The sequence below is a fragment of the Chlorocebus sabaeus genome, chromosome 5, assembly GCF_047675955.1.
Source record: "Chlorocebus sabaeus isolate Y175 chromosome 5, mChlSab1.0.hap1, whole genome shotgun sequence".
NCBI classification, from domain to species: Eukaryota; Metazoa; Chordata; class Mammalia; order Primates; family Cercopithecidae; genus Chlorocebus; species Chlorocebus sabaeus.
In genome coordinates this window covers 66670968-66959325 of record NC_132908.1, presented here as the reverse complement: position 1 = coordinate 66959325, position 288358 = coordinate 66670968, and the positions used below count along the sequence as shown (strand labels likewise).

Here is a 288358-nt window from a genome sequence, read left to right as displayed (position 1 = left end):
CTCAACCCATAGGTTTTGTTTTGTTTTTTGAGACAGGGTCTCACTCAGTTGCCCAGGCTGGAGTGCAGAGGCACAATCACAGCTCACTGCAGCCTCAACATCTTAGGCTCAGGCGGTCCTCCCACCTCAGCCTCCCAAGTAGCTGGGACTACAGGTGCATGCCATCAGGAACGGCTAATTTTTGCATTTTTTGCAGAGACAGGGTTTCACCATGTTGCCCAGGCTGGTCTCAAAATCCTGGGCTCAAGCAACCTGACTGCCTTGGCCTCCCATAGTGCTGAGATTACAAGTGTGAGCCACTATGGCCGGCAGGTAACTCTTTGTTTCCTTAACCTTAGGGTCCATCTTAGTTGATAAAGGGACGTCTATTTTGATCTGTCAGATCACATCAGCACTACACTTTGTGGGAGGAAAGAACACCAGCGATGTGGAAGATCACTTGAAGGTTCTGGTTGGAAGCAGTCAAGAGATACCCGCAATAATCTTGCTGGGAGCCAATAGAAGGCACAGCAGAGGACTACTGAGATAAGGAACAAACTACAGACATTAAGAAAACACAGCTTCAACCAGATCAAGTATGTGTGCCTGTGCCGATATGGAAGGGACATACAAAACTGAAACCAGTGGCCACATTTGAGACAGGATTATGGCTGATTTTATTTTCTTCCAACAACTGTTATTGAATATTGTTGCTTCAGCTTTCTAAATTAAAAAGAAATGCTTCTTTGATTTAATGTCTTGAAAAAAACAAGGAAAGGAAAAAACATCTCTGTCTTTAAAAAGATAAAGAGCTTCAGTGGGGTGCAGTAGCTCACACCTGTAATTCCAGCACTTTAGGAGGCCGAGGCAGGCAGATTGCTTGAGCTCAGGAGTTCAAGACCAGCCTGGGAAACATGATGAAATCCCACCTCTACCAAAAATACAAAAAATTAGCTGGGCATGGCAGCACACGCCTGTAGTCCCAGCTACTGGGGAGACTGGGAGATGAGAGGATCACTTGACCCCAGGACGCAGGGGTAGCTGTGAGCTGAGATTGCACCACTGTACTCATGCCTGGGTTACAGAGTGCAACCCCATCTCAAAATAAAAAAAAAAAAAAAAGGAGCTTCAGCCAAGTGCAGTGGCTCACACCTGTAATCCCAGGAATTTGGGAGACCAAAGTGGGTGGACTACTTGAGCCTAGGAGTTCAAGACCAGCCTCAGCAACATGGCGAAACCCTGTCTCTATAAAAAAAATGCAAAAAATTAGCCAGGTGTGATGGCATGCATCTGTGGTCCCAGCTATTCAGGAGGCTGAGGTGGGAGGACCACTTGAGCCTGGGAGATCGAGGCTGCAGAAAGCCATGATCATGCCACTGCCCTCTAGCTAGGAACAGTGAGACTCTGTAAAAAAGAAAAAAAAAAAAGTAAAGAGCTTCAACTGTTTTCAAACGTTGTTCTTGTTTTGATGCTACATCCATCAATCTACATCCAAAAGTCAAGTAAAACAGAGAAGAAAAAAAAAGTTTCATTTTTACACAACCATGAGGCGTGGCTCTGAAGAGAATCAGAATGGCAAGGTAAGGGTGAAGGGAACCTTCCTTCCACCCTCTGGAGTTGCAGTAAGTTGAGTCTCTGGAATAAATTGGCCGTAGACAGATTAACAGGAGAAAAGGCTTACAAATGTATTACATGCACATGCATGGGGGTCCCACAGAGTATGAGACTTGGAGAACATCTACAACCACCTGACAGCCTCTTCCTGCCTGCTGCACAAATAAAGACCACGGCATTGCAGTGAAGAAAGAGTTTAACTGACACGAGGCTGGCCATGCCATGAGGGAGACAGAGCTGTTACTCAAATCAGTCTCAAAGGCTGGTGGGTTAGGGGTTTTTCAAAGGCAGTTTTGGGGGAAGGGATGGAAGTGGGTAGGAAATGGGTGCTCGCTGCTGATTGGTTGGGCTAGAGATAAAATCATAGTGGGTGGAAACCAAACTGTCCTTTTTTTTTTTGAGATGGAGTTTCACTCTTGTTGCCCAGACTGGAGTGCAATGGTGCTACCTCAGCTCACCACAATCTCCACCTCCTGGGTTCAAGTGATTCTCCTGCCTCAGCCTCCTGAGTATCTGGGATTACAGGCATGCACCACTACACCCAACCAATTTTGTATTTTTAGTGGGGACAGGGTTTCTCCATGTTGGCCAGGCTGGTCTTGAACTCCCAACCTCAGGTGATCTCCCTGCCTCGGCCTACCAAAGTGCTGGAATTACAGGCGTGAGCCACCTCACCTGGCCAGAAGCTGTCCTCTTGAGCTGAGTTGCTCCTGTGTGGGGCCACAGGAGTGGTCTGGCAGTCCAGGTGGAGCTGTTAGAGGTGTTCGAACCAGAGTGACTCTATTTTGAGTGAGGGCTGGGAAAATGAGGCTGAGACTTGCTGGGCTGCATTCCCAGAAAGTTAGGTATTCCTAACCTCTAGATGTTTATGGTTAAGGGAACGAATTAATAATGTTTACTAAACAGACCCAGACTTAGGAGTATCCAGATATCCCAATGTCTGGAGAACAAGTGCATTCCTAATTTTGCTTTAAAGATAATAATATCGATTCTTGTAAAATATGGTAATTAAGAAAATTAACCCTTTATCACAAACCCTTGTAGCAGAGCACATCTCCCCATATATATGACTATCCTACCTAGGGTGGATGCATTCCTCCTCTTACTTTTGGGAACGTCCTACTCTGTCTATGGAGCAGCTGTTCTTTCACTACTTTACTTTCTTAATAAACTTGCTTTTCCTTTGCACTGCATACTCGCCCTGAATTCTGTCTTGCACAAGAACCAAGAACCCTCTCTTGGGGTCTGGATTGGGATCCCTTTCCTGTAACAGAGCCATCAGGTCCAGTGGGAGCCATGGGTGTCAGACATGCAAAAAAACCTGAAAAGATATCTCAAAGAGCCAATCGACCACAGTGATGTTATCTGTCGGCACAATTGGGGAAGCTGCATATCTTGCGACCAGCCTACACCTTAGCAGAATTCAGGCTCCTCTCCTCCCGCTAGCCTGGTAGTCTCTATTAGCAGTGGTTGAGTTTTAGGGAAGGGCTACTATCATTTAAACTATAACCTAAACATCTTCCAAAGTTAGCTCAGCCTAAGCCAAGGAATAATTAAGGCAGACTGAAAGCTAATGGCAAGAGGGGGGCATTGGCCAGATCAGATCTCCTCACTGCCAAGATTTTCTCACTGACATAATTTTTGCAAAGGTGGATTCAAGTCCAGATGGTGGAAGTTTATGTAGTATCCTGAGCTACAGAAAGAAATAGTGGGTTGGGGCTGAGCATGGTGGCTCACACCTGTAATTCAAGCACTTTAGGAAGCCAAGGCAGATGGATTGCCTGAGCTTAGGGGTTTGAGACCAGCCTGGGAAACATGGTGAAACCCCATCTCTACTAAAATAAAAAAGTTAGCTGGACATGGTGGCACATGCCTGTAGTCCCAGCTACTGGGGAGGATGAAGCATAAGAATCGATGAACCTGGGAGGCAGAAGTTGCAGTGACCCAAGGTCGTGTCACTGTACTCCACCCTGGACAACACAGTGAGACTCCACCTCAAAAAAAAAGAAAGAAAGAAAGGAAGGAAGGAAGGAAGGAAGGAAGGAAGGAAGGAAGGGAGAGAAATGGAGGTTGGGGTTTCTAGGGGGTGATGATGGCAACAGGCTACAGGAAGTTGAGGAGAGGAAACACAGGAGGAACAAAGGCTGTCTTGTTATGCAGATAAAGTCTCTCAGGTACTGACCTTTTTAGTCTCCTTTCCTGTGAGTCAGTCTTTGCTGTTTGATGAGATTATAGGCAGAGGGCTCATGACAATTACATCCCTCCTGGAGGAACTTTCCCTTAGTCAGATAAGGAAACTTCAGAAAAAGCCACTCCCACAACTTAGAGAGGGAAAGAGGGGCAAGAGACTGGGGGTGGGAGAAGGTCAGAGAGACCTTGGCTCTCCTTTAGTTCAAAGCTCTCAGCAGGCCAAAAGCACCATACTTTTTCTGATCCCCAACAGCCACGAAAACAAAAGTAGCCTCAAGACATCTTAAAATATTCAAGAGACTAAACTAGTTGTTTGCTTATTTATGTTAATTTAATGAATTCTTTTTATTAAAGCAGAAAGCATGCATAATCAAAGAGGAGGAAAATTCAGAATAAAGGTCTTATGAGACTGAAACCAAAGTAACTCCCAAGGCTGAATCTGACCTCCTGGGTTTTCTTTTTATCATCAACAGTTATAAGTCTTCCTGTACCAATCTTAAAGTGTCCTGTTTTAATCTCAGCAGCCTCTAACACAGATTCTGAAAGAAAATTAACTCTTCAGATGGGAGGTTTCCTGCCATCTACACACCACAGTCCCTCTGGGCTTCATCCAAGATAGGTGAACTGTGCTCCATTGTGATGGCCTCACAGGCTCTCAAAGCACAATGGAAAGTGATTTTTTAACATATTTGTACCATGCAAAGGTTCCTGTGGAGAGTTCCATTTCCTGGATATGAACTAGAAATTGCTGCAATTTTTCCAGTTCTTTTTAATTTGCAGCTAAATGAAATATGACAACAAGAGGAATAACAAGCAGGTAGATATCCAAGGCCAACACATAGGGTCATCACTTGTGTCAAGCATAAAACAAGGAAAACCTCTTTAAACAAACCAGGTCTTTCTGTAACAATTAGCCATGGGAAAAATGAAAATGATCATAAATACATTTTAGAAACAGGAGTTTTTTTTAAAAAACACAATTTCCTTTTTTTTTTTTTTTTTTTTTTGAGATGGAGTCTCTCTCTGTAACCCAGGATGGAGTGCAGTGGCACAATCTCGGCTCACTGCAACCTCTGCCTCCCAGGTTCAAGCAATTCTTCTGCCTCCGCTTCCCATGTAGCTGGGATTACAGGCGTGCACCACCACACCCGGCTAATTGTGTATTTTAGTAGACATGGGGTTTCACCATGTTGGCTAGGCTGGTCTCAAACTCCTGACCTCAGGTGATTCACCCACCTCAGCCTCCCAAAGTGCTAGAATTACAGGCATGAGCCACCATGCCCAGCCAAAAAACACAATTTTCATAAACAAAAACACCCAAGGCAAAAGACAAGGATAAAGAAATTGTACATACAAAAGTGAATTTCAACTCTTATTCTGCTGGGTTACATAAATACAAATACCAGGAAATAAAAGTACGATTTTTTTTTTTTTTTTTTAATAGAGATGAAGTCTCACTATGTTGCCCAGGCTGGTCTTGAACTCCTGCGCTCAAACAAATCTCCCAGATAGGCCTCCCAAAGTGCTAGGATTACAGGCATGAGCCGCTATGCCCAGACAAAAGTACGAAATCCTTATAACCTGTTATAAAATGTAATGATGATAACCCTACAATATAATGACAGCCACGTCTAACATCTGTTAGGTTCTTACCATGTTCCAGCAATTGTGCTAAGTTCTTCATATCACAGGATACTTGTTTTGGCCTGCCCAGCACCCATTCCCCCTTTTGGTGACAGCACCATCTCTGTCCTTCCCTATTTCAGGTGATCCTGGTGAGCTAATCCATGACAGTTTCCTCATTTCCAGGCTGATCCCAAACTAGACACAGAGAACTCCATTCTCCTAGGCACAGTGGTTAGTTCAGGGATGGCTGCTAAGAAATAAAAATAAAATCCTAAGCCACTGAACTGAATTAATGAACCCCTTCTTAGCCAAGGGGATCCCAGAGAGAAACCTTAAAACCTAAGCCACTCATGATGGGACGATGGCTCAGACACCCCCTCATTAGACCTGCTACCTTGTTAACTGTCATTAGACTTTCTTTCCTAAGGGTTAAACAGAAACCAGCCCTTTCAAAAGACTTGCTCCATGGATTTCACTGGACTCCCTTCCTTTCTGCAGTTCCAACACAACCCACATTCCTTCCTGATAAGAGGCCACCAATCGTGGACTGTTTCTGGCTGGACACGGGATGGCTCTGGGTCCTCCATTTCACCCTTCGACACAGAGAGCCTAATTTTAATGGATTTAAATGCTAACTCCCAGTTGGGCACAGTGGCTCATGCCTACAATCACAGCACTTTGGGAAGCTGAGGCAGGAGAAGTACTTGAGCCTGGAAGTTCAAGACCAGCCAGAGTAACACAATGAGACCCCATCTCAAAAAATAAATTAAAATAAATATTAATTCTCCACCCAAAGTATACATGGGACATATGTAACACATTTGCTTACCATGCATGCATGCATCCCCCACTTCGAGAATATTCATAGCTCCTCCTAGAATCTGTTGAATATGGACATTTAACCAATCCATTTGGCATAAATGCATTCCACCCTTCCCTCCCTCAAAGTGCTGGCTTTTGGTTTCTTCCAGAGGCTATGTTTCCCAGCCTGCAAGACAGCCAGCTGTAGGTTGCAACCCTTTATAATAAATAAAGTTCTCCTTTCCAAATTTATAGATCTTGTGATTTTTAAGTTGACAACCTGGGTCCTGCAAAGCCAAACAAGTTTCCTAAATAAGGATTTTGAGTTCAAGGTATACTTTTCTTTAAAGATGTAAATCTGGGACTGTCTAGCCATCTGTTTCCCAGTCACTGGTAGGACACTGGTCTGAAAATGGAGCCAAAACACAAAAGGATGCTGAAAGGTGGCGAGAGAAACACCATTTCAAATCCTGGAACCATCAGGGCCCTCTGAATTGCCTGTAACATGAGATAATAAATTTCCCTTTGTGCTTCAGCTGGTAAAAGTAGGATTACACCTCCAGCAAGCAAGAGTGGTCTAGAATACTTACCCTTTGCATTATTGTCTCCTTTTATAGATGAGGAAACTAAGGATGTTAAAATGTACAAGTCTGTCTGCTTGTAGAGACTGCACTATGCTCTACTGCACTGCTAATATGATAACCTATTCTTCAGTGATTTCCACTAAAAAACAATAATAGTAATAATAAACTATAGAAAAAAACTGAAAAACATAGAACAGCAAAAAAGTGAAATACACTCTACTCACTGTCGTTACTCAAAGACAACCACTGTTAACAATTTGGTGTATTTCCTTCCAGGCTTTTTTCTGAAGCATTACTCTAGTATTACATCACATTAACAGTTGAGTATTCAGAGTACTTTTTAAAAATTCTATATTAAGTCTTTGTTGTCTTGCTATAAAAAAATACCTGAGACTAGGTAATTTATATGAAAAGAGGTTTAATTGGCTCACAGTTCTGCAGGCTGTACAGAAGGCATGATACCAGCATCTGACCTGGGGAGGCAAAGAAAGCTTTTACTCACAGCAGAAGGTAAAGCAGGAGTAGGCATTCCTATGGCAAAAGCAAAAGAAAGAGAGACAGTGGGGCCGGGAAGGTATGACACACTTTTAAATGACCAGATCTCACGAGAACTCATTCACTATCACAAAGACTGCACAAAGTCATGAGGAATCCATCCCCATTTATAAAGAAATGAGGTTTAATTGGCTCATGGTTTTGCAGGCTGTACAGGAAGCATGAGGGTGGCATCCGCTTGACTTCTTAGGAGGCCTCAGGAAACTTACAATCATGGCGGAAGGCAAAGGGAGAGCTGGCACCTCAAGTGATCAGGAGCAAGAGGAAGAGAGAGACTGGGGAGGTGCTACACACTTCTAAACAACCAGATCCCATGAGAACTCTATCATAAGAATGACACCCGGGGGGAGATCTACCCCCATGACCCAATCACCTCCCATCAGGCCCCCCTTCCAACACTGAGAACTACAACATGACCTGAGAACTGGGTGGGGATACAGAGCCAAGCCATATCATGATTCAACATGAGATTTGGGTAGGGACAAATATCCAAACTATATCAAACTGGTACTTCGTATTTCTTACACGTATTAGGATTCCCATATCACTGTACTATGTGTCACAAAACATAAGTCCCACCTTTAAGGAGGTTACACTGAAGAAGACAGATTGAGGGCCATGTGTGCAGTCATTGAGGCTTGCTCAGAAGTACGAAAAAATTTAAAACATTCAGACCCAACTGAAAGGTGAGCACCGTGTACACAAAACCTCTTAGCAATACAAATGTTCACTTACCTACATTCCTGGAAAGAATCAAAAGTAAATTATAATAATCATAAAATTATTAGAAGTTTTTAAAAACATGGCTTTGAGAATTTCATTCCTTCAATAAGCAATTAAAACTGAGAGCTATTATGTGCCTAGCACCGGCCCGCCTTGAGATACAAAATGAATAGCCCAAAATCCCCACCCTCCAGGGCCCCTCATTGTACCATGGGAGCCTGAGAACAAACAGGGACTGATAACACAGTAAGTACAAGAAGAATCCATGTGCAAAATGCTTGAGTCTCACTGTCCTGGGGGCCAGGGTCTTCACAAAGACTCCTGAGCTGAGACTAAAGAATGGGTGAGGGGTTCTTCAAGCAGACAACAGAGGGAAGGACCCTGCAGGCCTAGAGAAAACATGTGCAAAAGGACCAGGGCAGGAGCAAGTGAGCACAGCAGGGAAATCATCCCCGTGGCTGGCATTTAGGTGGCAGGTAACGAAGCTAGAAGAACAGCCAGGGTCCAGAAAGTGACAAGCCTCTTAAGCCACTTGCAGGAGCAGGTGCTCACGGACCAATCAGATTTCTTTGGAAAAGGAGTGGAATTTCTAGAATGACATCAACGTGCCTGACTAGGTCCCTTCAATGGTGGGAGTATCTGCTAAGCTCAGGAATACATAAGAAGGAACAAGTCTGGGAGGGAAAATGACAAGTTCAACTATGTCCTGGTCAACTTGAAATGCTTATGGCACATAGAAATCTGGGTGGGGAGATCCTGTAGGCAGAAACCTATCCAGATTGGAATTCAGGAAAGAGTTTTAGGCTTAAGATATTTTAATAGAGGCCAAGGTAGGAGAATCATTTGAGCCCAGGAGTTCAAGACCAGCCTGGGAAACATAGTGACACTCTGTCTCTACGAAAGAATAAAAAATTTAAAAATTAGCCAGTCATGGTGGTACATGGCTTGTAGTCCCAGCTACTCAGGAGGCTGAAGTGAGAGCATTGCTTGGGCCCAGGAGTTTAAGGCTGCAGTGAGCTATGATCACACCACTGCACACCAGCCTGGGTGAAATAGCAAGACCCTGTATCAAAAAAAAAAAAAAAAAAAAAAGAAAATGAACTGACTATTATCATCATCCAGATTAGGCACAACCACAGAAAACGCATAAAAGACTCTTAGTAACTCAGGGTGTCTTGCCTAAATTTCCTACAGAAATTAGAGTTCTCGGGTGGGTATGGTGGCTGACTCACACCTGTAATCCTAGCACTTTGGGAGGCTACGGTGGGTGGATCACTTGAGGTCAGGAGTTCAAGACAAGCCTGGCCAACATGGTGAAATCCCATCTCTACAAAAATATAAAAATTAGCCAGACATGATGACAGGTGCCTGTAATCCCAGCTACCTGGGAAGCTGAGACAGAAGAATCGCTTGAACCCGGGAGGCAGAGGTTGCAGTGAGCCAAGATTGTGCCACTGCACTCCAGCCTAGGCAACAGTGCAAATCTCTGTCTCAAAAATAAATAAATAAATAAATAAATAAATAAATAAATAAATAAATAAATAAATAAATAAAATAAAGAGTTCTCTTCCTCTGACCCAAGGTATACTACGCCTAGTTTCCTCATACAGTGTTCCCCAAGGAAAAGAAAGTGCAGTGGCTGGGCACAGTGGCTTGTGCCTGTGATCCCACTACTTTGGGAGGCTGAGGCAGGCGGATCACCTGAGGTCAAGAGTTCAACACCAGCCTTGTCAACATGGCGAAACTAAAAATGCAAAAATTAGCCGGCTGTGGTGCCAGGCACCTGTAATCCCAGCTACTTGGAAGGCTGAGGCAGGAGAATCACTTGAACCCAGGAGGCAGAGGTTGCAATGAGCCGAGATCGTACCACTGCACTCCAGCCTGGGTAACAAAGCAAGACTCCGTCTCAAAGAAAAAGAAAGAAAAGTTTCCATCCCTGGCTGGGCGTGGTGGCTCAAGCCTGTAATCCCAACACTTTGGGAGGCTGAGACGGGTGGATCACAAGGTCAGGAGATCGAGACCATCCTGGCTAACGCCATGAAACCCCGTCTCTACCAAAAAATACAAAAAACTAGCCGGGCAAGGTGGCGGGCGCCTGTACTCCCAGCTACTCAGGAGGCTGAGGCAGGAGAATGGCGTAAACCTGGGAGGCGGAGCTTGCAGTGAGCTGAGATCCAGCCACTGCACACCAGCCTGGGTGACAGAGCAAGACTCTGTCTCAAAAAACAAAAAAGAAAGAAAATAAGAAACGTTTCCATCTCACCCAGGCATGGTGGCTCACACCTGTAATCCCAGCACTTTGGGAGACCAAAGCAGGAGGATCACTTGAGGTCAGGAGTTCAAGACCAGGCTGGCCAACATGGCAAAATCCCGTCTCTACTAAAAATATAAAAATTAGCTGAGCATGGTGGCACGATCCTGTAGTCCCAGCCACTCAAGAGGCTGAGGCAGGAGAATCACTTGAACCCAGGAGGCTGAGGTTGCAGTGAACCAAGATTACGCCACTGCACTCCAGTCCACCAAAGCGAGACTCCATCTGAAAAAAAAAGTTTCAGTCAGGCATGGTGGCTCACGCTTGTAATCCTAGCAGTTTGGGAAGCCGAGGTGGGCAGATCACCCGAGGTTGGGAGTTCACGACCAGCCTGACCAACATGGAGATACCCCGTCTCTACTAAAAAAATACAAAATTAGCCAGGCATGGTGGGTGCATGCCTGTAATCCCAGCTTCTCAGGAGGCTGAAACAAGAGAATTGCTTGAACCTGGGAGGTGGAGGTTGCGGTGAGCTGAGATCGCACCATTGCACTCCAGCCCAGGCAACAACAGTGAAACTGTCTCCAAAAAAAAAAAAGGAAAAAAAAGTTTCCATCTCTTAGTGGCATCCTCCTTTCCCTCTCTTTTGTCCCTAAGGAGTACAGGCACATGGGGTGAGAGGGATGGGGTTTACGTGACTCAGTGGCCATGAAGGAAAGGGGCCTGTCCCCACACTCGTCCTTGGTATGCCGTGGCTGATGTCTGATGGTCTCTGATGCAATGTCTCTTATGGCCTGGTCGCTAGGGGCCTTGCTGGCCTCCCAAGTCTGTTCAGGGCTGGTGCACTCGAGACCCTTTCCTGGGGCTAGGCTGTTCCAGGGTGCTCTCAGGACAACCAGTTCCACCTCAGTGCCTCTGAGGTGTACCTGTGACTCCAGTTCGGGCCTATTCAGGCATCCTGTGCTATGGAATTCAACACAGAGCAGAAGTCTCCCCCACCATTACAGCCTCCTCCTGCTGCCACTTGTGGTCCTGTCCATGTCATAGCAGAACCAATGGTGGCTCAGGCAACCAAATCTGAAAGCCCCATTCCATAGCCTTCATTGGGCTATCAACTGTGCCACCATGACCAGCTAATTTTTGCATTTTTAATAGAGACAGGGTTTCACCATGTTGGCCATGCTGGTCTCAAACTCCTGATGTCAGGTGATCCACGCGCCTTGGCCTCCCAGAGTGCTAGGATTATAGGCGTGAGCCCCCACGCCCAGCCACTCTCTACATTCTGGATCACACTCTGTTAGAGAAATAATATGAGCAGTGCTACTACTTGTGCCCAAATGTTTCACAGAGCTTTTATGAAACAACTCTTTACTTAAAGCTTACCAACGTGGCTTTCTGGACTCAGATATAAAGGGCTGAACTGACAGCCAACTCTGAGTGGTAGATTCATACTATCCCATGAATCATCATTTTCTTTCCAAAAACTGAGGGTGTGTTTCTGGGCCAAACCAGTGTATCTGACTCTTCTCTTAAGATGAGTGCCATTGCGGGTCTCTCAGCGACTCATACAATTAGAGATCTAGTGGGCCTACCTTAGTTTGCCAGACATTCCCAAGGATGTCTGAACCCAACAACACATACAGCCTAGGCTAAAGGTGGTATCTCTGCTATGTATTCTTTTTTCTTCAAAATCTCTTAAGATGATAAATAGAGGCTGCAAATTTCAAGGTGTTGCTGAAATGCTGGTAAGACCGTTATTCCTCGTTCTGGAATTAGCAAAAATAACAACTCTTTTAAGATGCTGTAGTCTGTGGAGGCTAACTCCCTAAACTGAGAGATAAAAATGATCAAAGGAGAGGAAAATGTATTATCCTTAGACTCCCATCAGGTTCCCTCAAAGTTAAGTCCAAAATTCAACGAACAAAAGAAAATGGATTTCTTATACCTCCCTTCGGCATTCCTCTGAATAAATTCAGCCCCCATCAGTGGCTACAATATCAGAGATGATTTTATAAGTCAGTTCTATTTTTAAAAGGGGAGTGGTAATGTGGAAAATGCCTTCTTTATGATTTCCAGTGGTCTTCTTTATATTCTATGCATTTAGTCAAAATGATGTTTCTGTCAGACTCCAATTCTTTTTTTTTTTTTTTTTTTTTTTTTGAGACAGAGTCTTGCTCTGTCACCCAGGCTAGAATGCAGTGGCACCATCCTGGCTCACTGCAAACTCCATCTCCCAGGTTCACGCCATTCTCCTGCCTCAGCCTCCCCAGCAGCTGGGACTACAGGCACCCACCACCACACCCAGCTAATTTTTTTGTATTTTTAGTAGAGACGGGATTTCACCGTGTTAGCCAGGATGGTCTCCATCTCGTGACCTTTTGATCCACCCACCTCAGCCTCTCAAAGTGCTGGGATTACAGGTGTGAGCCACTGTGCCCAGCGGGACTCCAAATCTTAAATCTTATGTGACACATAAGAAAAATCAAAACCAATCTTTGATCATCTGATAGCCATTAAATCCTTAATTACAAATTAGAAGGGAATCTCCTTCACACGCTTCTCATAATAGACACGTCTACCCCGTGTCGAATGGCATCATGTAAGAGATGAAATAACTTCTACTTTGAATCAGACACTAAACACCAGCAAGCAGGCTTTATTTAACACATGACACCATACGAGCTGACTTAAATATTCTTAACCTAAAAGTTTTGTTATCTTAGAATGTAGGAGCAGTCATCTGATAGTCAAATCAAAAATATTAAAAGAAAGAAAACCCAAAGCAATGTTCCCAAAAGTAAAAAGAGTACACGAAATGAAAGGGATTGATAGGACTCAGAAAGAATATCAAAAGCTCCCTGATTACGAGGCGGAGCTTGCAGTGAGCCGAGATCGCGCCACTGCACTCCCGCCTGGGCGACAGAGCAAGACTCCATCTCTAAAAAAAAAGTTCCCTGATTACATTGGAAGAAGGCTAAGACTCAGAGCAAAAGTGTCCTGGTCATTCGTCAAATATGCAGAGCTTGAGGGCTCCTGAGCAATTGTGGGACTCAACCACAAAATGTGTAACTAATTATACCTATAATTAGTTATGAGCTTGGGGGATAAAAATTAAAAATGAGACGTGTTATTGAGTAACCCCAAAACAAAGACTACTACTACACTCTGAAAGCAGGTTCTTCAAAACTTTCAAACAAACATTTCATCTAGAAGAACACACACCAAACTGTTAGAGGTGATTATATGTGGGTAGTGGGATTATGGGAGATTTTTGCTTTATATGCTTTATATTTCTGTACTGCTTGGAGTTCTAACAATGAGTGTGCATTACTCTTAGGAACAGAAAGCATGCTTTTAGATCTTTTTGGCAAGTATATTAACATTTTCAAAAATTAAAAAAAAAATTATGAGCCAGTAAGAGTTTTCATTTTTATTTATTTAAGAGACAGTCTCACTCCGTCACCCAGGCTGGAGTGCAGTGGCACAATCACAGCTCACTATAACATCATACTCCTGGACTCAAGCAATCCTCCCACCTCAGCCTCCCAAGTAGTAGCTGGGACTATAGGTCTGTAGGTGAATGCCCCCATGCTCAGCTTTTTTTTTTTTTTTTTTTTTTTTTTTTTTTTTTTGAGAGACAAAGTCTTGGTATGTTGCCCAGGCTGGTCTCAAATTCCTGGCGTTAAGCAATCCTCCCACCTTGGCCTTGAGCCATGCCACCCAGCCAGGGAACTTTGAAGTAATTTTTTATTCATCCATTCCTTCATATTTCACAGGCAATCAATGACCCATTTTCTGTCCATTCTTCTCTGAAATGCATCTCCCTGTTTCTTTTTCTGTTCCCTCTGCCACTCAGGGTATTTGTCACCTCATACAGAATTATTTAAAATCCTCCTAACAGGGCTTCCCTGATTCCTAGTTCTCTTAAATAAAAAATAAAAAATAAAAAAAAATTTTCCTTTCTTTTTTCAGAGACAAGATCTAACTATGTTGCTCAGGTTGGTCTTGAACTCCACTTCAACCTCCCAAGTAGCTGAGACTACAGGTGCCACCACCACGTCCAGCACTAGCTCTCTTCCTGTTAATCTACTTAATATACTACTACCAGATTAACCTTCTAAAAATGTCACTTCTTTCATATCACTTTCTGACTTACAATAAAAATCCTGTGCCCTTTATAACCCGGTCCTACCCAACCAACGTAAACTTATTTCTCACTACTCTCTTAAATACGTCTCTGCTCAGTGCAGCCCAGTCATCTCCCATCCCTGGCTCCCCTCACCTGAGTCAGGCACTATTATCATCCCTCTTTTACATAGAGGAAATTCAGGTGTAGAGAGATTAAGTGACCCATTTAAAATATCCTAGCCAGTGAATAGGAAAGGCAAAATTCAAATATAGATCTGACTCACAGCCCATGCTCTTCTCTACTACCTTCACAGTAGGAGATGAAAGGGAGAAAGCTTACAGGGAAGGGTGCCAGAGGCATCAAGAATTTATTCTCTACCACGCTCCAGTTTCTCCAAACTCTCAAACTCAGTCCTGCTGGGATGCTTCCAAAATGCTGCCTAGCTTTAGGAACTTCTTCAGACTCTAATCATATCACTTGAGCTGAGCAATATTCCATGACAGCCCTAAATAACCCTCAAATGAAAGAGTAAACGCAGCAAATGACACTGAGAAAGTAAGTGACGGAGCTAACATTTAGGGAGCAGCTACATAACCAAGCACTGAGTGACAGATAATTGATTTACCAAGAACCTTATGTTCACGAAGAATCCACAAATTGCGTAGTTTTCTGTTATCTGTTGCCGCACAAAAAACCACCCAAAACTTAGTGACTTAAAACAGCAACGATGACTTATTATTTCACAGAATTTTATAACCTGGGCTGGGCTCAGCTGGGTAGTTCTTCTGTTCCACATGCTATCTACTACAGCTGGAATATCCACAATGGTTTTTTCACTCATTTCTTGGGACCCCATCTGGAATGGCTGGAATAACTGGGGAATGGCCAAGCATTCATCTTCTATTCCATATGGTCTCCCCTGTAAAGCAGCCAGATTTCTCTACGTGACTCAGGGTTCCAAGAGCAGGCATTCCAAGAGAACAAGCTGCAACATGAGTTTTACTCAAGTCTCTGTTGGTATTACACTTGCTAATATCTCATGTGCCAGAGCAAGTCACATGGACAAGCTCATAGTCAATTTTGGAGACAACACCAGGGCATGAACGCCGAGATGCATGATTCATGGGGACCTGCCACATTTGATCAAGGCGAGCAGGTGTGACAGGCTGAGCACACTTTCTGATACCATATGGGATATTATATGGGATTTGTATTTATTATTTGCTTCTAGTCTATCTCTCCTAACAAGACTGTAAGTTCAAAGAGGGCAAGAGCTTTGTTTTGTTTATTCCTATATAAACAGTATTTAGAACAGTGGCACAGAGTTAGTGCCCAACAAATTGTTAAATGAGTATTGAGAAAAACATCAGAGATACTGGTTATAGAAGACTGCCAAAGTCTACAGTGCAAAAGAGTCATTATCTCAGTGGAAAAATTAAAGATTCTAGAAACATTATTGGCACAGCTTTTGCCCTTTCCAGGCCTACAGAGGCTGATGGAGAATGATGTTGTAGCCGGGCCTCTGAGTAGATGAAGGCATCTATTATGAAGAAATCAAATCCATTCTATGCAGCTATTAATGATGATGTAGACCTAGATTTGCTATAAGGAAGTGTATTAATGACACATTATTCGCTCAAAAGGGCAAATTTCAGAACTTTATATACAGTTAAATTCCATTTGTGCTCTTTTTTTTTTTTTGAGACAAAGTCTCGCTCTGTCGCCCAGGCTGGAGTGCAGTGGCAGGATCCTGGCTCACTGCACCCTCCACCTTCCAGGTTCAAGCGATTCTCCTGCCTCAACCTCCCAAGTAGCTGGGATTACAGGCGCCCACCTTCATGCATGGCTAATTTTTTTTGTATTTTTAGTAGAGACAGGATTTCACCATGTTGGCGAAGCTGGTCTCGAACTCCTGACCTTGTGATACACCCGCCTTCGCCTCCCAAAGGACTGGGATTACAGGTGTGAGCCACGGTGCCCGGTCTATTTGCATATTTTGAAAGCTCTGCACATAGATGCCAAAAGGTACATCTTTAAAAAACTTTCTGAAAGATTCGCCAAAAACTAGTAACCAGTGCCTACCTTTAAGGAGAGGGTAAGAAAAAAACCTAGGGTTCAGGTAAGGAAAGTGAGGAAGACTTGAAGCTCAGTAATAGGTTCATGGGCTTTATTATACTATTCTCCCTACTCTTGCACAGGCTAGGGATTTTCCATTAAAAAGGGTGTTTTAAAAATATGTCTGGGCCTGGGTACCATGGCTCACACCTATAATCCTAACATTTTGGGAGGCCAAAGCAGGAGGATCATTTGAGACAGGAGTTCAAGGCTTCAGTGAGCTAATGACTGCGCCACTGCACTCCAACCTTGGTGACAGAGACCCTATCTCTTGAAAAAAATAATAAATTTAAAATGTTAAAATAAGGCTGGGCATGGTGGCTCATGCCTGTAATCCCAGGACTTTGGGAGGCCAAGGTGGGTGAACCACCTGAGGTCAGGAGTTCGAGACCAGCCTGGCCAACATGATGAAACCGTGTCGCTACTAAAAATTCAACAATTAGCCAGGCGTGGTGGCGGGCACCTGTAATCCTAGCTACTCGGGAGGCTGAGGTGGGAGAATCGCTTGAACCCAGGAGGTGTAGGTTGCAGCGAGCCAAGATCTGGGCAACAAGAGTGAAACTCAGTCTCAATCAATCAATCAATCAATCAAATAAGTCTGGCTGCAGAGTGGGGGATGGAGATGGGAGAAGGTCAAAACTGGAAGGCAAAAAGACAAACTAGGAAGCTAATGCTGAAGTTCCTTAAGAAATATAACACTTTAGGCCAGGCACGGTGGTTCACGCCTACAATCCCAGCACTTTGGGAAGCCAAGGCAGGCAGATCACGAAATCGAGACCATCCTGGCCAACATGGTGAAACCCCGTCTCTACTAAAAATACAAAAAAATTAGCTGGGCGTGGTAGCATGCGCCTACAGTCCCAGCTGCTTGGGAGGCTGAGGCAGGAGAATCACTTGAACCTGGAAGGCAGAGGTTGCAGGAAGCCGAGATTGCGCCACTGCACTCCAGCCTGGCGACACAGTGGGACTTCATCTCAAAAAAAAAAAAAAAAAAATAGCACTTTGGGCCAGGGTTAATCTTAGTTTTCTGTATGTGGTAAGATTTCAGCTGATTGTAATTTATTTCAATTAATTAATTTATTTGTGACAAGGTCCTACTGTTCAGAAGGGTCATGAACTCCTGGGCTCAAGTGATCCTCCAACCTCAGCCTTCCAAGTATCTGGGATTAAAGGAACAGGCCACCATGCCCAGCTCTATATTCATTTTTATTTATCTGAACAATGTCATTTTTCCACAATGATCATGTGTAACTAGAATAACTTTTTAAGTTCACAGTCAATTCCACACTGCTTCAGTGAGTCAGGATTGGAGACACCCAATAAGCTTCGAAGCAGCTTACTTAGTCTGTACAACTGCAAAGTGCACTCAGTGTGAAATAAAACACATTACTTTCTAAAGTTTGAAATTTAGTATCTTAATAAAATTAACGCAATGATTTTGCCTAAGACTGCTGCAAGCAGGCGCACCACCCAATTAGGAACTGGGGTCACAGAAACCTGGCTTGATCCTGACTAGCAATGTGATCTTGGAACGATCCTTCCCAATGTCTGAGCCTTATTGTCATCTTTCATTTCATTACCATAACTATTTATTTATATAGTAATCACTGAGTGTCTCCTATGTGCCAGGCACTTTTCAAGACACTGAAAATATAAAAGTAAACTAGGGGCCAGGTGCAGTGGCTCACACCTGTAATCCCAGCACTTTGGGAAGCCAAGGCCGGCAGATCACTTGAGTTCAGGAGTTCCAGACCAGCCTTGCCAACATGGTGAAACTCCATCTCTAACAAAAATAGAAAAATTAGCAGGGCATGGTGGCACCTCACCTGTAGACCCAGCTACTCGGGAGGCTGAGGCATGAGAATCGCCTGAACCCGGGAGGTGAAGGTTGCAGTAAGCCAAGATTGTGCCACTGCATTCCAGGCTGGGTGACAGAGCGAGACTCTGTCTCATTTACCAAAAAAAAAAAAAAAAGTAAACAGGAGTTTACGAACTAAATAAGAGCTTGCATTCTAATGAGAAACAAAGACAATGACAGAATAAGTAAATTCCACAAACCATTCACAAGTGGTAAAAACTATAGAGAAAACTAAAGCAGAAACACGTAAGTACGGGGAGAAAGATGAAATTTTTTCAAAGTGTCAGAAAAAGCCCACCTCGAGAGCAACATCTGAGCAACAATTTTCATTTGTAATGAGAAAATACCAACTTTGTAAGGTTGTTACAAGCCTCGTTAACACATCACAGGCCTCACCTGAAAGCATGTTAGAAGCGCAGAATCTCAGGTCCCATCTCAGACCTACAGAATCAGAATCTGTATTTTAACAAGGTCCCCAGGTGACTTGTAAGCATATCAAAGTTTGAGAAACATTAATTAAAAGAATTAAATATTTGTGTCTGAACCAGGGCTGGCATATTATAAGGCACTCAATAGATTCAATAACTCTTAGTTTTCTTTCCCCATTAACAATACCCTTATATCTTTCTAGTTACAATTAAGAATAAACGGCCTGGCACGGTAGCTCATGCCTGTAATCCCAGCACTTTGGGAGGCTGAGGTGGGAGGATTGCTTTAGGCTGGGAGTTTGAGACCAGCTTGGATAACACAGTGAGACACCAACTGTACAAAAAAATTAAATTAAATTAAAAAATAAAAATAGCATTGAGAGTCTCTTCAATTAATTACGAATATTAAGCATATCCTGCCATTTACTTCCTTGTGGATCTAGCAGAAAATCTGAAAATAAAGCCAAGTTGCAGACAGAAGACAAATTCACATGCAGACAAATTAAAACTCCTGACTACATTAAAGTCTCTCATTGGTGGCCAAATTTCAGTATAATCTTTGCTAATGTTCTTCACCACCCACAAATAAGAGAGACTAAGTGTGTCCCTTGACATTTGGAGATAAGGAAGTCCACCTTAAAAAACAAGAGGCCAAAATGTTGGGAAAATCCTCTGGTGATAAACGGAAAGCAAAATTTGTTTAAAGACAGAACAAAAAATAAGTAAATAATTCAGGTTGCTGAAGTATTGTTTTCATTTACAAAAACAGCAACTTGAAACGATATACACCTGTACAATTTTTCTTATAATTTGCCTTCTGCAAATAAGCTTAAGTCCTTGTCTCCTTTAGTTTCCCAGGTCGCCGTCCTCTTCTCTTTCCTAGCTAAATATCACAACATACTTCCTTACTGCCTTCCATCTTTTCTTCAACGCTTACGTATATTTTGATTTCAAAAGCTAAGGCACAACTGCGTTCTTCTAGCCCCAGTTACGCAGTAATATAAGGACCCGTGGAAACCTGCAGGTTGCAACGTTCATTGCAAAGTGTCCACAGTAAAGATAAAGGAGAAATTCCCCCGGCAATGAAAATGAGAATGAGATAAATTACCAAATTACATTAAAAGCGTGCTCTAATCTTAGAGATTTAAAGTTCCTCTCAGAAATCCCAGAGGATTTTGACTTGAAGCAAAAGTGAGCTTCTTCCGGGTGGTGGAAAAGTAAACTGCTAACTATTTACTTTAGTGATGGTGGGTGCTGGGAAGGAACTGAGGCGAAATGCCTCTGCAGGTGACGGTGCAGGCCAATACCAGGAGGTCAAGTCACCAGTGTCCCTTCGACCCTTAACTCCAGGGAAACGCAAGGCAAGGGACCAGGGGCCACCCCCGCCTTTCTCGAGCCCTTTCCCCGCCCACAAATGGCGGCGGTGGCGAAGATCCGGGCCCGCCGCGCGAGGCACTCTGGGAGCGGAAGAAGAAGGCCGCGCGAGGGCTGGCGAACCGGAAGAAGAGGCGCTGGCCCCGAAAGCGCCCCGGTAATCGCTATAGCTGACGGTGTTTGCGGAGGCAGGGAACCAGGCCTGGCGAGCGGGGTGTGTCGCGATGCCGGAGCTGGCGGTGCAGAAGGTGGTGGTCCACCCCCTGGTGTTGCTCAGTGTGGTGGATCATTTCAACCGGTGAGAGAGCGGCCTATAGCGGAGCCGGCGGCGCAGCCGCTGCTGAGTCACGGGCACGCTGGGGTGGCGCGGCGGCCGCGGGCGACCTGGGGATGCAGACAGGGCGGCTGGTGACCCTTACTTGTTCAGGAGCGCAGACCAGCCTCGGCTCACGATGCCGGAGTCATCCAACCTCCGGCCCCTGCTCCAGCCGCCGCCACTCCGGGACCTGGGCTCCCTGTTCCGTTTACCCAGTGTATTTTACAGAGTTCTCTTTCCGAGTTCGTTTTGCCGAAGTTCGTTTTACCGAAATCTGGATGATGCCGGGGGTCGGGGGATGCGGCTAGCTTTAGTTGGCCTTGACCCCCGCCCCCAAGCTCGTGTCTGTCACTTCGTTTTGCCGAAATCTGGATGAAGCCAGGGTGGGGCGGAGGCAGGCTAGCTTCATTTGGCCCTGACCCCTGTCCCCCAGGGTCGTATCTTCGTTTGACCCAGTTGGTTTCACTGAAATGTGAATGATGTCTGGATGATGTTCGGGTGGGGCGGAGGGGGCTAGCTTCATTTAGCCCCGCCCCCAGGCTATCTGTGTTTATCTTCGTTTGACCGAGTTAGTTTCACCGAAATATGGATGATGCTGGAGTGGGGCGCAGGGGGGCTACCTTCATTTTGCCCCGACCCCCGCCCCAGGGTCGTATTTATGTTTATCCTCGTTTAACCAAGTTGATTTCACCGAAATGTGAATGATGCTTGGATGATGCTGGAGTGGGGCAGAGGGGGCTAGCTTCAATTTGTCACTGACCCCCGCCCCCAGGTTCCTATCTATGTTTGTCTTCACTTGACCGAGTTCCTGTTGTCGAAATCTGGATGATGCTCTGCACCAGGAAGGGCTTCCTGGATCAGCTGTGGTTTTAACCCATTAACATTTTTAAATGGGAATCTGATTAGACTCCGTCTCAAAAAAAAAAAGTACATATGTATATATAATATATATGTATATATAGTATATATGGATTATATACAGAAGTATATATATTATATAGATAGATAGATGAGGTTTCCGTTTTTTTAAAAAAAAAAAAAAAACATGAGGCTGGGCATGGTGGCTCATGCCTGTAATCCCAGCACTTTGGGAGGCTGAGACGGGAGGATCACTTGAGCCCAGGAGTTCGAAGCTGTCCTGAGCTCAGATCATGCCACTGCACTCCAGCCTGGGTGAGAGTGAGACCTTGTCTCCAAAAAAAAAAAAAAAGAGAGAGACCAGTTGGAGATTTGGACCGTAATGAATAAGGTAAGGAAACATCTCAGAAGTCATCTAGTAAGCTCATTGTTTGAGGGTGTACATCCACCACCCCTTGGCTTTGGAGCTGTTCATCCTGCTAGACCTGTTGCACATGCTTCTAAGTTTTACAAGATTGTTAGTTGAACTGGCAAATGTAAAGACCCAGTTCAGAGCATCTGCTATAAAGCCATTATTGCAGAGTGTCCATTCTCCTGCGACTTGCTCTGTGCAACTAATTCAGCTGGAGCGGTAAAAGGACCCTCAGCCTAGGATATGTTGGCTTTTCTACAGTAGAGGAATTACTATTTTTCTCCCATGGGATACTAGGGGCAGGCACCATTTCAGTTCTATTCAAGCACTTGTGAAGAGCACTAGCTTTTAGACTGGCCTGGTAGCACATGCCTCTAATCCTAGCACTTTCGGAGACCGAGGTGGGTGGATTGCTTGAGCTTAGGAGTTCAAGACCAGCCTGGGCCACATGGTGAAAATCCCTTCTCTACAAAAAAAAAAAGAAAAATTACCCAGGTGTGGTGATATGTGCCTGTAGTCTCAGCTACTCAGGAGGCTGAAGTGGGAGGATCACTTGAATCTGAGAAGTAGAGGCTACAGTGAGCCAAGATTGTGCCACTGGACTCCAGCCTGGGCAACAGAGTGAGACCTTGTCTCAAAAATGAAGAAGAGCAATAGCTTCTCTATCAAGTAAGTGTAGGGTTTTAAAAACACAAATGGACTTCGGTAGACCAAAACAAAAGCCCATGAGTATGGAAGTTTCCCTTGAAGTTGGAAACTCAATTTCCCCCTTACCGCCCCCCCCCCCCGCCCCTGAAAATTAGAGGCACCAGAAATACAGAATCATTAACTTTGTTTGATTCAAACCCAAACCTAGTAACCATTTATAGATTTGCCAACTATATACTAAGAAAAATACTACAATTAAACCAATGTGAAACTGGCAGCTATTAAGAAAATATAATTAATAGTGACTTTTATCTTTCCTAAGCATAGAGTTGTGTTTCTGTGATACACATTTGCTAGTGGGTAAAGAATGCTTCCAGAAGACCAAGGAAATGAGTGTATGTAAGTGAAGCACTTGTAACTCCTTAGGAGAAAATGACTGAGGAGGCTTGAAATGGAGATAAAAATTCTCAAGTAAAATCTTTCTCATTCAGCCCTCCCCTTTTATTCATTTATTTTGAGACAGGGTCTGCCCAGGCTGGGATGCAGTGGCACAATCTCGGCTCACTGTAGCTAGCCTCAAACTCGACCTTCTGGGTTCAAGCAATCCCCGCTTCTCAGCCCCCCAACCCCAAGTAGCTGAGACTACAGGCACACCCCCACTATGTCCAGCTAAGTTTTGTATTTTTTGTAGACAGGTTTTTGCCACATTGCCCACGCTGCTCATGCTAGTCTCAAATTCCTGAGCTCAGGTGATCTGTCCACCTCGGCCTCCCAAAGTGCTGGGATTACAGGCATGAGCCAGCGTGCCTGGCCTACTCTAGCATCTTTATTCCAAAAAAGATTTCAGGCTGGGAAAAGTTTAAAGGAGAAAGAAAGCTGCAAAGAAAAAGTTAAATGTGGTGGCGTGGCTTAAATGTGTTTTCAGACTAAGATCTGGGAAGTTTTCATTTTCTACATTTTAAATGTCTGTGAAGTCTGAAATTTTCCCAAGCACGTATTACTTCACAGTCAATGTTAAGTAAAAACTGCCAGTGTGTGTCAGCACCAAGTTTGTGAATTGCCCCTTATAGTTAATATCTACCTAACCCTATTACATTGGTTTAGAGAGATTAGTTCCTAGGTAAACTAAATTGTATCTGTGTCATTGATACTTCCCATTGAGTATCTTATTGTTGGATCCATGTTTCTGTGCTAACCTATCCACACTGACCATCTGTTTTCTCGTTCAGAATCGGCAAGGTTGGAAATCAGAAGCGCGTTGTTGGTGTGCTTTTGGGCTCATGGCAAAAGAAAGTACTTGATGTATCGAACAGTTTTGCAGGTAAAAGACAAATTTTGTGTTTTTCTGAGCATGATTAAAATGTCAGTTGACTTTTTAAGAAAATAAACCTTTGTTACCACTTTTGACTACAACCCAGAGATTGTCTCAGAATTGCTGAAGTATAGAAAAGAGAACCTGAAGACTGAACACTAGATCAGGCAGTAAATACTTTAGACTTGCAGGCCATGTGGTCTCCACTGCACCTGCTCCTCTCTGCTGTTGTAGTGCAAGAGCTGCTATAAACAACATGTAAACAAACGATGAGAGTGGCAGTATTGCAGCAACCCTCTATAAATACAGGCAGCTGGCAGTTTGTCAACCCCCACACTAAACTGTTCAACCATGCTTCTTATAGGTAGAGTAAGGGGAGAGATGGGGAACTTTACCCCTGTGTGAATCCTCACAAGAATGTATCCATGTATTACTTGGATGATTAAAGCAACAACAATAAAGAACATGCTGGATGACCTCTGGACTAGAGGTCACTAACTCTGATGTCTAAAATGACCAGCTAATAATGTCATTCGCCAAATGGAAAATGCCAGGAAATTACTGGGCTTCTAAAAAACTGAAAAGCATGAGTCTTTTTTAAAGAGCTGCAACCTCTACCTGGCTGTAGCTGGTAGTTGCCAGGTATTCCAGTTTTTTAAGAGAAGCTGGAGGTCTGGATTTTTCTGTGAACTCTCCCAGTTTTTGAGGACAGCTCAAAAAAAAAAAAAAATTTAATATCGTGTTGGGCAAGTGAAACACGTAAGTGAATCAGAACTGGCCTGAGGGTCTTTACTTGTGACTTTTGTTCTAGGTTTCTACCAAGCACCCTAAACTAACTTTTTTTTTTCCTCTTTAGTTCCTTTTGACGAAGATGACAAAGACGATTCTGTGTGGTTTTTAGACCATGATTATTTGGAAAACATGTATGGAATGTTTAAGAAAGTCAATGGTACGTCTTGATGTTCTAAGGTGTTACAGCATAGAATTGATTTGTGTGTATGGGGCTCTTCTGTTTGCTTTTCTTTAACATCAAGGCCCTTTCAGTTGGCTACACTTAGTTAAGACTAGTGGGAGTAGAAGAATAAGGTAGAATAAATGAAAAACTAGAGTAGCAATTTAAGGCCAAATAGGCCACCTGGGTTTGGGTAAGAGGGGAAATAACGCTCTAATTGCGGCTGAAAAGTGAAGAACCGTCCAGTAAAATCAGTCTTCCATTAGAGTTTTAGTACCACCAGGGTAAATATGTCTGGAATTTTCAAAGAGGTAAAGGACATAACTTCTTATCCTTTTTGAGGGAGTTGTATCGAGCTTCATGAAATAGTTAAAGCCCACTAATTTTTTTCCGTCCTAGCCAGAGAAAGAATAGTTGGCTGGTACCACACAGGCCCTAAACTACACAAGAATGACATTGCCATCAACGAACTCATGAAAAGATACTGTCCTAATTCCGTAAGTGCTCTCTATTTTTAAAACTCTTGAATGATTTTTTGCCAGCCAGCTCAAGTAAGAGCATCCAGGGAAGAATTTGAGTAGCAAATCTGCTTACTGCTTTATCTCCATAAACTTCTGTTAATTTGTAGTGCTCTGTGAAGTATACTGTAACCTAATACATTTGATAAATAACAGGTTACACCTGCTAAGTACCAGGTGTATGAGTTATGTAATCCTCTCAGTAACTATATCCTCTTTAGGAATGAGAAAACTGAGGTTTAGAATGGTTAGGAAGGTCTGGTAAGGGGTGGGACTGGGATTGAAATTTTAGCTGTATTGACTCTAATGTCCTTGTGCTAGGCACTGTACTGCCCCTCAGCTTGTTAATGAAGGGGATCAAAAAGCAGAAAAAACGATGAGATCATTTGAAGTATAAATGCATTTTTGCTGAAAATTCTGGTTCATTTCTAATTGAATAGAAGAAATAGCTTTAGTAATTGTGAGAGGAATGCCTGAAATTACCCCTTTTGTGCTGGGCGTGAGATGATTTGCTAAGATGTGTTTCTCGGCCAGGTGTTGGTCATCATTGATGTGAAGCCGAAGGACCTAGGGCTGCCCACAGAAGCATACATTTCAGTGGAAGAAGTCCATGATGTGAGTCATCTTGCCATGAACCTGGGGGGTTCGACTTCCCGCTTATTGGGTGATGGGCTTTTTTTTTTTTTTTTCTTTTTTCAATTTTCAGGTCAACAAATCCTTTGTCTCTATAACAAAAGAAGGTAGTTAAGTTTTTTCCCCTTTGACTTTTTTAATCACTACATTTTAGAAATGGAGAGGAACATAGAAATCTAAATTCCATCCAGGCACAGTGGCTCACCCAGTGCTTTGAGAGGCAGAGGTGGGAGGATTGCCTAAGCCTAGGAGTTGAGGACCAGCCTGGGCAACATAGCAAGACCCCTACAAAAATAAAAACATGAGCCAGGCATGATGGTCCATGCCTGTATTCCAGGCTACTCAGGAGGTTGAGACGGGAGGATTGTCTGAGCCCAGGAGTTCAAGCTTACAGTGAGCTATGATCACGCCACTGCATTCCAACCTGTGCGACAGTGAGACCCTGTCCCCCCAAAAAACAAAACAGAAATCCAGATTCCCCTTTTACAAATGAAAACTTTAAGGGATGAATTACGGTCTCCTTTTGGGTTTAGATTTGCAGTATTTATCCTTACTTTCAGTTTTAAGATTTGGAAAAGGATATTTTAGGATAGCTTTGTGCAAATGTTCCTTGCATCGAGTTCTGTCTTCCTGGAGCTTTTCTCTCTGCCTGGCTACCAGGGAACTTACATCCAATGTATCACCTAGTTGCAGTAGGGCTTTCATCCCTGTTTTGACCCAGTTGTTTTTAGTGAATTTTTCTCCTGCCTCTTTAGAAAAGGAATTGAGGTTGCTCATACACACGCACCCCAATGAAGCAAGATTTTTTTTTTTAGTAGGGGATAAAGGGGATATACGGGTCATGTTACCAGATGAAACTCAAGAAGAATTAGTGCCTGTAAAGGTTACCAAGAAATCCTACAAGACCGTTAAAGGTTCTGACCATCTTGGCATGCAAAGCAAAGAGAATGCCCCTTGCAGGATTAACCCTATCCTGAATAAAATAATCACAGCTCACTTCTGTAGCACTTAGTGTGAGTGGAGTGACTTGCCCAAGGTCTCGGAGCTCCCTTATTACATACGTGGCGGCACCAGATTTGAACCCAGCTAGCCTAGCTGTGGAGCCTGTGCTCTTACCACTGTGCTGTCCTCCCTTGCACACAGTTTACAGCCTTTTGCAAGAGACGTACAGCCTCTTCTGGCACAGAGTCTGAGAAAAGTATCTTCCGAGTCCCTTCAGGATGTCACTGGGTGCCCACCAGGACCCATGTCCCCAGTGGATCCTTTGATGAATTCAGACCGCCAGAAAGCCAGCTATTCTGATTGCATTGGTTTGGGCACTCTGGAATCGTTTGATCCAAGAGACAAAAAAGGGCTAAACGTTACATTTTCTGGCATGAACTTGCTGCAGTAGAGATACTCTGTATATTGTCCATTCTAGAAAGAACTATATACTTTTTTTTTTTTTTTAAGATAATCTCGCTCTGTTGCTCTGGCTGGAGTGCAGTGGTGTGATCTCAACTCACTGCACCCTCCACCTCCCAGGTTCAAGTGATTCTCATTCCTCAGCCTCCAGAGTAGCTGGAATTACAGGCACCCGCCACCACACCTGGCTAGTTTGTGTGTTTTTTTGTAGAGGGCTTTTTGCCGTGTTGCCCAGGCTGGTCTCGAATTCTCGGCATTCCAAAGTGCTGAGATTACAGGTGTGAGCCACCATGCCCAGCCAGAACAATACACTTTTAAGAATCAACCTGAGACTTCCCTGTGTGTCCATCCCAAGTGTGGGCTTGAGGGAATTTCCAGATTTTCTCAACTCACAGTGCCCCAGCAGACTGCATCACTGAGCAGCACCACAGTGATGTCAGCTTTGAAGGCTAAACTTTCAAAGCAAGCCTTACCCACCCTGGCCATAGAAAATTCTCAGTCATGCACCCATTAAATGAGCTGACGTAAAGCAAAAGACTCAAGGTGCGAAAAGGAACACATATCAGTTTGTTTCTGGAAAATAAATAATTATAGTTAGGCTTCCTCTCCCAGGATGGAACCCCAACCTCAAAAACATTTGAACACGTGACCAGTGAAATTGGAGCAGAGGAAGCTGAGGAAGTTGGAGTTGAACACTTGTTACGGTGAGAGCCTAGTACAGCATCAAAATAATGCGCTGCCCGAGAGGCCACACAGTGCAAGGAAGAGGTTTGTGTCAAGAGTACGGAGACCTGGGTTCCGGTCCTGGCCATCCACTAACAAGTCTGCCATTCTGAGCAAATCACAGTCTCTTTCCAGACCTTTGTTTTCTTGTCTGTACATTGAAATGTTTGAACTACATCAACTGTAAATGTCTTGAGTTACAATTTATGACTCTGTGGATCGCATACCTTGTCTGGAAACTAGAATGTTGACTGTGAGGGGAGAGAGGTGTGAGAATGCAGGCCTGCACTCCACTAGATGTCCTTCTCAACAGATGTAGCCCATTTTCTAGAGAGAATCTTCATCTCGGGGTAGCTTTTGTTTTAAAATCCTATGTCTATATTATCCTTATTTGAAAGGGGTCGTAGTTTTATCAGTCAGTGAAGTTCCTTCCAGTTCTAAAAATTACCATCTCTTAAATTTAAGCTTCTCGATATTCTGGAGATGCAGGCAGAGAAAATGCCATCCTTTTAAGAACAGGAAAGCCGAGATAGCGTCAGTACAAGGCTACCCAGAAAGTTACTGGCAGATCTAAACTGTTCATGTAAACAATCTCGTTTTTTCTTAAGTGAAAATGGTTTTATTTTAGCTCTCTTTTCTAATTATTTTTTGAAAAATGTCCTGTGATGAGACATGTGGCTCCGAATAACAATTTCGTCATTGATAACTAAATCTTTATCAAATGGAAAAGTGACATTTTTCTTTTAAAAACTTGCCGCACCCAACAAAGCTAGGTATTTTCTTAGAATGTAAGAACTTGCGTGATAACATGGTACCCGATGCCTTTTCCTGCCCTTTCTAACTGCGGGTTATTACAGAGACATCAAAGACACGACGGTGGGCACTCTGTCCCAGCGGATCACAAACCAGGTCCATGGTTTGAAGGGACTGAACTCCAAGCTTCTGGATATCAGGAGCTACCTGGAAAAAGTCGCCACAGGCAAGCTGCCCATCAACCACCAGATCATCTACCAGCTGCAGGACGTCTTCAACCTGCTGCCAGACGTCAGCCTGCAGGAGTTTGTCAAGGCCTTTTACCTGAAGACCAACGACCAGATGGTGGTAGTGTACTTGGCCTCGCTGATCCGTTCCGTGGTCGCCCTGCACAACCTCATCAACAACAAGATTGCCAACCGCGACGCAGAGAAGAAAGAAGGGCAGGAGAAAGAAGACAGCAAAAAGGATAGGAAAGAGGACAAGGAGAAAGATAAAGATAAGGAAAAGAGTGATGTAAAGAAAGAGGAGAAAAAGGAGAAAAAGTAAAACATGTATTAAATAGCTTTTTTAATTTGTAAATTAAAATCTTACAAACTAAATCAGTCTGCTGCTAGAGGGTTCTTTTCCACTCGGCGTGCTTGTTAGGAAGCTGGCCCGCCAAGAGCTCTCTGCCTCCGGCCACTCTTGCTGTGGTGCTACATGGAAGCGTATGGAGACTGAGCTCAAACCTGAACTGCAGCTTCAGCTGCTGTGAGCTGGGGATATGATAGTCAGCTCAGGCTTCAGATTGTGTGAGAAAAATGAGGAGAAATCAGCAAAGCGTTTTGGTACTCTTCATTCGTTTCTCTGTAAAACCAGAAGTTGAATTTTCCCCATGTTGAAAGATTCTTGGGGTGTGTTTGGAATTTTACACAATCGCTAAATGGAATGCATGAATTCCATCATGTTTTCTCCCTGGTAACACGTAGAGTCCAGACCCTTCTGAACTCTGCTGACAATACCACACCATGTTTTGGACCCATAGCTCTGGCATTCTCAGGGGTTGTGATCCAGCTCCATATATTGTTTACCTTCAAAGACACAATTAAATGACTTGATTTTTAAGGCTGTGTTCTAGTCGTTTTTGACTTTGGGAGTAGTGATCCGTTGTTTCCAGAAGCAGCCAAGACAGCCTTCGATTGGAGCTGCCTTAAGGAGTTCTCTTGGAATTGGTATCATTTACGAAAGAGCATCTCGTTCCCCTAAATGGAAACAGGCAGTCTGCTGTAGTGAGGAGAGTTCTCTGAGCCCAGAAGACCCAGGTTCTAGTTTGTACCTCAGATCCGTCATTTGTGAGGTGATAGGTTGCAGTCAGTCATCTCTGAAGTCCCCAGAACGGTGTTTCAAAAGGGACACATTTACCACTGTAGCAGCTGTAAGTACCTCAGACCACAGGCCAAACAGGCATGTTACTAAGAATGGAACGACGTTTCCCCTAAGATAAGTGCAGGGGACTCCTAGAGGAACTAATTAAACAAGGCACTAAATCATTTGACATACACTAGTCACAGATATTAAATTTCCTTTCTTGAACAGGTAGAACCTCTCAAATGCACTACATGGATTATTCATCTTGAAAGATTTAAGAATACAATAAAATAGCACAAAAATTCAGTTGCATCTCAGAAACCACTCCATGAGGTTATAATGCCTTAAAGTAATCAGAAGCATTGATTTTTATTCCGTAGACCTGCCAAAGAGCTAGTTAGTGGAAATTTGGAAATAGGTACAGCTTGAGTATCCCTTATCTGAAATGCTTGGAACCAGAAGTGTTAAGGATTTGGGAATTTTTTTTTTTTTTTTTTTTTAATATTTGCATTATACTTAACAGCTGAGCGTACCTAATCAGAAATGTACCAATGCACATTTCCTTTGAATACCATGTAAGTGCTCCAAAAGTTTCAGATTTTGGAGCATTTCAAATTTTTGGATTAGGGGCACTCAACCTGTAGTAAAATGTAAAATGACTATCGTTCAGCATAAATAGAGGCATGCCCCATCAGGGTTCGTTTCAGAGTTCATCACGATTCTGAGATAAAAAGGCATGGTAAAGTGAAAACAGAACTAAATTGACTTTTCTGTTTCAGAAGCCAAAAGTCAGATGGTTGTATCTAATTGAATAAAAGAAACTTGAAGTACGTAGATTAAAACTGGAGGTGTATCCCAAACCACGGGAGCGTTGAAGAAGCTTTTGAGATTTGGGTGCCGTGTTTGGAACACACTGATGTGACAGGGAGCCTGGACCACAAACCCTCTCTAGGAAATGGGCAAGAACAAGACTCGGGCGTGGGAGGAGAGCCAGGTGCCATGGTGCTGAGGTTCTAAGCAAGGGAACGCGGCGTCATCCTGCGGAACGGGTCCTGTATGTGAGGCTCGGGGGCAAGTGCACACCTGAATTGACACGGCACAGGATTCAGGTCTGCCTTTAAGAATATAATGCAGGGTTGGGGGCAGTGGCTGGTGCCTGTAATCCCAACACTGGAAGGCTGAGGCAGGAGGATCACTGGAGCCCAGGAGTAAGAGACCAGCCTGGACAACATAGTAAGACCCATCTACAAAAAATTTTAAAATTGTCTGGGTGTGGTGGGATGTGCCTTAGCCCTAGCTACTCAAGAGGCTGAGGCAGAAGGACATGGGAGCCCAGGAGCTCAAGGTTGTAGTGAGCTGTGATCGCAGGCCACTGCACTCCAGCCTGGGCAACAAAGCAAAATCCTGTCTCTTTAATAAAAAAAAAAAAAAAAAAAAAAGAGTATCATTTGGATTTAACAGACTTTCCCAGGGTCCAGTGCACTAGCACAATGCCACAGCCTTTTAAGTTGGTCACAGTTTGATGAACTGAAATGTTCATTGAGCATCTAAGAACGTGGGAATCCCTAGGCCTTATTATTTTTTAATAGTTTGGCCCACATACGAACAAAACTGACTTCTACCTTCCTAACTGGAATCTTCCATTCCTACTTATGAAGAAAATAGCCTGTAGCCTGTGAAGTCACTTAGGTACATTTTCTAAGGTCAAATTGCTGCCATCATGTAGAAGAGGGGGAGCCCAGTAGAGCTACCGATGAAGTCTTGCTCATACAAATAGCAGCTGACTTGACCGCAAAACCCAGGGCCCACCCCTAAAATAAAGCCTTACCTCTGTGTAGTCTGGCAGTCTGGAGATGAGACTTCTAAATGGCTTTTGCTGGTTTTGGAAACACTGAAAAAGTATTCTGGAAAAAGCGTGATCCTGAGCCTGGATCTCATCTCCATAGCTGCAACATTAGCTTCCCTTCCATTTCACCACAGCTTCAGAATGACTGCCTAATAGATTTCAGGCTGCTCCTGGGACACATCTTACAGAGGATGGTGTTTACTCCTGAATTACGGTTTTCTGTTTGAAAACATGAAACATGTGAGTTATAGACTGGGGATAAATGTGGAGAGGGTCCTGAAGTCAAGGAGAAGATGCTACCGAAACTAGAGCACTTTAATGCCAGAAGTAGGCCAGATGTAGTGGCTCACACCTGTAATCCCAGCACTCTGGGAGGTCGAGGCGGGTGGATCACTTGAGGTCAGGAGTTCGAGACCAGCCTGGCCAACATGGTAAAACCCCATCTCTACTAAAAATACAAAAATTAGCTGTGCGTGGTGGCATGCACCTGTAATCCCAGCTACTTGAGAGGCTGAGGCAGGAGAATTGCTTGAACTGGGGATGCGGAAGTTGCAGTGAGCCGAGTGCCACTGCACTCCAGCCTGGGCAACACAGCGAGACTCTGTCTCAAAAAAAAAAGAAAAAAAGAAAAAAATGCCAGAAGCAAATGAAGGACAACTACAGGTTTAAATGAAAACAAGCTGAAGCAATGCAAACTTTTTATATTAGATATTTGACTTTAAAATATCTCAATAAAGTGTTGATTTTCTCAAAAAAAAAAATTGAAAAAGAAAACAGGAACTAGCCCTCAACTTATGGAAAACAATGAAATCTCCCATTCACTGGGAAGTTATGCAAAGGCATTTTCTTCTACCATTTTCCGTTAAGCAAAATAAAACTTGAGAATGAGTTAGGATTGTTTGTCAGACTATATAACACGCTAACAAAACCACTTTCATCTGCCCTGTCCGGGAAAAGGGGGTGGATACAGGACTGTGGGAAGGCAGAGGAACATTTGATTTATATGGCCCACAAGAGAAAATGTTTACAACTTCCCTAAGCAAATGTATTGCAAATTATTACACGTAATACCTGTGCACGTTCCTATGCCGTTCAACTCTTGGCATTACCGATTTTTGCCTGGTAGCAGTGCAAAATTGAGATCTTTTTTTTTAAAAAAAGTAAAGCCTGTTTTTTGGCCAGGCACGGTGGCTCACACCTGTATTTGGGAGACCGAGGCAGGCAGATCACGAGGTCAGGAATTCAAGACCAGCCCTGCCACCGTGAAGAAACACCATCTCTACTAAAAATACAAAAATTAGCTGGGTGTGGTGGCGGGAGCCTGTAATCCCAGCTACTCGGGAGGCTGAGGCAGGAGAATTGCTTGAACCCGGGAGGCGGAGGTTGCAGTGAGTCGTGCCACTGCACTCCAGCCTGGTGAAAGAGCAAGACTCTGTCTCAAAAAACAAAAAGTCAAGTCTGGGCCGGGCGCGGTGGCTCAAGCCTGTAATCCCAGCACTTTGGGAGGCCGAGACGGGCGGATCACGAGGTCAGGAGATCGAGACCATCCTGGCTAATACGGTGAAACCCCGTCTCTACTAAAAATACAAAAAACTAGCCGGGCGAGGTGGCGGGCGCCTGTAGTCCCAGCTACTCCGGAGGCTGAGGCAGGAGAATGGCGTAAACCCGGGAGGCGGAGCTTGCAGTGAGCTGAGATCCGGCCACTGCAGTCCAGCCCGGGCTACAGAGCAAGACTCCGTCTCAAAAAAAAAAAAAAAAAAAGTCAAGTCTGTTTTTATTGGCGGAGTAAATAAGAATTGACTCAGTACAGACATGGAAGTGAGGAAAGAAAATATGTGAAGAGAAGGAAAGAAGAAACTGGAAGTCGTGTTTCTAGCGCCCAGATCAAGAGGAATCTTTTGCTAATCGTTGCTCTTTGGAGCCAATCTGTTCCTTCGTCACTAGATGGCGTCATTCACTCAGCTCATCTCATCTCTTGTCGAGAAAAATTTGATTCCCAGTTGGGCATAGATTTGGGAATCTGCCCCAATTACTTCCTGCCATTTCTGCTTTCGGCTGAAGCCACCCAGGCAAAATTGTGAAGGAATTTGAAGAGACTATGAGTACAAAAAGACTGGGTTAAGCCTCCACACCTCCACCCTTACGTCCTTTTACACACTGCTGCTGGGGGATGAACACAAGTAGATAGTTCGTGCTTCAATTTTCCTCACTGCTGGTATTACTCTTCTAATTTTTTTTTTTTTTTTTTTTTTTTTTTTTTTTTTTTTTTTTTTTGAGACTGGGTCTTGCTCTGTCGCTCACGCTGGAGTGCCGTGATGCGATCACAGCTCATTGCAGCCTCAACCTACTGGGCTCAAGCGATCCTCCTGCCTCAGCCTCCTGAGTAGCTGAGACGGCAGGCACGAGCCACCACACCCAGGTAATTTTTTAACTTTTTTGCAGAGACAGGTTCTCACCTTGTTGCCCAGGCTGGTCTTGAACTCCTGGGCTCAAGCAGTCCTCCTGCCTCGGCCTCCCAAAGTGCTGGGATTACAGGCATGAGCCCCCGTGTCCAGCCTCCTAATTACTTTAAGGATCCTACTCAGTGGTGTGCTGGTAAACATGTAACAATCAGTTCTCCAAAAAAGGGATGAGGGGCATTGATTTGTAAGCCTTTCCTAATTTCCCTGGTATAAATACTTCCACGGTGGCTGATTTCACAACAACCTGAGTTGGGAGGAGAGGCGCAAAAGCACAGTGCTATACAGTATTTCTACCTTACAGATAAGATAGACAAAAATAACCTTAGGAGCACACCTGATAGTAAAATGTAGTAAAGAAAGTAGAGCCGGCATGATGACTCACGCCTCTAATCCAAGCACTCTGGAAGGCCAAGGCAGGCGGATCACCTGAGGTCAGGAATTTGAGAGCAGCCTGGCAAAACATGGGGAAACCTTGTCTCTACTAAAACTAAAAAAACTAGCCGGGCATAGTGGCATGGGCCTGTAATCCCAGCTACTTGGGAGGCTGAGGCAGAAGAATTGTTTGAACCCAGGAGGCAGAGGTTGCAGTGAGCCAAGATCGTACCACTGGGCAACAGAATGGGACTCGGTGTCAAAAAAAAAAAAAAGAAAAGAAAAATATTTTCTTAATATAATCTATTTAATTGTAAGTTTATACAATTTAATTTTTAGCAATGGTTGCTTTTAGCCTCCAGCTCACAAAATTTCTGAACATTTAACAATTGGCTTTTGCAAACCTGTGCAGCCTGGCTCCAAGCCCACCCTTTCCAGTCCTATTTAAATATCACTGCCTTCATAACTGTTACTTAATCCCCAGTTGTTTTCATTTTATACCTGTTTCTGTTTTTTTCAAGAAAACTAACCAAGACTTGGGGGTTCATTCAAAGTGGCCCTCTTCACACAGGGGCAGACAGTTGTAGGTGACAAATCTTTGTCAAATGCCTGGGACTTTTCCAGAAGGGGGTGGTGCTGATTGGTTGAGTGATTCGTTTCCACTTACTAGGACCTCAGCTGGCCGTTCTCTAGCAGTTATTCAAAGCACAGAACCAATGACAGCAGATTTCACTATGATGCTTGTTAAAAATTCAGGTTTCTGGCCAGGTACGGTGGCTCACGCCTGTAATCCCAGCTCTTTGGGAGGCCAAGGCGGGCAGGTCACTTGAGGCCAGGAGTTCAAAACCAGCCTGGCCAATACAGTGAAAGCCAGTCTCTACCAAAACACACAAAGCTGCCGGACGTGGTGACACGCGCCTGTGGTCCCAGCTACTCAGGAGGCTGAGACCGGGAGAATCTATTGAACCCAGGAGGCAGAGGTTGCAGTGAGCTGAGATTGTGCCACTGTACTCCAGCCTGAGTGACAGAAACGCTGTCTAAAAAAAAAAATAAAAATTCAGGTTTCTGGGCCCAACCCCAGACCTGCGGTATTAGAATCTCTGGGGATCTGTGTCTTTAAGATGGTCTCCGTATGGCTCCTGCCCACATGAAAGTTAGAGAACATTTATTTTGATGTAGATCAATCTTATCAATTATTTTTTTTTAACAGTCCAGGCATCTATTTTGTTTTTTTGTGCCATTTTAAAATCATTTATTTATTTATTTTTCATAGAGATGAGTCTCCCTATGTTGCCCAGGCTGGTCTTGAACTCCTGGGCTCAAGCAATCCTCCTGTTTTGGCCTCTCAAAATGCCAGGATTACAGGTGTGAGCCACCATACTCGGCCTTTTTTTTTTTTTTTTAATAACACCTATAAAACCATGAATTCAAGAGGATCGGGTTCCAGAAGCTTAGGTTCCTTTTCCCTGTTCTCACAGATTGTGCTTCTCTGACTGGAGCAGGCTGGCACTTCAGTTGAACCCAGGTACTCTCTGGCTGCCTTCTCTTTTTTTTGAGACAGAGTCACTCTGTGTTGCCCAGGCGGGAGTACAGTCTTGGCTCACTGCAACCTTTGCCTCCCAGGTTCTCGAGATTCTCCTGCCTTAGCCTCCCAAGTAGCTGGGAATACAGGCATGGGTCACCATGCCCGGCTAATTTTTATATTTTTAGTAGAGATGGGGTTTCACCATGTGGGCCAGGCTGGTCTTGAACTCCTGACTTCAGGTGATCCGCCCACCTCAGCCTCCCAAAGTGCTGGGATTACAGGCGTGAGCCACCGCACCTGGCCTCTTCCTCATTTTCTTTTCTTTTTTTTTTTGAGATAGAGTCTCGCTCTGTCACCCAGGCTGGAGTGCAGTGGCACGATCTCGGCTCACTGCAACCTCCACCTCCCAGGTTCAAGCAATTCTCCTGCCTCAGCCTCCTAAGTAGCTGGGATTATAGGTGTGCGCCACACACCCTGCTAATTTTTGTATTTTTAGTAGAAATGGGGTTTCACTGTGTTGGTCAGGCTGGTCTCGAACTCCTGACCTCGTCATCTGCCCGCCTCGGCCCCCCAAAGTGCTGAGATTACAAGCGTGAGCTACTGCACCTGGCCTCTCTTCCTCATTTTCAATCCTGACTCCATCCCCACCTCTTACCCCTCGGCATATAAACCTCAGCTCCCTCCCATATTACAGCTGCACACCTGCAGCCCCTGCTGTAGCCTCCCTCCATCCTTCTTCTCCCAGTTAACCTTCAGCAAATGGCTCACCTATGTCTGTTGCCTTCTCTTCTTTGTCTTCCAGGCATTTCCTTAATCATCTGCAATCTGGCTTTTGCCCCCCACCATTTCACTAAAGTACCTCTCACTAAAGTCACCAATGGCTTCTTTGTCCATCCTGTTGGCCCTTCTGAACCCTTATGTATTAGTCCGTTTTCACACTGCTGACAAAGACGTACTTAAGACTGGATAATTTATAAAGAAAAAGAGGATTAATGGACTCACAGTTCAAGTGCCTGGGGAGGCCTCACAATCATGGCAGAAGGCAAGAGAGAACTTGTGCATGGGAACTCTTCTTTATGAAACCGTCAGATCTTGTGAACCTTATTCACTGTCATGAGAACAGCATGGAAGAGACCCGTCCCCATGATTCAGTTGCCTCCCACTGGGTCCCTCCAATGACATGTAGGAATTGCGGGAGCTACGATTCAAGATGAGATTTGGATGGGGACACAGCCAGACCGTATGACGTCACCTCCCTGGCTTGATCCCTGGCACTTCTATCACGGTACTCTTACCCGCTTCCTAGAGCCTCCCGAGCCCCTTGGGCTCCATTTTCTCTAGACCTGCATTTGACTCAACCTGTGTCTTATATTTTAAAGAATCCCGCATCGTTACCTGATGCCTCTGATTCCAATACTCATTCCTCCTCTTTCTTCCAGACCCTGGCTGGTCACGCCACCACACGCCACCAGAACACAGGAGTCATACTGGCCGCCCTGCTCAGCCTCAGCTGCTGCATTCAGCCACCAGGTCCTGTGGGTTCTACCACGTGGACCCTCTCTGACACCTGCCCCTCTGCATTCCTCCCGCCCCTGCCTATGTGCAAACGTTCATCTCCTTTCTGTTCTGCTGCTACAGTTGCCCAACAGCTCTTTCTGCCTACTTTCTCACCTTCCCCCTCCTCCTCATTCTATTCCAGTGCCAGAGTTACATGGCTGGAGGAAGAACCTCAAATGTAGAGAGTGGCAAGACTCTTAATCCTCAGTTCATGACTGCCATCATCATCACCATCATCATCAAACGTGTCCTTTCTTTGGTATTTTTTACCTGATTTCCCCAAAATTCTAACCACCCATCCTTCTCACACACATAAGCTATAGCCACTTCAATGTGTTTAATAAACGTCCTTAGATATGGACGGATCCGCAAAGAACATGCAGCGTAATGTTCTAGAACTCTTGACCTCAGGTGATCTGCCCTGAGGCCTCCCAAAGTGCTGGGATTACAGGCGTGAACCACCACACCTGGCCCATGCAGCGTAACGTTCTATGTGCATGTGTTTTAATTTCTGTAAGTTTCCCTTTAATTTCATTCTTTCCTACCTTTTTATAAAACTTAAAACTATGTTTAAAGACCTGTCTTCATGGCTGTATGTATAGATTCATTCAGTTCATAGCTTGTAACTGCTTGTGGCAGCAACAATACTATGTGTTCCCAAATCCTGTTCCACATTCCTCTTTCCTGGACATACTGCAGACTACACTTGCCACCCCTTTTGCTCCAGAGAAGGCAACGAGATGAGTCCCGGACAATGAAAAAATATAAGCAGGCCGGGCGTGGTGCCTCACGCCTATAATCCCAGCGCTCTGGGAGGCAAGTGGGGGGCGGATCACCACCCAGGAGATCGAGACCATCCAGGCCAACATGGTGAAACCTCGTCTCTACTAAAAATACAAAAATTAGCTGGGAGTGGTGGTGCGTGCCTGTAATCCCAGCTACTTGGGAGGCTGAGGCAGGAGAATCACTTGAACCAGGGAGTCGGAGGTTGCAGTGAGCCGAGATCGTGCCACTGCATGCCAGCCTGATGAGAGAATGAGACTGAGAAAGTGAAAAGCCCCTTCTGTCTCTCTCACCCCCTGCCTGGGCGATAGAGGAGGGACATGTTGAGATGGCAAGTCACACAGGGTGCAGCCTGACTGCTGAGTCCCTTTACAGAGAAGAGATGTCCTAGAGAAACACGTGCCTTGCATTTGATTTGATGTAAGCTGGAAATAAAACTTGTGTTCAGCCACTGAGATTGGAGGGCTGTTTGTCATCACGATGACGTAACTTTGCCTACCCTGCTAGTCCACTAAGGTGGGGATACATTGTAATCAGCCACCTTGGTTTACTTACCTACCTCCTAGTGATGGACACCTGGGTTACTTCCAGTTCTCCACCACCACAAACAAAGCTACCACATGTCCTCATAAGGACCTGAGTAAGAGTTTCTATGGAGTCCATGTCCAGGAGTTTGCAGGAACATAGAATATAAGCATAGTTCATGTCTCTTAAGTACAGCCAGGTTGCACGCTAGAGTGGCTGCAGTCCTTATGCTCCTACTCACGGTGCATGAGGTTACCGTGTCTGAAACCACAGTATATTTTAGCAGCTTAAAGTGTGGGCTCAAGTCAGATTGCTTGACTTGGAATCCAAGATGTATAAACTACTAGCTGTTAAGGCTATTTGGCCAGGCGTGGTGGGGTCACATCTGTAATCCCAGCACTGAAGGAGGCTGAGGTGGGGGTATCACCTGAGGTTAGGAGTTCGAGACCAGGCTGGTCAACATGGTGAAACCCCGTCTCTACTAAAAATACAAAAAAATTAGCCAGCATGCGTGCTTGTAATCCCAGCTACTGGGAAGGCTGAGGCAGAATCGCTTGAACTTGGGAGGCAGAGGTTGCAGTGAGCCGAGATCACACCATAGCACACCAGCCTGGGTGACAGAGCAAAAAAGACAAATCTCTATCTCCATTTTCTCATCTGCAAAATGGGAATAGTTTTATTACTACCTGCTTCATAGATTTGTTAGGAAAATAACACAAAGTATTACTTATAAGGGCTTGGAGCAGAGCCTGCACACAGTATATCCCGTGTCAGTGTGATTGTGACAGTCCTTACTAATATGCTTGCCAACCTAACACTGCGCATGATCCAACTTCCCAATTTTTATAGATCTTAGGAGAGCAATAGTATTCTGAAGTTATTCTGATAGAGCTTCTCCCCATGGCCATGTCTATTGTCCCTTCTGTGAATTGCTACTTCTGTCTTTTGCTCATCTTTTTTTCTATTGAGTTTCTTTTCTTTTTCTTGTTGATTTTCAGACATCCTTTGAATATTCAGGAAACAACTCCTGTTTCGGTTTTTTGTGACAGCTCTTTTCAGTCAGTCCCATCTGTCTGTTACTTTATCTTTGGGGAGCTTTGTGGAACAGAAATCCTCTATTTTGATGTAGACAAATCGATCCATTCTCCCCTATGGTTAGTGCTTTGTGAATCACACTTAAGAAGCCCTTCCCCAGCTTAAAGTCCCAAATCTATTCTCATACTTACACATCATTAGCTTTATATTTTCACCTTTCACATTACATCTTTTCATTCACTTCAAGTTTCTTTTTTATTTTTGCTTTTTGAGAGACGGGTCTCACTCTGTCACCCAGGCTGAGGGTGCGGTGGTACGATCATAGCTCCCTGCAGCTCGACCTCCCGGGTTCAAGCGACGCTCCCACCTCAGACTCCCAAGTAGATGGAACTACAGACGTGCACTACCATACCCAGCTAGTTTTCTGTCGAGACGAGTGTCTTGCTCTGTTGCCCGGGCTGGTCTCCCCACCTTAGACTCCCAAGTGCTAGGATTACAGGTGTGAGCCACCGCACCCAGCCTCCACTTCAAGTTGCAAGACTTCTGTTTATCTGACAATTTTCAGCTCTGCACCTCCCCAGCCTTCTGTTGTCCCTCAAATCCCCAAGCCTTGAGCCTGAATACACTTCTGGTCTGCAGCAGTCGGGGAACGGGCAGTAGCTGAGTTGCATGGGGTCTGGGAGGGGAGGTGGGTGTCCAACTCCTCTGTATGCGGATGCTTAACTACTCCACTTGTTTTTGTTTTGAGATGGAGTCTTGCTCTGTTGCCTAGGCTGGAGTACGGTAGCACAATCTCAGCTCATTGCAACCTCCCCCTCCCAGGTTCAAGTGATTCTCCTGCCTCAGCCTCCTGAGTAGTTTGGACTACAGGTGCACACCACCATGCCCAGCTAATTATTTGTAGTAGAGATGGGATTTCACCATGTTGGCCAGGCTGGTCTCAAACTCCTGACTTCATGATCCGCCCACCTCAGCCTCCCAAAGTGCTGGGATTACAGGCATAAGCCACTGCGCCCGGCCTACTCCAGTTGTTTTTAGGCCCTAGTATCACCCTTGCCTTCTTGCTGCCCCCAAACCCTAACTCAAGTGGTCTACTAGACAGAGTGGCTCATTTCTCATCGGCCTCCCCTGCAGTGCAGCTTCCGGCTCTGCTTGATCAATTACAATCCTCCACCTGCTATCTGCCTTGTAAAACTATGTTAGCCATCCTCATCTGCCACCAAGTCCTCTTATGTTCTCTTTGCCCTTGTAGGTTAAGACTTTTATAAAACTTTCACCTTGTTTATGGTAAGAGAGAGGAATTCAACTTTGTTTCCTCCAGAAAGTATTCATCCCTGGCCCCTGCAGCTCCCCTGCTCCAGTCTTTTGCATCAGATTAAATGGTATCATCCTCTTCCCAGTTTCTCAAGCCAAAAATGAAGACGTCATCCTTGACTTTGCTCTTTCTCTCATGCACCATTTCCAGTCCACTGGCAAAATCATGTCAATTGCACCCCAAAGACAGCATGAGTCTTTCCATTTTCTACTCCGTATGAAGTCAACACCTAACCCAAAGCCATTGCCTCTCCTGGATATCCATGGTGCCTCCTAACCACCCTCCCTGCATCCCCTCCAGCTCCAGGGGACCCACGCTCCATGCTGCCTTTGGGGTGATCTTTCTCAGGTGTACCTCGGGGCACACCTGTCCTGTGCCTGAGCCTGTGGCTTCCCACTGCTGTTAGAATGAAAACTGAAGCTCTTCATCAGGGCTCATGGGTCCCTGCATGACCTGGACCTGTGCCAACCTATGGGTCTCCTCTTATGCTGCCCCTGCTCAGTCACCCCAGCCTCAACCCACTCTCAGAACAGGTCAGCCTCCTTCCCACTCAGATGGCTGCACTGGATGCTTCTAACTCTGGACATTCCTCCTCCAGCTCTTTACTTGACTGGCTCCTTATTATTATTATTATTTTTTTTTTTTTTTGAGACAGTCTCACTCTGTCACTCAGGCTAGAGTACAGTGGCACGATCTTGGCTCACTGCAACCTCTACCTCCCAGGTTCAAGCAATTCTCCTGCCTCAGCGTCCCGAGCAGCTGGGATTACAGGCACCCACCACCGTGCCTGGCTAATTTTTGTATTTTTAGTAGAGACAGGGTGTCATCATGTTGGCCAGGCTGGTCTCAAACTCCTGACCACAGGTGATCCACCCCCCTCAGCCTCCCAAAGTGCTGGGATGACAGGCGTGAGCCCCCATGTCTAGCCCTCTGGTTCCTTCTTACCTTTCAGGTCATTAGGCTGAAACACCTTTTTCAGATGCTTTCCCTAAAATCCTATCTAAAGTAGACTCTTTCTCTTGCACTCTTCTCTGCCATATATTTATCAAGAGGCATCCTGTGCCCCTTGGCAGAAAGCTGATGTTTAGGGGTGAGTACCACGTATGGAGTGCAGGGACAGGTTAACAGTCAACATTTACCACTCAGGCTACTTCTCATGTACCCCACACACAGACATTCCAGATTTTAACCAGTGTGGACCAATTACAGAGAGTTGGCAGATCTTGACTATAAAATCCGGACATTCAGATCAGGCGCAGTGGCTCACACCTATAATCCCAGCATTTTGGAAGGCCAAGGCAGGAGGATCCCTTGAGGCCAGGAGTTTGAGACCAACCTGGGCAACATAGTGAGACCCTTGTTTTCACACACACAAAAAATGTTTTTAATTAGCCGGGTGCACTGCAGCCTGGGTGACAAAGTGAGACCCTGTCTCAAAAAAACAAGACAAAATTAGCCAGGCATGGTGGCATGTGCCTCTAGTCCCAGCTACTCGGGAGGCTGAGGTGGGAGGATCGCTTGAGCCCAGGAGTTTGAGGCTACAGTGAGCCTAGATCGTACCACTACACTCCAGCCTGGGCAACAGAGCAAGACCCTGTCTCAAAAATAAATAACACAAAATAAAATCCAAAGGTTTGGGGGTAAAATGGATATCCTCCCAGAAGCAGCACTGCTTCTGCACCCACAGCCCACCAGGCCCCAGATACTCATGGGAGGCCGTCAGGGAGGCGAGAGCTTTGCCCTGAGCCAGCCTCCGTGGGAGTCCTAGAGCTGCAGAGGCCGCCCTTCAGGCTAATTTGCTGCTGTAATAGCACCATCTACCCTGCTGCTCACCCTATAATTACACAGGAAACGGCCCCAAAATTGTCCTTGAGAGACTGGACATGATTCTTGCCAACTATGTTTGGCTGGAGGCCCAGACAAGAACTAACGACATCTCAAGGCAGAGAGCCGCCGTCGCAGACAGGGCCAGACCTGAGGGCCCCAAGACCATTGGCACTGCCGGGCAAATGTTGTCAGGCTGGAAACTGGGGTCTCGGGGAGGGATTACAATTACTGCCACTTCCCAGAGGAAGACGGGCAATCGGCCTGTGTTCCTGGTACGATTTTTGTTGATTTACAGATAATCTCCCTGCCATGGCTCTTTCATGTATTAAAAATCATGGCCACATTCAGGAAGCAGGCAATGGAAGGGATGCTAATCTGAGGACATTTAATCTGACCTAGGATGGTGTACTGGTTACCTATGGCTGCCTAGAAAATTACCGTAACAGTTAGCTGCTTACAACACGTGTTGGTTATCTCACAGTTTCTGTGGCTCAGGGGTCCAGGCATGGCTCGCCTGGGTCTCTGCTTTGACTTCCTCACCGGCTGCAGTCGGGGTGTCCGCTGGGCTGTAGTCACCTCCAGCTCAGCAACAGAAGGATCCAGCTCCAAGCTCACATGGCTGTTGGCAGGATTCAGTTCCTCGTGGGCTGTGGGCCTAAGGGCCTCAGTTCCTTGCTAGCTGTTGACATAAGGCTGCCTTCAGTCCCTTGCCACGTGGGCCTCTCCAGCACAGCAGCTTGCGCCATCAGAGCACACAGGCCAGCAGGCAAGGGGACAGTCAGTGAGACAGATTGCAGCTGAATCACAGAAGTGACATCCCATCACCTGGGCCATGTTCCACTGGGTAGAAGCAAGTCACTAGGGCAGTCCACTCTCAAGGGGAGGGGTTTTCACCGTGAAGGTGGGAATACCAGGAGGGGAGCACTGGAGGCCACTTAAGAAGTCCACCTACTAGGCCAGGCACAGTGGCTCACAGCTGTAATCCCAGCACTTTGGGAGGCTGAGGCGGGTGGGTCACCAGAGGTCAGGAGTTTGAGACCAGCCTGGCCAATATGGTGAAACCCCATCTCTACCAAAAATACAAAAATCAGCTGGGCGTTGTGGTGGGTGCCTGTAATCCCAGCTACCTGGGAGACTGAGGCAGGAGACACGCTTGAACCCAGGAGGTGGAGGTTGCAGTGAGCCGAGATCGCACCATTGCACTCTGGCCTGGGTAACAAGAGCAAAACTCTATCTCAAAAAAAAAAAAAAAAAAAAGGTTCCCCTACTGTCAGAAGGTGTGCGAACCAGAGTGACTCCATCTTGAACAGGGGCTGGATAAAATGAGGATGAGATCTGCTGAGCTGCATTCCCAGGAGGTTAGGCATTCTCAGTCACAGGACAGAGGTTAGCAAGACTGGTATCACAAAACACAGGTCATAAAGACCCAGCTGATAAAACAGGGTGCGGTAAAGAAGCCAGCCCAAGCCCACCAAAACCAAGATGGCGACCAAAGCGACCTCTGGTCATCCACACTGCTCATAATACGCGAATTGTATTACATTTGCATACTAAAAGACACTTCTACCAGCATAGGACAGCTTACAAAGGCCATAGCCATGTCCAGAAGTGACCGTGCATGATAGAAAAGGGAAATTCCCACCCCTTTCCTGGAAAACTCATGAATAATCTACCCCATATTTAGCATTTAATCAAGAAATAACCCTAAAAATAGCCAATCAGCAGCGCTCAGCACTGCTCTATGGAAAACCATTCCTTTTGTTTCTTTACTTCTCTCATAAACTTGCTTTCACTTTACTCTGGGGACTCGCCCTGAATTCTTTCTTGCATGAGATCTGAGAACCTTTTCTTGGAGTCTGGATCAGAACCCCCTTTCTGGTAAACACTAACACAGATAGGAAGAAGAATTCACCAGGGTAATCAAGAATAGAATACAGTGGGGTTTTCTGAATTTGGTGCCTAATTAATGTCTTAGAATGAGAATACTGTTAGTGGAAAATGCAGAAGTAAAAAATTCCCCCTTTCTTTTTTTTTTTTTTTTTTTTTGACAGAGTCTCACTCTGCCACACAGGCTGGAGTGCAGTGGCACAATCTTGGCTCACTGCAACCTCCGCCTCCTAGGTTCAAGCGATCCTCCTGCCTCAGCCTCCTGAGTAGCTGGGACTACAGGTGCCCAGCACCATGCCTGGCTATTTTTTTTTATTTTTAGTAGAGATGAGGTTTCACCATGTTGGCCAGGCTGGTCTCAAATTCCTGACCTCAGGTGATCCACCTGCCTCCGACTCCCAAAGTGCTGGGATTACAGGCGTGAGCCACCATGCCTGGCCACCCTCTTGTTTATAAACAGGACTACCTATTGCCACCACTGGCTTTGGAGATAAGAAAGCAAAGCAAAACCATCCCACCTACTCCCCTTCCCCCGCCCCACTTCATCCACCTACCTCCATCCCATGCCCTTCACCTTCCACCCTCTCCCAGCATAAGGAAACCAGTCAGTGCTCTTGGGGAAGTGGGCGCAATGAGGTTCATCTTGGCTGATGATCTGGGTGCGGTGTTTCACACCTGTAATCCCACTTTGGGAGGCTGAGATGGGCGGGTCACCTGAGGTCCGGAGTTCAAGACCAGCCTGGACACAATGGTGAAACCCCATCTCTACTAAAAATACAAAAATTAGCTGGGCATACTGGCGGGCGTCTGTAGTCCCTGCTACTCGGGAGGCCGAGGCAGGAGAATCGCTTGAACCTGGGAGGTGGAGATTGCAGTGAGCTGAGATCATGCCACTGCACTCCAGCCTGGGCGACAGAGTCAGACCCTGTCTCAAAAAAACAAAAACAAAAACATCTTAGCTAATGAGCAAGAACTGCATTCCGAAATGTGTTTCTGTTTTCTTCCCCCCAAGACCCCATCAGAATGGCAGTGAAGGAATATTAAAATTTTTCCATTTTGCTCTACCCAGTTCGCCCAATCTGAGGGGTAGCATCTGAGAGGTGGACCAGAGAGTTCAACACATTTCTAGGTGGTGTCAGGCAGGAGGAATGGCCAGGCAGAGGGAGCCCTCGCCAAGAATTCAGGCAGAAAGAGCTTAGCCAAGGAGGGCTCTGGTGAGCCCTGCAGAACCTGGAAAGGCTCAGGACTGAGAAAGGAAGAGGCAGCAGCAAGGTTAGTTGAAAGTCAGTATAATAAAAGCAGACAAGCCCCTTCAGGGCCTCTATGCACAGGCTGCCATCTGCAAGCTGTCCCTCTTCTGCCCCCAGGCGCATCTATCAAAGGAGAGGAAGCTAACAGAGAGCAGATCAAGCATCTCTTCTTACTAGAGCCCCAAAAGTGTGTATTTATTTAATTTTGAGACAGAATCTTGCTCTGTCACCCAGGCTGGAGTACAGTGGCATAATCTTGGCTCACTGCAACCTCCACCTCCTGGGTTCAAGCAATTATCCTGCCTCAGCCTCCTGAGTAGCTGGGATTACAGGCGCCTGCCACCACGCCCAGCTAGTTTTTGTATTTTTAGTAGGAACGGGGTTTCACCATGTTGGCCAGGCTAGTCTTGAACTCCTGACCTCGTGGTCTGCCTGCCTCAGCCTTTCAAAGTGCTGGGATTATAGGCTTGAGCCACTGCGTCCCGCCCAAAATTATTTTGTACCCTAGAACTTAAAGTATAATAAAACAAAACAAAACAAAAAACAGGCCAGGTGCAGTGGCTCACGCCTGCAATCCCAGTACTTTGGGAGGCTGAGGCAGGAAGATCACTTGAGACCAGGAGTTTGAGAGCAGCCTGGGCAACATAGTGAGACTTCGTCTCTACAAAAAATAAAAAAAATAGCCAGGCACGGTGGGGTGTGCCTGTGGTCCCAGCTACTCAGGAGGCTGAGGCAGGAAGGTCGCTTGAGCCCAGAAGGTCAAGGCTGCAGTGAGCTGTGATGGCACCACCACTGCACTCAGCCTGGGCAAATGAGGGAGACCCTGTCTCAAAAAAAAAAAAAAAAAAAAAAGGCAGGGTGTGGTGTCTCGCACCTGTAATCCCAGAACTTTGGGAGGCCAACTCAGGAGGATTGCTTGAGCTCAGGAGTTTGAGGCCAGCCTGGGCAACATGGCAAAAAACCGTCTCTACAAAACATTTAAAAATTAGCTGGGTAGTCCCAACCACTCAGTAGGTTGAGATGGGAGGATCACCTGAGCCCGGGATGTCAAGGCTGCAGTGAGCCTTGATCGTGCCACTGCACTCCAGCCTGGATGCCCTGTCTCAAAAAAAAAGAAAAAAAAAAAAAAAAAAAAGAAAAAAAGAAAAAGAAAAAGAAAATGAGCCCTGCAAAGCTCGCAAGAGACTGAGAACTTGGGGGCAGCAGGAAGCAGGAGTGAGGTAGAGAGCTGAAAACTGAGGTAGCTACAAGTTTCTCTACAAAAGGGTGGGACACCCAGGTCCTCTCCAAGCCCCACACGGCCTGGCTACCTGCCCACTCCCAGCTGCAGGAGATGAGAGATGGAGTCAAGCTCCAGGACTGAAGACCTGAGTCCAAGCTGCAGGCAGGGAGAAGGAGCAGGGCAGGAAAGCAGGAGAAAAGGTAAGGCTAGGGGCCTCGGCTCTGAAAGCTCGGTTCCTTCCTGCTGTCTGTTCCCAGGAAATCTACACGCAGGTGTACCCTGTCTCAGGCACGTCCTCCTCCCCAGGCGGGAGACCGGAGGAGTCATCTCTAGAGAAACCAGCCACCCTGGAATAGACAGCCCCGAACAGTCACATCTGGGGCCTCAGTGAAAAGGCCCACTTGCCACCCAATCCCTTTCCAGCAAAGGCCAGCAGGTGAGAGAACCACTCCTGTGGTGTCTTCCATGGAGAAGGCAAAGATGTTCACGGGGGAGCTGCTCCTTCGCCGGCTCTCCTGTGCTCCCATACTCTTCCCTGCCTAATGCCTCTGCAGCTACCTGTTCCTGTGCTTCTGGGCACCCACACTTCCAGGGGCTGATCTTCAAATGGCAGTTTGGGACCCTGGCCTGGGTGACCTAGGAAGATCACACAGACCCTGTTCAGAACCCATGAAGTGGGTTTGGCTAGGTGAGTTTCCATCTCCTTAGTCGTTTGTTCTCAAAGCCATAGCCCAGGTACACAGCAGCGGCAGTTTGCCTTCGTCTCTGCTGGTTTGCATGAAACGGGAGGAAACAGTGAGCTGGCCCTGTCCCCTCTATGCTGGAGTTTATTCAGACCCCTTCAGCCCGCAGCAGCTGAACTCTCAGCCCCATTGCCAGGCAATGCAAGCAGGCAACAAGCCCACAGCTTCATTCTCGCCCCACGTTTTGTGCTTTTGCTCTGTTTCTGGCCTGTGGAATTCTTTATCTTGTTTTTGAACCCGTTCTTTTGTTTTTTCTCTTCTTGTAGTTTGTTTCTTTATTTGGAGCAGAGATGTGATCAAATCATGAATTCAGCGTGCTATTTTGACAGAACCCCATGTTTTGAATTGAAATCATTTTTTTTACACCAAAAGAACAAACGCAGCTAGTAGAGTAGTTAATTCTATGTTTTGGGCAAGACAACTAAAGCTGGGAATAGAGTATCTTGTAAGCCAGTGGTCCCCAACCTTTTTGGCACCAGGGACCGGTTGATTTCATGGAAGACGATTTTTCCACAGACTGGGATGGGGGTATGGTTTTGGGATGAAACTGTTCCACCTCAGATCATCAGACATTAGATTCTTATAAGGGGCGTGCAACCTAGATCCCACACACGCGCAATTCACAATTGGGTTCATGCTCCCATCTGAGAATCTAAGGAGGCTGCTAATCTGACAGGAGGCAGAGCTCAGGTGCTAATGTCAGCAATGGGCAGCAGCTGTAAATACAGATGGAGTTTCACTTACTCAACTGCTGCTCACCTCCTGCTGTGCAGGCCAGTTCCTAACAGACCATGGACCCACAATGGTCTGTGGCTCAGGGGTTGGGAACCCCCGTGGTAGACCATCAAATATACTGAGAAAGATGGCACCAGAGTCCAACTAAAGAGACCAAAATTATAGCAAGCATCAAAAAGAAAACCATGATCACAAAGGACTGGAATACACAATTCTCCAAAGAAGATATACATTTGGCCAATGAGTACATGACAAGATGCCCAACATCACTAGAGAAATGCAAGTCAAAGCTACAATGAGATATCACCTCACACCCATTAGGAGAGCTACTATTAAAAATGAAAACAAGAAAAGAACGAATGTTGGTGACGATGTGGAGAAATAGAAACCCTTGTGCATTGTTGGTGAGAATGTAAAATGGTACCACTACTGTAGAAAACACTACGGAAGTGCCTCAAAAAATTACAAATAGAATGACGCTGGGTGTGGGTGGCTCACATCTGTAATCCCAACACTTTGAGAGGCTGAGGCAGGAGGATCACTTGAAGCCATGAGTTTGAGACTAGTCTAGGCAACATAGGAAGATCCCATTTCTACAAAAAATAAAAAATCAGTCAAGCATGGTGGCATCACACCTGTGGTCCCAGCTACTCAGGAGGCTGAGGCAGGAGAATCACTTGAAGCCAGGAGTGCAAGGCTGCAATGAGCTATGATCATGCCACTGCACTCCAGCCTGAGTGACAGCATGAAACTACTCTGTTTCTAAAAAATAAACATAAAAAACAGAATTACTGGCCAGGCCTGGTGGCTCATGCCTGTAGTCCCAGCACTTTGGGAAGCCAAGGTGGGCAGATCATGAGGTCAAGATATCAAGACCATCCTGGCCAACATGGTGAAACCCCATCTCTACTAAAAATACAAAATTTAGCTGGGTGTGGTGGTGTGTGCCTGTAGTCCCAGCTACTCGGGAGGCTGAGGCAGGAGAATTGCTTGAACCCAGGAGGCGGAGGTTGCAGTGAGCCAAGATTGTGCCACTGCACTCCAGCCTGGTGCCAGAGTGAGACACTGTCTTAAAAAAAAAAAAAAAAAAAAAATAGAATTACCATATGATCCAGAAATTTCTTTTTTTCTTTCCTTTTCTTTTTTTTTTTTTTTAAGACAGAGTTTCAGTCTTGTTGCTCAGGCTGGAGTGCAGTGGCACGATCTTGGCTCCTCTGCCTTCCAAGTTCAAAGCGATTCTCCTGCCTCAGCCTCCTGGGTAGCTGGGATTATAGGCACCTGCCACCACACCCAGCTAATTTTTGTGTGTTTACTAGAGACAGGGTTTCGCCATGTTGGCCAGGCTGGTCTCAAACTCCTGGCCTCATGTATCTGCCCGCCTCGGCCTCCCAAAGTGCTAGGATTACAGGCTTGAGCCAATGCACCCAGCCCAGAAATTTCACTTCTGAGTATATCCCCAAAAGAACTGAAAGCAAGGTCTCAGGGGTATTTGTCCATGTGTGTTCACAGCAGCGCTATCCATAATGGCTAAAACATGGAAGTAACACAAGTGTCCACCAAGGGGTGAACAGAGAAGAAAAAAGATACAATGGAATCTTCTTCAGCCTTAAAGAGGAAATTCTGACCCATGGATGAACCTTGAGGACATTATGTTAAGTGAAATAAGCCAATCACGAAAAGACAAGTGCTAGATGATTCCACTCATAAGGAGGTAGTTAACAGGAGTCACAATCAAAGGGACAGAAAGGAGAACAGTGATTACCAGGGGCTGTAGGGAAGAGGAATGGAGGGTCAGAGTTTCCATTGTGCGAGATGAAGAGAGTTCTGGAGGTGGACAGTGGTGATGGACACACAACATTATGAATGTATTTAATGCCACTGAATTGTGCACTTAAAAAAGATTAAGATAGTAAGTTGTGTATTATGTGTATTTTACCACAATAAAAAACAAAACGAAACAAAAACAGTCAGGTGTGGTGGCTCATGCCTGTAATCCCAGCACTTTGGGAAGCTGAGGCAGGAGGATCACCTGAGGTCAGTAGTTTGAGACCAGCCTGGCCAACATGGCGAAACCTTATGTCTACTAAAAATCCCCAAAGTGCTGGGATTACAGCTGTGAGCCACCACACCTGGCCCCGTTGGGATTTTTAAAGTATATCTGGAAAGATCTGAGAGAAGCCAGCAGTGACGGTTGCCTCCGGGAAGGGATCAGGGTGGCCGAGGGACAGAAGAGTAAGGGAGGCCTTACACAGCAGCTCCTTTGCATCTTTCAACGGAAACTTCACCAAATTTTAAAATAAAAATAAAGATGCATGATCAACAATCAAACTTCTAGGACCGCCCCCTAGCAGAAGAGCAGCAGCCGCAGCACACAGGCCTGCCCGAGAGCATTTCCCAGAGCTCCACAGCCACCAGCAAACTGTGGGACACAGGTGCCACTCCCTTTAGGAAGGAGATGAGCATATTACAGAACTGCAGGAATACAGAATGTCACACAGTGGCTAAAGAATTAAGTAGTATCTACCTCGACGAACATGGAAAGGGGTCCATAACATCTCATTTAATGAAAACAGTGAGTTGCGCAGTGTGTACAATATTCCATTTTTGGCATATTTAAAAATCCTCTGTGTAAACGATGTGCCCACCGACACAGAAGTGTCTGGAAATGCCACCGCCAACTGTGAGCGGTAGGTCCCTCTGGGGACAAGGGTTGGGGGAACGATTTCCACTGGGGCATGTCTTATTTGAATTTATCATGAGACATCTGGACCTTTTCCAATAATTTTGTCAGAGTACAGCCTTGGCCTGTTGCCTGAAAATAAGGTTTTGGAGCCGGGCACAGTGAGTCCAGCTGACGAACCCAGGAGGGAGACCGCTCTGAACACCTCTGCCCCACTGAGCATCGGAGGCACAGTCGGGGCCCTGCTTGATCCATGACAAAGTCACTTCCTTGTCAAATGCATCAAGACCCATCAGCATGGTGATCTGTCAAAACCAAAAAAAGTGGGTGGCAAGCCCTTACGTGACCCTGAGGTCAAGATCACAGAGTGCCTTGACCATCGACCATCATGGAACTTGTGAAACCTGAGTATTTCCTGAATGAATGACTACCTAGAACACTCTCCCTGCAAGCCAGTTTCGGAAGCCCCAACCTGCAGCTGTTATTGTTCTGCACCCCACAGCAACTGCTTGGAGACCCCCGGGTCCGGCAGGGGGAGGCAGAGGGTGCCGAAAGGGTGCAGTGAGGTGGCCGATCAGCGGCTGAAGCCGGTGATCCCTGGGCCAGGACTCAGCTGCCCAGCCCAGAAGTTGGGGGCTGCCTCGGTCCATGACACACAGGCTTCTCAAAACCAGCGAGGTCAGGGAATTTCCACCCCTATCCAGGCCTGGAGGGTCTGTGAGGACCAGAGTCCTCTTGACTCGAGGACCGTAGGTTTGTAAACATCCACACCAACACCACCCACAGCTGCTGATTGTTTATTGCACAAGAAACTGGCAATATCAAGGCAGGGGGCGGGTATTGCAAAACAGTCTGGTGACCAGCCCATGGCTAGCAAAGGGCATTCCGTACAGACACTTCAGTTATATACACGTACGCACACACACGCACGAACACACATGAACACCCGTGAGCCTGATGCTTCCAAACCTCACCAGCAGCTTGCACCCTGACCCACCCTAGAGCGGCTTCCGTGGTGACGTGCCGCAGGGAAGTACGGCAAATGACTGAAAGGGACAGAAGAGGTTGCGCTGTGGCAAGCTGAGCCACTCAAATCAGCACACATGACACAGGCAGACGCAGGCTGCACCTCCCCGGCCAGGAAAAGGTCGAGAATCTGGGAGCATGGAGACTGTGCTTGGAAGGTACCCGGGACCAGGCCAAGGGGCTGCCTGGGGTCCTAGAATCCTGGGGGCCCGGGTCTGCCATGATTACTGCCTCAGCATCCTGGGGGGGCATGGTCATCTTGAAGATTTCAATGTGACCTGTGAAGTTTCCAATTATGGCAGAGTCCCCGGGTTGGAGGCTGGTGGGAACTGCAGAAATCAGACCGGGCTATGCAGCAGGTCAGGGCCTTTCTGCTGGTTTCCACGTCCTGTGTGCAGATAAAGCACCTACACAGAATGGACACTTTCCGCTGGCCGGGCCGCACTCCATTCTGAACAGGGGACCAGCAGGCCTGCCTGGAACTCCAAGGGCTGGCGGGAGAGCTCCACAGCCGGATCCCTGTGTCCCGCCACTGGGGACTGCCTGGGGGACCCTATCTAGCAAAGGGATTTCTTCTCTATTGAAGGCAGCAAGGCTAGGAGTGGCGCTCGGGACCTCAACCCCTCCCACTCTGCCAGGCTCGGGGACGAGATCCCTGCCAGGCTGCGCCGCTGGGTCAGGCCCGCCTGAGCTCACGGAACCACCAGGCAGGTTCCTGAGAGGCGTGGCTGTTTAGGAAACTCGTGGACCCAAAGGCCTGGGTCCCTCAAGGTCTCAGAACGCCTGGGGTGCCAACTCCTGGACAGAAAGTGACAGCAGCATAACAAAAAACCTGCAACCCTACAACACAACCGCTTCAAGTTTATAAATGGAAAAAGAAAGTCTGAGGGAGTCTGCTGTTTCTGTCCCATGGATACCCAGGCAGCTTAGACAAACCTTCATTTGCTGAGAATGAATTAACTGGCCAGCATGCGTCCTGCGACTCAGCCTCCATCGCTGCTGCCTGCTAGGGAGGCAGGTGGAGATGGCCTCGCCCCAGGGCCGTCGCCCTCAAACCTTCACTTCATCTCGATCATCAGAGAGGCTCAATTACAGGCAGAACCTCCTTTGCTGGCAAAGACCCTTGGCTCTCAGTCCAGAACAGCCCACCCCACCCCCAGGAGCCGGTCTCCTGGCCAAACTAGTCCGGGAGGTCTCCAGCCTCTGCGACTGCCCCTGGGGATGCAACACCTTCCCTTGCACACACACACCCAGGGTGGGGTCTAGGGGATGGGGGAGAGTTTTGCAGAGAGGGTCACCCCTCTGGAACTTTGCGAAGGTGGGGCCAAATGCAACTAGGGGGCTTTATTCCAGACTGCCATCCATGGGTGGGGGGAACTGCAGGGCCTCCTGGGATCAGGCTCTTCTGCCAGAAGCGAGATGATGGCGTCGTCCCACACAGGGCCACATCCACGGGGGCCTCCCAAGGGCTGCAGGGCCGGTGGCCTCCCAGGCAGGGAGGACTCAGGACTATGTGTGCACTGGGGGGTGTGGGGGGGCGGCCTCAGTTACTCCTGTCCAAAGCCCTCGGTCTCCTCAATGGCATACAGCAGCTTCTCTCTCAGCTGTTCGTAGCTCTTGTAGGGAGGAAGATCCAGACGGTTGAAGCTATCGAGAGTGGGGAAAGCATAAGAGTCAGCCCCAGGAGGCCAGGGCCCTGACAGCCCCGCCCTGCCTGCCTGCAGCAGGGCCACAGGGCTTGCGCCACACTGGCTAGGGCTCAGGGGCTGCCAGTCAGGCCTTTACACTGCAGGTGCCTGGACCATGGGGTGTTAAGGGAGGGGCCAGGACAGCTGGAAATTGGTTGGGGGGACACTTAGGGCAGTAGCTCTTGGACTACTGGAACAGAAGCGCTTCATATGTAAAACCCAGCAGATAAGATGCCCATCACAGCCCCATCTCTCCAACCCAACACCCCAGGGCCACGCAAAAGCTGCCAGACTCGAGGCTAAGAAGCTGCTACACCCACTGGGCTGTCCCAGGAGCTCATCGGGTCTGAGGCCCCCCGACGTCCCACTAAAACTAGAAGGCTCACCAGGTGTGGCTTCTGGGCAGCCAGGTTTCCTTGCCAACTTTGTCAATGCAAAACTTCTGTGGTCCATTGCTACCTGTGATCCAAGGTAAAACACACCCATGTCAACAGAGACAAGCCTTCCCAAAGCAGGACCCTCCAGCTCCACCCACAGATGGGCTCAGCCCAGGACACAGAGGCCTCAGCTCTTCTCCATCTCACTGACGTTCTTCCAGGAAGAGACTAGGTTCCCCCCTCCCTCTGAGCTGTCCTCACTGCCAGCCAGGACACCAGAGGGTGAGAGAAAATGTACCAATGAGTTCAGCAAATCCCCCGATGGGCAGGCGGCAGGTCCCGGTGACAAACTGCAGCAGCCGGATCCTCTTCTCATTGTCCATCTCCTTCACCACCTGGAAGTCCGCAAGTCAAGGCACAGTCAGGCGACCCACGGGCCCAGTACTTAGCCTGAACGTGGAGCTCTCCAGCTCAGCGGGGGCCCTCTTTGGGGCTGAGGACACAAAGCCAGGTTGGCCAGGGGATGACAGCCTCCAACCTGAGAAAGCCCGGAAGTGCTTCTGCTAAGAGGCTGTGTCTGCAGAAGATTCCCACCCGTCCATGGGACATCTCTGGGTTTCAGGGACACTGAGTATTCTCTTCCCATCCAAGTTCTGCTTTCAGAAATGACTAAATAGGGGAGTGACTGCTTAATGGGTATAAGGTTTTTGGGGAGATGAAATGTCCCAGAATTCGATAGCGGTGACAGGTGCACAACACTGTGAATATACTGGAAGCCCCTACTCTCTCGCCCGGGCTAGAGTGCAGCGGCCGGATCTCGGCTCACTGAGTGCAGCGGCACGATCTCGGCTCACTGCAGTCTCCACCGCCCAGGTTCAAGCGATCCTCATGCATCAGCCTCCCGAGTAGCTGGGATTACAGGTGTACGCCACCACACCTGGCTAATTTTTTGTATTTTTAGTAGAAAGAGGATTTCACTATGTTGGCCAGGCTGGTCTTGAACTCCTGACCTCAAGTGATCCACCCACCTCGGCCTGGGTGGGAAGCCAAGGAAGCCAAAGTGGAAAGCCACTGAATTGTGTATCTTAAAAAACTTAAATGGGTTGGGCACAGTGGCTCATGCCTGTAATCCCAGCACTTTGGGAGTGTGAGATGGAAGGACTGCTTGAGCCCAGGAGTTCAGGACCAGGCTGGGCAACATAGCAAGACTCTGTCTCTATCAAAAAAAAAAAAAAAAAATTTAATAGTTAATTGTAGGTTATAGAAATTTCACCTCCACAAAAAATCTGTACACATACATATGCATACAGACATATACTAAGAATATCTGTAATCGTTATTTTTTTTTTATGCTATACTTCATAACGACAACGACAGCACTTTCTGTTTTCTGGAGCCAAGCCCCTGACTTCCTGTCCCATCTGGCTGGCAGGGGACCTCTCAACCAGGGGCAGCTGCTGTCTGCCTGCAGGTCTGTCCCTGCACACCAGCTGGCCCAAGGCTGACCACTGACGGCCTCCTGTCACGTGCACTGGCCACCACTCAGCTGGAACTGTCCCTGTTCATCCCAAGGCTGATCTATCGTCTCCTTTTGCAAGTTGTGGGAGGTGAGGACAGGGTCAAAGCTGAAGGTCCTTGCGTGTGAGGTCTCCTCAAGACCCGTTTCCTTTGGCTGATGGCCCAGATGTCCCTGCCAAGGCCTGGGCCCAGGACCCACCTGCCAGAACCACTGGATCTGCTTGCTGTTCTTGGTGTAGTGCCGGTAGATGGTGCTCTTCTGCCAGTCGCTCATGTCTATCTCCTGCATGCCGCACAGCATCAGCTGGGGAGAGGCAGCAGTCAGCACCCCTGGCAGGCCCCTCCCCACGCATCGTCCACTCGCTAGCACATGACATTGCCCCAGACATGTTCAACTAGCCATTTCTGGTGTCAGCGTTAATAATATGGGTAATGTAAGTCCCTGTTTTCTTGAAACAAGTATCTGGGGAAAGGTGGGTCCTGAGATCCCAAATCAAACCCATCTGCCCTGCCGCAGTGGGAGTTTTATTGCTGAGTGTCTGTGGGTGCACAGTGAGCGCATCACAGAGCAGGATCACCCCAGAGGCAGGGGCTCAGGGTCCCAGCAACCTCAGACACTCACCTCCAGCTCTTTTTCATCAAAGTAGCGCAGCCACTCCAGCGGGGCCACCTCGTTGAAGCCATCCAGGAAGGCTTTGGTCTGCTCTTCCACGCCTCGGGTGAAACGCCAGTCAGTCAGCAGCCTGAGACCAAAGATCAGCCATGGGTGGAGGATGAGACCCATTGCTCAGAGGCAGCTCCTGGCCAGGCCGCGTGGCCGTTACCATGCAGGACCACCAGATCAGAAGAGCCCACTTCACACACCCAGACCCAGCCTGCTGGAGGCCCTAGAGTGCGGCCCTAAAAACCTCACAGTGACCTGCAGACACCAGAGTCTTTGAAATCATCCTCACCACCGCCACCTCCTGCTCCTGCCCACAACGCCAACTGAACCTCAGACGTATGAAAGTGTGGAGATAAAAAGACTAAACCAAGGGGCCTGAGGAACAGGCATGGAGAACGGGCACACGTGAGACGGTGGGTCTAGGCACGCAGGCCACAGAGATCCTTTCGGCCTGGAGAAAGATGCAGACGTCTAAGCTTGACGCGACTTCAAAGAAATTCCACCCTGGAGGCTTGAAGTCTCCCACATGGGGAAAAAGTGCAGCCAGGAGTCGGTAACTAAGGACCTCGGCTCTGGTCCCCCAACTCGCGCCATCACATGACGGCCCATCAGCAGCCACCATCGAGGAAGATGGAGATGGCATCCACAGTGACCGATGGGCCACAAGGTGGGGGCCCATCTTGCTCTGCAACCAACTAGATCTCCACACCGCCCCTGGAGCGGAGCCCCCGGCGCCTGAGACTCACATGATGTACTCTTCCTTGTTCTCCTCCGTGACCCGGATGCTCTCGCCGCCCTCCTTCAGTTCGTGGGTGGTCACCTTGCCCAGGATCTCCATGTCCTGGATGAAGTACAGCTCCAGGCCACATTCTTCCAGGTTGTTCTCTCTGGGGGCACAGCAGACCAAGTCGGGAGATGTCTATCGTGGCAGGGTCTTTCCTGGATCCTGCTCTGCTGCCCATGGGACACCAAGGGTTCACAGGTGGCCTAGAATCCTGAACAGTGACATGGGACAGCTTCCTGACTCAAGGAGAGGATTCTAGAACTGTCCACGGGGGACCCAGAGGACATTCCTCTCCACTAGCTCTTTTAAAGGCTAGACAAGAGCTCAGGGGCCACACTGGCAGACAAAATAAAAGCCATCGGTACCTGCTCCCTGCCCAGAGATGTCCCTCCTATCAGTGCGGTGGGGTGAGGGGGGAGGGAGCTCACTTGATCCAGACAATGGAGTTGTAGAACTCAGGGTCGACGGACTCCAGGTCTTTCAGGGTTGGTCTCTTGTTGAGCATCCGCTTATAGAAAGGGAGGGTGAAGCCCGTGTCGATGAACTTTCCGTGGTACAGTGCCTGGGAAGGAAGAGGCACAGCACAGAGCTTGGGCCTTCCCTGGGCACTGCCAAGACTGGCTCTCGGATACTCGGTATCAAACTCCGCTACTGCCACCCGCCTTTCCTGATACAACCGCAGCAGCGGCTGCCTCGGACGCAGCGGGAGGGCCTCGGGAGCAAACAATGCCTTTGTCCTGACTTGCACCTACAGAGGGACTCCCACCCTGCCCTGCAGACCGCAGGGACTGGGCAGAGACAGCCGGCGCGGGAACCCACGTCCAGGCCCGCATCTGCCCCTCACACTGGCCGGCTGGCTCCCAGCCTAGCAAAGGTCTGTCCCACGCTCACAGAAAAGCCTTGCTCAGAGCAGCTCCAGGTGGCAGCCCTGACTCACTGGCGCTCAGGGTGGGTGGCAAAGGCAGCCAAAAATAATGCAGACACCGCTGACAGCGAGAGCTGGCGGCCAATGGTGAGTAATAGTCTAGGGTTTTACCGGTCTGTCCTGTTGGCTGCTGGGCCAGGCGGGTCTCTAGACCTGGGAAGAATGTGCCCACTTCCAGAGCCCAGCACCTTGGCCAAGAGCTCCCCGACGATGGGAAGGGCCATATTTAGTCACAGGCTCCTGGGGCACTTGGGTCCTCCTAAGAGGGGAGCTCAGGAAGGCAGGGGAAGAAGCGAAGGAAAGTGAGAACTGAAACTTCTCAAGCTATGAATGTGGCTCCCGTGCTGGTCCCCGCTTCTCAATCCGGGTTCTCCACACTCCCAAGACCCTCAACAGGGGGCACGTGGCAGGACCTCCCTTTCCCTATTCACACCGTGTCCTTCTTTCCAGTTAAACACAGATGCTGGGAAAGTCCCTCCCCAGAACTGGCCCACTTTCTGACATACGTCGCTACACCCTGCACCAGCCAGTTTACGGTTCACCAGGAGGCAGTGTGGCGTGAACAGCAGCCCCCGTGGACTGGCGCGCCCTCTCTGGGCTCCACCCTTCGCCCCCATAGAGCTCGTAACCTAAAAATGCAAAAAGCTAGAGAGAGTTCTGGAGAAACCAGAGCTTTCTCAGTGGCTGTCCTGTAGGTAGTGAAGAGTTTCCACGCTGCTTGTATAGGACTTGTCGAGAGGAAGCCCAGGGTCTCTGGGCCACAGACTTTAGGGTTTTGTTCTAAGCTAGCGTTGACTCCAAATGTCCTTCCAGAAGGCTAGTGTCTCAGTGGGACGTTCCCAAATGCCGTGACAGTGTCACCTCCCAGAGACAGGCAGCAGGTGGGCAGCTATGTTTTCACCTGGCCCTGTCATCCCAAGGCCCTCAACAGAGCACATATTTAATGTTCAGTAAAGTCTGTGGCCCAGAGACCCTGGGCTTCCTCTCAACAAGTCCTATACAAGCAGCGTGGAAACTCTTCACTACCTGCAGGACAGCCACTGAGAAAGCTCTGGTTTCTCCAGAACTCTCTCTAGCTTTTTATATTTTTAGGTTACGAGCTCTATGGGGGCAAAGGGTGGAGCCCAGAGAGGGCGCGCCAGTCCACGGGGGCTGCTGTTCACGCCACGCTGCCTCCTGGTGAACAGGCCCAGGGCCTCCTCCAATGCTGCCCCTTCCTGGAGGTCTCAGAGAAAGAGCAGATTCCCCTGGTGCCCCTGGCACACTTCACCAGGAGAGGGAAGAGGAGGGAGAGGAGGGAACTAGGCAGACCCCTGGGGCCCCCTTACCATGGCGATGAATCTGCCTATAAAGCGGAAGTAGGTGAGGTGGTCTGGGTTGATGGAGGAGGCAGGGTTGATCTGCAGGCAGTAATTGTTCTTTCCCGCGTATTCAAACAAACAATACATAGGGTTGAGCACCTCGTGAGACAGGAGGAAAAACCACTCTCTGTGAGGGAAGAGAAAGAAAAGACAAGAATAATGGGTCCCTTGGTGCACATCTGCACAAGAGCTGTGACTCTCCACCGTTGTGTTTCAGGTAGTCTGGGGACACATGTCCCAGGGAGTCAAGCCCCGTGACAAGCGCCCGGGCTAACCTATATGAACAGCTGGTCAGTGAACAGGGTGGGCTCTGTTCTACACAGAATGGCAACTGCATTTGAGGATGATGTTTGGGAAAACGTGCCCATCGGCTCCCAGATGATGTGTTCCGAGACTTTACATCAGAATATCCAGAGCTTCTAATGGTAAAGGGGGTCCTTGTCACCATGCTCAGTTGCACAGGCTGTGCACTACACAAGGGCACGATGCATGTTTATTACAATAATTTTTCTGCAAAGGTTCTGTTTGAATAGCAACTACCCTGTTTCCGCTCTACCTGGGTGGGCAACATAACGTAAATACAGAGCACCACATTCCCAACCCCGATCCATGAAAACGTAATCCATGCTGCCTTCAGATTAGAAACCTCACACCCACCAGCTATGCCACACTCTTGCGCTTTGCCCTCCCTTTACCCCAGACCCCAACACCATCCCCGTTCCCACACTTCCACACATTCATCTGAATCAACACCCGTGCCCTGGGTGCGAGCCTCAGGCATGAATTCAGAGTCCTTTTGGGCTTGAGCTAAACCAGCAAGGGGACGTCCCAAGGGGGCCAGTCCCCGGCTGCTGGGCTGTTTGTGGCTGGGCAGACGAGGAGTCCTTCGACGCAGAGGGTGCCCCGGTATCCTGTCCGTGGTTCTACCCTGTGGTAGAACAGCATGACGTAACCTACCATAGGGTAAAACCACTGGCAGGACACAGAGAGAGACACACACAGGGCGCGGCCACACCAGAGAAGCCCACCAAGCAGAGCCTGGAGAGGAGGTCACCACGGAAAAAAGGAACAGTCCATCCACGGGGCCAGCGCAGAAGGCCACACCACCACCAAACAGAGGACCAGAAGCAAGTTAACCCAACACCAAGCGAGAAGACATGCCCACACCGGGAGAGGTCTCGAGCGGAGAGGTCACCGCAGGCCAAGGTGCTCCCTCTCTCTGCCGGGGCCCTTCTGCCCTGCCGTCCGAGGCAGCATTTCCCAGAGGGCCTGTTAACTTTTATGGGTGGACCAGGGTGAAGGCAAGACAATGCTTTGGACTCTTTTTAGGGTGACATAAGCTGTTACAGTGTTACTGACCCCAGACACGTGACATGCAGCTGAGCCCTGCTCAAGGCCCTGTGGATCCTGACACAGCTTATCCACATGGGGACACCTGACTTCACCTGCCCTGGCTGCCTTATGTGGAGGGGACCCCAAGGTCAACTCTAATGGATGACCACACAGCCCTGATATTCAACTGCCCAGATGCTGCTGGTCTGGTTGTTAAAATACAGAAACATGACACACTGGTAGATAACAGAGCCACTGTACTGAGCTTTCACCCCTCCCGGGAGTCCTCCGTCGCCTCATGACCCAGTTACTAAAGGCTTAACGCCCAGCCCATCAGGACCCCAGGCCCCTGTTCCAGGCTCAATGGACTGGCCACATGGATTCATGTATTTTGGTTTTTCATTTGTTTTGTTTTTGAAATGGAGTTTCGCTCTTGTTGCCCAGGATGGAGTGCAGTGGCACGATCTCGGCTCACCACAACCTCCTGCCTCCCAGGTTGGAGCGAGTCTCCCACCTCAGCCTCCCCTATGAGCTGAGATTACAGGCATGTGCCACCACACCTGGCTAATTTTGTATTTTTAGTAGAGATGGGGTTTCTCCATGTTGGTCAGGCTGGTCTCGAACTCCCGAACTCACTTTGGGAGGCCTTGGCCTTGGCTGGGATTACAGGCGTGAGCCACCGCACATGGCGGATTCACGTATTCTGAATGCCACACTGTGCCCACTCCTGAAGATGCATGAGAACTTTGGGAGGGAATGTGAGCAGGGGGCAGGCAGCTTTCTGGCCATGGACGCTGTAGCCTGGGGAAGCAGGGTACAGGGGAGCCTCCCAGGGCACTCAAGCTCACCTGGCAATGCCCCCATAGTCCAGGCCCTCCTCGCCACGCATGATGATGTAGAGCCGGCGGCGCAGGTCATAGGGTTTCATGTTCATGATCTGGGAAGACAGAGCATCGGGCCGGCCTGCCACTCTCCCTTTCACAGCAGGCAGGGGCGGGAGGGACGGGGCTCTAAGGCCTACTCTCCAGCAGACAGAGTCACCAAGACCCATGCCGTGGAAAGTCTGCAGTGTGGGTTTAACAGGCCATGCGATAGGAGATGGGGTGCTGGGAGGAGGGCGTCGGCCTGGCCCTGGTTTCAGGCACCATGATCTAACCTGTTGGAAGGAATCTTCAAAAAGCGTCTGCCTGGAAACACTGATCTTCACGTGGCTGGGTAGGGCATTTGACTGAAAAAAAAAAAAAGAAAATAACTTCAAATTGAGCCTCAAGTGATCATCTGTTCTCCTGTCTGTATGAACAGGCAGCCCCCAGCCCGATGGGCCAGGAGGGGACAGCACGTCCCCTAGGAATGAAAACTCGCTTCCTAGAGACAGCCAGTTCGGGGTTAGACAAGTGTCTGGCCCCCACCTAAGACACAAACATTCCGATACCTGCTGCTGTGCCGGGAACTCACACCGAAATAACTCAATAACCCCAGCTGCCACAGGAGCCCCAGTACCAGAACTCACATGGCAGAGGAAACGGAACTGGTGATACTTCCACCGAAAACTGCGGTCATAAGCACCAGGGGAGCCTTGCTTCGTCCTGGGAAGAGCAAAGGTGTTCGGTGGTTCATGCCATTTCTCAGAAAATGAACAACTTGTCTTTGTCAACCCTAAGGAAAGCTGGTGCTATGTTAATTTAAAGATGAGTAATATAAGGTGAGGAAGTGACTGTCATTAAGATCCTTGAAGAATAAAAAAGAAAATCTAGAAATAAAGCCAGACTTCTTGTTTTTAGAGAAACAACACTAGTGTCACTTGGAACAAACAGGATAGTCCCTTCCTCCCCATCCCATCTTATTTATTTGTTTGTTTGTTTTCTAGAGACGAGGTTTTGCTCTATTGCCCAGGCTGCAGTGCAGTGGTGTGATCATGGCTCACAGCAGCCTCGAATTCCTGGTCTTAAATGATCCTCCCACCTCAGCCTTCCAAGTAGCTAGGACTACAGGAGTGTGCTACCACACCGAGCTAATTTTAAAAGTATTATTATTTTTTAGAAACAGGATCTCACTCTGTCACCTGAGCTGGAGTGCAGTGGTGCCATCATAGCTCACTGCAGCCTCAAACTCCTGAGCTCAAGGGATCCTCCCACCTCAGCCTCCCACATAGCTGGGACTATAGGCAGGCACCACCACATCCAGCTAATTTTTAAATTTTTTTTGTAGAGATGGAGTCTTGACATCTTTCTCAGCCTGGTTAATCTTTTTTATTCTTGTAGAAACAGGGTCTCACTATGTTGTCCAGGCTGGTCTCAAACTCCCGGACTCAAGCTATCCTCCCGTCCCCTTTAATATGACATCAATATTGGCCACTAGAGGGCAGTAAGGGCAGTAGAACGCACTGCAGGGGCCACCCAAAGTGGGCCTCTCAGAGCCAGAACAAGGACGGCCTGGGACTCGGCTCCTGGATGCTGCTGCTACCTGTACAAAGTCCTTACCCCGACTCAAACCCTGGGCGAGGATCCTTAAAGGTGGTGGTGCGGGTATTGTGGTCCACAAAGTATCGCACCCCCTCGCTGGTGTATTTCATCTCCCATCCTGGGGGCAGAGCTGGTTCCTGGATCATCCTGGAAACATGGGAAGAAAAGGGTGAAGGGCTGGCCCCACCTTCTGGACCTTGGTGGTTGGAGGCTGGGTCCTCAAAGTGTGGCTTTGTCTCTGCAGAGTCCATGAGGGACCTTGAGGACATGCACCCAAGAAGCATGACCCAAGTCGTGAGGACAGTTCTGCAGCACAGAGAGGTCATTTAATATCTCATGGCCAAAAACGCAGCCCTGCATGGATGGCACTGGACTGAATGGCCACCAGCAATCCTGAGACACTCCATGCCCCAGTACGGCTTCACTTGGGGTGTTGGGAAACCAGGATGCCCTCAACCTTTTTGCAATTATCAGCAGCCTGTACAATCAGTATGGAGACCAGCAACACCTGCCAGCCAGGCCACCCTCCATCCACCAGGAAGGTCTGTTTAAGAAATCACTTTTAAGTTGTCATCAGGCCAACAGTGTATCTGTGTAGTGAGAGTCTCAAGACACTTGTGTGTGGCTACAGGTCCCTGACATCAGCCCTCTGGGACGATGCAGTCCAAAACCACCTGCCTAATGCTGGAGCTGCACAGAGACCCAGCCTGGCCCGGCCCCCCTCTCAGCCCAAGTCCTTACCCCTGGGTCCGGGGGTCCTCCCACTGGGTCGTGCGAGTGTTATGGTTCACGTAATACACCCGTCCATTGTCTTGTCTCTTCTCTGCCACATGAGAAGAAAGAAAGAACCATCAGATTCAAACATGGAGAGCCGGTGTCCTTTCCCCGCGGCTCCCACCTCCTGGATGCTGGGTCTGAGTTTCTCTCCCTGTTGTCAGCCTGTTAGAGAAGAACCAGCCAAAGCCGAGCTCACTCACACTTGTCACTGGGAAAGGGACAAAGAGGGTCCTTCCTTCTTGTTGTTGGTGGTGGCGAGGGGGGGTGTGTGACACATTTCCAACTCGAGATGAAGCACTTCTTTGGTTGGTTGGTCAGTTGGAGGGAGGGGGTGGTGTGGCCACCCGGAGGGAGCAGCACAGCTCAAACCAGAGGCATAATTGCTCCCAGCTGTGTGCAGCACGGAAGCCAGGCAGTCCCCAACCCGCCAGGCCCGCCACCCAAGTCCCTCACGGCTGATCCCTGGTCCTGGGACCCTCTGCACTGCATGCAGCTGACCTGGGTGCCTCTGTCCCACAGGGCATGGTCCTTATGGGGTAGCTGCATCTCCCTCGCATCTCTCTGATCAGTGCTCTGCACCCTGCGCCCCTGCACCCTCCAAGTTCTCCCTCTTCTCCCACTTACAGACTAAGTCTTGTTCTAAAACTCTCATACCCTGGCACATCTCCTTCTTGCTTATGAGCAAATAAATGCTATCTGGGGCTGAGGACACTTACACTGCCCAGCCTCTTCTTAGACATGTACCTTTTTTTTTCTTTTTTATATAAAGACAGGGTCTCGCTATGTTGTCCTGGCTGGTCTCGAACTCCTGGCCTCAAGTGATCCTCCCGCCTCAGCCTCCCAAAGTACTGGGATTACAGGCAATAAGCCACCGTGCCTGGCCTGCCTATCCTGTTCTTACACCTAAGTATGTGCTTTGAGACAGGGGAGTGTTCATAGAGTGGGGCTGGGCCACAAATATACTTTTCCTCTGCTCTCAACAATCTCTGTTGTCTTGCCCTTTACTGATACACTGATAAGGGCTCTGGGGTCCCCAAGGGAGGAGTCTGGGCTCCAGGGGCAGACCCAACCCGAGCTGGCGATTCTGGACCTTGAGAGGGATGGAAAGGGGTAACCTCTCAGCTCCAGGTAGACAGGGGGAAAAAAAAACTAGGGGGTAAAGCTCTTGGCCCAAAAGAGGTCACCTTTCCCAGGAAGTTCCTGAGCCTTCAAATCTGTTTCTCTCCTGAAAACAAATGATGCTAATGGCTCTCCTTTTACAAGACAGAGTAACATTAAAGAAATAAAAAATAATCAGTTCCAGAAGCTACAGGGAACCCGAAAGCTGAAAAAGGAGCAGAACAGGAAAGAGCAACAACCCCCTCCTCACTCCCTACCAAGACTCGAGCTGCAGTGCTCCCAACACCAGCCCAGGGCCTCAGTCTCCCTCCCACTCTCTGCCTTACCTGGTATCTATGACTCGTCTGAAATTTTACAAACAGACATTATTTGTCAATCATACGTCGATAAAGCTGGAAAAACAAATAAATACAATAAAATAAAAATAAAGACAGGCTGGGCACGCTGGCTCACACCTGTAATCCCAGCACTTTGGGAGGCTGAGGCAGGAGGATCGCTTGAGCCCAGGAGTTTGAGACCAGCCTGGGCAACACGGCAAGACTTCATCTCTTTTTTATAAATACAAAATAAATAAAAGGAAGACAAAAGGAAAGAAAGAACAGGAGGTGCCCAGAGCTGTCAGGGAGCCACCACCACCTCAGAACACACAGAAGGAAGGCTTCCCAAGAGGTTTCCAGGGGAGGGGGCCGCTCCCAGCCCAGAAGCTACTGCTTTGAACTAGATCCTCACGTCTGCCCTGTTAAGGGCCAAAGCCAAGGCTAACCACAGGGCCAGGGGGATCTGTCCAGCGGGCCTGAGGCCTGTGTCGTCATTTCTGGCACTGCTGCTGCGTGGAGGCCTCCCAAGGCCAGCTGACTGCCTCGCAGCCTTCAGTCTCAGCGGGGGGGCTGGGAAAGACCTTGAAGGAACACCGGCTCGACCTCATTTTAGGAGCAAATGGACTCAGACGTATTCAGCCACAGGCCCAGGGTCAGGGCCACCGAGGGCAGATGTGGATCTCAACCCGAGGTGTCCTGAGTCCCACAGCAGTGTGTGGGGAAGATGTGGGGTCTCTCCTGGGGCAGCAGAGAGGGACACCAGCAGGCTTGGTTAGCAAGCTGCCGCTCAGTGCCATTCTCACTTGGTCTGGCTGTTCTTTCTGTTCATTCTCGGCGAGCCCTGGGGAGGCGGCCCCTGCCACAGCCCTGGGGCAGCCAACACAGATCCCCAAGGATCTGCAATTCAGAAGGAGCCCTGGCCTTTAGCCAGAATGTTCTTCCTCTTAATTTTGGACTGTAACAGTTTTGTGGGCTTTTTTTCTGATTGTTCATTAACAGCATCGACTCTGACCACGGCTCCTCCATTTCCATCTCAAAAATTTCCACACTTAGCATTCGAGAGCTGCTTTCAAGTCTCCATCAGCTGTGCTTACCTGGTGACCATCACTCAGCAGAACTGGCATGAAAACCCACTTGACTGGGCTACACCACCTGCCTCTACAGAGCCTGAAACACACTAGAAGTCCCCGGCTTCTAGGCCGCTGGCCACCAAACAGCAGTACAGATTCTTGTTTAATCTGACGCATTTTCCCCTGCCTACTGATGAGGCAGGGTCTTCAGAGTTTTACTCTCTCACATTGGAGCTGCTGCCAATCTCTGAGATACCAATGACCTTTCTTTGGTCCAGGGAGCCATGTGGGGCAGCTATCTGCATACGGGATCCCTGAGCTGAAAGTCAACAAATATGTGGAAGCTTCACTAAATGATATCTCCAACCAGAAGGACCAGAAGGCCCTTCTAGGACACTGGACTGCAGTGCTCATTCACTAAGTGGTACCCTGCAGGTATAAGAGGGTTGACACAACCTCTTAAATGACTACCCGAGAGCAGATGTGTCTGCACCGAGAAGGTCCAGCTCCAAAGCTACACGTTTCCAGGCATCAGAAGCCCATCCTATCATTGTCAACTTCCCAGGATGCACCTCTCCATCTTTGTTGTCGAGTGCACCCCCTCCCAGTTTCACACCATCTGTCAACACCACCATACCAACGTTTACCGTCTTCTGCTGGCCTAATCCATAAATGAAACGCAACACATGCTGGTTCCCGCAAAAACTGCCTTCTTCCGCTCCCAGTGACTCTTACAAGATTAAATAAAACTCTGCCCCAGCTCTCTCTATCAAATGCGCTAAGTCTCATCATCTCTAATGACCCTTTTTGCATGGCTACTCCTTCCTAGAATAGCCATGAAGCCTATAATCTCTCCTAAGTCATGGGTGTCCATCCCTTAACTCACTGTTAGCAAATCACGTCAAGGACCTGGGATAGGTAAGAGGCGGCTACCAAGGGCGAGGAGAAATCTACACGGCGTTATTAACTAGCAGCGATGCGTTTCCAGAGTCACCACCTGGCATTCAACTCTCGTATCTGCTTGCCTCTGGCCTCTTTCACAGCTACGTCAGAAGTAAAAAGGTGGCTTCTATTAGTCAAAATTAGACCGAAGTCCGCCAACATCTCAGCTGCAAAGAAAGATGTGTTAAGGTGGATCATTCCAAGCATGTGGTCACAGACCTGAAACAAAATTTGGGAGTTAGGCAGTGTCCAAATATCTTAGTGGTAGCATGGACACTTGAGTAGACACCTTGAAACTCAAGACCAAAGCCCAATAGTCCCCCAGCTGCTTGGGGACATCTTTCTTAGGGTCCCACTCCTTTAGCCATGGTGGGTTTGGTGGATGCTCCGGTGGTTCGGTGGAGCTTGGTTACTTTCCCAGCCGCCAGGCTCCATCACCTGTAACTGCTGTGGCGGGGCATGCCCAGAGAGTGTGCTGGAGAGGGGAGAGACGGAAAAGAGACGGACAGGAACAGGGAAGGAGGACACGCGGGAGGAGAGGACAGAGCACCGTGGCTGACGGAAGGCCGAGGGCCGGGAAGAGAACTCAGTACTTACCCCAGCCAGGAGGGAGGGGGCCCAGGGGATCATGGTCAGTCGAAGCACTCGAAGACTAAACACAAGAAACACAGCAGAACACAGAGGTTACAAAAAGCCACTGGTGAAAAAATAAATCAATCGATAAAAAATAAAAATGCCAACGACTCGCTTCCGCATTGGAGCGCTCTGCAGGGAATGCAGTGGGACTTTAGGTAGCATCTGCTCCTCTCAAAAGTCTCTAGTTTTTGTTTCGATTTTTACAGAAAAACCAAAAAAGAACCCTGTGCACGGAGGGCCCAAGTGAGTTTTGGAAATGGTAGAGCGATGGGGAGGAGGCAGCACGCCGGTGAAGGTGTGCCAGGGTGGCGGAGGCAGGGAGCAGCCGCGGTGGGGCAGAAAGGCCCGGGAAGCAGGCTCGGCCCAGTGCCTCCGCTCAGCTCCGGCTCGAGGCGGCCAAGGCGACTGAAATCACCACCACCTCCAACTTTCTCCAAGAACCACACGCAGGAGGGGAAAAAATATCGCAGGCCTTTCCAATGAAATCATTCCCACAAGCCCTGCCCACGCCCAGAGCTTCCTGGCTGGGGCCTGGCCCTCCTCCCTCCACCTCAGCGTCCCCCCCAACCTCCCATCTGGGTGTGCAGCGTCCACCCAGACTGAGGGCACATTCATGCCCCAAGCCCTCACCTCCCCCAGGAATGTTTTCCTTCCCCTTCACAAAGCACCTTTATTCCTCCCCTGCCTGAACCTGAAGTTGCTCAGTGTTCTGTGTTTGTCTGGGGGGGGTTGGGGCTGGGGGTGGGGCAGCAAGACAGAAGGGGAGACAGGGGAAAGGGGCAACCGGCTCCAGGACTTCAGGGTCGCTGTTTACATTAGAATCCCCCCCCCCGGACCCCCTTCAGCCAAATTCTGCTTCGAGGTCCCTGGGGATGGACTGCAGTGGACCAGGAGTTCTCATATCCTGCAGGGAAGGGGGGTGCTGTCAAAAAGTTCTGGTCATTAAATAAAACAAGTATTGTTCCCCTCTTTCTTCTTTTCTTTTTTTTTCTTTCTGAAGCATTTTTATTTTACTTACTAAAATGTGATCGTTATAAGAGGGGATCAAGTTCTAAATGCGGACTTCAGGCTGCTGGGCTGGCCCCGTCTGGGGGTGCCGGAGCCACACACGGGCAGGAGGATGAATGGGCTCAGTCTCGGCTTGAGAAAACATTGGTGGAACTCAACTGCCAGCAAGCCCCCTTCCACAGCCCTCCCTCCACCCCCAGCTGAAAGGACAGTGAAACTTTCTTTCCAAGGTGGCAACACAGGCCCCTCTTCCAAGCAAGTTCCAACAAAGATGTTTAAGTCTTGAAACCATAGGCTCCTTGATAGGACGGAGCCCCCTTTCAGGGCAGGGCCTCCTGCCCACACAGAACGCAAGTGCATGGAGGTGGGGGAAGCTCACCTTGATTTAGGGTCCCTTATCATTTATCTAGAGCTTAAAATTCTCCATCGCAAATCATATTGAATCATTACTGAAAAAAAGCTCCCGAATTCACAGAAGTCATGTGGGCGTGTGTCTGTGTGTTGGGGGGTTGGGGGAGATAGGGTACAGTATCTCATAAAATCCAACTCTGTTTTGTAGTTAACACATTAAAAACATTCAGCAACAGAGGCATGGGAACAAATGTGAAAACACACGTATTCTACATCATGGAGCCAAAGGCACTTGGTAAGTGCTGAGCTACAGCAATGACCTTGCAAAGGGGAAGGACTATAGAAAAGGTTATTTTAAGACATTAAAAGAGGACGCATTTGGTGTAAAAGTGTTTGCTGCTTCAGGTCTTGTTTTGGAGTGAGTAGATCATCTATAAAGTGTTCAGGGCTCTCATGGGAAATCGACAACCAGCTGGTACCAACCTGGCTTCCACGGGGGCACGGTCATCTTTTGCTTAATTCTACAAATCAACAGACCAAAAAGGTCTTTACCAACAGCCTCCCTGACTAGCACTGAACTAGGATCAGAAAATACTGATCAGCCCCTTTCTGAATCCTTGCCTTTTAAAAAAAATCTCAGGCTTCATGCAACGTAGGCTCTTTTGTTAAAGTGTTTTTTAAAAAATTTCCTTGGTATCCTGATTATTATTCTATCAGAACGCCCCCCGCACCCCTCCACCACACACATCTATAAGAATTGAGGAGAAGAGGAGGCAGATAGGAAAGGGAGAGACACCAGAGACTGATAAACACAAACAACACATATTAGGTTGGTGCAAAAGTAATTGTGGTTTTTGCCATTAAGAGTCATGGCAGCTGGGTGCCGTGGCTCAGGCCTGTAAACCTGGCACTTTGGGAGTCAGAGGCGGATGGATCATTTGAGGTCAGGAGTTCAAGACCAGCCTGGCCAACATGGGGAAACCCTGTCTCTGCTGAAAATACAAAAATTAGCCAGGCATAGTGGCAGGCACCTATAATCCCAGCTACTCAGGAGGCTGAGGCAGGAGAATCGCTTGAACCCGGGAGGCAGAGGTTGCAGTGAGCTGACATCACGCCACTGCACTCTAACCTGGGTGACAGGGCGAGACCCCCATCTCAAAAAAAAAAAAAAAAAAAAAAAAGGAGTCATGGCAAAAATCACAATTACTTTTGCACCAACGTGATAAAATCAGAATCAATGGGAGCTGATCCTCACAACAATTTACTTCTTATTGTTAAATCGAAGCACTTGACGATTTTGGATACATCTTTCCTCAGGCACACAGTACAAGTTGAAAAAGAAAGAAAGCCAGAAGGGAGGACGTGAACAAGGAGAAATGAAAAATAAAAACTATGCATCATGGCCAGAAAACCAAAAGCCAAAAACCTCACATCTCCAATGAGCGAAACAGCTCCCTCCTCTTCTACCACATTCCCCTAAAATGAGAGATGTCAAGGTGTTACGTGGAGCAGAAAAGGATGTAGATGGGGGAAAGCAGGCCTCTGTGGCCAGAAGGGAGATCCTGGACATTCTCTATCACTAGGAACAGAAAAGAACACTGGAATCCTCTTCCCGTGTAATGGTCCCTGGGTTGGGAGATCTGGGGTGCAGGCCATGAGCCAGAGAGCTCATGAGAGTTCAAGTCCCTTGGGAACTAAGCACGAAGTTCCAGTAATATTTTAAGATACAAACTCAGAAATAAAGAATGTCTAGCAAATACAGCTGAGAGTAAGAAAGGTCTGGGAAGGGCATAAAGGTTGCAGCGTGGAAGGCGGGCATTTTTTTTTTTAAGGATGCACCAGACGGACGCAGAACAAAATCCAGGTGCTTGAGAATTAAATGCAAAGGGCTCTCTGCAGAGTAAGAAACAAGTTGTCTGTTTCTCGATAATGGACTCCACACCCTAAGAGCCACAAAATCTGTTTCTTTTCCTTTTTTTTTTTTTCTGGATGGAGTCTCACTCTGTCGCCCAGGCTAGAGTGCAGTGGCGTGACCTCAGCTCGCTGCAACCTCTGCCTCCTGGGTTCAAGCGATTCTCCTGCCTCAGCCTCCCAAGTAGCTGGGACTACAGGTGCCCGCCACCACACCCAGCTAATTTTTGTATTTTTAGTAGAGACGGGGTTTCACCATGTTGGCCAGGATGGTGTCGAACTCCCGACCTCAAGTGATTCGCCTGCCTTAGCCTCCCAAAGTGCTGGGATTACAGGCGTGAGTCACTGCGCCCGGTCAAAATGATCTGTTTCAATACTGCAGAGAGAGATGCCCCAGAAGTTGCCGGCCATGTGATGGTCCCGTCACAACAGCACAACGTGCAAGGCTGTGCCGGGCATCTTCAGTGAGTCCTAGCAGGAAAACGACACAAGAGGGCAAAAGGAAACTGCAAGGGTGAAACAAGCAAACGAAAAGATACATGATGATCATGGGCAACATTAGCACATTCGTGAGTTAGGAAAGGGAAACATGGCAGAAAAACTAAGAACTAGAATTTAGAGGAACTGGAATAGGTGTGTGTTGAGGCAGACAGCAGGAAGGAATTACAGGAGACTGCAATCTGGGATTCCCTTGATTTCCATTTTGAACTCTATTTCATGGTCTCTGCAGTACAGCAAAGAAGAACAAGGTCTCAGTTGAAGCCCAGCAAGAGGAGGAGGGGAGGCCGCTAGTCTGGTATTGGATCTTAAGTCTTCCGAGTCAAACTCTGGGCCTAAGCCAAACCCCAAAATAACTATATGAAAGCAACCCTTCTTACTTGTAACCAGGACATGGCACCATAGCAAACAAGAGGAGAAAACCAATGCCAGAGGGGGAGGAAAATCAACAGAGAGACATTGAAAGCAGACCAAAGAAAGATTCCTGCCACATTTTTCAATATGAGTCTTGTTTCATGGAGAAAAGGTAACCATCACCTCCATGCAGAACCTTCCCACATCCCCAGCGAGGCTGAGAAAACCATTTTAGAGTATTCAGAAAGAACAATTTTTTAGTGTTCAATTTTTACTTCTAGGGAACCCTCCAAGTCAAAGTTCTACCTCTAAAAACCCAGAATAATGTTGCTAAGAGAGGCAGGCAAAAGGAAGGAAGACTCCAAAAGACCAGGCAGATGTGAGCTCCAGAATCTGGGACTCTTCCCTTTCACACACCAACATCTTGATCAACCTACAGAACCTAATTGGTGGCTATTAAGGGGAAAAAAAAATTGCTTTAATGCATCTTATTTTATTCATTCATTTATTAAGGCAGGATCTTACTGTCATCCAGGCTGGAGTGCAGTAGCACGATCATAGGTCACTGCAGCCTCAGACTCCTGGGCTCAAGCGATCCTCCCACCCCCAAGTCTTCCGAGTTGCTGGGATTACAGGTGTGTATCAGAATACTCAGTTCAATTTTTTTTTTTTAATGAGAAAAGTTGGATAATCAGGCAGACAAAAACCATGTGAAACTCCTAAAATATGTCCTTGTCTCTAAGTCAAAAGACAGATAGGTCAAAGAAGAAAGATGCCCCAGACCTTCCCAGTTTTGCAGCCACAGCCACCCAAGAAAATGGCAGGCAAAATCTTTGGGGCCCAGCTCAAAAGGAGCAATCACTAAAATGTGGTGAAAGACGAAGATTCCATCCAATTCTGAAACATGCCAGTATTGGATGTCAGGCATGTGTGGCAGGCATGGGTGGGAAGCCTGGCCCAAGAAAGTGTGCAGTGCTGCACTGGGCTAGACAGTGGGGCCCTGGCTGGAGACAGGCATGACCATCGACCCTGGAGGCAACTTACTAAGACAAACGCCACACTTTCTGCTCACCCCTGCTAAGGAAACTGAGGCCCTCCATGGTTTCCTCCCTGTATGACAAGCAATCCATCCCCACAGACAGAACTAACCAAGGGAGATGCTACAGTGACTTATGGCTGATGATCAAAAGTCGGAGGTCCATCGGCTGGGTGCAGTGACTCACACTTGTAATCCTAGCACTTTGGGAGGCCAAGGCAGGTGGATCGCCTGAGTCCAGGAGTTCAAGACCACCCTGGGCAACATGGCAAAACCCCATCTCTACTAAAAGTACGAAAAATTAGCCAGGTGTGGTGGTGCATGCCTGTAGTCCCAGCTACCTCAGGGGGCTGAGGTGGGAGGATCACTTCAGCCCAGGAGGTCAAGGCTGCAATAAACATGATCATGCCATTGCATTCCAGCCTGGGTGACAGAGAATGAGACCCTGTCTCAAAAAAAAAAAAAAAAAAAAAAAAAAGTCAGGGGCCCAGCTCAAAACATTTCCAGCCTGGAAGGCACCATCATACCCTGTGTTAGTTCTGCTGTAGATCCCAACCTTCACACCTAAAGTATTCTGAGAAAAGATAATCAGCCAACTTGGCAGTCCCACGTCTCCCTACCAAAGAGGCTGTGCGGCTGGGCTTCCCCAAGTCCAGGTCACTGTGGACCCTCTAATGGGATGGAGACTCCAGCAGGTGGAACTGGGAGGGTTCCCAAAGGGACACAGTATGGGAGACTGTTCAGGCAGTTAGTTTGAAACCAGAGCACCCAGAATTCTGGACTAGAAAATATAAATGTGGGTCGGGCGTGGTGGCTCACATCTGTAATCCCAGCACTTTGGGAGGCCGAGGTGGGAGGATTACCTGAGGTCAGGAGTTTGAGACCAGCCTGACCAACATGGTGAAACCCCATCTCTACTAAAAATACAAAAAATTAGCCAGGCATAGTGGCGTGCATCTGTAATCCCAGCTACTTGGGAGGCTGAGGCAGGAGAATCACTTGAACCCAGGAGGCGGAGGTTGCAGTGAGCTGAGATTGTGCCACTGCACTCCAGCTTGGGCAACAAGAGCGAAACTCCATCTTGAAAAGAAAAGAAAAAGAAAAGAAAATTTAAATGTTGATGGGAATGGTGACTCATGCTTGTAATCCCAGCACTTTGGGAGGCTGAGAAGGGCAGGTCACTTGAGGTCAGGAGTTCAAGACCAGCCTGGCCAACATGGTAAAACCCCCATCTCTACTAAAACTACAAAAATTAGCCAGGTGTAGTGGCGGGCACCTGTAATCCCAGCTACTTGGGAGGCTGGGGCAGGAGAATTGCTTGAACCTGGGAGACAGAAGTTGCAGTGAGCTGAGACTGTGCTACTGCACTCCAGCCTAGGCAACAGAGCAAGACTCCATCTCAAAAAAAAAAAAAAAAAGAAAAAAGAAAAAGAAAAGAAAATTTAAATTTACTCTTTAGGTAATGACCACAAAAGGTTTTGAGCCAGTAAAATGGATGCAATGACAGTAACATCTGAAGACTGCTCTGGAGGAAATAGGCCAGATGGACTGGAAGAGAGAGAAGGTCAATGGAGAGAACTTAGAGGCTGCTCTAGCAGTTCAGATGGGAAGGGGCAGAAGATGATCAAGCACCAGACAGGAGGCTCAGCTAGACTAAAGATAAACTTTTTCTGCAAAGGGTCAGACAGTAGGCTTAGGCTACTTTAGGATTTCTGAGTTACAGTCTTTATTGTGATACTCAACTCTTTTGTACCACGAAAGCAGCCACCATTAATATGTAAACTGCTGGGTGTTCTTATGTTTCAATGAAACTTTATTAACAAAATGAAGTGGCAGGCCAGCTTGGCCCATGGACTATTATTTGCCAATCCCTGATCTAGATGAACCCAAGGATCTTTCATCCTTGAGAATCTGTCAGATAATAAAGATCTAACAAAAAACAGTAGCTGTTTTTGTTTTGTTTTTAAGAGACGGGGGTCTCGCTATGTTGCCTGGTGATTGCTTTGATCTAGAAAGGTGAGGGATGGGAGAAGTTAAAGCTGACTTTCAGGGTGCAAGTCAGGGAAAATGGACTTGAATGAAGGGGGCAGAAATGAAAGCCGGTCTTGGAAGAAAGATGGGCAACTCAGTTTTAGACATGTTGATTCCTTAAACACAGAGGCTAGACACGGAGCTGCTGAGTGAGGAACGCTGGAATTTGAGGAATTTCACTGTGATGAGTAAAATCTCCAGGGGCAGAGCGCTGACGTTGCCAGACGCTGTTTTCCCTGCTCACCAAGCAGGTCAACAGAGAACGCGGTGAGGCTGCACATGTGCAAGGGCAGGGAGGCGCCCCCACCTCAGGCCAAGCGCCTGCCCTCTCACCTGGTAGAGGAATCTTTGGCTGAAGTGCTGCATGGCCCCCTGGAGCTGATTCCGCTGCGACTGCCACTGCTCATAGTTACGCACGTACTCCGCGGTCGGAGGCTGCCAGGTGGTGGTCCTAGTATTGTGATCCACATAGTAAAACCTGCCTCGGGGATCTGTGCGTTTTTCCCAGCTGGAAACAGGAACCTCAGAATGAATATAATGATGACCCCATTCCCACCCCCCAATTCTAGAAAAGTCTCAGAATGCCTAGCACAGCCGGGCAGACCCTGTCACAGAGGCTGCTGGGGCTTAGCTAGTGATAGCAGACATCTGTGGTTGCCTCCGCAGCACCCAAACCCTCCTTGCCATTAGCTCTCAATTTCTAATTTGGGGATCCATGTGGTTCTGGGGAAGCTGACTCTGTTCCCAACCTCAGAGCTGCATGGTTGCCTGGACCAGAAGTGCACATGTGATGTATGCTGAGCCAGCCACAGCCAATCTCAGGACTTCTGCTAGCAAATCTAGGAAAACTAACAGTCGCTCATCTTTTCTGAATATGACTGAGTAAGCATGCGGTCCTGGGGGTCACTGGCTATTATTTAGGACCCAGAGACAATAGGAAGTTGACCCAGTGGATGGCAGAGCAGAAAAATGGGAGAAAAGCCAATTCCTTGGTGATATTGTTGAGTAGCCCAAGCTTCGCTTGGAATCAGGATATCTAGAATTTTCCGTTACATGAGCCAATACATTGCCTTCATTATTTAAGCCAACTTTGATAACTTTTGTTACCTGCAACTGAAACTCTCCTGATATAAGGCGCCAATGAAAACGTGTTGTATGGTCTTTGGCTTTGTTTTGTTTTGAAACAGAGTCTCACTGTTTATATTTTTAGTGGAGATGGAGTTTTACCATGTTGCCCAGACTGGTCTCGAACTCCTGGACTCAAACGATCTTCCCACCTCGGCCTCCCAAAGTGCTGAGATTACAGGCATGAGCCACTGCACCTGGCCTCGATGATTTTTTTTTTTTTTTTTTTAACTCAAGACCTCCCTAAAAAGGGTTTTCCCTCAAGTGGTTCCTAGGACCCACAGTCAGTTCCCAGGTTTTGTCTGGATTCTGCCTGCTGGAGTGCCTCACCTTCATGACTGGCTGTCACCCTTCATTCAATTGAATGCCACAGCTCTCTCCCCACACCCAGGCCTTTCCTCAGTTTCCTCGTGTCAGTTCTCCTCCCAGGGATGAAACCAGGCCAACATCATTCCCACTGCTATCAGTCAATCACTCAGCCTGACTACTGCTTTTTCACTGTCTCCCTGCCCCTGAATTTCCATTTTCCATTCCTATGTCCAGATCTGTATCACCTCACCCCTGGACTACTGCACCTACCCTGGAATTAACCTCCCCACTCCATCCAGCCTATAAACGGCCATCAGAGTAACCCACTAGACTGAGCCCTTGGGTCACACTCCTGCTCAAAAACTTCAATTGATCAGCCAAGGCAACAGAGGGAGACCCCCATCTCTACAAAAATATTTTTTAAAAATTAGCTGGGGGTGGTGGAGTGTGCGCCCTTGGTCCCAGCTACTTGGGCGGCTGAGGCGGGAGGACTGCTTGTGCCTGGGAGGTCAAGGCTAAGGTGAACTATGGTTATGCTGCTGCACTCCAGCCTGGGCCACAGAGTGAGATCCTGTCTCAAATAAAAACAACAACAACACTTCAACTGACTCCCCACTGCCCTTGAGTCAAAATCCTTTAGTAAGTACGCAAGACACTCAAAAATCTGGAACCTTCCTAGCTTTCTCATAATTTGTCTACCCCAGGCTGGAGTACAGTAGTAGGATCATGGCTCACTGCAGCCTCACCTCCCAGGCTTAAGCAATCCTCCACCTCAGCCTCCTGAGTAGCTGGGACCACAGGAATGCACCACCACACTCAACTAGTTTTTTAAAAAAAATTGTTGTAGACATGGGAGTCTCCCCGTGTTGCTCAGGCTAGTCTCAAACTCCTGGGCTCAAGCAATCCTCTCACCTCAGCCTCCCAAAGTGCTGGGATTACAGGTGTGAGCCCCTGCACCTGGCCCAAAGCCATATGTATATAGTTTTGAAACACAAACAGGACTGCAGGGAATATAATGAAAAACCACGATCTCTTGCCCCATTGCTGACTCCTGTTCCCCAAGGACAACCACTTTCAACTTTCAATTGCTTCTACTAGTATATGTGTACATCTGTGTCTCTAAATAACATGCCTATTTCATTGCTTTTTGTCTTTCCTTTAATACAGAGACAGGGCCTCACTATGTTCCCCAAACTGGATTTGAGCTGCTGGGCTGGAGCTATCCTCCAGCCTCAGCTTCCTGAGTAGCTGAGTAGTCTCAGGTGTGCACCACCAAGCCTGGCTCATGATTTCTTGTTTGTTTTTTTTTTCTTTTTTTGCCCTATTTGCTATCGCTTATGGACTTTCCACTACCAAAGATGAGGAATGAGGATGTAGGTATTGTACTCCATCCCTCAACTATCTCCTCCCCTCGTCCCCTCAATATGGAAAATCACCATTAAATCAATATTCAGAGTTTGGATTATGACAATGTAGAATACTGTAGGTATATTTCCTTACTTGTAATAACTTTTTTCTTTTTTCTGAAGGTAAGAATGTCCTTGTTGCCTTCTGTGTGGTTTTCAAGAACCTGTCACTGACGCATCCCCAGATTCTCAGACGGGACAGGTGGCCTGGCAGTGGCCTTCCTCTCTCGGCCACATTTCTCCCTCAGCTGACGTGGACAGTTGTGTGTCCACCTTACACCTGCTCTGTGTCCTTGACCTGACTCGCCTTCCCTTCTCCTCCTCCTGGGAGATTCCACGGCCTTGGGGTTAAGTTCTCTGTGTCTTGCATCCCATTCATTCTTCTTTCTTGGCTTCCTGGTGGGATTTGGTGGTGGGATAAATCATGGAGTAGCTTCCGAGAAAGGATGTATCAAGGTTAATTTTTTGAAGCCCAGAATGTCTGAAGATGCCTTTATTTCTACTCTCACATTCAAATATTAAAATAACTCAAAGTTGATTTCTAGACAGGAAATCATTTTCTTTTTTGTTTGAGAAAGGGTCTTGCTCTGTTGCCCGGGCTGGAGTGCAATGGCATGATCACGGCTCACTGCAGCCTCGACCTCCCAGTTTAAGTGATCCTCCCACCTCAGCCTCCCAAATAGCTAGGACTACAAGCACGCACCACCACGCTGGGCTAATTTTTTGTTTTTCGAAAAGACAGTGTCTCACTATGTTGCCCGGGCTGGTCTTGAACTGCTGGACTCAAACGATCCTCCTGCCTTGGCCTCCCAAAGTGCTGGAATTAGACGTTTGAGCCACTGCGCCTGGCAGGAAATCATTTTCCATCGGAGTTGTGAAGGTCCTGCTCTACAGCTGTTGAAAAGGATGGTACTCTTGGTTCCTGACCCTTTCTAGGTACTCTGTTTTTTCCCGCTGGAAGTTCTGAGGTTGTCTCTTGACACTTGGAAATTTAATCAGATGAGCCTTGGGGTGAGTCTTTTTTTATCCTCTGGGCTAGGCATGTGGTGAGCTGTTTGAATCTGGATACTTGAGTTCTGGCAATTTTCTTTTCTAATCATTTCCTATTGCCTATTTCTCTGTTCTTTCTTGCTATTCAGCAAGTTCTTGCTAAAGAACTATTCTTCAGATATTGAATGCCTTGGTCACATCTTCTCATCTTCTTATCTCCAAATTTTTTTTTCTTTTTCTTTTTCTTTTTTTTAAGACAGAGTCTCACTCTGTCACCCCAGGCTGGAGTGCAATGGCATGATCTTGGCTCACTGCAACTTCTGCCTCCTGGGTTCAAGCGATTCTCCTGCCTCAGCCTCCCAAGTAGCTGGGATTACAGGCATGCACCACCATGCCTGGCACATTTTTTGTATTTTTGGTAGAGATGGGGTTTTACCATGTTGGCTCGGCTGGTCTCGAACTTCTGACCTCAGGTGACCCACCTGCCTCGCTCTCCCAAAGTGCTGGGATTACAGGCATGAGCCACCATGCCTGGCCCAAATTTATCTTTCAACAATTCTACTGAATTTTCCATTTCTGTTGTCATACATATTAATTTCTAAAAGCTCTTGTTTTCTGCCTGGTCCATTTCATGGCCTCCTGTTCTTGTTGCACAGATACCATTATTTTCTTCCAAATCTTTGAGGATATCACTTATAATTTGATTTTCCTTTCCAAAGTTGTTTTTCAGCTTCCTATATTCTTTTCACCAAGTCTCTTTTTTCTGTCTGCTAATCTTTGGCTGTTTGGTCACATTTATTTTTACTTATTATTATCATTTTTTGAGACAGGGTCTTGCTCCGTCACCCAGGCTGGAGTGCAGTGGCACAATCACGGCTCACTGCAGCCTCAACCTTCCAGGCCCAAGTGATTCTCCCACCTCAGCCTCCCGAGTAGCTGGGAACACAGCTGTGCGTCACCACACTCAGCTAATTTAAAATTTTTTTTGTTTTGGCCAGGCATGGTGGCTCACGTCTGTAATCCCAGCACTTTGGGAGGCTGAAATAGGTGGCTCACCTGATGTCAGGAGTTCGAGACCAGCCAACTGGCTTGGCCAACATGGTGAAACCCCATCTCTACTAATCTCTACTGAAAAAAAAAAATTGCAAAAATTAGCTGGGCATGGTGGCATATGCCTATAACCCCAACTACTTAACAGGCTGAGGCAGGAGAATCACTTGAACCTGGGAGGTGGAGGTTGCAGTGAGCCACGATTGTGCACTGCACTCCAGTCTGGGCAACAAGAGCAAAAATTCTGTCTCAAAAAAAAAAAAATATTATTTTCTTTTTCGTAGAGACTGGTTCTCCCTATGTTGCCCATGCTAGTCCCAAACTCCTGGACTCGAGTGATCCTCCTGCCTTGGCCTCTGGAAGTTCTACTATTACAGGTGTGAGCCACCACGCCCAGCTGTGTTCAGTCACATTTAATAGTGAGCCACTAAAACACTAAGTTCTGTATCCTCAGCTGGGGGCCACAGACTACAGAGTGACCAGGAAGAGTCTCAGCTATTTCACTAGAAGGTTCCCAAATATCATAATCTATGTTTCTTTCTGTTAGACTGACCACTTTCCCCAGCAAAAACAAACAAACAAACAAAACTACCCTCCAATTTTCAGCCTGGGGAATGGAGATACCATCTGCATTTAATCTCTTGTTTCTGAGTTCATCCTGGCCTTCAGCTATAGCTTGTGTCCTCAGACCTGGTCCTCCAGCTCTCTCTGCAGCTTCTCAATGTCAGAGGCAGGCATGAGGCTGTGTGTGTGTGTGTGAGTGTGTGTGTGACTCTAACTCCCTGCACAAACTTCCAACTTATCTTCCCACTGATCTAAAACCAATGAGGTTTTTGTTTGTTTGTTTGTTTGAGATGGAGTCTCGCTCTGTTGCCCAGGCTGTAGTGCAGTGGTGCAATCTCAGCTCACTGCAACCTCCACCTCTCGGGTTCAAGCAGTTCTCCTGCCTCAGCCTCCCAAGTAGCTGGGACTACAGGTGTGTGCCACCACGCCTGGCTAATCTTTTTGTATTTTTAGCAGAGATGGGGTTGCACCGTGTTAGCCAGGATGGTCGCAATCTCCTGACTTCGTGATCCACCCGCCTCGGCCTCCCAAAGTGCTGGGATTACAGGCGTGAGCCACCGTGCCCAGCTGAGGTTTTAATCTCATTCCACACCCATCCTTGGTGCCTCTAATCGCTGAGGCTTTCCAGGGCCCCATGGTGCAAATAAGCCGGCTTCTTGGTGGATTCCTCATCCTGCAGGTGTGGGTTTCGGTTCTCTCGGCTCTGCCATTTATCTACCAGAAACTAAACTTTGATTAACATCTCCCATATGCTATTTCTCCTCCTCCATTCCTTTACTGTTGAAGGTTTATGCCTTTTTAATACCTTTATTACTATTTTAGTGGGTTTTCAGGAAGAACAGAAATGAACACATGTTCAAGCCACATGTTTAACTAGAAGTGCTCTGCTGTGGTGAATTTCTACTTCTAAGCAGCACGACTGTACTCTTTATTTCAGTTGAAATATCGCGCAGAACAGTGACTGGAGGCCCAGTCAGCCCTTCCACCCTCTTTGGCTCCATTGGGCATCTTCCCCAAACCTGAGAGCCCCTCCAGGCACACTCTGAGCATCTTTACTTCCTACAACCCTTCCACTCCAGCATAACCGCCCCTTACATCCTTCCCCAAACATATCCTTTCCATTCCCACATGCACGCAGCCACCTTCACTGTCCCCCAACCTGGATCATCTTCCTGCAAGAGTTGGAGCCACTTCCCTCTGTGAGGCCTCCTCAATCCTGCTGTTTCGCAGTGATCACTCTTTGCTTACCTCTGGTCTGAGCATTGCTTAAGAGTGACTGATGAGCAAATGGTTGCATTCACCCTGAGCTACTAGGTCCAATACTTATTGTTCCTGGATAGAAGGACCCATTCTCATACGAGTTTCCTGTGGGTTTCCTATATAGGGATGGCCATGATAAAGTGAATCGTTGGTTCAATCTTGCTCCCCGGGGACTAGCTCTGTAGAGATCATGGCTCCATCTGTAGTTTCAAAATTGTTTTCATCATGGTTAATACTTCCCTGGAGGCAGGACTTCTGCCATTAATGAGAAATGAAAGCTTAAGTATTCGTTCTGTTCTCTCTGGATCCCCTGTGATTACAGAGCAGAAATGAGAGCTAGAGGATCAAAGTTCTTGATCTAAAACTCAGGAAGAACTAATAAACTATGCAGGGTGTACAGGTGAGCCATCTCCCAGGAAAACATGAAAACTACCCTGGAAATAAGACAGCATGATTAGTAGTGTCCCACCTCAACACTGGGAGGAGAGCAAGTCCCCAGCCATCCTTAGAAGATATCACCGAATATCTTTACTTAAATTCCATGCAAATGCTCATTGGGTCAAGGCCTATGTCCCTCCTAGACCAGTGAGGTTAAGAAGAAGCCACAGTAGGCTGGCCGCGGTGTCTCACGCCTATAATCCCAGCACTTTGGGAAGCCGAGGCAGGCGAATCACAAGGTCAGGAGTTCAAGACCAGCCTGGTCGAAATGGTGAAACCCTGTCTCTACTAAAAATACAAAAAATCAGTTGGGCATAGTGGTGGGCACCTGTAATCCCAGCTACTCAGGAGGCTGAGACAGGAGAATCACTTGAACCCAGGAGGTGGAGGTTGCAGTGAGCCGGAGACCGCACCACTGCACTCCAGCCTGGGCAACAAAGCAAGACTCCGTCTTAAAAAAAAAAAAAAAAAAGCCACAGTACACAGAGCTCCTGCTGTTTTAAAGTGCACGTTATAAAGTACACAAAGTATAAGTATGTAATACATACTGTTAAAGTCAATGTTTAATTTGTGACACAATTATAGAAAGTCAAATATTGACTGGGTATTTGATAATATAAACAAAATACCGCTAATGATATTGGAGCTTTACTTTTAATAAAATAATATGTTTTAGAAATATAGTGAAATATGGAAAAATGATGTGTTTGTGTGTTTGGGATTTGCTTCAAAATTACCTAGATCAGAGTGTGGCGGATGGGTGGAGGGTTACAGATCAGGAGCTAGCAAATTTTTTCTATAAAGGGCCACACAAAGTAATTATTTTAGGATTTGCAAGCCATAGAGTCTGCTGCAATTACTCAACTCTGCCAATGAAGTACAAAAGCAGCCAAAAACAATAAGTCAACAAATATGTGTGGCTGTGTTCCAATAAAACCTTATTTACAAAAACAGTCAGAGGGCTGGGTTTTGCCCACAGGCCATCATAGTGTGCCGACTAGTTTGTACAGATGAAAGAAAACCCGCCATGAGTTGATAATTTTTGAAGCTAAATGTTGAGTATGTGGGGGTTTGTAATATTATTCTCTCTATATCTATCTGAAATTTTCCATAATAAGAACATTTTCATAATTTTCATAACAAAACGCTCAACCTGTTTTTATTTTTTATTCTTATTTATTTATTTGAGAAGTCTATGTTTAACTTTCATAACTTATTTGACTTCAAGTCAAAGTGGAAAACAGAGTGAGCACTGATGATGACAGGTTATGAGTTTCATCCTCCAGGAGGTACAGAAAAAAGGAAAACTCAAGCATTCTACTGGAAAACTGGAGCTAAAAGCAGCCCATCCACGGAGAATTATGGGACCAGAAGATGAGGTGGGATGTGTGTGGCACACTCCTGACAGCTGAACCAAACAAGCCACGTGGGCTCTCCTGAGAGTCCCCACTTCCGACAGCCTTTCCCTCCACAAACTCAGGGCAGGGGGAAGTATGTATATTTTATACAGGAGCGCTTCATGGCTACTTCACTGGGAGGTGATTCTTTTTTGAAGCAGAATACATTCCCTTTTGAAAGCTCTCGGGACCAGGAGACACATGTGGAAAGAACTTTCTGTCCCTGGCAGACAGGGAACCAAATCCCTTCTCCTTGAACTTGGATAGTCTTCCCTGTCTTGGAAGCCTCTCTTATCCTTTGGTTTTGGATAACTTGGCGGCATTCTCACAAAGCCCTGCCGAATGAGAAGCACTCTGCCTTTAGGGACAGGCGGGACATGGTGAAACGCAGCAACGCTCTATCTTGGCCTTCCATGTGCCTTTTGTTTCCCAGAGATCCTCTAATAATTCTTTTTTTTTTTTTTTTTTTTCTGAGACGGAATCTCGCTCTGTCGCCCAGGCTGGAGTGCAGTGGCGAGATCTCGGCTCACTGCAAGCTCCGCCTCCTGGGTTCACGCCATTCTCCTGCCTCAGCCTCCCGAGTAGCTGGGACTACAGGCGCCCGCCACCTCGCCTGGCTAGTTTTTTGTGTGTGTGTGTTCTTTTTACTAGAGACGGGGTTTCACCGTGTTAGCCAGGATGGTCTCAATCTCCTGACCTCGTGATCCGCCCGCCTCGGCCTCCCAAAGTGCTGGGATTACAGGCGTGAGCCACCGCGCCTGGCCTAATAATTCTAATATGTCCTAAGACATGGGGGCAATATTAAGGTAAGTGGATAGGAAAAGCAATCAAGTGACCCGGAATAAACGTCACTGTGCTATGCTACCTCTGCAGAAAGGGACCATTTCAAGAAGCCATTGGGTGACTCATGGTGTCAGTTCCAGAGTCTCAGGTCTTCTCAGGGGATGACTTACCCTGGAGGAAGGGGCCGCTCCCAGGTGGTGGTCTTGGTATTGTGATCAACATAATAGACACGTCCATTGGGCAGCTCTCGCTGTTCCCATCTGAAAAATAAAGTCAAGGGTAGCATGAGACACACAGTGGAAAGGCATAGGCCCCTGTTAGAAAGGAAGACCTTCACCACTCATGTGGCTAATTTACAGGAAGCATCAAAGATGACATGTGAGGTTGACCCAATGGTGAAGCCGGTTCCTGCGTGGCTGAGGGTGCCAGCCAGGAGTGCTTCTTGAAGAAACTATAATAGCTCCCCTGTATGGAATCAATGGACCAGTATCCACTATAGATCACTCTAAATTTCCCTAAAAGACCCGTAGGAATATATATTCCATGGATTTAAAAATCAATTTAGCATTTCTCCACCATTTCACAATCAAAGGTCCCTTTGGAAACATGATGAAAGCTGAGGACCCTTTCCCTTCAAAATGCACTTATGACAAAAATTTGTATTGCAATTTCTGGGTTTCACAGACCCCTCCAAAAGATCATCTATAGGCCCTCCAGCCTTTTTCATCTACCCAACCTGTTAAAGTCACAGATTCTTTATTTTTTTAATGAGACAGGGTTTCACTCTGTTGCCCAGGCTGAAGTGCAGTGGTGCAATCTCAGCTCACTGCAGCCTCCACCTCCCAGGCTCAAGCAATCCTCCCACCTCAGTCTCCCAAGTAGCTGGGACTACAGGCACACATCACCATGCCCAGCTATTTTTATTTTTTAATTTTTGATAGAGACTGGTCTCACCATGTTGCCAAGGCTGGTCTGGAACTCCTGAGCTCAAGCAGAAGATCCGCCCACCTCGGCCTCCCAAAGTGCTGGATTATAGGAGTGAGCCACCGCACCCAGCTTAAAGTCAGATTCTATGACTACCCCCGTTCTCCAAGCATCATATATATTCATGCTTACATTTATTTTTGTAATATAGGATTCATTTACAGAGTATCTTAGAAGAGATCTGGGTGAATACAGAAACACAATGTATTGTTATTTTTTACTGCTCCACCTATGAAGTCAAGTCTGTTTGTAAGCTAATATAAGCTCAAGGTGCTGAGGGTGGCTCATCTGCACTACTGAAAGAATGCCAAAGTAGCAGGTGATTCAGAGATAAGACACAAGCCTGATCAGTACAAAATACAGCCAAGGACCACCCATTCCCCACATTCCTGTTATTTGCATGATGTCTGACAATAACTCTACTTCCCCAGAACATAGTAACCTACATATAAAGGATGTAAAAATGTATTTATATAATGCTTACCACTTTCTCAAGGATATTAATGGTACTGCAGGCCTTTATGTTTTACACTGAATTTATTTACTTCTATTTTTGGGTACTGTCTAGGAGAAATTGACCTTTTCTGGGAAGCTACTATAGTCAGTTCTGCTGTAATGTTTGTTTTAAAAATGCAAATCTGTTCCAATGCTACTGATACAGAGAAGCGGACAATGTGAGCATAATGGAAATTCTGTTTGCTTATGCATGATTTTGTCTTTGAGAAACACTAGATGAACACAGAAAACTTCCCCCAGCTAAACCAAGTGACACAAGAATACACAAAACCCACAGGTATCTAGCAGCCTCCTCAGTTTACAGTGTATTAATAGGCTACACCGTCAACATCTGAAGTTACAACTCCCATCTGACTTCAGATAGCCCTCCATGCACCAGTTCACAGTAATACTCACAAGCTCCAACTTATGACACCTGCTTCCACAAGCAAACTTCAGGTCTTCTCAAGAGAAAATGCCATATTTACTGTAGTGTTATCTATTTCGTAATCATTTAACATGTGTAAAACTGCTATCATTATTAGGTTCCTATTTTTTTTTAATGTGTCACTGACAAACTTTTTTAGCATTACATCCTACTCATTTTTCCCCATAAGCCCTGTGGTTTTTATCCTCTTAACATATTTTTCTTTTTATTTTTTTAAAGATAGAGTCTTGCTCTGTTGCCCAAGCTGGAGTGTGGTGGTGTGATCATAGTTCACTGCAGCCTCTGATTCTTGGGTTCAAGTGATACCCCTGCCTCAGCCTCCCAAGTAGCTAGGGAAACAAGTGCATGCCACCAGGCCTAGCTAATCATTTTATTTTGTAGACATGGGGTCTTGCTTTGCCCAGGCTGGCCCTGAACTTTTGGGCTCAAATAATCCTCCCACTTCAGCCTCTCAAAGTGCTAGTATCACAAACCAACGTAACTAGCCCCTCTGTGTTTTAACTGCAAAATTTTGCATCACGCGGTGACTTTTAGGGGCACATATGTTAGAGCAGAGCTAACTGTATATGAACAAAAGTGTCCTAACTTCTACTATTAAGCCTGATGTATCTACACTGGTAGATATCACCTGTACTTAATGCCATTTCTCATTTAAACTGGGATGTCTGGTTAGTGGACTGCATTGATCAGCCCCTCAGAAGCTAGTCCAGAAACAGATACATAAGGCCAGGCACAGTAGCTCACGCCTGTAATCCCAGCACTTTGGGAGGCTGAAGTAGGTGGATCATGACGTCAGGAGATGGAGATCATCCTGGCTAACACGGTGAAACCCCATCTCTACTAAAAATATACAAAAATTAGCCGGGCATGGTGGCGGGCACCTGTAGTCACAGCTACTTCGGGAGGCTGAGGCAGGAGAATGGCATGAACCTGGGAGGCGGAGCTTGCAGTGAGCCGAGATCGTGCCACTACACTCCAGCCTGGGCGACACAGCAAGACTCAGTCTCAAAAAAAAAAAAAAAAAAAAAAAAAAGGAACAGATACATAAGGTTTTCAAGGTAAGGAAGAAGCAGAGGAGGCACCATCACCACTGAGAATCTACCATGAGCTACAGGCTTACACCATGTATGCAATCCTTGCCTCCATTCTTTAAGGTGGAATTACCATCACCACTGAGGAAACTGAGGCTCAGAGAAACTATGTAACTCTTCAATGGGATTCAAACTCAGCTCTGCCCCCCAAGCCCATGAATTTCACCATGCTTTGCAGAAAGGAAGAACGGGAAGAAAAAGAAGATGAACTGAAATTTATAGGGGCTCTTCCACATGGCCACCATGTGCCAGATGCCTTCCCAATGTTGATCTCAAAGTGAGCAGCTTTCCTAGCACTGGCATCGAGGTAGGATCAAAATGACTAGGGAGGAATTATACAGGTTGAGTAGGCCCTTCTCTAGATGCTTGGGACCAGAAGTGTTTCAGATTTTGGACTTTCGTTTTCAGATTTTGGAATATCTGCAGAATACATACCAGCTGAACATCCCTAATCTGAAAACCTGAAATCCGAAATTCTCCAGTGAGTATTTCCTTTAAGCATCATGTTAGAACTCAAAAAGTCCTGGATTTGGGGGCATTTCAGCACAGGAACGCTCAACCTGTAATGGGTCCACAGTCCTCATTTCTAGGTTCCATTTTAATCACAATCCTTTGCTCAGATCTGATTTTCCGGACGAAGGTACACATTTTGCACCACTAGGAGGCCTGGCCCTAAGAACAGTGAGATCTGGAGGTTCTATACACCCCTCAAAGTGGACAACTCTTGGTTGAGGACTAGAGCGCTACTGTTTAAAGACAAACATTAGACAAAATAAATTTAACCAAGTTTATTTAAGAATGATCCATGAACTGGGCAGCACTCAGAACCAGGAGAGGTTCAGAGAGCACTGCCAAGCAGTGAGAGGAGCAAGTCTTTAGAGGCTGAACATGGAAGCAGGGTAGAGAAATCATCTAAATGGCTACAGCTGGGCATCTGCCTTAATTGGGCATGGTCTGATCAGCCACCTGCCTGTGACTGGCTGAAACCCAGCTATTTGTTACAAAAAACATACACTCCTAATTTGGGTTTTGGTTGGTTTCCGTAGTAAGTTAGGTTGTAGTTCACTATGTAAGAACTTGAAGTACAGAGACAGCCTCAGGCTAATGGCCTCTTGCTCACTTATTTAACATGGCAAACACCATTAAATAGCACCTAGGGATGTTTTCTCTCCTAGGCATTCTTGCTCAAGGCTCTGACTGATGAGAATCCTGGGGATTTGACCCAGATGCCCTGGTTCCTCCCATTGCAAAAGGGAGATTTTCATATTCCCTTTAGTATTTTACCAAAAGGGCAGGATCTGGCAAAAGTGGTCAGATGAAAATGCACACTAGGGCCAGGTACAGTGGCTCATGCCTGCAGTACCAGAACTTTGAGAGGCTGAGGCAGGAGGATCACTTGAAGCCAGGAGTTTGAGGCCAGCTTGGGCAACATAGCAAGATCCCATCTCTATAAAAAAAAATTTAAAAATAGGCAGATGTGCTTGCATATACCTGTAATCATACCTACTCAGGAGACTGAGGCAGAAGGATCACTTGAGCCCAGGAGTTGGAGGCTGCAGTGAGCCATGATCACACCACTGCACTCCAGCCTAGGCAACAGACCCCAACTCAAAAAAAAAAAAAAAAAAAGAATGAAAGAAAGAAAATATGCACTAGGAATAGTCAAAGATCTTCTCCCTCTGAATGCCCTTCTGATTTGAAGACAAAGGAGTAACAATATTGCCAGCTCAAGAGGCTGGTGTTCCATCTGTGGGGATTTGGCAGGGCCTTCTAGCACAGAAGGCAGCCGACATACTGTAGCTTCACAGCAATTCTCCAAATACCTTCTGTCTGCTCGGTAACAGAGGAGCAAATCTGATACCCTCTTTATTCATCTGAATTTGGAAATGAAGAAAGTCCTGAGAAAGATATTTGGCTTAAGGGTAAGTATTAAAAAATGAAAGCGCTGAGCGCCAATGGCAGCAAACCTCTCTTTTATAACATCTGCTCCTAATGCGATTTAAGTAGCTGAGAACTCTCCAGCACTCCCTAAGAATTTATCCTGCATCCTTCCCTTCCTTGAAAACAGTTCTTTGGGCAGTTTTGTGGCACAAAAGCCCTAATACTAGTATGCTCATTTTTCAGTCACTATTTGGAAAACTCTAATATTTGAGGGGCTGCCCCTTTTATTAAAGACAAAATATCTGTTAAGTAGCAATTGGAGTTTAAAAACAAAACTTAAACACATTTTTCTTTATTCTTTTCTTTTTTCTTTTTTTTTTTTTTTTTTTTGAGATGGATTCTTGCTCTGTCACCAGGCTGGAGTGCAATGGCACAATCTCGGCTCACTGCAACCTCTACCTCCTGGGTTCAAGCAATTCCCCTGCCTCAGCCTCCTGAGTGGCTGGGAGGTATGTGCCACCACACCCGGCTAATTTTTTTGTATTTTAGTAGAGACGGAGTTTCACCATGTTGGCCTCCCAAAGTGCTGGGATTGCAGGTGTGAGCCACTGCACCCAGCCATTTTTCTCTATTCAAAAAATTCTTTTAACTTCCATAGTATCAGCAGTCTCCACTTTTGACATCTTTTATGTTCATTTGAGACAAGGAGAGAAACATTGAATACACTTTGGCTAATGTTTTAGTATGAAGGTAGGGTAACGCTTCAAATTCCATGAAATAAATGTCTGTAATTGACAGTGGTATTCCCACACACTGCCAGAAATGAAATCAGTGCTGAGTCCTCTTCCCTTATATTCACCAGTTTCAGCAGTCTTCAGAGGACACAGGCCCAGATAAGGCCCACCCTTCCATCTTTGATCGCAGCTGATGCTGGAAATCAAAGTCTCTCTTCCAGGGACTATTATTGTCCCACAAAGCTCAATGTCCTTCTATGAACCCCCTCAACTGGCTTAGCGAGAAGAATAGTTACCAGAGGAACAAGAGCTTTCTTCCATCACCTTTTTTGGTATCTACATTTTTCCCTTTTGCAACTGGACCCCTGCTCAGATTAAATGTCCCTGTGGGTCCTCCCTGATCCACGACCTGACCTTCCTTCCTTTCTCACAGAACCTCACTCCTCCCTCACCTGCACGGCTATTCATAATTCACACAAATCTCTCCCCTTCATTCACACAGCACAGTCGGTGGATTCTATCACCAACCAGACGAGCCTCCTGATTCCTGTTCCTCCTCAGTGGCCACTGACCCACATAGATGGAGCCTCCAACGGTCTTGGTTTGGTCCCCCCATGCCAAGAAAGTGACACTGGTATCAACTTTTCATCAGCACATCCCTGTCAGAGGTTACATTTCTGTCCCTTACAAGCAACTCCTTCACACTGAGATTAAAAGGCTTTTCAATCAAACTACCCACAGGTCTCAACACTGCATCTTGGTCACGTGGGTCATCTCCTGTCCCCCTCAATAGCTTCCATTGATGCTCTCAGGAACAGTGTTCAAAGCACCAAGCTTGTTTTAAGTCCCTACCCAACACATTGCTCCTTGGCCTTCAATGAGTAACATTCGGTTGGATCATGGACTACACGAGGTCTTTGTACTTCAAAGTACTTTAAAAGCAGTCTCCAACTGCAATTAATCTTAGGTACTTTTTCTTTTCCCTAAATTACCTTTGCTCTGATGGATGTTAGCTACCTTTGGTTCAGTTGTATATGAACCATGTTCCACTCCCACATCCCAATTCACTCACAACTGCCATCTTAACAGGTTAAAGGCTAAATATCTCCATCTCATTATTAGAACAACATCAACATCTCTCTCATGTTACCGGAAAGGAAGTTGTCTGGTCTTCTGGACCACGTTTTCCTGTCAAAGGTTTCCTATATGTCTTCAGGAAATTAATGCTCAATTACCCATTGTTACAGTATGTGTTCAGCCATTCTGATCACCATATTTCTTGGTCAGATTCACTTGTTTGAAGAGAATCACCATTTCACCAAGAATAGGATTAAGCTAAAAGGGATTAAAGCTGGGCAAAGAGTTCAAGTGAATATTAGAGAAATTCTCTATTTATTTATTTATTTAGAGGCGAAGTCTCGTTCTGTCACCCAGGCTGGAGTGCAGTGGTGCAATCTTGACTGATTGTAACCTCCACCTCCCAGGTTCAAGTGATTCTCCTGCCTCAGCCTCCCAAGTAGCTGGGATTACAGGGACTTGCCACCACACCTGGCTAATAGAAATTCTCTTCAAATGGCCCTTATAAATTGTATACCAAAATGCTCCAAATTTCAGTCTTGGTAAGAGCATTATCAGCTTGTATTATTCATTAATTTGCTTACTTTTTATTGACACAGGCACTGCGTACTATTAGTAAAGCTAACTCAATCAAAATCCACTCTCTCCATTAGAAAATAAGACCACATGAAACTCCGTCTCTACTAAAAACACAAAAAAATTAGCCGGGCGTGGGGACACACGCCTTGTAGTCCCAGCTACTCAGGAGGCTGAAGCAGGAGAATGGCATGAACCCAGGAGGCGGAGCTTGCAGTGAGCCGAGATCGCGCCACTGCACTCCAGACTGGGCGACAGAGCGAGACTCCATCTCAAAAAAAAGAAAAGAAGACCACATCGGAACCCTTTCACACCCTAAAGAAAAGATGTCTTGCTGGTTACTCAGACAAAAATTAAACTTAGGAAGAATACACTGGAAGTACTCAAGTATTCTTTAAGCTGCCTCTTCAGAAGTTCAGCTCCCCACAGGCAAAAGCTACATAAAATCACATTTTCTTATTCTATGCTCCTATAATAAATGTTTCTGAGCCAAGTCCTGTTCTTCCCCCAAGCTTTCGCCACTTCCGGGGAGAACCATAAGATGTATTTCTTCTGTAGGGATGTTTTCAGGCTGTTTTATCAGTCAGAAATCTGTCTGCAATGGAACATACCTCCTATGCACTGTGTTTAGTGCTTCAGTAGGTCCTTTGTAAACTGGGTGGGAAATGTGTTAAACTCAGTCCTTCCCCAAAGGACCCTTCCTGAAATAAGGAACTAGCCTTTAAATCTAAGCACACTAACCTTTTAATAACTCAACAACCAGCACTTTATGCCTTCCAAACACAGGATGGCATGGGAGCAGCTACCAAAGCTCCTGAATTAACTCTTTCTTCCTATCTTTTTTATCTTTGCCAAAGCTCCTCCATAAAGGCTGGCAACACTGGCCAGGCACTCACACCTGTAATCCCAGCACTTTGGGAGGCCGAGGCGGGCAGATCACCTGAGGTCAATAGTTTGAGACCACCCTGGTCAATATGGTGAAACCCTGGCTCTACTAAAAATACAAAAAATTAGCCAGACATGGTGGCACGCACCTGTAGTCCCAGCTATTCTGGAGGCTGAGGCAGGAGAATCGCTTGAGTCAAGGAGGTGGAGGTTGCAGTGAGCTGAGATTGCGCCACTGCACTCCAGCCTGGGTGACAGAGCGAGACTCCACCTCAAAGAAAAAAAAAAAAAGTTGGCAACATTAAAATATATGCATCTATAAAAAATCCTTTTAATTCTCTTTTTGAAAAATAGAGATGGGGTCTCGTCATATTACCCAGGGTGGTTTTGAACTCCTGGGCTCAAGCAATCCTCCTGCTTCAGCCTCCCAAAAGTGCTGGGATTATAGGCATGAGCCACTGCACCCAGCCTCTAAAAAATTATTTTTAACCTTTTGCTGTCCAGGCTGGTCTTGAACTTCTGGGCTCAAGCAGTCTGCCTGCCTAAACCTCCCAAAGTGCTGAAGTTACAGGCATGAACCACCAAGTGTGGCCTGTAACATTTTTATATAACTTCAGAGTAGGGAAAAATTTTAGACAAAACACAAAAGACACATGAAAAAGATCACAGATTTGGCTATTTAAAATTATTAACTCTTGTACAATAAATGGCACCATAAACAAACTGAAAAGACAAGCCACAGACCGGGAGCAAATATTTGCAATGCATATAATTGAGAAGCAATTTGTATCTAGCATTATTAAGAATCCTGCAGATTGGACGGGTGTGATAGCTCATGTCTGTAATCCCAGCACTTTGGGAGGCCGAGGCAGGTGGATCACCTGAGGTCAGGAGCTCAAGACCAGCCTGACCAACATGGTGAATTCCCATCTCTACTAAATACAAAAAAAATTATCTGGGTGTGGTGGCACATGCCTGTAATCCCACCTACTCGGGAGGCTGAGGCAGAAGAATTGCTTGCACCCGGGAGGCGGAGGTTGCGGTGAGCCAACATTACATCATTGTACTCCAACCTGGGCAACAAGAGTGAAACTCCATCTCAAAAAAAAAACAAAAACAACAAAAAAGAATCCTGCAGATTAAAAATAAATATATATACAGACAAATTTTAAAAATGAACAAAAATAAATAGGCAATTTACAAAAGAAGAAACCAAATAACCTAATAAAAGCACATGAAAAGAGGTTCAATCTCAATAGTAATCAGGGAACTTCAAACTGAATCCTCAGAGAGGTACCATTCATGCCCATTAGACTGGCCCACATGAAACAAAACTGACAACACTAAGTTTTAGCAGGAATGCTTTCGCATGTTCACAGGAGTGCGAACTGGTTAGGTGATTCAGGCAATTTGATAATATCTACTACAGTTGAAGATCTTCATTTCCTATAATGCAGAAATTCCAGTTACTGTACAAACCTTTAAGAAATAACTGGCCAGGTGCAGTGGCTCACACCTGTAATCCTAGCACTTTGGGAGGCCGAGGTGGGCAGATCACCTGAGGCTAGGAGTTCGAGACCACCCTGGCTAACATGGCAAAACTGTGTCTCTACTAAAAAAACCAAAAACTAGCCAGGCATGGTGGCAGGCGCCTGTAATCCCAGCTACTTGGGAGGCTGAGGCAGGAGAATCGCTTGAACTTGGGAGGCAGAGGTTGCAGTGAGCTGAGATTGTGCCACTGCATACTCCAGCCTGGGGAACAGAGCAAGACTCTGTCTCAAAAAAAAAAAAAAGAAAAAGAAAAAGAGAAAGAAAAAACTATGTACACAAAAAGGCATGCACAGGAAAACTTTACTGCAGCCACTGTTTCACTGTTTGTTTTGTTTTGATTTTTGTTTTTTTGTTTTGAGATGGAGACTCGCTCTATCGCCCAGGCTGGAGTGCAGTGGCATAATGTTGGCTCACTATAACCTCTTCCTCCCGGGTTCAAGCCATTCTTCTGCGTCAGTCTCCCGAGTAGCTTGGACTACAGGCGTGCACCACCACACTCGGCTAATTTTTGCACTTTTAGTAGAGACAGGGTTTCACCATATTGGCCAGGCTGGTCTTGAACTCCTGACCTTGTGATCTGCCCACCTCAGCCTCCCAAAGTGCTGGGATTACAGGCGTGAGTCACTGTGCCCAGCCTACTGCAGCCATTGTTTATAGCTGTCAAGAAACAAGTAAATGGGTAAATTTTTATCTATTCATTAACAGAATACCGTATAGCAGTTTAAATGCATGTCCCAAGTCCCATGTACCACTGTATACAGGGAATGAGATCAGAGAGTTCATGGAACCTTCAGCTGTACTGGTAACATCTTACACATCAAGGGGTTAAGAACAGGTGGTTAAAAGACCTCTTCAGGGGCTGGGCACAGTGATCACGCCTGTAATCCCAGCACTTTGGGAGGTTTAGGGGAGCAGATCGCTTGAGCCCAGGAGTTCAAGACCAGTCTGAGCAACACAGTAAAACCCCACCTCTACAAAAATTACAAAAATTAGCCTGGCATGGTAGGATGTGCCTGTGGTCTCAGGTACTTGAGAGGCTGAAGTGAGAGGATCACCTGAGCCTAGAAAGTAAAGGCTGCAGTAAGCTGAGACCACGCCACTGCATTCCAGCCTGGGTGATAGAGATTCTGTCTCAAAAACAAAATAAACAAACACAAAAACAGAGGGAGACCTGTAGCAAATGCAGCACAGAGCTAAAGATGGTAAGCCACAGGTATTTCTTACATTCTTCTCCATTTGTATCTGCATGCTTACAATATTTTACAATAAAAATGAATGAATTTTAAAAGCATATATTGGAAGATTATCACATTTTGGTAGATGTGTGTTATATGTGTATCTGCATATGTGGTGCCTGGCAAATTGCTTAAGTTCTCCTCGCTTGCAAGATGAGGATAAAAGTAGCTCTCTCACAGAGGGAAGACTGCATGAAATAATCCACGTAGGAAACTGCGCAGTCCCCAGCACGTTAGAAACACTTATGATACACAATAGCTGTAGTTAGTGTTTAAAAAAAAAAAATACACACAAGGTGCAAAAGAAATACCAATGGTCAGATCTGGGTGGGTGTTTGTTAACTGTTGTTACTATGTATTGTTCTTCTCCTGCCTCCTATTTTTTTCTAATTTTCCATCAATGGGCTTTTATAATAAGATCAAAAAGAAACTTTAAAAAATTTTAAGGGCCACTGAGAATGTGGTATCATTTTCCCACTCATGTAACACATCATTCCCTCTCCTTGGAAGCCAAGTTGTGTGCTGGGTGCAGGGAACACAAAGACGGACACAATATTCCTTGCTCTTGAGAAGCTCTTAAGAAAGCGTAGTAAGGTTGGGCACGGTGGTTCACACCTGTAATCCCAGCACTTTGGTAGGCCAAGATAGGAGGATCTCTTGAGCCTCCAGGAGTTGGAGATCAGCCTGGGTAACATAGCAAGACCTTGTCTCTACAAAAAGTACAAAAATTAGCTGGGCATGGTGGTGCACACCTGTAGTCCCAGCTACTTGGGAGGCTGAGGCAGGAGGATTGCTTGAGCTAAGGAAGTTGAGGCTGCAATGAGCTATGATCACGCCACTGTACTCCAGCCTGGGTGACAAAATGAGATCCTGTCTCCAAAAAAAGGAAAGAAGGTGCAGTAGATATGAAAATGAGTAATTATGTATGAATACATACACATAAGGTGAAGACATTTCATGGCCCAGCCTCCGACAACAGTAGAATCTTTGGAAATAAGAGTTTAAGTTCTGAGACGGTGATGAGGAAGCCAGAAACATGCACTATTCCATGTGACCTAAGCATGTAATAATCCCTGCAGTCCTGAACTAAACCACACTAAGCAAAGAAACAAACTGGAGGAAAGATACAGATGCTCGCAGTGTAATCCTTTAATCTGAAGCTACTCAAAGAATGGCCCACAGCCCAAACTGTTACTGTTCTGCGACCAGAAAAGTACTGAAGTTTCTAAGAACTTATAAACTTTTTTTCTTTTAACTGAGACAGGGTCTCACTCAGTCATCCAGGCTGAAGAGCAGTGACTTGAACACAGCTCACTACAGCCTCGACCTCCAGGACTTATGCGATCCTCCTGCCTCAGCCTCCAGAGTAGCTAGGAACACAGGTGCACACAGCTGATATTTTTGTTTGTATTTTTTGTAGAGACAAAATCTTGCTAATTTGCCCAGGCTGGTCTCAAACTCCTGGACTCAACCAATCCTCCTGACTCGGCCTCCCACAGTGCTGAGATTACAGGCATGAGCCACCATGCCTGGCCCACTTTAGGAACTTTTGTGCCAATCTGACACTACTGTAATATGCACATATGTGCTCAATAGATTTGTCTCATTGAGCAGAGTATAGAATAAAAGGATTCACAATAGACAGAATATTTTAAAATAAATTAAAACAAAACAACAACCAAAAAGGACTGTTTTCTCACAAATAGTTTTGAGAAGTACAGTTTTAAAACTTCTTGGGTAAGGCTGTTTGGCTAGTGCTGAAGTTGAGTTTGGAATGAAATTCAATGGCAGCGCCTGGTTTATAACTTAGCAGAGAAGATCCAAATTCCAACATCTCTTAGAGTGTCCCCACAAACAAACATCCAAGAACTCTTACAAGGCTATCGTCCTTGATAGTGTCTTAAGGGCCATCTCAAGAGAGTGCCTCTGGATATCCATAATTGGGCAGGGGGGTAGAGGAGATGGCAAATCCGAAAGATCTAGAAAACATCCCTCCTCAATTAATTCCACTCAGAGGCAGGAAACAGACGGGGCAGCCAATGGCTGCGGGAGAAAAAGCATGGTGTGAAATGGCAGAGCTGAGGTAAGTCAGCAGTCCAAACACAACGCCCTCCGTTATGTAAGAAACCACAGTGGCGTGCTGGCTGCCAGGGCAAAATAATGTGCCTCTGTGTGTGTGGGACCGAGGGAGCTGCAAAGACTGTAAGGGACACGCTTGGAGTTTATCTAAGCCATGTACACACAGTTGGCTCATTGATAATGAGCGTTGGATCCCCAAAGTGGGCTAAGCACTGAGAAAAAAACAAATACAGGGCTCACAGACCAAAGCAGCCTCGCTTCCCGTTGCCCACGACCTGAACCACTATCTCACCAGGCCCCCCCAAACCTTCCTGGCACCCCTCCTTTCATAGACATTTGCAACCTGAAAACTTCATACCCCTCCAGTTGGCTTCTTTTATGCTAGTTAATTTAAAAGTTATGGAAAGCAGGAGGGCTTACAGATGGGGACAGAGAAAAAGGGATGGGGAGTGCTGTATTTGGACCTCTGCAGCCCAGGTTTCAGCAGCCTTCAGTTCTTAAAATGTTCTGATGCATGTAACCACATATGGCCAAAGTCTCAACTGCTGCATATTTCAAAAAGACAACGCAGCTAGGCGCAGTGGTTCATGCCTGGAATCCCAGCACTTTGGGAGGCCAAGGCGGGAAGATCGCTTGAGCCCAGGAGTTTGAGATCCACACAGGCAACAGAGTAAGACCCTCACTCTACTAAAAAAATTAAAAAATAAAAAAAATAGCTGAGTATAGTGGCATGCGCCTATAGTCCCAGCTACTCAGGAGGCCGAGACAGGAGGATTACTTGAGCCTGGGAATTTGAGGCTGCCATGAGCCATGATCATGCAACTATACTCCAGCCTGGGTGACGGAGCGAGACTCCGTCTCAATTAAAAAAAAAAAAAAAAAAAAAAAAAAAGCAGTAACCTGAAAAATAGAGCCATGAGATCCTCAAGAGAACCTTGCTCCTGTCACTCAGCAAGGGAAATTGGATGAGTTGAGAAGATAAAGTTAGAAAGACAGAGTCCCCTGGAGGGCCCAGAAAGCAATCAAGCTTAGCTCAAATGCCTCAGTGAAGAGGAGCCGTGCTGCACAGTATCCGCCAGTGCAGGAAACGTGATCCTTTATGAACAGAGAAGAGCATTCTGAGGGCTGGGTGCAGTGGCTCACTCCTGTAATCCCAGCATTTTGGGAGGCTGAGGAGGGTGGATCACTTGAGGTCAGGAGTTCGAGCACAGCCTGGCCAACATGGTGAAACCCTGGCTCTACCAAAAAATACAAAAAATTAGCCAGGCGTGGTGGTGCATGCCTGTACTCCCAGCTACTTGGGAGGCTGAGGCAGGACAATCATTTGAACCTGGAAGATGGAGCCTGGACAACAGAGTAACACTCCGTCTCAAAAAAAAAAAAAAATAGTATTCTGAACTACAAGAGATGCATATTTGAACCCAAAGCCAGTCAACCCAGTGAATGACAGCATTAGGATCAACTTTCTTGCCCTTGGGAAGAAAATGCAATATTGCTGTCATAGCTGTTCTTTCTTTGAGGCATCAAAGAAGCAAAAAACATTCATCTAGGTGAAGGAAAGAAAAAAAAAAAAGATGGCATTTAAAAGTATTCATCCATTCATTACAAACAAGTCTTGGGGGCCTACTCTGTGCCAGGCTCCTGGCCACCTTGGTGTGCAGAGCCAAGAACAGCAGAGAGGCAGAAAACAAGCAATGACAGGTGTGAGAAGAGTGACAGAGGAAGGACACGCTTCCTCTTGTCTGCCAGGAATCAGGGAGGGAGTCCCAGAGGATTTACTGATTTAAGTTGACACTTGAGGATGTATAGGAATTAATGGACAAGATGGCAAGGAAGATTTCAAAAAGAGCGACCAGCACAGGAGAGGGTCCTAAGTCCGGAGAGAGCGTGATGCATTTGTCAAATTAAAATTAAGTTATTGGCCAGGCGCGGTGGCTCAAGCCTGTAATCCCAGCACTTTGGGAGGCCGAGACGGGCGGATCACGAGGCCAGGAGATCAAGACCATCCTGGCTAACATGGTGAAACCCTGTTTCTACTAAAAAATACAAAAAAACTAGCCGGGCGAGGTGGTGGGCGCCTGAGGTCCCAGCTACTCGGGAGGCTGAGGCAGGAGAATGGCGTAAACCCAGGAGGCGGAGCTTGCAGTGAGCTGAGATCCGGCCCCTGCACTCCAGCCCGGGCGACAGAGCGACACTCCGTCTCAAAAAAAAAAAAATAATAAAAAAATAAAGTTAAGTTATCATGGCTTAGGCAGAGACGTGGAGTGGATCCCACCGAAGGATTGAGGGGTAGGTGGGGTCATATTACACAGGCCTTTTTAGGCCTAGGATTTGGGAATTTATTCACAAAGACAATATGAAGCCTCTGGAGCATTCTAAGTGGTGAAAGGTAATGATCAGAGTTTTATTTTTAAAAGTTAAAACAGGGCTGGGCACAGTGGCTCATGCCTGTAATCCCAGCACTTTGGAAGGCCAAAGCAGGAGGATTGTTTGAGCCTAGGTGTTTGAGACCAGCCTTGGAAACATAGGGAGACCTTGTCTCTATGCAAATAAACAAAATTAGCTGGGTGTGGTGGCAGGCGCCTGTAGTCCTAGCTACTCAGGAGGCTGAGGTGGGAGGATCACTTGAGCCCGTGAGGCTGAGGCTGCGGTGAGCCAAGATTGCACAACTGCACTCCAGCCTGGGTGACAGAGTGAGACCATGTCTCAAAAAAAGAAAAGTTAAAATAGATTGGGAAAGGGTAAAAACAGTCACTTGAGTGACAGATCATGGTAATTTGGTCTGGAATACTGCAAAAGCATGTGGCCAAGTGGGCAGATGTAAGAGTTGTTTAAGAGAATCATTGTTTCAATGAGAACACACGGACACAGGGAGGGGAACATCACACACCGGGGCCTGTCAGGGATTCGGGGCTAGGAGAGGGATAGCATTAGGAGAAATACCTAATGTAGATGATGGGTTGATGGGTACAGCAAACCACCATGGCACATGTATACCTACATAACAAAACTGCATGTTCTGCACATGTACCCCAGAACTTAAAGCGTCATAAAAAAAATCGTAAAATAAAATTTTAAATAAAAAAAAAGAGAGAACCATTGTTTCATTTAACTATTTCCTGGAGTCCCACTATGTGCCAGGCTAGGTACATATGTGCTAGGTGCTGGACACGCAGAGGCAAATAAGACAGACACAATCCCTGCCCGTATGGCACCTAGAGTATGGTGGAGGAGATGGTCACTCAATAAATTGTATGCAAATTATACCTGTGATAAACGCAAAGCAGGATCAGTATGGGAAGCTGAGACAGCACAGTCTGGAGGCCCAGAGGCAGGGCTTGATGACTGAATGGATGTCAGGGACGGGGAAAGATGTATGGCTTGAAGGTCACCTGGGCAGATGGTGGCACCATTCCCAGGAGGAGGACCAGGTTCTAGCCAGGATGGGATGGGTAAGATGATGAGTTCTGTTGGGTTGAAATACCCACGTGGCACCGGACCTGCCATCTCTTAAATAGTAACAGATATTTGTCTAATGAAAGAATGAACAGTGTAAAACCTCAAATATAGAACTTAGGCATTAGTAGATACTCAATTCAGATGCTGTATTTATATATCCTCATAAAAGATAAAGGCATTTTGCCAACTGAAGAAGATGCAGTTCCTATGAAATGGCACTTCAATCCCCGCGCCACAATACACTCTTTGTTGGTATTGGAATTAGAAATGACAGATTTCATTCTCTCATTGGTCCCCTGACTCTGAACACCAGGAGTAAGTTAATAACCTGCCTTGCCTGGATCTCCTAAACTTTTAAGTAAGCTGGGGTGGGGCTGGCAGGCCTATGAACTGGAAGGATCGCTGGCAGAAATCGTGCTCTCTCTGGCTTCCATCAGCTAACCAAAAGCCTGCCGTGCTCCCTCTTAGACACTCAGCAGTGCTAGTCAGCCTCCAGGTAGGTGGCTGATGATCTCCAGGCCCTGAGTCAGCCCTCAAAGCCCTCCTAGTCATTTAGAAGGGCACGTGGAAGCCATCTGGGCTGGAAAACTGGGTCTCCGACACCCTTCTCTGGGCCATCGTAGATGCTCAAGTGGGGAGCAACCTCCCCAGGCCCACACGTGGGCCTCATCACGTTCTAAATGCCCCAAGGAGAAGATGCTGTTCAGGCTCTACCTCAGAAACATGTTTCAGCCTCTGGCAGGATGAGGGAGGGGAATCGGCTTCCCTGGGCTGCTGGATCTGCCAGACTTAGAATAAAGAGCGTTTTCAGAGCCTGGAGTTTTCCAGCTGCCTGGAAACAGGAAGTGCCCAATCCCCGAGAACAGTAACCCTCACACACGCCCTACATAAAGACATGTTGAGCCATTAGCCCTAATTGCCTGTGACTGACACAGGAGTGAGGCCGGCCTTCCAGGCATTCGCTCAGCGGAAAGAAAACAAACAGCTCACTGGGGACACAGGCGGCCATTTTCTCTCCTTTCTGCCAACATGATTCTGCTCTGTTCCCCCCAAATTATAACATACAGGCTTCAAATTATAAACCAAACAAAGGTCTTTCGAGTATTCCTTACCACATACGAAAGAGAAATATCTCTGTAGGGAGTAGCTGGACACAAAGCAATTGATTAGTGAGCTTTTCACTTTAACCTTCACTAAAATCAAAAACCTCACAAAAAAACATCTCAGAGCTGCCTCTCAATCCTGCCAATTCTCTCCAGGTTTGAGGTACGAAGGAATGTTGAACAGGACTTTCTGAAGAGACGGAGTTAGGTAGCGTGGTGCATGCTGGGAAAACAATACGTATGTGGTAAAGGTCACATATGCCTTCAGGTAAAGGATTTTTGTTTTGACAATTGGGTTTTTGAAAGTGGCTTAAGCCAGCCTGGGCAACATGGCGAAACCTTGTCTCTACAAAAAATAATAATAATTATAGTAGCAAAAATTATCCGGACGTGGTGGTGCAGGCCTATAGTCCCAGCTACTTGGGAGGCTGAGGTGGGAGAATCGCTTGAGCTCAGAAGGTCAAGGCTGCAGTGAGCCAAGATTGTACTATTGCACTCCAGCCTGGGCAACAGAGTGAGACCGTGTCTCAAACAACAACAGCAACAACAACAAAGAAAGTGGCTTAAGAATAACAGAATAAGGAGATGGGATAAGGGAGGGGGAAAAAAAGAATAATACAACACCTTGTAGTCAAGTAAGAGGCCTTACACCCTTCCTTTTTCCTTCATGAGTTACAAGGGTTCACAGGACACACACTGCCAAGTCATCGTCAGCCAGATCACCAGCAACTAGAGTGATACAGATGTGGGTTTCCTCCGCACCAAACTGATAACCAGGAGGGGCAGTGGGAGCTGGCCCCAACTGTGATCAGAGCTGCTGAGAAAGGGCTTCACCTCCTGGTTCAGAAGCATTCCCTTCCTTTAGGGACCCTTCACAACCACTTGAAAAATATCACTTACCAGGTGTAACACCCGCCAGTCAGTGAGGGCTTCATGCTCACCATCTTATTTGAGTCCCTTAACTTCCTGGGGAGATATGTATGATGATTATCTCCACCTTACCAAGAGGCTAAGTAATTTGGCCAAGGTCACATGGTAGGGGGATTTCAAACCCAGAGCTATTTGATTCCCAGGTCCATGCTTGTAATCTCCACTCACAATATAACCAAACTCGAACTTCCCTGTGGCTTACAGGGGCCGTCTTCTTATCATCCAAGGTCTTTGCTGTCAGATTTATATAATTTTTATTTCTGAGACAGGGGTCTCGCTCCGTAGTCCAGGCTGGGGTACAGTGGCGTGATCATAGCTCACTGCTGCCTCTAACTCCTGGCTCAAGCAATCCTCCCATCTTGGCCTCCCCAGTAGCTATGCCTACAAGCACAGGTCACTGTGCCCACATTTGTGTGTGTGTGTGTGTGTGTGTGTGGAGGCAGGATATCACTATATTGCCCAGGCTGGTCTCAAACTCCCAGCCTCAAGTGATCCTCCGACCCCAGCCTCCCAAAGCATTGGAATTGATGGCGCATGAGCCACCACGCCATCCGATTGAACTAAAGGATGGCAAGAGGGCCGGGTGTGGTGGCTCATGCCTGTAATCCCAGCACTTTGGGAGGCTGAGGTGTGCAGATCACAAGGTCAGGAGTTCGAGACCAGCCTGGCCAACATGGCGAAACCCTAGCTCCACTAAAAACACAAAACAATTAGCCAGCGTGGTGGTGTGCACCTGTAGCCCTAGCTACTCAGGAGGCTGAGGCACGAAAATCACTTGAACCCAGGAGGCAGAGGTTGCAGTGAGCCGAGATCATGCCATTGCACTCCAGCCTAGGTGACAGATTAAGACTCCATCTCAAAAAAAAAAAAAAAAAAGATGGCAAGAAAACTTGCAGTTTTTGTTAACTGAAGTCCCAGTTAAGAGAATAACATACAGCAATATTCACAGCCTAAAGCCCAACTCCTGCATGGGCTGATAAGATAAAATTCAAGACAGAAAAGCTGTTTTCTAGGTAGGATCTAGGTGAACACCCTCCAATGATTCAGGAAAGCAAAATGAGCTCCTTGTTCCATAAAAGCCACACTCTTTGAGTCAAGCTGTTCATTTCAAGTCACGGTACAAGGTAGCATTGATTCTGCCCCAGGCAACTGAGATTCTTTTTAAGATTTATGTAGAACAAGCAGTTCTTCCACACCTCCCTTGCTTCAACGCACAGCAGCCTCCCCAGAGGCTACTAGCCACTAGGTAATAAATAACCACGTTGTTTCTGCCCCCGTAAAGGAGCCTCAGTCTTTGGGGAGGAGAGATCTTTATGGGACAGAAGGCTACTCACCCGGCGGGCAGAGCGTCGGGGGCCTGGGCAGCCGCTGGGAGCTGCTGTGTACCCGAAGTGCTGGGTTCCTCTCCTTCAGCCGGTGTGGCTGGGGCAGGGAGAGAAGTCGTGTTGGGATTCGGGGTCACACTCAAGGGTGCAGCAGGTGGGGACGTCACACCAACAACGGAAGGCTCTTCGGGATCTGTGGCTGTTGTGGGTTCGTCATTCACTGAAGATGCACAAATCATACTTTAAAGATCAACTGAGAATGAGAATTTTATTTATACTTGCTAGGTTTTTCACTTAATAGGCTAACATGGTATCTATAATGTCATCCTACATGTATTGGGTGAGAGCAAAAAATTTTACAAAACATGACTTTGGAAAGTACAGTAAAGTCATTAATGCCTGTCCAAAGGAAATCAGGATGAATCTGAAATAAATATATTAACACTACCTTTTTCACATAACTTTATCAAGTTTTTCTAACATACTATGGTTATATTTACATTTATTGCAACAAAAGTGTAGCAGGAAAGACATTCACAGGAATGTGTTGGGGCTGGGCTCGGTGGCTCACGCCTATAATCCCAGCACTTTGGGAGGCTGAGGGGGGTGGATCACTTGAGGTCAGGAGTTCGAGACCCACCTGGACAACATGGCAAAACCTCATCTCCACTAAAAATACAAAAATTAGCTGGGCATGGTGGCGCAGGCCTATAATCCCAGCTACTTGGGAGACTGAGGCAGGAGAATTGCTTGAACCCGGGAGGCAGAGGTTGCAGTGAGCCAAGACTATGCCACTGCACTCCAGTCTGGCAAAAAAATAATTTGCCTGACAGCAAAATCTGTCTCCAAAAAAAAAAAAAAAAAAAAAAAGTGTTAGGGCTAAATGCAGCAAGGCCAAGTTTAAAGGGTCACATCCTTTTCTTTAAATCTGTCATTTGTTTGCTAGACATGACTAGCACCTTCTTTCGAAAAGCTCATACACACTGAAGAGGCAGAAAACTTCCTTTTAAAGGCTCACGCTCAAAGTAGGAAGCAAGAATGGCTCACAGCTAAGGGTCTTCTCTCTGAGATAACAGACAATGAGACAGAAGTGAAACACACTAGTCTCCAAGTCTCCCTATTTCACCATCTCTTCACTTCTTTGATGATCACTTATGTTCACAAGGACCCCAAGGTGTACTGCAATATCCTCTAACTCAAAAAAGGATCAAATAAGGTTTCAAAGAACTGTGGTTCTTTGGAAGTGATAAGCTATATGCAGAGAATTTTCCATACATATGATTGCATATGTGTACATGTAGACTAGAATTTCATAGGTAAACGCTTTAGTCATCACTTAGCCTCATCTTCCTAACGCAGAAATTCTTTTTGTTGTATCCCTAACAGGTGGCTATCCAGATTCTTCTTGAACATTTCTCACAGGGAGCTTACTAAAGAAGAATCATCCCATTGTTGAACAGATGTACTCGCCAGAAAGTTGGTGGGGGGTTGTTTTGTTTTGAGACAGAGTCTCACTCTGTCACCCGAGGTGGAGTGGAATGGCACCATTTTGGCTCACTGCCACCTCTGCCTCTAGGGTTCAAGCAATTCTCATGCCTCAGTCTCCCAAGTAGCTAGGATTACAGGTGTGCGCCACCACACCCGGCTAATTTTTGTATTTTTAGTAGAGACAGGGTTTCGCCATGTTGGCCAGGCTGGTCTCAAACTCCTGACCTCAAGTGATATGCTCACTTCAGCTTCCCAAAGTGCTGGGATTACAGGCATAAGCCAGAGGACCCAGCCCAGAAAGTTGTTTTTTTTTTTTTTCCTCTTCATATGAGGCTGATTGTATTACCTGGTCTGAGTCTCCCCATCTCTATCTCCAAAGCAATTCAAAGTATCTAAGCCAGACACCTAGATACTTTGCCTCTAATTCCAGCACTTTGGGAGCCTGAAGCAGGAGGACTGCTTGACCCAGTAGTTCCAGACCAGCCTGGGCAACCTAGCGAGGACTCAGCTCTACAAATAATTTAAAAGAGTAGTTGGGCATGGTGGTGCCCACCCGTGGTCCCAGCTACTCAGGAGGCTGAGGGAGAATCAGTAGAGCTGAGGAGGTGGAGGCTGAAGTGAGCCATGATTGCACCACTGCACCCCAGCCTAGGTGACAGGGTGAGACCCATCAATCAATCAACCAATGAATGGCCACTGTTTCATGTTAGTATTCTCATTTCTAGTACAGAGGCCTACCATTTCTTCAGTGTTTCTAGGCGGCCCCCCTTTCCCGATCATCTGGCTGCCCTCTTCTAGATATCGTTTACTGCCTCTTCTAGATAATCATATCAGGAACTGAACATAATAAATCAGATACCATGAGGCCAGCAGAGTCAGATTACCAACTTAAATACCAGGTAACATTTCCAGAACACCAGAACGTGCAGGCAAGGTGCAAAGCCCTTTGGATTATCTCATTTAGGCCTTACACGCAACCCCACAAGTTAGTTACAATTGATATCCCCACTTAACACTTAAGGAAACTAAGGCTCAAAGAGGTTACAACACCTCTCAAGGTCATATAGCACCTAATTCACACCATGCTGTCTGCCTCCAGAGCCTAAATCACTTGTCACTACGCTCTACTTCTCCCTCTCTGCACATCCTCTAATTCAACCAAGGATTGTAACTCTTAGCGACCACATGATCCTATTGGCACACATGGGACTCGTGATCAGCTGAAAGTCAAATTTCTTCATATGATGTGATGGATGCCAAGCTAGATCTTAACAAATGGGTAGGAGGCTGATGCTAGAAATTGCCTACGATTTATTCACTTGTTTTCTCTGAAGTATATAAAATATTGCCTTTCACACAGGCTAAATTAGTTGTTTAATAAATGACTAAATCTTGTGCAATTAATGTTTCCCTAACAGAAATGCAAGGCTTGATATTTATATTCTTATTCTATCTCAGGCAAGCCAGTAAAACACAATAGATGGCAATTCACTTTATGCACATCTACACATTTTACTCAATTTAAAAAAAAATACCACGACTTTTTTCAGAGCTAGATGAATTTATTCTAAAATTTATTAGGAAAACTAAATACACAAGAATAGCCATGAACATTCTAAAGAAGAAGAGTGGTGTGTGTGTGTATAGGGGGAGTTTGTAAAAGAGTGGTGGGTGGGTGTGTGTGGGTAGGGGGAGTTTCTAAAGTATTAAAACATACTACAAAGCTACAACAATTAAAACAATGTGGTACTGATGCATGAATAGGTGTGTCAATAAGAAAGTCCAGAAATAGGCTTAAATAATTAAATAATTCACAGAAGACTGTGAAACAGTAATATTCTAATTCTACCACATCTTCTTCATTTATTAGCTAATAATACTTCTATAAAGAGAAACCTCCCCTTATCAACTATTCGGCTACCTAGAGGTTCAGTTTGTAAAGAAAAGGCAGGAGAAATGCTTGCTTCTTTCCCTTTGTTTACCAGTTTTTAGAATGAGTTTATTTTCTTGCATCCTCAAAAAATGAACAATGAGGTTTCATTTTGTTTAAGAATCTTTATGAGGCACTGGATTTAAATATGTTGTAAAATATTTCAATCCATTGTGTTGTTTTTTTTGTTGTTGTCGTTGTTGTTTTGTTTTGTTTTGTTTTGTTTTGCTTTAAGACAGGGTATTGCCCTGTCACCCAGGCTGGAGTGCAGTGGTGCAATTATGGCTCAGTGCAGCCTTGACCTCCTAGGCTCAAGCAATCCCCTTGTCTCAGCCTCTCAAGCAGCTGGAACTACAGGCTCACGCCACCATGCCTGGCTAAATTTTGTTTTATTTTTTGTAGAGACAGGGTCTCACCATGTTGCCCAGGCTGGTCTCAAACTCCTGAGCTCAAGCAATCCTCCCACATCAGCCTCCTGAAGTGCTGGGATCACAGGAGTGAGCCATTGTACCCAGTCTAATATTCTTTTTGATCCTAAAATTGTCCCCATCCTTGGTTGGACTTACTGGGGAAAGGGGAGGTGAACAAAGTTCTTCAATCTAGCTTCAAATACCGTGGGAAAATTCTAAGATAATTACTAAATGAGAAAGTGCAGAACAATGTATACATGTGCTACCATTTGTGAGTTTGTGTGCATACACATATGTGTGTTTTTTCAAGGAGTATATATACAGATACTTGTATATTCCAAGAATCTTTGAAAGAACCAGAAGAAACACAACAGTGGGCCTTGGGGTAGGAAACTGAAGGTTCGCAGAATAGGAAAAAGACATTCTTTATACTGTTTAAGCTTTTTTTTTTAAAGTTTTAGTAACATATATGTACTATTATTAAAAATAATTATTATGAAATAGTTGACCATGAAAAGAACAAAAGCAGAGCCCCCATGGCATGCCAGGGGAGGAGATCCTCCAATGACCACTAATTGGATCTGACTGTTCATGCAGCTGCAAATCTAGTTAGAAGGGTTCCCTCCAGGGCTGTATGTGTCCACAGGCCTAACCAAGAGCCTGTGACTCACCCTAGCTCACCCATAGTAGCTCTTCTGTTTAAGAGTTTGTGCGGGGTGGGGGTGCGGGGAGGGAGAGCATCAGGAAGAATGGCTAACCGATGCTGGGCTTAATACCTAGGTGATGGGTTGATCTGTGCAGTAAACACCATAGTACTCATTTACCGATGTAACAAACCTGCACATCCTGTATATGTACCCCAGAACTTAAAATAAAAGCAGGAAAAAAAAGTTTGTGCTAAACCTTGAGTTCAGATTTGGAAACAGAGAAATATGAAGGCTAGATATCCTAGCATAGACAAGCCTTCTGTGCCCATGAGTATTCACGAATACCCCTCTTCTGCTCTCAAAGAGGGTGTGTGTGCACATTCTTAGAACACGAGAGCTTGAAAGAACCTCAGAAGTCAATCCACCCCATCGCAGCTCATAGTCAGGAGAAATTAAGTTCTAACAACGCATTACTGGCCCAGCGTCACACTAGTCAACCAGTGACAGGGTACCATACTCAACCCCAATGGGGCTTCAGATAGAAAAACTGGGTTGTCAAAGACAAGGAGTTACAAGTCCATCATGCCTTACAGAATTATGGTATTCTTTTTTTTTTTTTTTTTTTTTTTTTTTTTGAGACGGAGTCTCACTCTGCCATCCAGGCCGGAGTGCAGTGACATGATCTTGGCTCACTACAACCTCCACCTCCCAGGTTCAAGCGATCCTCCAGCCTCAGCCTCCCAAGTAGCTGGGATTACAAACGTGTGCCACCACGCCTGGCTAATTTTTGTATTTTTAGTAGATATGGGGTTTTACTATGTTGGCCAGGCAGGTCTTGAACTCCTGACCTCAAGTGATCTGCCAGCCTCAGCCTCCCAAAGTTCTGGGAGTACAGGCATGAGCCACCATACCCAGTCTGCTATATTACCTTTTAACTCTATTCAATATAGCCAATGTTCTCTAACTTTTAATCCTAATTATTTGAGGTACACCTGTATCTCCCCAAAAGGACTGCACCCATCTTGAGAGCCAGGGCAGATTTGTTTCCCGCATTTTTCACTACTTCTACTCTCTGTCTCCTGTGTTCTTGCTTCGTCTCTTTGCCCACATCAGCCATCTTCCCTGGACGCCCTCCCCACCCCTGCAGCCCAGGGAGAGCATTCCACACTGTGAAGCCCACAGTACCCGTGGCCTCAGCTCCTCAGCCACACAAGCCCCTGTGACATGTGCTGTTTTGACTTTGCTGAGGTGTGATTTCAACTTCTCCGGAACGAGATCGTAGGGCAGAGACCTTCTCTTATATTGCTTCCTATTGTCTGTAGTGCTTAACATTTGCTAAATATTTGTTCAAGAAATACTTGTTCAATAACCCCAATAATCTAGCAAAAGAAATATATTTGATTGGATAGAAGAGTTTTAAAGGGAAAAGAAAAGAAAAAAAATACAAAAAAAAAAAAAATTAAAAACTACTGGGAGGCCAAGCCAGGCGGATCACGAGATCAGGAGTTCGAGACCAGCCTGGCCAAGATGGTGAAACCCCATCTCCACTAAAGATACAAAAATTAGCCAGGTGTGGTGGTGGGCACCTGTAATCCCCGCTACTTGGGAGGCTGAGGCAGGAGAATTGCTTGAACCTAGGAGGCGGAGGATCCAGTGAGCTGAGATCATGCCACTGCACTCCAGCCTGGGTGACAGGCAAGACTCCATCTCGGAAAAAATAAATAAATAAATAAATAAATAATAAAAATTTTAAAAATTAAAAATTAAAAAATAAAAAATAAAAGAAAGATATTCAAAATAAAACCACCTGACATTTGTATAACGCTATCATTTATGAAACAGGTTCTTTTGGCCGGGCACAGCGTCTCACGTCTGTAATCCCAGCACTTTGGGAGGCTGAGGCAGGCGGATCACCTGAAGTCAGAAGTTCGAGACTAGCGTGACCAACATGGTGAAACCCTGTCTCTACTAAAAATACAAAAATTAAGCCGGGCACAATGGCTCACAACTGTAATCCCAGTACTTTGGGAGGCCAAGGCAGGCGGATCATTTGAGGCCAGGAGTTCGAGACCAGCTTGGTCAACATGGCAAAACCCCATCTCTACAAAAATTAGGTTGGACACAGTGGTTCACCCCTACAATCACAGCACTTTGGGAGGCAAAAGCAGGGGGATCACTTAAGGTCAGGAGTTCAAGACCAGCCTGGCCAACATGGCAAAACTCTATCTCTATTAAAAATACAAAAAATTAGCTGGGTATGGTGGCACATGCCTATAGTCCCCACTACTCAGGAGGCTGAGGCAGGAGAATTGCTTGAGCCCGGGAATGGGGAGGTTGCAGTGAGCTGAGAGCATGCCATTGTACTCCTGTACTCCAGCCTGGGTGACAGAGCGAGACTTCCTCTAAAAAAAAAAATGCACACACAAACAGGTACTTTTTATTTTACACTAATTTGGATATTATTTTCAGAAAATCTGAAAAGATAGTATGCCCTTCACCCAGTTTCCCTTAATAATACTCTCTTATAGAATCATGGCATATTTGCCAATGCTAAAATAATAATTAGTATACTACCATTAACTAAAGTCCAGACTTTATTTGGATTTCACCAGCTTTTGCACTAATGTTTTCTTTCTGTTCCAAGATCCAACCCAGGATCCTGCATTGCCTTTAGCAAGTTTACTTTTATTAGCTCACTGATCCTCCCAATGCCCTTATGAGGAAGATATTATTATTCCCATTTCACTGCAGACAAAACTGAGGCTCACAGAGGGACCCCTCAGAGAGGCGCGTGCAGTCAGCAAATAGCAGAACCAGTACTCAAACCAGAACACCATGAGGTAAAAACAGTGGGCGTAGGGAGCGAAGACGGCTTCAATGTTTCCCAAATGGGAAGGAAAGTGGGGTACCAAGGACCGGGAAAGTGGGGTACCAAGGAGGGAAAGTGGGGGTACCAAATGGTAAGCAGTAAGATGGCAGTTGCATGGCCTCTGCTTTCTGTAACCTTGGGTATTTCACAAAGTTCCCTCTGTGATGCTGGTAAAACATCCTAACTTTATGAATCACATATTCATTCAGGACTGAGACACACTCTAGTCACAGCCAAAAAAAAGATCAGGAATTGGAAATTCTTTTGCTTAATCCTAGAGACACTGCCAGCCCACTGTGTGTACCAAGATGCTCAGGTGTGCATGGTATATCACAAGCTCGTGGCGGACACTCAGGATTTTTCGGCCCTGCACTCAAGCACGTAGAAAGCCAGCACCAATAACAACAGAAGCTCTGTCTACTGAAGATCAGCTCATACCGTGTGGGCCACCGTAAAGCAGTTGGTGTCTTTCACCCGTGAAACACAAGCAACCGCACTGCCAAGGCAGCTGATCAGTCAGCTCTTCACGAGAGCAACCAAAACCGGACCAAGATTTCGTAATTAGCACGGCATGGGATGACTGAAGCTCATATAAAGAAAAACAGTTATATTACACGGGGGAGAAAGGAGCAAAACTTAAAAATGGACAAAGCCATACTGTGTTACCTGATTGATGGGAAGGTAAAATCCTTCCCCGGTTTATATACGGATGAACACGATTCCTACTTACATCCCACTGTGCTTCAAAGAATTCAAAGTCTGAAATTTGTTTTGAAAATGTATGAACGATCAAAGAACATCATGGAGGGGGAAAAAAAAAAAAAGGCAAAACTAGCGCTTCCAGACATTAAAGAAAATACGAAAACACGTCAGTAATAAAAATCATATGGGACTTACTCAAAACAAGAAACAAATTCTCACCGTATGTAAGAATGTGAAAAGTGATCAACACTAAATAAAATCACAGTAAAAAATGACACTGTTTACTTAATGTCTCTGTGATAATAGGATCCCAGTATAGAAAATAATTTAGACCCAGTCCTCATTGTATATATGTACATGTCTATATAATATATATTATGTATAAATATATATTTATAGTTATATATTATAGTGATACATATATCACTATAAACTCCAATGGGATATTTATTTTGGTAACATAACATCATGAAGAAAGCAAGTGAAAACAGAAGGAAGTATTTATCTCTGCAGATCCAATGTGGCCATAAAGAAAAAAAAAAGTATCGCATTTTATAAACAAGAACTTTTACATTATTGACGCAAAAAGTGAAATTATACACATTTTTTAACTGCGCAGGCCTAATTATTTTTAAAATTCTTAAATCCTTTTCTGCAATACTCACAGAAATAAGATAAAATGCAAAACAGTGATATGGGAAGATTTATAATCATAAATATAACAGATAAAACTTGCAGCTACACATGTCATGCCCATTAGGATGGGCATGACATATTAAATATAGAATTACCATAGTAATTCCACTCCTAGGTATACAACCAAAAGAACTGAAAGCTTGGGCTCAGATACTTGTACAGCCAAGTTCTCAGCTGCATTATTCCAATAGCCAAAAGGTGGAAATGACCCAAATGTTCATCTACAGATGAATGGAGAAACAAAATATGGTATGTATATGCAATCAAATATTATTCAGCCTTAAAAAGGAAGGAAATTCTGATACATGCTACAACATGGATGAATCTTGAAAACACCACGCTAAGTGAAATAAGCCAGACATAAAAGGACACGTTAGTCCACTAAAATGAGGTATCTAGAATAAGAAAATGCAGAAACAGACAGGAGATTAGGGGTCACCATGGGCTGCGGGAGAGGGGCGGGCAGGTTGGGGGGAAATGTTATTGTTTAATGGATGCAGAGAATCCATTGGGATGATGAAAGTTCTGGAAACGGACGCTGGTGGTGACAGTTACCCAACATTGTGATTGTACTCAATGCCACCAAATTACACACCTAAAAATGGTTTAAATGGTAAATTTCATGTTGTGTGTTTTTTACTACAATTTTTTAAAATTGTACCTAGAATATATTAAGAGCTTATATAAACCTCTAAAATAAACTTCTAAATCTTTGAAGGACAAATGATCAAATACTATGAAAAGAGACACAATAAAAAAGAAATAGTTAAGCAACTAGTAAATGAGGAAATGCAACAAGGTTAAACATTTTAACCAATGAGGTGGCACTTAATACTAATAGCAAAAAATTATAAACCAATATTTACAAGGTTGCAGGAAAAAAAAAAACCTCACATACCACTTTATGAACATTTTGGACTACTTTGGATATATGATTGATCCTCTTAGAAAGACAGTCTGCTAATACACACTAGAGCTCATTTTTTAAAATTCACATATTTTGACTTAAGAATTTCACTCAAGAAGAAACAAAGCTGTATGCAGGTATTTACAGCAGAATTTTGTTTTGCAACAGGGAAATACACAAGAATTAAGGAATGGTTAGATGAATTACGGAATATTAACTGCAAAATAGTATGAGGTCACTTTTAAAAAGCAAAGAAGAAGAGCACATAGATGCATGAAACCATGTATAAAAATAGGCTGGACGCAATGGCTCACGTCTGCAATCCCAACACTTTGGAAGGCCGAGACAAGAGGATCGATCCAAGCCAGGAGTTTGAGACCAGCCTGGGCAACAAAGTGAGACCCCCATCTCTACAAGAAAATTTTAAAAAAGAAAAATGAAGTGGAAAAAAAATATATATATATATATATATATATTCATGTTGCCTAATTAAAACTCCATAAAATTATTCATAAAGACAAAAGCTCTGTGCCAGGCACCCTGCCAAGCACTCTGCATGTTTTATATACAGGCATACCTTGTTTTGTTGAGTTGCACTATGTGATTTTTTACAAACTGAAGGCTTGTGGCAACCTGATATCCAGCAAGTCTATTTCTCAACATCATTTTTCCAACAGCATAAACTCCCTTCATGTTTCTGTGTCACATTTTGGTAATTCTCACAATATGTCAACGTTTCCAACTTAAAATTTTTCATAGTTGTTATTTATATCTGTCATGGAGATCTGTGACCAGTGATCTTTGATATGTTACTACTGCCACTGTTTTGCAGTGCCACAAACCGCATCCATATATTATAGCAAATTTGGGCCAGGTGCAGTGGCTCACACCTGTAATCCCAACATTTTGGGAGGCTGAGGCGGGTGGATTACCTGAGGTCAGGAGCTCGAGATCAGCCTGGCCAACATGGTAAAACCCCAGCTTTACCAAAAATACAAAAATTAGGTGGGCACAGTGGCACATGCCTATAATCCCAGCTCCTGGGGGGTGCTGAGGCAGGAGAATCGCTTGAACCAGGAAGCAGAGGTTGCACTGAGCCGAGATCACGCCATTGCACTCCAGCCTGGGCAACAGCATGAGACTTTGTCTCAATAAATAAATAAATAAATAAATAAATAGCAAATTGAATAATAAATATTGTGTGTGTTCTGACTGCTCCCCCGACTGGTTGTTCTCTCTCTCTCTCCTCATACCCTACAATGGCCTCTAAGTGTTCAAGTGAAAGGAAGAGTCACATGTCTCTCACTGTAAATCAAATACTAGAAATTATTACATTTAGTGATAAGGAAGGTGGGTTGAAAGCCAAGACAGGCCAAAGCTGAAGCTTCTATGCCAGTTAGCCAAGTTGTGGATGCAAAGGAGAAGTTCTTGAAGGAAATTAAAAGCGCTACTCTGGTGAACACTTGAGTGATAAGAAAGTAAAACAGCCTTACCAAGAAAAGCTGGTAGGCAGAAAGTTTGAGTAGTCTGAAAAGAAGATCAAACCAGCCTCAACATTCTCTTAAGCCAAAGCCTAATCCGGAGCAAGACCCTAACTCTCTTCAATTCTATGAAGGCTGAGAGAGGTAAGGAAGTTGCAGAAGAAAAATTGGAAGATAGCAGAGATTGGTTCATGAAGTTTAAGAAAAGAAGCCTCAAACATAACGTAAAAGTGCAAGTGAAGAAAATGCTGATGAAGAATCTGCAGCAAGTTATCCAGAAGATCTAGCTAAGATTACTGATGGGGTTGGCTACACTAAACAACAGATTTTTCAATGTAGACAAAATAGCCTTCTATTGCAAGAAGATGCCATCTTGGACATTCATAACTAAAGAGAAGTTAATTCCTTCAAAGCTTCAAAGGACGGGCTGTCTCTCTTCTTAGAAGCTAATGTCGCTGGTGATTTTAAGTTGAAGCCAATGTTCACTTAACATTCTGAAAATCCTAGGGCCCTTATAAATTATGCTAAATCTACTCTGCTTGTGTTTTATAAATGGAGCAACAAAGCCTGGATCACAGCACATTTGTTTGCAGCATGGTTTACTGAATATTTAAAGCCCACTGTTGAGATATACTGCTCAGGAGAAAAGATTCCTTTCAACATATTACTGCTCATGGATAATGCACCTGGTTACCCAAGAGCTCTGATGGAGATATACAAGGAGATTAACGTTGTTTTCACGCCTGCTAACACAACATCCATTCTGTAGTCCATGGAGCAAGGAGTCATCTTGCCTTTCAAGTCTTACTATTTAAGAAATACATTTTATGGCTGGGCACAGGGGCTCAGGCCTATAATCTCAGCACTTTGGGAGGCTGAGGTAAGTGGATCACTTGAGGTCAGGAGTTTGAGACCAGTCTGGCCAACATGATGACATCCTGTCTCTAAAATACAAAAATTAGCCAGATGTGGTAGCAGATGCCTATAATCCCAGCTACTTTGGAGGCTGAGGCACAAGAATCACTTGAACCCGGGAGGTGGAGGTTATAGTGAGCCATGATCATGCCACAGCATTCCAGCCTGGGCAACAGAGCGAGACTCCATCTCAAAAACAAAAGACGAAAAAAAAAAATACAAAAAAGCCCCACAAATACATGTTATAAGGCTATAACTGCCATAGATCATGATTCCTCTGATGGATGGGGGCAAAAACCCATTAAAAACCTCCTAAAGGCTCAGGCCTACAATCCCAGCACTTTGGGAGGCCAAGGCAGGCAGATCACCTGAGGTCAGGAGTTCAAGACTAGCCTGGCCCACCTGATGAAACCCCATCGCTACTGAAAATACAAAAATTAGCTGGGTGTGGTGGTACATGCCTAGAATCCCAGCTACTCCTGGGACTGAGGTAGGAGAATCGCTTTAACCCAGGAGGTGGAGGTTGCCGCAGTGAGCTGAGATCATGCCATTGCACGCCAGCCTGGGCAACAAGAGCAAAACTCCATCTCAAAAAAAATTTAAAAATTTAAAAAAATAAAAACTAAAAACGACTCACCATTCTAGATGCCATTAAGAACATTTGTGATTCATGGGAGGAGGTCAACATATCAACACAACAGGGGTTTGGAAGAAGCTCATTCAAACCCTGATGGATGGCTTTGAGGGGTTCAAGATTTCAGGGGAGGAAGGAAATGCAGGTGTGGTGGAAACAGCAGGAGAGCTAGAATAAGAAGTAGGCCTGAAGATGCTACTAAACTGCTTCAATCTCATGAGAAGACTGGAATGGGTTAGGAGTTGTCTTATGGATGAGCAAAGAAAGCAGTTTCTTGAGATGGAATCGACTTCTAGTGAAGATGCTGTGAACACTGTTGAAATGACAACAAGGATTTAGAATATTCTGTATACTTAGTTGATAAAGCAGTGGCAAAGTTTGAGAGAATTGACTCCAATTTTGAAAGATTTTCTACTGTTGGTAAAATGCTATCAAACAGCGTCGCGTGCTACAGAGAAATCTTTGATGAAAGGGAGTATCAACTGACACGGCAAACTTCATGTTGTCTTATTTTAAGAAATTGCCACAGCCACCCTGACCTTCAGCTACCACCACCCCGATCAGTCAGCAGCCATCAACATCGAGGCGAGACCTTCCACCAGCGAAGAGATTTCCACTGGCTAAAGGCTCAGATAATTGGTAGCACTTTTAGCAATAAAGTATTTTTTAATTAAGGCATATACATTTTTTAGACATAATGCTGTTGTACCCTTTATGGACTACAATATAGTGTAAAGGTAACTTTTACATGCACTGGGAAACCAAAAACTTCATGTGACTTGCTTTTTTGTGATATTTGCTTTATTGTGGTAGCCTGGAAACAAACCCATAATATCTTGAAGTTATATCTATAATTTATTCCTTATAACAACTTATGAGATATACACTTCTGCTGTAATTTTTTTTTTTTTTTTTTTTTTTTTTTGAGACAGGGTCTCACTCTGTCACCCAGGCTGGAGTGTAGTCGTGCCGTCTCAGTTCACTGCAACATCTGCCTCCTAGGCTCAAACGATCCTCCTGGCTCAGCATCCTGAGTAGCTGGGACTACAAATGCATGTCACCACGCCCAACTTTTGCTCTAATTTTATAAACGAGAAAACTAAGACCCAGCGAGTCACTGGGCCTTAAACACATTAAAGATGAAGAACTGGAACCTGACCACAGCTGATGCAACTTCTGACTGATGCGTATGGAAATTACATTTAGGGAAGAAGTAAAATATGTAAATTTGGGGGTAAAGTCTTCAATAAAGAATTAGCAAGTAAATCATTCCATACAAGTCTCTATGAAGGGCTACGCCATTAGTCTATTTCTTGATTCCACCACTTCTAAAACTTAGAAATATAATATTTATACAGACAGGCTGCCATTCACTCTTGTTTTATAAAAATGGATACTTTATGGTTGTGACAACATAAAAAAAACCACCTGGAATCCAGCTCCGGTTTGGCCCCAAATTTCTTTTTCATGCATAACTGCAGCACACAGCCAAAAAAGGCTGCTAAATAAATCTCGCAAGTCTGTGGAGACTCTTCCAGGAGGCAGAGCTCCCCACCACCACCATCTTGGAACTGGTCCTCAGAGTTCTCACAGCAGCAGACTGAGGGATGAAGATGTCCTCATTCACGCCCTCAAACCCCCTCTGGTCCTGCGCTGCTTAAGAGAGGAGCTTCAGCAGCTCCCCACGGCAAAGGTGACACAGTTCTGTACCCTGGGGGCAGACGTTATATCAAGTACAGGCTGCCTGTGAGGTAAAGGTGAAACACCATCACAGCAGAAAGGGGAGAGATGGACATCAAGGCCTCAGCACTGGAGTGGGCAGAAATCCCTAAAATACAACTGCCCTTCAGAGACAGATCTTAGGAACAGGTTTGGGCTTTGAGAGACACCACCATGAAACATGTCCAAGGCAGTCCGAGGTTAGAGACACTCGGCTTCTTGAAGACACAGCTGGCACCTGCCTTGTCTGCTAGAACATAATGTTCCTAGAGATAAGGACAATAAGTAATGGGACCTAAAAATAAATGTAGGGGAAATACAGCTCTATTGAAATGTCTAAGAGTGACTCAAGGACTATCACCAAAGAAAGTCAATTCACCAATAGTTTTTATAGGAAAAGTAGAAGTAGTTGCAGGAAACCATGATCCCAGTAACACAGGCCCCTGGCAGAACAAAGCCACTGGTAGCTCCGCCACGGCACCTGGGAATCAGTTGGTTCCTAAAAGCCAGTCCCCCGTCCCCATTTGTAAACACTGCCCTCCTCCACAGCCACTGAGTTTTCTAAGAGAAAAATGCTCGCAGAGCTGCCTATGGTTCTCTATACCATGGCTCACGGCCATCACTTTGCTGTTGCCTTCACACAGACAGGAAGGCCAGGCTCAGCTACCCCTGGATGTTCCAGCACGAGGATATAGTGGGTGGTCCAGGGGCACCAGGGGGTTGAGATGGCAGCCCCAGGATTCCCCACCTGCAGCTCCTCCTCTTCCCCAAGGCTCAGGGTGAGCTAGTCAGTTCACTCAAGTCCTTCAGGCAGGTCCCAAACTTCAGGGAGGAGGTCAGGCCACCGCACTCACAGTGCGCTTTATAGGACACAGAGCACTCCATCTCGTGGTCCACTGAAGACGACAGGGTATCCAGGCAACAGCAGCAGCCACAGGGACTCTGAAGCCCCCATATGGTGCTGCCAGAGAACTGAAGGGTATTACAAAGGAACTCAAATCAATTTCTTCCACTCAGTAAGTTTGTCACACAGAGGTCATTTAACAATGCCACAACAACACTTTCATGAAGAGCTACGCTGCTCTGAGTCTCCTGGCCTTCACGCCACACCTCTGCTGTCACGAGCATTAGAAAACTATCTCAGGCCGGGCGCGGTGGCTCAAGCCTGTAATCCCAGCACTGTGGGAGGCCGAGACGGGCGGATCACAAGGTCAGGAGATCGAGACCATCCTGGCTAACACGGTGAAACCCCGTCTCTACTAAAAATACAAAAAACTAGCCGGGCGAGGTGGCGGGCGCCTGTAGTCCCAGCTACTCCAGAGGCTGAGGCAGGAGAATGGCGTAAACCCAGGAGGCGGAGCTTGCAGTGAGCTGAGATCTGGCCACTGCACTCCAGCCTGGGCGACAGAGCGAGACTCCGTCTCAAAAAAAAAAAAAAAAAAAAAAAGAAAACTATCTCAGCGTCACCTACCAGTTTCAACCCCAGCATTCCTCTACCTACAGTGCATGGAAGCGAAATGTCTATGTCCCTGCCCAACTGCCCCAAATGAAGACAAACTACCGAACGACCAGCAGTCACTAAAGATTCGACAGTCTTTGAGAAGTTAAGAGAAATGAATGGGTTTGTTTTTTCTTTTTCTTTTTTGACTCTGTCCTGATGAGAGAGAGGGAGAGCAGGACGGAAAATGAGTTGTTCTGAAATAGGTCCTTCCCGTCTCACTTACGGGGAAGCAGAGCCAAGTGTGAGGAAGCTCTGTGCGCACGTGGACGGGACTGTCTCCTCTCAAATGGGGCCCCCGTCGGGATGGCCCCAGCACACCCCCAAGTAGTTACCTGGCTTTGCCCTAGTCAGTATGTCAACCCATTCACTGGTGGTGCCATCATCTGACTCAGCTCTTAGCAACAATACTTAGTCCTATATTTCCTTAGTCTGATAATTCCCTTACGCGAAGGAAATCAAAAATATGCCATGTATAAATGAGATAGCCTCCCCAACATGAAATCTAATGCTGACGAGAAATGAATAGAAAGGCCGGGCGTGGTGGCTCATGCCTGTAATCCCAGCACTTAGGGAGGCCGAGGCGGGCTGATCACGAGATCAGGAGATAGAGATCATCCTGGCTAACACGGTGAAACCCCATCTCCACTAAAAATACAAAAAATTAGCCAGGCATGGCAGCGGGTGCCTGGAGTCCTAGCTACTTGGGAGGCTGAGGCAGAAGAATGGTGTGAACCCAGGAGGCGGAGCTTGCAGAGAGCCAAGATCGTGCCACTGCACTCCAGCCTGGGAGACAGAGCGAGACTCCATCTCAAAAAAAGAAAAAGAAGACAGGACTTTTTATTTCTGTGCAAATGAGTATTTTAGAAAAGCGCAGTCATATGGAGAATAACCATGGCTGTACAGAATATGCCAGAGATAGAAGAAGATGGGTCAGTAGAAAGACTGATGGATTCAAATCCAGTTTAGTCCTAGAGCCTTCTGATGCCCACCCTCTATTCTGACACAGTGGGCAGGATCCCGTGTCCACGTTAGAACGGGTGAGAGCCCACGGCTTCAGTGCAGGCTGGCGTGCAGTGCCATCACTCACCTGTGCCGTTGGCCAAGCCACTGTGGCCTGAGTTCTTGATGGGCTGGCGGTGCCGGCTCCGAGCACCTGGGCTTTGCTCGCCGGTTGCTGGGGTTGTTCTGGCTGCAGTACCTGAATGTCTGTGCGTCCTGGGGGTTCAAAGTAGAAAGCAGACAGACATAAGTCACTGAAAAGGACAGAAGTGTTTCCTGTCTAAGTCATCATATTCCCTTCTCCTGCCATTTATTGGAAACAAGACCTTTAATGGCCCCTCTAGTTTTGGACTCAACAGAAGCTGGTTCCAAGCAGAGAGACCCAGGGAAGTTTCCTTTTTGGTAAAAGCTCAGAAGGTAACTTTGTGTAAACTTTTCCACTTCAAGTAAACAAATCCAGAGTGAATTGCCCCTGCATCTGAAATAATTGGCAAAATATCCTGTGACCATCACATTATTTTTATTGGGCTCAAATGTTACAAATAAACAAGAATCACTGACAGGCTCAGATGAAAATTTCCCCCCTTAGGCAAGAAGAGCTTTTATCCAAAGCAATTTTCTCTATAGCTAGAAAGATAATTCCCTTGGCAATAAAAGTCAAGGGGCATTAAACAACGTTTAGTCAATGCATATGGTGACACTTTTTGTTGTTGTCGCTCACTTGTTAGTTTGTTTAGAGACAGGGTCACGATCTGCTGTCCAGGCTGGAGTGGTGCGATCATAGCTCATTGCAGCCTCAAACTCCTGGGCTCAAGTGATCCTCCCACCTCAGCCTCCCCAGGAGCTGGACTACAGGCACACAGCACCACGCCTGGCTCATTTTTTTATTTTTGGGGAGATGGGGTCTTGCTGTGTTACCAAGGCTAGTCTCGAACTCCTGAGCTCAAACGATCCTCCCACCTCAGCCTCCCAAAATGCTGGGATTACAGGTATAAGCCACTGTGCCTGGCCTAGATATGTTTTATCTAGAAAAGAGGACTCAACAATCCATCCAAATAAATGAGAAGCAATATAGAAATGGACCGAAATCACAAAGAAAACTATGGGATTTAGCAGCAGAAAACCTATCAGGCATCTTCAGAGAACACAAGGCAACAGGCAGCATGTGCTCTCAAGTTCTTTCTGTAGCTTGACTTTGCCCACTCAGTGAAAATGTCTAAGTCTCCCTGTCCTTCGGTTCATCTGTTTCGCCAAAGGAGGCTCTTCTACTACTTAGTAAGCATCTACTACTTTACAACTGTGAGATGCTTCAAATACCATCCAGTGAAGAAAAGATCACCCCTCTCCAGGCAGAGAAACAGAGGCCCAGAGACAATTTGTACCATGCAACATGGGGTGATAAGACTACTCTCACCAATAAAGGTGGTTGGGCACATTGGCTCACGCCTGTTATCCCAACACTTTGGGACGCCAAGGCAGGAGGATCACTTGAGCCCAGGAGTTTGAGACCAGCCTGGGCAACATAATGAGACCCTGCCTCTACAAAAAATAAACAAAATTAGCTGCACTACTGGTGCATGCCTGTAGTCCCAGGTACTCAGGAGGCTGAAGTAGGAGGATCATTTGAGCCCAGAAGGTAGAGGTTTCAGGGAGCTAAGATCACATCACTGCACTCCAGCCTGGGTGACAGAGTGAAAGAGTGTGTCTCAAAAAAAAAAAAAAAGTCAATAAATAAATAAAGGTAATAATAATGGCTATAGAAGTATGTAATATTCACTGACTCTAACATTATGTTCCAGGTACTGTGTGTGCTATGCACGTTACATATATTTTCTCATTTAACATGGGAACACTAAAGGTAGGTTACTATTATTATCCCCACTTTACAGATAAGCAAACAGACACAGAGAAGCTCTACAGAAAGTAAGCCAAAGGATGCAAAGATTCATATCCAGGCAGTTTAACGTCAAGAGCTCAGGCTCTTAAGTCAGAAGATGGGACAGGAAGCCTGAACTCAAGCTGAATTCCTCTTGGGCTATTTTTTTGCTGGTCATTTGGACAACGGTGAAATTAAGAGCTATAATAGAAAGTTCCCCACTGGGAGGACCCACCCACAGCAGAACAACCCTGCTGGGAGTCTTTGGTCCAGCATGTTGGGACGGTCAACAGGAGGCTCCTTGAGGGATATGAACCACCCTCACCAACTACCTTCTCTAAAGTAAGAAACAGAATTTGACAAGATGAACATAAACCAAAATCTTAACAGTCATTATATTTGGATATTGGGAATACAGAAGCCCTTTTGTGCTCTTCTAGATTTTTCCAGCTTCCTTCATTGAGCTTGTATACTTGTGAGTAAGGAAAAAAACATGAATTTTTGGCTGGGTGCAGTGGCTCACACCTGTAATCCTAACGCTTTGGGAGGCTGAGATGGGATGATTACTTGAGCCCAGGAGTTTGAGACCAGCCTGGGCAACACAGGGAGACCTCATCTCTACCAAAAATTTTTAAACATTAGCCAGGTGTGGTACATGCCCCTGTGGTCCCAGGTACTTGGGAGGCCAAGGCAGGAGGATTACTTCAGCCTGACAGCATGGCAAAAGAGTGAGACTTTGTTTCAAAAAAAAAAATTTCTTTTTAAGTTTTTCTTGCCCCAACCCCCAACAAAAAAAAAAAAAAAAAGGAGAAAAATGGAGAAACATAGCAAACTCTGGAGTCCCTCATACCTAAACACTGCGTGGCAAGAGAGACAGTGCACGACAGAGCTGTGGAAATACAGACTCAATGTGGACTCTCTTTTTCCATCTTAACTTTTTCCTTGAGCTAATTTCATAAATCAAAAGCTGTTAGATGGACGCAGTGGCTCATGCCTGTAATCCCAGCACTTTGGGAGGCCGAGGCAGGTCCATCACCTGAGGTCAGGAGTTCGAGACCAGCCTGGCCGACATAGCAAAACCTCATCTCTACTAAAAATACAAAATTAGCCAGGTGTGGTGGTACGCATCTATAATCCCAGCTACTCCAGAGGCTGAGGCAGGAGAATCACTTAGAATCTGGGAGGTGGAGGTTGCAGTGAGCCGAGATCATGCCACTGCACTCCAGCCTGGGCAACGCAGAGGGAGACTCTGTCTCAACAACAACAAAAAAGCTGTCAACCACACCTCAGTCAAAGATGAGTATTTCAAAGTTCCCACTTCATGGGAAGAAATGTTCACCGTAAGCATTTTACCACAGCTCCTCCTCAAAAGTGGAACCAGTACAAATGAGTTCCAAAGGGAAAGGCAGGCGGCCCTCAGCAAGCTAGTGTGTGTGTGCACGCGTGTGTGCATGTATGTGTGTATATTTGTGTGTATGTCCGTGTGTGTGCATATGTGTACGTGTTGAGGGCAGAGAGCTTGAGAGAGAAAATTGGTTAACAGAAGGTTTGTTTCAGCCAAGGATCCCTTTACTAGGACAAAAAGCCTCTCTGATTTGGAACTTGCAGCCCCCAGGAGCAAGTTGGACCCCTCAGGGAGCTGCAGGACCTGCAAAAAGTACACTGTCAGCCCCTCAGATGAACCTGCCCATGATCAACTCCAGCCCCGGGTTCCTTGTCCCTCTGCAGAGCAGCTGGGCATGACAACAGAGTGGGTCCCATTACTCCCTGGCCCCGCCCTCCCTTCCCAGAAAGGGCATGTGGTCAGCGTGGAGAGAGAATACTTTCAGAAACACTTAACCACTAATGATAGCGGCTTACCCTGAATGATGGGCAGGGCAGGGCGGGATCAGCCCTAAGCTAGGGGCAGCTGGGACCACTTTGCATGAACTGCCGCCTCCCCGCCCGCAGCCAGCCACCACCCCCCAACACACATACATGCCACATCCCCTCTCCCCAGATTCCCTCCTTGCCCTAAATCTGGAGTTACTAGTTTTGGGCTCTTGTGCTACCTTAAAAATAAGACACTTAAAGGAAGAGAAGGCCTCAACATCTGAGGCAACTCCTCTCTTTGGCAGTTTCCTCTCTTGGAGAACTCAGTCAACCCATAAAAGATGGGATCACATCGTGATGAAAAGCTGGCCCAGAGGCTGAAACCACACATCATGGACCAAAATAGCACCCAGACAAATGCGGGGTGATAGCTGAGACAGCCGAGCTCGGCTCTGCCCATGGCTTCAACCTTGGTCTGATTCCCCTTATCATTTAGGGGGAGGGGAGGAGTTATACAGCCCCCAAGGCAGGCAGAAAGCAGTTAGAACAGTCGTGCCAGTCAGGCCAAACTCCACAAATGGTTTTAAGTCAACTCATTATAGAAATTCAGCTCTCTTTGTAGCACGCCCTTTTCAGGAGGCGGTGTGTCCTCACCCAAGGTCCTCTCTCAAGAACTGAGGCCTCCTGAAGGAAAGCCAGTCACAACCAGGACCCATGCTCCCCAAAGTGGTTCTGACGCAGATGAGGTCCCCAGGACAGGGCTGCTCACTGATACTTGGCATTTAAGCTTTGACGGTCATAGCTCTGGCCTCCATCCTCAGCTACACCCTGACAGTCAGAGCCTTGGGTGTCATGGGACATCTGGCCTCGCCCTTCATGAGGGCTGCAGAATTGTACTCAGTCATCCTTTTCTGAGTGTTAGGCCCCGTTCTAGAGACAAAACAGAGTCCCTGACCTCAAGGAGCTTCCACCTTAGTGGAAATGCTGTGATGTGTAATTCTGCTCAGACACAGATTTCCATCACAGCACACAATGCTGCTTTGGGGAAGCCAACTGCTGGTGAGTCAGCCTGGCTGACCACGTGACAGTGTCACCTCAGTGCAGCCTTGTTGACTATTGTCACTTTTGCAATGGTTCATGTGAAGTAATTAAATAAAACAGGACTTTGTTTATTTGTTTTTGTTTTTGTTTTTTTCAAAGCCTTGGCCAGGTGCAGTGACTCATCCCTATAATCCCAGCACTTCGGGAGGCTGAGGCAGGTGGACCACCTGAGGTCAGGAGTTCGAGACCAGCCTGGCCAACATGGCAAAACCCCATCTCTACTAAAAACAGAAAAAATTAGCTGGGCATGGTGGCGCATGTCTATAGACACTTGGGAGGCTGAGGCAGAAGAATCACTTGAACCCGGGAGGCAGAGGTTGCAGTGAGCCAAGATTGCACCACTGCATTCCAGCCTACACGACAGAGCAAGACTCTGTCTCAAAAAATAAAAAATAAAAACAGAACTGAAAGCAAGACCTCAGGGGAGATATTTGCACACACAGGTAGACAACAGCATGATTCACAAGAGCCAAGAGGCAGAAGCAACCCACCCTCAACGAATGGATAAAGTATGGTGTATGCACACATATGAGTATTACTCAACCTTAAAAAGGGAGGAAATTTTGACACAGGCTACCACATGGATGAACCTCAAGGACACTACGCTAAGTGAAAGAAGCCAGTGGCAAAAAGAAGAATCCTGTGTGGGTCCATTTAAATGGTACCTGGAGTAGTCAAACTAACTGAGTGAGAAAGCGGGATGATGGTTGCAAGGAGCTAGGGAGAGGGGGAAATAGGGAAGAAATTTGTAGAAAGCAAAAATATCTATTAAAATGAGCCTAGGTGCAGTGGCTCATGCCTGTAATCCCAGCATTTGAGGAGGCTGAAGCAGGAGGATCAATTGAGACTGGCCCAGGCAACGTAGGAAGACTCTGTCTCCATAAATAAATAAATAAATAAATAAATAAAATGTGAAACATTTTTTTAAAAAGCATTTTGTGGCGTCATCAAAAATTTTAAACTCCTGCTCTTCTAAAGACACTGTCCAAAAAAAATGAAAAGACACTCCATAATACTGAGAAATAATAATACAATCCTAAGCCCCTCAACCAACTGAATGGACCCCCTCTTGGCCAAGAGGACCCCAGAGAAACCTTGAAAACCTTAATTCTCAGCCATGACGAGATGCAAGGTCAGACATACCTCGTTACACCCCCTCCGTCCTAGCCATCATGAGTCTTTCTTTCCTCAGTGTTAAACAAAAATCAACCCTCTCAAAAGACTTGTTCACTGCTGATTTCAACCAACGGCCTCATGCTGCCTTCCCTTTTGTGGTTTCCACACAGCAACTGACCAGCATTCCTTCCTGATAAGAGGCCACTGACCACGGTGTAGTTCTGGCCAGGCCACGGAGGCTGTGCACTGAGTATCTTTCCATCCTCTGCTTCACCTTCTGACGGACAGGGCCTAACTATAATACATTTAAATATTAAGTGTCCACCCCAAAGGGCAACAAGGGACACAAGTAACAAACGTGTTAGTTTATGATGCACACATGTGTGTCCCCTTGGTAAATATTTATAGCTTCTCCTATAACCTGATAAATATGTAAACTTAGCCAACCAGTTTAACGTAAATTACTGTCTCATCCTTCCCTCCCTTGAAGTGCCTGCTTTTTGGTTTCAGGCGGAGGCTCCACTTCCTGCCTGCAGGCTATGGTATCCCCCTTTAGAAATGAAGCTCTCTCTTCTAAATTTATGGAGTTTGTGATTTTTATGGTTGATAATATATAGTTGATAAAGGAATTTTATCCAGAATTGATAGAGAACTCTTAAAATTCAGCAATCAGAAAACAACCCCAATATTTTTTAAATAATCAAAAGATTTGAGGCTGGGTGTGGTGGCTCATGCCTGAAATCCCAGCACTTTGGGAGGCTGAGGCAGGCGGATCACCTGAGGTTGGGAATTCAAGACCAGCCTGAGCAACATGGCAAAACCCTGTCTCTACAAAAACACAAAAATGTGCTAGGTACGGTGGCAAGCGCCTATAGTCCCAGCTACTTGGAAGGCTAAGGCAGGAGGATGGCTTGAGCTTGGGGAGGTTACAGTGAGCCGAGATCACACCAGTGCACTCCAGCCTAGGCAACAGAGTCAAACTTCAACTGAAAAAAAAGATTCGAACAGACACATCACCAAAGAAGATCTACAGAGGGCAAATAAGCACAAAAAAGATGCCCAACATCATAAGTTCTTCGGGAAGTGCAAATTAAAACTACAATGAGATATCATTACATATGTATTAGGACAGACAAAGCTTTTTTAGGTCAGACGCGGTGGCTCACGCCTGTAATCCCAACACTTTGGGAGGCCAAGGCAGGCGGATCGCTTGAAGTCAGGAGTTTGAGACCAGCCTGGCCAACATGGTGAAATTCCTTCTCTATTAAAAATCGAACCATTGCACTCCAGCCTGGCCGACAGAGCCAGACTCTGTCTCAAAAAAAAAAAAAAAAAATACAAAACTTAGGCATAGTGGCTGGCACCTGTAATCCCAGCTACTCAGGAGAATCACTTGAACCTGGGAGGCCAAAGTGGCAGTGAGCCAAGATTGTGCCACTGTCTCTCACAACAAAAAGAATGGACAGAGTTTTTGTACAACTTACAGTAACAAGTCCGGGTTAGGATGCAAAGTAATTGGAATTCTCATACATTGATGGCGGGAACACAGCCACTTTGTAAACTGTTTGGCAGTTTCTTATAAAGTTAAATATATACTCAGCATGCAAACTGATAATCCCATTCCCAAGTACTTTTTAAAATTATTATTTTCAGACAAGGTCTCGCTCTGTCACCCAGGCTGGAGTGCAGTGGCGTGATCATGGCTCACTGCAGCCTCCCACCCCATCCTCCCAGGTAGCTGGGATCACAGGTGCGTGCCACCATGCCTAGCTAATTTTTGCATTTTTGGTAGAGAAGGGGTTTCACCACGTTGCCCAGGCTGATCTTGAACTCCTGAGATCAAGCAATCCACCCTCCTTGGCCTCCTGAAGTGCTGGGATTGTAAGTGTGAGCCACTGCACCCGGCCTCTCCTAGGTATTTACCCATGAGAAATGAAAACATGTTTGCACAAAAGCCTGTATGCAAATGCTCATAGATGCTTTGTTTGTAATCGCCAAATACTGTAGGCAACTCCAAGTCCTTCAATTGGTGAATGAATAGACCAACTGTAGTACACATAGTGGAATAAACTCAATGCATAAAAGGAATGAAGTGCCGGTACATGTGGCAACAGAGGTGAGTCACAACCGCATTATGCTAAGTAAAAGACACCAAAGGCTACACAGTGTACATTTCCATTTTTAAGATATTCAAGAAGAGATCAAACTTAGAGAAAGAAAGCAGATCCATGCTTGCCAGCGGTGAGGGGTAGAAGGAGGAGCTGGCTACAAAGGGGCACTGGGGAACTTTCTGGGGTGATGAAACTTTCTGAATCTTTTTTTTTTTTTTTTTTTTTTTTTTTTGAGACGGAGTTTCACTCTTTCACCCAAGCTGGAGTGAAGTGGCACAGTCTCGGCTCACTACAACCTCTGCCCCCCAGGTTCAAGTGATTCTCCTGCCTCGGCCTTCCTTGTAGCTGGGATTAAAGGCGCCTGCCACCATGCCCAGCTAATGTTTGTGTTTTTAATAGAGACAGGTTTTCACCATGTTGGCCAGGCTGGTCTTGAAGTCTGACCTCAGGACTTCACCCGCCTCGGCCTCTCAAAGTGCAAGGATTACAGGCATGAGCCCACAGGCCCAGCCTTTCTGTATCTTGATTACGATAGTGGCTACCTGGCTGTATGCTTTTGTCAAAAGTTACAGAACTATACACTAGTAAGGGTGGATTTTACTATTTGTAAATTATACCTTAATAAAATAATAATTTTAAAAGCCATTGGTGGAGAAAATATACAAGTAAGCAAAAGGTGTAGAAAGCAGGTATGGCGTGAGGACATGCTCCAAAAAACAGCAAGAATGTGGATGGGAATGTGATTCAGGAAAAATTCAAGACCCTACAAACATTTCTGGATTAATACATGTAGGGATTCTATACAGACTAGGGACACATCTCTCCCAAATGTCGAGAATTCATAGCTAGGCTGGGGGTGGCGGCTCACACCTGTAATCCAGCACTTTGGGAGGCCAAGTGCAGAGGATTGCTTGAGCCCAAGAGTGCAAACGCTGCCTGGCAACATAGGAAGACCTCATTTCCATAAAAAGTTGCTTTAAATTAGCCAGGTATAATGGCAAGTGCCTGTGATCCCAGCTATGCGGGGAGGCTGAGGTGGGAGGATCAGTTGAGCCCGGGAGGTCGAGGCTGCAGTGAGCTGTGATTGCACCACTGCACTCTCTCCTGGGCAATAGAGCGAGAGATCCTGTCTCTAAAAAAAAAAAAAAAAAAAAAAAGGAATTCATGGCTGGCTGGATACCAGGCTCTAAGCATACTTTTCTATCTTGGTAAAAGAGGCCCAGAATATGAAAGGGAGGTTCACTGACCCCAGATTCAGACCCACTGATACTCAAGTTCAGCAAAAGAGAAGTTTCAAGGTATAAAAACTGATTATTAGCCAGGCACGGTGGCTCATGCCTGTTATTCCAGCACTCGGGAAGGCCGAGGTGGGTGGATCACCTGAGGTCATGAGTTCGAGACCAGCTTGGGGAATGGAGGTTGCAGTGAGCTGAGATTCTGCTGCTGCACTTCAGCCTAGGTGACACAGCGAGACTCTATCTCAAAAAAACAAAACAAAGGCCAGGCGCAGTGGCTCACGCCTGTAATCCCAGTATTTTGGGAGGCGGAGGTGAGTGGATCACCTGAGGTCGGGAGTTCGAGACCAGCTTGACCAACACGGAAAAACCCTGTCTCTACTAAAAATACAAGATTATCCAGGCATGGTGACGAATGCTTGTAATCCCAGCTACTCAGGAGGCTGGGGCAGGAGAATCGCTTGAACCCTGGAGGCTGAGGTTGCGGTGAACCGAGATCACACCATTGCACTCCAGCCTGGGCAATAAGGGCGAAACTCTGTCTCAAAACAAACAAACAAAACAAAACAACCTGATTATTGATTTTCCTCCTATAAAACAGCTACAAAAAGTAAAATTGCCTAATAAAACTCTTCTCACATTCCAACCCGGGTGAGCGGTATTTGCCTAGGATTACTAGAACCAAGAGGGCTTCCCACCTCAAGTCTGTCCTTCCTCTGAGCACACTCTTAACTGGTCATTGTCTTTTAATAGCTGCATGGAAAAAAAATTCAGTGGAGCTGGGCCAGTTTCCAGTGAGACAGAACCAGAAAGAAACAGGCACTTAAAATAGAAGCATGAAAAATTTTTTTAAAAAAAGGAAGCTGTAATGGGAAAAGAAACAGTGTCCACCACCCTGAGAAGCACCAATAAATAAACCTACTCCCACCTGCACCCCCCTCAATTCTTCCTCCCCACTCAAATGTAGATTAGAAAAGAAAAAAAAAATGGAGAAGGTGGGTAAAAGGAGAAGCGAACCAGGAAAGACACAATTAGAGTTAAAATCGGCCCCTTCCAGTCATTGCAAAGGCAATTTACGGCTCCATTCCACACCCTACTCTGGACTGCCAGCCTCACAAATGACAGGGAAGGTAAAAATAAAACCGCTGCCAAGTCCATTCTAAATTACTGAAAGACTTCCGGAAGACAAACGATTTTCTTTTGCTCACCCTAGAGAACAGAGCAACCTTCTCAAAGGTGGCAATTTTATTAGACTAAAAAAACTCACCTTGAGAGAGAATGTATAGTCAATGGTGACTTGTCCAATCTACTTCCAGGCTGTATGTTGGGCTTAGCTGAGAAGAGTGCGCAAACGCCCTCTCAAACTTGAAAGACAGCTAGAGAGTTCAGAGGGGAAGTGTTCACCTGCTCAACGCGGCCATCGATGGCTTGAGGTACCCTGAACAGAGACAGCAGCCTGTGATTTGTCCTATGACCTGACATCTCCTGACCCTGAATTATGAGTGCATAGGACACTGTCCCTGCTTAGGAGATGAGCATCCCAGCCCATCAACCTCCACTGCACACAGGAGGAATCTCCATGGGGCTGGCCCCCAAGGAATGCAGAGCACAACCTGTCCAGGTGCGCCAGAAAAGCCTCTTCACTTTCTTGCTACCGGCATCAATCCCTGTTTGAATCTGGCCCACTCACTGCCTCCTTTTACTATAGCTCCAGACCAGAAAGGACGACACAGGACCTTGAATGAATGGGGGACTACAGTATATTAGAGTGTTCTTCCTTTTTTTTTTTTTTTTTTAATAGAGATAGAATCTTGCTATGTTGTCCTGGCTGGTCTCAAACTCCTGGCCTCAAGCAATCCTCTGGCCTCGGCCTCCCAAAGTGTTGGGATTAGACGCATGAGCTGGACAGAGCATTATTTCTAAGTGTTCTGACATGACAAATCACAAGGCAGGAATTCAGCAGGAGGGAGGCAGGATCCAAAAAGAGTATGTTCAATGGACATTCCTCAAAATACCTCTCTAGACCCCTACCAAGGGGCAGTCAGACCCTTGGCTGATCTCCTTGCCCGGCATACTCTTCCTGGACTTTCCACCCAGGTGGCCAAACTCCTAGGCCAAATCTCGGTCTAAATGTCACTCATCTCCCAGGCTACAGTAAATTTCCTTTCATTCTCTCATAACATCCTAATCATTCCCTTTATGGCACTGCTGTGTGTCATTACATATTCATGAGGGCAGGGACCAAGTCTTGTTTTGTGAACCTCTGGAGACTTGGCACCTAGTGCGTGCCTGGCCCACAGTAGGCATTCAGGAAATATTTGTTGAATGAAGGAAAGATGCAAGCTGTCAGGTTCAAAATCACTCTTGGGCCTGTAATCTCCAGTACTTTGCATATTCTTTCCAATCCAGTCACTCATCTCCTCCCCGACCCCTTTAAAAAATGGAATCGGACCACCACACCTGGCTAATTTTTTGATTTTTTTTTTATAGCAATGGGGGTCTCGAACTCCTGAGGTGAAGTGATCCTTCCACCTCGGCCTCCCAAAGTGCTGGGATCACAAGTGTGAGCTGCCGTGGCTGGCCCATTTGAGAGAGTCTTTCTACTGTGGGGAGAATTTCTAAAATGACCTCCCTCCCACGCTAGCCCCCCTCCGATGCCTAAAACCTGTGAATATGACAAGGTGCCACACCCTTGAGTATGTCGTCATGTACCACAACGGACCTTAAGAAAGGGGATCATCCGAGGGGTCACCCAGTCTAATTAGCATCACATCACCTCCTGGAAGCAGAGTGCCTTCTCCAGCAGGTGGCAGGAGAGAAAATCAGATTCAAATCACAGGAACATCTGACACTCCTTTCCTGGCTTGAAGGTAGAGGGGGCACCAATAGAAACAATGCAGGGGTCGGGGGGTGGGATGCTTAAGGAGTTGAGAGAGACCCCCAGTGATGGTCAGCAAGGAATGGGCACCTCAGTCCTACAACTACAAGTAACTAAATTCAGCTAAGGACCCCTGAATAACTTTTTTTTTTTCTTTTGCTTTTTTTTGAGACAGGATCTCCCTCTGTCGCCCAGGTTGGAGTGCAGTGGTGCAATCACTGCATCCTTGACCTCCCCGGGCTCAAGTGATCCTCCTGCCTCAGCCTCTTGAGTAGCTGGGATGACAGGCGTGTGCCACCATGCCTAGCTAATTTCTGTATTTTTTGTTGAGATGGGATTTGGCTATGTTGCTCAGGCTGGTCTCAAACTCCTGGACTCAAGCCACCTGCCCGCCTCAGTCTGTCAAAGTGCTGGAATTACAGGCATGAGCCACTGTGCCCAGCCCTGAATGACCTTTGATGCGAATTCTTCCCCAGTGTATGCAGATAAGAATGCTGTTCTACCAGAGCCTTGATTTTGGCCTTGTGAGACCCTAAAGGGAAAAGTCAGCCGTGCGATCCTGGACTTACGACCTACAGAACTGTGAGCTAATAAATGGTGTTGTTTTAAGCCCTGAGTTTGTGGTGATTTGTTACACAGCAATAGAAAATGAATGCAAATAAATGACAACTTGATTTCCACGGTAGAAGATGGAACTCTCAAATACACGTATGGCTAGGAAACAGCCTTGACCCAGTTCTTGCTGGTCTGGTTCAGAAGCGCTCATACGGTTATGACATCACTCTGTGGGATCCATCTCGAAGGAGCAGCATTCCAGTGATCCTAATGTCCTCAAGACACACATTCCTAAGATTCAACAATCACTTGGGAATTTGAACACTAGCTATAAATGAGATATTACCTATTCTTAGAGGGTAACATTCTTTTCTGGCAGAGTTGAAGTACACAGACTTTACACCTTCTTTTCCCAAACAAGACTTATTTATGTGTCAATTCTTCTCTGATTCCAATATTAACCTTAAAAGCTGCAAGGATTTGAAAAGAACAGTCCGTGAAAAGCATTCAACACAGAAATACCAATCATGAAGAAACAAACAGACGAAGCCACGAAGACTGCGCAGGCAGTGGGACCCCAGCACACTCTTGGTGGTTCACCTTGCAAGCACAAGGTGGTTCTGATAAAGAGCACCCCCTCTTCTCTGTGGTCCTCAAATTATGGCATCTCAGGAGTCAGGGTGCCAGGGAATGTGAACCAGCAGCGTGACCCACCCAGAAGTTTTGGCGAATGAAGAGCAGAAACACGAGACTCTTTCAGCTCAGCAAATATTTACTGAGCTGCTACTACGTGTAGTGAGGCACTATTCTAGGTCCTGCTGGGGACACAAAGATGAATGAGGCACACAGAGCCGTGGCCTGGTGTTTGGGTGAAAGCTTCAGCACCACTTCCCCCAAGCCCCCTCCTCCCCAAAAAAACAACAAACCAGGTGGAAGAAATAACTCCTCGGAAGTCTCCAATTCATCATTCTAAGTGTAAAGAAAAATGTATGACTTTACTTAAAAGAAAACTTTTTTTTTTACTGGTTCTAAAGGTAAAATTTCAAAGAAAAGGAACAAAACCAACTGGGCCCTAATCCCCCATTCTCCACTACAAAATAACGAGTATCTGCACCACATCCTACTCTAAGTTTTTACTAATTTCATTATATTTTATTGGTGTCATTTTGTCATTACAGAGTTGTACTGTTAGGCTGGATGCAATAGCTTACGCCTATAATCCCAACACTTTGGGAGGCTGAGGAAAGAGGATCCAAGACCAGCCTAGGCAACACAGGAAGACCCTGTCACTACAAAAAAAAAAAAAATTTAAAAATTAGCCAGGCATGGTGGCACACACCTGTAGTCTCAGCTACCTGGGAGACTGAGGTGGGAGGATCACTTGAGACTGGGAGGTCAAGGCTGCGTGAGCTGTGATGGTGCCACTGCACTCCAGCCTGGGTGACAGAGTGAAACCCTGTCTCAAAAAAAGAAAAAAAAGACTTGACCTTCAAAGGTCATTTGAAAACACAAAACACACAAAGTAGACCCAACATATAGACATGCTGTATATAAAACTCAGCATAAGACCAAACAGAAAATCTTCAGGCCATGAGCCAATCAATGAGCTCTTGTTCTCTTCACACCACTGGATGCAGAATTTCACACTCCATTATCAAATAATCAGGGAGCCAAAGATACCTTCAACCCATCAAGACTTTTCTTGAAAAGGCATACCAAACGCAGGCTTAAAATGGAAAGTTACGCCAGGCGCGGTGGCTCACTCCTGTAATCCCAGCACTTTGGGAGGCTGAGGCAGGTGGATCACGAGGTCAGGAGATCGAGACCATCCTGGCCAACATGGTGATGGAACATGCCCAGCTAATTTTTGTATTTTTAGTAGAGATGGGGTTTCACCATGTTGGCCAGGATGGTCTCAATCTCCTGACCTCGTGATCTGCCCGCTCAGCCTCCCCAAGTGCTGGGATTACAGGTGTGAGCCACTGCACCTAGCCACCAAATGGGTTTTTTAATGATTTTAAAAATTAAGGTATAATTTACATAGAGTAAAATTTACCCTTTCTAAGGGTACAGTTTGGCAAGTTTTACCAAATGTTTATAGTGATGTTACCATCACCACAATGGAGACACAGAACATTTCCATTGCTCCCAAAATTTCCTTGTGCCCCTTTGCGGTCAATCCTTCCTCCAATGCCCCAACATCTTCAGACTGGATTTCTGTCCCTAGAATTTTGCCTTTTTCAGGATGTTATATAAATGGAATCATACATAACTTAAGCTTCTATGTCTGGCTTCTTAAGCTTAGCCTAATACTTTTAAGAGTCATTCACATTGTTAGGTTACTTTTTATTTGTCAGACCAAATAAATATACATCTTTTTTAGAGATGGGAGTCTTGTTATGTTGCCCAGGCTGGACTCGATCTCCTGGACTCAAGCAATCCTCCCAGCTCAGCCTCCCCAGTGGCTGGGACTATAGGCACATACCACTGTGCCTGGCTTCAGACCAAATAAATTTTAAGAGAAAAAGCACTAAAAAAAAGAATGACAAGATAAGGACAAAAAGTTCAATTCATCCGTAAGACGTATGTCAAATTGTACTCTAGATCCAATGAAATAACCTTGAAATACATAAAGCAGAAATTCATCAGAACGATCTGGCACTACCCTTTACCACTGTCATCTCTTCCTGTGACTCCACTTCCCCTTCCTCTCCAGTGGGACTGGCCTCTCCACTGTTCCCTCAATTCCAAAGGCACATTCCTAACTGAAGGCCTTCCCAACAGCCATTCTTCTGCCCAAACACTCTTTCCCCAGATATCCTCATGGTTACATTCCTTGCCTCCTTCAAATCTTTGCTTAAAAGTCACCTTCTCAACAACACGTCTCTTGACTGCCCTATTTAATATTGCAACCGGCTCTTCTATGACACATTTACATGTATTTTTTGAATGAATCAAACTCATTTTTTAAGTAATAAAAATCAATAAAACCAAGGGAAAAAAGGAACACTCTGGGATTCTGCATTATTATAGAAACCAAGGCACAAAATGTTTCTAGAGAGGACTAGTCCATGATGTTAAACTGGCAGACAGGTCAGGGGGTTTTGGCGACTGTCATTGCAGCAGAATGATAGAGGCAGAGGGCAGACTGAAGTGAACTAAAAATTACTTAAGAAATAAGGATGGCAGACCCCAAGAATATTGAGACAAATACCTCCACTATATTTTCAATAAGTTAAGGGTGAAGAAAAACTTCATGAAACCCAGTACATGTGAAGCAGAATATAAATTCTAGATTTTAGTTCTGTTACCATATTTATCTAAAACAAAATGAAAAGCCGGCTGGGCTCAGCGGCTCACGCCTGTAATCCCAGTACTTTGGAAGGCCAAGGCTGGTGGATTGCGTGAGTTCAGAGTTCAAGACCAGCCTGGACAATATGAGGAGACCTTATCTCTACAAAAAAACTTTAAAAATTAGCCTACCGTGGTGGTGCACACCTATAGTCCCAGCTATTTGGGAGGCTGAGGCAGGAGAATCACTTGAGCCTTGGAGGTTGAGGCTGCAGTGGGCCGTGATTGCACCACTGCACTCCAGCCTGGATGACAGTATAAGACTCTGTCTCAAAATTTTAAAAAAGAAAAGGCCAGGAGTGGTGGCCCACACTTGCAATCCCAGCACTTTGGGAGGCCAAGGCGGCCAGATCACCTGAGGTCAGGAGTTCGAGACCAGCCTGACCAAACTGGCAAAAGCTCGCCTCTACTGAAAATACAAAAATTATCCAGGCGTGGTGGCAGGTGCCTGTAGTCACAGCTACCCAGGAGACTGAGGCACAAGAATCGCTTGAACCCAGAAAGCAGAGGTTGCAGTGAGCCAAGATCGTGCCACTGCACTCCAGCCTGGGCAACAGAGCAAGATTCTATCTCAAAAATAAACAAACTTAAAAAAAAAAGAAAGAAAGAAAAGCCTACATACAGAATTGATTCGACGCTTGAAACAAGTCATTCTATTTAGGCTATTTAAATGCCATCAGAAAGGCAGTCACTAAACCAAACCCCAAATCACCACCTCCACAGACCTTGGCGCTTTAAAAGGAGCCATCCAGTTCCAACAGAATCCGAAAGGAAAAGCCGAACCTCATCTCATCAAACCACAGCCACAAACACCACGGCTGAAGCGCCCCACTTTCCTTGCCATCCACGTCTGTCCAAAGCATTTGCAGCCAGTAGTTCTGTTCCAGTCTTCCATCAGCACATGGCCAAGCTGCCAAGCTCTCATGACTAGAAAGTCATTTCTCCAAGACCCATACTCTTTTTATTAGCTTCTCTCTAAACTTTTCCCCTTTCAATCATGATTTTCTAGGACCAAGAAGTCGTAGAATCCAGACACAAATCTGGTTCAAGTACAGCTAGCACTCACGTGCCCTAAATTGTGGTGGCCCTTATTGTGCCCCTGTGGTTCACTGTCAGGAATACAACGTTGTGCTCTGTGTCTCTTCAGTTAGGTTTTCATTTCTCCTCCTATGGGTGCACTTTCAGAGAAATGACTCTGTCCCGGAGCCAGGCAGTACCAATGTTCCATAAAGCCTGCTGAACACCAAAGCCAACCATCATGGCGGGTGTGGTTTTAAAGTGACATCTTCATTAGCTTCCCACCTCTTGCATCTCTTGTCTTCATGAATGACAGCACAGTAGAGGAATCTGGGAGTCCCCCCCACTCACCTTGTCTCATTAGCCAGCCATGCAGTCCTGCTTAATTACACCTCCTAGGTATTTCTCTTGTCTCCTCTCTATTCGCTACTGCCCAAGACTAGTCATCAATTGCAACCTCACCAGTTCCTGCAAGAGTCCTCTTCATCAGTCCCTGAGTCTTGTCTCAGCCCCACTGTGTCAGACATTCCCACCCTCTTCTATCCTATATGCCCACCCTGACTCATTGCAGGGCCGAGAAGACTTCCAGACCCTCCTGCAGATAGTCTCTGGGTGTGATTTAGGTTGCACCAATGAGAAGTTCTTGCAGGAAAGTTGGAAAGCAGAAGAAAGGCAGAAGCCATTTGTCCTATGGTGGTGATGACTGGCAGGGGCTCCAGCAGACTCCATGTCTCATCGCCTGGATACCCGCTTCATACATGTAAAGCGGTCGCAAGGGCACGGCAATTTCTTGGCATGTGAACTGGAGCTGCAAGGCTGTGAGCCTGAAACCAAAGACCTCAGGGAGACCCCTCACTCCTATTGCACCAGCTCATCCAGTGACTTTTATAAGCATCTAATTCCCCATACTAAATCCTTTTCTGCTCAAAATACCTAGAGTGGTTTCTGTTTCCTGCAATGAACCCCAACTGATACAGTTCTAAATTCATCCATTAGACTACTTTCCTGAATAATTCACCACAGAAATAGCATTACCATACCCTTAGCTCAAAATCCACTGGTTCCCTGTCTCCAAAGAATAAAATCTACAGTCCTCAGTAAAACACAAAAGGCCCTTTGTGAACTGCTCTTGCCTTCAAACCATCTCCTACAGCAGGGACTGGCAAACTTTCTGCAAAGAGCCAAATCATAAATGTTTTAGGTTTTGCTGACCATATGATCTCTGTTCTAACTACTTAACATGCCATCGTAGCATGAAAGTAGCCACAGACAATATGAAAATAAGTGAGTATGGCCATATAAAAATAAAATTGTATTTCCCAAAACAGATGGTAAAGAGAACGAGAAGACAAGCCGCAGACTGGGAGAAAATATTGGCAAAACATATATCTGATAAAGAATTGCCATCCAAAATATACAAAAAATGCTTAAACTCAACAATAAGAAAATGAACAACCAGATTTTAAAAATGGGCAAAGGACCTGAACAGACACCCTGCCAAAGAAGATATACAGATGGAATATAAGCATATGAAAAGACTCTCCATATCATAGGCTGGGCAAAGTGGCTCATGCCTGTAATCCCAGCACTCTGGGAGGCTGAGGTGGGCGGATCACCTGAGGTCAGGAGTTCAAGACCAACCTGGCCAACATGGTGAAACCCAGTTTCTACTTAAAATACAAAAAAATTAGCTGGGCGTGGTGGCAGGTGCCTGTAATCCCAGCTACTCAGGAGGCTGAGGCAGGAGAATCACTTGAACCCGGGAGGTGGACGGTGCAGGCAGCCGAGATCGCACCATTGTACTCAGCCCGGACAACAGAGTGAGGCTCTGTCTCAAAAAAAAAAAAAAAAAAAAAAAAGACTCTCCACATCATATATCATCCAGGACATGCAAATTAAAGTGAGATATCACTAGATACCCATTAGAATAGCCAAAATCCAGAAAACGGACCACATCAAACACTGGTGAAGATGTGGAGCAACAGGAACTCTCACTCATTGCTGGTGGCAATGCAAACTGGTGCAGTCGTTCTGGAAAACACTTTAGCAGTTTCTTACAAAGCTAAGCATACTCTTACCATATGACCCAGCAATCATGTTTCTTTGTATTTATGCAAGTGAGTTAAAAACTTTGTTTTGTTTTGTTTGAGATAGAGTCTCACCGCTCTGTCGCCAAGCTGGAGTGCAGTGGCATGATCTCAGCTCACTGCAACCTCCACCTCCCAGATTCAAGCTATTCTCCTGCCTCAGCCTCCCAAGTAGCTGGGACTACAGGAGCGCACCACCACGCCCAGTTAATTTTTTTTGTATTTTTACTAGAGACGGGGTTTCACCATGTTGACCAGGATGGTCTGGATCTCTTGACCTTGCGATTTGCCCACCTCGGCCTCCCAAAGTGCTAGGACTACAGGCGTGAGCCACCATGGCCAACAGAGTTGAAAACTTTTATCTGCACAAAAACCTGCACACTAATGTTTATGGCAGCTTTATTATTCATCATTGCCAAAACCTGGAAGCAACCAAGATGTCCTTCAGTAAATGAATGAATAAACTGTGAAGGAGGAATGTAAAAGTGAATGGATAAACTGTGGTACACGCAGACAATGAAATATTATTCCGTACTCAAAAAATCAAGCCATGAGAAGACATGAAAGAAATGTAAATCTCAATTACTAACTGAAAGAAGCCAATCTGACAAGGCTATATACTCTATGAGCCAACTATATGACATTCTGGAAATGACAAAACTATGCAGACAATAAAAAAAATCAGTGGTTACAAGGGGCTGGGGACAGGAGGGAGAGGTGAATAGATGAAGCACAGGGGAGTGAAACTACTCTGTATGACACAGTAATGGTGGATACATGTCAGTGCCAAGGCACGTGGATCACTTGAGTCCAGGAGTTCAAGACCAGCCTGGCCAACATGGCAAAACCCCATCTCTACTAAAAACACACAAAAAAATTAGCTGGGCATGGTGATGCATGCTTGTAATCCCAGCTACTCAGGAGGCTGAGGCATGAGACACTTGAACCTGGGAGGCAGAGGTTGCAGGAAGCTGAGATCGCGCCACTGCACTCAAGCCAGTGGAATGACAGAGCAAGACTCTGTCCAAAAGAAAAAAATTAAAGAGTGAACCCTAACATAAATTATGGACTTTGAGTGACAATGATGTGTCAATGTAGGCTCATCATTCTAACAAATGTACCACTCTGGTGGGGGATGCTGACAGTGGGGAAGAGGGTATATATGTTTGGGGTCACCTAAAAGTGCTCTAAAAAAAAAAATCACAGCAGATTTCACCCAGCAAAAACAAACAAACAAGAACACCAACAAAAAAGCAGGTGGCAGGCTGGATTTGACCTGCAAACTCTAGTTTGCTATGTTATCATCCCTAATATCTTACACGTCAACATTACTAAATGACTTTTGTTTCCTCAAATATGTCAAGTTCTCTTACTCCTCCTTGCCTTCGCTCATGCTGTACCCTCTGCTTGCAGTGACATCCCTGACCCCCACTTCGTTGGTCGGGCAAACTCCTTCAAAATACAGTTCAAGTGTGGGAGGTCTTCCCCAAATCCCCCGGGGCAGATCTAGGTAATGTCCCACTACATTATTCTTGCATGTGTATATACCATCACCATGGATCCATCACACTAGACTCTAAGTGTCATACATGCATCTGTCTCCTACTAGAGACACTCCCTGATGTCAGGGACCCTGACTTTTCATCTTTTAATCACCACGACCTAGCTCAGAGCCTCGCATTCATGTATATCAAATGAATATTACCTTCAACATCACAGATTTGTCTTCCTTCCTCCTAGTTTATAACCAGTTTTCTGGTGCACACGACATCTGGCGTTATAAACATCTCTCTAGGCTCATACAGAATAAATGCCAAATAAACACCTAGTCAATAAATAAATGTATGACAAGGTACCATGTATCATTTTAATTGATGCAAAATTAATAAACCAATGTATAAATGAAGGTGTAATTAATCTCCATGATTTTTTTTTTTTTTTTTTTTTTTGAGGCAGAGTTTCGCTCTGTCGCCCAGGCTGGAGTGCAGTGGCCGGATCTCAGCTCACTGCAAGCTCCGCCTCCCGGGTTCACGCCATTCTCCTGCCTCAGCCTCCCGAGTAGCTGGGACTACAGGCGCCCGCCACCTCGCCCGGCTAGATTTTTGTATTTTTTAGTAGAGACGGGGTTTCACCGGGTTAGCCCATGATTTTTTTTTTAAGAGACAGGGTCTCCCTGTGTTGCCCAGGCTGGAGTGCAGTGGCACGATCATAACTCATTGCAGCCTCAAACTCCTGGTCTCAAGCGATCCTCCTGCCTCAGCTTCCCAAACAGCTGGGACTACCGGCATACAGCCACCATGCCCAGCCATGATTACTTTTCAATGTCTGGCTTGGAGAATGCAGTGGGATGCCTGATCACTGTCTCAATACTATTCCATATTTACCAATTGCTCAGAAGAAAGCCCTGCCTATAAGCAGGGACTCTGAGCATGGACTATGTCTTAATTATCATTGAATGAATGAATGAATGAATGAATAATAAATCAATCAATCAATCAATAAATAAGATTTATTCCATTGTCTTCCCCAGCTACAGAAATGAGGCAACAGCCAGATTTTAAGCATAAGCTATTACATGAGACGGCTTTCCTGCTGACAGGGCAACATCTCTAAATAACTGCAGTTCCCAATCAAGCAGCCTTTAGTCACCTCAGTGGAAGGAGGGGTGGCAACTGCCAGCCGACAATGACTGTGAGAACGGCCTAGTGCCCAAGGCTCAGATCCCATCCACCCTCCACCCCTCCTCCCTGCTAGCTCTGCTTCCCAATTCTCCCCCGGCCCTCCCAGGACTTCCTGAAGTGTTCACAGTGGACTCACACCCGCCTGAGTTTATTTTTCTTTCCTTTCTGGGATAGGCTGTCTGCAGACACAGTTGATGATCTATTTAGAGCTCACCAGAGACGGTTAGGCTTTATAAGTCTCCGAGATTACAGATCTTTTACATCTTCAGAGGCCTTTAATGCCAAGGCAAGGGAGCCAATAAATGTGATATGTTTTCATCAAAGCAGGGCAAAAAAGAAGAGTACAGGAGGGAGAAAGAAAACTATCTAAGAGGCTCTGAAACTTTTCCATGTAAAAAAATCACTGGGAAGGACAAGTTAAAATGCAGATTATGACCAACATTGGCCACCACTGACAGCTGATGATGGCCACCGGCAAATTCAAGGTCCCCAGCCCTACACGCACACACAAACACATATACACACACACTCTATCTCATGCGCGTTCACATGCACTCTTAAACAAAATAGCTTAAATACATATACACGTTAAGAAAGGAAAATAAATTGTTCAAGCCTCTATATATAGCTTCTTTTTTTTTTGTTTTTTTTTTTGTTTTTTTTTGTTTTGAGACAGCATCTAGCTCCGTTGCCCAAGCTGGATTGCAGGGGCTCCATCTTCGCTCACTATAGCCTCAAACTCCCGGGCTCAAGCAATCCTCCCAACTCAGCCTCCCAAAGTGCTGGTATTACAGGCATGAGCCATTACACCTAACTATAGTAGACAGCTTCTTTTTTATTTTATTTTTTTTTATTTTTTTTATCTTTGAGATGGAGCTTCGCTCTTGTTGCCCAGGCTGGAGTGCAATGGCGCGATCTGGGCTCACCACAACCTCCGCCTCCCAGATTCAAGTGATTCTCCTGCCTCAGTCCCCCAAGTAGCTGGGATTACAGGCAGGCACCACCACGCCCGGTTAATTTTGTATTTTTTTTTTAGTAGAGACAGGGTTTCTCCATGTTGGTCAGGCTGGCCTCGAACTCCCGACCTCAGGTGATCCACCCGCCTCAGCCTCCCAAAGTACTGGGATTAAACCCAGTCCATGTGCTGAGCAATGGTGTCCAGCCAACAGCTTCTACTAAGATCCTTTACATTAATCCCTATTAATGAAAAATTTTATGAACCAAAAAGAAAATTAAATGCATTCTTCTCGTTTTTTGTTGTTGTTGTTGTTCCATTTCCCTGTATGACTATGGAAATTTTACTGAGATTCTAGACAGAAGCACCAGATATTCAAGCCAGAGGAAATCGTGAGGTGCTAGGAGGAGCAGCTCCACTCACAGACAGTCCTGTGGGCTTCGTTCCAACTTGACTCCCTGCTATGGTTTGGATGCAGCTTGTCCCCACCAAAATTCATGTTGAAATTTGATTCCCAATGTGGCAGAGTTGGGAGGTGAGACCTAGTGTTTGGGTCATGGGAGTGGATCCCTCATGAAAAAATTAATGTCCTCTCACGGGGGTGAGTGAGTTCTCTCTGTTGGGAACCCACAAGAATGTGATATTAAAAAGAGCCCGGCCGGGCACGGTGGATCACGCCTGTAATCCCAGCACTTTAAGAGGCCGAGGCGGGCAGATCACCTGAGGTCAGGAGTTCAAGACCCGCCTGACCAACATGGAGAAACCACATCTCTACTAAAAATACAAAATTAGCTGGGCAACTACTCGAGAGGCTGAGGCAAGAGAATAGCTTGAACCTGGGAGGCAGAAGTTGCGGTGAGCTGAGATCACACCATTGCACTCCAGCCTGGGCAATGAGAGTGAAACTCCATCTCAAAAAAATAAAAAAACTAAGAAAAATAAATTAAAAAATTAAAAAGGCCAGGCACAGTGGCTCATGCCTATAATCCCAACACTTTGAGAGGCCGAGGTGCACGGATCACCTGAGGTCGGGAGTTTGAGACCAACCTGACCAATATGGTGAAACCTGTCTCTACTAAAAATGCAAAAATTAGCCAGGCATGGTGGCATGTGCCTGTAGCCCCAGCTACTCGGGAGGCTGAGACAGAAGAATTGCTTGACCCCAGGAGGTGGAATTTGTAGTGAGCCGAGATCATGCCACAGCACTCCAGCCTGGGTGACAGAGCAAGACTCCATCTCAAATAAATAAATAAATAAATAAATAAATAAATAGAGGCTGGCAGCAGGTGTGGAGCCTGGCACACACCTGTAGTGCCAGCTACTTGGCAGGCTAAAGCAAGAGGATCACTGGAGCCTAGGATTTTGAGGCTGTAGTGAGCTGTGAGTGTGCCATTGCACTCTAGCCTGGGTGACAGAGCAAGACTCTAAATATATATTTGGTTTGAAGAAGAATAAAATAATGAACACTTGGGACCCACCACCTAGGCAAAGTAACAACATGATCAGTACCTTAGAAACTTTCTTTGTACTCTTTCCTCATTATACCTGTCTTCCTCCTCCCAAGATAACCACCCTCCTGAACTCAGGGTTCATTATTCCTTTTTTTTTTTTTTTTTTTGATGCAGAGTCTCACTCCGTCACTTAGGCTGGAGTGCAGTGGTGCAAATTCAGCTCACTGCAACCTCCACCTCCCGGGTTCAAGTGATTCTCCTGCCTCAGCCTCCCAAATAGCTGGGATTACAGGTGCATGCCACCACGCCCAGCTAATTTTTATATTTTTAGTAGAGAAGTTGTTTCGCCATGTTGGCCAGGCTGATCTTGAATTCCTGACCTCAAGTGACCCACCCACCTCGGCCTCCCAAAATGCTGGGATTACAGGCATGAGCCACCACACCCAGCCCCATCCATTTTTTACAGTTTTACTGCCTCTGAAGGTACGCATACAACATGTATTGTTTGACTTCACATTTTTCATCTTTCTACATATGACATCATACTACACACTGTTTTCTATGACCTGCTTCTCTTATTCAACATTATGTTTCTAAGATTTTACCATATGGATATAACCATCTTTCACCTATTTTTACTATGAGAGAGTATTCCATTATAGGAGTATATGATAATTTATGATATAAACTCTTTCTTTACACAATCAGACCTCTGATTCCATATTAACATAATCTGTGGGCAAACAAATTTATGCCACATGAATTGTTGGTGGCAGTCTCATGTTGGCTTCCATGTGCCAGACCAGATTTTTTTTTTTTTTTTTTTTTTTTAAAGACAGAGTCTGACTCTGTCGCCCAGGCTGGAGTGCAGTGGCACGATCTCGGCTCACTGCAAGCTCCGTCTCCCAGGTTCAGGCAATTCTCCTGCCTCAGCCTCCCGAGTAGCTGGGATTACAGGTGCACACTACCATGCCCAGCTAATTTTTGCACTTTTAGTAGAGACAGGGTTTCACCATGTTGGCCAGTCTGGTCTCAAACTCCTGACCTCAAGTGATCTGCCCGCCTCAGCCTCCAAAAGAGCTGAGATTACAGGTGTGAGCCACTGTGCCCAGGCTTCACCTGATTACTCTTGAAGAGGAGGCAAGATCCTACTAAGAAATGGAGCCGTGAGACCTTGCTTAGCAAGCAAATGGTGCTCTATGGGATGAGCTTGGAGGAATGAACCCCTTAGACAAAACCCCTTCACAGTTCCAGTTCTACAGCTTTACCAAGCAGGGAGAAGGAGAGGAAAGGGTTGCTCTGACATTGCAGTCTTCACCTTCATGGGCACGTCAGAGCACCTTTGTTTGATCACAGTGAATAGCACCCAAGTCCAAGAAAAACCTACCCTTCAGACAGCAAAAGCTAAATATTTAGTCTGGGAGGCAGCAGGCAGAAGCCCATCATTCTCTCTGCCCCCAGAAAGCAAGGACAGCAAAGGACTGCCCTTGATCCCAAAAGTCTGATTCATCACCTCTCAACTACAGTCCTCGATGTAAATGCACCGGTAACGCCTCACTTCCCAGGCTTAGCGGGGAGGGGGGTAGATGTGCACAAACAACAGTCTCCAGACACAAAGAAAACCCACTGCCACTTCCACCGAGTGCTCCCGTTGTGTAAGGCCCTCTGACTGACATGCCTTATCTCAGTTCATTCCCACAATAACCCTGCAACAACCCTGTGAGGCAGGTGATATCCCCACTTTACACCTGAAAAAAAATGGGCATCTGAGAGGTTTTGTGACTTATCCAAAATCACATAGCAAGTAAATGACAGACCAGGATTCGATCTGCATCTCCTGATTCCAAAGCCCTACACCGTTATCCAACAGACTACTCGGCCACCACCTACAATCATAAGCACGTGTGTACAGTGACCTTCATACCTGCAACAGCAAAGTGGAAAGGGGGCTTTAAGGAGGCAAAGAGACAGTCTTTGGGTAATATTTGCAAAAGTGTTTCCTGCTGAATGGCAACAGGTTCCACATGAGTGCAGAACGAATACTTACTTAAATGGCAGAGGCCCGGGAAAACTCAGACGCTACACGTAGTAAAAGCCTGCAGCAGCTAACAGACTGCAGAGGACTGCGATACGGCTTACACTATCTGGAAGGTACCTTGCTCACCATCTAACTAGCACTGAATGTCTACCACGTGTGATGGGCCAAAATGAATCCGATTTCCTGTTGCAGCCTGGCTGCTGCGACACCAATGACCTGGTGTCATTCTCAACACCAATGACAACAAGTAAGTTTTAACAGGATCTCTGAATTGCAAGGTCGATGAACTGGAGGAATTCAGAGACCAGTAAAAAGGTCAAGAATTTAGATCCAAACTTGTTAAGAGCTGAATCTGACTTTGAGCCCCAAATTAAGTGATATGGGTGTGTCTGAGACAAATTTTCCAACTCAGCTAAAAGACTAAGATGCAGTTACTAGCACCAAAGCTGAGAAGGCATCACTCTCTAAAGAGTGATTTCACTCAAGTATTCTTCCCTCTCTAAAGAGTGAAATGTTCAAGTATTCCTCGCCCACCGCTGTTCTAGCTTAACAAACTGTTTCCTCCAGTTCCAGGTGCCCATCATGGCTTTGTTGACAAAAGATTTGCCAGTTACACTGTCATTCGTCACCCCGTGAGACCCAACTATTGTAAGTCACCTACGGAGACACAGAAAACATGACTGGTCTTTGGGAGCGAGGCAACGCCTTTACAGTGACTTGGAAAAAAGAGAATGGGGAAATGGCATCTCTGCTTCTAATAAGGGTACGGAAAAAAGATCCGAATGTACATCTTGTCTTGCTCCCGCCACCTGCCAGTCACTGCAACCTCATAAGCCCATAAAACAATCAAATCAGGAGAAGCTGACGGCTGTCCTCAGAGGGATCTTTTAAGATGCTGCGGGTATTGGCTAAAATCATATTCCATTTCTCAAAGCATTATTCCCCCTCCCTGGGATCTGTTTGGGAAGTTTTTTGGGGTTTTTGTTTTTTTTTTTTAACCAAACATAGTCTCACTCTGTTACCGAGGCTACAGTGTAGTGCTTTGTTGCTAGCTCAGTGCAGCTGCAGCCTCAAACTCTTGGGCTCAAGCAATCCTCCTACCTCAGCTTCCCAAGTATCTGGGACTACAGGCACACACTACCATGCCCAGCTCATTTTTCTATCTTTTATAGAGACTGAGTCTCCCTATGTTGCCCAGGCTGGTCTTGGAACTCCTGGCCTCAAGTGATCCTCCCACCTTGATCTTCCAAAAGAGCTGGAATTACAGGCATGAGCCACTGTGCCTGGCCTCATTTGGGAAGATTTTTACTGCCAGTTACTTATCTACTCTCTGCAGGTAATAAAGATTTACAAACACATTTATAGTTTGTGCTTTTAAGATTATTTTCCTCAAAATGTCCTTTAAATATCTGGGGATTTTGCACATGCAATAAACAATAAACAAAGGTGCCAACCCTCTCCCTCATCTCTCTATACTTAAGAGTTATTTTCCTGCCTAGATGTTCAGTTACCATGGAAATGAGTTTGCACCACTAACACAGGTATAAAATAGGAATTTCGGTAAATTAAATTATATCATTTGTAAAATGTATAACAAGTATAATATTTGGACTCTAAGTGTAGGAGGTCTTTTTTTTTTTTTTTGAGATGGAGTCTCGCTCTGTCGCCCAGGCTGGAGTGCAGTGGCACGATCTCTGCTCACTGCAAGCTCCGCCTCCCGGGTTCATGCCATTCTCCTGCCTCAGCCTCCCGAGTAGCTGGGACTACAGGCGCCCACCACCATGCCCGGCTAATTTTTTGTATTTTTAGTAGAGATGGGGTTTCACCATGTTAGCCAGGATGGTCTCAATCTCCTGACCTCGTGATCCGTCTGCCTTGGCCTCCCAAAGTGCTGGGATTACAGGCGTGAGCCACCGCGCCCGGCCTGTAGGAGGTCTTAACCAACACTCCAACGGAACCTTGGGCCACCCCCTAAAGCAGAATGCACGACAGAAAATCTCACAAAGAACCATTGCTCTAAGCATTTCTATGTGTGTCCTGGAAGAATAACTGTGGCAGCAGCACCTAACATACAAAAGAGCAGTCGAGTTTCCTGTTTGACGGTTCCTTTGATCCAATAACATACTTAGCTAGTCCCAATCTTCGTCAAGGAGCCTCTGACCCTTCTAAGAATCCTGAATTCTTTCACAGCCATAAAAAAAGAATAAAAAGTAAGCCTATAATCTTAGCTTATGCTAGATTATAGCACAGTGGCTTATGCCTATAATCTTAGCACTTTGGGAGGCCAAGACAGGAGAATCAGTTGAGTCCAGGAGTTTGAGACCAGCCTGGGCAACATGGTAAAATCCCATCTCTAGAAAAATTAAAGAATTAGCTAGGCATGGTGGCACATGCCTGTGGTCTCAGCTACTTAGGATGCTAAGGTGGGTCTGCTTCTTGAGCCCAGGAGGTCAAGCCTGCCGTGAGCCATGATGGTGCCACAGCACTCCAGCCTGGGCAACAGAGCAAGACCCCATATCAAAAAACAAAACAAAAGAATGAAATCACATCATGTCCTTTGCAGCCACATGAATATAGCCGGAGGCTGAAGGCTATTATCCTGAGCAAATTAATGCAGAAACAGAAAACCAAATACCACATGTTCTCATTTATAAGTGGGAGCTAAACATTGGGTAAACATGAACACAAAGATATAAATAATAAACACTGGAGACTCCAAAAACAAGGAGAGAGGAGCAAGGATTGAAAAACTACCAATCAGGTACTATGTTCACTATCTGGGCAATGGGATCATTAGAAGCCCAAACCTCAACATCATGTAAAATACCCATGTAACAAACCTGTTCATGTACCCCCTGAATCTAAAATAAAAACAAAAATTAAAAATCTAAATTCAATTTAAAAAAAAAAAAAAGGATCCTGAGTTCTGGACTCCTCTATTAGCCTCCTTCACCACTGAGTCAGTTACAAGATCTCTGGAAATGTCCAACAGTTTCTACCATAAAATGTTCCCCGCCATGTCCCAACATGTTTTCAGTAGCTCTAAGCATCTTCTCAGCTCTTTCTCATAGCCAAGGGGGGTCTTACCGGGATCTTCCACCAAAGCAGTTTGTGCTGGGGGGCTGGTGCCGGTTCTCTGGAGCTACCGCTGTTCCACTGGAGTCTCTCAAAGGCGGCTGTGATCCTAGAAAGGAATCAATCACAAGAAAAGACAGAAGCATTGAGGAGCTCAACTCATGTTCGAGATTTGACAGCCAGGAACAGAACTCCCTCTGTGTGTTAGAGTTGCCACCACCACAGGATATGGACATCCAGCAAGCTGCAGCCACCAGGAGAGGAACAGGGACAATCACACAGGATCCAATCCATGCCATGGAGCAGTGGGGCTCAAACCTTGGAAACAGCTTCTCTTCTCCAAGACATTCAAGAGCATCCAAGGCACTTACAAGCAAATTGCCTTATCCATTAAATGAATCTCAGCCTCAAAAACATGAGATAGAGAACAAACGCTAACCGTGCAAAGTAGGGGCCAGGAATCGGGGGCATTTCTCCATAACACACCCAGAGAGCTTTTACAAAGCCAAATCAGATCATCATAGTCTTCTGCTAGAAACCCTTCAACAACTTTCTGTTTCTCAAGATGAGGTTCAAAATCCCTACCAAGGGCTTCAAGGCTGCACGATCTGAGTTGACCTGTTTCTCCGACCTCACCTCCTCCATTCTCTCTCCTTCTTGCTCCTAATAATCCAACCACACTGACTGCCTCTGTTCCCATCACAGGCCAAGCCACCCCTTTACCCCACATCCCCACCATGGCCTGTCTAAACTCCTTGTCCTCCAGGTCTCAGCTTCCTCAGAGAAACCTTCCCTGATCCCTCAATTTATATGAGATCTCCCCCAACAAAGTACAAGAATCTCATGCCACCCTGCGGTTTTCACTGATAGCTTTTGTCACAATCACAGCTATGTAATTCCCTGTGTGTTTACTCATTTGATGTCTAACTTCCCCTGCCCTCATCAAGTAGACTGTAAACCTCAAGCAGTGGAGACCATGTGAATTTGGCCCATTGCCATCCGGCTGGCACCTGGTCTAAGACCTAGTGCATACCAGGGATACAATTATGTATATATGTGTTGAACGAGTGAATGACGCATGTTTTTCTCCAAGCACCAAAGCACCCCAAGCACTGATCAGTGCAGTCGAGGGATTTTTCTCCACAGTCAAGGCCCATCCAGCCACTGAGATTCCAACCAACTGCCCTTGAATTGGAATTCAAATTTCACCCCTTTGAAGCTACAGAAATCCTGCTTGGTGCCTGGAAAGTGCCATGATTACATCACATCTAAGAAAACATTTAATGAGAAAAATTAATGGAGAAACCCAACCCATTTCAGACCTCAGACTTCATGAAATAATTTCCTGCTAGATCCAAAGGTGACTAATTTCAGACTAGATCAAAAGAAACAAACTACCAATATTCGGGACAGAGAAGGGGACACTCTCCAAATTCCCAGCTCTGTCTGTATTTTGCTAGTGTGTATCTCTAGAAAAACACAGGGTCCCCTTCCCAACCAATGCCTCTCATAAAAACACCCTCAATCTCCCCAAAAAGTGTAACTGTATTGGGAAGGAAAATGGGCCAAAGTCACATTTAAGATATTTCATTTTCCAAAGTCCACATGGGATGAAAGATGTTTTTCTCTGCTATCACACCAAACAATTACACAATTTACAGAGACTGGACATTTACTGTGGCCCTTGATCAGAAAGTGGCCCTTGAAAATTCATGTCGTGATATTGATCCACGGTGCTAAGAAGAGTCGGGGCTAGCTATGGGCCAGGCTGAGTGGTAATCAAACCAAGACACCTAGTAGAGAACCAAGCTCTCAGCACCTCCTGGCCCCTGCCCAGCCCCACCCCGTCCCGGCACAGCCCTGAGGAGCAGGGCGGCACTCACCGTCTGTCACAGCACTGCCATTAGGCACACTTCCCAGATCAACAGTCGGCCCGTCCAGGAAAATTGTCAGCTCTCCGCCTGAGACAACACTGCCTTTGTTCTCCGTCTGCAGGTTCAGGGTCAGCTGCGTGTTCTCCACTGTGGGGTACAAAAGGCAACATGGATGGGCTAAAGCAAATGCACCCCAAGTTAAGATTCTCTAAATGAGAAGCTCCCATTTCACCTTCGCTGGTTTCCCTGAGAATGCTTTCCCTGCATCTTCAAATTTTGCCTCGTGGCATGGAACAACGAGTGGGAAGGAATATGTCTAATGAAATCACTGTTGTATCAGGTTGGAGGGGAAGGTGTACTCTTTCTAAACATTTCATATCACCAGATCAGCAACATAATTTCCACATTACTGATGTATTAGTTTGTTTACACTTGCAGGACTGTGAGAAAACCACAGGGATACTGATGGTGTACAAATGAAGAAATAGTTGCAAGTAATATTCCCCTGCCCATAGAAACCAAAGAGACCCTAAGGAACTGTCAACAGGAGACATCTCCATCTAGAGAGGGATTGCAGGGGCTTACTCTTTTCTTATTTGTGTTAAACATATTGTTGTTTTTTTTTAATTTTCAATCCTGAAAATGTATTGCCTTGAAATAAGGGAAAAAAGCTACAACAATGAAACTTCAATGCAGGCTAATCGGCCCCATCACTGACTCAAGGAGAGAGAGGTGAGAAGTGGCCCAGAGCACCCTGCCCCCAAGGATACCAGGTAGATTCAGTCCTGTGGATGACTGTAGCAAAAAAAAAACAGAACAAACTGACTAGAGGCAGAAGCACCGAGCCCTAGGCAGGCTAGAAACTGCTGCACACACACCCTCCACCCTGCTACTGAACTTGGCTGTGCTGAATAGCTTCTGTCTAGTTAAGTGTTTAGTCCACACTGAATACTTCAGTTCCCTTCAGTTCAGTCCAGCCAGGAGCTACGGCCTTTAGTTCAGGGCTGTTAAATAATTACCAAAAGGGAATCAGCCTTTATGAGGATTTCCACAGGGTCTGTCCACACCACGCCTTACAAAACCAGACCAGGCAAGTGCCACGTATCTGAACCTCCCTCCCCACCTGCCCCACCCGGTCCAACACCTTGTTTTATTTCTTAGTTGCTACTGCACGATAATAAGCTATCTTACCTGTTTTCTAGAACAAGGTAGAGTATGTATAAATGTCTCCATAAGCACACTAAGGTAAACTGGAGCATTTTCTACAGATAACCCCCCTTTCCTCCACCCCTGCAAAAAAGACGGCTCTAAATCCCTCTACAGATACAACCCTTTGAGAACTTAGCAGAAAATTCTAGATCAATTCAAGGATCTATCATAATAAGATAGAAACCAGTTACCCTTTGGTTTTCAAGCTCTCCTAAGCGCTCTACCTTCCCTTAATTTCTCTTCCCTGCCATGGATCTCTCCAACTCTTTTTTGAGTGAGTCTGCTGCTATTTTCAGCCAGTTCCACTGAGGGCCTTGGTGAGTACTAAATGTTTCTATAAAATAACACTTGTAGTTTCCAAAGGAAATGAGTTCCTTCAAAAGCCAAGGAGTATGGAAAGGAACTGAGGCCTTTCAACCCCCAGCCACCACTTGTCATCCCTGGGAGTGGCCACTTGGGAAGCACCTGCTGCAGCCCCAGCAGAGCCTAACCCTACAGTTTAGTCCACATCCTGAATGCAGCCTCGGGAGAGATCCCAGGCCAGGCTGCCCAGCTAAGCTGCTGCCAAATCTAGCCCCCTGAAACTGTGCGATCATAAATGTTGATTATTGTGGGCTTTTTTTTTTAAGTCAAGGAGGGTTTCCCTACTCCATTATGCCAAGATCCAGTGCCTAAGTCTCTGGCAGTAGGGATATTAAGCACATGGGTTAAGAGGGGGTGTCGTCAAGCACTCTGAGTTTAATTCACAGTCCCTGAGAGCTGTGCAGCATGAAGCAAATGACCTAAACTGAGCATCGGTCTCCCTACTTGCAAAACAGGGGAAATCATGGCACCTTTTTCAGAGGACTCTTGCAAAGAAGTAAATGGCACCTACTGAGCTACTAATAAGCTGTCATTTTTATCATCTTCCTGTTGACTTTCCTGTTTTTAGGCTGAAGAGTCCTAATTCCTCTTGGTCTAACTTCTCATTCACTGTATTTGCTTTTTGTTTTATTTTTTAATTTTTTTTTTATAGAGACGTGGTTCACTATGTTGCCCAGGCTGGTCTCAAACTCCTGGCCTCAAGCAATCCTCCCACCTCGGCCTCCCAAAGTGCTGGGATTACAGGAGTGAGCCACTCCACCCTAGCCTTCATTCATTTTAGTCATTCTTCTCTTGATCCTTCTGGTCCTCCTGAGACATTTTTGGGCTGTGACCACAGAATCTTCCAAGGTAAGCCACAGACCCAACACGCAGACAAACTGTCTTTTTATCTTGTTTTCAGGTCATCTCCTAAAGGCGCCCAGCCTTCTGGCTCCAGTACACAGACCACTGTTGGAAGTGTGCTGAGGGATGAGCATTCCAGAAGGGCTCCTTGATTCCTGTCCTGATACCTCAAAGGTCGTCATTTCATAAATGGAGTGTGGACACTTTTTTTCCTCCTTCCTGGAGGACTGATAATGTTCAACAGGAGAATGGAGGAACCCAAGGCCTCTCACTGCTCATTTCTACCCCTGTGACAGTCACAGTGCCATGGGCCTGGGACAGAAGCCAGAGAGATAGCCTGCATTTTCCTCTCCATGGTCTCGTCCCAAGGATCCAAGTTAGCTCTTCTACCTAGTTTATCTCCTCATTGTCTCCAGTGGAATCATTATATATTTGAAGGCTCAGAAGCCACCATACAACACATTGAGACACACTTTGCCTTCAAAATGTGTCAATGGGCTGGGTACGGCGGCTCATGCCTATAATCCCAGCACTTTGGGAGGCTGAGGTAGGACGGTCACTAGAGGCCAGGAGTTCAAGACGAGCATGAGTAACACAGTGAGACTTTGTCACTACAAAAAAAGTTAATTAAAAGGAGCCAGCCAAGCTCAATGGCTCATGCCTGTTAATCCCAGCACTTTGGGAGGTCAAGGAGGGTGGATTGCTTGAGTTCAGAAGTTCAAGACCAGCCTGGGCAAGATGACAAAACCCCATCTCCAATAAAAATACCAAAAATTAGCTGGATGTGGTGGTAGGCTACTGTAGTCCCAGATACAGAGGAGGCTGAGGTGGGAGAATCACCTGAGCACAGGAGGTCGAGGCTGCAGTGAACCAACATCACGCCACTGTACTCCAACCTAAGCAACCAGAATGAGACTCTGTCTCAAAAACATAAAATAGGATTGGGCATGGTGGATCATGCCTGTAATCCACGCCTTTTGGGAGGCTGAGATGGGCTGAGATGGATGGGTTGCTTAAGCTCAGGAGTTCGAGACCATCCTGGGCAACACGGTGAGACCCTGTCTCTATTAAAAATACAAAAAATTAGCCAGGCCCAGCGGGGTATACCTGTGGTCCCCACTACCTGGGAGGCTGAGGTGGGAGGATTGCTTGAGCCTGAGTTGGGGCAGACATTGCAGGGAGCCAAGACTGCGCCACTGCACTCCAGCCTGGGTGACAGAGTGAGACCTTGTCTCAAAAAATAAATTAATTTAATTTTAATTTAAATAGCCTATAGGGACTTTTGGCTATTTAAAAAAAGGGAGGGCCTTTTTTCTTTAAACTAAACTTTGGAGAACATAACCCTCCTCTGTTCTATTTGAGACCTCTGGCTATCACCATGATAACCAAGTGATCTAATTTACTGTCACCGAGAGCAAGGCAACCTGACGCCACAGGCTTCATGTGAAAGAGGGGGATGGAGAAACGTCAAACGATACCATGAGGAAGCAATCAGACGCCAGAATGTGGGACATCCATACGACAACTGTTCCAGACTCCTGAAAAAGTCAATGTCACTAAATTCATTTAAAGAAAAAAAAAAAAAGAGGCAGGATGGAGACTCCTCTAGATTTAAAGAAAACCAACAAATGCCATGCATGAATTTTTGACTAAACCTTGGTTTGAAAAAGCTATATTCTTGGGATATGTGGAGAAATTTGCATACAAACTGAATATTAGATGATGTTTGAAATTATTGTTAATGTTCTTAGGTTTAATAGCAGTACTACGGTTTCACAGACAGGCACAGTGGCTCACATCTGTAATCCCAGCACTTTGGGAGGCCGAGGTGGGTGGATCACCTGAGCTCAGGAGTTCGAAATCAGCCTGGCCAACATGGTGAAACCCCATCTCTACTAAAAATACAAAAATTAGCCAGGCGTGGTGACACGCATCTGTAATCCCAACTACTTGGGAGGCTGAGGCAGGAGAATCACTTAAACCCTGCAGGCGGAGGTTGCAGCGAGCCAGGATCGTGCCACTACATTCCAGCCTGGGCAACAGAGCAAGGCTCTGTCTCAAAAATTAAAAAAAGGCTGGGCGTGGTGGCTCACGCCTGTAATCCCAGCACTTGGGGAGGCCGAGACGGGCAGATCACGAGGTCAGGAGATCGAGACCATCCTGGCTAATACGGTGAAACTCCGTCTCTACTAAAAATCCAAAAAGTTAGCCAGGCGTGGTGGCGGGTGCCTGTAGTCCCAGCTACTTGGGAGGCTGAGGCGGGAGAATGGCGTGAACCCAGGAGGCAGAGCTTGCAGTGAGCCGAGATCACACCACTGTACTCCAGCCTGGGCAACAGAGCAAGACTCCGTCTCAAAAAAAAAAAAAAAAAAAAAAAAAAAAACATTCACTTTGGTTTTATATGAGAATGTCTTATTCCTGGGAGATGCAAGAGTAGATGAGAATGATACACGCATTTATTTTCAAGTGACTTTTTAGAAGAATAGGGTGAAGTTTAGGGGAGTAAAGTGTCATGATATTTGCAATTTACCTTCAAACGGCTCAGGAAAAAAAATACACCCAGCCATACACCATAATAACATACAGATAAAACAAATTTGGCAAAAAAATGTTAACAAGTGCCAGAAATAGGTGGATGGCATTTGGGTGTTCACTGTATCACTCTTTCAATTCTTCCGTATGTTTGCAAATTTCATAATTAAACATTGGGGAAAGGTTTTTTTTTTTTTAATTGGCAAGGTTATTTTAAAAATTAAACTTCAGAGAACAGAACACCTCATTATTCACTTTTTAAAAAAATTGAGCCAGAGGAGCCCTATAATATACAATGGGACTAAAGAAACTGTTAGCTAATTGAGTGACAGATTCGTGCATACAGGGGAGGCTGAAAGGCATAAGTGTGGCTGGAAAACATATACTAGAACCTTAGTTATAAATCGCAGTCTTAGCCACCTCACCTCTGGGGCCCTCTGTTTTCACTACAGCTGTGCGGACGGCTCTACAGAGGCCCTTTCTCTTCCAGTATGTCTTCCTGCTGCCTTTAGAGGCATTTCTCAAAATCAAGAAACCCATGAAAAAGTAGGTTTAGTGAGTCCATTTCCATAACTGGAATCTGATTTAGCATATAGGAAGCTCACCAGCTCCTCTCAAGCTCATCAGGCCCTGTTCTATCTGCATTCGTGCTGTTCACATCTGTGCCTTGAGTACCTACTATTCTAGTTACTGTGATTCAACAGGGACAAGATAGGCAAAAACCTGTGCTCCTAGAGCATTTACATTCTACTTGGAAGAAACAGACAATAAGCAATGTCTTTTCTTTCCTTCTTTAAAAAAAAAAAAGTAAATTGCATAATCTGTTAGAAGGTGGCAAGTGCAGGCTGGGCACCATGGCTCATGCCTGTAATCCCAGGACTTTGGGAGGCCGAGACAGGCGGATCATTTGAGGTCAGGAGTTTGAGACCAGCCTGGCCAACATGGTGAAACCCCGTCTCTACTAAAAGTACAGAAAAATGAGCTGGGTGTGGTGGCGGGCACCTATAATCCCAACTACTCGGGAGGCTGAGGCAGAAGAATCGCTTGAACCCGGGAAGCAGAGGTTGTGGTGAGCCGAGATTGTGCCATTCACTACAGCTTGGGCAACAAGAGCAAAACTCCGCCTCAAAAAAAAAAAAAAAAAAAAAAAAACTTAAAAAAAAAATTTTTAATGAAATAAAAAAAATTTAAAAAGAAGGTGGCAAGTGCAATAGGAAAAAATAAAAGAAGGGGGATGAAGAATGCTAAGCTGGGAGAGGATGTGGGGTAGAGAAGAAAAACCTCCCTGGGAAGGTGACAATTGAGCAAAGAGTAAAGGATAGGGGAAGCCACGTGGGTATCTGGAGGAAGAATATTCGAGGCAGAGGAAAAAGCAAGCCCAGAGGTGCTAGATGAGAGCATGCCTAGCATGTCTGGGGAATGGCAGGGAGGCCAGGGCAGCTGGAGTGGAGTAAGGGAAGAGAGGAGCAGATGAGGGCAAGAGGTAACCAGAGCCTCCAAGTCAGGCCTTGGGGCAAGGTCCTCACAATTGCTCAACACGGGATGGGGCTCCGTTACAGGGTTTTGAGCAAGGAAGTGACCTGATTCCCGCTGCAGCACAATCAGTCTGGCTACAGGAGAAGGGCTGAGGTACACAAGACCAGGTAGGAGGTCACTGTGGTAATCCAGGCGAGAGCAGATGGTGGTTTGGGCAAAGGCGATGGCAGTGTCTTTAAGAAACACTGTGTCTAAGAAGATTCCACCCTGGCCTCCTCCCTGGCATGAGTTAGAAAGCCCCAGGACTCCCCACCACGCACATCAGCCAGGCCCCGCAGGCCCAGTGATGTCTTGGAATCAAAGCTTTGGGCAAGTCGTAGGCAGGGGCTGCAAACCGTGCCAATTTAGAGCATGGCTAGAGGAAGTCTGATTCAATTAGGACTAAATGGAACATATATAATGAAAATAATCAGCTGGCAGAGGCTTAGGTTTCACCGAGAAAGTCAAAGGCCTGAGCTCATGCTAACTTCAGTCATCAGCAAACATACTTCTTCAGCTATACGACTGAACCTTTCTGTTCTAAGTAATAACTGGTTACCGATACCTTCTAATACTACTTGATGGAGGTCAACAGACGGCAGTAAGGCTGAATATGAGAATCTAGGGAAAAAGACTCTGGGAAGTCCCAGGGACTGTGCCCTTTGAAAGACAGCCCTTTAAAAGCCAGCATACAGATAGCAGGTGCCTCCTGATGGAAACACACATCACCACACCAGAGGAAAAAAATAACCAAAGTCAGTCTCAGCCTCTAAATCTGCCCACGAGGGACAGAGGGACACGCAGAACCACACTTTAGGGAGACACACAGCAAAATCCAAAGTGTGGGAAACTGTAAAGGACACGCTGTCCAGTTTCTTCAACAACACAATGCAAGGAGTAAAAAGAGGGAGGACAACGTCTAGGTTAAGAGAGACTGAAGAGACATATCAATCTTGTTTGGTTCCTGACTCAGACAAACCGATGGCTTAAAATGGCTGAGCACAGTGGCTCATGCCTGTAATCCCAGCACTTCGGGAGGCCAAGGCAGGGGGTTCACTTGAGTCCAAGAGTTTGAGACCAGCCTGGGCAACAAAGTGAGACCCCATCTCTGTAAAAAAAAAATTAAATAAAATAATTGGTTGCACATGGTGGCATGCACCTGTGGTCCCACCTACATGGGGTCTAGGCGTCATGGCTCATGCCTGTAATGCCAGCACTTTGGGAGGCCAAGGCAGGCGGATTATTTGAGGTCAGGAGTTTGAGACCAGCCTGGCCAACATGGTGAAACTCCGTCTCTACTAAAAGTACAGAAAAATGAACTGGGTGTGGTGGTGGGCACCTGTTATCTCAATTCAGATTACATGGGTGGCTAGGCAGGAGGATCACTTGAGCCCAGGAGGTCAAGGCTGCAGTGAGCCATGTTTGCATTACTGCACTCCAGCCTAGGCAACAGAGCAAGATCCTGTCTTGAAAAATAAAAATAAAAAATAAAAAGCTTGGGCCCGGCACGGTGGTTCACACCTGTAATCCCAGCATTTTGGGAGGCTGAGGGAGGCAGATCACTTTTGTTCAGGAGTTTGAGATCAGCCTGGCCAACACGGCAAAACCCCATCTCTACTAAAAATACAAAAATTAGCCAGCTGTGGTGGCACACATCTGTAATTCCAGCTAACTTGGGAGGCTGAGGCACGAGAATCACTTGAACCCAGGAGGCAGAGGTTGCCATGAGCTGAGATCCACGTCACTACACTCCAGCCTGAGTGATGGAGTGAGACTCTTGTCTCAAAAAACATTAAAAAAATTTTAAAAAATAAAATGAAAGGGTTACACTACGACTGGGGAAATGTAAAAACTGCCTAGATAGTTCAAAATATGAAATGATTACCATTGAGTTTTCTAGGTATGAAACTGGCATCATGGGTTGGGTTTTTAAGAGTCCTTATCTCTTAGAGAAATACACTAAAATATTAACATTTGTAGTTGAAGCATGTCTGGGATTTTCATAAAATTAATCCAGTGGGGATGGGATGGGAAGTTAGATGAGACAGGAATGGCCCGTCATAGACGGCTGCTGAACTGGGTAACGGCATATGGGGATTCACCGACTATTTTTCCACCTCTGTGTATGTTTCACATTTCCTATAATAGTTTTTGTTCTAGTAACTGGCCACTAACAAAAAAAAAAGAAGGCAGGGCGCAGTGGCTCACACCAGTAATCCCAGCACTTTGGGAGGCTGAGGCAGATGGCTCACTTGAGCTCAGGAGTTCAAGACCCACCTGGGCAACATGGTGAAACCCTGCCTCTATTAAAAACACAAAAATTAGCCAAGCATGATGGTGCCTGCCTATAGTCCCAGCTACTTGTGGGGCTGAGGCAGAAGAATCACTTGTGCCCAGGAGGTCAAGGCTGCAGTGAGTTGAGATCGGTCTACTGCACTCCAGCCTGGTTGACAGAGTGAGACTGTTTCAAAATAAAAAAAGAAGTTTTTGTGTTTTTCCATGCCAGCACACCCAAGGCACTAACAGTAACTATAAAGAAAAAAAAAAAAAAAACAAAAAACTTGCAAGATTTTGACAAAATATAGTTTAAAATATAAAAAGGTAGAAGACACATCAGTCAAGCTGTTTGGGGAATAACTCTTACTCTTATTTTTCCTCCCTTCAAAGCCTCAGATTTGCAAGTGGCTTCAAGTTAATAATTTCCTACTGAGAAGAGTTTGTACGTGCAGCAAGGATGAGTCATATTTTTCTAAGAGTTACTTTTTCCCTTTCTTGACCTGGATTTTTAAAAATATGTTGTTTGCATGTGGTACTAATAAATATAGACAAATAGGGCATGGAAATTGCCGTCCTTATTCCAACAAAAGAAAAAAAACTACATAAACCGTAACTGCCAAACCATGCTACTATAATGCAATTCCGTTACAAAATCCAGAACTCTTGCCTGGACAGTTTCACTGCAAATGTATGAAAGAACTTTCTAGTTTGGGGTCTTTTCTCATTATTGTCCCTCCCCACCCTATACCATCGAAATGTCTGTGCAGGTCATGTCCACACTTAGATGTTTTAAAAGGAAAAATAGTTCTGTTTTCTTTTTGTTCCTAATTCAGAATACAAATGTTAGGCTTTACCTGGAAATTTGAGAAACATGAAACAAGAAAGGAAGGAGGATTTTTTTAAAGGGAGGCCAAGAACGCCAGGATGAAGAGTCTCTGAAGCCCGACGAAGACGTGACTGATTTGGCCATTCACATAAGTGCTGCTTAGCGGAACAAACCTCCTTCTTCCTGCCTCCCTCTTCCCTCAATCCCACAGGCCCATCAAAAGCAGGTGAGAGTAAGCAGCACCTTCATTAACAGGCCCGTGTTCATTCTACACATAACTGCAAACACTGGTACACAGAGGAAGGGAACCGGGGGAAATTCCAGAAGGGCAGAGAGTCAACAGTCTCCTTTCTATTCCCCAGTTCCCTGAAACTCAGACACACACAGGCTGGAGTCTACCCCAGGTCTCTAGAGAAGGCTCTTTCACATTTCCTTTGCAGGAAAGGAAGCCAGATGATTCCAGGATTTACTGTGACGAGGGCTCTTTGGCTTCCAACCTTAGCCAGAGCCTAACAAGAGAAAGTCTCTTCTACCCAGCTAGGCCAGCAGTGAACACTGGTATTCCTGTTGGGGCAACAATGCTGACTTTGCTCACTCCACCTCCCCACGGCCCCCAACACTCACACTCTGGCAGGGTCTTACTCAGAACGCAGAATGTAATGAGAACTCTGGCTTGGCCTTGCAGTCTCTTCTTTGGGCTACTACCGCTGGGAATCATTGCTAAATGAAAGTTTTGGTCTCCTGGGGGTTGCATGAACTCTTCTAGAGAAAATAGCCTCATTTTTACAAAGCCAGTTTACAAACTCTTTCTCTGTTTCTTGTTCATTTATTCAGGAAACATTTCCTGGGCTGGGCACAGTGGCTCATCCCTGTAATCCCAACATTTTGGGAGGCCAAGGCAGGAGGATGGCTTGAGATCAGGAGTTTGGGACCAGCCTGGGCAACAAAGTGAAACCCTCATCTCTATAAAACATTAAAAAAAATTAGGCCAGGCATGGTGGCTCACGCCTGTAATCCCAGCTCTTTGGGAGGCCAAGGCAGACAGACGGCCTGCGCGCCGGAGTTCAAGACCCACCTAGGCAACAAGGTGAAACCCCATCTCTACTAAAAATACAAAAACTATCCAGGCATGGTGGCATGTGCCTGTAATCCCAGCTACTCAGATGGCTGAGGCAGGAGAATCACTTGAATCCAGGAGGCGAAGGCTGCAATGACCCAACATTGTACCATTGTGTTCCAGCTTAGGCAAAAGAGTGAGACTCTATCCGAAAAAAAAAAAATTAGTTGGGCGTACTGGCGCATGGAACCCAGGAAGTTCAAGAAACATTTGCTGGGTGCCCACTATCTGCCAGACAGTGCTTGAAGCTATGTTATCATGAAGAATGGAAACAGATGTCATCCCTGCTTTTAGGAAGCTTACAATTCAGTGGGAGAAGTGGAAGTAACAAGGAAATGTAAAGTTGCAACTGTAAGAAAAGGTTTCAAGAGATATCAACATACGGTCCCCTGAGCAGCCAGATGCTTGGCCTGGTCAGGACACGAGGAAAAGTTTCTCGAGAAACTGATAATTGTCATCTAAGTTTCGAGAAGACAGCTAACAGGGTAGGGCAGAGCAGGGAGGAAGACCATCCAGGCAGGGGCAATGTTGTGTGCAAAGGCCCTGTGTACAGTGAGCCGGGTGCATTCAGGAAAGTGGGCAGAGATGAGTGGGGCTGGACTGGAATGAGATCCAAATGGGTGGGAGGGCTGAGTGGTCACTAGACGTTGCAGTGGCTTGTGACATGCTGAGTTATAGAGTTTTCCTGTATCCTAAGAGCCACCACACAGTGCTAAAGGGTTTTTTAATTGAGGTGTGACAAGATCAGCCTTGCTGGATTAATAATCATTCTGGCTGTGGTGTGGAAAACAAGTTGGAGGAAAGGAAGGACAGAAACAGGCAGAGCAGACAGGAGGCCACAGATGAAAATTTTGGCGGCCAGGAAAGGACTAAAGCAGGAGAAGTGGAGCTGAAGAAGTGGGCAGACTTGCAAAAGTAAAAATCAAGAGAATCCAAAGAGATTAGAAAACGGGTTGGGTATCAAAGACGGCTCCTGGGTTCCTAACGCACTTAACTGGACAAATGGAGAGTCTACACGATGAAATCTAGAATATGGTAACAGGACCAAGCCTGAGGAGGAGGTGACTTGCACGTGTTGAGGTGCTTCTGACATAACCACAGGGAGACACCAGGGGAGTCGTCAGATATGTGGGAAGAGAGCTCAGAAGTGATTCAAATCTGTGGCTCACCTGCACATGGTGGTTTGCACAGAGAGGAAGTTCAAATAAGGATGAGATCATGGAAGAAAAGGACGGAATGATAGGAAACTCTCATATTTAACAGTGAAATAGATGATGACCTTGCCGAGGCAGGGGGATCACCTGAAGTCAGGAGTTCAAGACCAGCCTGGCTAACATGGCGAAACCCCGTCTCTACTAAAAATATAAAAATTAGGCCAGGTGCGGTGGCTCACACCTGTAATCCCAGCACTGTGGGAGGCCAAGGCGGATGGATCACCTGAGGATGGGAGTTCAAGACCAGCCTGACCAACATGGAGAAACCCATCTCTACTAAAAGTACAAAATTAGCCGGGAGTGGTGGCACATGCCTGTGATCCAGCTACTCGGGAGGCTGAGGCAGGAGACTCACTTGAACCCGGGAGGCAGAGGCTGTGGTGAGCCGAGATCACGCCACTGCACTCCAGCCTGGACAACAAGAGCAAAACTCCATCTCAAAAAAAAAAAAAAAAAAATATATATATATATATAAACATATATTTATAATATATAAATTAGCTGGGCGTGATGGCGGGCACCTGTATCCCAGCTACTCGGGAGGCTTGAGGCCAGAGAACTGCTTGAACCTGAGGCAGAGGTTGCAGTGAATAGAGATTCCGCCACTGCACTCCAGCCTGGGCAACAGAGCAAGACTCTGTCTCAAAAATAATAATAATAGGCCGGGCGCGGTGGCTCAAGCCTGTAATCCCAGCACTTTGGGAGGCCGAGACGGGCGGATCACGAGGTCAGGAGATCGAGACCATCCTGGCTAACATGGTGAAACCCCGTCTCTACTAAAAAATACAAAAAACTAGCCGGGCGTGGTGGCGGGCGTCTGTAGTCCCAGCTACTCGGGAGGCTGAGGCAGGAGAATGACGTAAAACCCGGGAGGCGGAGCTTGCAGTGAGCCGAGATCGCGCCACTGTACTCCAGCCTGGGCGACAGAGCGAGACTCCGTCTCAAAAAAATAATAATAATAATAATAATAAAAAAATTAATAATAGATGACAACCTTGCAAGGAAGACAGAGAAGAATAACTGGAGAGGTGGGAGGGAAGATCAGGAAGGGTTCCTGGGAAGGCAGGGAAGGGGGGGCCTCTAAGCATGGATGGGGCATCTGCCCTTAGCAGGAGGACAGAAAGAAAGGAGGGTGGATTCGGCACTCATGTCCTCATTTCGGTACATAACAGACTCATCAACCACGACCACCCTTTATTTCTCTGGATTCAGGGTCCCAGTACTCTATAGCCAAGACCCATGCAGCTATATGCATTTTCCTTTACTTACAAAAAAAAAAAAAGTACATATGCACACACAAGTCAGCACCAGTTATCCATCACAGTCACCCGTGTAACAAGGCACCCCAGAAGGAGTCTCGGGAACCAACTGTGGATCCCCTTAAAACAGGATACAAAGACTTCACCCATCTTGGTAAATCTCTCAAGCCATAGCATATTTTAATTTTTTAAAAGGGACTTAGGGGAAATAAATACAGATCTGGGAAGGTTAAGTCTTTAGAATAAATTATCAGTTCACATCATTACTGCTGCCTTGTCATTAGCCCTCCTCTTCTCCTAGGGGGAGGGAGAGTCCCCGCCACACCATTAATCGCCATGCCCAGGCTCCAACAGATCACCCATGCTCCGTGCCCTCAGGGAACCGCAGCAGCCACAACCAACTCTCTAAGTTGCCAGGTATCAAAGCCATGTTTATAAACACCTTCCAAAGAACAAACCCCCTTTTAAATGTTCTTTGCAGAGCAAAATGTAGGAGCTCTCTTAGAAAATTATTTTTTAAAGTTACAATTCTGCTTTTAAAAAATTCCCCTTTTTATAAATTGGGTTTTTTTTTTACAAATTATAATTTCAGATAAGGGAGCTATTGTGCCCCAACTAAGATTTAGATTAGTGATTATAAAGAGTGTACAACAACATGGAACATTATTCATACCACAATGTTAAGTTTTTATTTTTTTTGAGATGGAGTCTCTCTCTGTCGCCCAGGCTGGAGTGCAGTGGTGCGATCTCGGCTCACTGCAACCTCTGACGTTATAGAATGCACCCTATTATTAAGACCATGTAAAAATAAGTATACAAAGGGGCAAAGAAATAAATGAACCAGAGAAAAATGATAAGTTGTGTTTGAGCAGTAAGATTATGAAATAAAGATTTTCTTTGTCAATTTCCATTAATTCCATAGTGGAGTTTTTTCCATAATTTCCATGTCCGTTAAACATTAGACATGTATGCGGGAGTGTCAACAAGTGAAATGACACAAGGCATGAGATTTTCTTGCAAATACGTCCCCAAAAGATGGGAGCTAAAGATGAAAGACAAGTAGATGTGTGCTGGTTATCATTAAAGCTGGGTAACCGGTGCTGAATGGTCCATCATTCTCTCCACTTTTTTTTTTTTTTTTTTTTTGAGACGGAGTCTCACTCTGTTGCCCAGCCTAGAGTGCAATGGCATGATCTCGGCTCACTGCAGCCTCTGCCTCCTGGGTTCAGGCAATTCTTCTGTCTCGGCCTCCCAAGTAGCTGGGACTACAGGCAGCCACCATCACATCCGGCTAATTTTTTTGTATTTTTAGTAGAGACAGGGTTTCACTATGTTGGCCAGGGTGGTCTCGAACTCCTGACCTTGTGATCTGCCCACCTCAGCCTCCCAAAGTGCTGGGATTACAGGAACAAGCCACCACGCCCGGTCTACTTTTTTTTTTTTTTTTTTTTTGAGACAGAGTTTCACTCTTGTCACCCAGGCTGGAGTGCAGGGGTGCAATCTCAGCTCACTGCAACCTCTGCCTCCCCAGTTCAAGCGATTCTCCTGCCTCAGCCTCCTGAGTAGCAGGGATTATAGGCACCCACCACCACAGCCAGCTAATTTTTGTATTTTTAATAGAGAAGGGGTTTCATCATGTTGGCCAGGCTGGTCTCAAACTCCTGACCTCAGGTGATCTGCCCGCCTCAGCCTCCCAAAGTGCTGGGATTACAAGCATGAGCCACTGCACCTGGCCACTTCTCTCTACTTTTATTTATGTTTGAAATTTTCCATAACAAAAAGTTTAAAAAGAATTTTCCAGGCAGGGTGTGGTGGCTCATGTCTATAATCCCAACACTTTGAGAGGCCAAGGTGGGAAAATTGCTTGAGCCCAGTTTGAGACCAGCCTAGACAACATAGGGAGATCCTGTCTCTACAAAAAATGTAAAAACTTAGCCAGGTGTAGTGGCATGCTCCTGTGGTCCCAGCTACCTGGGAGGCTGAGGTGGGAGGATCACTCGAGCCCAGAAGGTCAAGGCTGCAGTGAGCTGTGATCATGCCACTACACTTCAGCCTAGGCAACAGAACAAGACCATGTATCCAAAAAAAAAAAAAAAAAAAAAAAAAAAAAAAAAAACCTGCTTCTGCTATATAATATCGTCTTTACAATAAATAATATTAGCTTTCAAAATAAAAAATAATGTGCTCATTTAAAAAATTCAAATATAGAAAGGTAAAATATGACACCTACTCCACAAACACATTCCAAAGCCTTTCCCATGGTATCACTACTTTAGCTTTTGGGGTTTGTTTTGTTTTGTTTTTTGAGATGGAGTCTGGCTCTGTAGCCCAGGCTGGAGTGCAGTGGCGCAATCTCGGCTCACTGCAAGCTCCGCCTCCCGGGTTCACACCATTCTCCTGCCTCAGCCTCCCGAGTAGCTGGGACTACAGGTGCCTGCCACCATACCGGGCTAATTTTTTGTATTTTTAGTAGAGACGGAGTTTCACCATGTTAGCCAGGATGGTCTCAATCTCCTGACCTCATGATCTGCCCGACTCGGCTTCCCAAAGTGCTAGGATTACAGGCGTGAGCCACCACGCCTGGCCTTGTTTAGTTTTTTTTTTTTTGAGATGGAGTCTCGCTCTGTTGCCCAGGCTGGAGTGCAGGGGCACCATCTCAGCTCACTGCAACCTCTGCCTCTCAGGTTCAAGTGATTCTACTGCCTCAGCCTCCTGAGTAGCTGGGACTACAGGCGCCCGCCACCACACCCGACGATTTTTGGATTTTTATTAGAGATGGGGTTTCACCATGTTGGTCAGGCTGGTCTAGAACACCTAGCCTCAAATGATCCACCCACCTCAACCTCCCAAAGTGCTGGAATTAGAGGTGTGAGCCACTGCACCCGGCCAGTATCACCCACTTTGAACAACTTTGTATGAAGTCATTGCAAACACAATCACAAATATACACATAAAAGCTACAGATGCAAGGCCGGGCATGGTGGCTCACACCTGTAATCCCAGAGCCTGAGGCTGATGGATCCCCTGAACTCAGGAGTTCAAGACCACCCTGGTCAAAATAGTGAAACCCCATCTCCACCAAAAATACAAAAATCAGCCAGACATGGTTGCACATGCCTGTAATCCCAGCTCCTTGGGAGGCTGAGGCAGGAGAATCACTTGAACCTGGGAGGTGGAGGTTGCGGTGAGCCGATATCATACCACTCCGCTGCAGTCGGAGCGAGAGAGTGAAATCTGTTTTTAAAAAAAAAGAAAAAAAAGAAAAACAACAACAGATGCAAAGTTGAGGTCATTCTCGGCCCAAAGCTCTGCCCTTTGATTTTTCACTTGTAATCTATGAATCTTTTCAAACATATACAGATGCAATCTATCCATTCATGAGTGTTTGGGGATCCCCCTCCGAGAGAATGAATTCATAAAATACATGTGTTATAAACATTAATTAATTGAAGGAGAGAGGAAAGGGGCAAGAGGAAGGAAAAAAGGGAGGAAGGGAGGGAGGGAGAGAGGAAAGGGGCAAGAGCAAGGAAAAAATGAAGGAAAGAAGGAAGGGAGGAAAGGAGGGCGGAAAGGGGAAGAGGGGGAGGGAGGAAGGGAAGAGGGGGAGAGGGAGGGAGGGAGGAAGGGAAGAGGGGGAGAGGGAGGGAGGGAGGGAGGGAAGGATATTATTTTCTGAGAAGTGTGTGCCTTACTGTCCTGTATGTAATAAACAGCACCCCCAGACCAGGTCAGGCACTGAAGTCAGAGTCCCACTCTGTACCTAACAGTGGCACTAACTGCCCACTTATGTGACTGTGACACTCTTACTCTGGTCCGGGATTACCTTCCCTTTCAACAGACCACTCTCCCACAAAGAATAAGCCTCCTACACTAAGAAAAATACTCCAAGAGTCCTGGTAGTCTGGAGGAAAAGGGAACATCAAACACTGCAAGGAGATAAATGAGGTCTGATGTTAACACGGCTATTCCAGCAGCCGCAGCACCTCCCCTGGGAGAACCTGGAAGGCTGGAATGGACGGTCAGGCGGAAGCCGTTCGAATGACTGGTGCAGAGCAGAGGCCCAAACACCAGATGAAGTGTTTCGGTTTTGTTTTTGGCAAGGGAAAGGAAACAGCTCACATTCAGGCAACCATCTCATTTTCCTGTCACCAGGTCAAGGCCACCATTCCGGGCCTGCAGCAGGTGTTCATTTAGGGCCTGAACGCTACATAGCTGATGAGAAACGGCACAGGCCCTGGAGAAGATGGCCCAATGCCCCTGTGCCACAGGTTCAAGAGGAATGGAAGAAGTTTCTAGAACTGTACAAATATAACCCTACACTAATGGTAACCTGATTTCGAAGAAAAGTTTCTTCTGAAGACAATTTTAACAAAAATTTTTGGCTGGGCACCATGGCTCAAGCCTGTAATCCCAGCACTTTGGGAGACTGAGGCAGTTGGATCACTTGAGGTCAGGTGTTTGAGGCCTGCAGGGCCAATGTGGCGAAACCCCTTCTCTACCAAAAATATAAAAATAAGCTGGGCGTGGTGGTGTGCACCTGTAATCCCAGCTACTTGGGAGGCTGAGGCAGGAGAATCGCTTGAACCCGGGAGCAGAGGCTACAGTGAATGAGATCATGCCACTGCACTCCAGCCTGGGCAAGAGAGCAAGGCTCCATCTCAAAAAAAAAAAAAAAAAAAAAAGTAAAAAGAAAAAATTTAAATAAAAAAATTTGTAAATACAAATAAATAAATAAAAGAAGAGAAGTTTCCCAGTCTTCCTCCAGGGACTCAACCTCTAGACCTGCACTGTCCAACAGGGGGGCCACAGCTACCTGCAGCCACGGAGCACTTAGAAGGTGGCTGGTATGGATTAAGATGTGCTGTGTGTCACAAAGACACACCTGAGGCCAAAAAGTATGTAAAATATCTCATTAGTACTTTTTAAAATACTGAATACATGTTAAAATAACATTTTTGATATGTGGAAATAAAATACATTATTAAAATTAATTTCACCTGTGTTTTTGTTTTTACTTTTTTCTTTTTTGAGACACAGTCTCGCTCTGTTGCCCAAGCTGGAGTGCAGTGGCGCGATCTTGGCTCACTGCAATCTCTGCCTCCTGGGTTCAAGCGATTCTCCTGCCTTAGACTCCCAAGTAGCTGAGGTTACAGGCGCGTGCCACCATGCCTGGCTAATTTGTGTACTTTTAGTAGAGACGGGGTTTTGCCATGTTGGCCAGGCTGGTCTTGAATTCCTGGCCTCAAATGATCCACTGGCCTCAGCCTTCCAAAGTGCTGGGATTGCAGGTGTGAGCCACAGTGCCCGGCCTATGTTTTTACTTATTTTTAATATAGCTACTAGCAAATTTTAAATTATACACACACCTCAAATTCTGTTCTGTTGGACAGCACTGCTCTAGCATCTGCCTCCTGCCTGCTGTTGGCCTCCTGTGTGACTTGACAGCAACCAGTTTGTTCCTGCCTCAAAGCTTCCCACATGCTGTTCCCTCCACCTAAAATGCTTTTCTCCTGTTCCCCTAGACAATTCCTTTTTCTCCTTCTGGTGTCCAGGTGTCACTTCCTCCAGGAAGCCTTCCTTGATAAACACACATGCCTGTACACACACACACACAAACACACACACACACACACACACACACACACACACACACCACCCAGGCCAAAGTCTCCCATGATGCATTCCCAGATCATCCTGTACTTTCCTCCATCACATCTGTCACAACTGGAATACTTTGCACCATTTGTTCAACTTTCTGTTTTCCTCTCTAGAGCCTAAATTCCAGGAGGACAGGGATGCTGTCTGCTGTTCACCACTTCAGCGCCAGCCTCTAGCTCGGAACTCAAAGGTGCTTACTGCATGAAAGTTGATAAATCAGCGTCAGGCCCTGCCCCTGTTGCAAGCAAGTCTCATGATCCTAAGAAAATGCCCTACAGAGGAGAAAGAAACTCTCACACAAAACCCTGACCCAACACTAAGAAACTCTTAAGTCTAAGAAGGAAAGAAAAGCAGGAGCCAGGCACGATGGCTCATACCTGTAACTCCAGCATTATGGGAGGCTGAGGTAGAAGGATTGCTTAAGCCCAGGAGTTTGAGACCAGCCCAAGCAACAAAGGGAGACCCTGTCTCTACAAAAAATACAAAAATGAGCTGGACATAGTGGTGTGCATTTGCGGTCTTGGCTACACGGGAGGCTGGGGTGGGAGGACCTTAAAGTTTAAGGCCAGGAGTTTGAGGCTACACTGAGCTATGATGGCACCACACGCTAGCCGGGGTGAGAGAGTAAGACCCTGTCTCTTATTTTTAAAAAATACATGTATATATAGCCAGGCATGGTGGCTCATGCCTGTAATCCAAGATCTTTGGGACGCCGAGATGGGAGGATTGCTTGAGGCCAGGAGTTCGAGACCAGCCTGACGAACACAGTGAGACTACATCTCTTTAAAGGAAAAAAAAAACAAGAAAGAAAGAAAAGAAAGGGGAGAAAAAATGTCTTGGCCACCTACTGCAGACTAAAACACAAACAGTCACAATATACCTGTAGAAAAGGAGTAAGAGGAACGGCCTTGGCCAGCATTCAGCGTTTGGAGCAGAATCACCCTTTGCTCAAATATGTGTTCCCACGAGGCTGACCAACTTCCAAAGCCGACACCTCACAGAACACTCTGGAGGCGGCAGCCTGGACCAGGAGAAGGTAATCCTGACAGAGAGCTTTTCTTCTCTCTTCAGGTGAGGCTCCACAAGGCAGCCTCTCAGCCAGCACTCAGTGACACGGGGGGCAGGTTTGTTGGAACATTCGTTGCAGGGCCTCCGTGTTTACTTTTCGAGACTTGTAGCTAAAAGGACCTTTTCTTTCCAACAGCTCTCAGCTGATACCAAAGCCAGGAAACGGGCCCCGGCTGTAACTTTGAGAAGCTGAGGGTGTGGGGCTGAGGGAGGGGGTTGCTTTTGGCATCTTCAGGAATTCCTTGAGGTTCTGGCCTGGGCGTATCTGCCTGAGGTGCAGGATGATGGAAAGCGACACACAGAGGGCTTTTCAGAGACTGCTAGAGACAGCCTGAAATCCCAAAGCGTGGCATCTGGTGCCAATCAAAAAAACAGTAGTCGCTGATGTAACTGCAACTCGATCAGGGCAAAAGGAAACAACGGCTTGCATTTGGAGGCTGGAGCCGGGCTCAGCCCACAGCCTCCCCCGAGTGGGCGGCACGCACCACACTGGTCCTGCTGTCAGCCTCCGAGGTAAGCCAGACGCTGGCCACAAAGATCTAAGTCACAGGAAAAGATATGCATCCTCAGGAATCAGAGGAGAAAGTCATTCTTTCAACATCGTGTGTGCGTGTGTGTGTGTGTGTGTATGTGTGTGCATGTGTATGCATGTATTCATGGTTTTGTGTTGTAGGTACACAAAAGTGAACAAAATTCACAAAACGCCTGCCCCCATAGACCTTACATTCTATTTGTGGAAGACAGTGAATAAGAAAAACAAACAAAATAAACAGTAGTATATGGGGATAACTGCTTACAAGAAAATAAAGCAGAGAAGGGAAAGAGGGAATGTTGGGGAGGAGTAGTCACAATTAAGACAGTTTTGTCAAGGCCATAATATACGATACGTGTGATCTTTTTTTTTTTTTTTTTTTTTTTAAGAGACGGGGGCCAAGAGTGGTGGCTCACGCCCATAATCCCAACAGTTTGGGAGGCTGAGGTGGGTGGATCACTTAAGGTCAGGATTTCAAGACCAGCCTGGCCAACATGGTGAAATCCCGTCTCTACTAAAAATACAAAAATTAGCCAACCACAGTGGCACGTGCCTGTAATCCCAGCTACTCGGGACGCTGAGGCAGGACGCTTGAACCCAGGAGGCGGAGGTTGCAGTGAGCTGAGATGCAACACTGCACTCCAGTCTGGACGACAGAGTGAGACTCCGTCTCAAAAAAATAATAATAACAAAAAATAGACAGGGGTCCCACTCTGTCACTGAGACTGGAGTACAGTGGCATGATCACAGCTCACTGCATCCTCGACTACCTAGGCTCAGGTGATCCTCCCGCCTCACCCTCCTGAGTAGCTGGGACTACAGGTGCGGATAACCACACCTGGCTAATTTGCCTATTTTTTGTAGAGGGTCTCACTATGTTGCCCAGGCTACTCTCAAACCCCATCCATCCCCTGCCCCCACCTCAGTCTCTTAATGCACTGAGATCACAGGCATGAGCCACTGTGCCCAGCTGTATGATTCTATTTCTATAAGATGTCCAGGAAAGGTGTATCTATAGAGACACAAAGTAGATTCGTGGTTGCCAAGGGCTGGAGGTGGAAAGGGGAATTCACTATAAATGGACACAAAGGATCTCACTGGGGCAATGGAAAAATTCATGGCAATGATTGGATGACTCAGTAATGTTTTTTTTAAATCACTGAATTAATGATTTTTAAAAATCATGTTAAAATCACTGGATTACATGCCTTTTTTTAAAAGGCATGACCAGGTACAATGGCTCACACCTGTAATCCCAGCATTTGGGAGGCCAAGGCAGGAAGATTGTTTGGGGCCAGGAGTTCGAGAACAGCCTAGTCAATATCATGAGATCCCATCTCTATAAAATTAAATTAAAATGAAGGCAGTATTATCAAAGAAGGCCTCAATGAGGTGATATTTCAGTGGACTGGAAGGGGTGAGTTTCAGGAGAGATTTAAGGCCAGTGCCAAGGGTCAGCGGCAGGAGAGCAGCACTGGGCTGGAGAAACAGCAGGGAGACCTGTGGCCTGAGGGGTCTGGAAAGCGGAGGAGCATGTTTGAGATGAGGTAAGAGAGAGGTAACAGACACACATAAAGGCATCACAGGCGGCAGGTGGGCCCATAGGGAAGGACTTTGGTTTTTACGGAGCAGCGATACGATTGGACTTCTGGTTTGAATTATTCTGGCTGCTGCATTCAGAACCGTTCCATAGGAAGACAACAGCAGACACAGCGAGACCCATTAAGAAGCCTTTGCAGTAACAGTCAAGAAGTGACTTGGACATGGGTGACAGCAGCAGTCATAGTGACAGATGGTTGGATCCCAGAATACATCCTAAAGGCAGTGCAGACAGGAGGTGCTGATGGGACAGAAAACGAAGTCAAGGAAGGCACAGAGGATTTTAGCCTGAGTGACACAGAATTGTCACTGCTTCAAGATGTGGAAAGCTGTGGGAAGTAGGTGACTCAGATTTCAACAGTTCACTTGAGGATGTTAATTAGCCGTAAATACTGTCGTTGGTTGCCAGGGGAGAAGCCCTAGCTGTGAGTTTGGGGCGTATAGGCCAAATTTAAAGCAAGGAGGCCGGATGTGCTCGTGAATGAAAGGGGGGTAAATTAACAAGTGAACACAGGACAAAGCCACCATGGAGCACCCCCATGTTTGCAGACTGGGGAAGAGGAAAACCAGCAAGGGAGACTGAATAAGAGTGACCAGAGAGGTGGACAGAAAACCTACAGAGTGTGGTACCCTGAACACCAAGGCAGAACATATGTCAAGCAGGAAGGATCAACTCATTGTATCCAATCTGTAAGGCCAGTGATTACAGCTTGAGAAGTGACCACTGGGTTTAGCAACACGGAGGTCACTGGCCACCTTGGGACAAGCAAATGCAGCAGAGCAGCAGAACACCTCACTGGAGGTTCCTCAAGAAGAAAAGGAGGCCAGGCACCGTGGCTCACACCTGTAATCCCAGAACTTTGGGAAGCGGAGGCAGGCAGATCACTTGAAGTCAGGTGTTCGAGACCAGCCTGGTCAACATGGTGAAATCCCGTCTCTACTAAAAATAAAAAAAATTAGCTTGGCCTGGTGGTGTGCACCTGTAATCCCAGCTGCTTGGGAGGCTGAGGCAGGAGAATCACTTGAACCTGGGGGGCAGAGGTTGCAGTGAGCCATGATCATACCACTGCACTCCAGCCTGGGCAACAGAGCAAGACTCCATTTCAAAAAAATAAAATAAATAAAATATAAAATATAAAACAAAATAAAGTAAAATAACAAAGAGAAATCACTTTGCCTAACAGACTAAGGTAAGTTAAAAAGACTGACAACACCCAGTGCTGTCGGAGATACAGGGAAACAGGTATGTGGCACCCTTACACTGTGTAAATTGGTACAGATTCTGCCATGGACACAGGCAGCAGGCATCAAAAACTTAAAACACACCCACCTTCTGACCCAGTGACTACATGCCTAGGAATTTACCATAGGAAAAAAAAAAAAAAGGAGCATCAAGGTATCTTTACAAGAATTTAGGCTGGGTGCAATGGCTCACACCTGTAATCCCAACACTTTGGGAGGCTGAGGCAGAAGGAAAATGCAAAAATTAGCCAAGCATGGTGGCACAATCCTGTAATCTCAGCTATTCGGGAGGCTGAGGTGGGAGGATCACTTGAGCCTGGAGGTCGAGAGGTCGAGGCTGCAATGAGCTGTGATCACGCCCCTGGGTGACGGAGCAAGACTCCATCTCTTAAAAAAAAAAAAAAAAAAAAAAAAAAAAAGTTGAACAAAAAGTGCTGCTAGTAATTATAAAAAAAATAGAAAGGTCCGAGAATGAAAGATTGGTTAAACTGTGGGTGCATCTACACAAAACAAAAACAAAGCACCTGGCTGGGCACAGTAGCTCACACCTGTAATCCCAGCACTTTGGGAGGCCAAGGCAGGTGGATCACCTGAGGTCAGGAGTTTGAGACCAGCCTGGCCAACGTGGCAAAATCCCATCTCTACTAAAAATACAAAAATTAGCTGAGTGTGGTGGTGCACGTCTGTAATCCCAGCTATTCAGGAGACTGAGATGGGAGAATTGCTTGAGCCCAGGAGGTCGAGGTTGCAGTGAGCCAAGATCGCACCACTGCACTCCAGCCTGGATGACAGAATGAGACTCTGTCTCAAAAAACAAAACAAAACAAATCACACCCATTACTGTAGCCATTAAAACTGACCTAGTTTCACTGATGTGGAAAAAACTGGGTGAAAAAATCAAGTTACAAAGAAATATGTATAATGAGTTCCCATTTGGGGAAAAAAAAAAGGCATACATACAAATATGAGTATATGCCCCCCAAAACAGTGGCCGTATTACAAAGTATTAACTGGATTAGGTCTGAATAACAGAATTCCAAGTGATTTTAACCTTCTTCCTTGGAAGGCAGAATGTATAGAGGTTACGGGCAGAGGCTCTAGGAACAAAAGACCTGGGTTAAATCCTAACTCTGCGAACTCCTTATAGGACAACTTTGGACAAGTTACATAGCATCTCTCTGCCTCCATTTCTTCATCAAAGGGGATGGCACCACAATCTACCTTGAATGTATGGAGGAAGAATAAATGAGTTTATACATATATGTGTATGTGTGTATATATGTGTGTATGTGTATGCACATGTGTGTATGTACGTGTGTATATGTATACGTGTGTATATGTATATACATATGAAAGAATTCAGAAAAATGACTGATACATACTAAGCACTCAGAATATTGTCTTTTTAGTAACATGTATGAAATAATAATAATCAGAAAAATACTCATAGTAATAATGTTTTTAATTTTATGAGCATGTATTGCTTTTACTTTTTATTTTATTGGCTTGCTCAAGAATGACTTAGTGTGTGTGTGTGTGTATATATATACACTAAATGTATATATTTATATATTTTATATATATTTTTTAATGTATTAATTTATTTATTTTTAATAGAGCAGTGGGTCTCGTTATGTTGCCCAGGCTGGTCTTGCACTCCTGGCTTTAAGTCATTCTCTCACCTCAGTCTCTAAAGTGCTGAGATTACAGGTGTGAGCCACTGCACTGGGCTGAGTAATTATTTTTAATTGTGGTAAAATATACGTGATATGAAATTTTACATAGCTTTTACAGTCATACAAAATATTAATAATGTTCAATTTCGGGAGCAAGAGAAAAACTCTCAGGATCTAGCATTATTGCAATCATTCCATGAGATTGAAATAGTGGTTTACCAGGTTGAAAAAACTAGCTGGGTATGTAGGACTGGGTTAGCAGTTTCTACCATGAAGCCTGTTTGAGGCACCAGGGTCTGTAGCTGCCTTTTACCTTTGTCCCTTGCTGCCTCCTCAGCTGAAGAATGGTGAGTAATTTATCCAATTTAAGTTTAAAATTGCCAGCCTGGGCAACATAGTAAGACCCTGACTCTACAAGAAATTTAAAAATTAACCTGGTATGGTGGTGCACGCCTGTAGTCTCAGCTACTCAGAAAGAAAAGAAAGCAGAGAAAGGAAAGTGGGACCATGTGTTGAGGCCATAATATACAGTATGTATGATTCCACTGCCTTTTTTTTTTCTTTTTCCCCCAGACAGAGTCTTGCTCTGTCACCCAGGCTAGAGTGCAATGGGGCAATCTTGGCTCACTGCAACCTCTGCCTCTCAGGTTCAAGCAATACTCCTGCCTCAGCCTCCCAAGTAGCTGGGACTACAGGCACCTGCCACCACACCTGGCTAATTTTTGAATTTTTAGTAGAGATGGGGATTTCACCATATTGGCCAGGCTGGTCACAAACTCCTGACCTTGTGATTCGCCCACCTCAGCCTCCCAAAGTGCTGGGATTACAGGTATGAGCCACCGCACCCAGCCCCCGCCCTCCCCCCTTTTTTTAAAAAAAAGAGACAGGGTCTCACTCTGTCACCCAGGCTAGAGTACAGTGCCATGATTATAGCTCACTGCATGATCTATGGCCTAGGGTCAGGAGTTCAAGGTTACAGTGAACTAAGATCGAGCCACTGTACCCTAGCCTGAGTGACAGAGTAGGTTCTTGTCTCTAAAAAACTAACAATAAAAATGAGGCCAGGTGCAGTGGCTCACGCCTATAATCCCAGCACTTTGGGAGGCCAAGACGGGCGGATCACCTGAGGTCAGAAGTTTGAGACCAGCCTGGCCAACATGGTGAAACCCTGTCTCTACTAAAAATACAAAAATTAGCCAGGCATGGTGGCTCATGCCTGTAACCCCAGCTACTCAGGAGGCTGAGGCAGGAGAATTGCTTGAACCCAGGAGGCGGAGGTTGCAGTGAGCCAAGATCGTGCCACTGCACTCCAGCCTGGGTGACAGAGTGAGACTCTATCTCAAAAAACTAAAAATAAATAAATATTTAAAAAAAAAAAAAAAAACTAATAATAAAAATAAATTTAAAGTTATTGTTAACTGAAGAGCAACTTCTTAAAAATTTCTTCTCTTCTCCCTCTGACTCAAGTTCCAAGGTTCAGTAGTTTTATTTATCTTCCAGCTGAAAAACTGGAAAAACAGTGCTGTGTTTACTTTAAAATAAATGCGTACACTGTCAGGCACAGCTGCTCAAGACCCACGGCCCATCCACCAGAACACTCTATCCTCACAGAGCGATGAGGGAGGAGGCCCACTGCTCATGACTGGCCCGTCTGTTCTTGGAATGTAAAGTGCTGTAATAACCCTCTGCTTAAAAGATATTTAAATAAATAGGGGGTTGTTTTCTTTTTCTTTCTCTTTTTGAATCTGGTAGACACACATGGGGAAAGAGAAGAAACACACACAGAACATGGACAGCGTAAAGTACGGAGCTTTTCAAAATCAACTTCACCTTTCACGGCAGTGTGGGTACAGCAATTCTCAAATCGCCTTCTGTGCATTACAGATGTGAAGGAATTTGTAAATACATAAATAGTGTTGAGTGCCAGGGTTCTCATGAGAGTGGAGAAAGGTTAGGAAGAGCCCTGTGGAGCTAAGTTGGGATTGGTGGATTGGTGGCTTCAGTACAAATTCATAGTGTTTAATACACCAATTCAGAAGACAGGCACAGGACCACACGCCTGTAGTTCCAGCAACTCCGGAGGCTGAGGCAAGAGGATCGCTTGAGCCCAGGAGTTTGAGGCTACAGTGAGCTATGATCACACCACTGCACTGCAGCCTGGATGACAGAACAAGACCTTGTCTTAAAAAAACAAAACAAACAAACAAAAGACCCACATTTGGGTATGGAAGGTACCTGACTTTTTTTTCTCCCAAGTGGTTAGTTTAGTGGTTCTCAAACGAGTGTGTGTCTGAATCCCCTCGAGGGCTTGTTGGCCTGAGAATTTACACATCTGACATATTTCCTGGAGATGCCTGTGCCGCTGGCCTCAGGATCACACTTCAAAAATCACTGGGTTAGCTGATGATCCTAATGCCACTTGTATGCCTTTCTCTTCTGATTTTAAATGCCATCTTTATCACATAGTAAATTTTATCTATATTGGATTATGTTGGGACAAAAATATATGATGGGGACATGTGAAAAGATACAGCAGCAAGCTTGAAGAGGCAGCCACTGGCCAAGCCAGAGATCATTTTAGCATCAAATCAACACCAGAGGCCAGGCACAGTGGCTCACAGCTGTAATCTTACAGCACTTTGGGAGGCCAAGGCAGAAGGATCACTAGAGCCCAAAAGTTTAAGACCAGCCTTGGGCAACACAGTGAAACCCTGTCTCTACAAATATACCAAAAAAAAAAAAAAAAAAAAAAAAAGTAGCCAGTGCACACCTGTAGTCCCAGCTACTCTAGAGGCTGAGGTGGGGGGATTGCTTAAACCTCAGGAAGCTGAGATTGCACTATTGCACTCCAGCCTGGGCGACAGAGCAAGACTCTGTCTAAAACAAACAAACAACAACAACAACAACAAAAAAAGGCCGGGTGCAGTAGCTCACGCCTGTAATTCCAGCACTTTGGGAGGGCGAGGCGGGTGGATTAACTGAGGTCAGGAGTTCAAGACCAGCCTGACCAACATGGAGAAACCCCAACTCTATTAAAAATACAAATTAGCCAGGTGTAGTGGCACATGCCTGTAATTCCAGCTACTCGGAAAGATTACGCAGGAGAATTGCTTGAACCCGGGAGGCAGAGGTTGCGATGAGCAAAGATCGCATCATTGCACTCCAGCCTGGGCAACAAGAGCGAAACTCCATCTCAAAACAAAACAAAAAAAAATTACACCAGAAATAAGTTATAACCCATGGAATAAAATCTGAACCCACGAGTAGAAGCTGATAATACATACCTACACACACGCATACAGGAAAAGGGAAAGCCCTTCTTTGCACTATGCCAATTAATAAATGTAGAAGGAAGGATGGAGTTCAAAAATAAAAATGTATAGGCATCAGAGTAAAATCACTGGATGCAGAACTAGCAGGTAAAGGTGTGATGAGGAATAGATATTTACATAGTCTCAAAGTATCTCCCTGTAAATTATAATACCTTTTCATTGTCAAGGGGAAACAGTAATTTTGCAGTAGAAAAACCTGGCAGACAGCACCCTAACTAAGTGATGAAAGTTAATGGCATCAATAATAAAACAAGCTGAGTCACGTGCTTCCAGATATGCTGCACTGAGAAGAACACAAAGTCACTCCTGGGTGTTCCTGCCAAGAATGCACACTCTGAATCTAACCATGAGGAAAAGCAGACAGCCCCAAGTTGAGGGGAATCTGCCAAATAATGTTTAAAATTTAGCTGGGCAGGGTGGCACACATCTGTAGTCCCAACTGAGAGGCCAAAGTGGAAGGACTGCTTGAGCCCAGGAGATAGAGGCTGCAGTGAGCTGTGTTCATACCACTGCACTCCAGCCTGGGCGACAGAGCAAGACTCTGTCTCAATTTAAAAAAAAAAAAACAAAACAAAAAACTAAAAAAACAAAGGGGTGGGGGGCAGGGACGGTGGCTCATGCCTGTGATCTTAGCATTTTGGGAGGCCGAGGCGGGCAGGTTACCTGAGGTCAAGAGTTCAAGACCAGCCTGGCCAACATGATGACACCCCATCTCTACAAAAATTAGCTGGGCATGATGGCGGTGCCTGTAATCCCAGCTACTCAGGAGGCTGAAGTGGAAGAATTGCTTGAACCCAGGAGGTGGAGGTTGCAGTGAGCCAAAATCATGTCATCGCACTCCAGCCTGGGTGACAGAACGAGACTCCATCTCAAAAAAAAAAAAAAGCAGTCTGTACTCTTCAACAATGCCAATGTCATGAAAGACATAAATACCCTAAGGAACTGATCCAGATCCGGATTTGAAGAGACAGGACAACTAAACACTGCATCTTGCATGAGGTCCTGGACTGTGACAGCTGGGAAATCTGAATTAGATTAACAATACTGCAAAAATGGTAAATTTCTTAGTTTTGTTAATTGTACTATAGTATCCTTCTCCTTTAGGAACTAGACACATCAGAATTTAGGGATAAAAGAAACACGAGGTTTGTAATTTACTCTAAAATGGCTCAGAAGAACACAGTGAAAGCAAACGCAGCAAATTTTAACAGTTGGGTGAAGGACATTGAGGAGTTCTTGGTTCTATTCTTGTAACATTTCTCTGAATTTGAATTTTTTATTATTTTGAGACTGGGTCTGGCTCTGTCATCCAGACTGGAGTGCAGTGACACAATCACAGCTCACTGCAGCCTCTAAGTCCTGGGCTCAAGTGATCCTCCCACCTCAGCCTCCCAAGTAGCTGGGACTACAGTTGCATGCCACCATAGCCAGCTATTTTCTTCGTTTTTATTTTTGTAGAGACGGGGTCTCACTATAACACTGAGGCTGGTCTCAAACTCCTGGGCCCAAGCGGTCCTCCCACCTCAGCCTCCCAAGTAGCTGGGACTACAGTTGCATGCCACCATGCCCAGCTATTTTCTTTATTTTTATTTTTGTAGAGACTGGGTCTCACTACAATACTGAGTCCGGTCTCAAACTCTTAGGCTCAAGAGGGCCTCCCACCTCAGCCTCCCAAAGTGTGGGGAGGTATGAGCCACCACATCCTGCTATTTTTTATTTTTTGTAGAGATGGGGGATGGCGTGGGTCTCACTATGTTGCCCAAGCTGGTCTTGAACTCCCACACTCAAGCAATCCTCCTGCCTTAGACTCCCAAAATGCTGGGATTACAGGTGTGAGCCACCGCATCTAGCCTGAAATTACTTAAAAATAAAAAAACTGGGGAGGGAAAAAACCTACTTCAAGCTACATTCACCTCCTTGAAAAGAGGAGATTCTGGGAAAGCCAAAGTCTGCAGTGTTCCTGGGGAGAGCTGCAGGAGCTGGGAGCTACAAGAGGAAAATGAGTATTAGACCCTACCTGCTAACAATGTAGGGAGAAATTAAGAGCAGCCAGTGGGTGGGGACAGATGAAACATGCTGGTAAGTCTTGAAGCTGCATCATGAAAATTATGTTTGAAAATTCCAGCCGGGCACAGTGTCTCACACCTATAATCCCAGCACTTTGGGAGGCCAAGGCAGGCAGATCACTTGAGGTCAGAAGTTCGAGACCAGCCTGGCCAACATGGTGAAACCCCATCTCTACTAAAAATAGAAAAACTAGCTGGGCATGGTGGTATGTACCTGTAATCCCACCTGCTCAGGAAGCTGAGGCAGGAGAATTGCCTGAACCTGGGAGGTGGAGGTTGCAGTGAGTGGAGATTACGCCATTGCACTCCAGTCTGGGCAACACAGCGAGACTCCGCCTCAAAAAAGAAAAAAAAAGAAAACAGAAAAAAAAAAAAAAAGAAAGAAAAAGAAAATTCCTCTAGTAAAAAGATGTTAAGGCCGGGCACAGTGGCTCATGCCTGTAATCCCAGCACTTTGGGCAAGGCAGGCGGATCACAAGGTCAGGAGATCGAAACCATTTAGCTAACACAGTGAAACCCCATCTCTACAAAAAAAAATACAAAAATTAGCCAGGCATGGTGGCAGGTGCCTGTAGTCCCAGCTACTCAGGAGGCTGAGGCAGGAGAATGGCGTGAACCTGGGAGGCGGAGCTTGCAGTTAGCCAAGATCGTGCCATCGCACTCTAGCCCAGGGGACAGAGCGAGACTCCGTCTCAAAAAAAAAAAAAAAAGATATTAAAAACTCAATTGATAACATCAAAAACTGGGTTCTACCCAGAGATGACTAGAACCACCTTTAAGAGCCAAATCAGTACTTTTGGGCAAGTCTTCTTTGCAGCCATGGCCAGGGCAATGTCCCCACAGAGACAGTCAGCCCGGGTTGACCATCCACCACTGCGGGAGTTGAGTGAAACCCTCCATTACAGCATCCCTCCACCAAAGGGAGGCAGAAAACAGCCAGCTGAGTTTCCCAGCCAATGTCCAAGTCCACCCAGGGGAAACAAGGGAGCAAATGAAAGAACAAATTCTGTCTGTGGAAGAGGAGAATGTCAGTTAGGGCAACCACTGCCCATCAGGTCCTTCCCCAGGAAAAAATGTTGCGGGAAGACTAGGCCACAGTGAGAGGAGTTACCTAACGCACTGTGACCCACTCACCCTACACAGCTGTATGCACGATTTGACACCACTCTGCAAGCGTTGTCAGCCCCGCAGTTTCACACCAAGAGCAAGGGGCAGGACCTCGGGGCTGAAATGTCCCATGTTAACGAAAGCTTCCCCATTCCACCAACCTCAAAGCTTCTTTCTTTTCTTTCCTTCTTTCTTTTTTCTTTCTCTCTCCCCTCCCTCCCTCCCTCCCTTCCTTCCTTCCTATCTCTCTCTCTCTCTGTCTCTCTCTCTTTCTGTTTCTGACACAGTTTCGCTCTTGTCACCCAGGCTGGAGTCTGATGGCGCAATCTCGGTTCACTGCAACCTCTGCCTCCTGGGTTCAAGTGATTCTCCTGCCTCAGCCTCCCGAGTAGCTGAGATCACAGATACGCGTCACCAAGTCTGGCTAATTTTTTGTATTTTTAGTAGAGACAGGGTTCCACCATGTTGGTCAGGCTGGTCTCGAACTCCTGACCTCAGGTGATACACCCACCTTGGCCTCCCAAAGTGCTGGGATTACAGGCATGAGCCACCATGCCTGGCCACCCTCAAAGCTTCTGCATTTGTCTCATCCTAGAATTCCCTCCTGAAACAATCTCAGAACTGCCTTCCCTTTAGGCAAGACGGTCTCGCATCAGGAAACAGGGTCTCTATGGTCCATCTCTGAGATTCAAACCTTCCCATCTTTGGGAAGATTTGCAATTACCAGAAATAACCTTGCTCTGAATAGAAGACTTTATGAAACATGGCTGGAATGTTAGGTACATGGGCTACATACGCCACAGTCATCCTAGAAGATTTGTTTTTCTAAGAAAAAGCCCACTGCCCTGTTGCGATCCACATTTTCCAACAGACTCTGATCTGATTTGCCTGCTACCCAACCCAGCCACACGCACAATGTGCTGCGGCTGGTGCCAGCAATAGCAGCAATAGCTACAACCAATACCACTAACAATATAACCACTGGAAAACATAGAAAACAACCACTTAAATAACTCTGGGTTTGAAGATAAAATCACAACAGTAATTACAAACGAGCAGAGCACAGTAAAATTTATGGGATGGCAAATTGGTACAATACTAGAAAACTGATGGTGTCTACTAAAGCTAAGCATGCATTCACCTTATGAACCAAAGCTCCTAGATGTGTACATATACAACAGAAAAGCATGTGTGTGTCCTTCAAAATACATGTCCAAAGAGTGTTTATATCAGCTTTGTTCATGATGGCCAAAAACTGGAAACAACTCATATCTACCAGTAGGAGAATGGAGAAATAGATTATGGTGTATTCATAAAACAGAATACTACACCCAAATACAAAGACAGGTCATGGGCAGGCGCAGTGGCTTATGCCTGTAATCCCAACACTTTGGGAGGCCAAGGCAGGCAGACCACCTGAGGTCAGGAGTTCGAGACCAGCCTGGCCAACATAGCGAAACCCCGTCGCTACTAAAAATACAAAAATTAGCCAGGCATGGTGGCAGGTGCCTGTAATCCCAACTATTCAGGAGGCTAAAGCAGGAGAATTGCTTGAACATGGGAGGTGGAGGTTGCAGTGAGCCAAGATAGAACCATTGCACCCCAGCCTGGGCGAAGAGTGAAACTCCATCTCAAAAAAAAAAAAATCAAAGACAGGCCAGGCATGGTGGCTCATGCCTATAATCCCAGCATTTTTGGAGGCCAAAGTGGGAGAATCACTTAAGATCAGCCTAGGCAATATAGTGAGATCCCATCTCTATTTAAAAAAAAAAAAAAAAAAAAAAAAAGGACAGACTGTTTACACATGCAAAAAAATGGTCATATATCTTTAATCTCAAAGATAGAAAATGAAAAGCCAGGCATGACAAAACATACTGCATGTTCTCATTAATATGAAATCAATACTAGGCATAGCTAAACAATAGTGATAGAAGTTAGAAGAGTGGTTATTTCAGGGAGGAAAAATTAACTAGAAAGGACAATGGGAAACTTCTGGGGATGCTAGAAATATTCTGTGTCTTGATGTGGGTGATGATTACACAGCTGTGGACCATGTACATATTCAAGTTGTAACACTAAGAATGTTTGGGGGTTTTTTGTTTGTTTGTTTGGTTGGTTGGTTGGTTTCTTTGTGATAGGGTTTTCCTCTGTCACCCAGGCTGGAGTGCAGCATGATCACAGCTTACTGCAGCCTCCATCTCCCAGACTCAAGCCATCCTCCCACCACCGCCTCCCAAGTAGCTGGGACTACAGGTGTGCAACACCACACCTGGCTAAATTTTTTTTTATTATTTCTTTTTTGTAGAAACAGGGTCTTACTATGTTTCCCAGACTGGTCTCAAATTCCTGAGCTCAAGCGATCCTACCACCTCAGCCTCTCAAAGTGCTAGGATTACAGACATTAGCCACTATACCTGGTTGCCCTTTTTTTTTTTTTTTTTTTTTTTTTTGGAAGAAAGGGTCTTGCTCTGTCGCCCAGGCAGGAGTGGAGTGTCACAATAACAACTCGCAGCAGCCTCAGCTTCCTGGGCTCAAAGCAATCCTCCCGACTTAGTAGCTAAAGTCGGCTGGGACCACAGGCACACGCCACCACACCTAGCTAATTTTTTTTATTTTTTGTAGAGATGGGTTTTCACTGTTACATTGAAAGAAAAAAAATTCAATATCCAGGGGTAAAATTCAAAGACAAGTACAAAGCAAACATGTTTCATTATTAAACAAAAATGGACAAAAATAGACCAGGAGTGGTAGCTCATGACTGTAATCCCGGCAGTATGTAAGACTGAGGCAAGTGGATCACCTGAGGTCACGAGTTCGAGACTAGCGTGGCGAACATGGTGAAACCTCATCTCTACTAAAAATACAAAATTAGCCGGGCATGGTGACGTGTGTGTGTAACCCCAGCTACCAGCTATTCGGGAGGCTGAGGCAGGAGAATCACTTGAACCCAGGAGGCAGAGGTTGGAGTGAGCAAAGATCATGCCATTGCACTGCAGCCTGGGCAAAAAGAGATAAACTCCATCTCAAAAGAAAAAAAAAAAGACAAAGATAAATGCAGTAAGCTTTCCACCTGAAAAACTATAAATGAATAAATAAATAAAACAGATCTAGAGCAAATAGTAGAAAAAGTCAATAAAGCTAAAGACAGAAATTAATATTACAAAATATGGTATATCTGACAAATCAAAGAAGTTATTCTATGTAAAATAAATTTAAAAGCAAAAATTAAAACCAAAAATGTTTAAGTTAGTCAAGAAAAAAACTGGGGAAACACACAAATAGCAAAAACTTAAAGAAATATTAGAGACGTTTTTAAACTGAGAATGATATTTAAAACCCTTATTCTAATAAATGTGAAAATCTCATGAACCGATTTTCTCAGAAAAAAATGAGTTAACAAAATTGAGTTAAGACGAAACAAAAAAGCTGAACAAACCAGTAATTATGAGGGGGGGAAACTGAAGAAAAAAGTCGTCAAAGAATTATTTCAAAGCAAGATGCCAGACCCAGTTGGTTTTATGGGTGAGCTCTTTGCTGCACTCATGGAACAGATAATTCCCATGTTATAGAGCCTGTTCCCAAAGTTGGAAAGCACATCAATTTACTTTATAAAATTAGCTTGGCCTTGATTCCAAAACTGACAAAAATAGACCAAAGCTACAGACAAATACCACTAATGAATATAGATGGAAAACCCCAATATAAAATATTAACAAACAATTCTAACAAAATGTTTAAGGAATAGTCTACCTTGAGCGACTAGGTATATTCTAGAAATTGTAAGATAATTACTATTAGGAAATTAATACAACAGATTTTTAAAAAGCTTTTCTAGAGACAGGGTCTCTCACTGCTGCCCAGTCTAGAGTGCAGTGGCACAGTCATAGCTCACTGCAGACTCAGAATCTTGGACTCAAGTGATCCTCCTGCCTCAGTCACCCAAGTAGGTGGGACTACAGGTGTATACCATCACACCTGGCTAATTTTTTTTTTTTTTAGTAGAGACAGGGTCTTGCTATGTTGTCCTGTCTGGCCTTGAACTACTGGCCTCAAGTGATCCTTCTGCTTCAGCCTCTCAAAGTGCTGAGATTACAGGTATGAGCCACTGTGCCCAGTTGTGGAAATTAATATAATAATTTAAAGATGAAAAATCATATAATCATTCCAACAGTTGCTTAACAGATATTTGATAAAAAGTCAACACCCAACCTGGGCAACACAGTGAGATACCATCTCTAAAAAAAAAAAAAAAAATTAAATTAGTAACACACCTATAGTCCCAGCTACTCCAGAGACTGAGACGGGAGGACTGCTTGAGCCTGGGAGGTAGAGGCCACAGTGAATGGTGATCATGCCACTGCACTCCAGGCAAGACCCAGTCTCAAAAAAAACTCAACATCCTTCCTGACTTTTTTTTTTAACCTGCAATGATTAATAAGTCAAAAAGATTCCCAGTCAGAAAGGTGCAAAAAGTAAAATAAAAAAAGAAGAATAAAGGAAAAGGCTACTAACACCCAACCTTACACCTAGAAGTGATTTATTAAAGGGCATTTCTCTATCACCACTAAAACAGAAAGTTTTATGCAAAGTAACTAACACAAAATAGAAATATAATTATCTCTTAGGATTAACAAAATTATCAGTGTCACAACTCACATAAAAGTGTACCAAGCAGGCCAGGCGCAGTGGCTCACGCCTGTAATCACAGCACTTTGGGAGGCCGAGGAGGGCAAATCACCTGAGGTCAGGAGTTCGAGACTAGCCTGGCCTTCATGTTTTGAAGGCCGTCTCTACCAAAAATACAAAAATTAGGTATGGTGTCGGGCGCCCATAATCCCAGCTACTTAGGAGGCTGAGACACGAGAATCGCTTGAACCCAGGAGGTGGAGGTCACAGTGAGCCAAGATCATGCCACTGTACTCCAGCCTGGGTGACAAAGTGAGACTCCATCTCAAAAAAAAAAAAAAAAAAAAAAAAAAAGTCTGCCAAGCAAACTCAAAAGAAACTAATGCAAACCTATACTAAAGAAGTTAGTAAACTGACAGATTACAAAGAAAATGCAGAAACAGCCATCTACCAACAATACTGAGTTAGAAGACAGAATAAGAAAAGATCCCACTGAAAATAATATCAAAGGTTTTTAAAATTTAAAGTGGAATCTATTTAAAGATAACTTCAAAATTATTTGAATTAATTTAGAAACATTCCATGTTCCTAGGTGGGGAGATTCAGTATGAAAATTCCCCATTACATTAACTTTACATATGACGGGACCCCATAAAATCTCAAGAGATTTTTTTGGGGTGCATGGGGAGTAGGAAGAAGGGAGAGTCTGATGAAATTGTTAAGGTTCATCTAGTGATGTGATGTATGCAAAGAAAAGAAGCAAGAAGACTCTGGAAAACAAAGAGAAACTTAACTGCCAGGTATTAAAACATAATTTTACAATAGCTTAGACATAGTGATTTGGAAAGGCTAATAAAACAATGGATTAAGTGGAAAGTCCCTAAGCAGGCCCAAGTACACATATGTTTTTAATATAAGCTGAAGCAACTGAAGTCATTTGGGAAATAGATGGATTATTCAATAAGTAGTGCTAAACCAATCAGTTACATATTAGGGAAAAAAATAAATTAGATCCCTACTCATACTGGGCACAAAAATAAACTCATTTGGATGCAGAATTACATGTGAAAAAATAAAATCATAAAGACCTAGGGAAAAACAGAGGTGACCATTTACCTCATCTCAGAAGGGGGAATGCCTTCCAAAGCATGAAAGAAAATGCTGAAAACATAAAGGGTGACAGATTGGACTACAAAAAGTTAAAAACATACAAAGTTAGAATGCAAATGAAAAATGGGAAAAACATTTACCAATGGTAAGACGAAGAATAATAACCTTAACATATAAAGAGTTATTTCAACACCAAAAGAGAAAAATGCACACTTCAATATAAAAATGAGCAAAGGACATGAATAGGGCAATAAACACTTTTTTTAATCATTCAGTATCCTTCAACAAATCATAGCTTTAAAAAATAGGGTAGAGGCTGCTCTGCCTATGGAATAGCCATTCTTTATTCCTTTACTTTCTTTTTTTTTGGGGGGGGACAGAGTCTTGCTCTATCATCCAGGCTGGACTACCGTGGCACAATCTCAGCTCACTGCAACCTTCGCCTCCCAGGTTCAAGTGATTCCCCCGCCTCAGACTTCTGAGTAGCTGGGATTACAGGCACTCACCACCACACCCAGCTAATTTTTGCATTTTCAGTAGAGACAAGATCTCACTGTGTTGGCCAGGCTAGTCTCAAACTCCTGACCTCAGGTGATCAACCCGCCTCTGCCTCCCAGTGCTGGGATTACAGGTGTGAGCCACTACGCCCTGCCTTCCTTTACTTAATAAATCTGCTTTCACAAAAAAAAAAAAAAAGTAGGGTGGAAGTAGGGGACCTCAGAGATAGAACAATCAATGAATGGACATTCCCAAACCCAGGTTCAAGCAAACCAAATGTAAAACTGCAAAACGACATGTTTGAGAAAAATGGTGAAACTATGAACAGGTTATTGGACATAAATAGGAATTCATGTCACTATTACTAGATGTGATAATGATATGGTAATTGTGTAAGATAATGTTCTTTTTTTTATGTAAATGTTTCAAAGTAAAAAAAAAAAAAATAGAAAAAAGTAGAATTAAAATAAAGAAAATGTCCTGTTTTAACAAGATGCATGCTGAAGAATCCAGGATAAAATGTCAGGACATCTAGAATATACTTTAAAATACTTCTTAGTGAAAGGCCAGGAGATCAGAGCAAAAGAGTAAAAAATAAGAAAATAAAAATAATTCATCCAAAAAGAAAAAGAAAAAGCAAATCCATCATAATGTTGATAGTTATCAAATAGGGAAAAAAAGGTGTTTTTTTTTTTTTACAAGTAATATCCAATATATGCCAAGGTACAATACAGACCAGCAATTTCAGCCACTGCTGATAGGAAGGTAAATTGTACAGGTCTCTTAAGTATCCTTTATTTGAAATGCTTGGGACTGGAAGTGTTTCAGATTTCAGATTTTTTCAGATTTTGGTACATCTGCACATACATAATAAGATATCTTGGGCCAGATGCGGTGGTTCATGCCTGTAAACCCAGCACTTTGGAAGGCCAAAGTGGGCAGATCACTTGAGGTCAGAAGTTTGAGACCAGTCTGGCCAACATGGTGAAACCCCGTTTCTACTAAAAATACAAAAATTAGCTGCGCGTGGTGGCAGGCACCTGTCATAATCCTAGCTACCTGGGAGCTTGAGGCAGGAGAATCTCTTGAACCCAGGAGACAGGGGTGGCAGTAAGCTGAGATCGCGCCACTGCACTCCAGCCTGAGAGACAGAGCAAGACCCTGTCTCAAAAAAAAAAAAAAAAAGAAAGAAAAATCTTCTGATGCGTGTTACAACATGAATAAGCCTTGAGGACATTATGCTGACTGAAATAAGCCAGTCATAAAAGGACAAATACTGTATGGTTCCACTAACATAAGCTACCTGGAAAAGTCAAACTCACAGAAGCGGAAAGTAGAGGGGTAGCTCAGGGCTTGGTGTGACGGGAGGAGAGGCAGTCATGGTTTAATGGGCACGGAATTTGAGTTTCGCAAGGTGAAAGGAGTTCCGGAGATGGATGGTGGTGAAGGCTGTACAACAAGGTGAATCTACTTAACACTACTAAACTGTGCACCTAAAACTTATTAACGTGATTAATTTTACATCATGTGTATTTTATCACAACTAAAAATAAACATAGGCCTGGCACGGTGGCTCACACCCGTAATAACCCAGCACTTTGGGAGGCCGGGGCGCGCGGATCACAAGGTCAGGAGATCGAGACCAGCCTGGCCAACATAATGAAACCCTGTCTCTACTAAAAATACAAAAATTAGCCGGGCATGGTGGTGGGCGCTTGTAGTCCCAGCTACTCGGGAGGCTGTGGCAGGAGAATTGCTTGAACCCAGGAGGCGAAGGTTGTGGTGAGCCGAGATCGCGCCACTGCACTTCAGCCTGGGCAAGAGAGCAAGACTTCATCTCAGAAAATAAATAAATAAAAACAAAGATATATTGATATATTTTTAAAGAGAAAAAGGCATATTGCAAAATATGTTCATGTATAACCTCAATTTAGTTTCACTGATGTCATAAACATCAATATATGTCTACAAACATAAAAGAAGATCAGAACAAGGATCTGAGGGGAAAAAACTATTTAAAAGATAAAATTAAAAAGCTCAAAAATGTATACGTCAAAATGTTAACAATAGTCAGGAATAGTGATGCACGCCTGTGGTTCCAGCTACTCCAGAGGCTGAGGCGGAAGATGGCTTGAGGCTGGGAGTGTGAGGCTACAGTGAGCTGTGACCGTGCCTGTAAACAGCCACTACACTCCAGCCTGAGCAATACAGCGAGATCCCATCTCAATTTAAAAATTAATTAATTGGCCAGACGCAGTGGCTCACATCTGTAATCCCAGCACTTTGGAAGGCCAAGGCAGGCGGATCACTTGAGCTCAGTAGTTCCAGACCATCCTGGCAACATAGTGAGACCTACTCTCTACTAAAAATATGAAATACAGCCAGGCCATGGTGGTGTGTGCCTGCAGTCCCAGCTACTAGGGGGTGAGGGCTGAGGTGGGAGGATCACTTGAGCCCAGGAGCAGAGGCTGTGGTGAGCCGAGATCGCACCACCGCACTCCAGCCTGAGTGACAAAGTGAGAAACCTGTCTCAAAAAATAAATAAATAAAATATAAAAATAAAAAGTAATTAATTAAAGTAAAATCCCTCTTTTTTTTTTTTTTTTTTTTTTTTTTGAGACTTGCTCTGTCACCCAGGGTGGAATGCAATGGTGCAATCTCGGCTCACTGGAACCTCCACCCCCCAGGTTCAAGCGATTCTCCTGTCCCAGAATCCTGAGTAGCCAGGATTACAGAACCCACCACCATCCCCGGGTAATTTTTGTATTTTTTTAAGTAGAAACAGGGTTTTGCCATATTGGCTAGGCTGGTCACAAACTCCTGACCTCAGGTGATCCACCCGCCTCAGCCTCCCAAAGTACTGGGATTACAGGCATGAGCCACCGCGCCCGGCCATAAAATTGCTTTTAAAAAAATATTAAGAATAACTATCAGGCTGGGCGCAGTGGCTCACGCCTGTAATCCCAACACTTTGGGAGGACGAGGCAGGCAGATCACCTGAGGTCAGGAGTTCAAGACCAGCCTGGCCAACATGGTGAACCCTCATGTCTACTAAAAATACAAAAATTAGCTGGGAATGGTGGCACGCATCTGTAATCCCAGCTACTTGGGAGGCTGAGGTAGTAGGGTCGCTTGAACCTGGGAGGCGGAGGTTGCAGTTAAGCCAAGATTGTGCCACTACACTCCAGCCTGGGCAACAGAGTAAGACTCCATCTCAAAAAAAAAAAAAAAAAAGAAAAGAAAGAAAAGAAAAAACAGTACAGTAACTATTACTGGGTGCTGCGCTTATGGGCAAATTTTGTTTTCTTTGTGTATCCATGTGCTTTTCTGTAGCTCACAATTTCTCCGAGGACTTTTGCTAACTGAAAGCAAAAGCATATTGGCTGGGCAAATGAAGAAGAAAAAAGGACCCTCATGCCGGTTGTTGCATCCTAATGTGAGGCTATCCACAAGTAGATTTCCAAATACTGAAATAAATAGAATTCTCCCTGATGATCAAATTACAAAAGGCTGGCTAGGGTTTGGGAAAATAAACACCAACTCAGAAGACAAAGCAATCAGGGAGTTCTCTGCAGGATTAAAGTGGAGGCACATCTCTGATTTTAAACAGTTCCTTGGGCCAGAATGGGTTCAGCACATCTCCATGTGCCCAGCAGAAAAGACAAGACCAGAGGAGGCTCAAAGACCTTTCAAGTGGCCCATTGCTTAAAAGGACAGGCTTGGAGAGAAAAGAAAGACTCTTACATGAATGCAACACGCTCGCTAGGACGCAGTGCTCCCTGCCCCCCACTTCTCTCTTAAGCTACATCCACTTTCAGAAAACACTTTCTAGACATCAAGAGAAAAAGGAGCCTTTCTTAACATGCCATTCATTCACCACATATGGTACCGCTCTGAATAGAGGCCTTATGAAGGAGGATCCAATACCACTGCCACAGGCCATGCCACTGACCACAAACAGCAATAAATAGATGAGGATTTATATGTCTGTGACGTAGAGGCACGTTGGCTAATTCAGATGGCGCGTCCATCACGTTCCAACATCCAGTAAATGTTTACTGAGTGCCAAGTAAGCACAGGGCACTATTTGTAAAACTATCCCAGACACACACGTGCACACAAGCATGCATACACACACATATATGTATATACACAGCTCCTTTGTTCTGTTTTAGGGCTGAGGCTAGAAAAGCAATGATTTAGACTAGAGGCATTTGACAGTTTCATTCAACATATCACACATCTCCTGCAACGGGAAGAGCAGCAAAGGCAGACAGAAAGTTTCCAGTCCCTAAGGAAGGGTCAAGGGCAACACACCACTGCATCCCATTGCTAGAGGCCCTGGACAAAGAGGGCTAAACCCTGCAGTGGAGGCAGAGAGGAGCCCTCAGCCTTCCTAAAACTCCAAATTCAGCACCCAAGGAGAACAGAGGTACCGCAGCCCCAGTCCTGCGGGAAAGTGCAACACCAGGTTGATGTGCCAGGTCCTCCCATCCCCATCAATGAATCACGTCGGCACCCCCTTCATCATACGTACTTTTGCCCCCATTGTTCTTCAAGACATTGGAGAGGTTGACAGACGCGGTGCCTAGCAGTTCATTTCTCAAGGTATGGCAGCTCCAGACCTTTAAATCTAAATGACTCTGGGCCGTGACATTCCTGGAAAACAAATACCGGATTCATTACATCCAAGCAGATCATTCCTATAACTTAGAAGAAAACATTTAAACTAAACTGCTGACATCTTGGGGAGGGGGAACCAAAACAGGCAGACACCCACATATTTCCTTTCCCCCACAAAAGCTGACCCTGTAACCCTCTAGCTAATAATGAACGCTCTATGAGCTCAATGGTGCAGGAATGCCTAAAGAGAGGCACCTTGGGTACCATAGGCAGAAAAAGTAGGAGGTACCACCGGGAATCTGTACCTCCTACAACCCCCTCGGAGCACCCTCTCTCTTTCCCCACCTTGCTGCATTCAAAAAGAATGGGCTTTCTCTTACAAAATGATGATCTCATTCCAGAGAAGCTCAGAGCTCCCAATGCGCTTCGCAGTCTTCTTGGTCTCGCTGGCGAGTCCATCCACCGCCACCTCCACGTAGGAGTTAATTCGAGGTTGACGATTATGCACCTTGGGCTTTGCGGACACCACTGGGAAAGAAAGAAAAAGTCAAAGATGAGTCCCAGGGCTCCCAGATGCCCCCCTGTGGCAGATGTTCTGACTCTTTTTCGTTATTTCTTTAAAAAATAAATCAATACTTTTTTTTTGTCTTGATTCTAAAAACTTTTTAAAGAAACGTGAATACACACACTAAAAAAATATGAAGTGTAAGAAAAAAAAAAAAAATCATCCCTAACCTGATACCACTGGGATAATTGCTGGTGACCATCATTACCAATTCATCATAAACTGCCCTCCAGATTTTCATCTCTTACTGCTTGAATTCTTTAAAAATTCTTTGCCCCCATAAGTCACTCTTAAATGACTGCAATATAAGCTCATAATAGGTATATGTTAACTATTCTTTCATTGTCGAATAGAATGCTTGCAATTGTTCGCTCTGGGGAAATTATCATGAACACACACATCTGCATGCCTTTCTTGAATATTCCTCCAAAGGATATGAACACTTTTTAAAGTTCTTAAAACTGCCCATTCCTTTCCAAGAAAGGTAAAACCCATTGAGCCTCCCATCAGTGCTACAGGAGTATATTCATTTCACCAGACATCACAGAGTGCTAAGGGATATGCTTGTTCACTTTTTGCAAATTACATGAGTTAAAAACGCATAGTGTAAAGATTACAGCTAAGGCCGGGCATGATGGCTTATGCCTAGCACCCCAGCACTTTGAGAGGCCCAGGTGGGAGGACTGCTTCAGCCCAAGAGTTCAAGACCAGCCTGGGAACATAACAAAATTTATAATTTTTTCTTTTTTTTCTGAGATAGAGTTTCGCTCTTGTTGCCCAGGCTGGAGTGTAATGCCGTGATCTCAGCTCACGGCAACCTCTGCCTCCCAGGTTCAAGCAAGTCTCCTGCCTCAGCCTCCTGAGTAGCTGGGATTACAAGTGCCCGCCACCATGCCTAGCTAATTTTTTGTATTTTTTAGTAGAGAAGGAGTTTCACCATGTTGGCCAGGCTGGTCTCGAACTCCTGACCTCAGATGATCTGCCTACCTCAGCTTCCCAAAGTGCTGGGATTACAGGTGTGAGCCACCACACCTGGCCAATTTATAAATTTTAATGGAAATAAATAAAGATAATATTTAAGATTTTATGAGTACTCATTAAAGACCCTCTGCCATGTGCACACATTACCTAACTGAATCCTCACAACAAACCCATGAGGCAGGGAATATACCATCGCCCCATTTTACCCAGGAGAAAACAGACTTGAGAGGCGAGGTCACTGCCCCAGGCTACATAGCCAGGGAGCTACAAGCCACACTGGGCACCCAGCTGGCCTGATTCCACACCATGCTGCATATCATTATTGAACTTTACTTATTTGTTCTATTGCTGTTCTTCAATTACCAGTGAGGTTGAATATTTTTGCCATGTGTCGTTAGCCATCTACATTTCTTCTTCCGCTCATAGCCTTCATGTAGCGACAATTTTGATGTTCATTTGAGACCAGGAAGCCAAAGACTCACGGAGCACAAAGCCACGCAAGCCTCACGCCGAGGAAATAGACAGACATCCTAGTGTATATTACCCCTGATGGAAGCGCCAGGTTGCTACGGTAAAACACATCTAGACGTCTCCCATCCTGCCCCAAATCAGAGATACAACTGATGCTCCCTTGCCCCTAATGGCAAGTCTATCCTAGCCTGAGCGTCCCTGTTTGAGTACAAGCAAATCTATCCCTCCCAGACTCTTCTGAAAGGTGACAGTCCTACAATGGTGTCTACAACTTAGCAAAGGCCAAATTCACCTTCAGATTTTTTATAGCAGTAACTGTCTTCCCCAGGCCCCAAAGGAACAGAAGGGAGGAAGGCAATAGATAAAAAAATCAGCTGTGGCTAAGATTCAGAAGCGACAAAGGAACAGTACTAGCAACAAAGGTTTGTGGTACTGAGGGATGGCCCAGGGTAGAAAAATGAGGTGCAGTGATTTACACAGGGACCAAGGTTAACTGAGGCCACCTGGTGGTAAGAGCATGGATCTACATGCCTTTAAAAAAACAGGGACTACAAATGGTGCACGACTTAGGACGTTTGACTTTACAATGGTGCGAAAGCGATATGCATTCAGTAAAAACTGTACTTTAAATTTTGAATTTTGGTCTTTTGGCAGAATAGTCATATGCAGTACTACTGGGCAGCGGCAGTGAGCTGCAACACCAGTCAGCCACGTGATCACAGGGGCAAACAACTGATATTCTGCCGTGTACCCCTTCGCCAGATGATCTCGCCTAGCTGTCCTGAGCACATTTAAGGTAGGTTAGGCTAAGCTATGATGCTCGGCAGGTTAGGAGCATCAGACGCGTTTTCAATTTGCGGTATGTTCAACTTATGATGGATTTTTCAGGACGTAACCCCACTGTAAGTTGAGGAGTATCCGTGCTCATACACATACACATTTTTTCCTGAAACTCTGACAGTAAGCTATAGACGTTGTGCCCCTTTACTCCTAAATACTTCTGGGTGTATTTCCCAACACATACATTTTCTAACATAACCAATAGCACAATTATCAAAATCAGGACATTTAACTTTTTATAATACTAAGATTTAATTTACAGACGTTTTTCACATTTTGCAAATTGTCCTATCAATGCCCATCATAGCAAAAAAAAGGAAAGAAAAAAAATTTGTTCTGCTCGAGGCCCCAATCTAGGATCATATGTGATATTTAGTACTCTTATTTTGAAGCAGGGCGTCATGGCTCAGGCCTGTAATCCCAGCTCTTTGGACGGCCGAGGCAGGTGGATCACTTGAGGCGAGGAGTTTGAGACCAGCCTGAGCAACATGGCAAAACCCTGTCTCTACCAAAAATACAAAAATTAGCTGGGCATGGTGGGGCACAACAGTAGTCCCAGCTACTCAGGAGGCTGAGGCATGAGAATTGTTTGAACCCAGGAGGCGGAGGTTACAGTGAGCTGAGACTGCACTCCAGCCTGGGTGATGGAGCAAGACTCTCAAAAAAAAAAAAAAAACTCTTATTTTGAAGTTTCCAATCTATAGCAAAATTGAAATAGAATAATAGATACTGTATACTCTTCTACTCTTCACCAATTGTTATCATTTTGCCACATTTGCTTTCTGTTCTATGTGTCTATAGAATCACTACCCAAGAGAACTTCCATGATGACGAACATGTTCCATTTTCAGTGCTGCCCAAAACATTGCATGAGACACACGTGGCTACTGACACTTGAAATATGGCTAGTGCAAATAAGGATATGATTTTTAATTGCTCTATAATTGTAATTTAAGTGTAAATAGTTCTATGTGGCTTCAGTGACTATTCTATTGGACACCACAGGTTATAGATAAATGCCATCTATGTCTTTGTTTGTGTGTGTGTGTGTGTGTCCACACTTTTTTTCCTTGGTAAAACCATTTAAAAGTAAGTTGTAGACCGGCTGGAGTGCAGTGGCACGATCACGGCTCACTGCAGCCTCGACCTCCCCAGCTGAAGCGATCCTCCCACCTCAGCTTCCTGAGTAGCTGGGACTACCAGCGCGCACCACCACACCTGGCTAACTTTTTAATTTTTTTTGTAGAGACGGAGTTTCACCCCATTGGCCAGGCTGATCTTGAACTCCTGGCTCAAGGAATCTGCCTGGACTCAAGCGATCCACCCGCCAGAGCTTCCCAAAGTGCGGGCATCACAAACATGAGCCACTGCCCAGTCCCCAGACATATTTTTAAAGCTATTTTTCCCCCAATTCAGCATCTAATCAATATATACAAATTGCCTGTGGCTACTATCTCCTTAATCTTTTAAAGTCTAGAGCATCCTCCCGTCTTTTCCATGGCAATGATTTTTGTTTGCTTAACTTTTTGGGTTTTTTCTTTTATAATCCCAGCAGCTTTGCCAAGGCAACAATGATTTTTAAAGACTTCCACCAGCTGTTTTAAAGAATGCACCAAATTCTACATTTTTCTGATTGTGAAACTGCCTCTGCAAATTCTACATTTTTCTGATTGTGAAACTGCCTCTGCAAAATTATGAGAAAGAAATCAGACATAGTTGGATCCATCTTACTTCTGATGTCTAAGCTGTCCTTGGTCATTCCTGGGCAAGGGCCAAGCTAATTTTGGGAGAAATTTAGTTTATAGTTTCTTTTTTTTTTTTTTTTTTTTTTTTTTGAGACAGGATCTCCCTCTGCCGCCCAGGCTGGAGTGCAGTGGTGCAATCTCATCTCACTGAAGCCTCCACCTCTGGGACTCAAGCGATCTTCCCACCTCAGCCTCTCAAGTAGCTAGGACTACAGGTGTCAGCCACCATGCCTGGCTCATATTTGTATTTTTTGTAGAGACAGGGTTTCCATGTTGCCCAGACTGGTCTCAAACTTTAAGCTTGAGCTCAAAACCATCCACCCACTTCAGCCTCCCAAAGTACTGGGATTACAGGCATGAGCCACCACACCCAGCCTACAGATTAATCTTAAAGCAAGGATAGCTAGGCATGGTGGCTTACGCCTATAATGCCAGAACTTTGAGAGGCCAAGGCAGACAGATCACTTGAGACCAAGAGTTCGAAACCAGTCTGGCCAACTTGGTGAAATCCCATCTCTACTACAAACACAAAACTTAGCTGGGCGTGGTGGTGCACACCTGTAGTCCCAGCTACTCGGGAGGCTGAAATACGAGAATCGCTTGATCCCAGGAGGCAGAAGGTGCAGTAAGCTGAGATTGCGCCAATGCACTCCAGCCTGGGTGACAGAGAAAGACCCTGTCTCAAAAAACAAAACAAAAAAAAGCAAGGATAATAACAGCCCTTCCCAAAACTAAACCACCTTTGTAAAATTAATCAATAGCCACAAAGTTAGGATTATGGGAGGGGCTTGAATTCTAATAAGAGGTAGGTACAGTTTTTATAATCCCTTACTGCTCAGGAGTCATGTAGCCAGAGGTCACAAGATTTGTGACTTCCCCAATTGCTCCCATAGATAACATCGCTATTGCAGAACCTCAGGTTGGTCTTTTGAGATTTTTTCTGACTTTCTGGCAATCTACTGACCTTGCCTGGGCCCGTGACTTGACTCATGACACAAATTATTCTGTGGCCCCACCCAGAAGTGGACTCAGCACAGGAGGACCGTTTTCCACACTTCCATAATCTCATCCCCAACCAATGAGCAGCACCCATTCCCTAGTCCCCTGCCTGGCAAATTGTCTATAAAAACCCTAACCTCTGAGCCTCCAGGGAGACTAATCTGAGTGATAACTCTGTCCCCCGTATAGCCTATTTTGTGTCAATTAAACTCTCTAATGCAATGCTACAGTCTCAGCGAATTTATTTATTTTATTTTTAAGATAGAGCTTCACTCTGTCACCCAGGCTGGAGTGCAGTGGTGCAATCTCCACTCACTGCACCCTCCGCCTCCCAGGTGCAAGCAATTCTCTGCCTCAGCCTTCTAATTAGCTGGGATTACAGGCGCCTAACACCACACCTGGCTAACTTTTTTGTATTTTTAGTAGAGACGGGGGTTTCACCATCTTGGCCAGGCTGGTCTTGAACTCCTAATCTCGTGATCTACCCACCTCGGCCTCCCAAAGTGCTCTGATTACAGGCATGGGTCACCGCGCCCAGCAGTGAATTTATTTTGTCTGTGGAGTGGGCAAGAAGAATCTACTGGGTGATTACAATTGTTTCCTCATGATTAGACTCAGTTTAAAGGCCAGGCACAGTGGCTCACCCTATAATCGCGGCACTTTGGGAGGCTGAGGCAGAAGGGCCACCTGAGCCCAGGAGTTTGAGACAAGCCTAGGCACCACAGCAAGACCCCAAATCTACAAAAAATAAAATATTAGCCAGGTGTAGTGGCTCACACCTGTAGTTCCATTTACTCGGGACATAGGAGGATCCCCGGAGCCCAGGAGGTCGAGGCTGCAGTGAGCTGTAATTGTGCCACTGCACTCTAGCTTAGGTGACAGAGTGAGACTCTGACTCAAAAGAAAGAAGAAGGCCGGGCGCGGTGGCTCAAGCCTGTAATCCCAGCACTTTGGGAGGCCGAGACGGGCGGATCACAAGGTCAGGAGATCGAGACCATCCTGGCTAACACGGTGAAACCCCGTCTCTACTAAAAAATACAAAAAATTAGCCGGGCGAGGTGGCGGCGCCTGTAGTCCCAGCTACTTGGGAGGCTGAGGCAGGAGAATGGCATGAACCCGGGAGGCGGAGCTTGCAGTGAGCTGAGATCCGGCCACTGCACTCCAGCCTGGGCGACAGAGCCAGACTCCGTCTCAAAAAAAAAAAAAAAAAAAAAAAAAAAAAGAAAGAAGAATACTACATAAGTTATGTCATGTACCTATTATCACATACATTAGGTTGTCCTGCGACTGGGGATACTAAGTTTGAACCCCTGCTTAATGTAGAGTTGGCCAGGCCTCTCCTCTGACACATTTGTAACCTACAGTTAACAGGCAGGGTGATATTTTGAATGTTTCTTGTTCTTAAAAGACAGGCCAAAACAAAGATATGAGCAAGTTTATCTAGAAAGTCTATTTCATGAAATATATCTTTACACACGGAGTCACGACTTTATGTGGGATTTAGCTTTTAAAGTCAACAAATCAGGCGAAAATCACATAATGACAAAATTATACACTGAAAAAGCTCTTAAGGAGGGACCACAATAGAGTCTGGAATCTGCTCTCAGTAAGTTCCAAACAGCTCGTTTTTTGTTTTATTATACTATGCTTTTCAGAGATCAATTTTTCAGTGTTTCTCTAGTAAAATATCAAATAAAATAGCTGGCCTACGTTTAAGCACCTCGACGCATTTAAAAATATACCTTAAAACACCAGGATCACACTGTGGGCAGGCACAAGGGAGCTGGGAACCACGCAGTCACACCCTACAGGTTACACTATCAGCTTTCTTCACGTGGATCACCTGAGGTCAGGAGTTTGCGACCAGCTTGACCAAAATGGTGAAACCCCATCTCTACTAAAAATACAAAAATAAGCTAGGTGTGGTGGCAGAAGCTTATAATCCCAGCTTCTCCAGAGGCTGAGGCAGGAGAATCACTTGAACCTGGGAGGCAGAGGTTGCAGTGAGCCGAGATCACGCCACTGCACTCCAGCCTGGACAACAAGAGTGAAACTCCGTCTCAAAAAAAAAAAAAAAACGCAAAGAAAAGAAGAGAAATGAGTGTGCGTGGCTGAATAACATGGCCCCAAAACAAAGACCTCAGGACGTTACCAGGTCCGACGGGCCGACTTCTGCTTTGACCTAGACTTGCTAATTATTAGCTAAGGTAATAAAGTCTGTAGTCCCCAGTTTAAAACCATATCCATTCACTCTAACTCATCTCCCTACTCAAAAGGGCAGAAGCAGGCAAAAGACTCCAAGAAACATAATTAAAATATTTCAAGACTACAAAAAAAATCAATAACGTAATAAGAAACAGGCAAAGAACATGAACAGGCAATCCATAGAAAAGGAAATACAACTGCCCTTAAATATGTAAGATGCTAAACACCTTTGCTGGGTACAGTGGTTCACACCTGTAATCCCAGCACTTTGGGAGGCTGAGGCAGGAGAATCACTTTAACCTGGGAGGAAGAAGTTGCAGTGAGCCGAGATAGCACCACTGCACTCAGCTTTGTCTGCCTCAGCCTCCCAAAGTGCTGGGATTACAGGTGTGAGCCTCCGCACCCAGGCAATCAACCGTTTCTGTTATTGGCAAGGCTTTCGGTCAACAGTAGGCTGTAAGTAAAGTTTTGGGGGAGTCAAAAGTTACATGTGGATTTTTTTACTGAGCAAAGAATCAGCACCCCGATCCTCATGCTGTTCAAGGGTCAAATGCGTAAGTAAAGAGGTGAGAAATAAAACTACACTAAGGGCCAGGTGCGGTGGCTCATGCCTGTAATCCCAGCACTGTGGGAGGCCAAGGCGGGTGGATCACGAGGTCGGGAGATCGAGACCATCCTGGCTAACACGGCGAAACCCCGTCTCTACTAAAAATACAAAAAAATTAGCCGGGCGTGGTGGCGGGCGCCTGTAGTCCCAGCTACTCTGGAGGCTGTGGCAGGAGAATGGCGTGAACCCGGGAGGCAGAGCTTGCAGTGAGCCGAGATCATGCCACTGCACTCCAGCCTGGGTGACAGAGCGAGACTCCATCTCAAAAAAAAAAAAAAAACTACACTGAGAACACAAGCTTGCACCAATGCAACAGGCAAAAGTTAAAAGTCTGACAACATTGTGCTGGTAAAGATATGGGGAAACAGGCACTCTCGCACATTGCTAGACGAGTATTCCTTCCAAGGAAGGCAATCTGGCTCTCAAAATTACAAAAATGCATCCCTTTTGGTGTATCTTAGAAAAGACACACAAGAAACATACTATTGGTTTCTTCCAAGCAGGAGCACTAAAGGACTGGAGGAAAGAATTTTGAACTACAGGAGGCCGGGCATGGTGGCTCACAACTGTAATCCCAGCACTCTGGGAGGCTGAGGCAGGGAGATCATGAGGTTATGAGTTTGAAGCCGGCCTGCCCAATATGGTGAAACCCCGTCTCTAGTAAAAATACAAAAAGTAGCCAGGCGTGGTGGTGCACGCCTGTAGTCCCAGCTACTCAGGAAGCTGAGGCAGAAGAATTGCTTGAACCCAGGAGGCGGAGGTTGCAGTGAGCCGAGATCACGCCATGGCATTCCAGCCTGGGCAACAGAGCGAGACTCCATCTCAAAACAAACAAACAAACAAACAAAAAGTTAGCTGGGTAAGGTGGCACACACCTGTAATCCCAGCTACTTGGGAGGCTGAGACAGGAGAATCGCTTTAACCTGGGAGGAAGAAGTTGCAGTGAGCCGAGATAGCACCACTGCACTCCAGCCTGGGCGACAGAGCAAGACTGTCTCAAAATATAATAACATTAAAAATTAAGATTTTTGAACTACATGAGTATATCATATAAATAACATTTACATTTCAAAAATACTCAAGAAAAATATTCCCAAGAGACACAATTTTGCCTCTGGAGGACCAGGCTGAGGGGCCTGAGCTCAGATACTGAGAGTCACTCTCCCATCTGTGATGGCTGCAGAGCTATGGAACTCGAAGCAACATTCTTTCATTCAGGCCCTATTGAATGAGGGCCCACTATGTGTCAGGCACTGTTCTAGCGGCTAGGGTAGTTAACAGTGACCAAAGCAGGCAAAAATCTCTTATTGTGGATACATTTTATTGAAGGAGACAGTCAACAAATGAAATAAATTAATTAAACAGGGACAAGGGCTGAGAAGAAAAATATAAAGAAGGGAGGGAAATAGATGTGAAGTCAATGAGGAAGGTGGCTTTGGATCAGGGGATCAGGAAGAGGGTGGCTTTTGAGAACAGGCCTAAGGAAGTAAGGAAGCGAAAAGCATTTCACTCAGAGGGAACGGTAAGTGCAAAGGCCTGGAGGCAGACACCTGCCCAGTGTATTCACTGAAGAGCAAGGAGGCTGGCACAGAGAGAATGTAGACCAGGAACAGGAGATGAGAAATGCGGGGTGGGGAAGGGTCCCATCCCATGGGACCTTCGGCTTCTACTGTGAAATGGAGCACCCTTGAACAGTTTGAGCAGAGGAGTGACAAGACCCAGATTGCTTTTTTTTTTTTTTTGGAGACATGGTCTCGCTCTGCTCTGTTACCCAGGCTGGAGTGTGGTGGCACAATCACAGCCTACTGCAACGTCGAACTCCTGGGCTCAAGCGATCTTCCTGCCTCAGCCTCCAATTTTTAGTAGAGACAGGGGTCTCGCTCTGTTGCTCAGGCTGGTCTCAAACTCCTGGGCTCAGGTGATCCTCCTGCCTTGGCCGTCCAAAGTGCTGATATTACAGGTATGAGCCACCACACCTGACCCCAGTTTACATTTTAACAAGATCACTGGCTGCTGTGTAACCAACAAACTGAAGGAGGGCAAAGCGGAGAAGCAGAGAGACAGGACAGGAGTCTACTGCCTTAACCCAGGGTGGAGACAATGGTGGCCTGGACTAGGCTGCGACCTAGGGGTGGTGAGAAGTGGCTGAATGTTGAGTGACACATTTTGAGGATCGAGTCAACCAGACATGCTGATGGGCTGATATAGACAATGAGGAAGAAAAACCAGGACCTCAGCTATAGACAGGCTAAATTCTAGATGTTTAGTAAATATTCAAGCGAAGGTAACTGGCTACTGGTTATAAATCAGGAGTTCAGAGGAAAAGCCCAGAGGAGTGATCTTCTGTTGGTGGCATTTAAAGCCATGAGGTTGGATGAGGCACCTAGGGAGTGAGTGTAGGTAGCAATGAGGGCCAGGGCATGAAGAGATCACCATTTTATTTTATTGTTTTCATTTTATTTTGTTTTTGGGATAGGGTCTCACCCTGTCACCCAGGCTGGAGTGCAGTGGTGCGATCACAGCTCACTGCAGACTTGAACTCCCAGGCTCAAGCAATTCTCCTTCCACTTCAGCCTCCTTAGTAGCTGGGACCAGCTAGCGTGAACCACCATGCCTGGCTAATTATTTTATGTTCTGTAGAGAGGGCTTCCCTATGTTTCCCAGGCTGGTCTTGAACTTCTGGGCTTAAGGGATCCTCCTGTCTCAGCCTCCCAAATTGCTGAATTACAGGCATGAGCCACTGCACCTGGCCTGAAATCACCATTTTAGATAATTTTAGCCAAAAGTTCCTTATTTTCCTGCTCCTTTATTTTCTTTCTTCTTCAAGAATTACAGCTACAAGACGATAATGACATGAGAATAAATAATTAACACCCGTAAGCTATTTCACAAAATTTGGCTCCCCAGACCAAGGCGTGGTTAGATTCCCCCTCTTCCCAGGCCGTAGACAAGATAAAGACGTTATACAGTGCCACTCACCTTTCAAAGTGAGCTGAGACTTCTCAAAAGGCAGGGCCACTCCTGCCCGGCTAGAGCTGGCAGATGCCATATCATCACCGTGAAGCTGTAAGACAAACAGAAAGAGAAGTGAGAGAATATCTGATAAGAAGACAGAGGAGTTGAACTCAATTTCAATATTTAAGCTTAAAGAGACAGAGGCAAAAAAACAGAAACGTCCAAGCAACTGCAACCAGAGTATAGTTTGTCTAATAATGACTTAATGAACCTGGACCGGTCTTAGGATAGACTAGAAAGGACACAGGACTGTTACAACAAAGTCTAGAGGAGGCAGAGTCTAATAAGACATCTCCGCCAGGCATGGTGGCTCACGCCTGTAATTCCAGCACTTTGGGAGGCCGAGATGGGCGGATCACCTGAGGTCAGGAGCTCGTGACCAGCCTGACCAACATGGCGAAACCCCGTCTCTACTAAAAAATACAAAGTTACCCAGGCGTGGTGGCACATGCCTGTAATCTCAGCAACTCCTGAGGCTGAGGCAGGAGAATCGCTTGAGCCCAGGAGGCGAAGGTTGCAGTGAGCCAAGATCGGCCATTGCACTCCAGCCTGGGCAACAAAAGCGAAACTCCATTTCAAAAAAAAAAAAAAGATTGGGCGCAGTTCACGCCTGTAATCCCAGCACTTTGAGAGGCGGGTAGATTATGAGGTCAGGAGTTCAAGACCAGCCTGGCCAAAATGGTGAAATCCCATCTCTACTAAAAATACAAAAAAATTAGCCAGGCATGGTGGCAGGCACCTGTAATCCCAGCTACTCAGGAGGCTGAGGCAAAGAATTGCTTGAACCCGGAAGGTGGAGCTTGCAGTAATCCGAGGTCGTGCCATTGCACTCTAGCCTGGACGACAGAGCAAGACGCTGTCTCAAAAAAGGAAGAAGAAAAAAAAAAAAGACATCACAGATTCACAGCAGAAAGACAGCTAATCTAGTGTGTTACCTATGGAGCAAGTTGGCTGCAAACACCTCAAGGAGGGTCTCTGGCCAAATGAGTAGAATCTGATAGTAATCCTTGCTAAAAGTATAATGCAAAAAGAAAAAAAAAAAGGAAAGGGAAAAAGAAGACAACTAATATAATTCTTTAAATGGGTAGGCTGGGTGCAGTGGCTCACTTTGGGAGGCCAAGGCAGGTGGATCATCTGAGGTCAGGAGTTTGAGACCAGCCTGGCCATAATGATGAAACCCCATCTACACTAAAAAACAAAAAATTTGTCAGGGGTGGTAGTGGATGCCTTAATTCCAGCTACTCAAGAGGCTGAGGCAGGAGAATTGCTTGAACTCGGGAAGTGGAGGTTGCAGTGAGCCGAGATTATGTCATTGCACTCCAGCCTGGGTAACAGAGCAAGACTCAGTCTCAAAAAAACAAAACAAAAAGGTGTGCAGCATCATTAGCCATGAGGTGTCCCTGTCATTCTGTGTTGGCTAGAAGCAAGTCTATCTTGTACTTTGAATGGATCTTTTGCTTGTATGTGATTTTGGAACATCATCATTTGACATTTGAAAAATATTGGTTCATTGAGTTATGCAGATTTTCCAAATGTTGACACATTTCATTATGCAATATCCAAAAATCACATTTGTGAATGTCACCACTGATCTCATCAGATAAGTCTTTAAGCACTGGGAAGCCATTGAGCTCTTGGTAGTAGATATAAGCATTCCAAAAGTCTGACTTTCACTTAAAAACTTTCACTTAAAAACTCGTATCTGCTCCCCCTTCCTCCCTCCTTCTATCATCTCTGCTACCTTGTCTTTTCTCTTTTTTTTTTTTTCCTTTTTTTTCTTGAGACAGAGTCTCACTCCGTCACCCAAGCTAGAGTGGTACAGTAGCACGATCTTGGCTCACTGCAATCTCCACCACCCAAGTTGAAGTGATTCTCGTGCCTCAGCCTTCTGAGTAGCTGGAATTAGAGGCACCAGCACCACTTGGCTAATTTTTGTATTTTTAGTAGAGATGGGGTTTCACCATGTTGGCCAAGCTGGTCTCGAACTCCTGACCTCAAGTGATCTGCCCGCCTCAACCTCCCAAAGTGCTGGGATTACCAGTGTGAGCCACTGCACTCGACCACTCTTTCTTTAAAAAAAAAAAAAAAAAAAACTCAAATTTTATCATTGGTAGCAAATACTGTGTTGTTTTCCTTGAAGTGTCGGGCTCACTTCATTCGTTTTCAAGAAAAGGCTTGCCAAATACCCAAATCTAGTAACACGTTTGTCTGTTAGACGTTTAAGTAAAAATGGTACTTCACCCAAAAAGCAATTAATTCAGCTCTCAATTCAAACAACCGTGCTTTTTCCCAACACACCATTATACTTCAACAGGAGGCAGAAGAGCTTTTGGAGTACTGCCCATTTTAGCACACAGAATATTTTATTTTCTAGCATTTTCATTTAACTTTTTTTTATTACACTTTACGTTCTAGGGTACACGTGCACAACGTGCAGGTTACATATGTATACATGTGCCACTTTGGTGTGCTGCACCCATTAACTCATCATTTACATTAGGTATATCTCCTAATGCTATCCCTCCCCGCTCCCCTCACCCCACAACAGGCCCTGGTGTGTGATGTTCCCCTTCCTGTGTCCAAGTGATCTCATTGTTCAATTCCCACCCATGAGTGAGAACATGCGGTTTGGTTTTCTGTTCTTGCGATAGTTTGCTGAGAATGATTGTTTCTAGCTGCATCCATGTCCCTACAAAGGACATGAATTCATCCTTCTTTATGGCTGCATAGTATTCCACGGTGTATATGTGCCATCTTTTCTTAATCCAGTCTGTCATTGATGGACATTTGGGTTGGTTCCAAGTCTTTGGTATTGTGAATAGTGTTGCAATAAACATACGTGCCAGCACACAGAATATTAAAAAGACATGCTCAGGACTCAAGACTTCATAAAATTAATGAATTTTACCACTTCATCAAGGACATTCTCAGGTGAACCTGGCTTTTTCTTTTCTTTATACTGAGAGTATGTATGGTGAAGAATACCATGACCACAGCAATAGCCCAATTGGTGCTAGCACCCATTGCTTTACTCACCTTTGCTTCTGGACCACTGGTGCAAATGGGATCACAGTGAAAAGGCAAAGTGTTACTGTCATTATGAAAATAGTTTCAGCCAGGCACGGTAGCTCACACCTGTATTCCCAGCGCTTTGGGAGGCCAAGGTGGGTGGATCACCTGAGGTCAAGAGTTCGAGACCAGCCTGACCAATATGCTGAAACCCCGTCTCTACTAAAAATACAAAAATTAGCCGGGCATGGTGGTGGGTGCCTGTAATCTCAGCTACTTGGGAGGCTGAGGCAGGAGAATTGCTGGAACCTGGGAGGCAGTTGCAGTGCACCGAGATCATGCCACTGCACTCCAGCCCGGGCGACAACAGCAAGACTCCGTTTCCAAAAAAAAACAGAAAGAAAATAGTTTCAACCTTGCAAAACCCTCAAAGAGTCTGGGAGGCCTCCCAATGTCGGAGGACCACACTTGAGAACTGACGCTGTTAAATTATTGTGCCTTTGTGTCTTATGTTTTTTAGAGACGGTATCTCACTCCGTCGCCCATGCTGGGAGTGAAGTGGCGTGAACATGCTCAGTGCAGCCTTAAACTCCTAGACTCGAGCAATCCTCTCACCGTGGCCTCCCAAGTAGCTGGGACTATAGATGTGCCACCACAACTCTACTATTTTGTTGTTGTTGTTGTTGTTATAGACAGGGTCTTACTACGTTGCCCAGACTAGTCTCAACTCCTAGCTTCAAGCTATCCTTCTGCCACAGCCTCCCAAAGTGCTGGGATTACAAGCATGAGCCACCGAGCCTGGCCAAAATTCCTGTTCTATTCAACATCATTAATACCTTCCGTCATTCTATTTGTATATGACCTCTCTCCCTGACTTCCCATTTTCTTTTTTGTTCTTCAGTATTATTATTATTACTATTTAGAAACAGGGTCTGGCTGTATTGCCCAGGCTAGAGTACAGTGGCTACTCACAGGCACAGTCATGGCTCACTGCAGCCTCGAACTTCTGCACTCAAAGGATCCCCTGCCTCAGCCTCCTGAATAGCTAAAATACAGGTTCAGACCACCAAGCCCAGTGCCTGACTTATCTTAATGAGTTGTTCAGCTTTAAAACATGGTTATTAACTCACCATATTACTCTAAGAATGAAAGCCCGTGGCTGGGAGCGGTGGCTCACACCTGTAAACCCAGCACTTTGGGAGGCCGACACAGGCAGATCACTTGAGGTTGAGTTGGAGACCAACCCGGCCAACATGATGAAACCCCATCTCTACTAAAAATACAAGAATTAGCTGGGCGTAGTGGCACACGCCTGTAATCCCAGCTATTCGGAGGCTGAGGCAGGAGAATTGCTTGAACCTGGGAAGCAGAGGTTGCAATGAGCTGAGATCATGCCACTGTACCCCAGCCTCGGGGAGAGAGTGAAACTCTGTCTCAAAAAAAAAAAAATGGACAAAAGCCCCTTATATGAGAATTAAATGTAGCTACAGGAGAGGCACAGTGGCTCACATCTGTAATCCCAGCACGCTGGGAGGCTGAGGCAAGAGGATCATGTGAGCCCAGGAATTCAAGACCAGCCTGGACAATACAGTGAGACCTTGGCTCTGTTTTATAATTTAAATTTAAAGTTAAATAAATGTAGCTACAGCTAAGTGACAATGATTTTGACATTTTCCATAGCTAAAGTCAAACAATTTCATGCTTCAAAATGTTTATCAAACTCGAACAGAATTTGTCTTACTTATGTGATACATCCAGTTTCCAAAAAGATTTAAAGTGGCTAGTTTTTCTAGACTAGTCTGTAATAAGCATTTGACTTCCAGTGGAAACCTCTGAAATGGTACTTAGCAAATGGAATACAATATCAAACTCTTCTTATCAAGAGCTCCAGAGAGACCTCCAGGTTACCAAATCCCACAGCGAATCTCCCTGTCCTCTTACATGACTGACCTATTGGCAGCATCTGACACAACTATCACCCTTTCTTCCTTTAACTGCTTTTCCTTCAGCTCTCAGGAAACCAGTCCTGCCTCATCCTCCTCCTACCCCACCTGAGCTTTCTCGGTTGGTTCCTGCCCCCTCCTCAACCTCAAGCAATCAATGTTCTACCTCTTCTCCATTACCTCATCCTGTCTCAGGCTTTGAATGCCATCCCTTTGTTTGTTTGTTTGTTTGTTTGAGATGGAGTCTCACCCTATCACCCAGACTGGAGTACAGTGACACTATCTCAGCTCACTGTAACCTCTGCTTCCCGGGTTCAAGAGATTCTCCTGCCTCAGCCTCCCTAGTAGCTGGGATTACAGACACCCACTACCATGCCCAGCTAACTTTTGTATTTTCAGTAGAGACAGGGTTTCACCATGTTGGCCAGGATGGTCTCGAACTCCTGACCTCAGGTGATCCGCCCACCTCAGCCTCCCAAAGTGCTGGGATTACAGGTGTAAGCCACTGTGCCCAGCTCCGGAAACTTAACAGCGTTGAGAGGTGGGGCCTTGAGGAGGTGATTGTCATAAGGGCAGATTGATGTTACTTCAGGGCTGGGGCCGTTATCTCAAGAGCAGGTTTATTATAAAAGCAAGTTCAGCCCCCCACGTTTCTTTCTCGCTCTCCTGCCTTTCCTTTCATTTGGGATGTGGAGTACAAAGGCCCTCACCAGGATGTGGGCCCAGCACCTTGGACTTCCCAGACTCAAATACAAAGAATAAATCTCTTCTTTGTAAATTACCTAGTCTCTTTATAAATTATCCCGTTTCTATTACCCAATTATGGAAACACAAAATGAACTAAGACACCGTCTAACTCAGAATAAAAGGCGGCAGGTGCAGTGGCTCATGCCTATAATCCTAGCACTTAGGGAAGCCAAGGCGGGCAAATCATCTTGTGCTCAGGAGTTCAAGACCAGCCTGGGCAACATGGTCAAACTCCATCTCTCCAAAAAAATACAAAAATTAGCTGGGTGTGATGGCACGTGCCTAGGTCCCAGGTAATCGGAAGGCAGAATTGGGAGGATTGCTTGAGCCCAGGAGGTCAAGGCTGCAGTGAGCCATGATTGTGCCACCGCACTCCAGCCTGGGTGACACAGTGAGACCCTGTCTGAAAAACAAAAACAAAAACAGAGTGAAAGCCAAAAACCTGCAAATGACCTTTGATGCCCTATGCAATACCCTCCCCCCATCTCCACACACCTCTCGGACCTCACAGCCCATTTCCTGCTCCCCAGTATCCCCCCACCCTCACCATGCTCTGACCCTGCCACGCAGGCCTCCTCACTGTTCAACTATCCCTTGAACGTGCAGACAGACTCCCATCTCAGTTTGTTTGGTTTTTTTTTTCCTTTTTTAAAGCCAAATTTAGCACTCGGGGGTTGTATACAAACTTTAGTGACACTAATATTAGTAAGTTCTGATAACCCACTACCATGGGCCCAACCTCTTTTTTTGAGACAGGGTCTAGCCCTGTTGCCCAGGATGGAGTGCAGTGACATGATCATAGCTCACTACAACCTTGACCTCCTGGGTTCCAGTGATCCTCCCGCCTCAGCCTCCTGAGTAGCTGAAACTCCAGGCATGTGCCACCACATCCAGCTACTTTTTTTCCTTTTTTATTTATTTATGTATTTATTTTTTGTAGAGATAGGATCTCACCATCTTGCCCAGGCCAGTCCTGAACTCCTGGCCTCAGGCAATCCTCTCAGCCCCACCTTCCAAAGTGCTGCATTACAGGCATGAGCCATTTCACCAGGACAAAAAGATGATGTTTTGATTCCCTTAGGCTAAATTTGTCTTGGCAAAGCAGTAAAAAGGTCAGCTCTCTTTTTTTTGCTACCCATCAGATTAGAAAGAGATGAGAAGCCTGACAATAAGTGTTGGTGAGAAGTCTTACATGCCTGCGGAGGCAGCGCACATGAGATAGATGGTAACTGACAACCTCCGGCAGAGTTAAAGACACGTAATTCTGGACCCACCAGGATTCTCCTCCTAGGCATTTGCAGAGGGAGAAATTCTCCAACACACACAAAAGAGGCCATGTTCAAGGATGTTCATCATAGCAGTATTTGTAATGGTAAAAAATTATAAACAACTTAAATACCCAACAATGGGGGAATGGATACATTGTGATATATTTCTAAAACGGAAAGCTATGTATATAGTACCTGAAATATATGAATTTAATCCACATGTACAAATCCCAAACGATAATGCCAAGAGGGGGAAAAAAAAAAGCAGGTGGCAGCCTTAGTACAGTATCTATGGTGTACACTTGAGCTTACACAAAACAACTGTATATGTTGTTGTTGTGAACACACAAATGTTTAAAAGTATAAAAGCACGATGGGAAGGAACCACACCAAGTTCAAAACAGAAGTTCCCTCTAGGGTAGGGGAGGAGGGAGCAAGGGAATTGGAGTGAGGAAAGAGACCAAAGGAACCTCAACTGTATCTGCAACATTTTCTCTCTCAAAGAAAAAAGTTCTGGAGCAAATATGGTAAAATGTTCATATTCATTAAATCCAGATGGTGGTTTTTATGACTGTTATCTTCATCTCTGAACCATTTTATATGTTTGATCTCTTTCATAATTGAAAAATAATTTTAAGGGGAGGCAAAAGATTGTATCTTGAATAATGCAGGAAATATTATAAATAATTATAAATTGAGCCTTGGGGCTTTTAGTTAACAGGGGTTAAAGCACTAAAAGCTGGAAATCTATTATTTATAGACTTTAAAAATAAAAGAATATTTTAGAAATCTTTACTTCTATTGGGATTCTTTCTTTCCTAAGGCAACTCAACTAATGGTAGTTTTTAAACTATCTTATTCTCCTGAACTGTAGCAGTTTTGAGCCTTTGGTCCTAACTCTTAAAGAACGAAACTTGAAGCCCATACATGGCCTGTTCAACAGGAAAAAGACCGGATTTTTTCATCTACACTTCATGGCTGCAAAACTAAAACAATCAGATAAATTCTAAAGAAGGCTCAGAAGGAACAAAGACAACTGGGAAGGCAGGAGAAACAGGGTAGATAACATCACCATGTTTTCTTTCTCCAGTGTCTTTTAAAACTGCAGTCCACTGTCAATAAACAGTAATCCATGTTATTCTATAGAGCTTCGTCTGGAGTTCCAGGTTTAATTAGCAAGATACCACCCTGACATTATATACTATAGGCATTTGGAATTAGAAAACCTTTCCAATTGATGCATAAAGAGAAATAACTGGCCGGGGCCAGGCGCAGTACCTCACGCCTGTAATCCCAGCACTTTGGGAGGCCGAGGTGGGTGGATCACCTGAGGTCAGAAGTTTGAGACCAGCCTGGCCAACATGGCAAAACCCCATCTCTACTAAAAATACAAAAAATTAGCCAGGCGTGGTGGCGGGCGCCTGTAAGGCCAGCTACTTGGGAGGCTGAGGCAGGAGAATTGCTTGAACCCAGGAGGTGGAGGTTGCAGTGAGCCAAGATTGCACCACTGCACTCCAACCTGGGTGACAGAATGAGACTCCTTCTCAAAAATATAAATAACCAGCCAGGTGTGATAGCTCACACCTGTAATTCTAGCACTTTGGGAGGCGGAGGCAGGCGGATCACTTGAGGGCAGGAGTTTGAGACCAGCCTGGCCAACATGGTGAGACCCCGTCTCTATGAAAAGCACAAAAATTAGCCAGGAGTGGTGGTGCAATTATATTTCCCAGCTACTCAGGAGGCTGAGGCAGGAGAATCGCTTGAACCCAGGAAGCGGATGTTGCAGTGAGCCGAGATCGTGCCACTATACTTCAGCCTGGGCGACAGAGTGAGACTCTGTCTCAAGAAAAATAACCATAACTATAGAAAGGAACAGATCCCATCCCCATCAAAGTACTTTCAACCTCTTAGCTTTTGCTTCCCATCTTAGACAAGGTTCCAAATGCATATTAGATCCAAATCCCCACTGTCCACTACAAGAAGCTTGGGAAACCTGAGGCCCGGACTTTATACTCTCTCTCAGCAACACATACAGATGACTCTGTACATGTACTCAAGTAATTTCTCCCCTGTTAATAGCCATGGAAAGCAATTGCACCCTAATCACTCCAAAACTGAGTGAGCATAAGCTTGGGGCAGGAAGAGGGAGAATGGGGGGCAATGTTGAAAATATAACTAAAGGTTACCAGATGAACAACGTATTTCATTACTGAAGAAACTAATGGACTTATTGGGAGGGGGACGGGAAAGTCAAAATGTTCCCCTTTACTAAGTCTGGTAGATCTACTGAAATTTCTCAAAAAAAAAATATATATATATATACACACACACATATATATTTATAGCATAAGTGTGTGTGTGTGTATATATGTGTGTATGTAAGTATGTGTGTGTATATATATATATACAAAGTATATATAAAGTCTGTGTGTGTGTGTATATATATATATATTTGAGACAGAGTGTCATCCCAAGCTGGAGTACAGTGGCACAATCATGGCTCACTTCAGCCTCAACCTCCTGGGCTCAAGCAATCCTCTCACCTCAGCCTCCTAAATGGCTGGGACTACAGGCACGAGCCACCAGACTCACCTAATTTTTAAAATTTTCTGTAGAGATGAAGGGGGTCCCTATGTTGTTCAGGCTGATCTGGAACTCTTGAGCTCAGGCGATCCTCCCACCTCAGCCTCCCAAAGTGATGGGATTACAAGCATGAGCCACCACATTTGGTCTCAAAAATATAAATAACATATTTATATATAATAGAAATACAACTAACATATTTCCTCTGAACTCATTCTCTACATAAATCTTGACAAGCACTTTAAAAATAAAATATAGGGCGGGCGCAGTGGCGCAAGCCTGTAATCCCAGCACTTTGGGAGGCCAAGACAGGCGGATCACGAGGTCAGGAGATCGAGACCATCCTGGCTAACACGGTGAAACCCCGTCTCTACTAAAAAATACAAAAACTAGCCGGGCGAGGTGGCGGGTGCCTTAGTCCCAGCTACTCGGGAGGCTGAGGCAGGAGAATGGCGTGAACCCGGGAGGCGGAGTTTGCAGTGAGCTGAGATCCCGCCACTGCACTCCAGCCCGGGCAAGAGAGCAAGACTCCATCTCAAAAAAAAAAAAAAAAAAATACATATCTATATCTATCTATCTATATATATATATAAACAAATAGGGTAGAAAATATAAAAGTTGTATACCAAAGTATAATAAATAAAAAGAAAAGATTTTTTTAAAAGAAAATATAGGCTAAGCGTGGTGGCTCACACCTGTAATCCCAGCACTTTGGGAGGCTGAGGTGGGTGGATTGCTTGAGGTCAGGAGTGGTGGCGGGTGCCTGTAATCCCACTTACTAAGGAGGCTGAGGCAGGAGAATTGCTTGAACCCAAGATGCGGAGATTGCAGTGAGCCAAGACCGCACCACTGCACTCCAACCTGGGTGACAGAGTAAGACTCCGTTTCAAAACAGAAAAGAAAATATAAAAGTATATCACACATTAAGGAAAGCATTATTTCACAAAAAGTTTTAGCAAATAAATGTACATGTATACATATAAAATATGTGCATATATACATATGTGTATATATATACAAACACATATGTATGTATCATATATGCACATATTTTATATGTAATAGATGAGAAGAATGCCTTGATGGGCTCATCAGTAGACAGGACATGGCTGATGGGGTTTAAGATACCTTACCCCAAAACATGACACCTTGGCATTTAAGAAAACAGGAAAAGCAGGAAGTCGCTCTCAGCTTCCTCTCACCCTTCTCCCCTAAAGCAGGTCATAAAGCCTATGAAAGATTTTCTGACCTTCCCCTGAAACAGGTCATATGACCCTCCTTCGAGAGATGCCCTCCTTATACCCCAAAGAAAGGAATATCCTTATCTCTGAAGACAAGAGGACACAGAAAAGAATCTGAACAAATAAGACTTGTTAGATTTCCCCCAGTGTATTACCAGTCAATCATACCCCTTTTGTCCAATCATATTTCTCCACGATTGTCCACTCTTCATCAAACCTAAATACACAACATCATCTGTTTCTCCAGGTCTTAATTTCCTTATAATGCCTCTCGTGTCATGTAAATTTATATTAAATAAATGTGCATGCTTTTCACTGTTTTTTGCATTTTTCTGTTTTGAGACAAAGTCTTGCTCTGTCACCCAGGCTGGAGTGCTGTGGCATGATCTCAGCTCACTGCAACCTCCACCTCCTGGATTCAAGTGATTCTCATGCCTCAGCCTCCTGAGTAGCTAGGGTTATAGGCACATGCCACCATACCCAGCTCATTTTGGTATTTTTAGTAGAGATAGGATTTTACCAAGTTGGCCAGGCTGGTCTTGAACTCCTGGGCTCAAGTGATCCTCCTGCCTTGGCCTCCCAAAGTGATGGGATTATAGGTGTAAGCCATGGCACCTGGCCAAAATAGAAATTGAAAAGGCATGAACAGGAAGGTCTCACTGCGAAGGTGACATCTGAGCAAAGATCTGAAGAAGCTGAAGGAAGAAACTGAGAGTATCTGCAGAACATTCAGGTAGATTAAAGGGTACGATGGCCAGCTGTGGTGGCTCACGCAGGTAATCCCAGCACCTTAGGAGGCCAACGGAGGTGGATCACTTGAGTCCAGGAGTTCAAGACCCGCCTGAACAACATGGCAAAATCTCGTCTCAACAAAAACCACAAAAATTAGCCATGGTGGCACATGCCTGTAGTCACAGTTACTCGGGAGGCTGAGGTGGGAGGATCGCTTGAGCCTGGGAGGTCGAGGCTGCAGTGAGCTATGATCACACCACTGCACTCCAGCATAGGTGACAGAGCAAGACCCTGTCTCAAAAAAAAAAAAGGTATGAGCAAATGCTGTTGAGATGACAGCATATCTGGGGAATATAAGGAAGGAAAGGGGCCAACGTTGGGGAGAAACATAAGATGGAGAGAATAACAATAAGATAACAGATGTAATTGAATGTGTAGAGTTAGGTTAAATTATCCTTTAATGAAGGATCAGATGCCTTGGAGCAGTGGTTCTCCATCCTTTCTAGACATCTGAATTATCTGGGGACCATTAAAAAAAAACGGCACTGACCACCAAACCCCACCCTCAGAGATTCCCATCTAATTGGTCTGGGTTGGGCCAGGGACAGGTGTGTTATTTAAAAATTCCCCAAGTGATCCTAATATGAAGCTGGGTTGAGGACCACTGGTTTAGTGTTAACGAATTTGTTGAAACCTCAACTAATGTGACTGCACTAAAAGGAGTAATTTAGACCTCAGCTAATTTGGCTGAACTAAAAAGATGCAAAAAATTTGCATAGAAAATTGTGCAAATGAAAAACTGGGGCAGCCGGGTATAGTGGCTCATGCCTGTAATCCCAGCACTTTAGGAGGCTATGGGCAGACTGCTTGAGCCCAGGAATTCGAGACCAGTCTAGGCAACATGGAGAAACCTCATTTCTACAAAAAATTAGTCAGACATGGTGGTGCGTGTCTGTAGTTCCAGCTACTCGGGAGGCTGAGGTGGGAAATCACTGGAATCCAGGAGGTTGAGGCTGCAGTGAGCTATAATCACTCCACTGCACTCCAGCCTGAACAGAGGAAGACCCTGTTTAAAAAAATAAATAAAAATTTAAAAAAATTTAAAAAGGAGGCCAGGCACGGTGGCTCATGCCTGTAATCCTAGCACTTTGGGAGGCCGAAGTGGGTGGATCACATGAGGTCAGGAGTTCGAGATCAGCCTGGCCAACACAGTGAAACCCAATCTTTACTAAAAATAAAAAAAAATTAGCTGGGCGTGGTAGTCGGCGCCTGTAATCCCAGCTACTCAGGAGGCTGAGGCAGGAGAATCACTTGAACCTGGGAGGCGAAGGTTGCAGTGAGCCAAGATTGCGCCACTGCACTCCAGCCTAAGCGACAGCATGAGACTCATCTCAAAAAAAAAAAAAAAAGGAGCAATGTGTATCAGTAGGAACAGAATACAATGAAGGAGCTGCCCCATCAGGAATCAGGACTGTTGCTAAGGAAACAAAGTAGTAGCAGCACTTGTGTCTTCCTAGAGGCCAGTTCTTCCCTTAGCCTTCCAGGAGCTCTCAATACACACAGCAGATTACACATACATTTATCTCTGTTCCCTTCTCAAACTTCACCAAAATGACAGGAAAGCAATACAAAAAGGTGAAAACCCACAGAAAGAGGGAAAAAAAAAACAACAGAAATAGCAGCAAAATTTTGGAAAATGGTTCCAGTGTGTCGGAACTGAAACTTAGCTACCCACGAGAGAGGTCAACAGGAGGAAAGCGGACTAGCAATGAAGAATTCCAGAAAGGGTCAATAATTGGTGGTGAGGCAGGAGGCAGGTCTCGGCTCAGCACCAGACTGAAGACTGGCTGAAACAGGGAAGAGGCACCAAAAGCACCTCCCCAAAAGACACACCCACCAGTGCCACGACAGTGTGCCAATGCCATGGTAATGCTCCAGAAGTTACCCCCACTTTTCTAGAAATATCTAATAGCCCACCCCTTAATTTGCATATAATTAAAACTGGGTATAAATACAACAGCAAAATTGTCCCTGAGCTGCTACTCAGGACACACTGCCTATGGAGTAGCCCTGCTCTGCAGGAGCAGTCACGGAGCTGTAACTCCGCTGCCTCAATAAAGCTGTTTTCTTCTACTACCAGCTTGTCCTTGAATTCTTTCCAGGGCAAAGTCAAGAACCTAGCCAGACTAACCCCCCAGTTTTGGCGCTCACCTGCCCTGCATCAGTGGTAACCAGGTACCTCTGAAAGAAAGGGTAAAAGTGAGGCTAAAAACAGGAGGACTGGCAAAAGCCTATCTTGGGAACGATTAGAGTCCCAGAGTCCCCTCCCCACCCAGTTCAACCAAGCAGTTGCCGCTTCCTAATCCCAAGCAGAGACTTTTAGTCCAGCACTTTGGGAGGCCAAGGCGGGCGGATTACCCGAGTTCAGGAGTTCGAGACCAGCCTGACCAATATGGTGAAACCCTGTGTTTACTAAAAACACAAAATTAGCCAGGCGTGGTGGTGCATGCCTGTAATCCCAGCTACTTGGGATAGGCCAAGGCAGGAGAATAGCTTGAACCCAGGAGACAGGTTGTGGTGAGCTAAGATCACATCATTGCACTCCAGCCTGGGCAACAAGAGCGAGACTCCGTCTCGGAAAAAAATAAATAAATAAAAAGACTTTTAGTTTCTCAATAGGCGAAACCAAACTCAAGACTTCAGGCACAGCTGACAATAGGGATAAGGCACCATACTGACCCAGGGAGACAGTGAAAGTCTACATTATAAACTGAAGAGGTCAATTTCCCCCGCCCAACTCACCTTCTGCACTCGCACTGGTCCTAGCACAGAGAGCAGATCAGCCCATGGGTACTTCACACCTAAATGTCAACAACCATTGAGGAACTCCTTGGCCACAAAGCCAGATACAAAAACAAACAAAAAGAAAAACCGAATTGTTTTTCAGCAATTGACAAGCTTACCCTGAAGTAAGGAAATGCAAGGAACCCAGAATGCCAAAACAATCTTGAAAAAGAACAAAGTTTGAAGACTAACACTTTCCAATTTCAAAACTTACTACAAAGCTACAGTCCTCCAGGCTCGGAGGCTCACGCCTGTAATCCCAGCACTTGAGGAGGCCCAGGCGGGTGGATCCCGAGGTCAGGATTTCCAGACCAGCCTGGCCAACATGGTGAAACCCCATCTCTACTAAAAATACAAAAATTAGTCAGGCATAGTGGCAGGCACCTGTAATCCCAGCTACTCAGGAGCTGAGGCAAGAGAATCGCTTGAACCCGGGAGGCAGAGGTTGCAGTGAGCTGAGATAGCACCACCGCCCTCCAGCCTGGGGGACAGAGCGAGATTTCATCTCAAAAAGAAAAATAATAGTAATTCTTAAAGAACTTTTGACAGGGCCAGGCGCAGTGGCTCACGCCTGTAATCCCAGCACTTTGGGAGGCCGAGGCAGGCGGATCATGATGAGGTCAGGAGATCGAGACCATCCTGGCTAACATGCTGAAACCCTGTCTCTACTAAAAAATAGAACAAAAATTAGCTGGGCATGGTGGTATGTGCCTGTAGTCCCAGCTACTCGGGAGGCTGAGGCATGAGAATGGCATGAACTCGGGAAATGGAGCTTGTAGTGAGCAGAGATGGCACCACTGCACTTCAACCTGTGCGACAGAGCAAGACTCTGTCTCAAAAAAAAAAAAAAAAAAAAGAACTTTTGACAGGAGAAAACAACCACACATCAGATTGAGCACGTCGCAGCTCCTGCAATATCTGAAGCACCTGATCACTTTTATTACCCTACTTCAGCAACGACCTTTAACACCTGTCAATCTTCTGGAGGCTAATAAACTGAACCACTCATTTGCCTTTGAGTGATCCTGAGCAAGTTACTTACTGAGAGGATGGAGAGGAAAAAGCAAACTCAGTTTCTTCCTGCTATACTCTCACAACACAGAATACTTTGATTTTTTCAAAAAATATTTAGAGATAGGATCTCACTATGCTGCCCGGGTTGATCTAAAACTCCTGGGCTCAAGAGATCCTCCTACCTCTGCCTCCCAAAGTGCTGGGATTACAAGGCACGAGCCACCACGCCCAGCCCCACAGCATACTTCTGACACCAGATGTGCGGAAGCCCCATACACCAAGCTAGCAATCAATTCTGCAGCTGGCAGACACCAGCTGGTGTCCTCCAATTCAGTTCCTACACTATCCACCTGGAAGTAGCATCAGATCCCACAAGTTTAGTCCCCCAAGACTGCCCCCAACTCGCAATGTCAATTGCAAGCTCCAGGTTGTTTTACCAGTGCCGCCGACCGACCGGCTATAAATCAAAGTTCTTAGGAAGCATAAATTTGCTAGAGTGGCTCATAGGACTCAAGGAAACACTTTATTTGTATTTACGGATTTATTATAAAGGATATTACGAAGGATACAAATGAAGAGATGCTAAGGCAAGGCATGTGAAAAGGGGTGCAGAGCCTCCAAGCCCTCCCTGGGGATGCCATCCTCCAAGAACCTCCAGGTGTTCAGCCATCCAGAAGCTCCCCAAACCCAGTCCTTCAGGGATTTTATGGAAGTTTCATTATGCAGGCATGATCAATTAAGTCACTGGCCACTGGAGATCAAGTCAACCTTCAGTTCCTCTCCCTGTCCCAGAGGCTGGGTGTAGGACTAAAAGTTCCAACACTCTAACCACAAGGCTGGCTTCCCTGGCCACCGGCCCCCTCATCCTGAGACTATCCAGGAGTCCCCAACCAAAGGTCAATTATTAGCACACAAAAAGACACTGGCCAGGTGCAGTGGCTCACACCTGTAATCCCAGCACTTTGGGAGGTCGAGGCGCGTGGATCACCTGAGCTCAGGAGTTCGAGACCAGCCTAGGCAACATGGCGGAATCCCATCTCTACTAAAAATACAAAAATTAGCTGGGTGTGGTGGCATGTGCCTGTAGCCCCAGCTACTCGGGAGGCTGAGACATGAGAATCGCTTCAACCCAGGAGGCAGAGGCTGCAGCGAGCCAAGATTACGCTACTGCACTCTAGCCTGGGTGACACATCAAGATTCTATCTCAAAAAAAAAAAAAAAAAAAAAAAGACACTGATCACTTGGGAGACTTCAAGGATTTTAGGAGTTATAGGTCAGGAAAGGGGAGGAAGACTAAATATATACTTCACAAAATCATACCTACCCTCTCTAAATCTCAGTTTTCTCATCTGTGAAATGAACCCAATAATAATAGTACTTACTTTCTAAGATTATTGTACTGACTACACGAGTTCAGGTAAAGCAGAGGACACAGAGTAAGAGCTCTTCAAATATCAACTCCAAACGAAACCCCTTCTCGGTCCTGAAATTCTAGGCTCTGGCATTATAAGCACCTCAATTCCTAAAATTCTTCACCCAGCTTTGAGTCAAGAAACCAATGAACATTGATCTTGAGATGAAAAGACCTGTGTAGAAGGAGCCAGGGAAAAGCAGAAATTACTCACTAGTATCAAGATTTTATTTCTTGTTTAAAAAAAATTTTTTTCAATATAATCCATGGGTTCACAAAGATTTTATTTCTAATTAACCAGCTCTTGTAGAAACAGGCAGAGCTTCTTTCTTTTTTTTTTTTTTTTTTTTTTTGAGATGGAGTCCCGCTCTGTCACCCAGGCTGGAGTGCAGTGGTGTGATCTCGGCTCACTGCAAACCTCCACCTCCTGGGTTCAAGAGATTCTCTTGCCTTATCCTTCCAAGTAGCAGGATTACAGGTGCCCGCCACCACACCCGGCTAGTTTTTAGTATTTTTAGTAGAGATAGGTTTCACCACATTAGCCAGGATGGTCTCGATCTCCTGCCCTCATGATCCACCCGCCTCGGCCTCCCAAAGTGCTGGGATTACAGGTGTGAGCCACTGTGCCCGGCCTGTACCCATTTCTTGAAAGATACACAAGGAAAAGCTCTGTCCAAAAGATTTTCATTTTCTTCACAGGCTCATGCTACTCCAACACTAATGCTTCTTTCTTGGCCTCCTTCCTCTGCCCAGCATTGAGTTACTACCTTCCATTCTCCAAAGGCCCATATTGAAAAACAATCAAACAGAATCAACTTTGCCAAATGACAGCCTTACAAAGACTAAGCATGGAAAAAGAGAAAACGGGAGGGAGCAGGGAGGTACACTATTGGAAGCCCCGTGGAATTATAAGCTAAGAATAAAAGAGGCCGAGTGGAAAGCAGATCTGAAGACAAAACAAGAAGCAAAAGGCATGGGTGACTTGAGGAAGAGGATGGGCCCTAGGTCAGGACTGCTATGTCTTGGTACTTGTTATTTTTTATTTATTTAATTATTTTTGCAATGGGGTGACTTGAGGAAGAGGACGGCCCCTAGGTCAGAACTGCCATGTCTTGGTACTTGTTATTTTTTTATTTATTTAATTATTTTTGAGATGGAGTTTCACTCTCGTTGCCCAGGCTGGAGGGCAGTGATGCAATCTCGGCTCACTGCAACCTCTGCCTCCTGGGTTCAAGCGACTCTCCTGCCTCAGGCTCCCAAGTAACTGGGATTACAGCTGTCTGCCACCACACCTGGCTAATTTTTTGTATTTTTAGTAGAAACAGGGTTTCATCATGTTGACCAGGCTAGTCTCAAACTCCTGACTTCAGGTGATCCACCCACCTCGGCCTCCCAAAGTACTGGGACTATAGGCGTGAGCCACCATGCCTGGCTGGTATTTTCCTAATAGTTATTATTAGTAGTAATGATTTAAATCACTGACTATTTGCTATAAACTGCGGTGGGGTGAAAAACAGGGAACTGCAACCTCCTAAAAAGATTTTGGTTAGAATCTAACCTGTCACATCATCCAGGGGGAAACATCTTCCCTTTTGTTCCCATCTCTCAGAAATTCCAGAGCCCTAGCCAGGTATGGTGGCTCACACCAGTAAACCCAAACACTTTGGGAGGCTGAGGCAGGAGGATCACTTGAGCCTAGGAGGTCAAGACCAGTCTGAGAAACATAGTGGGACCCCATCTCTACAAAAATTTTAAAAATTAGCTAGGCGTGGTGGCACATACCTACAAGTCTCAGCTACTTGGAAGGCTAAGATAGGAGGATCACTTGAGCTCAAAAGGTTGAGGCTGCAGTGGACCATGATCATGCCACTGTACTTCAGCCTGGGTGACAGAATGAGACCTTGTCTCAAAAACAAAACAAAACAAAACAAAACAAACAAAAAAAAGAAATTTCAGGGTCCATAATGTGGAGTCCTAATAAGATAAGTAAATAGCAAAGAGGAAGGGGCCCCAGGTGGGGGAAAACCATGGACAGTTGTTCTGAGAAATGATTAATCACAAACAGCCCTCAGACACATCGATCCCCACATAGTCCCCTCCAGCACGACCCTGTAAAACTTCCCTCCATCCCCTGCCTCTTTGCAGACAGTCCCTTCTCTGCTGTGCTGCCCATTGCTTTCTTGCAACGTGTTTTCATACTTTAATAAATCTGCCTTTCTTTACCTGATAAATTCCCTTTCTGCCTGTGACACATAATAGTCCTAAGGGACTCAAAGTCACTCAAAAGCAACTCAATGATTTGATCCCAATGGAAGTTTATGTTCATATAGCCATTCCACCCATCTTACTAATGATAAGTGGTAGAAGGACCAGATCTGGACTCTGAAGACCAAGATTCAAATGGCTATCTCTTTCCTTTCTTAGCTACCTGACCTCGTGAGGGTCACTTCACCTCAACAAGGTTAAATGTATAAAATGGTGGGATGCCTGACAACATGCATTCAATACATGTTTGAAAAAACCAGTACATATTTTAAACATAAAAAGCCCATTATCCATCCATCCTGGAGGCCTCTAAACTGGATGCCAACCCAGGAAGCCAGACTAATTACAGAAATTGGCACTCAAATTGATTTCAGGGGTGCTACAAAGATGCACAGTTGGAAGAGTAGCCTCCTTGAGAAAAAAGAAACCCATTAGCTTGTGGTTTTCAAAAAGATTAAAAAAAAAACAAAAACACTATTCCAGCACTTTGGGAGGCCGAGGCAGGCAGATCACTTGAGGTCAGGATTTTGAGGCTAGCCTGGCCAACCTGGTGAAACCCCATCTCTACTAAATACAAAAATTAGTTAGACATAGTGGTGGATGCCTGTGATCCCAGCTACTCGGGAGGCTGAGGCAAGAGAGTCACTTGAACCTGGGAGGCGAAAGTTGCAGTGAGCCAAGATCGTACCACTGCACTCCAACCTGGGCAACAGAACAAGACTCCAAAAATAATAAAATAAAATAAATAGAGGATCTCTAGAAAAGCCTCTCTCTGAAGGTGATGGCTGAGTAAAGATCTGAGGAGGTGAGGGAAAGAAGGGGACATGTGGCTGAATGGGGGCAAAGGGGTCCAGGCAGAGTTCAAAAGCCCCAAAGAAGGAGCACCCCTGGCAGGTTTTGGGACCCGTCAGGAGGCCAGTGTGGCTGGAGGGGATTGAGTGAGCAGGAGTGGAGAGAGGAGGTCGGGGTGGTGGTGGGTGTGGGAGGAGAGATTAGGTCATGGAAGGCTTGCAGGCCATTGTAGGGTATTGGTTTTCACTCCAGTTAAGCTGGGACAATTGGAGGGTTTGAGTTGGGCAGTGGAGTGGACAGGATCTACCCTGCCTTTTAACAGACTTGCCCTGGGTCCTGTGTGGAGAAAGTGAAGGCCAGCCAGGATGGAAGAGGGAGACAAGTTAGGAGGCTGTTGCCATCATCCGGGGGAAAGAGGCATCCAGGGTGTACTCTGAAGTACAGCCAGTAGGCTTTGTGGACAAGCTGAGTTCGATGTGGGGTGTGAGAGGAAGAGATGAGTCAAGGGTGACTCCAAGGTCTTTGGCTTGAACAACTGGAGGAATGCAGTTGTCATTCACTGAGATGGGGAAGGCTAGATGAGGGGCAGGGTTGGAGCTCAATTTTGTTGATGTTGATTATAAAATGCCTGATAGGAATCCACGTGAAGATATTGTGGGCAATTGGATCTAGAAGTCTGGAGACAGGCCCAGGCTAGACATACACATATGGAAGCTGTTAGCAAGTGGATAGTATTTAGAGTTAAGAGACTGAGCCAGGTGCAATGGTTCACGCCTGTAATCTCAGCACTTTGGGAGGCCAAGGCAGGAGGATGGCTTGAGGCCAAGTGTTGAAGACCAGCCTGGGCAACAGTGAGACCCCCTCCCCTCCACTCCCCATCTCTACAAAAGCAAGACGGAGTCTCACTTTGTCACCCAGCCTGGAGTGCAGTGGCACGATCTTGGTTCACTGCAACCTCCACCTCCCGAGTTCAAGCAATTCTCGTGCCTCAGCCTCCCGAGTAGCTGGAATTACAGGCATGTGCCATCAAGCCCAGCTAATTTTTGTATTTTGGGTAGGGATGGGGTTTCACCATGTTGTTGAGGCTGGTCTTGAAATCCTGACCTCAAGTGATCCGCCCGCCTCAGCCTCCAAAAGTGCTGGGATGACAGACATGAGCCACCGCACCTGGCCAGGATTCTCATTTAAACTGCAACCTACATCCCTCTTCCCTGCTTTATTACAACGTAATACATATTCTACTTAGTTATCAATGTGGCCTTCTCTAATCAAATTGAAGATCCGCAAGGGTGGGGATCCTTGCCTTTCTTGTACTGCTATATTCCTGGCATTCAGAACAGGTTTGTCCAATAGAAATAAGATGGGAGCCACAAGTGCAAGCCACATTTATAATTTTTTATTTTTCTAGGAAACACATTTTAAAAAGAAAAAAGTGCTGGTGTCAAGTCAAGGTTAAGTGGGGGAAAAAAAGACAAAAACGTGAAACTTTTTTTTCTTTTTCTTTTTTTGAGACAGGGTCTCACTCTGTCACCTAGGCTAGAGTACAGTGAGTGGCACGATCACAACTCACTGCAGCCTCCACCTCCCCAGGCTTGGGTGATCCTCCCACCTCAGCCTCCTGAGTAGCCAGGCGGGCGCCACTGCACCTGGCTAATTTTTGTATTTTTTGTAGAGACGGCGTTTCGCCATGTTGCCCAGGCTGGTCCCAAGTTCCTGGGCTCAAGAAATCCATCCACCTTGGCCTCCTGAAGTGCTGGAATTATAGGCATGAGCCACCATGTCCAACCAACTATTTATAATTATGTTGCATTTAACCCAATAAATCCAAAATGTTACCATACATGTTTACACATATTATATGATCATTTACTACAACATAAAAGGTATCAGTGAGACATTTTACTTTTTCTTCATGCTAAGTCTTCAAAATCCAGAATGTATTTTATGCTCACAGCATAGCTGCAGTGCTCAACAGCCCCATGTGGCTAGTGTACACCATACTGAACTGTACAACAACGCTTAGCAAAGACAGAGGGGGTACTTATAAATATTCACTGAAAGAAAGAATGTTTTCCCAGGAAGAGGAAGCTATGGTAGTGTACAGCATTTTCTAAACTTCATTTACTCACATTCTACATTCACAACTTTTTCTGTGTGATCTTTTTCCTTAAAATGTCACACTTTTTATTCCTGAAAAATTATGTAAAACTTTCAGTTGGGCATGGTGGCTTACGTCTGTAATTGCAACACTTTGAGAGGCCGAGGTGGGAGGATTGCTTGAGCCCAGGAGTTTGAAAACAGCCTGGGCAACATAGCAAAACCCTTGTCTCTACAAAAATTAGCCAGGCGAGGTGGCACCCACCTGTTGTCCCAGCTGTTTGGGAGGCTGACATGGGAGGATCACCCGAGCCCAGGCAGGTCAAGGTTACAGTGAGCAGTGATCATGCCACTGCACTCCAGCCTGGGCAACAGAGTGAGACCCTGTCCCAAAATAAAATAAAAATAAATTTTTCTATTGTGTCAATAAATGAAAAAGAATGGGTCTAAGGATTAAGGGCCTGGGCTTGAGTGCCTACTCATTTACTAGCTCTGGGATCTAAAGTAAAGACTTCACTAAGCCTCAGTCTCTTCATCTGTGATACAGGGACAATACTGACCACCCCAATTTCACAGGGAAGGTTAAGTGAGATGTTGGTATATGCTCTTTGCAAATGCGAAAGTAATCATGAAGTGAAAGAGACTGAGAAGCCAATCCAAGTCTTTCTCTCGAGCCTATTTTCATATGGACCAGTAACACAGATAATCACAAGCTTGTCTGACAAGAGAAAGAGTAGAAGACTTGGGTTCAAACCCCTTATCACCACTTATGGCAGTGTGACTTTTAGAAATGCATTTATTCACCAGATATTTATCAAGTGCCCACAACATACCAGGCACTAGGCTAGGAGCCAAAGAAAATATGAAACCTGCCCTTGAAGGATATGCAATCTAGCAGGAAGAAAAGAGGCCAGCAAACAAGAAAGAGCAATAAATTGTTTTAAAATATCAAATCGTCTCTCTTAAGTCTGTTTGTTCCTTGTGAAATGAGAATAACACCTTTCCAACCTCACTCATAGAAGCTGCTACAAAAACTAATTTTTAAAGGTTTGTCAAATAACTCCAAAAACTTGAACTCATAATACATTAGGAAAGTACTTTTTCCTACTTGTAACCCAAAACGACGCTGGCGGCTGTGAATGTCCAGTTTGAACATTCGTTCCAGTTACACTGCACTCATGAAACTCCCTTCGCTTCTGCAAATTTTAGTAAACATGAGAAACAGGAGGAAGAACAGGCTTTAACACAAGTATTCAATCTCAAAATCATGATCCAGGTCACAGTTCTAAGGAACATAACACAGACCTCTCAGTCACCCTACCTAGTTACAGTTCATCAAGATAAGCAGTCACACGCTAAGGGAAACTGAATAATTTAAACGGAAGAAAGAGGAAAAGTCATAAAGCAGTCTAGGTAGACACTCCTCTGTCCAAGATTTCAGCAGTCACTATGTTGCTGAGGTAACGCTGGGCTAGGTCAACAGTGTAAGCTAAAAGCTATGTTATGGGCAGAGCAAAGTGCGCACACTTCTTTTTTTAATTTATTTTCTTTTTCTGTTTTTTAAAGCCTCGATGATGGCCTGTTCAGGGAAAATCTCAAAGAAAAATGAGCCGAAGGGCTAGGTTCCCAAGAAGTGGAAACCCTACCCACGCAGGACTAAGTGGGCGCGAGGAAAGCAAGCGACCAAGATTCTGTGATCCCTCCTGAAGTTTAAAAACTGAATGGGACCGTCATCAAAGTCTCGGCAACAATCATTTCCAAAGAGTAAGGAAGGGAGAGACTCTCAGAGGGGGTCCAGGCAGCATCTTCTTCCCTCTGGCTCCACACCATAAACCCATTCTCAGGTACCCACTTCCAGCTCAGTTCCAAGTCGCCCCTTCCCCTGGTCCCGATCCCTCCACAAAGATCGCTCCTCTCCATGCCTGGGCACCTAAGCTCCTCTCCCCTTCCGGGAGGACTCGCTCCAGCTGCACCCTTGGCTGCCCGGGCGCCCATCTGGAAGCAGCCCCCGCGCGGGCCGCGGCGCGCCCACCCCGCTCGGGCGGGAGCCGGGACACCCCTCCTCGGAGGCCGGAACCGCCGCGCCAGGCCCCTCCCACAGGAAGCCGCCGCCCCCCGGCGCCCGGGCCGCGCCGCCCCCGGCCCACCCCGCGCCGCCCGCCGCCCCCGGCCCGCCCCGCGCAGGCAGTCAGCCCGCCGCGCCCCCCGCGCCGGCGCTAGCTACCTGCCGTGGCCACAGAAGCGGCGCCCAACTCCTCTCCTACTTCCGCCTTCCACCGCCCGCACTCGGGCCGGGTCACGTGACCGCGCGCGGTCACCTGACCCGGAAGAGGCTGGCCAGGCTCGCAGGTGCGGGCAACCTAGGCCTGGCCTGGGCACTTCTGGCCTCGAGGAGGCATTTTTAGCGTCTTTGCATTTGAAAGTGGAAGGGCTTTCTCACTTTTAAAGGGCTCACCGGATGGTCCCGGGCAATCAAATAAATTGAGGACTCACTGAGTGCCATTTACTCTGCCCATCAACCTTATGGAGGCAGGGACAGGTACTGGCCCCATTTTACAGGTGAAACGAGACCTTCAGTCTATTAAGTCAACAAACACTTAATTGAGCTCTTTAGTAGGGTTGCCAGATAAAGTACAGGACACTCACTTAAATTTGAATTTCAGATAAACAGCAGTGTAATATGTATGTCACAATTACAGAATGGGATATATTTATACTAAAACAGTATTTGTTGATTATCTGAAGATCAAATTGAATTGAATATCTGTATTTCTATTTCCTGGCAACCTTATGCCTATTATGTGCAGACACTGCTCTAAGATCCAGGACCACAAACATCTCAGCCTTGTGACGTAAAAGTACAAAAGCTTAAAAACTCCTGCTTGGGGCCGGGCGCGGTGGCTCAAGCCTGTAATCTCAGCATTTTGGGAGGCCGAGACGGGCGGATCACAAGGTCAGGAGATCGAGACCAGCCTGACTAACACGGTGAAACCCCGTCTCTACTAAAAAAATACAAAAAACTAGCCGGGCGAGGTGGTGGGCGCCTGTAGTCCCAGCTACTCGGGAGGCTGAGGCAGGAGAATGGCGTAGACCCGGGAGGCGGAGCTTGCAGTGAGCTGAGATCCGGCCACTGTACTCCAGCCTGGGTGACAGAGCAAGACTCCGTCTCAAAAAAAAACAAAAAAAACAAAAAAACAAAAAAAACTCCTGCTTGGATCCATAAAACCCCCCTCCACACTAATCCAATCTCATTCCCTGAATCTACAGGGCGCAGACAACTTAACAAATTACAATCCAGGTAAGTAGGTAGGTAGGTAGGTAGGTAGGTAGGTAGATGGATGATAGGCATTTTTTTTTTTTTTTTTTTTTTTTTGAGATGGAGTCTCACTCTTTAGCCAAGGCTGGAGTGCAGTGGTGCTATCTCAGCTGACTGCAACCTCCGCCTTCCCGGTTCATGGGATTCTCCTGCCTCATCCTCCCCAGTAGCTGGGATTACAGGCATGTACCACCATGCCTGGATAACTTTTGCATTTTTCATAGAGACAGGGTTTCCCCATGTTGACCAGTCTGGTCTCAAACTCCTGACTTCAAATGATCCGCCCGCCTTGGCCTCCCAAAGTGCTGGGATTACAGGCATAAACCACCACGCCTGGCAGAGAAATTTTTTTTTAAGAGATGGGTCTGGATAGGTTGCTTCAGCTGGGCTCGAACTCCCAGCTTCAAGCAATCTTCTTGCTTCAGCCTCCCAAGTTGCTGAGACTACAGGTGAATGCCGCTGTGCCTGCCCAATAACTATTTATTTATTTATTTGAGACGGAGTTTCACTCTTGTAGCCCAGGCAGGAGTGCAGTGGCTTGATCTCAGCTCACTGCAACCTCTGCCTCCCAGGTTCAAGCAATTCTCCTGCCTCAGCCTCCCCAGTAGCTGGGATTACAGGCACCCACCACCACGCCTGGCTAATTTTTGTATTTTTAGTAGAGATGGAGTTTCACCATGTTGGCCAGGTTGGTCTCAAACTCCTGACCTCAGGTGATCCACCCACCTTGGCCTCCCAAAGTGCTCAGATTACAGGTGTGAGCCAATGCACCCAGCCTCCAAGAACATTTTAAATCGACATTCTTGACTGATGTTCTGGACAAGTTGAATGAAGGCTCAGTTCAATCACCATTGATTAAAATTAATACTAATGACATAATTAGCCTCAAAGACTTGTACTAATTATTCTGTTATTTTTGGGTCTTCGAATTTGGATGGATTCTATAATGCATATAAATTAAATTGACTGGTGGGACATGGAGGCTCACGCCTGTAATCCCAGCACTTTGGGAGGCAGAGGCAGGTGGATTACCTGAGGTCAGGAGTTCGAAACCCACCTGGCCAACCTGGTGAAACTCCATCTCTACGAAAACCACAAAAAAAAAAAAAAAAAAAATTCGCTGGCCATGGTGGCCGGTGTGGGTAATCCCAGGTACTCCGGAACCTGAGGCAGGAGAATCGCTTAAACCCGGGAGGCAGAGGTTGCAGTGAGCCGAGATTGCACCATTGCACTCCAGCCTGGGCGACAGTAAATAAATAAATAAATAGGTTGGACACTTACTCTCTACTTTTTCTAGTACCACTCCAAATCCAAGAGATTAACTTTCAAGAAGATACAGTTCTGTCTTTGTACATTAAACCGTGTATTAGTCTCATTTATAAAACTACTATCACTACGGTGGCTCAAACCTGTAATCCGAGCACTTTGGGAGGCCGAGACAGGCGGATCACGAGGTCAGGAGATCGAGACCATCCTGGCTAACACGGTAAAACCCCGTCTCTACTAAAAAATACAAAAACCTAGCCGGGCGAGGTGGCGGGCGCTTGTAGTCCCAGCTACTTGGGAGGCTGAGGCAGGAGAATGGCGTGAACCTGGGAGGCAGAGCTTGCAGTGAGCTGAGATCTGGCCACTGCACTCCAGCCTGGGCGACAGAGCTAGACTCCGTCTCAAAAAAAAAAAAAAAAAAAAAACTACTATAACTAAAACTTCTCTAGTTCCATTGATGGCAGTTTTACTAATTCTGTTCTAGACAAATTAGAGACTATTTCCTTGACCTACTAGCATTTGTTGGTTTTGGTTTGTTTTCTTCTTTCATATTTCATCTTTTATCTTGGTTGCTTTTTTTAAACAACCCTGCAGAAAAGACTTAGTAGCATCTGAGTAAGTGTTCACCAAAGGGGAGAAGGGACAGGCAAAGAGCACGCACTGTGCATTAAGAGTAAAAGCTAGCAGGGCGTAGTGGCTGGCACCTGTAATCCCAGCACTTTGAGAGGCCAAGGCGGGCGGATCAGACTGTCAGGGGCTCGAGATCAGACTGGGCAACATGGTGAAATCCCATCTCTACAAAAAAGACAAATATTAACCGGGCATGGTGGCGCACGCCTGTAGTTCCAGCTCAGGGGGAACCTGAGGCTTGAGAATCGCATGAACCTGGGAGGCGGAGGTTGCAGTGAGCCAAGATTGCACACTGGACTCCAGCCTGGATGACAGAGTGAGACTGTTCCAAAAAAAAAAATTGATATGATAAACTAGAAAATGAGAAGTAGCCTCCAGCCATACTCTGTTAGGGCAGGTAACACAGGCACGTTCTAGATGATGAAGAGACTGAGTGGTCAGGAAGGTTGAACCAGGCACAGTGGCTCACGCCTGTAATCCCAGCACTTTGGGAGGCCAAGGCGGGCAGATCACGAGGTCAGGAGATGGAGACCATCCTGGCTAATACGGTGAAACCCTGTCTCTACTAAAAATACAAAAAAAGCCGGGCGTGGTGTCGGTCGCCTGTAGTCCTAGCTACTCGGGAGGCCAAGGCAAGAGAATGTTGTGAACCTGGGAAGTGGAGCTTGCAGTGAGCAGAGATGGCGCCACTGCACTCCAACCTGGGCAACGGAGCAAGACTCCATCTCAAAAAATAAAACAAAACAAAAAATAAAACAGTGTCTATCTCATAGGCGTGCTGTGATAACGAAATTAGGTAATCTGTGTTGATTGACTTTTAACCATAGGAATATATACAGGTTTTACATTTATTTATTGAAGAGATGAGTTGCCCAGGCTGGTCTCACATTCCTGGGCTCAGGCGATCCTTTCGCCTCAGCCTTCTTAATAGCTGGGACTGTAGGCGCGCACCACTACACCTGGCAGGTTTTATCTTCAAAGGTAAAGAAGGCGCTAAACTCTAGATGCTGAAGCGGATTTCCCAGGTGCCCCCAAGGTTTGACCCCGCCCACACTTCTCGGAGTGTGTGGGCGGTGTCGCTGCACATGCGCGCGGGTAAAGCCGGGAGGTGCTGGTGCGGCCGCCAGGAGGCGCAGCCAAGTTGTGGCTGCTCTTCCTGGTTCCCAGAGGCCCAGACTCGGACAGAGGAGCCGTCGCAAGCTCCGTGCGCATGCGCGTTCCCTGCTCACGCCGCCAACATGGCTCCAGTGGAGCACGTTGTGGCGGACGCTGGGGCTTTCCTGCGGGATGCGGCTTTGCAGGTACGGGGAGCTCCCTCCGGGACAGGAAAGATCTGGGCTGACCGCCCCTCTGGGAGTGCGTGGAGTCGGGCGGAGCGTTGCTTGGTGCGGGCGGGTCTGAGCTGGGGCGTTCTGTCCGCAGGACATCGGGAAGAACATTTACACCATCCGGGAGGTGGTCACTGAGATTCGGGACAAGGCCACACGCAGGCGGCTCGCTGTCCTGCCCTACGAGCTGCGGTTCAAGGAGCCCTTACCGGAATACGTGCGGCTGGGTGAGTGCCTCTGCCCCAGCGTTGATGGGAAGCTGGGGTCCCGGGCGCAGATGGCACCCACTTGGGTGCGAGTTGGGGTCTAGCTGCCTTATCAGAGCAGTAGATTTAGAGCCAGCACTTCCTAGGAGATAGTGGTAGGAGACAGGCTTCCTGGGTCTGGAGTCAGCCAGTAACTAGCTGTATGCCCTCGGGGGCCTCGTTTACGTCATCTGCAAAATGGGAATAATAATTGTATCTGTCTCCAAGGTTGCTGTGAGCATGAACTGAGGAATATGGCAGTCAGCACAGTGTTAAACACTTTGCAGACACGCAATAAATTTATTTGGATTTAAAATAAGAGCTTTGATCTTTTGCTACTACTCTTGTACATTTCTTTTCAGTAGATTAGGCTGATAACTGGATATAAAGATCTGCACCTGACAGAGCTTTAAAAAGGGAGTGCTTTTAAGGCATTGTATTAAATGTGAAAGAAAATTAAACTGGGCGCGGCGGCTTACGGCCTGTAATCCCAGCACTTTAGGAGGCGGAGGCGAACGGATCACCTGAGGTCAGGAGTTCGAGACCAGCCTGGCCAACATGGGGAAACCCCCGTCTCTACTAGGAATGCAAAATTAGTTGGGCGTGGTGGCGTGCTCCTGTAATCCCAGCTTCTCAGGAGGCTGAGGCAGGAGAATTGCTTGAACCCGGAGGTGGAGGTTGCAGTGAGTCGCGAAACTCCGTCTCAAAAAAAATAAAAAATAAAGAAAAATAAACAATTGTCTCTTGGCTTAGGAGTCAGCGTTGTTCTCTTGTTGGGAATCAAGGTGATACCCAAGAAAGGCGCCTCAGTGTTTGGAAGTGTTTGAGAGGTTAGAGGCTGATCGTGGAGAGGATGTTACCTCCTCTGTGATTTCTACGATTTTCTCCACCAACTTAATAGCTCTGTGATCTTTGCCAACTTACTAAATCTTTCCCAGGAAATACTAATAGTACTTCTGAAGATTGGCAAAGGACGAAATGAATTAACACGTAAAGCTTTTAATGCAGTGCCTAGTGCACAGTAAGTGGACAGTAAATTGTAGTTGCTGCTAATGTCTGTTTCTTAGGAAATAAGAGCAGTATACCTAGTGTTCCTTGTACCAGTGTATTAGGAGACATCTCTCTGTTAATTTCAGGAAATTTTTTTTTTTTCCCAAGATGGGGTCTTGCTCTATCGCCCAGGCTGGAGTGCAGTGGCGCAATCTCGGCTCATGCAAACTCCGCCTCCTGGGTTCAGGCCATTCTGCCTCAGCCTCCCGAGTAGCTGGGACTACAGGCACCCGCCACCACGCCCAGCTAATTTTTTTTGTATTTTTGGTAGAGACAGGGTTTCACCGTCTCGGCCACTATTTGTCCAGGATGGTGTCATCTGCTGACCTCGTGATCCACCTGCCTCGGCCTCCCAAAGTAGGAAATTTTAAGTGTTTATTATGGATGACTCTGGAGAATAACGGCAGTCGAACAGCTGACATTTATTATGCATTAAGCACGTGCTTTTTGTTTCCTCATAGACTACTACAATTACAAGTTGAGCATCCTGGATCTGAAATCCAGAATGCTCCTAAATCTGAAACTTTTTTTTTTTTTTTTTTGAGATGGAGTCTGGCTGTGTTGCCCAGGCTGGAGTGCAGTGGCACGATCTTGGCTCACTGCAGCCTCCACCTCCTGGGTTTCAGCAATTCTCCTGCCTCAGCCTCCCGAGTAGCTGGGATTATAGGCACGTGCCACCATGCCTAATTTTTGTATTTTGAGGAGAGAAGGGGTTTCACCATATTGGCCAGGTGGGTCTCGAACTCCTCACCTTAAGTGATCTACCCACCTCAGCCTCCCATGGTCACCATGGCATGAGCCACCGCACCCCAACTTTCTTTTTTTTTTTTAAAGGAGTCTCACTCTGTCACCCAGGCTAGAGTGCAGTGGCGCAATCTTGATTCACTGCAACCTCTGCCTCCCGGGTTCAAATGATTCTCCTGCCTCAGCCTCCCGACTAGCTGGGATTACAAGCCCCTGCTACCACACCCAGATAATTTTTGTATGTTTAGTAGACAGGTTTCACCATGTTGGCCAGGCTGATCTCCTGACCTCAAGTGATCTGCCCACCTCAGCCTCTCAAAGTGTTGGGATTACAGGTGTGAGCCACCACACCCTGCCCCAGCCAACTTTCTGCTCCTTCCTCTGCATTTGATAAGGGTGTTACAGTAAACCTAACTGGCATGAGTCTTCGTGGTGGAGAATACAAATTTCTCAACTGCGTGTAGGGAAAGGTCAGAAAATGGATGAAAGTGTTAAGACTTTTCATGACACAGTGATCCTTTCTAAATTGTTTTGATACTTCCATTGTTTTGATCTGTTCTAAATCATTTTGATACTTCCACTGGTTATCCCAGGTCATATGGCTTTTTGCCTCTAACTGAAGATGAAAATCTGTTGTTTACAGTGACTGAGTTTTCAAAGAAAACAGGAGACTACCCTAGCCTGTCTGCCACAGACATCCAAGTGCTTGCGCTCACATACCAGCTGGAAGCAGAGTTTGTTGGAGTGTCTCACCTAAAACAGGAACCACAGAAGGTATATTAAGAGGATGGGTTTGTAGAAGCTTTATATTGTGGGAACAATCAGATATACAAAAGTAGAAGGACTAGTGTAATGGACCCAGGGTCCCCATCATCCCCCTCCAGTTATCTCATAGCTAGTCTGTATTCATCTACACTGATCCACAGTCCTGAGTACTTTTTTTTTTTCAGATGGAGTCTTGCTCTGTTGCCCAGGCTGCAGTATAATGGCGTGATCTCAGCTCACTGCAACTTCCACCTCCAGCGATTCTCTTGCCTCAGCCTCCTGAGTAGTTGGTGGGATTACAGGTGCCCACCACCAGGCCCAGCTAACTTTTGTATTTTTAGTAGAGACGGGGTTTCGCCATGTTGGTCAGGCTGGTCTCGAACTCCTGACCTCAGGTGATGCGCCCACCTCAGCTTCCCAAAGTGCTGGGATTATAGGCATGAGCCAGCGTGCCAGGCCTCAGCCCTGAGTATCTTAAACTCAGACATTGTGTAGTATTTCACTGATAGTTATTTCTTGGTATGTCTCTAAAGATCAAGACTCTCAACTTTAAAGCCATCATTACACTTACACAAAATTAATAGTAATGCCTGTTATCAAATATCCAGTCAGCGTTCACATTCCTCAGTTATTCTGTAAATGTTAAGAGTTTGAGGTTCATATGTTACAATTGGCAAATGTGTTTCAGTCCCTTTTTTTCCCCCCTTCATCCAGGGTCTACCTGTGTTGCCCAGGCTGGTCTCACAACTCCTGGGCTCAAGTGATCCTTCCACCTTAGCCTCCTGATTAGTCTCTTTTGATCTGTAGGTTTTGGGGAAAGGTTTAAATTTGGAAAATGCAAAAATAAAAATAATCTATATATCTGTATATAATAATTTTTTAAAAAACACAGTTCTTTCTGGCCAGGTGCCATGGCTTATGCCTATAATCCCAGGGCTTTGGGAGGCCAAGGCAGGAGCATCACTTGAGCCTAGGCATTTGAGACCAGCCTGGGCAACCCCATCTCTACCAAAAAAAAAAAAAAAAGCTATCCAGGCATGGTGGTGTGCACCTTTAGTCCCAGCTACTTGAGAGGCTGAGGCAGGAGGATCACCTGGGCACAGGAGATTGAGGCTGCAGTGAGTTGTGATCACACCACTGCACTCCAGCCTGGGTGACAGTGAGACCCTATCTCAAAAAAAGAGAGTTTTCTGGAGGTAAAAAAGAAGGAACACTAAGTACGTGCAAGTGTTTTTTCAAACTTTTGCTTCCTTCAAAACTCTGACTCCTGTTGTGCTTTTAGGGTCTTACCCAGTATGGCTAGGTTGAAGAGATTGATAAATTTGTGCCTGTGCCCATTGTCTATTTCTAAGCCAGAGGATTTTAGAAGCCAAAAAGTTTAACCTAATAATAGTTCATTTTCAATAGTGTTGACAAACAATTGCTTAATCTTCTCTGCCTAAAGTCACCAAAACTATGGTGGACTCCTATTTTTGCACTAGTTGAAACTACCTTCAAATTTTTTATTTATTTATTTATTTATTTATTTATTTTTTTTTTGAGACAGAGTCTCGCTCTGTCGCCCAGGCTGGAGTGCAGTGGCCGGATCTCAGCTCACTGCAAGCTCCGCCTCCCGGGTTCACGCCATTCTCCTGCCTCAGCCTCCCAAGTAGCTGGAACTACAGACGCCCGCCACCTCGCCCGGCTAGTTTTTTGTATTTTTCAGTAGAGACGGGGTTTCACTGTGTTAGCCAGGATGGTCTTGATCTCCTGACCTCGTGATCCGCCTGTCTCGGCCTCCCAAAGTGCTGGGATTACAGGCTTGAGCCACCGCGCCCGGCCTCAAATTTTTTTTTAAGAGAGATGGGGTCTCACTGTGTTGCCTAGGCTGATCTCAAACTCCTGGGCTCAAGCCATCCCCGCACCTTGGCCTCCCAAAATGCTGAGATTACAGGAATGAACTACCACACTTGTTTTTTGTTTGTTTTTTAATGAGACAGGATCCTGCTATCACCTAGGCTAGAGTACAGTGGCGCTGATCACAGCTCACTGCAGCATCAAACTCCTGAGCACAAGCAATCCTCCTACCTCAGGCTCCCAAGTAGCTGGAACTATAGCTGTACACCACCATGCCTGGCTAATTTTAAAATTTGTTTATAGAGATAGGGTGTCACTTTTGTCCAGGCTGGTCTCAAACTCCTGGCCCAAAACAATCCTCCTACCTCAGCCACTGCACCCAGCTATTTTTTTATTTTTATTCTCTGATTTTTTTAAACATTGGATGTCAGCCAGGCATGGTGGCTTATGTGTGTAATCCCAGCGCTTTGGGAGGCTGAGATGGGCAGATCACTTGAGGCTGGGAGTTTGAGACCAGCCTGGCCAACATGGTGAAACCCGTCTCTACTAAAAATACAAAAATCAGTGGGGCATGGTGGTACATACCTGTAATCCCAGCTACTTGGGAGGCTGAGGCATGAGAATCGCTTGAACCTGGGAGTTGGAGGTTTCAGTGAGCTGAGATTGTGCCATTGCCTTCTAGCCTGGGCGATAGAGCGAGACCCTATCTCAAAAAAAAAAAAAAAAATTTTTTTTTTTTTTTTTTTTTTTTTTAAGACAGAGTCTCACTCTTGTCGCCCAGGCTGGAGTGCAGTGACGTGATCTCGGCTCACTGCACTTACCCAGCTAATTTTTTGTATTTTTAGTAGAGACAGGGTTTCGCCATGTTGGCCAGGCTGGTCTCCAATTCCTGACCTCAGGTGATCTGCCCACCTTGGCCTCCCGAAGTGCTGGGATTAAAGGCGTGAGCCACCGCACCCGGCCAAAAAAAAAAAACTGGGTATCTTTAATTTTGATAACAAGAAGTAAAATATGTTTTTTGTTTTTTTAAAGGTTAGAGTGAGCTCATCGATTCAGCACCCAGAAACACCTCTGCACATTTCTGGTTTCCATCTGCCCCCCAAGGTAATTTCTTCGACAAGCTAGGCTCTTCATGCTCTTTTCTGAAACATGTCACATTTCTGTAAGTTATGTGTTCACAGTGAACTAAACTTACGTGGACCAATAACATAGTTTGTCCAGCCGTGTCTGATCTCACTTGTTTGTCATACGTGATTTCATCTGTAACCTGAAAGGCTACAGATGAATTTTCAGGTTTTAAAATTGTTTCTTTTGATTTCAGCCTAAATCCCTGCAAGAACCAGAGAAAGGACACCCAGCTTGTGAGCCTGAGAACCTGGAATTTAGTTCCTTCATGTTCTGGAGAAACCCTCTGCCCAGCATCGATCATGAACTGCAGGAGCTGCTGGTGAGGCCTTGACTTTTGGTCTTCGGACGACAGCTCAACGTCTCCCCCACTGCTCCTGTGGGCTGGGAGTTTGAAAGGTCTGTTGATGTTTCAGATTGAGAGAAGTGAGGATGTTCCAAGTGAGAAGGAGGAGGAGGAAGAAAACGGGTTTGAAGACAGAAAAGATGACAGCGATGACGACGGGGGTGGCTGGATAACCCCCAATAACATCAAGCAGATCCAGCAGGAGCTGGAGCAATGTGACGTCCCCAAGGATGTGCGGGTTGGCTGCGTGACCACAGACTTCGCCATGCAGGTGGGTAGGGTGGGCCTGAGCCCACGTGTCACACACGTCATCAGCAGCGGTCCTACCGAGGTGTACAGATGTACACGGAGCTGGTGCTGCGCAGCGCTTGTTTTCCTGGTTCTGGAAACCACCTGTGCCCTTGGTGATTTTTAGTTTTGCTTAGAGGCTAGACAATCGTGATATGATGACAACATTTGTATAGTAAATTAAACGTTTAATGTTTACTATTTATTTTTTTTTTCAGTGTATATAATGTCGTGTGGTCAGTCAGATTCTTAAAACAGGGAGAGAGAGTTTTCAGCCAGCAATGAGTATATTTGCCCCAGACAAAATAAAATGTCCATTGAGAGAGCTTGCTAATGACAGGTCATGGAAAATGACAAACACAGGCTCCAGGAGAGTGTTAGAAAGACACGTGGGTCTTCGTCCTCATTTACACATCTTGAGAGGCCTCCCCAGACTGAGTTTCCTTCACAAAAGCCAAGGAATATGGGCAACGCAGGGTTTGTGAAGTTCCCTTAACTGTGATTACAAAATTAATGTGTAAAGAAAATTGATGACAAGAAAACTGAGTTCTTCTTTAACTTGTGGTTGTAGAATGTTCTGCTGCAGATGGGGCTGCATGTGCTGGCGGTGAACGGCATGCTGATTCGCGAGGCCCGGAGCTACATCTTGCGCTGCCACGGCTGTTTCAAGTACGTAGCTGGTGACCTGGCCCTGGTGCCCTCTGTGGAACACACAGAGTTTCTTTTTTTGTTTTGAGACACAGTCTCGCTCTGTCCCCCAGGCTGGAGTGCAGTCGCGCAGTCTCAGCTCACTGCAACCTCTGCCTTCTGGGTTCAAGTGATTCTCCTGCCTCAGCCTCTCAAGTAGCTGGGACTAGAGGCACGTACCACTGCACCCGGCTAATTTAATCTCTGTATGTTTTTAGTAGAGGTGGGGTTTCACCATGTTGGTCAGGCTGGTCTCAAATTCCTGACCTCAAATGATCCATCCACTTCAGCCTCCCAAAGTGCTGGGATTACAGGTGTGAGCCACCACGCCCAGCCCACTCTTCCTGTTTCTTCTACAGACTTATTTAAAGAGAGCCCTACGTTAATGTATGTTTCTTCCACCTCGTCATTCCTCTGGGGCCTGGGTTCTGTCTCCACCTGGGCACCGAGAACTTGGGGACAGAGGTTGCCAGGGACCTCCCACCTTATCTCAGTGGCATGAGGTTAGGGACATGGGTTCTGGAACAGTGAGCCTCAGTCTTTAGCAGTACATACTGAAACATTTGTCCTTGGAATGTCTGGGATTTGCTTTGACATAATCCACAAGTAGAAGGAGTGGGTGGGGGTGGAGATGAAATAAGATTGGCTGTGAATTGATAGTTTTTGAAGCTGGAGGGTGATGGATACATGGTTTATCCTGTTTTGTCTGCTTTATACATGAGAGATTTTCTGTTTACAAAAAGAAGAGTACATGGGTTCAAATCCAGATTCTGTGTCCTGCTGCCGGTGTGATTTTGCAAAAGCTGATTCACTTCTTTATGCTTCAGATTCTTTTCTTTGAGATGAGGTCTCACTATGTTGCCCCGGCTGGTCTTCAACTCCTGGCCTTAAGCAATCCTCTTACCTTGTCCTCCTGAAGTGGTGGGATTATAGGCGTGAGCCATCTACCTCTCAGATTCTTTTTTTTTTTTTTTTTTTTCTTTTTTGAGATAGTTTCCCTCTTGTTGCCCAGCCTGGAGTGCAGTGGTGCCATCTCAGCTCACTGCAATCTCTGCCTCCCAGGTTCAAGCGATTCTCCTGCCTCAGCCTCTGAGTAGCCGGGACTAGAGGCACATGCCACCATGCCTGGCTAATTTTTTGTATTTTTAGTAGAGGTGGGTTTCACCGTGTTAGCCAGGATGGTCTCGATCTCCTGACCTCTGATCCGCCCGCCTCGGCCTCCCAAAGTGCTGGGATTACAGGCGTGAGCCACTGCGCCCGGCTTCGTATTTTTGTTTGTTTGTTTGTTTTGTATTTTTCTGAGACAGTCTCACTCTGTTGCGTGGAGTACAGTGGCACAGTATAGGCTCAGTGCAATCTCTGCCTCCTGGGTTCAAGTGATCCTCCTGCCCCAGCCTCCTAAGTAGCTGGGACTACAGGCACCCATCACCACATCTGGCTAACTTTTTGTATTTTTAGTAGTGACAGGGTTTCACTATGTTGGCTAGGTTGATCTGAAATGCCTGAGCTCAAGTGATCTGCCTGCCTCGGCCTCGCAAAGAACTGGGATTGCAGGCATGAGCCACCACACCCAGCCCTATCAGATTCTTAATAAGATTGAGAAGGTGGTTGTGAGGAACTAGGAAGACAGTCGTGTCAAGGACTCTGTGGTATCTGGTACATAAGCAGCGTGCCTATCGGGTGAACTGGTAGTTTCTTGACCACTGACCTCTCGTTGCTTTTCTGACTCTTGAGTTGGTTCCTGTGGTGAGGGCTGGTGTTCTGTAGGGAGGCCTCTGGGACCCTGGAGACCGCCTGGTTGGCGTGGAAGAGCCTCTGCCACAGCCTTGCTGGTGGAATGTGGCCTGGGGACCTACTCTAGGGTGGCATCCGCCACTCCGCAGGCTCAGGCTGGGTCTGGAGGCATCACGTAGATCCATCTGGTGGTGCCCTTGTAGAGGCCCATGAGGAACTTTCTGAATCATCAAAGGTGCCTCTCTGGGTCCCCAGCTCTTCCACTGGGCGGGGATTTGCCTGTGTGAAGCCTCATTCCCTGAAAGCCCGAGCATAACCCAGCACTCAGGCTTGGGGCCAGCCCCGCCAGCCAGTGTGGCTCCGCCGCTCCTCAGAGTGGCCCGTACCTTCCTCTGAAGCTTCATGTCATTTTGCTGTTTCAGGCTCATGACAGTAAAGCTCCTGGCTTCATAAAATTCCACTTTCTCCAATGTCCTTTGTTACAGAAGCACTAAATTCACCAGATGAACACTCAATTCTTAGAAACACTTGAAATGTTCTTCATTCTTGTCAGATTAGCCCCGTGACTGCACAGTTTGATGTACAAAATAATTAGGTCCCAACACTTGTTACGAGGTGCTTAGTTCACTCACAAGAGACTTCGGGTGAGGCATTTGGCTTCTCCAGCTATTCCATCCAGCTCTTGTGTCTTGACCATTGGGAACTGATGGAGAACTCCAGAAGAACAGGGACCAGGGCCACTGCTTTGCCGTTGGCAGCAGCAACTTCCTCCTGTCCAGGGTCCACTGTCCACAGGGCTTGAGCGCATAGGCGGGGGAGGCTTTGCGTCTGTCCTCAGCCCTGGTCTTCGTTCAGCCACGGCAGTGCGTTTCCTGCCTCATTAATACGCTCTGCCGCCTCCAGAGCTGCTCCCGAGTTAACACCCAGGCTGACATTTGGAGGGAAGGTGGCTCGTGGTGTGACGAGGTGCCCCTCGAGAAAGTGCCGTGATGTGAAGGGCATTGATTCTGGAGCCAGACTGCCTGGGTTTATCTGCCATGGACCAGCTGAGTGACCTTGAGCAAGCTGCCTTAACTTGCCTCAGTTTCTCCATCTGGAAAATGGAGGTGGTGCCATCCTCCCAGGACTAGTGATGTGAACCCTACAGAACAGGGCCTGGCGGTGTGTAGGAAGGGTTCGGGATTCACCTAACTGCATCCTGCTCGCTTGCACACTTCCTTACCCGCCCCTCCTGTGGTTTATCTATTCCTCAGAGGGACGCGGCGGCCCTTTGCTGACAGCTTCAGTGGCCTCCATCTTTGTGACATGTGTGGTGCGATTCAGCCCTTCCCTGTTTCTTCTGCTGAGGCCCGGGATCCACCTTGTATTCTGGGGAGGTGTTTGCTGCCCGTGGCTTTGGCACAGATCGTCTCCTTTTGTGTCTCCCAGGACAACGTCTGACATGAGCCGAGTGTTCTGTGCTCACTGTGGGAACAAGACCCTGAAGAAAGTGTCCGTGACCGTCAGCGACGACGGCGCCCTGCACATGCACTTCTCCCGCAACCCCAAGGTGCTGAACCCCCGCGGCCTCCGGGTGAGTGGCGCCTCTCCCAGTCCCCTCCCCACGCCAGAGTCGAAAAGAACAGAAAGGACAAAAGAAAACAGTCTAGTCATTTCTGCAAGATCAGGGGTTGAAAGCCTGGGACCTAGGTACCAAGACGGAGCAGGGAGAATGTACACATGCCATCTCCTGAGAAGCGACCGGTCATTCGGGCAGTAGCTGTGAAAGGCGGCAGTGGTGGCTCACGAAGCGGGAGCTCATCTGGAGTAAGGCAGAGGTTAGATTTGTGCAGGACTTGAAGGATGGGCAGGGTCTCGGGACACCCATGGCGCAGGGAGGAACGGGTGTGGAAAGCACAGCACAGAAGAGAGGGCCTGATGGGGTACCTGCGCAGCAGCTGCCAACACAGAGAACCGGGAGGGAAGGATTGGAGGACGAATGAGCGGCACTGGCCTCTCCCAGCAGTAAAATAGCCACGTGTGCATGAAAACCTTTTAATATTGAAATAATTTTCAACTTACAGAAAAGTTGTAAAGACAGTATAAACAATTCCTGGGGGTTTTTTGTTGTTTGAGACAGGGCCTCTCTCTGTCGCCCAGGCTGGAGTGCAGTGGCGCCATCTTGGCTCCCTGAAACTCCACCTCCTGGGTTCAAGCGATTCTCCTGCCTCAGCCTCCCAAGTAGCTGGGATTCCAGGCGCACACCACCGTGCTTGGCTAGTTTTTGTATTTTTAGTAGAGACGGTTTTGCCATGTTGGCCAGGATGGTCCCCAACTCTTGACCTCTGGTGATTTGCCCACCTCAGCCTCCCAAAGTGCGGGGATTACAGGTGTCAGTCACTGCACGCGGCCAACAATTCCTGTTTACCCGTCACCTGGATTTCCCAGGGTTAATCATGTACTTACATCTGCTTTCTCTTTATACGTGTACGTATTTTTTTCCTGAACCATTTGAGAGTAAATTGTGCACATAATGCCCCTTTGCCTTGAAACAAGGACTTTATCTAAATCAAGAAATCAGCATTGCTGCAATCTGTGTAATCTGCAAACCCAAATCCAGATTTTGCCAGTTCTACAGACTTCCTGACAAAAGGAGAGTTTTTGGGTGCATAATCCAGTCTAGAGTGACACGCTGCATTTTGTCATCTCGTCTTTTTTCGTCTGGGGTCCTTTCTCAGTCTTTTGTCTTAGAGGACCCTGACGCTTTTGAAAACTATGAGCCCGTTCCTTTGTAGAACATCCCCCCTCTTGGGTGAGTCTGGTATTTCCTCGGGATTGGATTAGATTGGGGCTATGCAGTTTTGGCAGGAACACCCCAGAAGTGATCCTGCTGTGTCCTTCTCAGGACTTCATTTCAGTGGGTAAATAATTAGTTGTATAATGTACTGGTGATACTGACTTTGATCACTTGGTTCAGTGGCTTCTGCTACCTTCATCCCCTGTAAAGTTATTTATAATACTTAATTTGTAGAAAGAGACTGAGACTATGTATATATAATTTCTCATTGAACTTAAGTTGCCTGAAACAGTTATTATAGTGATGATTGTCAAATGGTGATTTTCTGTTATTCCTTCCGTGTTTATGACCTGGTATTCTACTGTAAGGAGGAACTTTCCTTTTATTCCCATGTATTGATTTCTATGTGTGGTCTTGTGGATCTGTGTTACAGTCTACAGGCTGTGATCTGTCACTGTCATTTTGAGCCTCTCATTGTGCCAACGTGTGGCCAGTGGGAGCCTGTGTTCTTTTGACAGATCCCAGGTACTCTTTCAACACAACTTTGTGGCATAACAAGAAGTTCCCAGCCTCTCAGCCGTCTCCTGCCTGTGCCCCAGAATCTGCCATTTCTCTCAGGAGCTCTGGTTTTTTGTGCAGGAGGGTTTTTGGAAGTAAAGATCTGGAGACTGGGTGTGTCTGTTGTCCTGGGGTATCATTGCGTCTTGGCTCCAATGGACAGAGCTAGGAAATATATACACGTGTGTATAAATACACACTGGAATGTTTTGTATTTCTATTTCTGTATTGTCTTTAGCTGGAGGTATGTAGTCAAAATACCGTGCTCGTTCTTTCATGTGTGAATTGAGGTGGGAATCAGGTGGGAGGTGGCGGCATGTCACACGTAGCACATGGTAGGCAGTCAGTTACCACCCGCTGTCATCTGCCTGCACCAGGATCTGCAAGGTCGGCTGCGCCTTGTGTGACTGTGGCTCCCCTTCTTCTAATGTGGCCCTTCCTTTTCTTATTTCCAGTACTCGCTTCCCACTCCCAAAGGGGGCAAATACGCCATCAACCCCCACCTCACCGAGGATCAGCGCTTCCCTCAGCTGCGACTCTCCCGAAAGGCCAGGCAGAAAACCAACGTGTTCGCCCCTGACTACATCGCCGGGGTGTCGCCCTTTGTGGAGAACGACATCTCCAGCCGCTCAGCTACCCTGCAGGTCCGGGACAGCACCTTGGGAGCTGGGCGGAGACGCTTAAATCCCAACGCTTCCAGAAAGAAGTTTGTGAAGAAAAGGTGAAGTGTGAGTTCCCACAGGCAAACTGGATGGGTGTTCTGGCCACTGTGGAGTTCTGGTGTCCCATTTCCCCAGCTGTGTCATCTCCAGGACCACCCGATGGAATTAACAGGTGGGCTTCACAGTGCAGCTCTGCCCGGCCATGCCCTGCTGGGTCTGCAGGGAACTGGGCTGTCCCATGGCCTGTGAGCGTCTGGAGCACCTGGCCGCCTGCCAAGGAAAGGGAATTGGATACAAATAGAAAGAACAGTGCCCTGGAGCCAATCTTCGAGAAAGGAATTTCCAAAGGATAATATTTTTCTAGTAAATGCGGCTGCAAGCGCCTGTGCATTTTTATTAAATAGGCCAAATTTTTGCTGCTTAGGTCATCTCAAGGCTGACGCTTGAGCTGTGTGCCCGGAGATCATGCATTTAGATTTATCTTTTTGCCAGAAAATACAAGGTTATAATAAAACTAAGAACTACTATTTCTTTCTTTTCGTTTAACCTCTTCTTTTTTTGAGAATGGTTTCCATTAGTCTGGAAAGTGCAATGTGGTGAGCTCCCTGACGGCCTTTCACCTGGATTCCCTACGGTTCTGCCTCATCTTTTTCTGTACACACAGTCACAAAGTATGAGTCGTCTAGGAAAAGGATATTCTTTTACATAACCACGGTAGAGTTAGCAAATTCAAGAAATAACACGTTGGTACATTACTATTATGTAACATGACAGCACTGGTAATCACCCCGTATCAGTTCTTTCTTCAGCTGCCTACTGTTCCATTGCGAAGAGCTATGAAACAAACTGTGTTAACTACTTACTCTACATTAGCCCATTTAATCCATAGAACGTTAGTACAAGGTATGGCTGCTGTTACTTCAAGCAGTCCTGAGCTACAAGAGGTAAGTGACACAGCCTGTGAGTGACTAGACCAAGATTACAGCTTAGTCCATCTGTGCTTTTTTTTTTTTTGAGACAGTGTCATTCTGTCGCCAGGCTGGAGTACTATGACTCAGTCTCAGTTCACTGCAGCCTCTGCCTCCCTGGCTCAAGAGATTCTCCTGTCTCAGCCTCCCGAGTAGCTGGGATTACAGGCAAGTGCCACCGTGCCTAAGTTTTTTTTCTTCTTTTTTCTTTCTAGTAGAGACGAGGTTTCACCATGTTGCCCAGGCTGGTCTTGAACTCCTGACCTCGGGTGATCCACCCACCTCGGCCTCCCAAAGTGCTGGGATTACAGGCATGAGCCACCGCGCCTGGCCCCATCTGTGCTCTTAAGCAACAAATGTACCAGTGGCGATGGTAGGAGGGAGGGTGAACACTGTGCCCGCTTTCTGTCCCCATCTTTGTGAAACTCCTGCGCTTGGGAGGATGGATGGGTTGACACCCACCTGCAGCACAGGGTACCGGAGGAGAGGTGAACAGTGGTTAGAACCCGGGCGACTCCGATGTGCCCTTTCCATTTCTCCACATACTCTGTTCTGTCCGACAGAGGGAAGGTTAGGAGGCCGAGCACGGTGACTCCTGCCTATAACCCCAGCATTTTGGGAAGCCGAGGCAGGATCGCTTAAGCCCAGGACATAGAGAACAGCCTAGGTCAAAAGAATATCTACAGAGAACACAAGAGAGTAAGGCTTTTAGCTTAATTGCACCCCTGTTTCTCACCATCATCTTGGAATTCCTTCCCTTTCTCCTAGTCCCACCCATTTCATTCTGTATTTAGTAGCCATAAGACTACTAAGTAAGACTGGCCAGGATTTGGCCAACAGTCCATATGTAATTTTTTTTTTCTTTTTGAGACTGTCACCCAGGCTGGAGTGCAGTGGTGCGATCTCAGCTCACTGCAGCCTCCGCCTCCCGGGTTCAAGTGATTCTTCTGCCTCAGCGTCCCGAGTAGCTGGGACTATAGGTGTGTGCTACCACGCCCAGGGATTTTTTTTTTTGGTAGATGGGGTTTTGCCATGTTGGCCAGGCTGTTCTCAAATGCCTGACCTTGGGTGATCTGCCTGCCTTGGCCTCACAAAGTGCTGGGGTTACAGGCGTGAGCTACCACGCCAGGCCTCACGTAATTTTAGAAAGTGTTAGATCAGGCACGGTGGCTCACGCCTGTAATCCTGACACTTTGGGAGGCCGAGGTGGGTGGATCACCTGAGGTCAGGAGTTCAATATTAGCCTGAGCAACATGGAGGAACCCCTTCTCTACTAAAAACACACAATTAGCCGGGCGTGGTGGCAGGTGCCTGTAATCCCAGCTACTTGGGAGGCTGAGGCAGAAGAATCACTTGAACCCGGGAGGCAGAGACTGTGGTGAGCCGAGATCATGCCATTGAACTCCAGCCTGGGCAGTAAGAACGAGACTCCATCTCAAAAACAAAAAGTCATGGACTGGGTGCTGTGGTTCACGCCTATGATCCCAACACTTTGGGAGGCCAAAGTGGGAGTATCCCTCAAGTCCAGGAACTTGAGACCAACTTGGGCAACATAGTGAGACCCCATCTCTACAAAATATGCAAAAATTAACAGGTATGGTGATACACACATGTAGTCCCAGCTACTTGGGAGGCTGAGGTGGGAGAATTGCTTAAGCCCAAGAGGGTGAGGTTGCAATGAGTTGAGATCACGCCACTGCACTCCAGCCTGGGTGAGAGAGAGAGACCGTGTCTCAAAAGAAGAAAAACTGACTGCCTGGACGCAGTGGTTCAGACCAGTAATCCCAGCATTTTGAGAGGCTGAGGCGGGCAGATCACTTGAGCTCAGGAGTCCAATACCAGCCTGGCCAACATAGCGAAACCCCGCAAACAAAAATGAGTGAAACAAATTAGTTGCACATGGTGCTGCCTGTAGTCCCAGTTACTTGGGAGGCTGAGGTAGGAGGATCACTTGGGCTTAGGAGGAGGACGGGGTTGCAGCTGAGATCCTGCCACCAAACTCCAGCCTGGGTGACAGAGCAAGACTCTGTCTCAAAAAAAAAAAAAAAAGTCATGGCACAGTGGCTTACTCCTGTAATCCCAGCACTTTGGGAGGCCAAGGTGGGTGGATCACTTGAGGTGAGGAGTTTGAGACCAGCCTGGCTAACATGACGAAACCCCATCTCTACTAAAAATACAAAAAAAAAAAGCCAGGCATGATGGCGCATGCCTGTAGTCCTAGCTACACGGTTGGCCAACATGGTGAAACCCCATCTCTACTAAAAATACAAAAATTAGCTGGGTGTGGTGGCAGGCACCTGTAATCCCAGCTACTCAGGAGGCTGAGGCAGGAAAATCGCTTGAACCCGGGAGGCGGAGGTTGCAGTGAGCTGAGATGATGCCACTGCACTCTAGCCTGGGCGACAGCGAGACTGTCATTCATAGATAGACAGCTGGAGATAAAAATAAGAATAATCAAACAACCAGGCTGGGCATGGTGGCTCACGCCTGTAATCTCAGCACTTTAGGAGGCCAACGCCGGTGATCAGTCGAGGTCAGGAGTTCGAAACCAGCCTGGCCAACATGCTGAAATCCTGTCTCTACTAAAAAATACAAAAATTAGCCAGGCCTGGTAGTATGTGCCTGTAATCTCAGCTACTCAGGAGGCTGAGACAGGAGAATCGCTTGAACCTGGGAGGCAGAGGTTGCAGTAAGCCAAGATGGTGCCACTGCACTCCAGGCTGGGCAAAAGAGCAAGACTGTATCTCAAAAATAAATAAATAAAAATTTAAAAAAAATAATGACCAGCTGGGCATGGTGGCTCTCACCTGTAATGTAAGCTACTTGGGAAGCTGAAGTGAAAGGATGGTGTGAGCCCTGGAGTTCAAGGCTGCAGTGAGCTATGATTGCACCACTGCACTTCAGTCTGGATGATAGGGCAAGACCCTATCTCTCAAATATAAATAAGTAAATAAACAACTAATCTCAAAAACCCAAGATTCTAGCACATGATTATTTTAATTGAATGTGACATAATATTTGGCTGTAATGAAATCTTTGATTTGGGGGTTCAATAGTAGAAAGATACAGACTCTAATCAGGTTCTAAATAGATTGCAAAAACAACTACAGGCCAGGCTCAGTGGCTCATGCCTGTAATCCCAACACTTTGGGAGGGAGGCCTCGGCAGGCAGATAGCTTGAGCTCAGGAGTTTGAGACCAGCTTGGGCAACATGGTGAAACCCCATCTCTACAAAAAATACAAAAAGTAAGGTGGGTATGGTGGCATGTCCCTATAGTCCCAGCTACTCAGGAGGCTGAGGCAGAAAGATTTACTTGAGCCTGGGAGGTCAAGGCTACAGTCAGTCAAGATCACACCACGGCACTCCAGCTTGGGCGACAGAGCAAGTCTCCGGGGAAAAAAAAAAAAAGACTCAATTTGCTACCTTGAATCAAGTCTCTCTTCAGAACAAACGAATGTCCTTTTTGAGAGAAATTTTAGGGTTTTGTTGTTGTGTTTGTTTGTTTTGTGTTTTTGTTTTTTTGGTTTTTTTTTTTCTGAGATGGAGTCTTACTCTGTTGCCCAGGCTGGAGTACATTGGCACAATCTCGGATCACTGCAAACTCTGTCTCCCAGGTTCAAGTGGTTCTCCTGCCTCAGCCTCCCGAGTAGCTGGGACTATAGGTGTACACCACCACACATGGCTAATTTTTGTATTTTTAGTAAAGTTGGGGTTTTACCATGTTGGCCAGGCTGGTCTTAAACTCCTCACCTCAGGTGATCCACCTGCCTCGGCCTCCCAAAGTGCTGGGATTATAGGAGTGAGTCACTGTGCCTGGCAGAAATTTGAGTTTAACCAGAGTGTTCTAAGCCCAATAAAGGATGGTCTAATTTAGGCAAAACATAACGTAAAGAAATTAGAGCAGGACACACTAAAACACAGGAAGCCCAACACAGTGGTGTGAGTGCTATGAAATAGCCATAGCAGTGGTGGGTAGGAGGACAGGAAGGGATGGATAGGGTTTCTAGTAGAAGAATCTCTTCTACCCTAATACCAAGAACCTTTTCCCCCCCAGGAATACTTGGCTGGTATCCACAAGAACCACTGAGGACAAAAGATACCCAGGTCCCCAGACAGGCTCAAAAACGGCTCTGAGCTAATGTATAAAGTCCATCATCCACAGCACAGAGAAAAGGAAAGGGGCTTTGGGGACTTCTCCTTGTGCAGAAAAGCAGCCACCCAGGAGGACATCATGCATTAGCAGGTGGCTCATGAGGATGTTTGTGTTCTTTCATCAGAAGGAGAGAGGACTCCTGAGAATTATCCTACTTCCGGCTTTTAATTTCTAGATAATGAAGACCACAAAGCTTCCTACAGCTCTGAGGTCCTGGCCTGCTCCCTGGGAACAGAGTGGGACCCTGAGGACACTGTTTTCAGTTGATACATAATACCTGGTGCATACTCTTGGGATAGAGGCCTGCTTCAGAAAAGACCAGGGGAAATGTACGGTCTTAGTACTGAGAGCAAATTAAAGCTGGAAGAAACCATGAAGACAGAGAAGAGCATTAGCGGCTGACTGTGAATGAAACTCAAGAATTCTTACTCTAGCTCTGAGAACAAGTTAGGGGCTGGCAGCTGACTGTGGAGCCCAATGGCCTGGGTACAAATTCTGAACAACATCACTGAGTGGCTGTGTAACCACAGACAAGTCACATAACCAATTGTTGTCTCAGTCTCCTTATTTGTAAAATGGGGATGTTATTCCCTACCTCACACCACACACAGAAATTAACTCAAAGGGGATCATACACCTAAATAAAAGAGCAAAAACTATAGAACTCTTATAAAAACACATACATATAAATTTTCATCGCCTTGGGTTAGGCAATGGTTTCTTAAATATGACACCAAAAGCACAACTGATAGAAGGTTGGCCAGGCGCAGTGGCTCAGGCCTGTAATTCCAGCACTTTGGGAGGCTGAGGCGGGCAGATTGCCTGAGGTCAGGAGTTTGAGACCAGCCTGGCCAACATAGTGAAACTCTGTCTCTACTAAAAATACAAAAAAAATCAGCCAGGCCTGGTGGTGCACGCCTATAATTCCAGCTACCCATGAGGCTGAGACAGGAGATTTACTTGAACCTGGGGGGCAGAGGTTGCAGTGAGCCAAGATCGCACCACTGCACTTCATCCTGGGTGACAGAGCAAGACTCCATCTCAAAAAAAAAAAAGAAAAAAAAACAAAGGTTAAGGCCGGGCACAGTGGCTCATGCTTGTAATCCCAGCACTTTAAGAGGCTGAGGTGAGTGGATCACCTGCGGTCAGGAGTCCAAGACCAGCCTGACCAACATGGTTAAACCCTGTCTCTACTAAAAATACAAAAATTAGCCAGGCATGGTGGCGGGCGCTTGTTAATCCCAGCTACTTGGGAAGCAGAGGTGGGAGGATTGCTTAAGCTGGGGAGGTCAAAGCTGCAATGAGCCGAGATCTCACCACTGCACTCCAACATGGGTGAGTGAGGCTCTGTCTTTAAAAAAAAATAAAAAATAAAAAAAATAAAAAGCAGGGGGTAGGGAGCAGGCGCGGTGGCTCATGCTTGTCATTCCAGCACTTTGGGAGGCTGAGGTGCATGGATCACTTGAGGTCAGGAATTCCAGACCAGCCTGGCCAACAGGATAAAACCCATCTTAACTGAAAAATACAAAAAATTAGCTGGGCATGGTGGTAGCACATGCCCGTAATCCCAGCTATCTGGGAGGCTGAGGCAGGAGAATCACTTGAACCCAGGAGGCAGAGGCTGCAGTGAGTTGAGATTGCACAACTGTACTCCAGTCTGAACAACAGAAAGAGACTCTATCTCAAAAAAAAAAAAAAAAAAAAAAGGAGAACATTGATAAGCTAGGACAGACAGAATACAAAGACCTCTGGTGCTTACGGAGAGAAAAAGCAGATCATATCCAAATGGTCAGGAAGCAAGTGGTAAGAAATTCTCCCTGAAAACTAGAGAACATAGATGGATGCCTTCAAAATTCCAAGAGGCAACAATTTTCAACCTAGAATTCTACACACAGCCAAACAGTCAGATACAGGATGCATCAGAAAACTTATTTCCACTTATCCTTTTTTTTCTTTTCTCTTTTGAGACAGTCTCGCTCTGTTGCCCAGACTGGACTGCAGTGGCATGATCTCGGCTCACTCTAACCTCCACCTCCCGGGTTCAAGTGATTCTCCTGCCTCGGCCTTCTGAGTAGCAGGAATTACAGGCATGTGCCACTATGCCCAGCTAATTTCTATAGTTTTATAGTAGAGACAGGATTTCACCATGTTGGCCAGGCTGATTTCAAACTCCTGACCTCAAGTGATCCACCCGCCTCGGCCTCCCAAAGTGCTAGGATTATAGGCGTGAGCCACTGCACCTGGCCTCACTTATCCTTTCTTAGGGAACTACTGGAGAATGTAATCCAGAAAAAAAAAAAAAAAGTGGGGGAGGAGAAAACCAAAGAAGAAATATAAGATCCAATATAAGAGAGAGGCAAAAAGAACCCCAGAAAACAGCAGTGCAGCAAACCTAGAGAACGATGAGCCCACATTGGGAGAGAAGGCTTCCAGGAAGACTTTTTCTAGAAAAATAAAACTGATAAGAAACCTGATGTTTGGCCAAATGAAAAGTAGACCAGGCACAGTGGTGTATACCTGTAATCCCAGCACGTGGGGAGGCAGAGTTGGGCATACTGTTTGAGCTCAGTAGCTCGAGACCAGCCTGAGCAACCTAGGGAGATAACTTCTCTACAAAAGGAGAAAAATGTTTAAATCAGGCTAGGGCTGGGCGTGGCGACTCACACTTGTAATCCTAGCACTTTGGGAGGCCAAGGTGGGCGGATCACCTGAGGTTGGGAGTTTGAGACCAGCCTGACCAACGTGGAGAAACCCTGTCTCTACCAAAAATACAAAATTAGCTGGTTGTGGTGGCGCATGTAATCCTAGCTACTCGGGAGGCTGAGACAGGAGAATCGCTTGAACCGGGGAGGCAAAGGTTGCAGTGAGCCGAGATTGCGCCACTGCATTCCAGCCTAGGCAACAAGAGAAAAACTCTGTCTCAAAAAAAAAAAAAAAAAATCAGGCTGGTGCAGTGGCTCACACCTGTAATCCCAGCACTTTGGGAGGCCAAGGCAGGCTGATCACCTGAGGTCAGGAGTTCCAGACCAGCCTGGCCAACATGGTGAAACCCCGTCTCTACTAAAAATACAAAAAAATTAGCTGGGCATGGTGGTGTGTGCCTGTAATCACAGCTACTTGGGAGGCTGAGGCAAGAGAATCACTTGAACCCAGGAGTCATAGGTTGCAGTGAGCCAAGATAGCACCACTGCACTCCGGCCTAGGTGACAGGGTGGGATTCTGTCCCCTCCCCACCAAAAAAAAAAAAAAAAATTTAAGAATCAGCCAGGCATGGTGGTGAGTGCCTGTAGTCCCAGCTACTCAGGAGGCTGACGTGACAATATCACTTGAGTGCGGGAGTTCCAGGCTGCAGTGAGCTATGATCACATCGCTGCACTGCAACTTGGGGGACAGGGTGTGCTTATTTGTTTTTTACAATTTAGATGGTTTGGGAACAATTAGTGCTGGTGGCAAAGAAGATTAATGAGAAGGCCAGGCGCAATGGCTCATGCCTGTAATCCCAGCACTTTAGGAGGCCAAGGTGGGCAGATCACTTGAGGTCAGGAGTTCGAGACCAGCCTGGACAACATGGTGAAACCCTGCCTCTACTAAAAATACAAAAATTAGCTCGGCATGGTGGTGTGTGCCTGTAATCCCAGCTACTCTGGAGGCGGAGGGAGGAGAAATGCTTGAGTCCAGGAGGCAGAGGATGCAGTGAGCTGAGAGACCATAACTGTACTCCAGCCTGGTGACACAGCGAGACTCCATCTCAAAAGAAAAAGAAACAAGAGGCAATTATTAACCCTAGGAAAACAAAAGGTTGTAGGAAAAAGGAAATGTAAATATAATTCACTGCATGGCTCATTGTTACAATAGCATAAATAAAACCTAAATATTGATTTAGCCAAAAATTTGGATATTGCCATATTGGGAAGAAAAGGAGAAAAGGTGAAAGTGAGGGGGAGTGTTAAAGTGCTTATTCTCATCTTTCATAGTAGATATGAATAATGTCTAAAAATGATAAATAAAAACCAGCATATTACTTAGAAATGTGGAGGTAAATACCACAAGGCACCACTAAAAAGAACGTTGGGGCTAGGTGTGGTGGTTCACCCCTGTAATCCCAGAACTTTGGGAGGCCAACGTGGGCAGATCACTTGAGGTCAGGAGTTTGAGACCATCCTGGTCAACATGGTGAAACCTCATCTCTACTAAAAGTACAAAAGTTAGCTGGGCATGGTGACGGGCACCTGTAATCCCAGCTTCTTGGGAGGCTGAGGCAGGAGAATCGCTTGAACCCGAGATCACACCACTGCACTCCAGCCTGGATGACAGAGAGAGAGTCTGTCTCAAAAAAAAAAAAAAAAAAAAGTTTTGGGAAGGAGACAATTAGGGAAGGTTGGAGTATGGGATGCTGTTTATCATAAGCCTCAGGAAATTATGTGACTCTTAAAATTTTATACAAGCTTTAGATTACATTAAAAATATTTTTTAAAAGATAATTTATCTGTGTATTATTCAATAACCAAAATTAAAAAGTAAAAACAAAACTAATAGTCTCAATTCTCCTTCTACAGATGTGAGAATCAGCAGTGAGACTAAAATATTTAGTTTATTTCATAGTTTTGATAAATGTACATTTCACATTTATGTAAATATTATGTAAATGTAAGCATTCCAATTTTCCTGTAAATTTTGAACTACTCAAAAATAAAATGCTTATTTAAAAACTTCAAACACACAGCCTAGTTTCTTTTTCTTTGTGTAAAATGTTTTGTTGTGTTTTTTTTTTTCCCAGAGTCTTGCTCTGTCACCCAGGCTGGAGTACAGTGGCGTGATCTCAGCTCACTGCAAGCTCCGCCTCCTGGGCTCACACCATTCTGCTGCCTCAGCCTCCCCAGCAGCTGGGACTACAGGCGCCCGCCACCACACCTGGCTAATTTTTTTGTATTTTTAGTGGAGTCAGGGTTTCACCGTGTTAGCCAGGATGGTCTCGATCTCCTGACCTCGTGATCCACCCGTCTCGGCCTCCCAAAGTGCTGGGATTACAGGCGTGAGCCACCGCGGCGGTCATTTCTTTTTTTTTTTTTTTTTTTAAGAGACAGGGTCTCACTATGTTGCCCAGGCTGGCCTTGAACTCTTGGGCTAAAGAGATCTCTCACTTCACCCTCCCAGGTAGTTGGGAATACAAGAGCACACCACCACTGTAAAACTTTTTACACTGGAAAAATTTAAACACACATGGAATTAAGAATAAAATAATGAATCCCCATGTACCATACATTCTGTTTCAATACTCAGAAACATTCTGCCAATCTGTTGTTGTTTTTGAAATATTTTAAGGCAAAGCCATGACATAATTTCATTTTACCTCTAGACACTTCAATACGCATGTTTAATTGATACCTGATTTCAAAAAAAAAAAACAAAAACAATCATACCTAACGAAATATCATCTAATATCTGTTCTGCAATTTTCTCAAAGATATCTTTTTTTTTTTGAGACAGAATCTTATTCTGTCGCCCAGGCTGGAGTGCGGCGGCACAATCTCAGCTCACTACAACCTCCACCTCCTAGGTTCAAGGGATTCTCGTGTCTTGGCCTCCTCAGTAGCTGGGATTACAGGTGTGCACCACTACAACTGGCTAATTTTTGTATTTTTAGTAGAGATGGGGTTTCACCATGTTGTCTAGGCTGGTGTTGAACTCCTGATCTCAGGTGATCCGCCCATCTCTGCCTCGCAAAGTGTTGGGATTGCAGGTGTGAGCCACTGCACCCGTCCAAAGATGTCTTTTTATAGTTTTTTGTTTGCAACAAGATCCAAACAATGTCTGCATATGACATGTGCTTGTTTTGTTCAATCTCTTACATTCTTAACACAATTAACTGATGGTTAATTTTACATGTCAGTCTGGGCAAGGAATGCTCAGATAGCTGGTGGAACATTGTTTCTAGTGTGTCTGGGAGGGCGTTCCTGGGAGAGATGAGCATTTGGATCTGCAGGCTGAGTAAGGAAAATCGCCCTCACCAAGGTGGGCAGGCATCATCCACACTGCCACCAAGGGCCTAAGTACAATAGAAAGGAGGCGGCCGGGTCAACGGGCTCACTCTCTTCTTAAGATGGGACACCATCTTCTCTTGCTCTTGGGCATTGGTGTTCCCGGTCCTTGGGCCTTTGGACTGGGAGTGGCACTCGCAACACTGGCTCCCCTGGTTCTCACTCTTGAGTTTGGACCAAAACCACATCACCAGCTTTCCCTGGTCTCCTGCTTACACACAGCAGATCGTGCGACATCTCAGCCTCCAGAGTCAAATGAGCCGATCCCTCATAAAACATAGCTTTCTTTTCCTTTTTTTTTTTTTTTTTTTTTTTTTTTTTTGAGATGGAGTCTCCCTCTGTTGCCCAGGCTGGAGTGCAGTGGCGTGATCTCGGCTTGCTGCAACCTCTACCTCCTGGGTTCAAGCAATTCTCCTCCAGCCTCAGCATCCCGAGTAGCTGGGACTACAGGCATATACCATCATGCCCAGCTAATTTTTGTATTTTTAGTTGACACGGGGTTTCACCATGTTGGCCAGGCTGGTCTCAAACTCCCGACCTCGTGATCTGCCCGCCTTGGCCTCCCAAAGTGCTGGGATTACAGGCACATGCCACCACGCCCAGCTAATTTTCATATTTTTAGTAGAGATGGGGTTTTACCATGTTGGCCAGGCTAGTCTCAAACTCCTGATCTCAAGGGATCTGCCCACCCCAGCCTCCTAAAGTGCTGGGATTACAGGCGTGAGCCATCGCACCTGGCTTTTTTTTTTTTTTTAGGCAGGATCTCACTCTGCCACCCAAACTGGAGTGCAATGGGGAGATCTTTGGCTCACTGCAGCCTTCACTGTCTGGGCTCAAGCAATCCTCCCACCTCAGTCTCCCAAGTGAGTGGGATTATAGACATACACTACCACATCTGGCTAATTTTTTTTTTTTTTTTTGAGACGGAGTCTCGCTCTGTCGCCCAAGCTGGAGTGCAGTAGCTGGATCTCAACTCACTGGAAGCTCCGCCTCCCGGGTTCCCACTATTCTCCTGCCTCAGCCTCCCGAGTAGCTGGGACTACAGGCGCTGCCACCACACCCGGCTAATTTTTTGTATTTTTAGTAGAGACGGGGTTTCACCGGGTTAGCCAGGATGGTCTCGATCTCTTGACCTTGTGATCCGCCTGCCTCAGCCTCCCAAAGTGCTGGGATTACAGGCGTGAGCCACCGCGCCCGGCCCACACCTGGCTAATTTTATTTAAAATTATGTTTTGTAGAGATGGGGTCTCACTACATTGCCCAGGCTGGTCTCAAATTTCTGGCCTCAAGGGATCCGCCTGCCTTGCCCTCCCAAAGTGCTGGGATTACAGGTGTGGATTAGTCAGGTTTCTATAGAGGGAGATAACTAATAAGATAGACATATGTAGTATCAACTCACATGATCACAAGGTCCCACAATAGGTCATCTGCAAGCTGAGGAGCAAGGAAGCCAGTCCGAGTCCCAAAGCTGAAGAACTTGGAGTCTGATGTTGGAGGGCAAGAAGCATCCAGCACAGGAGAGAGATGTAGGCTGGGAGGCTAGACCAGTCTAACCTTTTTTTTTTCTTTCTTTTTTTTGGTGAGGTGAGTCTCACTCTGTCACCCAGGTTGGAGTACAGCAGTGTGATCGCAGCTCACCACAACCTCTGCTTCCTGGGTTCAAGCTATTCTCCTGCCTCAGCCTCCCGAGCAGCTGGGATTACAGGCATGCACCACAACACCCAACTAAATTTTTTTGTATTTTTAGTAGAGATGGGTTTTGCCATATTGGCCAGGTTGGTCTTGAACTCCTGACTTCAAGTGATCCACCCGTCTTGGCCTCCGAAAGTGCTAGGATTACAGGCGTGAGCCATGGCGCCAGGTCTAGTCTAGTCTTTTCACGTTTTTCTGCCTGTTTTGTATTCTGGCCGCACTGGCAGCTGATTAGATGGTGTCCACCCAGACTGAGGGTGGGTCTGCCTCTCCCAGCCCACTGACTCAAACGTGAATCTCCTTTGGTAACGCCCTCACAGACACACCCGGGATCGATACTTTGCATCCTTCAATCCAATCAAGTTGACATGCAATATTAACCATCACAAGGTTTGAGCCCCTGTACCTAGCAATATATTGCTTTTTACATATTTATACAAATTCCATTGGTTCTGTTGCTCTGGAAAATCCTGGCTGATATGCACTCCTTCGTTTTTCTTATAGCACTGAATCATGGGATAAGCCAGCGTGGCTGTTCTATAGAATGCCCCACACCCTGTGGTTTCACTGATGCTTCCTCATGATTTTAACTTCTGGCTCCTGTGCTTCCCAATCAACCCACTTGGGTTTCTTGGTTTTTTTTTGTTTTTGTTTTTAGATAGGGTGTCACTCTGTTGCCCAGGTTGGAGTACAGTGGCACAATCACAGCTCACTCTAGCCTCGACTTCCCAGACTCGGGTGATCCACCCATCTCAGCCTCCTGAGTAGCTGGGACTACAGGCAGCACCACCATGTGCAGTTAATTTTTTTCTTTTTTCTTTTGTAGAGACAGTGTTTCTCTATGTTGTCCAGGCTGGTCTCCAACTCCTGAGCTCAAGTGATCCACCCACTTCAGCCTCCCAAAGTGCCGGGATTATAGGCCTGAGCCACTGTGCCTGGCCACTAAGTTTTTTTTTTTTTTTTCTTTTGAGACAGGATCTCCCTCTGTCGCCCAGGCTGGAGTGCAGTGGCGCGATCTCGGCTCACTGCGACCTCAGATGTCTGTCTTTACCACTGTGTAGTAACAAATTTGGCCAGGAGTGGTGGCACATACCTTTAACTCCAGTACTTTGGGAGATCAAAGCGCGAGGATCACATGAGCCCAGGAGTTTGAGAGCAGCTTGGGCAACATAGTGAGACCCTGTCTCTACCAAAAATAAATAAATAAAGATCAGCCAGGCATGGTGGCATGCACCTGTTGTCTCCGCTACTCAGGAGGCTGGGGCAGGAGGATTGCTTGACCCCAGAAGGTTGAGGCTGCAGTGAACTATCATCATGCCCCTGAGCCTCTAAATCCCAAATGATAGGAGTGTCCATCTTATTCACTGTGGGCCTCTCAGACCACTCCTGACAGTTTATGCTAATGAGATGACTTGGGGTGGGCCCCTATACAGTTCATGTTAACAAGATGACAGGATGGGAGCTGGCCATGCTGCAAACCAAAGACCGAATATGACACTCGAGGTTTGGGGCTTTGAGCCCCACCTCCAGATGGGTTGGGGAGACTGGAGATCAAGAAAACAATCTCACTAGAAGAGTGGGAGATAGACTAGCCAGCACACTGTGGCCTCGATCTGAACCAGCTCAGCTCTTTCCAGACACTAGTGACAAGTGGCTATCTAAATTTAAATTAAGGCCAGGCGCAATGGTACATGCCTGTAATCCTAGCACTTTGGGAGGCCGAGGTGGGTGGATCACCTGAGGTCAGGAGTTGGAGACCAACCTGGCCAACATGGTGAAACTCGTCTCTACTAATAATACAAAACGTGGCTGGGTGTGGTGGCACATGCCTGTGGTCCTAGCTACTCGGGAAGTTGAGGCACAAGAATTGCTTGTGGAGATGGAGATTGCAGTGAGCCAAGAACCTGCAGCTACACTCCAGCCTGGGCGACACAGTGAAACTCCGCCTCAAAAAATAAATTTTTAAAAAACCAATGTAATTAAAGTTAAAACTTCACTTCCTCAGTCCACTGGCCACTTTTTTTTTTCCTTTTTATTTTTTTAAGTGCACCACTGCGGCCTTGAACTCCTGGGCTCAAGCCATCTTTTCCCCTTAGATCCTGAGTAGCTGGGACCACAGGCGCCCGCCACCACGCCTGGCTGCTGGCCACATTTCCAGTGCTCAATAGCTACTTGAAGCTTGCGGCTACCTTACTTGGGCAGCACAGACAGGAAAAGTTCCACTGGACAGGGCTGCCTAGCCCTTTTTCAAAAGGTCCTTTTATACTATTTTGTCAGATGGGGTCTCACTTTGTTGCTCAGGCTTATTGCAAACTCCTGGGCTCAAATGATCCTCCTGCCTAGGCCTCCCAAAGTAATTCGTAAATACATGTAAATAATACAGTCCTCTCTTGTTGCATCAAAATGAATGCAAAAATGTCATGATGGGGCCCGGCGCAGTGGCTCATGCCTGTAATCCCAGCACTTTGGGAGGCTGAGCTGGTAGGATCACCTGAAGTCGGGAGTTGGAGACCAGTATTCTGGTACCTCCTTAACTTTTGCACTGGAGGGACAATGGAAGGGCCCTGTGTCATCCTCACCTTCCCCATCGGTAATTCTTGTGATGGTTCATTACCACTTTAAAGCTCTAGTTCTTTTTCCTTCATTGACATCTTTAACTTTTACTTTATAGAGTTTTTTTTTTTTTTTTTTTTTTTTTTTTTGAGACGGAGTCTTTGCTTTGTCGCCCAGGCTGGAGTGCAGTGGCACGAACTCGGCTCACTACAAGCTCCGCCTCCCAGGTTTACGCCATTCTCCTGCCTCAGCCTCCCGAGTAGCTGGGACCACAGGCGCCCGCCACCTCGCCCGGCTAGTTTTTTGTATTTTTTAGTAGAGACGGGGTTTCACCGTGTTCGCCAGGATGGTCTCGATCTCCTGACCTTGTGATCCGCCCGTCTCGGCCTCCCAAAGTATAGAGTTTTTTTTTTTTTGAGACGAAGTCTCGCTTCATCACCCAGGTGGGAGTGCAGTGGCTCGATCTCGACCCACTACAACCTCCGCCTCCTGGGTTCGAGCAATTCTCCTGCCTCAGCCTCCCGAGTAGCTGGGATTACAGGCACCCACCATCATGCCCGGCTAATTTTTGTATTTTTAGTACAGACAGGGTTTCCCCACGTTGGCCAGGCTGGTCTCGAACTCCTGACCTCAGGTGATCTGCCCACCTCAGCCTCCCAAAGTGCTGGGATTACAGGCATGAGCCACCGCGCCTGGTCCCGTTTTGGCTATTCTTTAATATGCTTCCCTATAACTGCTATCTCCACGCCAGCCTTGCTTTAGCTCATGGGAAACAAAACCAATTAGTTCCCCCATTACCTGCCTTGAAGAGCAGGGGTGGTGCAGCGGCATGCACCCAGGGAAGTGTGTTGTATGGGCCCCCAAGTGCAGAATCTGAATCTTGCAAAGGAAGAAACAAATTCATCTCCACGGAGCATGTCTCCCCAGTGCTCTCAGCCTTCCAAATCCACAGTCACAGTGACTCAGCAGAATCTGAGGCTGGGGCACCACAGTAATCTGCATCCGGCTTTTTTTCTGCTCCACTTCGTGCCAAGTCTCAAAGGGCAGGCCCACTCGATCCCTGGACTCTCTTGGGAACAACTTCCACCCTGCATCCCCTTGCACCTCAGGGCACAGTGCACAGATGGGCTTGCCTTAGCCCCTCCAGCCAGATTTTTGACTTTTCTTGACTTCCACCAGTTGCTCGGGCGGGGCGGGTGGGAGTGGAGGGGCCACTCCTTCACCCCCCAGGCTCCCTCCCTTCCTGGAGCTGCAGCCTTGGCATCCTCTAGCCCAGCACCCCAGGATCCAGGCGTTGGGTCCCGCCCTTGTTGACGTCCAACTCAAATGAGCCGCGCAGGATATATGAGAGAGACTGCCCCGCGCACCACACACACGACTCCTGCAAGGTTGCCGCTGGAGTCGCCCAGCCCAGTGAGAGCCTAGTCCCGGCCAGGGTCGCCCCGGCAAGCACGATTCCAGCCAATCAGCGCCCTGGACTGCACCAGCGCCATGGTCGGTGAGTGCTGGAAAGGGCCAGGCGCTTGGTCTCCGGAGTCCTGGTGCCTGTGGAGGAGGTTGTATGGGTTTGGCCCTGAGTTTTGTTCCTTGAGTCAAAACCCACACAGGGAAGAGATTAGGGTCCTGGGATGAGCCTTGATCGGACTCCGGGAGAGGGAGAGCTTCTGTTTGTATCCAGAGTCGTGGATCCTTCCTCACTCCACCCCCACGAACTCCAGTGGGCATTTAGGAGAAACTTGACCTTGGAAGCAGAAATTCCCTCCAAAACTGGGGTCAGAAACTGGCCGCTGGAGGCCAAATCAGGCTTACGGTCACAGCCCATACCTCTTTCGTGCTATAGTATTTAAACCAATTTGAATTAAGTTGCAAACATTAAAATGGGTGATTTCACTTAAAAATGTGGATTCCGAGCTTCTGAAGAAAATGAGAATATCTGGTGATTGGTGGACAGGAGTGGAGGAAACTGATACCTTTAAGTTTGACAGAGACCAGAACCGGATCCAGACTGCCAGGCTCAGGTTTTGTTGTTTTGTTTTGTATTGTTTTGTTTTGTTTGAGACTGAGTTTTGCTCTTGTCGCCCAGGCTGGAGTGCAATGGTGGTATCTCAGCTCACCGCAACTTCCGCCTCCCGGGTTCAAGCGATTCTCCCATCTCAGCCTCCCGAGTAGCTGGGATTACAGGAGTGCACCACCATGTACAGCTAGTTTTAATATTTTTAGTAGAGACGGGGTTTCGCCATGTTGGCCAGCGTGGTCTCAAACTCCCGACCTCAGGTGATCCGCCCACCTCGTCCTCCCCAAGTGCTGGGATTACTGACGTGAGCAGCCGTGCCTGGCCTTGGGAGGTATTTTCCATTGAGGCCCTTGGATTAGGCAAACCTGATCAGGTCGTACTGGATCCGTTTCTAGTATTGGGTCCATTTCAGTGATAGAGCCTCCCCACTCGGCCATCAACCCTAGGGGAACTTAGAGGTCACCCCAGCTCCACCCAAGGCATAAATAACCAGCTGAGACAACTGCAGGGACTGAGAGCTGTTTCCCAAATAATCTCACTCTGAGACTGGACAGCGCTAAGATTTAGAAAGCTGTTGCCTCATCTGGGGCACAATCCTGCGTTTCGTAATTTCTTTCCCTGTGAACCTGGTCCTGCCTCTAAAAATGCACCTGCACACACAGAAGCCCATCTTGGTCAAAGTGAGTGGAGGAAGAGATTGCCCTTGCAATTGACCAACTGAAATTATCAGAATCTCTGAGAAAGGGACTAAGCAGTGGATTGGTAGCCCAGAATGAGTTGCTGGCAGAGACAGCAGGGAATAGATTCTTACAGCTGAGAGGCTTGCCGCATACACGGTGGTTGCTATTTCCTTTGTCTTTCTTTCTTAAGCTCCCCGAGGCACAGGCACCCTCTCCTCCAATACTAGGGCAGGAACTGTTTCCTGACTTTCCAGTCTTACAGAATGTTCTGTATTTATGCATAGCTTAAACACAAAAAAGAGAGCTGGTAATGAGGGAAAAAGGGAAGACTTGGATCTTGTATAATTAGTTTTAGCTGTACCCAGCTAACCAAATCTTGAGGTTCACTAAAGCATCCAGGTTTTTTGTTTGCAACTAATAGATGTGTCTGATTCGCACTCATGTTCCCTGGAGCACTCAAGTGAAAAGAGAAGGCAGAAGGAGAATGTATGAAACTGATACAAAGTCTTACCTTTAACATACTTCTTTTTTTCTTTTTGAGACAGGGTCTTGCTCTGCTGCCCAGGCTGGAGTGCAGTGGCATGATCAGGGCTCACTTCAGCCTTGACCTCCTGGGCTCAAGTGATTGTCCCATCTTTGCCCCCTGAGTAGCTGGGACTACAGGTGTGTGCCACCACACTCAGCTAATTTTTTTGGTCAAAGCAGAACTGGAAACCTGGCTAAAAAATATTGTTTTTGGCTGGGTGTGGTGGCTCATACCTGTAACCCCAGCACTTTTGGGAGGCTGAGGCAGGAGGACTGCTTGAGGCCAGGAGTTCAAGACCAAGATTCAGCTCAAATGGCAAGCTCTTCTGAGGGCCTTTCCTAATGGGCCAGCCCCGAAGTCCTGAAAGTTTTCCTCTGTGGAACTTTTTTTTGAGAGAGTCTCACTCTGTTGTCCAGACTGTAGTGCAGTGGTGTGCACTTCCCAGGTTCAAGCGATTCTTGTGCTGCAGCCTCCCCAGTAGCTAGGATTACAGGTGCACGCCACCACGCCCAGCTAATTTTTGTATATTTAGTAGAGACGGGGGTTTCACCATGTTGGCCAGGCTGGTCTCTAGCTCCTGACCTCAAGTGATCCACCCGCCTCGGCCTCCCAAAGTGCTGCGGTTACAGGCATGAGCCACTGCGCCCAGCCCTCTGTTGAACTTTGTCCCTTACCTCTCCTAACACACTAATGCCACTCTACCCTGAAGAGGTTATCTGTGTGTGCATCTTGTGGCCTCTCTCAGGGTAAACTCTAGTAGTGTAACTCCTCCCAGGTCATGTTGCTCAGCTAGTTAAGTGGCAGGAAGGGAAAATGAACCCTCCAGGCCCAGAAAACTTCTTTTCTGTTAATTGCCTATTCAGAACCATCTGTCTGTTTGTTTGAGACAGAGGCTTGCTCTGCTGCCCAGGCTGGAGTGCAGTGGTGAAATCTCAGCTCATTGCAACCTTCGCCTCTTGGGTTCAAGCGATTCTCCTGCCTCAGCCTCCTGAGTAGCTGGGATTACAGGCGCCCGCCACCATGCCTGGCTAATTTTTTTTTGCATTTTTAGTAGAGACAGGGTTTCACTATGTTGACCAGGCTGGTCCTGAACTCCTGACATGAGGTGATCTGCCCGCCTTGGCCTCCCAAAGTGCTGAGATTATAGGTGTGAACCACCGCGCCCCACCCACAACCTTCTTTTGACCATTTTTCTTTTGAGTTGTTTTGGGGATCTGCGTATTCCAGGTACTGCACTTTGGTGGTTATATTTGTTACAAATATATTATTCCTGTTTGTGTGTTGCCTTACATGAAAAATTGTAAAGTCACAGGCATGCTTATAGCTATTAGAGTCTGAGCTCCTTGAAAGATCGAGATGGATATCCTGACGTGTTCATTTTCCGAGAAGTACCTTGACTGTCTTACTACTTAGAAAATGCTTGTTCACGTTGATGAGAAGTCAATAAAATAAAAACTCAGAGCGGTGTTCAGTAAACACTGATAAGACTAACAGCGAGGTAAATTACAAAGAAAATGCCTGTTAGAGCCTGATATGCTCACCTGCCTCCCAATCGTGTTAAATCCATGGGTTAAGAGGTAGGAATTTGTTGAGGTAGCCTCAGAGCTGCCTTTCCCTTTTCCCAGGCTATCCAAAGCAAGTCAGTCATTTCCAGCGCATGTAAATCATCATCAAACACCTACTGCACTGAATCTTAGTTTCAAGAGTCCAAAACCTCAGGACCAAGTTTGGAAATCCCCTGGTTTGGCATACTGGGCCCTGAAAGTTACACTTGGCTGAATTTAGCCCAAGAGGCACCTCCCTTGCTAGGTGTGGTCAATAATAAAAGCAGGAAGAGAGCTTAAGGCTTAAATGCGCCTTTCTAGTTATTTTAGTCATTTCTAGTTATTCATTCATGGTGCAAAAACGTTGCAGATGCCAGCTGGGCGCAGTGGCTCACGCCTGTAATCCCAGCACTTTGGGAGGCCAAGGCAGGTGGATCATGAGATTAGGAGATCGAGACTATCCTGGCTAACATGGTGAAACCCTGTTTCTACTAAAAAAAAATACAAAAAATTAGCTGGGCATGGTGGCACACGCCTGTAGTCCCAGCTAGTTAGGAGGCTGAGGAAGGAGAATTGCTTGAACCCGGGAGTCAGAAGTTGATGTGAACCGTGATGGTGCCACTGCACTCCAGCCTAGGCCACAGAGCAAGACTCCATCCCCCCTCCGCCCCCACAAAAAGTTGCAGGCATTTTCTTCTCCCAGCTGCACCCACTGTTCATGGTAGGGTGTGAAGTAGCAGTGCATGCTATCAGGAGCAACTGTGGAAGTAAGCGTCCTTTCCCTGGCACTTCGCTCTATGCCCTTGCACGCTGTTGTTTGTATTTCTCACTGTTGTTTGTAAGTCTCACTGTCGCCCAGGCTGGAGTACAGTGGTGTGATCTTGGCCCACTGCAACCTCCACCTCCCTGGCTCAAGCGATCTTCCCACTTCAGCCTCCTGAGCAGCTGGAACTACAGGTGCACACCACCATGCCCAGTTGTTTTTTTTTTTTTTTTTTTTTTGGTAGAAACGAGGTTTCTCCATGTTGGCCAGGCTGGTCTCAAACTCCCAGGCTCAAGCAAGCTGCCTGCCTCAACCTCCCAAAGTGCTGGGATTGCAGGTGTGAGCCACTACGCCCAGCCACTCTCTACATTTTTAAATTATTCCAGTTTCACCACTTAATGACTACACACTTGGGTAACTTGCTTCTCTCCTGTGCCTCAGTTTTCTCATCTATAATATGGGGCTACTCATGGTATTGACCTCATAGGGTGTGTCTCAGTCTATTTTGTGCCTCCCTACATAATACTTGGGATTAGGTAGTTAATAAAAAAGAGAAATTGATTTCTCACCGTTCTGGAAGCTGGGAAGTCCGAGATCAAGGTGCTGGCAGGTTTGGTTGTCTGGTGAGAGCTGCATTTGGAGGAATGCTGCGTCCTTACACGGATGGTGGGAAGTAGAAGGTGGACGGGCAGGTGAGCCCGTGCTGGGCAAAGTCTCTTTTGCGAGGGCCTTAATCCCGCCCACGAGGAAGGAGACCCCTTCGCCTAATCACCTCTCACAGGTCCCATCTGTTAATACTTTCACATTGGCAGCACCTGAATTTTGGAGGCGACTTATTTAAAACATAGCAGGTTGCCCTGACAAAGGAAGAAAGTGCAGGCCAGGCGTGGTGGCTCACACCTAAAATCCCAACATTGTGGGAGGCTGAGGCAGGCAAAATTGCTCGAGTCCAGGAGTTTGAGACCAGCCTGGGCAACGTGGCAAAACCCTGTCTCTACAAAACAAAAATTAGGTGTGGTGGCACACACCTGTAGTCCCAGCTACTCAGGAGGCTGAGGTGGGAGGATCACTTGAGCCTGAGAGGTCAAGGCTGCAATGACCTGAGATCATGCCACTGCATTCCAGCCTGGGCAACAGATCGAGACCCTGTCTCAGAAAAAGAAAAAAAGGAATGCAAAGCACTGAGGGCAGTGCCTAGCATATCATAAGGATCCACTAAATACTGTTCTTGCAAATTGAAGCATGCTGCCACTGACAACCTTGTTAATATAAAAGAGGCCCATTTCCCTTCTACCTGTACCCTTTGCCATTTCTTACTTATAAAGGAAGCTGAGCTGTTAAGTTTAATGTGATCTGCTGGGCACAGTGGCTCATACCTGTAATCCCAGCTACTGGGGATGCTGAGGCAGGAGAATCGCTTGAACCCAAGAGGCGGAGGTTGCAGTGAGCTGAGATCATGCCACTGCACTCCAGCCTGGGCAACAGAGTGAGACTGTGTCTCAAAAAAAAAAGAAAAAAGTTTAATGTGATTGTTCCACATTTCTCCCCCTCATACCAATGTGCTGCAAATCTACATACAAATATATGTCATTTCTTTTTTTCTTTTTCTTTTTTTTTGTATTTTCTTTTTCTTCCTTCCCTTCCCTCTCTCTCTCCCTTCCTCTCACTTCTTTCGTTTTAAATAAAAATGGATTCATATTCACTTGCCTTTTTATCAGTTAATAATATATCATGGATATCTTTTTGAGTCACTACATATAGTAAATTCATTTTAATTTTTTTAATTTTTAAAATTTGTTTATTTGAGACAGGGTCTCCCTCTGTCGCCCAGGCTGGAGTGCAGTGCGGCGATCACAGATCACTGCAGCCTCGACCTCCTGGGTTCAAGTGATCCTCCTATCTCTCAGCCTCCTGAGTAGTTGGTACTACAGGCATGCGCTGCCATGCCTGGCTAATTTTTGTACTTTTTGTAGAGAAGGGGTTTCGCTTTTGTCATGTTACCCAGGCTGGTCTTGAACTCCTGGGCTCAAGCAATCTTCCCACCTTGGCCTCCTAAGCAACCGTACCTGGTTAACAGTCTCTAAAAAAATTTTTTTAGTGACAAGGTGTCACTATGCTGCCCAGTCTAGTCTCCAACTCCCGGCCTCAAGGGATCTGCCCGCCTTGGCCTTCCAAGTAGCTGGGATTACAGGTATGTGCCACCACGCCCAGCCAGTTTAACTCATTCTTTTTAAAATATTTTTTTACTTTTATTTATTTATTTTTCCGAGACAGGGTCTTACTCTGTTGCCCAGGCTGGAGTGCAGTGGCACGATCTCGGCTCACTGCAACCTCTGCTTCCCAAATTCAAGCGATTCTCCTGCCTCAGCCTTCCAAATAGCTGGGATTACAGGTGCCCGCTACCACGTCCAGCTAATTTTTGTATTTTTGTAGAGACAGGGTTTCACCATGTTGGCCAGGATGGTCTGGATCTCTTGACCTTATGACCCACCCACCTCAGCCTCCCAAAGTGCTGGGATTACAGGCTCAAGCAACCGTGCCTGGCCAACTCATTCTTGTTAACAGCAAAATATCCTGTAGTGTGGATGTGCCCATAATTTATTAAAATGTTCCCCATAGACAATCAGGTTATAGCTAATTTTTGCCAATGAAAAGCATGATGTAATACACATCCTTGGCTCTTATAGCCTGATGCTTTTACTCTGTAAAACAGATTCCTCCAAATTGGAGAGCGAGATAAAAGATTTATGTGTCTTTGAAGTTTTAAGAGATTCTGCCTGATTGCTCTCCCTAAAGGTTGAGGCAATTCATATTCCCACCAGTAACACGCCAGTTTTTCTGTTGGTACAATCTTAACCCTGGGTATTATTTGTAACATTTTATGGGTAAATGTAAACTCATGGTAAATGTAAACATGGTACCCATGTCAACTCATGGGTAAATGTCTTGTTTTCATTTTGATTTTCCTGACAGGCCACGCAGAGCATCTTTCCATTTGTTTGTTGCCATTTGCCTTTCCTGTTCTGTGAACAGTGTGTTCGGATCCTTGACCCACTTTTCCATTGCACTGTCTTTTCTAATCATTTGTGGGCACTCATTGGGAGTTTAACTCTGTGATGAGAAGTGAGAATTTCTTCTCCCAGTGGGTATCTTTTGACTTTGTTTATGGCGCTTTTTGCTAAACTTTTTTTTTTTTTTTTTTGAGACAAAGTCTCACTCTTGTTGCCCAGGCTGGAGTGCAATGGTGTAATCTTGGCTCACTGCAACCTCCACCTCCCTGGTTCAAGTGATTCTCCTGCCTCAGCCTCCCAAGTAGCTGGGATTACAGGTGTGCACCACCATGCCCGGCTAATTTTTGTAGTTTTAGTAGATATGGGGTTTCACCATGTTGGCCAGGCTGGTGTCGAACTCCTGACCTCAGGTGATCCACCCACCTCGGCCTCCCAAAGTGTTGGGATTACAAGCGTGAGCCACTGCGCCACACCCAGAATTTTTTTTTTTTAAATAAAGGATTCTCTACCCTGAGGTTATACAAATTCTACCATTCTTCCTTTAGTATTTAAATAGTTTCATTTAAAAATTTTGGATCTTTAATCTACTAGAAATTATGGTTGTATGTGATAGTGGGGTAATTAAAGCCAAAAATCTTTTTGGTGACTACAATAGACACATTAAAAAATGCACCAGTTCATTTTTTAGAGACAGGGTCTCGCTCTGGCATTCAGTGGTTCAGTCATAGTTCACTGCAGCCTCGAACTCCCAGGCTTAAGCAATCCTCCCACCTCAGCCTCCCAAATAGCTAGGATTACAGATGTGAGTCACCATGCCCAGCTAGTTTTTTATTTTATTATTTTTTTTTGAGATGTCGTCTCACTCTGTTGCCCAGGCTGGAGTGTAGTGGTGTGATCTTGGCTCACTGCAACCTCTCCCTCCCGGGTTCAAGCAATTCTCTGCCTTAGTCTCCCGAGTAGTTGGGATTACAGGTGGCGCCACCATGCCTGGCTACTTTTTGTATTTTTTAGTAGAGATGAGATTTCACCATTTTGGCCAGGTTGGTCTTGAACTCCTGACCTGAATCCCAAAGTGCTGGGATTATAGGCGTGAGCCACCATGCCTGGCCTTAGTTTTTTGTATTATGCATTTTTTTTGTAGAGACAGGGTTTCACCATGTTGCCCAGGCTGGTCACGAACTCCTGGACTCAAGCAGTCCTCCTACCTTGGCCTCCCAAAGCTCTGGGACTACAGGCATGAGTCACCGCACCCAGCCCTCACAAGTTCTAAGTGGATTTTCTGTTTTTTTGTTTTTTTTTTTTTTGAGACGGAGTCTCGCGCTGTCGCCCAGGCTGGAGTGTAGTGGCGCGATCTCGGCTCACTGCAAGCTCCGCCTCCCGGGTTCACGCCATTCTCCTGCCTCAGCCTCCTGAGTAGCTGGGACTACAGGCGCCCGCCACGGCGCCCAGCTAATTTTTTGTATTTTTAGTAGAGACGGGGTTTCACCGTGGTCTCGATCTCCTGACCTTGTGATCCGCCCGCCTCGGCCTCCCAAAGTGCTGGGATTACAGGCGTGAGCCACCGCGCCTGGCCTCTAAGTGGATTTTCACAAACTGAAAAATTATGTATTCAGCACCCCAACGTCCCTTTTGTGTCCTGTGAGCCACTACCCTCAGACAAGGGGAACCACTTAACTGAGTTTTAACACTTGTGCAGGTTGAGTATCTCTTATCTGAAATACGTGGGACCAGAAATGTTTTGAATTTCGGATTTTTTTGGATTTTGGAGTATTTGTGTTATATTTACTGGTTGAGGATCCCAAATTCAAAATCCTCCAATGAGCATTTCCTTTGTCATGTCAGCACTCAAAAATGTTGGATTTTCCCATTTGGGATGGTCAACTTGTAATAATTTTCTAGGGGAATCATCTTATTTTCATGCAGATAACTCATTAGATATGCCAACACTGTTTTTTTTTTGGTTTTTTTTTTTTTTTTGAGACGGAGTCTTGCTTTGTCGCCCAGACTGTAGTGCACTGGTGCAATCTTGGCTCACTGCAACCTCTGCCTCCCAGGTTCAAGCAATTCTCCTCCCTCAGCCTCCCGAGTAGCTGGGATTACAGGTGCCCGCCACCACACCCAGCTAATTTTTGTGTTTTTAGTAGAGACAGGATTTCACCATGTTGGCGGAACTCCTAACCTCAGGTGATCCGCCCGCCTCGGCCTCCCAAAGTGCTGGGATTACAGGCGTGAGTCACAGAGCCCGGCTGTCAACACTATTTATTAAATCAGCCACTGATTTAAATCCTTCCTTTAATCTTCAGTACTTTTAAGGGGAAAATACATTTCTGGCTGCAGGGGATGGAATGCAATAACCTAATGTCGAACAAAGCCGCCCCCTCCTTTACAGACTGCAACTCCCCTGTAGCTGAAGGCTTGCTGGTTGGTAATGGGGTTTCCCCGGGTGCTTTGTGTGTGTCTCTGTAGGCAGAAGAGCACTGATCGTACTGGCTCACTCAGAGAGGACATCCTTCAACTATGCCATGAAGGAGGCTGCTGTAGCAGCTTTGAAGAAGAAAGGGTGGGAGGTGGCGGAGTCGGACCTCTATGCCATGAACTTCAATCCCATCATTTCCAGAAAGGACATCACAGGTAGGAGTTCCTCCTCCCCTTTTTAATTAGTTCTTTGCGGATCTCCTTGCCTGTGGGTCCTCTGGCCCAGCTTTGGCTCCTCTGGCCCCAGCCTCTCTTTTTCTTCTCTGCAGGTAAACTGAAGGACTCTGCGAACTTTCAGTATGCTGCCGAATCTATTCTGGCTTATAAAGAGGGCCGTCTGAGCCCAGATATTGTGGCTGAACAAAAGAAGCTGGAAGCTGCAGACCTTGTGATATTCCAGGTATGGGGGGACATTGGAAGTGGTGTCAGGGGCATTTGCGTGCTTATTGTCCTAGACATGTCACCTAATTAGCTATGGGATCTTAAACAGTCACCTACTTTACTGCATTCTCTGCAAATAAGGGTGATTACTTTAAAGGTGCAGTATTACATGGATTTCACAGATATTGGGAATCTGGCTGTATTACTGTTGCATATGTTAATGCAACTGCAAGGCCAGGTGCGGTGGCTCACGCCTATAATCCCAGCACTTTAGGAGGCCGAGGCAGGCGGATCACTTGAGGTCAGGAGTTCGAGACCATCCTGGCCAACATGGTAAAACCTGGTCTCTACTAAAACTACAAAAATTAGCTGGACATGGTGGCACGTGCCTGTAGTCCCAGTTACTCTGGAGGCTGAGGCAGGAGAATTGCTTGAACCTGGCAGGTGGAGGTTGAAGTGAGCCAAGATTGTGCCACTGTACCCCATCCTGGTGACATGGCGACAGAGCGAGACTCCGTCTCAAAAAAAAAAAAAGAAAAAAAAAAGAGAGAGAAAGAAATGCAACTGCAGAGATGATGTACAACCCTTGAGCTTGCTTTCTTCCATGTACTTAGTCTCCCCTTCAGTTAGCGATTCCTTCAGTTAGCGATTCCTGTTGGACTCTCTCAAAATTTGCAGTTCTCCTCCTTTCTCCATAAAAATCCCAAATACTTTGTAGAATAATCCATGACACATTGACTTCTCTGCCATTGTAGCCTGCCAGCTGAAGGGGGCTTTGAAACCCTGCTGAATGTGTTCCTGCAGCAAACCACAGCCTTTCTTCTTCGGGAAGCGGCCTTACCATTTAGCACACAATACTGGGATTGTGCGTGAATCTCGTCAGTGATCTTTCCTATAAATGTGACTGTACTCAATGACTTTGCTTTTACCAGTTCCAGCCAGTCTTTTGATATTGAACATAGAATGTATATGATCCTGGAAACCACGAACAGGGTGGTATAGGCTGTGGCTTTTTTTTTTTTTTCTTTTTTCTTTTTTTTTTTTAGTTATTCAATCAGCTACAAAACATCCAATCCTTGAAGTCCTTTATTTTACCCACAGGCCTGTTGCTAGGAATCAAAGCCACATGCCACTAGCCAGTACCCCAAAGGATGCCTTTAAAAAAAAATTAAATTGGAGACAAGGTCTCACGGTCACCCAGGATGGAGTGCAGTGGCATGATCTCCGCTCACTGCTGCCTCAACCTCCTGGGCTCAAGTGATCCTCCCACCTCAGTCTCCTGAATAGCTGGGACTATCGGTGCACGCCACCATGCCATGCTAATTTTTTAATTTTTTTTGTATGGATAGGGTCTCACCATGTTGTCCAGGCTGGTCTCAAACTCTTGGGCTCAAGTGATCTGCCTGCCTCAGCCTCCCAAAGGGCTGGGATTATCTTTAAATCATGAATCAAGGATAAGAAAACCTCCTGGTATAGTCCGTACTCTGCTTTTATTAGGATAAGAGGTCAGACAAGACTTTCTCATGAGAAGTCCCTGATGAACCTTAGTTACACTAATTATTATTTATTATTTTTATTTTTTAACATTTTATTCATTTATTTATTTATTTGTTTATTTATTTGTTTTTGAGATGGAGTCTTGCTCTGTTGCCCAGGCTAGAGTGCAATGGCGCGATCTCGGCTCACTGCAACCTCCGCCTCCCGGGTTCAAGCCATTCTCCTGCCTCAGTCTCCCAAGTAGCTGGGACTATAGGCATGTGCCACCATGCTCGACTAATTTTTGTATTTTTAGTAGAGACAGGGTTTCACTACGTTGGCCAGGCTGGTCTCAAACTCCTGACCTCAAGTGATCCACCCACCTTGGCCTCCAAAAGTGCTTGAATTAAAGGCGTGAGCAACCGCGCCTAGCCACATTGATGATGATGATGATGATGATTTAGAGATGGAGTCTTGCTCTGTCACCCAGGCTGGGATACAGTGGTGATCACAGCTCCCTGTAGCCTCCAACTCCTGGGCTCAAGCAATCGTCCTGCCTCAGCCTCTCACATAGCTAGGACTAGAGATGTGCACCACCACAACAGGCTAATTTTTAAATTTTTTTGTAGAGACAGTCTCACTTTGTTGCCCAGGCTGGTCTCAAACTCCTGGGCTCAAGTGGTCCTCCCACCTTGGCCTCCCAAAATACTGGGATTATAGGCATGAGCAACTGCACTCGGCCATCACACTGATTATTAGTTTGCATTTTTGAGTGATTGTGTTTATTCTAAGTGATACGATTTTTCATCCATGATAACAAGGGACAGTCATAAAAGCAGGAAGGCCTATCTTCATTTTTTTCCACGATGGGGTCTCACTCTGTCACCCAGGCTGGAGTGCAGTGGCACAATCTCAGCTCACTGTAACCTCCACCTCCCAGGTTCAAGTGATTCTCCTGCCTCAACAGCCTCAGTAGCTGGGACTACAGGCATCCACCACCACACCTGGTTGACTTTGGTATTTTTAGTAGAGATGGGGTTTCACCATGTTGGCCAGGCTGATCTCAAACTCCTGCCCTCAAGAGATCCACCTGCCTCAGCCTCCCAAAGGGCTGGGATTACAGGCGTGCGCCACTGCGCCTGGCCAACAGTCATATTGTTGATACCACACCTACTAAAGCAAACTCTTGGGAAAATACTGATTGAGGCGACACCCTGAAGCAAACCTTGTTTGCAATCCTTGCTATTTAGACTTTGCTGACAAATGTGATTTCATACAAACAAGTTTCATATCAATAAGTCTTCTGTGTATGTAGCTTTCTTGGACCCACTCAATATTTGCATTTTCAGGGAAAAAGAAGACTGTCAAATTGGCTGACCAAGGACAATAATGATCTCTTTCCTTAAAGTGCTAACTCCCCAGGAGGAATGGGAAAGGTGTGAAGAGGGGCTCCCCCACAGAGCCATAATGGGGAGCAGCTCAGCACCCCAAGTCGCCTTCTGGGCTTGGGGAGCCTCTGGTCTGAACTTGATGATGTCTTCTGTCCTGCAGTTCCCCCTACAGTGGTTTGGAGTCCCTGCCATTCTGAAAGGCTGGTTTGAGCGAGTGTTCGTAGGAGAGTTTGCTTACAAGCTCGCTGCCATGTATGACAAAGGACCCTTCCAGGTAGGTAGACGGTTCTGAATGCTCTGACAGCCGGCTTCTGGGTGGTCTGTCCTGATGCGGGTTTTGTTTGTTTGTTTGTTGTTTGTTGTTTTTTGTTTTTGAGATGGAGTTTCCCTCTTGTTGCCCAGGCTGGAGTGCAATGGTGCATTCTCGGCTCACTGTAACCTCTGCCTCCTGGGTTCAAGCGATTCTCTTGCCTCAGCCTCCTGAATAGCTGGGATTACAGGCGTGGGCCACCACACCTGGCTAATTTTGTATTTTTAGTAGAGACAGGGTTTCTCCACATTGGTTAGGTTGGTCTTGAACTCCTGACCTCAGGTGATCCACCCCCCTCAGCCTCCCAAAGTGCTGGGATTACAGGTGTGAGCCGCCATGCCCGGCTCTGATGCAGGGTTTTGAGCACAATTAGATCCTAAGCCTAGGCTCCTGGTCCTTTGGGAGAGATGCATGATCAAGTTTTTACAGATGGAATGACATGATATTTGGGATTTGTTTTAAAATGCTCCAGAGGCTGAGCATGGCGGCTCACACCTGTAATTCCAGCACTTTGGGAGGCCGAGACAGGCAGATCACCTGAGGTCAGGAGTTTCAGACCAGTCTGGCCAACATGGCAAAACCCCATCTCTACTAAAAATACAAAAACTAGCTGGGTGTGGTGGCGGGCCCCTATAATCCCAGCTATTTGGGAGGCTGAGGCAGGAGAATTGCTTGAAACCCAGGAGGTGGAGGTTACAGTGAGCCAAGATTGCACCACTGCACTCCAGCCTGGGCAACAAAGCAAGACTCTGTCTTAAAAAAATAAAATAAAAGGCCAGGCGTGGTGGCTCACACCTGTAATCCCAGCACTTTGGGAGGCCAAGGCGGGCAGATCATGAGTTCAGGAGATCGAAACCATCCGGTGAAACCTCGTCTCTACTAAAAATACAAAAAAATTAGCCAGGCGTGGTGGTGGGCACCTGTAGTCCCAGCTACTTGGGAGGCTGAGGCAAGATAATTGCTTGAACCCGGAAGGCAGAGGTTGCAGTGAGCCGAGATCGCACCACTGCATTCCAGCCTGAGTGAGAGAGCGAGACTCCGTATCAAAAACAAAAACAAAAACAAAAACTGGCCAGATGTGGTGGTGAGCACCTGTAATCCCAACTACTTGGGAGGCTAAGGCTGGAGAATCACTTGAACCCAGGAGACAGTTTGCAGTTAGTCGAGAGGGTGCCACTGCACCCCAGCCTGGGTGACAGAGCCAGACTCTGTCTCAGAGGAAAAAAAAAATGAAAAAATAAAATAAAATAAAATAAAATGCTCCAGAGAAAAAGGGGGTCATGGGTCGAGCTAAAACTAGAATGGCAAAATACTGAGAGAGGAAGATGAGTGATAGATGCAGTACTATTTTCTCATTTACGTGTGTTAAAAATTTCCATAATAAAAACAAAAGAAGGCCTGTCTTCATTTTTCGGAGGCCCAAATCCTGCACAGGGAGCCCTTCAAGACCTTCCAGATGAAAGAGCTTGTCCTACGCCATGCCTAGCCCGTGGGAGGATGGATGAGAACACCCAGTAACTCCACCTAGGCAGCCAGCAGCCAGCACTGATTTTGGATGTGGTGACAGCCTCGCCCTGAGCCACACGTGGGGGTTTGGAATCCTTGGTTTGCCCTAGGCCGCTGGTCTGTAGACCGTCTAGGCTGGCACTCCTGCAGAGTCATACTGTGTAGCTCAGGGGAGCCAAAGTATGAAGTAACATAAACAGCAAATAGGACAGACTTGTGTGTTCTTGTCCCTGGAGCTGTTTCATTAACTTCTTGTCACAAGGGGATGTGGAGGGGAATGAAGTTTGTTATTGTTTTTTTCTTTTGCAGAGTAAGAAGGCAGTGCTTTCTATCACCACTGGTGGCAGCGGCTCCATGTACTCTCTGCAAGGGATCCATGGGGACATGAATGTCATTCTCTGGCCAATTCAGGTACCTCATTTTCTTTTCTTTTCTTTTTTTTTCTTTGAGACGGAGTCTTGCTCTGTCACCTAGGCTGGACAGCAGTGGCACCATCTCGGCTCACTGCAACCTCTACCCACTTGGTTCAAGCAATTCTCCTGCCTCAGCCTACTGAGTAGCTGGGATTACAGGCGCCCACCACCACACTCAGCTAATTTTTGTATTTTTAGTAGAGACGGGGTCTTGCCATGTTAGCCAGGCTGGTTCAAACTCTTGACCTCAAATGATCCTCCTGCCTCGGCGTCCCAAAGTACTGGGATTACAGGCATGAGCCACTGCATCCGGCCAGGTACCTCATTTTCAACGAACCTTCAGGGGAATTCATTAATTGAGCCTTCTGTGGGGTTCAGAACCTCAAGATAGCATCTGAAAATAGATCTTGAGTTGTGAAGATGAAAGCGTGGTCATGATCCAGAATGACGGGAGCTTCCTTTAGGAACTTGCCTGCCTTCCCGGGTGCCTGTGTGTGTGAAACACACCTGCGCGTGCGTATGTTCAAACAGCATTCTCTCCCAGCCAAGGACTAGTGTGAATCACTACCCTTGATTTGTTTAGCCGTGGGCCCTGGTCTCGCCAGATGACTGACATCTCTCTCCAGCCTTCCTGTCCTTCTCCAGGTTGCTGATACAGTCTCACAGACTATTAGAGCCCAAGACAATTTAAGAAATGATTTACTGAGAGGCTGAGGCAGAAGGATCGCTTGAGCCCAGGACTTTGAGACCAGCCTGGGCAACATAGTGAGAACTCATCGCTACAAAAAAAAAAAAAAAAAAAAAAATTAGCATACACCTGTGGTCCCAGCTACTTGGAAGTCTAAGGCGACAGACCCAGGAGTTCAAGGCTGCAGTATGATCAGCCTCGAACTATGATCGCACCACTGCATGCCAGCCTGGGATACAGGGCGAGACCCTGTTTCAAAGAAAAAAGAAATAATTTGTCTAGCCAGTTTATACATGGATAAAACTGGATAAAACTGAAGCCTGGGGTGGGCTTATTGGTGTTACCAGACCCTCAGGTCCTAATTTCTATAAAGAGGGAGGTTGGAGAGAAGAGCCAATGAGAGGCCACTTATGAAAATCATTTATCAAGACTCATCTGGGCCTGTAATCCCAGCACTTTGGGAGACCAGCACTTTGGTGGATCACTTGAGGTCAGGAGTTCGAGACCAGCCTGGTCAACATGGTGAAACCCTGTCTCTACTAAAGATACAAAAATTAGCTGGGCATGATGGTACATGCCTATAGTCACAGCTACTCAGGAGACTGAGGCAGGAGGAGAATTGCTTGAACCCAGGAGGCAGAGGTTGCAGCAAGCCGAGATTGTGCCACTGCACTCCAGCCTGGGCGACCGAGCGAGACTCTGCCTCAAAAAAAAAAAAAAAAAAAGAAAGGAAAAAAAAAAAAGACCCATCTGGTTATATGGAGAGGTGGAGAAATGCACCCACTGCAGGTCTTGGTGAGTCACCTGCCAAGAAACTGAGACTCCCTAAAGTAAGAAAACTTCTGGCTTTCTTGGCAAAGGATCCAGGTTGGCACAGTTTCAAGGGTTTATGCATTTAAAGGAGAGCACACCTGAGAAGGCTAAAATTGGTAACGGCTAGGTATAGGGTAGGAGAGAGACGCCAGCTCTGAACTGATTCTCTAGGTGCCTGAGGCCTCCTCATCAGAGTGTCTTACTGGGAAGCCCAGACCAACTTCTGTTGTTTATAGTACAACTGCACGGAATTGGTTGACTTACCTCTCTGTGCTTTTTGTATCCTCAGAGTGGCATTCTGCATTTCTGTGGCTTCCAAGTCTTAGAACCTCAACTGACATATAGCATTGGGCACACTCCAGCAGACGCCCGAATTCAGATCCTAGAAGGATGGAAGAAACGCCTGGAGAATATTTGGGATGAGACACCACTGTATTTTGCTCCAAGCAGCCTCTTTGACCTAAACTTCCAGGCAGGATTCTTAATGAAAAAAGAGGTACAGGATGAGGAGAAAAACAAGAAATTTGGCCTTTCTGTGGGCCATCACTTGGGCAAGTCCATCCCAACTGACAACCAGATCAAAGCCAGAAAATGAGATTCCTAAGACTGGATTTCCTTCTAACATGTTATCAAATCTGAGTGTCTTTCCAGGCTTCCCTGACTTGCTTTAGTTTTTAAGATTTGGGTTTTTCTTTTTCCACAAGGAATAAATAGGAGAGGGAATCAACTGTATTCATGCATTTTGGGATCATTTTATTATTCAATGTAACTGATTCTTATGATTACTATCATGGCATATAACCAAAATCCAACTGGGCTCAAGAGGCCACTTAGGGAAGATGTAGAAAGATGCTAGAAAATGTTCTTTAAAGGCATCTACACAATTTAATTCCTCTTTTTAGGGCTAAAGTTTTAGGGTGAAGTCTAGCTAGGTATCATTCAATTCTCCAATGTTCCATTAATCACCTCTCTGTAGTTTATGGCAGAAAGGAATTGCTCTGAGAAAGAAAAGACTGAATCTACCTGCCCTAAGGGACTTAACTTGTTAGTAATCTAATGCTTGCTTATGATATTTCTTGCTTTCAATTACAATGCAGTTACTAATATGCCTAGCATGAGTATCACTGTTCTTCAACTTTCATTGTTTGTATACAGTACACAGATACCTTGAAAGGAAGAGCTAATAAATCTCTTCTTTACTGCAGTCATCTACTTTATTTTTAATTAAAAAAAATTTTTTTTTGAAACAGTCTTGCTGTGTTGCCTAGGCTGGAGTGCAGTGGCATGATCTCAGCTCACTGCAACCTCTGCCTCCCGAGTTCCAGCGATTCTCCTGCCTCAGCCTCCCTAGTAGCTGGGATGACAGGTGCCTGCCATCATGACTGGCTAATTTTTGTATTTTTGGTAGAGACGGGGTTTTACCATGTTGGCCAGGCTGGTGTCGAACTCCTGACCTCAGGTGATCCACCTGCCTCGGCCTCCCAAAGTGCTGGGATTACAGGCGTGAGCCACCGCACCTGGCCCTTGCAATCTTCTACTTTAAGGTTTGCAGAGATAAACCAGTAAATTCACACCGTACATCTGCAATGTGAATTCAAGAAAGGAAATAGTACCTCCAATACTTAAAAATAGCCTTCCACAAAAAATACTTTATTTCTGATCTACACAAACTTTCGGAAGGTTATCTTCTTTATCATTGCTAAACTGATGACTTACCACGAGATGGGGTCCAGTCCCATGACTTTGGGGTACAACTGTAAACTTAAGAGTTTTATCAACTTTGGTGAACAGTTTTGGCATAATAGTCAATTTCTACTTCTGGAAGTCATCTCGTCCCACTGTTGGTATTATATAATTCAAGGCGAATATGATAAAACACTGCCCTCTTGTGGTGCATTGAAAGAAGAGCTGAGAAATAATGAAAGGTTGCCTGAAAAATGGGAGATAGCCTCTTACTTGCCAAGAAAAACGAAGGGATTGGACTGAGCTGGAGAACCTCCTTTACCAGATGCTGATTGGCACTGGTGGTTTTTGCTCTCGACAGTATCCACAATAGCTGATGGCTGGGTGTTTCAGTTTGAAAATATTTTCTGTTGCCTTCAACTTCACTGCAATTTTGTGTAAATTTCTGAAAGATCCGAATAAATAAAATTCATTTCTACAAAGCAGACCCACACTCATTGGTAACAGTGAAGCTAACAATAGTGGAATCTAGTGGGAGACAGATCAGAGGATTCAATCGTAAACTGCAGCTGGAAGCCCCTTGGTGACGTGGCTTGACAACTCACCCAGCAGGGCTGCTTCCTACTAAATGGTAACAGAACAACCTATTCAGTCCTCTCAGGGAATTTAAAAGAGAGCCAGGAAAGATAGTGGTATAGAAATGAAGAAAAACAGGCCGGGTGCAATGGTTCACGCCTGTAATCCCAGCACTTTGGGAGGCTGAGGCGGGTGGATCACCAGACGTCAGGAAACCCCATCTCTACTAAAAATTTAAAAAATTAGCTGGGTGTGGTGGCTCGTTTTCTGTAATCCCAGCTACTCAGGAGGCTGAGGCAGAACTGCTTGAACCTGGGAGGTGGAGGTTTCAGTGAGCTGAGATCGTGCCACTGCACTCCAGCCTAGGTGATAAGGGTGAGACTCTGTCTCCAAAAAATAAGAGACGTCTATTAAGACAGCCAGGTGAGGCTGACAAGTAGGCAGTTGGATAGGTGGAACCTGGAGTTAAGGCAGAAGTTATGGCTGGAGATGCACATTTGGGAATCTTCAACATATAGATGGTGTTGAAAGCAATGAGATTGGCTGGGATCAATCTCATTGAGTTTTGAGAGAAGAGATTTGATGATTTACCTCTGGGGCTCGACAATGTTAGGAGGTGAAGATGAGAGTGAAAAGCAGTGGTCAGATCCTTTTGTAGTTCCTAAGTGTGATGTTTGAGTGTTCACGTGCATGTGTGAGATGTGCCACCCTTGAACCTTGTTATGATGTCAGTACATTTTCCCATCTGACATGAAAAAACAAACAAACAAAAAACCAGTGTTCAGGGATGCAGGAGAGCTGAGTGTGGTGTCCTGAAAGCCAAGCGAAGAAAGTGTTTGAAGATGCCAGGGGCAGTGGCTTACGCCTGTAATCCCAGCATTTTGGGAGGCTGAGGAGGGTGGATCACCTGAGGTCAGGAGTTCGAGACCAGCTTGGCTAACATGGTGAAACCCCGTTTCTACTAAAAATAGAAAAAATTAGCCGGACGTGGTGGTGCATGCCTGTAATCCCAGCCACTAGGGAGGCTGAAGCAGGAGGATCGCTTGAACCAGGAGGTGGAGGTTGCAGTGAGCTGAGATCACGCCATCGCACTCCAGCTTGGGCAACAAGAGTGAAACTCTGTCTCCAAGAAAAAAAAAAAAAGAGTTTGAAAGAGGGAATGATCAGGTGTGTCAAATACTGCTGACAAGTCAAGCAAGACAAGGCCTGGGAAGTGACCACTGGACTTGGCCGTGTGGAACCCATTCATTGATGACATTGACAAAGCACCATTTCAGTAGAGTGGCGTGATGAAAGCCTGATTTGAATGGGTTTAAGAGAGAATGGAAGGAGAGGAATAGAAATAGTGTGGAGGAGGCTGTGTGATCAAAGAACAAATTTTTAAAAAGAGATCAGAGACATTACAACAAATTTATATGTCAATAGAAATGACTCAGAGAGAGGAAAAGTTTTGATGCTGATGACAAAGGGATATCTTTGAAAAAGTCAAAATGCTATGTTTGTATATTTATCCCCTCCAAAACTCAAGTTGAAATTTAATCCCCAGTGTGGCAGAATTGAGAGGGGGGGGCCTTTTAGGAGGTGACTGAGGGCCAGCATGGTGGCTCACACCTGTAATCCTACCTAGCACTTTGGGAGGTAAGGCAGACAGATCACTGGAGCCCTGGACTTCAAGACCAGCCTGGGCAACATGGTGAAACTCCATCTCTACAAAAAACACATAACTTAGCCAGGTGTAGTGGGGTATACCTGTAGTCCCAGCTACTCGGGGTAGGGACTGAGGTAGGAGGATTGCTTGAGTCCGGAAGAGGCTGCAGTGAGCCGTGATTGTGCCACTGCCCTCCAACCTGGGTAACAGAGTGAAACCATCTCAAAAAAAAAAAAAAAAAAAAAAAAATCATGAGGGAGGGCTCTGTCCTCATGAACAGATTAACCCACTACTCATGGGTTAATGAGTTATCATAAGTGATAAGTGGACAACTGGTGGCTTTAAAATAGGAAGAGAGACCTGAGTCCTTTGCATGCTCAGCCGGTTGCCCACTTATGATAACTCATTAATCCATGAGTAGTGGGTTAATCTATGCATGAGGACAGAGCCCTCATGATTTGTTTTTTTTTTTTGAGATGGTTTCACTGTTACCCAGGTTGGAGTGGGTGCTCAGCCCTCTAGCCGTGAGAGCTTGCAACACCTTGGGATTCTTGGGCATCCTCACCAGCAAGAAGGCTCTCACTAGATGCAGCCCCACCACCTGGACTTCTTGCCCTCCATAGCTGTAAGAAATTCTTTTTCTTTATAATTTGCCCAGCTTCAGGTATTCTGTTAAAAACAACAGAAAACAGACTAATACACAGAAGGATGTGAGAAGTAGTGCACAAGAGCTAGAAGAGCACAGTAGTATCAAGACTAGTAATACTAATACAAGGAAACACTTAGGAGGCACTAACTGTGCCAGGAACTAGGTAATTTTACATGGACTAACTTGCTTAACCCTTTCAACAACTCCACAAGGAAGGTTCTGTTACTGTTTTCACTTTATAGCAAAGGAAATTGAGGAATGGAGGTTATATTGTAGGCAAACTCAAGAGCCTATGCTTTTAAACACTATATTGCCTCAGTAGAAGCAGAGATGGCACCATGAAATAGAGCATGAGAGTCACAACCAACACCTCTTTTTCTGAGAATAAGACCATTAGTGTTGCTGTTGAGCAACTATAGCTATCTTTTGATTTCTAGAGTCCCTACCCTGTTCTCAGCAGGGACAAATGATATTTTGGTTCTCTTCTAGGCTTAGATGGCTGCAGAGAATTTGTTTCTTGTAAGTTAATAGAGTAAGGCTCTTACCAGCTTGGAGTAGAGGAGGACAATTCCTTTCTTATTCTGGACACTGTACTTAAATTATGTAACTGAGATTGCATCAGATTTTCTGGCAGCCCCATACTATTGTAGTCCCATCTTCAGACCAGTATTTTGCCCACATAAGCTGTTTTTTTGAACCGAAATATGTAATTTGATCTTTATACTTACTACATTTCATTTGGTTATTGCTCATTTCCAGTGCTGTTGAAGTCAATAAACACCAAAAGACAATTTTTATTATTTTTTTCCTTTTCTTTTTTTTCAGACAGGGTCTCTGTTATCCAGGCTGGAGTGCAGTGGCATGATGACAGCTCACTGCAGCCTCAAACTCCTGGACTTAAGTGATCCTCTCACCTTAGTCTCCTGAGTAGCTGGGACTATGGGTGCGTGCCACCATGCCTGGCTAATCATTTTATGTTTTGTATATACGAAGTCTCACTTTGTTGCCCAGGCTGGTCTTGAACTCCCAGGCTGGCTCAAGTGGTCCTCCTGCCTCGACCTCCCAAAATGTTGGGATTACAAGCATGAGCCACCATGCTTGGCAAAGAATACTGTATTTAGAACAGCAGCATTGTTAAAAACAAAACAAAACAAAACATATATATAATCATAACAACTCATTTAGAGATATATATATTTAAATGTATTAAAAATTGTCACTCCTTCATAGAATCAACAGATACTGTCTATATTTGATAAGAAGGTATAAGTATACTGTCTAAAGCAATGTCTTTTAAGATTCAGTTAGACACAATTTTCATGATACCCATGTATCTGTATTAGCATTTATTATTTTTCTTTTTAAATATTTTTCTTCCTTTTTCCTTTCATTTAAACATTAAAAAAAAAAGAGAGACAGGATCTTGCTATGTTGCTCAGATTGGTCTCCAACTCCTGACCTCAAGTGATCCTCCTGTCTTAGCCTCCCGAGTAGCTGGGATTACAGAGGTATGAGCCACCAAGCCCAGTGATTTAATATTTTTCTTTAATTTGACTTACTTTTTCCTTCACTCTGGTAGGTAGACACATTATTATTTTTTATTTTTTAGATGGAGTCTCGCCTTGTTGCCCAGTCTGGAGTGCAATGGTGCGATCTCCGCTCACTGCAACCTCCACCTCCCGTGTTCAAACGATTCTCCTACCTCAGTCTCCCAAGTTGCTGGGATTACAGGCACCTGCCACTGTGCCCAGCTATTTTTTGTATTTTTAGTAGAAATGGGGTTTCACCATGTTGGCCAGGCTGGTCTCGAACTCCTGACCTCAGGTGATCTGCCTGCCTCGGCCTCTCAAAGTGCTGGGACTACAGGCGTGAGCAACTGCGCCCAGCCTACATTTTTTTCTATTACACATCAAAACACTTATACATGTAAGTTTAAAAATAGTGTTTATCCATGTACCACAGTTAGTTGTGTACCACACTCTGATATGCACTAATTTAAAGATGTAGAAATACCACCAAAAGAATAAACAGAGATTGTCTC

General features: G+C 46.0%; 4 protein-coding genes and 1 non-coding gene across 6 annotated transcripts; 4 read left to right on the top strand and 1 right to left on the bottom strand.

The window, feature by feature from the left end:
• Positions 1-20302: 20302 nt before the first annotated feature.
• Positions 20303-29863, top strand: PSMD7 (proteasome 26S subunit, non-ATPase 7). Its single transcript, XM_007993793.3, has 7 exons — positions 20303-20525; positions 23691-23782; positions 24630-24722; positions 25125-25222; positions 25778-25858; positions 27893-27984; positions 28861-29863. The coding sequence occupies exons 1-7, from the start codon at positions 20452-20454 to the stop codon at positions 29303-29305; spliced, it is 975 nt and encodes a 324-aa protein (XP_007991984.1). The 5' UTR covers positions 20303-20451; the 3' UTR covers positions 29306-29863.
• A 22790-nt stretch (positions 29864-52653) lies between these two features.
• WWP2 (WW domain containing E3 ubiquitin protein ligase 2) lies at positions 52654-231324 on the bottom strand. 2 transcript variants are annotated; one of them, XM_007993797.3, is made up of 24 exons: positions 231234-231324; positions 207028-207112; positions 196016-196163; positions 195550-195671; positions 153353-153490; positions 151482-151578; positions 122219-122346; positions 105242-105452; positions 85550-85639; positions 76391-76565; positions 68830-68884; positions 64749-64830; positions 64026-64154; positions 63056-63131; positions 62702-62773; positions 62394-62482; positions 60181-60340; positions 58356-58489; positions 57890-58030; positions 57102-57222; positions 56679-56783; positions 55260-55356; positions 54971-55043; positions 52654-54543 (listed from the first exon to the last, which is right to left on the bottom strand). In XM_007993797.3, exons 2-24 carry the CDS (start codon positions 207095-207097, stop codon positions 54444-54446), a joined length of 2613 nt encoding a protein of 870 aa, XP_007991988.1. In that variant the 5' UTR covers positions 207098-207112; positions 231234-231324; the 3' UTR covers positions 52654-54443. The 2 variants fall into 2 exon arrangements, with proteins under 2 accessions (XP_007991988.1, XP_072871631.1); XM_073015530.1 differs by lacking the exons at positions 68830-68884; positions 76391-76565; positions 85550-85639; ... (6 more) ...; positions 207028-207112; positions 231234-231324 and adding an exon at positions 68177-68333.
• A 4070-nt stretch (positions 231325-235394) lies between these two features.
• NOB1 (NIN1 (RPN12) binding protein 1 homolog) lies at positions 235395-248892 on the top strand. Its single transcript, XM_007993795.3, has 9 exons — positions 235395-235522; positions 235644-235776; positions 238232-238362; positions 241222-241293; positions 241511-241636; positions 241731-241931; positions 242520-242617; positions 245798-245942; positions 248159-248892. Exons 1-9 carry the CDS (start codon positions 235460-235462, stop codon positions 248426-248428), a joined length of 1239 nt encoding a protein of 412 aa, XP_007991986.2. The 5' UTR covers positions 235395-235459; the 3' UTR covers positions 248429-248892.
• Positions 248893-264795: 15903 nt separating this feature from the next.
• NQO1 (NAD(P)H quinone dehydrogenase 1) lies at positions 264796-283926 on the top strand. The gene is made up of 6 exons (XM_007993794.3): positions 264796-265268; positions 274775-274939; positions 275053-275183; positions 278192-278305; positions 280157-280258; positions 282051-283926. Exons 1-6 carry the CDS (start codon positions 265262-265264, stop codon positions 282354-282356), a joined length of 825 nt encoding a protein of 274 aa, XP_007991985.3. The 5' UTR covers positions 264796-265261; the 3' UTR covers positions 282357-283926.
• Positions 283927-284666: 740 nt separating this feature from the next.
• Positions 284667-284771, top strand: LOC119627775 (small nucleolar RNA U13). Its single transcript, XR_005244007.1, has one exon. It is a non-coding gene; the product is annotated as a small nucleolar RNA U13 (small nucleolar RNA).
• Positions 284772-288358: the final 3587 nt, after the last annotated feature.

Bases quoted from the DNA above. Each gene is read 5' to 3' on its own strand.
- PSMD7 (XM_007993793.3), top strand. From the start codon at position 20,452: ATGCCGGAGCTGGCGGTGCAGAAGGTGGTGGTCCACCCCCTGGTGTTG. The intron at 20,526-23,690 runs GTGAGAGAGCGG...TTTCTCGTTCAG, and splicing joins GTGGTGGATCATTTCAACCG to AATCGGCAAGGTTGGAAATC. The intron at 24,723-25,124 runs GTACGTCTTGAT...TTTCCGTCCTAG, and splicing joins AATGTTTAAGAAAGTCAATG to CCAGAGAAAGAATAGTTGGC.
- WWP2 (XM_007993797.3), bottom strand. From the start codon at position 207,097: ATGGCATCTGCCAGCTCTAGCCGGGCAGGAGTGGCCCTGCCTTTTGAG. The intron at 195,672-196,015 runs GTAAGAGAAAGC...TTTGTTTTCCAG, and splicing joins TGGAATGAGATCATCATTTT to GAATGTCACGGCCCAGAGTC. The intron at 64,831-68,829 runs GTAAGTACTGAG...CTCATGTGGCAG, and splicing joins CCCCCTCCCTCCTGGCTGGG to AGAAGAGACAAGACAATGGA.
- NOB1 (XM_007993795.3), top strand. From the start codon at position 235,460: ATGGCTCCAGTGGAGCACGTTGTGGCGGACGCTGGGGCTTTCCTGCGG. The intron at 235,777-238,231 runs GTGAGTGCCTCT...TGTTGTTTACAG, and splicing joins ACCGGAATACGTGCGGCTGG to TGACTGAGTTTTCAAAGAAA. The intron at 241,932-242,519 runs GTGGGTAGGGTG...TTGTGGTTGTAG, and splicing joins CCACAGACTTCGCCATGCAG to AATGTTCTGCTGCAGATGGG.
- NQO1 (XM_007993794.3), top strand. The intron at 275,184-278,191 runs GTATGGGGGGAC...TCTGTCCTGCAG, and splicing joins CAGACCTTGTGATATTCCAG to TTCCCCCTACAGTGGTTTGG. The intron at 280,259-282,050 runs GTACCTCATTTT...TTGTATCCTCAG, and splicing joins TCATTCTCTGGCCAATTCAG to AGTGGCATTCTGCATTTCTG.